The sequence below is a fragment of the Centropristis striata genome, chromosome 6 (genome assembly GCF_030273125.1).
Source record: "Centropristis striata isolate RG_2023a ecotype Rhode Island chromosome 6, C.striata_1.0, whole genome shotgun sequence".
NCBI lineage: Eukaryota > Metazoa > Chordata > Actinopteri > Perciformes > Serranidae > Centropristis > Centropristis striata.
In genome coordinates, this window is record NC_081522.1 from 13,436,130 (window position 1) to 13,724,487 (window position 288,358).

A 288,358-nucleotide genomic window follows, 5' to 3' on the forward strand; every position below is an offset into this window, starting at 1 on the left:
ATTCCAGCTCTGATGCACACAGCCACATTTTGGCACCCAGTTAAACACAAGCGGGAAAAAGAGAGGAAAAAAAGTTGGACAAACTTGAAAAAACCCTCTGTCAGAGTTTTAAATAATACATAGTGCAAGTCAACGTAGACCGTCTCGCCTGAAAGGAGTCATAAATACCGCACACATGTCAAACCTTCATAGTGTCTGCCACATCTGAGCTGCAGACAGCAAAACTGGATCTGTTGACAGCGTTACAACCCACACAAACGGCACTTTTTTTATTCCAGTTTCAAACCCTCATGTTCATGTTCATCATTAATCATTAATCTTTTTTGGTTAAAGTGATGGAAAATGAGCTTATTTGCTTTTTTGTCGAGACAGAGATGAAAAGATTGATACCACTCTTGAAGCTGAAAGACTAAGGCTACAGCCAGCAGCCTGTTAGCTTAGCTTAGCACGAAAGCTGGAAACAGCTACCAACGCCTCTAAAGCTCACTTATTTAAATATTATACCTCTTTTGTTTAATTTGTACTAAAACTGACGTGCAAAAATGAAACATTGGATTCTTGGATTCATTCTTGGATCATTGGATTGCTTTCTGGCCCAATCTTCATACTTAGTGTTTACACATGAGAATGTCGATCTCCTCATCTAATTATCAACAAAACGTGAAGTGCATTTCCCAAAATGTGAAATATTCCTTTAATGCCTACTGTCATGTCCACGGTAAATATTTGTGGTTTTATTACCAGACCAGCAGTCATCACCCAAAAAACAGTCATAGTATAAAGTTGAAAATTATATTAAGTATATAAAAACGTTACAACGTCACATACTACGTCACAAGTTATTTCATAGTTATAGTTATTTTGTTATTTTAACCCAAATCATGATATTTTCCTAAACCTAACCAAGCGGCATTAAATAAAGTCTTCACATGACAGTCATGTGTTTCAAACTATTGCCATGCAATAGCTTCAATAGTACAGTCATTTAGGTCATGTTGGGGGTCATTGGCAAACAACCCATTCTGTTCACATTTAGCTATGTTGACGTGTTGTTTGCCACCCAACTAGTGTTTCAGGTTGCAGTACAAACACACCTTTGCTGGTGGCTTTTGTTTACATTGACTTTCTTTAGCAAACTCTGAGATGTGACAGTCATTTGGATTTTGCTCTTCGTGTAGCTGAAAAATCAATTGGACATCTGCTATAACAAGACTCCTGAATATTGACATTGCAATCAAAAAGTGCTTGTCCATAGCACAGCTTGTTTCCTTGGAAACATGCTGTGCACTCTGTATCCTGGTCTCTGCTTTAATCTCCTCAAGTCCTACTCCTGTGTGAAGCAGCTGATGCTATGGTACACATAAGTCTGAGTGATATATTGATATGCTGATATCCTTTATTGTTGCAGTCTTTTCACAATTCATTTTCTACCTTTTGCAGAAAAGGAATATATCCCATTATACAACACTTGGTGCTCTAACAACTTAATATTCTCCTCATGTGTTGGACTGGAATCACTGGCTGCATGGGAGGGTTGTCACACAAAAATGAGAGTAAAATGTCACTCCGCCCTCCAAGGACAGCTACAACTGCTGCCAAAGCAGTAATACGGGACATTTAATCACATGCATTACACCGTGAAATAAGGACTTTATCATTAAAACAAACACCTGAAGAGTAAAACATGAGGATTGCATGTCTCACTGCAGCATATTTTGAAACCACAAAGCTCAAATCAATCTTTTGACACTTTTCTTACATGCCTGATGGCCATATCTTTTTCACTCTCTTTTGATTTAGACTCGACGCCTAAGTTGATAATAGTTTGATGGATGCAATCTCCTCTGAAACTACAATGACCACACATATATGTCCCAGATATCTTCCAGGCATGTCAGGAGGTTCCTTAGGGTATGACATCAAAGCTGTGGCATACGTGGCTGATGTAGAGTTTTGGTGAGGATGAGAAATCAAGAGGGTTCAGGTGGCTAACAAGGTGCGCCTGAGCCTCACAAGCAGCTGCATGAAATCATCAGGCCAGATTAAAGAAACAGTTGTCTGGTCTTGACTCTCAACCACCAGTGCAGTGAGTTCGATGTTGCAGTATTTCTGTTGACAAATAACTTTTGTGATGAGTAAATTGGAAATAGAAAGAATATGCAACAAACGGTAAAACTACTAGCATCTGATAAATGCAGACTGTCCTCATCCAATAATTGGTGGTTTAGGTTGTATTTGCAAGCGGCTTTTTAATGTTTATATTAGGTGGTGACCTCTTGCGGCCATAGTAATTATGAAGGAAGTGACAGGAAGTGACAGGAAGTGAGGTAATGGCACACAAAGACTATGAAGGTCCACTAAAGGTGGGCAGGAGTGGTGGCGAATTAATCAAACAATACAGGAGTTCGAACCAGGAGGCTGGTGTTGTTGTCCCGGTTACAACAAAACAGTCAAAACTGACGTAGTTTAACTTGTTACATTGTTAATTACTTTTGTTATGTTACGTGACGTCATACAACGTATTGATGTCACAACTTCTTTTTCTAACCATAAAACGTCACCATGTTACAACGGTCATTATGTAGTTTTGAGAGTCGCTGATGAACAATGTATTCTGTTGTTAGGTACGAGCAGTGGTGGAATGTAACTAAGTACATTTTTTAGTAATTCAATTTTATGTAACTTTCTACTTCTACTACACTACATTTTGAGGCAAAAAACCTTACTTTTACTCCACTACATTTAGCTGACAGCTTTAGTTTCTTTTTAAAACGAGCTTTAACATAAAAAACGTGATCGATTTAGTGATTAGACATTTTCTTTATTTTAACGTCATAACAGTATATTAAGTAGTTAAAATGGGCCCTATCTTGAGAAGAGTAAACACTGCTTACATAAAAACATCAAACATAATAATCCAATAATATGTTGGAATATATAAAACAATCTGAGTGGGTTCATTCTGCATAACGAGAACTTTTGCTGTAGATCCTTTAAGTACATTTTGATGCTGATACTTTTGTACTTTTACTTAAGTAAGTTTTGAATGCAGGACTTTTACTTGTAGTGGAGTAATTTCACAGTGTGGTATTAGTACTTTTACTTAAGTAAGGCATCTGAATACTTTGGGTATGAGGATATGTTGGATAAATGTCCTGCTCAGTGTCTCTATAACAAACTTTCCAAGAAGTTTTCAAATTGACAGTTTAATTCACACATATTTAGTTCTGTATAGTTTTGTATTGTCACAAAATAGTACTTACTAACTGACAAAATTGTACATTAGGCTGGTTAGTAAATGCTAGTTTTCATAGCATGCAAAAAATGCTATACAGATCTCAGACTGAGACTGAGACAGTCACTGTATTGTAGAACATTCATGCATAGTCAACCCAGCATCTTTTTTCCTCTTATTCAACAGCCCAGAGAGTAAGACATTGGACGCACAATTCTTGTAAAACAGTAATGTACCACACAGAAGCTGTGATTGAACTTCCTAAGCCTTGATCATGTGTGTTTAAGTGGTTTCTGATATTTTACATGACATAAATGTTTCCAGATTCAAGTCATTTTCACAGTAAGAACATCCCAAAGCTGAAAATGGCTTGGACTTTTTTTGTCAAGTGCCAAAAAGTGACCCAGTTGCATATTCTGTCTTAAAGGAATACTTCACTTGAAATACTTGAATACTTTAAACCATCACTTGAATTTGAAATTGTGAAGAAAACTTTTTCTTACATGCCTCCATGGAAGACAAAGAATCCTAAAATGGAGAAAATGCTTGAAGAACTGAAGCTTAACAACAGCAAAACTATATAAAATCTGTTCACAAACTCTCTCAGAACTTGTGCTGTATAATTGAAGTCTAATTCTCCACTTGTCTGCTCACTTCTTCCCAAACACGTGCATTTTGGCTAAAACCTTACTTTAAATCTGAAGTGCAGATTCATGCTCAGTGATGTCTGCTGTAAGTCCTCACAGAATGTCCTTGAGTACTTTTGTTAATCTCAGTGGAAAAGCATAGTTAGGATTGTGAAGTCTTTTAACCAAACATTTTTCCTAATAAAATAATAATCTTTGAACCCTGAATGACACATTTTCTCAAATAAACCAGATGGACTTCATATGAAAAAAGTTTCCTTTGTAGCAAGGTCATAAACATTTTGGAAGTCAGCAGAGCGGCTCTGACAGCTCCAGATTAATGTTCTCACCGAACAGGCAGTCGTCTCTGACAAAATAAGCAGGCAGGGTCTGCTCTGACCTTAAGAGTGCACACTGATACACAATGACAGGCAGGCACACAGATGCACACTCATTTCACAAAGTAAACACACACCTACACTCACACATCATCTGTCATACATTCAGATAAAGAGCAAGGAAATAAGAGACACATGGAAAGGGCGGTAATGTATTTTTTCTGCATGAATTGCATGCATGCTCATAGAAAATCACGATTTTGTGTGATGTTGAAAAACAAAATGTTGTAACCCTTTGTAACCTTTGCCTATTTGGCTGTCCAACAAGCCTCCAGAGAGTAAGTAGTGCGTTACTCTGTACTGTACTGTGCTTTTCAGCCAGTTATATCTAACAGCCATTGATCTGTTTTAAACTGCAAGTTCACTCACTCACACATTTTTTAAAGATGATCTTCAATCCAAATTTGTGCGCAACATGAAATTCACCATATATTTGTATGTGCATTTGTCTGGCTGATGGTATCATAAAGGACTTCAACATATTCAATACAAAGGTAGCAGGTAGAACGTATTCCTTTTTTCATTATACCTTTCAAAATGCTCTAATCCTGGGTCGCATTAGGCTAATTTGATGTGACTTTTCACAATGAGATATTTAAATATTATGAGAGTTAGGAAGGCTCACCTGTGGAGCACTCGAAAAGGAAAGAACGTGTATTTTAAGCCTTATGTCCTACAGCAGGGTTTTCTTTTACACATTCTTTTTACACCATTGTGGCTTATGAGGTCATGAAAGGAAGCAAGGTCTGCTTGTGTGCTGTTTCTAGTTTCAATGGAGTATTTTGAGAAACTATGAGGGTAAATTTAGTCAGTAATTCCCCAGAAACATGCAATGACAGAGAGTTCTCTGGAAAAAAAACCCATTAATAATTATGTATATATAATAAACATATATAATAGAATTATATGCAGTATGTGTGTTTCTTTCACGCTCCAATCTGGTTAATCATATTGTGACTCCCGCGTTGGGAAATACTCTCCTTAAAATATGTTTATAGCACTAATAGTTAACTAAATACTAGTTTTGAAATATATACAGTATATAAGAAAAATAAACACAAAATAATATATCCTTATAGCCTAATAGTTAGTGGGATATGCAAAACTGTTCACAATACCTTTCAAAATATGATACATTTATTTGATATTGTGGTTCACGTTGTGGAATAGAACTATTTGGTTAAGTATAGAAAAAAGACCATTCACATGAACTACTTCCCTATGTATTATATGATGTAGTTATGTAGTTATGTAGGCGACGTATGTTTCATAGACTGTATAAATAATGGACGTAGTCACTGTGACGTCACCCATTGGTTAGTGGACTGCTCGTTTTGAGGCATTGATGTTACGCGTTACACTCTTCGCCATCTTGTGTCGCCATCTTGTTTTTGGAAACGGGGAGCAGACCATATTTGGACTGTGGAGGAGCGAGAGGGATCTGACGACACTGACTACACTCCTCTCTAAATCGGCAACCTGACTGAGAGAAGCCGCTTCTAATTCTTGTTAGCATTAACTGGGATGTTAGTTTTGGCTAGCAAAAAAACAAAAACTTACTTACCTAAGAAAAATGAACAGCAACTCCTTGGAGTGTCTGTTAGTCCAACCAAACGCTGAACAACACATTATATATAGACATTTTATATATATATAAAACTTCATTGACACGTTGCCGTGGGTACGCAATGTTCTGCTTCTTTCCTGATGACGGCTCACCTTGTTAGCCACCTGTCAATCAAAGGTAGCCATGCCCCAAATTATAAGATTTTTTTTATCTTCTATTTTCTTCTAAATGTGGCCATTATTTATGGGGCCATTATTACACTAACATCAAATTGTCTTGAAGAAGATTTTTAACTAGCGATTGAGACCATAGTGTTGTCCTAAAGAAAATTTCCAAGGTAATAAATCAAGTGAGAAGTTTTCTCATTTTATATTGAAATGAATGGACAGAAATACTTCTGCAACCTTCATCAGCGACCCCCTGCTGGAATTTTTAGTAGAATGCAGCTTATGGCACTTCCTGGTTTGCCTCCCTGCTCCCTGCTATTGATTTTTATAGTACATCTCCTTACTTCCTCCTTTACTTCTGTCACAATCATTACAGGCACAAGGTTGTGGGTTGTAATAAGATGTGCCTCCTGGCTCATGATCATGTGGGTTACATATGAATTGTAGTGCATTGCTTTTCTTAGCTATAGGTACGAACAGTGAATGAGAAGAGCCTGCATAGAGCAAGACAGACAAAGAGAGGAAAGGAGAGGGAGACTGCTATTGATTTGACAGCCAGTTAATTCAAGTCTTTTGTTACCTAATACAGCCTGATCTATCACCAATCACATCCTACAGCAGAGCACTAAATGTGATTTGCCCCGAGCATGTTGATCCTCTTTCAATAAGACACCTGGGAAAAGAAGCAGGCAATAATAAAGAGAGGATTTCTGCAAACAGTGACTCATACCTGATGAGTCAAGTGTATGAGTTTATTACCAGGAATGTTTGACAAAACAAGTGATGTACTCAGATCTGATGATATTATATGCACCTGGTGACCTTGCATTTCTGTATTTTTCAATGTGAGGCATGAGTAACTGAACTTACTTATAAAACCTTGTGAAATAATATGCAGTACGAATTATGTTAAATGAAACACTGCATTGATCGTTGATCTGTCTGGATATTGCCAGTAAGAAACCAGTTATCACAGAAGAAAACCCACTGAGAATGACTGCTATAGTATATACAAATGCTTCTATTAGTGCTAATGAGGGACGATGGTTATATCAATACCTTATAATACTTAATAATAATTTCAAATGTGTTTCTAAACTGTACATAACGATTGCAGGAAAAGATGATTGCCAACATAAATTACAATGAGTCTCGATATAAATGCAGATCACTATTTATAAATACAGTGTGTGTTATGAATATTGTGCAATTTAAGGCAAAATATCTACTGTTATACTACTACTACTACTGCATATACAATCAAAAATGTATCATATATCTATAACATGAGTGTCAGTCCTATAATTTTGCTATGCTGGTCTGTACACATGCTGTTTATTGTTTGTCCATCCATCCTGGAGGAGGAAGCCATCCTGTTCTTCTTTCTGTGTTTTCTTCCATTTGTAATATTGAGTTATCTAAAGAAAATAACTTGACTTGACTTGACTACTGCATGACTCAGCTGCTAGGTCATTTTTTGTCTATATGAGCTAATTTATGAATTGGTTGTTGAGTGAAACCTCTTTTCAGTGTGCAGACATGCTAAGGTACACAAGATGCTCTTGTGCACACAAGTCAAACAATGATATTTTATGTGATCTTTTTGTTTTCTTAAGGGACTTTTAATAGGATTAAGTAAAAAAAAAAAAAAAAGCTGCTAGGTGTCAGGGCTTTCCCCTGCTGTGGAAATTCTGGGGATAATCAGAACAAAGCAGAACAGATGATGAATACCCTTGGTTTCCCTTTTACACAGACAACAAATGGGTGATAAGACACAAGTACTAACTACCTTTAACTTTGAATCATTTTAAGAGCATCCTAGTAAGTGTTTATCCGATGCAGCCGGAGATAGCGATCCAGTCAAAAGCAAACCCAGAAAGCCGTAAAGCTGCAGAACTGCATATCTGATGTTATCCCCATGCAACCAGTTGAGCGTAAACTTGGCTCTGTGATTCAAAAAATTGGTATTTTCTGCAGCCTTATTCTAAACAGATGGCAGATAAAGGCAAAAACCTGTTGCTTTGCAATCCTTCCACGGACTGACACATTGAAGAAAATTCCATTATTTTTATTATTATATATTTATATATATTTTTTATAGAAGAAACCCACTCACAATCGAAACAGCAACATGATGGAATATTTAATAGTCACAACAAAATATGTAGACATCCTGATTTAGTTTGTAAATGTTTTGCTGCTTAATATGAACATGTTTTGGTGCATCTTGCCCTGAAGGAGTCTTTAGAACAAAATGTATCAACAACTACTGTATATTCATGGCTCCATGAATATACAGTAGTTGATGTTTCATCTACTTCCACAACCAGGCCACAACAAGTTTGACTTACTCACAATAAATATTAATATATTTAAATTACATTTGCCATGAAATTTACTGAGGATGTTCATGACCCCAGAGGATGAACCGTCAACACTGAATGAGCTTTCTTCTAGGACCATCCTCAGGCTAAACTTTATCATTGTCTAACTGGCAGATTGCCATTATATTTGCTGAACATACATGTTCCCAAGTGGATAAACCTTTCTTGATTAGAATGACACTTTCTTAATGTGCTACCTTCTAGATAGATTGAAGTCTTAAGTCAGTTTGGTATATCAGCTGTCCTTATCTATTTGAATGATGGTGTCTCAGTGGTTAAATCAGAACAGAAACAGAGTTTTAATAGTTTAATAACAGAATAAGTCATTTTCAAGCATTTGAAAATGTCATATTAGTAAGAAATTAGTGTTTTCTTACTTTTTATATAGGATAAAAAGGAATCATGGTGAAAATGATCATGGTGAAAACTAGCCTTATCTGTTGTTTTGTTTTTAGTGTGGGGTAACTGTTTTCAGAAAGTGTCCGACTGTCTACCTGTCTATCACTGGGTCATCTCAGCTTTACCCTAAAGCTCTGTTTTTATTATTTAATGTTTTCCTCCGTGAGTTCATGAGCCATCATCCTTCATCCCCCGGCTTGGATCTGCACCATTCAGGGCTGTTTTTCCACCATAAACTGCAGAAATGGAAACATTTCTCTTGAAAATTGCCAATATAAACACACAGAAAAATATTACCCATACTGTATGATTGTGTTTACACAAGGAACATAAGCGGAAACACAGAAAAAAAAGACAATGTACAAGGACAATTGTGACAATTGTATGCTGAACTGAAAAGAAATACATAAATGTTGTTTTTCTATAGACCCACTTGAGTAAACTGACTTATTGTGAAATAGGTACAACTTGAATATGTGCAGCACACAGTTTTATTCTGTATTCATAGTTAATGAGAAACATGCATACAGTGAATGCTTCCAATTCTTGAAAGCTGCTAACTGGTTCAGTTGTATACAAGCTGCGTCTTAGAGCAGTGTTGTCATAACATAAACCAGATGGGTTTTGGGGCTGAATTTTTTTGACAGAGAAACACCTCTTTGGCATGTGACTTTTAGCTCAGTTTAAACAACAGTACAACAACTGAACGGGAGAGGAGAACACAAGAGAGTATCGGCTGAATAAATCATTACACGCTGAATAAAGAAATACCATTGTTTTGAATGATACAAGTGGCTTTGCTCTGTCTGTAACCTATGCAGAGTGTGTCTGGATTGCAAGAGAATTACTTACACCCTGTTGTGGTGCTTCCCCTGGCTGTTTGGGTTTGGACGTGTCCCAGACAAAAGCCTGTCCAAATAAGATCAATGTGTTCGGCTCCTCTTCTCTGAGTGGGCACTCTCCCGCAGCAGAGTGAGAGGAGGAATAAAAAAAGACAGATGCCACATATGAGGTTGATGTTAGAGAGGAGGAAAAAAAAATCCAGTTTATGCAAAATCACACATTCACAGTATCAAGGGGCATAATTTAGACGTATCATTTCTTCAAACATTATGACAGATTTAGATGAATTAGATGTATCTTTTTAGTGGCAGTATATGTAAAACTCTGCATAATGGAAATATGCATGATTCAGTAAATTCATTTAGAAGATTTACTTTATTTCATCTTGTCAATATGACATATCCAGGTTATAGGATAGTATAAAGTATCGCCCGATGCCTTTACAGCTCAGTTAGGATAACTGTATCACAGCTAATTACAGTGTGGCAAAGGCACTGTAATAAGAAACTGGGATAATGATCCATTACAACAGAGGAAGATCATCAGGGCTTCTAGCACCTAGTGGGCTTGCTCAGTGCTGTGGTTGTAAACATATAATAGCTTAATGGCGGGACAATTTGGAAGCAGCTGGAGGCGAAGCAGCCGAGGCAGCTGTTTCAGCTCAGACCAGCAGAGGAGGGAGAACAAACCACAACACTGCATTAGCATAGAGCTCATCACGGTGCGAGCACACTCGCACGTACACACGCACACGCACTTATTTATGTAAGCAAACATCACACTCAATAAGGTAGGAAAATAGTAAAACTGCAGCTTTTAAACAAAACAAAGCAGAGACAGTCCAAAATTTAAATCTGGGTCTAATTCAGAGGGCTTCATGCTGAGAATATGAGCTTCAACAGAGAAGACACTGTTCATCACACAGTCCAAACAAAAAAATATCATAAAATCTTAAAAGACCATCACATTGTTTGTGTCTTTTGTCTAGTGAAACCATCGTCACTCATCACTGATAATAAAAACCCATGACAAAGGAGCTATTCTAAAAAAAAATTAAATCCAAATGCAGTTGTAGCTGAGCACAGATATTACTGCAGTTTCTCATATTCAAAACAGCATTCACAGACAGAGACTTTAGGAGCTACAGCGCCCTCTACTGGCAGCAAATGTCTTTTAGGTCTGTGGTTCCTGAAAACATACCCTGGTCCACAAGAAAAACCGTCACTCACATTCCCCTGCCCACAAGCTTAGAAACTATAATTTTGTGGCTTGGGCAAAGTGAATTACTTGGACAAGATGGTTGAGGTTTTGTGCTCCAGCTGATGTCAGATCCTGAGCATGAATGTGTCGTGTTTGTTGTTTCCCTTTGAAACTATGGTCATTAAAAATATCTTTTAGCTGCCTATTTATTAAACAAAGCAAATACATGTGGGTGTGTTTGATCGGATGGCCTCAGCTGATTAGAAAACCATAAGATTTGAGGTGTCTCCCTGCTGTCTGCGTGATCCACGCTTTGTTACAGGCTGTGATGATAAACAATAAAGCGGACTGTGGTGCCGCTCTGTTCTCAAGTGGAGAACCACTTGCATTCACTCTCAGCACAAGCACATATTGTACACAGAGCTGAATTTTTCTGGCACCTGTGCAAACACACAAACACACTCTCTCACACACACACACACAAGCATAACACCTATTTTTAATGTTCTGGCTCTGGAGAAGCTCAAAGAGGGAGAGCGCTGTTACTGGAAAAGACAGTCTGTGATTGTTTTCATCTAATGTTTACATTAAAAAATGCTATTAAAATACTAACATTCCTAAATCCTGCCTAATATTTTTGACTTATTTGATGAAAAAAAAAGAGAGACCAGTCCTATTTGGCTTTGTGAGGACACATTGTGTGTTTGATATATAGCAAAGAGTCAAATCAGCGGTAGCTTTCAGTCATTTTATTCTGATCCAAGATGCTTCAAAACTGACATGGTGAAAGTAGAAGAAGAGACACCTTTCACATAATAAAAACCTCATGCTGTCACACAGGAGGAAAATCCTACAGAAACCCTTGACAAGGTCTTATTTACAGCCCTGCGCTCAAATAGATAAATGGCGGGTACATCCTCACAATAACAAAGCACAGAAGATGAGCAAGTAGCGGAGGTGCAGGGAGGCTAACAGCTGCACTGCTTCACCTACTGCAGTAAGTGTACATAAACACTCTTTTCCTTCTAGAGCTTTACTTGTGTTTTTCGAGTGATTATGAAAAATATGGTAACGCTTGACCCGTGAATGTGACAAATAGGAAGCAGACTCTGCGTACAGCTGTGAACAATTACAAACAGTGGATGGAATGCTTCTCTGCTGCTGCTCTCAGGAATGTGCATCATTGCCCTTTGTCCTCCGAACAAATTGGGGGGAAAGACTATTCAAGCCGGTATAATCCTTGCAGGAGGTTTAAAGCGGTCATACTTTACATTTTTTTGACTGATACCAATCTTGACACCTGTGAAAATGCCCCAAAAACACAAAGTTGCATTTTTACATTGATTCATTTCGATAGTGTGAGGTCTACGGTATACGTGTTACCAACGTTTAGCCGTCTAAAGTCAAAACTTTCTTCTTTTTATTTTATTTGACCAAATATTTGTTATTATTTAACAATATTTGATGTTAATATTTTTATTGAAATTTCATGTATGTGTCAAAATATGATCATTAAAAAAAATTCTTCATTTCATTACTTCACCGCAACACACACACACACACACACACACACACACACACACGTCATTAACAACACTACATTATGGCTTCAGATCACATACACAAATCAAATTTTCGCAAAAAATACCTGCCCCTCAAATTTTTGGATCACCTCACTCAAAATGCGGTTTTCCATTTAAATATTTCATTATTTCTTTCTGGAGTGCAATATGACAGGAGTTATCTACACTATTGTTTTGTTGAGGGTGGGAACTTGGATTTCCAGTTAATTAATGCTGCCGCTGTCATTATGAATGGTATCGACTTAATTTCATCGTTATTTAGCAGTTCTATTTCCCAATACAGATATTCAGCACTCTAGTCTAACTTCTTTCTGAAGACTTTCTGATATATATTAAACATATCACATATAAATATAGAAAACTCAAAATTGTCTGTCAAAATGTGCATGTTTACTGCTGAAAATTTACCGTTGAAATATTTTAAAGAATAAAGTAGTTTAAATTGAAGTGGCAGTGGAAGTAAAGTGGAAAAACTGAAGAAAGTTTCAGTTCAAATTGAAATGCTAAACTGACAGTGATCTGTCCTTAGATTTAAATGCAGAATAAAGTTGAAGTGTCGATTCAAGTGCAAGGCCCGAGTGAAGTTGAAGTACCGGTTGAATTAAAAGTGCTGAAAGCAGATTAAATGTCAGTCGAAGCATTGGTGATACAAGTGGAAGTCTTGAAAGAAATTATTGTCAGTTCAAGTGTATAAAACGACGAATGGCAGATGTCAGTTAACGTGTCAGCTGAACTTTAAGCACTGCAGCCAGTCAACATAAATCATGCATCGTCAGTGAGTGTTAGAGGAGCTGGAGAAGCTTCTTTTCTGTTTTGCTGCTATAAGAAGACTTGAAGAGGAGACTGAAAGGGTTTGAAGTGTCACTCATAGAGTAAGCATTGAATACAGTTGAAATGTCAGTTGAAAAGAAGGACGTGAATGCAGTATAAATGTCATGATGTGTAAGCGCTGGAGTGTTGAAACGTCAGTTGGCATGTCATCCCTGACAGAGAAACTGTGTCACACCAACAACACATACAAAGTATTGATAGTAGCCTTAAAAATTGAACACTTTAGGCATTTTGAACATCTATTATATTAAAAAAATAGAAGACAAAAGGTACTATGAAGTCCATAGAAAAGAGGTAAATAAAAAGTGTATAAGGACAAGGTTCACTGACACACAAATAAACAATAATGTGGAAAAGATATTACATGAATGCAACAAATATTGGGGGATATTTGCTAATCTATGTGCTGAAAACATCAATTTGAATATCCTCAAACATTATTGTGATTTACTCTAGTTTTCAATTTGCATATCCCTTCAGCTTTTATCAGCTTCTTCCACTGCAACACAGAGGAGAAAAGAGAAGTAAACATCAATACATGGAAAACCAGAAGCTTATTCAAAGGAAAGCGAACAAAGTTTAAATCATTGACAGCTCTACTATAAAAAAAAAAAAAGTCAAGTGATCAGCTCATCAAACTTCAGATTACATTTTTTTTCCTTCTTCTAAAACACACAGTAGTTTGAGGTGCTAATCTCTGTGGGTTTGCACAGCGTCTTAGCCGTGCAAATGAGAACAGATCCTTCTTCGAAATCTCCATTCCAACCTGACAAGTTTAAACAAAGCAATTTCAGGCCCAACTGCACCTGCAGTATTGACGTGCCTCGTCAGGGGTGTCTAGCAGGAAGACAATAATTTGTCTAGTAACACGACTGAAATGAGCTCAGAGTCTGGATGCTGTCGGCTGGGGGCAGAGTGACAGCGAGTAACAGCTTCCTTTATAAAGGACATCTCACATTAAGCCATTTATAGCCAACACACAAACTACACACTAGGATTCATTTACCCGCTCTTATTTAATATACAGCCTAAGTACTTTTATATACAAGTTTATCATCAATTATTATTTTGATTGTAAAACCCTAGCATCAGAAATGTGTTTCATTAAAGAATAAGGCTGGTGATATTCTATAGTTTGTTATTGTCAACACATTCTATGAATAGGTCAAACAAATTAGTCCCTAGCTTCTCTGTGGCACTCAGCCCCAAGCCCTTTTTTTTCTCATAGGAGACATAAATCACAATCTCAGTTTTTCAAACAGGAGTAAATCCGGATCTGGTTGGGGACTATTTTCACACACAGATTTTATGTACTAGAAAGTATTTAAAGCAGCTGGACGGAGTATATTATCAACTGAAAATAAACTAGTGCCCAGGTTCATCGTAATGAAGAAAAATGTCCTCCTGTGCAAAGCTGTGGCTCAGTGGTGTGGTTTTGAACATCAAAAAAAGTCTACTGCACTGAGGAGAAATCTCTTCACTCAGAAAATACTTCTTTAATTAATGTATTCTTTCTTTCTTTTCATGAGATTGGTTTTCAATTTGAAAAAATAAAGAATATCACAAGACATATCCTTTAAAGACATCAAAGAAAGACAAAATGTTTATTACACTTGAAGTTTTCATCCGCTCAAAAAGGTCCATTATTAGCACTTTTAAACCAAAAAAAAAGAGAGGATCAGTTTTCACTTCCTTCAGTGGGCCTGAGGGCTGAGGTTGCTAGGCGATGGTGGCTATCTCGGTGGTGACGTGATTCCCCTCGGGCCTGATTCTCACTCATTACCTCTCAGACAGATACAGGGACATGTGCATACACACACACACACACACACACACACACACACACACACGCACACACACACACACACGCTGATATCCAGAGGTCTTTCTCTCACTCTGCTGTTATCTCTGGGAGGCTGTTGTCACTCACTCATTGCTGTGCTGAGAGGAGCTTCAATGGTCCGACCTGACGAGGCTTAGAAAACACCTCGGAAACTTCTCTGTTGTCAAGGAGAACCAAATGGTGACAATGAAGAGGCCTTGGCAGCAGAAGCACCTCCTCTGTCCACTGCACAAACAAGTTGTGAATAGAAGGTGTAGAGATTTATTTTGAATTACAAAGACAGATAAAACATCAAGTATAAATTCCCCTTTGAACACTTAAGCATCCTGAAAAGACAGCTACTTGAAGGTTCTTCACATTCCTGAGATAAAATGTTGTCAGAAGTCAACATGATATCCAACTTAAACGACAGAATAAGTTGTTTGTTATAACCACCCATAACGACCCTTATGAGCATTTCCCAGTTTGTGGTACAGAGTGGAGCGTTCTAAAAATAGTGCACCAGTCGCCAGAAATGGTAGTTAATCAAAACTACTTAAGCACAGCTGTGCTTTGAGCTTAAAGCCAATATCGATGATATCATCAAAGTCATAGAATACATCATCTGGGAACCATGAATGTTTGTAGCAAATGTACCAATCCATCCAGTAGAATAGATAAGTGAAAATCTAGACCAGGTTATGGCCCTAGTTTGAAAGTTTGAGGTTCACCTAAGTCATTAGGGTTCATCATCTGGGGACAACCAATGTCTGTACATCCATTCATGGCACAGGAAATAGTTTTATAAATGAATAAAGCTCCCCCTCAGAAGCTGTTTTTTCTTAGTTCCAGGTCAACGGCGTCATGAAGTCTCAGAATTAGTCCTTGCTCAATGTTTTCAAGTCTGCAGTCTGACTAGAGAGGACTGCCAAACATATGTCAAGTCAAACTAGGAAAGAAGAAGTCAAGCTGAGGTTCACCACAACATTTAATCTATATTAATACAAAATATCACACAAAACACTATAGTCTGATCATGGACATGCTGGATTGAGAATCAGCAGCTAGCCTGTTTTATTCTTGGCAACCTTTCAGCTGTTCACCTTGTGTTTGTTTACTGTTCAGACTTTTACTTTTCAGCCAGACAGTTGTAACATTTTGTCAAACAGGACAGCCTCAAACTGCCTAAATTAATACTTGCCAGCCAGTGTTTCACTTACTGACAGACTCAATGACTGGCTTACTGACACAAATGTAAAAGTACTTGTTACAGAAGTCCACATGGAGCTAAAAGCTAAAAGCACACCTATCCACTGATCTGAGTGGCTTTGCAAGTGTAGAACAAAGTCTGACCTTTTGCATCAGGTTACAGTGTGTTGCGAGGCTTCATTGTCATCACATTGACACACGCACACACACACACACACACACACACACACGCACAGCCTGTGTACATTGTACCTTCAAGCATAGAAAGGAATCATGTTTTCCATTCCCCTACTCTTTCTCCACTGCAGCTGTATCCATGGGAGCACAAATCAGGTCAGAAAAACATATCAACTCGAGGAAAATCATATCAATTCCACACGGAGGAGAAAATGAGTAAGTGTGATTTTATAGTGCATTCATACAGCGAGCGCTCATATTACAATCAAATTAAAGAGTTGCGACACAAGTCGGGCAAGTCAAATGTTTCTCCATGTATCAAATCTGAAGTCATCAAAAATCCCAACTATAAATAGACTTAAGTACACGCATGTAGTAACTGCTGTCCTCATTCAGAGTCAAACCAGTTAATATTTGTATCCGTTTACACAGATTTCATCACATTTTTGCATTGAATAAGTTTTTCCTATCTGCCACAGCAGCCTTAAATAAAATAGCTCATTAGCCATTGCGTGTATAGCTGTATAGATCTGTATGTGTCTATGTAAGTGTATTTGAGGCGTAGCTAAACTGTTTTTTTTTTAATTTGAAACATGTACATGTGCAAGCTGTAAAAACACATTTTCTGCAATAAAGACTTTAAATTCAAGCCACTTGGGTGAAAGAAAACACTCTTCTGTAGAATATATTTTGCAAGTTTGTTCATCTTTCATTTGCTCTAAAAATAAAAAAAAAAGCCTGACTCTGCATAAATATTTTGCAGAATTAGGACAGACCACAGCACAAATCTGAAGCTCAGAAGTCTATGATCTTTCTCTGTACACAAGTCTGGGGCTGCTAGTATGTTTATCACTGAGCTGAAAGGCACAGGGAGAGGAGTGTGCTTACATCTCTCAAGTGGCAAATTCCACTAATCCTGATTGCTATCTTGGTGCTATCAAAGTGTTGTGCATCTACACGTGCCGTTTAAAAGTGTTGATTAGCTCACTTTACTGATACATAAGTGCCTCTGTGACACCCTTCATCAGTGCTGATCAGTGCTTCTCTTATAATGCTGAGGAATGGCACGCCATTACATCCTGTGTCTTTGTACCAACGATTACAAAAGGACAAAAGGAAAGGATATTATCATCCCGTAATAACTTGCTCCAGAAACGTTTGACAGGCAGCACACATTAGCGACCTACTTAAATACATTTTTTTAGCTCAGTCAGATGCTTCACTCAGATTCTCCTGGCGCGTCGGTTATCTTTTTCCTAGATTTAATGGTTTGGCCTTTACATTTGTCTTTGACCATGACGGGTTTTTAGCCTGACTCAAGAGAGGGCCATGTCAACCCACCACTTTCTTCTGGATTGAAATAGCTCAACAACTCTTGGATCAATTGGCATGACATTTGGTGAGGACATTCACAGTACCCAGAGGATGAATCATGCTGATACTCAGGCTTTTTATATAGTGCCACCAGCAGGTGTCAAGGGCTGTTGGAAGGATTGACATCAAACAAACAGCAATTTAAGGTCAAAATAATGACATTACTGACTGTGCTAAATAGCACTAATAACACACTAGACTAGGATGGAGAACATAGAAAACTTCTTCAACTGTTCAACTTAGCTGCTGAACCTGCTTAACATGCTAGTATTAGAATTTAGCTCAAAGCACCTCTAGCTCTTGCAGTTTTGTTTAATCAAGGTCAGGAAAAGGTGTTTAAAGGCAAAATGAGTAGGATTTTTCCATTGTACTTTGTAAACACAACATTCCAAGTTGGCCCCTCTCCACTGGCCCAGTAACACCAGAAGAGCTCGCCCCCTAAACCGCCATGTTCGCCAACAGGTGAAAGCCAATCCCAGATTCTCTCTTGGAATGAGCTTTGTCCGTTTGGCATTTCACCTCGCTATATTCATGTTTTTTAGTGCTGTATCTGCCATTTTCATAGTTTCTTCTTTAATGCGTGCTTACAATCTGGCACCTGATGTACATTTTTATAGAGTTGGGCCCACACCCTGCACGCATTGGCTGGGGGCTACACACCCAGTGCCCTAAAGTTGATATCCAGAAACACAACAAAATGAAAAGAAAATAGAAAAATCAGGCAGGGGGCAGGGTCTCTGCAGATACAGGCGCCACACACTTCTAGTGGGTTATAAGTTGTGATTTCGAGTTTACACATTGTCTTTAAGGTAAATACCACTCGCTGTGCCTTAAAATTGACAAGACATTATAGTTTCTGACACATAAACCTCTGATGATGAAGGCTACCTATTTCTAAGCTGAGAGTTTTGCGCAGCATGACCGGCTGTCAGTCAACAAAACCAATATACTGCTGCACCTCTCTTCAGTTCCAGTGTCAGAACGACCAATATTGAGTTCAATATGAGGCAGTGATGCTCTGCTCTGACCTGACCTATTGAGTTAGATTTCTACAGATCTGCACATCCTTTGCTGGACTATACTTGACCACTTATTTTCCTGTTGTTTTCCTACACTTTTAGTTTTCCATTTCACACACAGAAAAACACACAAAACTGAACCCATTGCCCCCAGTTTCTACAATGGTTTCGATTGTTGCAATCTGCTCCAAGATGTGCTAAACTGCAAGCTTAATTAATGACCAATCAACCTGTCTGCGCACATACAAACACACAGATCAGTTTACATCTCTCACGTCTGCATCAATACAGCATCTCAGAACAAAAACAGTGAATCACAGTAGCTTGCCATCTTGAGCTTCATTTTGACTTTAAAGGTCTCACATCAGTCCTTTCACAGCCAGGTTTTGTCTGCCTCCCCAATGCCAAATAATCTTCAAGGTTACAATTCAGTCTTCGGCCTGTCTATCTGTCTTTATCTGGCCTTGGATCAGGAGCCACTCGCCAAAGGGAACGGGCTGACAAGTACTCCCCCATGTATGGCAGCTTTGTGAGTCCAGCGATGAGAGATAGATGCTTGTTCTCTGTGTCCATTCTCTTTGTTGACCAAGTCCTCTATCATGTTTGGATCAACTTTGTTTGACCTCAAACTGCTTCCCCTGACAGTCTCTATCTGCCTCTTGGTTGTGTCAGTAAAGTGTAAAATGCAGCTGCAGGATAAGATAAGATGTAGTCCTGTAATGGCCAACATTGGGGACAAACTAAAACATGTCATCCCTGATAACCCTGATGATCCCTGATGTTTTAGATCATTAACTTTGGATACATTATTTTAAGTTCTATAATCTATCTTTATACAAAGGACTTATTTTCTATACTCCAAATAAAACACGATAAAACCAACTGAAATGTCTTCTCTTGTATCTTTTTATTTAAACAAGATGGTAATTAAAAAAGCCCTTAACTTGCATGCTTTGCTTTTAATTAAATGTAATTTGGCATTGTGTAATCTTTAATACGTTTCAGATTTGACTTGCAAACGCTGGCTTTTGCACGGACGTGTGAGTAACAGCAAACACGAGCACAGCTTTCGCAAGCAAATAACTTTTCCTTTGAAAGCCTCCTCTGAGAACATCTGCACTGGAACATCTGGGAATGGCAGGAAATTCGGCATCTCTCAGCGTGACGTGCAATGAATGTTTTTCAAGTACTTCAGAGGGATGAGCAGAGTATTGAGCCCTGCAACCTCCAAACCCCTGACAGAATTTATGGAGTCCAGCAGCAAGTGGTTCTCATTACACATGTCATCTTCCAAACAAATTGCTGTACTGGGCTCACTGCTGGGGTGTTGTTTGTCTCCTGGCATAATTACTATAATATTGTGTTTTTACAATATATATGTCCACAACATTGTTCCAGTTGTTGTTAACGATACCCTTGGCGTGATGTGACTTGAATGAAGGCGACAGAGGAGGATTTTCATGACATTAACAGTCGCTACAGTGTACATACTTCCATTATCCTCCCTTATATTTCACAAAAACCACAGAACTAAAAATGTCTTTTAATAACAGGAATCCCCCACCAGTTTGAGGGGGCATTCCAGTTCCAGTTAAAAAGCCATCCAGTTTTAATAGAGTTCATCTGGCAGAGGGGAGCTGCGAATTATCCGCCAGGAATTATGGTATAAATTGTGCCTGAGACTGGAGGACTGAGCAGACTGCACCTGGTCTGACACAGCTGTTTCGCACACACACTTCTGCAGCTCAGATCCAGAGGCCTGATTTCGTGTTAAGGCCTTGAAAATGTTTCAAAGGCAGAAAATAGAAAGGGAAAAATGTCTTTCTGGCCAGTTATTTAAAAACCAATGAATGTAAAGTGTTTAATTTGGCATCCACAAGCTAGTGGAAGGGAAGACTATGAGAAAAATCAATTACTCCCCTTTTAGCGAAAAATGAAAATCTTAACTCTCTCAGTATCTTTTCAACCAATTTACACTTAATTACCTCTTATAATAATCCTTTGAATGTTTATAATGGATTCCCTGATGCATTGTTAATCATTATCTCTCTATATTGTGTCAACTTATTTCTGGTTTCATGGTTCCCAACAAACTGTGAAGTCTTTGTTTTCTCTCCAATCAAAAGGTTTGTGCAAATGAAGCAAGTGTCTCCTCTTAAGGCATACATTTAGAGGTAAATTTAATCAGCACTGCAGGTGTTATATACTATCAGAGTACTGAGAGTCCATATTGAGCCTCCTGTGTATGTCTTGTTGTGCGTCTTCGAGCCAAGCAGGTGCTCAGTTGAGTTGCATCCAGTGATTTAGAGAAGCATGTCCAAACCATTATCCTCTCTTCATCCATGCCTGTCTCGGTGGATTCTCTCTTCCTGCCAACATTTTACATTGTCCTTCTCAGCCAACAAGGACACAATGGAGCACAAGTTTATATGAGACAGTATATGATCTCACCACTTAGGATAGGACACAGTTAGGCTTTTTAAAATGTTATCTATGTTGTTAACAAGCTAATTTATAGCGTATAATAATCTAATATATGCATATGTGATTGATTTGAGTGGCATTATAATGTATCTTACAGCATATTGCTCTAAAGATTCAAGATTTAATAGTTGTAACAAAAAATGTAAGTAAAACTGTAGCACTCACTCAATTTACACTGTATATTGGTACCTAGTTCGATTTTCTGAATATATATGTGTATGGTCACTGGTGGAGAAAATGTATTACAGCATGAAAAGTAAACAAGAAAGTGAGCATTAAGTATTAAATGCAAAGTATTCATACATGTGTGAATAACTCAAATAGAAAAATGTACTTTATTTAAAAATGTTACTAACCTCCCTCATGGCCAAATGGTAGTTCTTATAATGTGACCTTTGAACAGTACGATTCATTTTCAATCAATCAATCAATCAAACTTTATTTCTATAGCGCTTTTCATACATATAAATGCATCTCAAAATAAATGAGGCAGACATGATTCCATTAAAAAGACCAAGCTAAATATCTCATTACAGTCATTATTTTGGTGATTTCTCAGTAATGTCTGACAGCATCAAAGTTCACATACTTATGTCTGGGAAATGAGGAGCACTGGTCAACTGCACATATCTACAGAATACAGATTCTAGTCACAATTTTTTAGAATGCAGGAAGAAGTACTATTTTGCCTTACCAAATTTGAACTTTTCCCCTTATCTGTTTCATATGAGGCACATGGATAGCCAAAAGCAGAAAAAAAATGTCCAAAGATTTGTGTGCATTCACTGCACACACAGCAATAGAGAGGAAACGTACAGCTAGGACACTGTCAGGAAATATAAAACCAACCGAGCTCAGACAATTTTGACGTATTCCTAAAGTAATCCAAAATATTTACCTAATTTGAGTAATCTAATGAAATATGTTACATTTTGGAGCATGTATTCAGCAATTAGTAGAATATATTTTTAAATGTAATGCATATTTACTTTCTCCAAGAATTATTAAAATATTTAAATACTATAAATACTCAAACATAGTGATGTCTTGAAGGTGTCACAAGGATTCAAGAAGCAACAATAATGAAATACTATATACATTATTTCTCTTCATACACTCTATCTGTGTAGTTTGACCGGGAGCGTCCCTTGGGTGAAGACCCCTCAGACCTCGGCTGGAATGTAAAGCAGGTGCTGCACAATTGGTTCCTCCACAGCGGGGGCGAAAGAAAAACAGCCGCGCCTGCAGGACCGTGAGTGACAGAACATCACATTCTCCAGCCAGCTGTGTCTCCAGATGATCCCTTCTTTACACAGTCAGACTTAAGGGGATAACATACTGCATGCATACAATATATTATAATATATTATACATTCAAATCCAAAGTCCCCTACATTAAAAAAAAGAAAAGAAAATCCCACTCTGGTGGTTAAATATTCCTTGATAGCATATTTTCTGTTTTCTCTGGTGGATTAATTTTCATAGCTCAAATACATGTTTCTCATAAGACTGAAGATATGCTGATAAAAACAATTTAAAAAGTCTTAGCTCTTTCCTTGACACCTTGTGTGTTCTTCGAGTGGCGCTGTAACATCTGGCATGGATTTATGCACTGAAATTCTGGCTGCGGATTCAAAGAGAAGAGTTTTTAATTGAATCCACTCCGAAGCATGTGAGACTGAAATGTCTTCTGGCGAGAACCTTGGAATACACACTCATGTTGCTTTGTCATGCGACCTCTTTCACAGATTGAAAATGTTTTTTCACTCTTTTTTTTGCTCCTTTGTCAAACTCACATTGTCTTTTCATACATGAAGAGTGAAAAGCAGCTTCTATTTTTGAAATATGGGCAGTTTTTTCCAGACAAAGATAGACTTTGACAAATTTAACACTGGCATAACAAAAATAATGTTATTTACACCCTTTTCAACAAAACCTTAGTTTATCCTTGAGTGCTTACTGCTGCCTCCCTTCCATTAGTCCAGCCCTGACCATAGCACATACCGGCACAACACTAAACCTACTGCTGTGCAACAATACACACATTCACAGCCCACAGACAGCAAATTGCTTCTCTCATTCCCCACCACGCCCTGCCTTCGTTCTCAGCCACCTGCAAAACAAACTGTGCTGGAAATTTCACTACAAATTACCCTGTGTCTGCCAAATCCCCCCAGGAGCTGAGGAAATCAAAACCCTGGATCTCCCTGCCCCCACTGACACAGACCTCAGCTTCACTCACACAGAAATCATGTAGACTGTATTTATGTTTAGAGCACTAAATTCTTTTTTTAAATTCAAGAAATGTATGTTATGTCTTTTGATATTTTCGCTGGATATGCATGTCTTGAGGTGAAAAACAGTAACCATATGAAGGTTCCCAGTTTACTTTTTGTCAACACCAATTGTAAGAACAACCCATACTTCTGTGGGCTTTGGGTCAACATGACATCGTGAAACTAAGCCTCCATTCCCACTAAGAAAGAGTGAAAACTGAGACCTGTTTCGCTTCAGGGGAAAATCAAAGGAAGGCACATACCTTAGCAGTGAATAATGATCAACAGCATAAACCCAACAGGGTTGACATTGTAAGGGCTACAGAGCCTCCTGGTGACGGTTCTGCAGAACTCCAAACAGACAGGAATGTCAGAGAGAGAGAGTGAGTCAGTGGCCGATGTGCCAGAGAGATGAGTGTTGAAAGCTCCTTGGAAAAAGGATTAGGGCTGTTTATGTTGGCCAAGTGGCCCGCTGCCAGCTGCTCAAGTGTGCAAACTTCTTAAAGCTGCAGAGCTTCGGGTTGCTCGTGAATCTTTTCACTGTATTTACCTTCCACCCAGACCGTATGGATGCTTGTGCTTTGTTCAGGGGGGAAAGCCCCCTCCGCTTCAGCCCCCAACTCTATAAAAGCATGCTCTACCCCAAAAATGTGCTGGATTCAAAACTTTCTGTGACACCACCCTCAAAAACACACCCATACAGAGTGTCCATGAATATACTTTAGGTCATGTATTTCAACTTGAATATGCAAGCAAAAGTACTCTAAATGTGTTTCAAATGTTGAGAAAAAAACCCCCAAAACACTAAACTTAAATACTGGCAACATTTTTCTGACAGAAATGCGCCTGCCAAACTGTTCCGCTCACCACATGTACCGACTAACACTAATCAGACACCATATTTGGATTGTTGAAGGTAACAATCTGATTATATTTAGAAAAAGCTGTCCTGTGCAGGAGCAGACTTGATATGGATTTCATCAAATAAAGAAAGGCAGGGAGTAGAAGTGTCCAGGTTGGAGGTAAAAGAAAAAGGGGGGTGGCCCATGTATCAACAGTAGGATAAGACTCAGCCTGGGAGCTGGCCGTACGCCAGAGCTCTGCGGCCTGGAGCTAGATCAGAGCAGGGTTCGTGAGCTGTAGTTATGAAATGAGGGTCTCAGGTCATGGAATAATAAAAGGCATAGAGCCTCTGCAGCAATAGAGCTAAACTACTAAACTATGTTCTCAAGTCTAGGAAAATACCAATATAGCTTGTTTTCCGCCTCATTTGTAGGCGATAGGACTACTGTTTAAAGAAGAGGACCCTGTACTTACATCTTCAATGGTTAAATAAAATTCCTTTTATTCATATTCATAAGACTTCTAACTTTTATTAAGCTGTCCCTGTCCGTTAAAGTGACCACAGCAGTTAAAAAATGTCACTTTACGGTGTTTTTGGCTTTAAATGTAGGCTACAAACTGTTTGGACAGCAGTGTTTGGGTATACTATCTTTCAACGAAAATATCCAGGTTCAGACTCCATTACAACGAGCACCAGCGGAGCATCCAGACACTGAATTTCCTATTAGTTTAGCAGTGCTGCTCTGCTGCTGACCTTGTGCTTCGACTTCTGCACAGAGAGGGAAAGCAAAATAAATTTTGCCTTTAGGCCTTTCAAATCCTGCTGGTTGTGTTAGAGTACAAACATATTTCATTTCTACAATGTGTTTTGTTTCATTTTGTGTATTCATTTATGATTTATAAAAACAATGGTCCATATTTAAAAAAATTACTGTGGTGTCCAAGGGTGTAAATGGCATATTTTTAATGTTTAACACATCAAAACTTAATCTCAGTCTTTCACTTGACAGAATAGGGAGAGACAGGTTTGACAGCTAACAAGGTTTGAAGACTGTTTTTTTCTTAATGCCACATCAAGCAAGACTTGGAAAACTGGCATTGATCTAAAACCTTTGTATGATGTTTGGGTCATGTGACTCTGAAGGAAATCTTTCTAAATCCGTCACATTGCAGATTCTCTTTAATGGTACACTTCGGATTTTACTGTCTATAAAAAGGAAACTGTATCCAAATTGGCAATATGCAGTATATAATTATATCCATGCTATTATTAGCTACTGATATGTTTGTTTCACCAGGCTCATCATGCAAGTATTCACACAAATTGTCGAGGTATAACTGCTGCACAGGCCTTGTTTATCATTAAAAACCAACTGTTCCAGGTAATCATTTCTAATGAATTGTAATGTATCCAACCATGCTATATATCATGATAATCATCCTATATACTTTCTTGGTCTGTCAAGTATTAAGATTGTCTGACTCCATCCCTCAAAAATCAAATACCATGACAATAGTTTGTGCATGCTGCCATCATTTGGTAGCTGTGGATATTGCAACTGATCAAAACCACATTTGTATTTAAAATACGTACTCTAGCTCTTCTATATGCATATTTAGTAAGTTGTATTCGCTGCCAATAGTGAATAGTCTTGTACAAATGCATTGTGAGTCTTTGTGTAGAATAAGGAAAACCAGAAACAAAAACGAGACACATTGACATGTCAGAAAAACTTCAGAGACACTTTCACACTATAAAGTTTGTATTCAAATAAGAACATGCTGAATAAAAACAGGTCAGGTAAATTTTTCCATCTAAACTGGTTTACAAATTGACTCAAAAATATGTCAAAATCCAGTTATAATAAATTAAAATGCTTCAGACTTTAAAAAGTGCATTGGACAAGCCATACAAATTCACCACCTGCTCATGGTGGACTTAATTACCCATCACATAATTAAAGAGGTGCAATATTACAGAAACCTGACACTGAAGGTTTAAGGCACGTTATATATCTCACACTTAATTCAGGGAACTTATAGATGACCAAATGCTATTCAAAATGCAATACTTTGTATTTTACAGATTGCAAGGTGTCAAATCACATGAAGTCTAATTCCTACTGTAAACACAATTTGACACTGTATTCAGACCAGGAGAAAAGGCATCAGGTGCATAGTAATAACTAAACAATGAACACAAATAAGTTAAATCAAACAAGGCACACAATTATTGCTGAAACACATTATAACCTCATATGCTTTTCTCCCATTTCATCATTTTTGGCATAGGTTTAAATATAAATTACAGTTTTAGGGCATATAATGGGCTTGATGCATGACACTGATTTGATGACACTTGATGTGTTGATACTGGCAACAGGCACTGGTGGTTTTGATAAAGCCTACACAGAGTGGATTTTTTCTTCTAAATAAATGTTTAATTTGCAATTATTATTTAGCTTGTGTCATGTGAGGAAGGCTAAGACACAAACAATTACTACCTCGAGTTTAGTAAAGCACCCACAGACCTATAATCCCAACAGACAAACCAAAGGATCAGGTATCAAACAGTATCAAGGGTAATATTTCAGGAAACGCTACCGCTTGACAAAATGTTAGTGTCCTAAATTGTCACAAAAATGAGAACAGGGAGTAGCCATTTCACTTTGTCTCAAGCATCACAGTTATAGTATAAAATAAGAAGTAAAATTCACAGACACATGGTGGTATTGCACTGATTGAGTTAACATTTTAAGAGATTTGGCTTATCTTGATTGTCACCTACTTATGAAACCATCAAACCCAACAGTCTTAAAAATGATTCTGGTTTTCTGAATCTGTACTATCCTGGTTCTTGCAAATACTTTCCTCCTGTACTGAGGCCTGTCCCCGAGGGGGGTGGAGAGGTGGTGGATGACTGTACGGCACCACTAGCATCTGTTGGTGAAACTACTCCATTATCTTTTGTTTTGAAATAAATTACATAAAATAACGGCAGGACGATGCCGATCAGGAGCATGGCGACCACAGCGTTCCACCACTGGATGCCCCAGTCTGCACCATGACTGGTCAGACGATTTCCTCTGAAACCAAATCGTCTGTCAGAGTTATCCAAGAGATCCTCATCTTGATCGTTCGTGGTCTGAATCAGTTTCTCAATATCGTGGTCCACCTCCATTAGAAAGTCTGTGACCTCCTGCAGATGTGGCTGAGCTCTGGCTCGGTCCAGGGGCTTCTCTGGTGTTTCAGATGAAGGTGGCATTTCTTTTTGAGGGTCAGTTAGGTCCGAGTATGTCTCTGTTAAAAAGCTGTGTTTCTGAATAGGGATTTTGATAGATTTCAGTGCAAATAAATCTTGTTCCTGCATAAGGTTGTTGACTCGCTTTATATCTGCCACCTGTTGACAGAAACAGGAATGTCAACACTTAGTATGCCACAGTATGGATCAACACCAGAAAAACATCAGTGAGTGACTATCCATAATCTTTACCTTGCAGCCATATTGCAGTGCAAGCTTGTTGAGGTTGTCACCATCTAACACCTCCCTCTCCAGCAGCTGGATGTTTCTCAGTCCGTCCTGCTCCTGGTCTCGGAAAACCCGTGGCCTCATCTCCATGACATTGAGCTCCTCATCATCTGAGGATCCAATGGACTCATTGGGTCGTCTATTGAACATGTAAACTTGGCCATCTGCACTGGCATGGACATCCACCGGGGCCTGGAAAGCCCGAGAAACGTGCTCCCCTCGCCGCATTATGAAGCACCAACCTGTAATCAAAGCAAGGATACTTTAGCTCCCAACACAGATATATGCATGTTATAGACTTATAAAAGAAATCTATGACAAAGCCCTGTTCACTTAACTGTTACATAAGCCAGTGAATCAGAGGCTAGCTAGGAGTGTGTATCAATGTATCTTTTTCAATACACAGTTAAGTGAGTGTGTCAAATGTTGGTGGAGCATTATCACGGAAGCAGAGCATGTTAATTCCATACAATCTATGGTTAATTCACATCATTATGTATTATGCTTTTAATTTAATTACAGCTGATAAACAGAGCCAACAGTACAAAGCAAAATTTCTGTCATTCTCCCAACAAGTGCAACATCTAAACACAATTTGACAGGTTATGTCAAAACATTTAAGCTCTATAAAAACTAATGTATGTTTGTCAAGTTTTATTTTTAATGTACCTTTATTAGAAATGTTTTTTATTTATATTTGAAAAAGTAGAGGTAAAATTGCACGATGTATATATATGTGTATGTATGTTTGAGAGAGAGAGAGAGAATATAAATCATTTTGCATGGTTATTCTCATTTTATCATCGAGAATATATTAAAATGATGATGCAGTGATTTTTTCCCGTACTACAGTTAGTATTTGAAAACACTGCATAGTGATTAGGGTGCTGTGCCTTTAGGTGCTGTTTAAACGAACTAACGGAATTGTGCGTTTGTCTTGGAATTAATTCTTGATGGTCTGAAAGCAAGGGCTGCACAATTAATCGAAATTTACACTATGCAAATCTCAAGAAGGCAAAAACATGTAAAAAATCTCATTAAGAATGAAATAATGTGGAAGATGTCCCGGCTTATAACGCATATCTCTAACTTAAGATAGTAATATGCATTTTTCTTTTCTTAAAATAGTAACGACACAAACTAAGGTTACACTAATAACAGTTCTGTGGTAAATCACAAACCTACTTATACGAACTCTAAACTCTAAACAAGCTGGTTTTTGAGTGATATTTTTATAGTTTAGCAAATCCTGCTGTCTGTAGACGAATCTCAGAAGTAGTAGCATTAACTTAACTTAACTTAAGCAGGTTAGCTTAAGCTTTTGACGTGCAGCATGTGTTCATCCAAACACCATGGCAGAGAGAGAGCAAGTCAGCGAACTTGTCTACTTCAGCTCCGGTTACAGTTAGCTAACTGCTAGCCCGTGTGTTTCACACCACATAACGTTAGATAAACACTACGAAAAAGAAATACAAGGTGGCAGCCTTTTTAAAACTTTGACTGCCCTGTTCCCCATTTCGTTACCTTGTCCAAATATTATGGCAGGACACCGCCTTCCCAAAGCAGTCCTCCCCGGCTTCACTTGCTATCATTACAATGGCAACTAGTGGCGCTAGCTACTGTTAGCCGTTTCCTTCTTCGTGCCCTTTCTAAAAGAAGTTGCCACTAAAAGTGCACTACCGCCACCTATTGCTCTGCAATGGCACAACACATCGACAGCAACAATAATATCGTCACTCTGTTAATAATCGCCTAAGTCATTTTTTGTCCAAATTGGGAGGTTTTCCCCCTAAATCATCTCCTCATGATGCCGACCACCTATGGTAAAATCTTCTACATCCTCAGTTGATCAGATGTGATTTTACCCCGTTAAGATAATCACTTCTTTGACAAATTGCCACATTCATAGGCATCAGATAAGAGCTCAGCAAAGAAGAGCTAGAGGGAGATTGTTTAGTTTTCAGTTTAGTTTATCAGTGTTTTATTGTTGACACTAATATTAGTAACACTTTACTCTAAGGTGTCTATATAAGAGTGACATGAATATGTCATAAACATGACATGGGATGTGTCATGAACTTTAATGACACGTTGAAGTAACATTAATGCTCATGATACTGTGTTACCATATCTTGCTTAAGTCACAAAGACATTTATTTCACTTAAGTTACATAATTTACACACAGCGTTATTACTATGCCAATAGCCATCCTTTGTTTCATCCTTTTTGAGTGAAATAATCAATAAATGTCATGTGTTACACTTTTGGTGAAGTTTTTACAAAACTTGAAAAAGTTTTTACAAAACTTGAAAAAATTAGTTAGGCGATTATTTTTAACAGGGTGACAATATTTCCAAAGAAGAACCTTTACACAATGGTTCAGTAAAACAAGGGTGATAGTTTTCAGCTGATTACTATTATTATTATTATTTGATTGATGTCATTTTGTTTGCAAATGCAGTGTGTTAAGGTTTTCCAAATTGTGTGAACAAAACAGACATAGTGACATTTTCAATTCTGATTTCTGTTGTCCTAAATTTAATGTATGATAATGAGACTTAAAGAGGAGGTTAACCTTCACTTGTCATTTTACACACACACCCATAATTGTAAAGGAATTGTTCAGAAAAACGACAGTGAGATGTTTGAGGAAATAATTATTTCAAATGTTGCTTCAGCGTATGCAAAATCCACTAGAAAGCATATTAAATATAACATAGAAGCTGACGAAACAATGACTCAATAATATGTCTTTTTAATAATGAGCTAATGACTTTATTCAATCTGGCCTCTTTGAAGGGTAATTTAGAAAATGTAATTACTATACAGTTTATTCTCTTCTTTGTTTACCAAAGACTTATTAGAACCCACAACTAAAAACTATGGTGTATGATCCCTTTTTAGATTCTTTCTCTTTAAAACTTTACATGCCAATATTTAACCAAAATATCCTCTGTGTCTGACATCTGTTGGTAGAAAGTTATCATTACACCTCATCCAAGCCATATAGGCACAGGGGATGTCTATTTTCTTCCTCTTCTCTTTCCCCCTGTAAGTTTCCCAGTACAAGACAAGTGGTGGGGAGGACAGCAACAGAACACAGCCTTGGGCTAAGAGGAAGTTGGAAAGTGAATATTTGTTTGCTCGATCCGCAGGGAAAGAAGCAAAGCGGTTTAAAAAAGGTCAGGGTAGTGGTGGTGTCTTCTTCCACTAGATGGGGCTAACGATCTTTCATTTCTTCTAACATTTGTTTAAAGCTGCTCATCTGCTTATCTGATAAACCTTTTTTTGTCATGGGGCAAAGTATCATTTCATCCCATGCTGTTATTTATTGTTATTGTTAACAGGTAGATTTGGTAGATTATCTGAAAATATTTCAGCCATGGTTAATCGCCTGATGAATGCTGCCACAATAATAGAAAACTTTATGAGCAGTATGCAAGCAAATCTCAAAACATAGCCTGCAATCTATCCAATATCCTATATTGTCTATTATTAAGAAGAAAGGTGTGGGGCATATGCCCCATAGATAAATATGATTTCATCAGCTCAATTACATGGTAAACACAAGCACATAATGTACACTAGCTTGTGTACACTTCTGTCTTACCCCATGAAGAGCTTTGAATAACACAATTTCCAACATTAAACTATAGTATTTTAAAGAAAAACCTATCTTTTCAGGAGTAGGCTAAAGGTCCAATGTACAGCTCATGGTGTTCATTTTACTCAGGATTTGAGAGATTATTGGCCTAATACAAATAAATGCAGTAAGGATACAGAATTTTTTTTTTTAAGGATTATCAAGGATAATGACTCCACTTATGACTGTCATAACTAATATAGTGAAGTAAAATGAGGAGGCCTCCAATTTACTTTACACTATAAATAGAAAACACATACTATATGTGTAGATGGATACACCAGATGCGCATAGTTTGTGCGCCTATAGCTAATACTTACGGCTTGGACGTCCTGCCTACAAGGCAGCTGATTGGTCAACCGTGGACTCCCGCGCATTTATTTGCATGGAAGTAGTTTGATGATTGGTTTTATGATGGATCAGCTGCTAATCCGCCAATCAAAGTAGCGTTTTAACTCCTGAAAAAATACCTCGCGGGTTTTTTGGAATGCAGACCCGCCGGCACACAACAGCGTCACTGTAAAATCAGTCTATTTGATACAGTCTGTGGTTACAGTGCGCAGGACGATGATGGTGAGCAAGTTATGATTTTACACCAACGTCAGTTAATGTCAGCATAAGACGCTTTATTGTCATAAAACAATGGTCCACCTGTGTTAATTAAAATGTTACCTTACGTGAAAGAAAAACTTGAGGTAACACGAGTTTACCATATGTTATAGCTACCTTTTAGCTAGATATGACTTCATACTTAGCTAAAACCAGAGACGTTAGCCAAGGTGATTTAAGCTAGCCCATGAGCTTAAAAACTCAAAAGTTTAGCTGACAAACATTAACTTAAATTATAAACTACTTATACCACTACTGTTGTTGGTCAACATCATGTCATATTGCAGTTAGGCTACTCCTGTCTTGTGAGGGCAACTTTATTTGTTATGAAAACTCATAATTAGACAAAACAAACACAAACTTGATTTTTTGTAGCTTGATTAAAGCTGTTGCTTCAGCAATGCACGGGCAGCGTATTTAGGCCATGTATTGTGTTTTAAGTGGATGGTTTGTGTTCTGGTCTGTGGTAATTATAAATGAGTGTACCTTTTAGTTGACGGCAACTCCATCAATAATGCTCATTTTTTTTGACTTTCTCATACGGAGAGTAGATCCTGTACCCAAGTTACTAAATACTCTCGGTATCAAGTCTGATACTATATTAATTTTAATTGCAGTTTTGTTGCCTTGTAGACATACTACAGGTGCACATTGTACACTTAGTCTCCAGTTAGCTGACATTAAAATGAATAAAGCAGGTTAATGCTTAACAGGTTATATACTCACTTGGAATATGACCTGTATGAGGTACCCCCTGATAGTTTCCAGTAATATGTTGTACAGTGTCTTACTTTATATAATAGTTTATATATAGTAGTTTATTTAGGTATTTGGGAAAGGTGGTTTATAGGAACTCATACCATTGTGTATTTATTGTTGTTTAAATGGATAGTTTGGATTTCTTGAAGTGAGGATGCATTAGGTACTTATCCATAGTGAGTCTACAGTAGATCGCAGTTGGCACACCCTCAGTCTGGAGAAGCAGGCAGGAGGACAGGCACAGAAGCGAAGCAATTTACCACTGTGGACAAGGACAGCTGCAAAATGTATTTTGGCCATCTACAACTGTAAAAAGTGTCAGTTAAAGTGTAGGCTATGTAGAATACTTTCACAGCTTACTCTTGATGTCAGATAGCCCTGTTTAAATTAAGGCAGGGGGAGCTGAAGCTGTCATCTATGCACTTGTCAAAGCCACCAGACTCTATAGACAAAAACAGCAATTTTGCCTCCCAGAACATGAGAGTTGCTTGTCTACTGCTGTCTTGTTCATTTAGTTTGTTTGTGTTATTGTGTGACAGTGTTTTAAAGGCTGAATTCACCAAAGTCACACAATAACAGAAACAAATGAAACGTTCACTGCAACTCTTTTGTTAATGGAGTCTGGTGACTTTGACAAAGCACAGTTGAGCACAGTTTTTGACAGCCGATGCTGGGACTGGTACTGCATGAAACAATGGATAGGACATACATTGGGATTAATTAATAATAATACTGATCCATTAAGACATGCTTATGTTGGCCTTGATCCACAGCTGATCAGCATCATCTACACATATACAGAATGTAGTTTATTATTTCCAACTGATCTAGCCTCAGGGTCTTGCCACTTTATGCGTTTGGTTTGTGAGCTGTTGCCCACAGATTGTGGCATTGTGATTGATACACACTTGTGGTCAATGCAGGTGTTGCAGAGACAGCCTGAGCCAAGCAGGGACAGAAGGCACTGCAGGTGAGAATCAAGACTGAACTTTAAAGTTATCTTGTGGTAACTATCTGGGATTTCATGAGTCCCTGCAATGTGTCTTTTTTGTCATTCATTCCTTAAGTGAAAGAATGAAATTGGAAAAACTGTCGGGACAGATATCAAGTATGACATACTTGTTGCAGGCATCAGAGTATCTGACAGAGAAAGAGAGTGCACCTACTGTGGAGCAGGAAGAGGGAAACGATGAGGTAGGTTGGATTGTCATCACACAGACTATGACACTCTTATAGAGGTGGGTGTAATTAAAGAACATTTTTCACACTGCTAATTGACTCGTGGTCCACAAAGAAAGCACTTTTTCAATGGAACCTTTTCAATGCTTGCTGTTTTTAATGCTAGAGGCAGGGAAGATGAAAGTGACACTAATATTAGAAATAATAAGTGACAAAAATATTACAAAATACTCAAAGAACAACTTGTAGGTTGAATTTTTTAAAACTAAATTTATACTTTTCCTGAAAATTGCTATTTAAAAAGTACATGCAGGATTCCATGTTTTACAAGACATAGGGGGAGAAATTCAAGGGGTAAAGTAGCTGTTATAAACAAAGCTACCAAAAACAATGTTTTTGAAACATCAAACGTCAATATTATGTAGCGATGGGGAGTTTGCTTCGGGTGCAAAGTGCGATTGTTGGTGGAAGTGGGTGAGAATGTTTGTAGGAAATGTGGCTTTGTTCAGTAGTTTTCACCATTTGTCATTATCGTGAATTAATTAGTTTGTGCAGGATGTACTCCAGCCTGTTAGAACTAGGAGTCTAGGGCTGTGATGGTATATATTTTTTTTCTCACTGTAGTGAAAAAGCAACATAGCTTTTATGCTTTTAGGTTCACCGCTTCTGATGTTGTAGCAAGTACGATAAAATACACAAAGGAAACATTTCAAGTTTGTCATCTTAGTTGTTTATTCGTCACTAGTACATCTGAAGTGTACAACAGGATTGTAGCCTCTCTTTACACATGAGCAAATATTCAAAATAATAGTGAAAAAGTCTACAGAGACATAATAAACAGCACCATTTTCTATTCTGTGAGCTGAAATTGGACAAGAGAAGCAATTATTTCCATGACAAGAAATTTGGAGTGGGTTTTGAGTTTGAAGTGAAGTCATGAAGACTACAAAAACTGTCTGACCCTTGGTTTTCATGAGTTGAAGTCTGCATTTTCATGCATTACATAGCTCTTTGTATCTGACCTATTATTTGATGTAAATTATTTTTCACTGCAGTAGACTGAATGGATGTGTGTAAATAAGCTTTCTGTTGGGTTATGGTTTGAACAATTAATTTGTCAAGGATACAGCATATTTCTCAAACAAGGTGGTTATAGGCTTGCCGTTTATGAAATGCAATATTATATCTATTCACATTTTATACAGAGCTAAGCTACAAGCAAGACTGGTTTAACATGTAGTTAATAGCAGTCATGCATATTCTAGTATTTCTTTTCACATATGCATACTCATTCAACTGGAAACCCCCATGAACTGACCTCCAGTTGACCCCTTTAACTAGATAGCATAGTGAACTCAAAAGCAAATCAGATTATGTGTTTAAAGATACAAACCACTCTTATTTAAAAGAATCATTTGCTAGTCATTAATCTCATATGTGTTTACCGCTTTATAAATATTGTTTAGAAATTGATTTCGTTATTGTATATTCATCTGCCAGCGCAACCATTGCATTAAGTGAAAGTGAACCTTACAGTGTGCTCCATTGTCTCATGAAGTCAACCTTTGCACTTGAAAACGCTGAACGATAGTAAAGTTAATGTTGCCTTAGAGGGAATCATCATATCATTTACATTGCATTCAGATGCAGGGTGTAACTCTGAACGATGATCAATAGAGCGGCATAATGTGGCATACTTCAGGGCCACTGAGCAGCTTGCCCAACTGACAGAGAGAGAGAGAACGAGAGAGGTAGAGATTGTGTGGCGAGAGAGAGAGAGGGGGAGAGGAAATGAGAGGGGGTGAGTGGAAAGGGAGGGAGGCAGGGGACGAGAAGTGGGGATAAAACCGTGTACACTGCATGCACATGTTGCCGGAAGAACAACAGTAAGGGCTTTGCTGTAAATGATTCAGAGCAAATATTAAATATTTATTGAGGTGAAAGATTCATGTATGCCACATCTATGAACTCATTGCTGTATAGCCACATTATGTTGTGTTTTGCGTTAAATACAAACATTTGGGAGAGATTTTTCCAAAGCCAAATGACTTAACTCCCAATCCGAAACAGGCATTGATGTTACATTATGCACAAAAGCTGTCTTCATTATTTAAATGCAACATCTTCATGTTATAACTGCAGTTTGAATGAATTGTTTCTAACAGTTCAGCTAGACATAGCAAAAAAATGCTCCAGTCAGGGAAATATTCAAATATCTCTTCCTCTCAAATCATTAGCCTCAAACTAAAGTTGGACCAAGACTATCTTTATGGAGTTGTGTTTTTTAAGGAAAATAAATTGAACATATATATATATATATTTGCCAACAGAGGCAAATCTGTCATGTCATCATTAGCATATTACATCATTAGTTATTGACATGTTGACACAGGCCTGATTACACCCTATTGCCAAACACTGTCAGGATGATTTGATTATTTGTCTTGCAGAAAATAGAGCATAAGATTTTTGTTTTCATCTGCTTGGTGGATGTTGAAATAAACCACAGGTGACTGGAGGTTTGTCTTGGAAATCCGCGGGGGTCCTGCTGCTGTTGGTGTGAGGAAAAGCCAAATTAAATCCTTATGGCTTAGGGTCATGGCAACAGTTCAGATGTTTATTGATTAAATGTCAACTGCCCAGGTGAATGTGATCCACAACTCAGAGGGGCCTAATTCAACAATCCGTCACCAGAGGAGGAACATTCAAACCTACGTCCTCACTGCATGTTTAGAGCTCCTGTATGGCTTTTATATAACTCTACAACATTGTACAACCCCTATCTAAAATTTAAAAAAACAAATGTGATAATTTGCTAATCATTTGTGACTTATATTCAACTGAAAATTGTACAAAGACACATTTTTGTTCATATTGATATACTTTTGTTTTGTAAATATACACCCTAAATTCTGAATTTATGCATTTCTTTTTCTTTACATTTTACACAGCGTCCCGACTTTTTTTGAAATCGGGGTTGTAAAAGTGTTTATGGGTTTTGAGCTGAAATAGCAGGGTTTGCAATAATACTCTATATAACTTAGTTGTTCTCGATGTTCCATTAAGACTTAATGTTGGGTCACATGAATTAACAACAGAGCTTAGGGTAAATATGATAAAAAAAAATGTGTTTGTAGTATGTTTCATGAGGATATAAAACCACATTATTTGGAACTAAGAAACAGCAGATTTTAGATTGACCAATATCCATTTGTGTTTACTACATTTTTTCTTCACAAGCTCACTGGTCAGTATTTAAAGCGGCAATGATTATTATTTGTTCAGTTGTAGTTTTTGATTGACTGATAAGGCTTTGAGTCAACTCTCAAGCAACAATGAAGCTTCTTAAGGGTAAAGATTTGCTGTTTTTTAAAATACATTTGTTCAAAGAATATTTTTGATTTTGGATTATTATTATTATTATTATTTATTATTGGTTAAACTAATTTTAAAAAGTCAATTTTATAGACAAAACTATTTATTGATTAACTAAAAAATAAGGCAGATAAGTCTTATGTCTTAGTCTTAGTCTTAAGACTATATTATCATGATAATACTCTGTATGTAATTGTATATAAGACAACAAAATACGACATTAACTATGCTTCGTGAGGACAGCAATTGAGAGTAAACATGCTGGCCAACAAAGCAAGCATCCTTACATGCGTGTCAATGATGGTGTATTTCAGGCTGCTTTGGGTACAATTTCAGGCAAGGAAGGCCTTCAGCCACGTTGCTGAGCAATTTGCTGATAGGTGCTGTGCAACTGTAGTGGGGTATATTAATTTGGATCCCATACCCTAAGGGTGACCCTTCACATGAGACACAGCTCTGGCAGTCGTGGTCTTCATGCAGGCCATGAGCATACAGTGACACATAACCTTGCCCTGTCACCACCCTCACCAATGTGTCAGCTAACGTTACTGTGATTGACGTTGAGCCAGCACTCCAGCCCTATGTGATCTGAGGCTCTGTATAACCTCGCCCTAGCTGGGTACCAGGGCTAGGGCATTTGGGGCATGGTACTGGATCATGATGCCGTCTCTGTTTGTAGCCTGTACCTCTGTTAAACAAGGGCACAAGCCTTTGTGACCTTGTTTAAATTGGAGCTTTTTTTTCATATTGTTGTCTGAGCCACAATCTGATGAATCACTCCATTACAAACATTCCACTCCATTACAGAAAGAGATGCTACAAAAAGTAACACCTTAACATAGGACAATAACTGAAAGGTGGGGATCTATATATTTTCATGTTGACCATTATCAGTGACAGGAAGGAAATGAAACAATACTCTCTCTTCTTGAGCTCTTCGGCTATATCATCAGCTATTGTGCCCTGTAGATGACATAAAAAATGCAGGTAAACTTGAAACTTATAAGAGCAGAGATTAAAGAAAAAAACCTTTCTTGAAATGTTAAGATATCGCAGTGCAAAATACTGTAATACTAATGCTCTTTAATGATTATTCAATTAAATTATGAAATGTTCTACAATGGTAGTTGCTTATTGCTAGTAAAGTCTGAAAATTTTAACAGCAGAAGAAGTTATATTTTTTGGTGCTGATTAATACTTTTGATCAGAATTTTGTCCACCAAAGCCAGACTAGAAGGTTCAGAGTTTAGACAGTTTTCAGTAATTAACTGTGTGCTGAACTACAGACTGGTTTGTGAAAGCCACACCACTCACAAAATAATGACTTGGTGGTAAACCATGAGTGAGTTACCAGCCTAGAAATGCCTGTAAAAGCCAAGGTAATTACCAGTCATGTGGATTGGATTTTCACGCTGAGTTACTAGTCCAGGATTCCTACCAATAAAGAAAGGAAGTTTTATAAACCCAGTGACTTGCTTATCTAGCCAAATGTTTTACCAGTAGGGCTGGGCGATATGACTATTTGTTACAAAATACCTGAATATATTTATTTAGGCGGTATTTTAGGGTTGACTATTGGTGCTTTCACAATATATATACATGGGTAGGTGGGGTTGAATTGCATAACTGAATTGACGTATGCAAAAAGAGACGGCTGCATTGTCAGGATTCCACTCACACATTAGATGCCAACAACGTTGCGTTACACGTCACACGTTGTTCTGTCCAGTCTTAAACAAAGGAAAGCAGGCATAATCGTGTTCCTTATTGCAATATTGCTGAATTTCTGTGTAAAAGGGGCAGTACACATAGACTGGCAAAATAATCTCTTTAGTCGTCTTTTTTTGGCACCTTGACTGCTTCAAATAAAGTAAATAAAAATCCCCATTAATGTTCTAATTACAGTGATTGAAAGAACATACAGTATAATTCAAGCATGACATGGTTTATTGTACGCAACACATCCATTCAATGTTGTGGTACACTACACCTTGAGTACCTCCAATGTGTATACCCCCAAGGAAACATTGAGTTGAAAGGCTTCATGTAATGGTCTATGTTGGAAAAAACACTCCCCTTCTGAGAGGGGGTTATCTTGTAATGCTTGGCATCCTCAGTGTGAGTTCAAAATGCAGTCACCAGCGTCACTACCTTTGCTGTGTGGCTTGATAGAATGTGAGCCTCCTTGTGACCATAGGCTTTTAATAATGTATGCCAGTTGTGTTCAGGCACTGCAATGTGGTTCATGCCTTAGATGATCTACTACATGATCTCAACTTTCCTGCTATTAAATCATTACCGACATTGGGGAGAATGAGTTGCTTTGAAATATTAATATTTGCATAGTAGAATGTACTCTTTATGCAATAGTAACAACTATATTGAGTGGAAAGACCATGTATATGCCATCATGGATCTGAAGGATACTCCTAGGAGAAAGCAATGGCAGAGAAATTTAAAGTAGAAATTGTAAAAAACTTTGCCTTTTGCTTGATGAAGACCTGGTAGATGGAAGTCTGAATGGGATAATGTGTTCAGTCGTGTTTGTGTGTGTGTGTGTGTGTTAGGAGTGTCACTATTCTCCAAATCTATTATTCGATTTCCCTTTCAATTTTAAGGTCAAGATTAGATTTTTAAATTGTATTTCTTTGCCATTGCTATGGAGTCTTGATTCATAAAGATCAATAAATTGTTGGTTTGTGCCCTGACAGTTGGCATTTACATTTTCAGACTCTGCTTTAATACATATTAAATATTTTTTAGGAATGTACCATACTAAGGCCATATGGTCAAATTCGTAGAATTTATTTACAGGTATAATAACATGCAGAAAATTCCCAAAGAATAATCTATATCACTAACAGTCTATAATCTATATCTATATCTATATCACTAACAGTCAAATGGAGAAAAGTCAGCGGTAACAATTGAACTGGATCATACTGAATCAGTACAAATGTTAGGGTTGTGCCATATCGTATCGATCACGATTATACCGGTATATTTTTTCAAGGGTAAAAAAATGCATATAATGATATTGGCAACATTCCTACTTCTTGACGTAGTGGCGTAAGGGTTTCCCATTAATTACATAGACTGTCTCTCCCATGTGCTGCGCTAACGTCACATTTCAAGCTACTGAAAGTATATGTACACTATTCATAATATAAAGTTATTTTGTGTTGTGTTGCTGTTGCCTCAGCAGAGAATCTGTCACGCGTCAGTCAGTCAAAACCCCGACCCACCTCTCTGTCCTCCTCCGAGACGTGTGTGCATTCACACACATGCACTGAAACAGAGCTGCCCTCCCCACTGTCCCCGCATCATCTCTCTGTGTGCGTCTGGGCGAGCGGAAGTAAATACTATCAACCTGTCCGGGATGTCAGAGTCCAAACACACTGCTGCATTATGAGCTGCGAGCTAACATTAGCTAGCAATTAAAGTTGTTTTAATCACAAAAAGCTACTATTACTTCCTGTCTCTAAACAAATGCAGCTTTCAAAATAAGAGCGCAGAATTGCCCACACAAGCATACAAGAACCCTTATTCTTCTTTACAATAATTAATTTAAATAGGCAATGATTAAGATCAGTGTATGTGATGGAATAGTGGCATTAGAATGTGTGAGAGGCCACCAAATTTGGCTTTTATAAAAAAAAAAATTTCAGGGCGAATGCTCCTGGAACCCCCCTAGCCAGCCATTTTTCAACACTGTCTGGCTACTCCATGTCCTAGTGGAAAGCCCTGTTGACTGTGAAAAATGTTTGCTCACATTTACCTCTCAAAGTGGATGAGATTGATCACATTGTACTATAAAATGTACACACTTTTCTCCTGGGGTTTTCAAAAAACAGAAAGAAAAATCCCTCTGGAGCTGCATCTTTGAGCCTTATAATGAAAGTAATTTGCTAATTTCTCGCTGCAAATCAAGCAAATCACTCATCGGGTGATCAGGTTGCCGACCACTGCCCTAAATGGTTATTTTTATTATTTGCTAATACTCAAGGGTAAAGAGTAAATTTTTTGTATTTGGCAACTGTTGAGATTTGCAATTTACACTACATTGAGATTTATGATTGATTTTTATTTTGTTGTTTGATTTTTATTTATTTATACAGACAAATAAATATTTTTTTATATATTTTTCAGTATTTTTAATATCATCTAGAATATCGTTATCGCATAAAATACTCTGAAATATCGTGATAATCTTTTAGGGCCCTATTGCCCACCCCTAACAAATGTATTAGTTAAGTATTGGATTTGACCGTACATCCAGTTGCCAAGGTGGGTATACAGACTTGCAGCTTCATATCCCCTTGGCTTTTACTTTAGGGCTAACTTCTGTTTATATTCAACTATAGAGAGGAAATTATATGACGGAAGTTAGCATGGGCTCTACTGAGAATTAGCCTATGGGATTTTTGCATTGGCTTTTGGATCGTTTTCAGAATATAAGCTCTGTGGCAAACGTTTCTGATGCTTGCACATTTTCTTCAGCAGGATAATCTTCATCACAAATTAACACCACTTTTGTTCTATAGTGAACTACTCCCCGGTCGCATTACTTCAGTGTCACTAAAGTTATGCCTCAGACGTTCTCCGACAAGCTAACCAGCCGTTTCGACAAGCTAGCGAGCCTAATTAATTGTTTATTCACCTAATCTACAATCTAGAAGAGCTTGCAAGAGCACAGAAAAGCACGACTAGAGGCTGTAAGGCGGGCTAGTGAGAGAGTTTCTGTCTGAATCTGGCGTGATGACGTTAGGCACTTGGTAGCAACCGCCTTTTAAGGACACAAAATTCACAAGTGGGGGTATTTAGTAACATATTTTATGTCGTATAACAAAACACAAACATCTCTTAAGCTTCTGTTAACCACAGACCTTATTTCAGGGATCTAATCATTAACCATTTCAACATCCTCATTGAGTTTGAGAGGATAGACCGCAGGAAGATAAAGTGCTAACTTACTTCGCGTGGCGCCCTATGAGTTTGTTATATTTACCAAGTCCAAAACATTCCCACAACAGAGTTAGCTTTTTATGTGGTTGTGTAAAGTTTATCTGGTCAGTCTACTGTTTTGTATGTTGAAGGCTAGGAGCCTGAGTGCTGGTTAAATCCTTTAAACCAGTACTTTCCTCTTAAATTATTGTAGGCTAGAAAGCGGAACACCGTGAGGAACATGGAGCACAAATGTATTTTTATAAGGGGAAGGTCTACAATGTATATAACACAAACAGCGAATGAACTCTGAGTGACCCACAGTAAAGGATAGAAAAAGTGATATGGGGGAGGGGTGCTTTAGAGCCAAGTACATGATTGTAGTCACTGTAATTCATATAAACACAAGTGACTGGCCTACAATGTCGCTACTAATATAGCTCAAGATAAAAATGAATTCATAGTGATATATAGAGATAACACTGGATTTAAATAGTCAAACAATGAAAAAAACAAAACAGAAACATGTATTTTAAACGAGAACAAAATCATCAGCTATTATATTAAAATGTAGTCTCATACATATTTGCCTGTTGTATCATGAACAAAACAAAGTGGCACTTCTCTTTCATTTCAAAAGGTATTTTATAGAATTCAATGAAGACCTACTGATGAAGTACAGTTTCTGTCCATTTGGTGGTCATCCACAGGGAAAGAGAACAATTAGGCCAAAAAAAAAAAGGAAATGGTCAACATTGGGGAAACAATGCTTCTGTTTCCAGCCGTGCTATCCCTTTGCCACTTTTTCTAGAAGACAATAAAAGAAGACAGGCAAAACTGAGAGTCAAACCGAAGGTTAATTGGAGCCACGGAAATGTCAACCAATTTTACCGATCACCCACAAGGGATATGCAGCCCTTGGTGAAAAAGATGCAGGAATATCTGCACAGTATATTAGCTTCCTATCCATAATGGCCTCCTGAAGAGAGTGATGATGACATCTTTTCAGCACTCTGTTTCCCCTCGAAGCATTTATGTGTGCGCAAAAGACAAAGCGAGAGTGTGTGTATTCAAGTATGTGTATATGTATGGATGTGTTATATGCTTCATGTCAAAGTCAGTAATGTTATTGGAGATGCAAGCTCCCTGGGAACCGACAGGTGTTGGCACCAGATCTCAGACACCTCTGTGGTCATGACATATCCATCCCCCCCAGTTAGTTTTACCACAACACATGGTGCTTTGACAACAACCTCTCTGCTGACGACTACAAACAGCATTTTGGGTCTGATATGTCATTTATTATGAATATGACAAATGTAATGGTGGAAATAAAATGCACTTTGCTGTTCTTCTCAAGCTAGTTTAAGCTGTTTATAAACAGCTTTCATCACTGCAGCTTTTAAAAAATATTAAGTGTGAATTCAGCTGCTTGTTTGTGTGTTTTTGAAAGATTGTTACAGCATCCTTAACTGCAATTGAAATCGAAATTGAAAAGATTGATAAGAAAATGTAAAAGCTATAGGGGAAAGGAAATAAAGAATCGCTATTTGAAGGTTAATCACGGCCAAGATGTCACATCAGTGCAGCACTTTATGGAGGAAATTGGCCTTGCCTTCAGTTGAAAAATGAACAAAATTGCCACAAAGAATTTTTATACAACACAGTTGTTATATTTTTAATGGGTTTATATTTTCTGTGGCCTTGACCTATATGATGTACAGTACAAGTCTAAAGCCTTTATGAAATCCCTATACCTGACTTACTTTTGTTGAAAAATAACTATCTTGTATCATAACCTAGCTAAATTATTAGGTTAGTTAAGAAAATAGAAATATGAATCTTGTAGGGAAAAAATAACAATCCCTGCATTGACATTTACAACTGATTTTGACCATCATTACAGTGTCATTAATGAAATGTGTTCATCAGAGTGCATATTTATTGCAGCCTTATTGAGCAGCGCTCTGTGGTTCTTTGAGTAAACCATGCTATCACCAACATTAAATCATGCTGTCACACCCTATAGTCTTTGTGCCTTTGACAAAGGGCAGCTTAGCCTTGATCTTCCTTACAGGACTATAGAGACTAATGATAATAAAAAAAGGACTACTCTTGGTATAAGAAAAGGTGCTGTAGTCCAGTCTTAATTGGTGAGTTCCCTTGCTAAGTTGATCTAGTCTTGAGGCTGCCAGTTAGTGAACTGGTCAATTAATCTTCCCTCTCTCATAATGAGGTGGGGGATTTCAGATGACTGGTCCTTCACACAAAGACAGACAATGTGCCCAAAGGATCTTCTGTCCCTGCACCAAGTGACCTGACAATTAAAAAATGTACCTCCCTACTTCCCCCTCCTCACCAGGTGGCAAATTGGTCTGACCCAGCCTCATATCAAAAGGACTAACCATGACTTCAAATCAACTTCACAGGCACAAAAAGAGGAGAAAGGGCAGTATCCTCCATGAAATAAGATTGTCGTATTAAGACTTTTGGCCCCATATCATTCCGCCTTCCTCATTTTGAGGTAAATGAAAAGAGACTTGTTGGATCCTCCCTGCTGTGTGTCACAAAGGTTTACCCTCTCAGAGGAAAAAAATGTGTTGTCGCTTGACATTAATTTGATGATGCAGATGTGACAGTGGAATAAGCTAAATGTTTAGGGTTAAATGTGCTTGACCTTGCATTGTAACAGCGGGCTTTAAATCTGTTTAGCAAGTAGGAGGACAAGACATAGAGGAGCCAGTCACAATCAAAGGAAAAATAAAATCCAGTGAGCAGAGTCCTCATGTTTGACCTTCACACCATTTCAATATCCGTACCCGGTTTATGTATTTGATAAGTGCTAATAGAAAATGCATTTTAATCTGTGATTGATTGATCAGTTTCATGAAAATAAGTTTTGCTATGTTGTCGTTTGTCCACTGTAGACTCCTGCATGTCATTTACTACCTGATTATGTGTGATCTTTATAACGTACTGGTGGTTTTAGCCCATTAACTGGTTTACATTATTGCCAAAAGGTCAAAAAGGTCAATATACTTTTTGCATTTATCTTGGAGTTGAATTATCTTCATGCCGTACTGCATTTGCAAGAAGACCTTTTTAGAGCTTGCTGTTTGAATAATGAAGATGGGCAATAAAACTATAACTGGGCAATAAATAAGAATAATAATCAATTCCTTTCTAAGAATTTTAGAATCTTCAATCTACGGTTGATGGCAGTATGTCCTGGCAGTAACTTCACAGAGACAAATCTATTTGTAAAAATCATAGGGCAGTCCTTTAGGATCGGACAGCTCACTTACCAAAATGGCCACAGCAGGATCAGTTGAGTAAGCTAAACATGGCACTATGCTAGTGTTTTGGCATCAAAAGTCAGATAAATGGAATGATGCTTCTTCAGAGGAACCTTAGTGTTGGCAGTCACAAAGATCTCAGTATAAGACCGTATGTTGTGGATAAACAAGGTAACTGGACATCTGTGGCGTGGTGATATGTTGAATATTTAAAGTTTCATTGGAAAACCCATTGCACGAGACAATTCCACGCTGGGCAAGACATTTAATAGAAAGAGAAATGTTAAGACTGTACCATGCAATCAGTTCCAAAATTAATTAACAGATCCTTTTAACACAGTAGCACAAGAGAACAACTAAATCAGAGTTATTAATGTTTACTGATGTAGTTAAAGGTGACTTTATTACTAGTAATCTTTATAAAGTCAGCAGTAAAACAGGCCTGTATTTTCTTTATTTTGAACAAAGAGAATCAGTTTTGCTCGGCTGAATTATAAAGAGATCATGCGTTGGGAGCCTTGGTGAGTAACAGTCTCTTGGTTACAGCTCAGTGGCTAACCATTAAGGTTGCTGATGACAATGTTTAGGTTCACTGTTGAGTGTCAGTTGTAACAATCCTCAGTGATCCATGACTTTATCAGATGCTGCCATGCAGAACGGTGGTACAAACCAGGAATTAGTCCACTCACTGCATCTACCTGGTTGCTTGACCCCTGACATTTGGACTTTGTCTGCTAGAATTCGAAGACTGTGGAAATTGTTGAGATGATCTCTCATTCTTCATAGGAAAAAAATATACTTATCTGAATTTCAAAGCAGGCTTTGGAAACAAAGCAGGTGCCATATTTAACATTAAAAATAGATTAACATTAAATAAACAAAGTGCTGGCAGCTTTTTTTTTTTCTCTTTTAGACGACTCAGCAAACAGCGTGTCATATTCGTTTTTGGCCAGTAGGCCAATTTTTTAACAGCTTGCCAACTACTTGGACTGCATGGGCTTCTTTTTCGGATCTATTTATGAACGTGAGTTTCTGTTTATGCAGCTTTTATAAATTGCAAGGAGACATTGCATTTGTACTTTGTTGGTAGTGGCAGTGTTTTTAAATCTGACCACTTCAAGACCTAGTCCACAGATCGATATTAGTTTTTACCTTTGTGGTGTCTATGAAGGGTCTGTTTACCTTCACAACATTTGTCTTAGTAGCAAATAAAGCTTGTTTTGTTCAACACTGCAAGTTTTGCTGAATAGTGACAATTATGAGATGAAAGTAAATGTTAAACTTCTGTTTTGTTTAAACCTCCATATCGAGTCAGTATCGGCCTCTGAAATGCAGTATCTATCAGGCTTTAATTGCGCCTTTCACTTTTAGGCACTGACATGCAGGTGTACTGTTTAAAATATAGGACGGATGGATAGCAGAGTCTTTTTCTTAACCAGCAGGTGGTAGTCATATTACACAAGTGACGGGCATTCATTCAAAGACTTTTTTCAACATTGAGGGAATCCATCCCTTCTTCCTCTGCAGCTGCTCTCTGATTGAAGTCACGGCGGAGACTCTATTTTATGACCATATACAACTAAGTCACAAACAATGGCAAAATACTACTGTATGTATTTGTGCTTTGTGGTTCTTCAGTTTGCTAAAAATACAAATACATACATGCTTTTGTGTAACTAGCCATTATAACAACATCATCATGTAACTTAACAAAAAAATAAAAAGTGTAGTACTGTGTATACTTTTGAACAATTTGAGAGCTGGGTTTTTATTTCTTTCAAAATTTAGGATACTACCATTGCAAACAGAGTTATGCACTATGTACATAAAAGAGCAGTTGCCCCACACAACATTTCGCCTACGGTTTAAAAATGACAGTTAATGGGAATTGCACATATTTTACCTTTTCAGAAAAAAACGTGAAGTTTTCAGAAAAAAGCAGACTTTTATTTCCTGTGGATGTTGTATAATCCATAGCATATATTTCGAACAGAATATGGCTAAACATGAACTTGACCTTACTCATTTTCAATTTATGGTGACTGAATTGTTCAAATAGTAAAACCCCCGTGAGGGATGATTTAATAGTGAGAGTACCCTAAGTATGGGTCAAGATCAGAGTCAAGTTTTTTTGGCTCTGTCTTGTAGAGTAGAGACTCCACCGAGAGTAATTATTTGTGGAGGGTTTAGGGCCCTGGGGGTGACGGAGTGGGCGGGAGGGGCAGAGGGTGCGCTGAAACGGAAAGCACGCCAGTCCCACTCACGGTTGATGCTCAGTGAATCTGAAAGGTCATGTCATGTTTTCTGGCAATTGACTCGATTGGTTTGGATTCTGCAACATAAGGCCGGGACAGTGGTGTGTGTGTGTGTGAGTGTGTTTGCATGTGTGTGTTTATTTGTGTGAATGTGTGTGTTTCTGCACATTTGCTGTGCCCCTGGGTTATTTTTTGCATTGACCTTATTACCCTGCACGGTGACGAGCTTGCCACATAACTTGCTCCTGCTGACTCTTTAACACACAAACACATGCAAATACTTTTCTCATTATTTTTTAATGTCCAGAAAAACCCTTTTAGATACATTGACTACATTCACATTAATCCAGGGCTTCTTCAATGCATAACATACAGTAACGTTAAATTACCAACAGTAAACTATTGGGAAACATAACCACAACGTGACATTTTTATTTAATGGTGAAATAATTAGATTTTATTTAAGTTGGGAATATCGTGGAATATGTCAGTAAGAAAAGTCTCCGACTCCCTAAATGAACTGAGACAAAGACAGTATTAGCACATTTAATTAAGGTTGATCACAATCATCAGACACAGACAGCTTACAACCAGAAGCTAGCTCCGACATATTGTACATTCTGTGCTAAAGTCTTTAAGGATGTAGCTACTGATATGGCCTCTGCCTTGCGGCCATTCTGTGCAAGTAATTTACCAGAACAATGTAATCTTAACCTCTCCCCTTTATTCATCATCTGGGAGGCTCAACTATCCGGCTATAAATAAGGGAACACTGTCAGCATCAGAAAGATTTTCCATACATGGTGTGAAACAGACCAGTCGCAAGGATGTTAAAGGGTTTGTGTCTTAGAATATGTCCTAGTTATGGAAAAACATGTAATGTTACCACCAAAAAAGGAATCCGTCTGTCCTCTAGGCGATAGCACACTACATGCAGTTTTACCAGCAACTCTACCATGCCTACGCGGTTGACTCCTGCACTCCAGCAGATCGGTGGCAGAGGTCCAGAGTCACTTAGATCATTTTACCCGGGGCACAAAGGGGGCAGAGAGGAGCCACTGACCCTGCGCTCGTCAGGCAGGGCTTTACGCCTCGCTGACTTCCCTGGTGTGACATTTCTCCTGTATTTGCCCCCTCCCAACGCCTCCCTATGTAACCACCACTGCAGTGCAGAAAAAGGATCATTGTCTGTAGAGATATCAATCAAATGAACAGCATCTGGGGTCAATCTGCTGTCAGTGCTTCCTCTTTGCTGTCCCAGCTCTCATGTAAAGTGACAATAATGACAGAATGTCAGAAATGCTGCCAGATGTGGCTAGTTAACACAAGACGACACTTTGAAACCAAGTGTTCTTAAACAGGAACATTGTACCTGTTTCCCTCCCATAACCCATTGCCAGACGTTAACACACTGGTTTTGCTGATGATGATGTGTGAGGATATAGCCCCCCCCCACCCCCAGAACAAACACGCCCCCTGCTGTGGGTCATACAATGGTCATGACATTATAAAAGGATCAATTGTGCCTTAAAACACTGCCTCTCCTCCATGGGGATATGTAGTAGAACAGATGGGGCTTATGCAGAGCGGCTTTAATATCTATTTAAAGTGCTTTAGAGACAATGATCTAATGAGACATTTACATTTTGTTCAGCTGGGTTGGGAAAGCTTAGACCAAAGCTAGCTGTCACCTTATATTCCAAGCATGAATGTCCTTACATTTTGCTGATACACATGCATGGTGTAAACTAAAAATTTTGACATGAGAGTTTTTATTTATTTATTTATTAACCAATTTTTTCAGGAAAATATCCCTCATTGAACTGATTTTTAAGTGATTTTTAGTCTCCAAATTACCTTGTTTTTCCAAGTATAAGAAGATGCTGATGACTATAGTATACAGCATATATACAGTGCTCTTGCTTAATAGATGCTAGTCATGAGAAAATGGGGAGAAAATGCAAATTAGTTAGTGGTTTTAACAAGATTCTCTTGTTAAAAAAATAAATAAAAAAATAAATGGATGAATGGCAGAATGTTGTCACTGGAATTGCTATTTTTAACTTTTTAAAAATATTTATATATATTCCAATATTAAATTGAGCAACAGTAAAAAAAATAATCTAATTGATTATCAGGAGGCAGGTCATGCAGTTCACACATGGGGATGTTTGTAGCATGTGATGATGAAATGCTGCAGTGAAGTTGAAAGGCCTGAACTCTCTTGCTATCCATAAGCTGCTGTCAAGGGAGTTGCGAAGAAGGGGTTGGGAAGGTAAAAGCTAGGACATGCTGTGCTGGGATCAACACGTGTCTGCGAAAGCCTGGAGGTTCCACAACAATCTGTTCCAGTTGGTTCACTCTTGTGCTGTGACCTCAATTTTTGACTGCTGTTGGAGCTTCCTTGCACTCTGGTTTGACATTAGAACAGTACAGGCAGCTCTACACCCGCCCAGACGAGCAGAGGGGGGCAGAGTGGAAGAGCTGCTTGAGAATCAAACAATGAAGCTGAGGACGAACGTTGAATTAACATCCGCTCATCCTGGGCTGCGAGAGCATCTCTAACTTGGCAATCCTGTGAAATGACACTTTCAATTGGGGTCAATTGGACCCCTGCCTCTGGATTTCAGGCTGCTTTTCTGCCTAGGGGTAATCAAGGGCTGTAGATATAATTAGAGTAACAGGCTTTCATACTGTAGTTCATACACTGCAACTGAACATTTGAGCAACACTAGGGGTCAGTGGCAGTCCGTGCAATCATGTTGTGAAGAGACCCTTTCCAACATTTATATCACCACTTAAAGGTGATCAGAGGACAGAATATGTAGTAGATGACCAAAGGTTACAGATGGTACAATTACAGTACAGATATTCTAGCAACAATTGGTATTATTTTTGTATTTGGTGTCCTAATTTCTGCAAAATGTTAATTATTAGACGCATGTTGCCAACCTTTCAATGTTTCTGTTCATGCCTTTTATTTTTCAAATCTTCCTCTCTTCTCTCATTTGATGCAAAAAGTGTGATTGTGGAATCTTAGCGCTGTTCATTACTTTCTCCACTCCCTCTCAGTGGCACAGCAAAACATCTCTGCAGTGGTGACACGGTGGACTAGTAATTATCTAATTGTTCGAGCTATGTCTTTCTTTGATTTATGGTCTTGTATCAGTGGCTGACCTGATTTATAATGAGGTTCCCCCACTTGTGAAAATATGAACCTGAATTATGTGGCACCAGTCCAATTATTTCTTTGTTCGGCTGAGGCTCCTGTCGACATTGATGGTGTGCATCACAAATAGCTGCCATTGAAGCTTTCACCTAATAACAATAATATGATCCATCATTTTAGATTGTCCCAATCACATCTCCCACCATGTTCCCTACTTCATCTATCATTGTGTAGATGCACCCTGTATCCCCAAATATTGTAATCAGACATTTTCCTCTAATGGATTATTGGTAGTTCATCAGATTGGGGTTTTAATCGCAATGTTTATCAATTTTACACCTGCCAGGTACAGTATACGATATGATGGTCATTACCGCAATAGTGTGTCTGGAAAAACACAACAGCAGCAGCAGCTGGGAAGCAACATGACTGCACCTTCCATTAATCCAGCAGGCCTTCCATTATCAAGTTCAGGCCACAAAGTCAAAAAACTGGGCACTAAGTGGAGCAAGTTGCTTGGCACAAGGACAAAGTTGACAGAAAACATAAGGGCCCCACACACTGTCTGGACAGCGGGAGGCCATGAGTACATGGGTTGAAGAATAGACCCAGCCACAAACACATCCACTATACAGATGAGCTGCTCCCTTCAAATTAGCACCAAGCATGGAGACTGCTGCCGGTGTCTGATGAAAAGATGCACGGCTGCCACTATTTGTGCCGCTAAGGCATTCATCAAATTAATTACTGGTGGATCCAAGCACCTCTCTGATACCTCTTTATTTTGAGTCCGGTAAATGGGGACTCAGACTAGTGCTGACAGAGAGGCCTAATACACCCAGTCTTTCGCTGCACATAATTAATTGAAATCTTTGCTAGCTTGACAAATTGGAATGATGAATCTATCTTCTATGAATAGCTTAAGAAAAAAATGCATAATCAGTCAAAACCATACAGTAGAAGCAACATCTTGCTCTCTCCATCTCACTCACTCGGTCTCTGTCTCTCTCTCTCTCTCTCTCTTGCTCTCTGCAGCATAGTGTGATCCATTAGGCTGAGAAAGCATGGCTTGTTGAGAAGACTTCCCTTCCTTTCACCACCTCGATTGATAACTTTGGCTTCTTACTTTAATAGAGCGGTCAAGGTGGAGAGTTCCTTGGTATAGTTCAATAGAATAGGGGAGAACATAAATCAAACTCCTCTGTTCTTCACAAGAGGAAACAGATACACTGTAGTCTCTAATCTCTTAAATCATAAATTGTCAATAGTCAAAGTAATTAAGAAAATCAACCAAAAACAGCTTTCTATATTTTTTTTTATAGTAACAGAAGATTTCTGATATATTTTTCAACTTTTTTTATTTTCTGTTGCAACTTTAGTGTTCACTTTTAACACTGTAATAGCTCTAAAAAAGCAATTGTTTGCTGCATGCCCAGCACCAAATGACAGTTAGTGATAAGCTGTTGTAACATAGTGGAGAATTTAGTAGCTAAAATATCAGATATTTCTCTCAGGAGCTGGTGGAGACCAAAATCAGTGAATAGAGAGTGAGAGTGAATAGTTAAGTTAAGTCACCACCACCACCACCAAAAAAAAGTTTCTGTGTCGCGTTCACAGGTTGTGTACAATAAAAATCAATCTAGTTTAAAGTCTGAGATCAATGTGGATTATAAATGGTCACTTACGTACACACCATGTTATAAGAGTGAGTGCTGTTTTTGTCATGTGCTATCCTTTTTTGTACACTTGCACCTGTTTTGGGTAATTACCTGTTTCCAGGTGAACCTGTTTGCACTGAGGTGGGTGGAGTGGTGCAGCTGAGGGAATGTTTATGCAGATCATGCGGAATAGTGCAATTTTGGTATGATTTTGGCATGAAATGGCACTTATCATCCCTCCCTGCACTAACCGCCTTTTATCGCAAATGCAGGCATAAACAGCAATTTTCCCAACTTTAGTTAGTAGTAGTGTAAAAAAGAAAAAAGATGCTGTGGCACACAGCAATGCACACCCATTCACCTTCAATTTTGTTATTCAACTGCAACTCCACACCGATCTTATGTGTAGAGTCTGAATGTGATAGTAACATGTTTTGATACTACGTCTAGAAGTCAGCAAAGTCAGAAATTACACAAGAAACAGAGTGGACCCCACAATAGAGTGTTTGCAATCACTACCAGGTACAATACAACCAATCAAACAGTCTGGACTTGAATATAAGCAGCAGATTTAATCTGACAGCATGAATAAAGTAATTGATTGCAAAAGTAATATTTCGTCTGTACTTAATGCCACGTTTCATTGTTGGGGAAAAAAGAAATACTGGTCCAGGTACATGTGGTTTTTAAGATTTCAAGGGTATGATAAGGGTGTTTGTTGGGAGGACAACACCATTACATGTGGCAGTAGATGAAATATAACACAAAAAAATATGCACAGCAGTCTGTGTTTGTGTGCACATGTGTATATGTACTTGTCTGTGCAGGTGTGTATGTGGATTGAGAAAACAGTGAATGTGAAGGTTGCTGCTGTGAAGGACATATCTTGTCTATGGTAAGTAGTCATCCTTAATAGGTTTGGTTTGGATGTGAAATATTGGTGTGCCAAGTCAGTATGTGACATTAGTGTTGTCTCTAGGGAAAACTGTAGACTGATCTCAGTTCAGGAAGTACCGAGACAGGATAGGGGGCTAAATAAAGGCTCAGATAGATGAAACTGTACCTAAACCTTACAACCCCAAGACAATCACTTCCTTCCACCTTCTGTCCATGTTCATCATATATATACAGTATTGTTATTAAAAGTTATACCTTTCTATGAGCACAAATGTTTTTTCTGGATTTCTCTCAATTCAGCTGGGACTAATTTATAGAATTCATGCTACTTTCAATGCAGTTTATTATCAGCATCAAATACTAATACTTATTAATGCTTGCTTCCAAGGCCATGGATGTTTCCCACTGAGATGAACTTGATCAGTATCATTGTATTATCATTGGCGACAGATTTTGAAGCAGGAGCTGTCATGATTAATAGACATTTGTTGCTTAAAATCGACTGCATTTACCATCAACACTAATTGGACATCCACATTAAAGGTGGACACAAGCATTTTCTTTGTCTGGCTCTCACTCTGTAAATACTGCCTTCTGCTTATGAAAGCCAGGAAAACTTCAGTCTGAAACATTAATTGGAGAATGCATCAACATTATTCCATTGCATTGCAAGTGTTACTATAACAGTTATCACTGTAGATAATTAGCATGATGGAAGTAGAAAATCCTGCATGGTGTTTCTATGGATATTTCAAAGACGTTTACTTGTGAATTTGTTTTTGTTTTTTTACTTCTTTGATAAAACAGTTCATCTAAATCATGCAGCCAATTAGAAAGAGGCCAACTTTTAATTGTCATACATACAGATACTTTCTAAAAAAAAAAAATCTGCAGGAAGCTAAGGGTTTTACTTGTTTTAAAGTATTGGTTCTCTGAATGAAGTGGTTCTTTGATTGAAATCCTTGCCATGGAGCGTGACATGAGCATTTCCTTTCTGTTCTCCTATTATCAGCTGAGCCTGTGGTGCACAACCTAATCCCTCTTCATCAAAGCGGTGTGGGCAGCAGTCAGCGAGATGTGACCATCAATTAATCACCCACTACCCCCCTGACCAAGCGCAGTCCCAGCACAGATGTGAGGCCTCATTGGTTTTAAACACTCTCACTGGGAGATCTGCTGCAGACGTAAGACTGCCACAAACTGGCTTTGTCAAAGCCTGTGGATAGTGAAGCTGTCCTCAATATGTGAGTCAGGCTGCTTTGAGGGAAGGTCAGTGTGGGAGAGCACCATCAGATTAACCTTTAAGCTGAGCCTTAACTACTTCCCCTTTATAGTCCTGCTTTAGTATCTTAACTTGTTTTTTAATTGAAAGGAATGCTCCATATTTTCAGTTTCATTGTCAGTATGCATTCTCTGAGAGTTAAGACCGGCTAGTGAGCTCATTTACTCAGTTTCACCCTCAGGGTTTCACTGCTCCCCAGCTAAGCTGCTTTCTGAGAGGCCCATTGTCTTATTGGAAATCTTCTGAATATTGGATAAACCAATTTCCCCAAAGCCCCTATCCCTAACCCAGCCTCCCCTGCTTCAGCCTCCCAATTCCCAACACACTAGGCAGATAAAAACAGCAGCTTGCTCACCTTACTTTTCATTAAAACACAGGTAAATGTCATTTCAAAGTGCATTTTCTTTCAGCCCTATGTACTTTAAACTCCAAATGCACTATACTTTTTGCCATCTAGCCATATAATATTCCATGTAAATTTAAGCATCTCAAGACCAGTAGCTTAGAGCACTGCAGAACAGAAGGGTTGCAGAGTTCATAAATGAGTAAGAATCTCCAAATGAGTTTGGTGACCTCTTAAACTCCATGAAATTAATATAAGCAGACATCCTGCACGCTGCAGGCTACTGCAGAGCTTGGGAAGATCACTTAAGCTCTCTGAGTTCCATAAAACTTTTATAAGTTGACTTTCAAGACACATTGTAGCTGCTTATTGGTGACGACAGGGAGCAATATGGAAGCAACCAAACCTTTACTACCTTCACTTAACCCCTCATACATGTACAGGGGACATCCTGGCATCAAAACATGTAAAGTCACCCCTGGGTTTAGCACAGGAAGCTCATTCCAAATATTTTCAGTTTGAATTTATACAGGTGTAAGAGTGTAGCCATTAAACACAGGTTAGATGTCTGTGACGTAGTTTACCAATTTTTTATTATTATTATTATTTAACTGAGCTGTACTTAGATTGTCTTTTTTATTGCTACTGCTGGGATGCTGTCTCATAAGATTTAATTTACTGTTGGCTCTGTGATAAACTATATGTCCTCGCTGTTTCATCTCAATAACTTAGTAGATACATCATTATTGTATGCATGGACTTTCCTACTGAAGGTTCCCTGAGATTAAATATTGTAAGTCTTTACTCTAGCTGTGTTAACCCTAATTTATTATCGACAGCAGGAATCGAAGATTAAGGTAACAATGAGCTGTGTTTGGTTGTGAGTTTCCATAATCAACTCCAAAACAAGAAATTACATAATTGATGAATGTTGATGTTGTATTTCTTTGTATATTTATTATGTATAATCAAGTGTTAATTTACACAATTTGCAGTTATTTGATTATAACCAAAGTAAGATAATTATCACCGGACTCTGCAGTTCCCCTTAGTTTCCTTGCCTGCAAATTTAATGTTTTGGTTCATTCTCACTACCCTTGTCAGCATTTTCAACAAATAAGCTGTAAAAACCCATTGTACACTACCTGCCAACAACAGACAAAGAGTATGATATTTTCCTGAGGATATGGAGAAGGCCAAACATAGAGATAGGTGCACAAAAACATTGTCATATATCAGTTTCACTGTAACTTGCTGTAACTAATCATTCATGTCAGACTTCTGTTTACAGAGTTTTTATACATACCAATGTACTTAAGTAAGGCATTTATTGGAAGACTTTCTGCAACACTTCCACAACCTATGGAAGATATTCTTCAGTTGTGAGATATGTTAGTCAGAAGTAGACGAAAACATGTGGGTCTGCCTGATGTTAAAGTCACGATTCTTTGCTAACACGTTAACCATAACAACTTGATTAGCAAATGGCTGCGTTTCTGTCAGCTTGTGTTAAAGTTTTTGTGCCCCCCAGTGGTTTAAAGGTAAAATATTATACACTCAACATTATTCTGCTCTTTCTGTAACCTTTTTCTCAGAAAAGCAGCACCTACGGAAATCACACATACCTTTTTTTTTTTTTCTTTTTTTTTTACCTGCAGATGCATAGGAAGTTCTTCTAATTACTTTCTTTAGCCTCGAAGGGTATATGTTAACTGAGTGTATGTTAAACCACTGTAGCCTGCTCCACCCTCATGAATCTTAATGCTGTTCTTATAAAAGGTGCTGTATTAAATATCTAATGTCCCAGAGTGTGACTGTCTAAGCAGTTAGTGGGATACTAATCTGAACACGCCTTTGGAAATTAAGAGAGAGAATTGGCTGTTTAAATATGATCAAGCACAGTGATGCCATGGGTATTTGCTGGCGGTTATCTCATGTTCAGAAGCTGGCCCAGGTTAAGCAGTGTGTTTTTGAGGAAAATGGGCCAGCAAGATGAATGGGGACACAGGAATGTATTTAATGAGGATGAAATTGACTTCTCCCATAAGGATGTACTCATGCTTAATGAGTTTTACCCCCAACCCTAAGAGGAGATTTACAGGAATAATCTTGCCCAAGTTATGAATTTGTAAGAATAAGATCAGATGTTTCAGTTTATTATGCAATGGTTGTGAAAGTGTAAGAAAAACTTAATAGTTCATGTTGTTGATGCAGGAAAATGGTGTGGGAGCAAAGACAAGAAAATTTCTATTAATTTAATATGTATGACCATATCAAATCAATTGAAAATCCAGTTGTAGAAGACGTACTTGTAGTTCAGAAGTACGAAGCATGCCCGAGCCTGACCCAGAACACGTATATTGCCAACCCACTATGTTCTCTGTCAAAAATTGGCTGTTGTGAGCTTGGCAATGGAGCTCACATTAGAAAGTTTATTAATTGTTTCTTAATGAGTTTTGGTTCACCATTGATGAGCTATAAGATGCCATACCAAAGGCATTTAATAAAATAAGATGTGATTAACAACCACTATAGTCAGTATAATATAGTAGAACAAGAGATATACATGTTTTGTTTCAAACATACAGCACTACACAACAGCTGTAAAATAAGAATGCTTTCAAAAATAGAAATGTTAATAGTTTTTTTTAAATCAATTAACAAAATGCAAAGTGAGTGAACAGAAGAAAAAATCTAAATAAAATCAATATTTGATTTGACCCTTCAAACCAGCATCAATACTTCTAGGCATTTTTTCACACCAGTCCAAGACTTGTATTAAAACATGGCACTGACTTTACACACAATGCAACTTGACCACCAATAGGTCAGTGGGAGATATGGGTATGTTATGCTAGTAGCAGCTAATGTAGCCTTGAACCACTAGCCTCAAGCATTTATAAGGGGCAGGCTACAGAGGTCTGGTAATTTTACTTGTAACTTTTTTTCATTTTCAGACTTGTAGTCTTTAGCACTATTTGATGCCGCCTTAAAGGTCCAGTGTAGGAGCTTGTGAACTGTTAACAGTGACGGGGTTGTACTGAACTGAGCTCTGAAAGAAAGTACACCGGACTTACCACAGACATGTTCTTTAAGGTGCCATGACTGTGTCGAGTCAGGATGGAATATAACATGCATCTAATCTCATGTTCCAGCACCTCATGTTCTCTACGTAGTGACAGGGTGTAAGAATTTGTCATCTGTAGAGGTAACTAGGAGGTCACTAAATCAGATGTGCACTAGACCAGAAACAACACTGACACCCTCTGATGAGCCCCATTTGACTAAAGTGTGCTAATAGTGTCAGGGTTTTTAATACAATGTCTCCAAAACAGATCTGAAAAGAATAGTGATGGCATTACATAATAATAATGTTCCCATGTTTCAATGAGGAATACAGCCGAACTGTGATTTATACAGCCTGAGCTGTATTCCGAAAATAACATGGCGCTTCACATCGGCACTAAAGTCAGAGATAACAGAGCTAAAACATGTGTCACACAAATGGCCTCATAAAGACAGAACTAATGTACAGTAACAATTGGTTTTCTAATGCAATTTGCCATAAGTTCTCACCTGCAGGACATTTGGGACACTTGGTAAAATGACAAGTGCTCATGTGTTTTATTTACACTCATCTAACCACCTCACACATGATAAGCTTGCATCCTGGTGGCTTCTGATTCAAGTCAACGCGAGTGTCTTCAATAACATTATGCAGAACATGCAAACAGCCAAAAAATGCACGAATCATCTGTTAATAATCTAGCTAATGTTAATTCTGCCTTAATAATAACTTAAGCGGTGTATGTGCATTTCTGTTTGCTAATAACAGTAAGACAGTAGACATTTTTAATCCATAAACAATTAGGTTGTGTGAGTTTTGGGTGTCCAAAAGGGTTTGATTTAACAAACAAAAGCTTTCTTGCTTTCAGCTTTGAGAATAGGTACAGGAGCTCATGCTCATATATGACAATAAATTGGCTAAACAGATTATGTTTATCTTACAAAAAGCACAGCTGTTGTAAACTCATATCTGCATCAGTCATATTGTACCTTCTCAGATATTAAACCAACAATCCTCAATTAGAAGTAAACACACAGCTGGTATAAAAGCAAACAAAAGGCTCACAAAGCTGTTAATTAGCTGAAATTAAGAATTATGCACTGATATGACGTTTAAAACTAAGGCATTTTGATTTCATTTTTAGCAACACAATATTTTAATATCTGAAGCATATTAACACAAATACCCAAAGTAAAATTCTGTGTATGTCCTGAAACAAATTTCTAAAGTGTAGAATCATACATTGTTGACACAGTGACAATGCTCCAAAGAATAGTTATAGCACAGTCATGTGTAAGCTTTAGAAATCATGTTGTGTTGTTATTGTTTTCAGCTTTACAGTCCAAGGTTATTCCAATCCAAGAATCAAATTTGGGCATTATTTGGGTGGTAAAAAGTAAATAACTACATCTACTTTAGTAGTTTAGATAATTGTTTTACTTGAGTATTTATATTTTATGCTGGGAAAGATGGAGTATAATACTTTTTAGTCCCCATACACATCTGTGTCATTATTTTAGAGTTAAAGATTTTAAGTGTTCTTTGAACGGCCATATAAAATAATGCGACAAGTATGTAAAATTGTTCCAATTATCTTTAACCAGCTTCAACACTAAAATTCTACTTACATATAAATGCATCAGAATTATTAAATACAAAAATTAACCCTGCAAAAAGAGCAATTTTGCTTAGTCAATGCTTGTACTTCAAGATACATGAGTGGATTTTCACTGGTGGTTTCACATAATTTGCAAGCAGCACTTGTTTCAAATTGTCTTGTGAGAATGCAGTGTGTCCCATATCATTGCTTTTCTCACCTCTCTCTATCTACAAGACTCTACATAATAAATGAAATATGAAGGAAACCACAACTTATAAACTTTGTCTTCTCTGTTCTTTTTTTTTTAGCTTTAGTTTCTTAGCTTGGTGGAGCTGTGCGGTAGAGTGATGTAGTGCATAGTATGATGAGATTATTAGGCATGAGTGAAAAGGCGAGGTCAGAACCACATCATTGTATGCAATAATCTCAGTTACATGCACCATCAGTATGGAAAATGTGTGGGTTAGAAGCTCACCTAGTGTGTGTGATTGTGTGTGTGCATGAGAGAGAGAGCAAGAGAGAGAGCAAGAGAGAGAGGCATACAGACTGCTGGATGCTGCAATCTCCCCTGTGGGCTAATAGATTCGAGATGACATGCTCTCCGCTTCCGTGCTGAATGTTCACTGAACTTTCTGGCAAAAGAGGCTGCCACTAAAGAGGGTTCAACCAGAGGTTAATATAAACAAACAGCAGAAAATAGAGAGCTCAGGATTATTAAATACTGGGATGACTGACAAATCCCTCATTGCTATTAGCCCTTGGCCTGCACCTATGCCCCTTGCCAAAAATACTGTGTCTTCCCATTGTTGTCCTGATGACCCTCTCTATTAGTCTTAGCTTTGCAGGTCAAGTATTCCTTATTCTTGATTGTGAAAGGACACAAATTATCCTCTTCAAAACATCCAATAAATATCAGTGTAATAGTATCTCATATTGCTCTGTTTTTTCCAAATGACTTCCATTGTTTTAGTTCTGTACAAAAGGTCTTGTTAAGTGTAGTTTAATATCTTACCAAAGTGACAATATCATTCATTTGTTAATATGCATTTTTACACTGCCTATCTAGAAAATGCTTTGCTTTTTTTCTCGAATCCCCCCCTTCGTTTTCATTATATAATATCTTTGTATATAAACTACATAATTTAATGGTGTTTAAACTGCATGCTGCCCTCCAGTGGTTGTTTTCATACATTGCTTATAATGCCATACTGCATGGTTGATTCTAATGGGGGATGTAACATTCTGTAGGTTAAACTCTGGTATAGTTACAGGAACCTCACTTTTTTATTTAAAGTTTTACAGCACATCATTAACATCTTTGTGAGTAAATATGTGCAAAACATGTAGTCATGATTGCTGTTTTTTTCCCTGAGTGTCATCCTTTATGATGAAGTTATAAAACAACACTATCTTGTACAGGGCGGGTTAAGTGAAGGATGCGAGTTGTCCCTGCTGGGATACTGAAATTTATCACTGCCAGCACTAATGTGCAAGTTTTGTGATGTTAGCCGTGCATTTTTAACAGTGATTGTCATCTAATTAAATCGTGGTTCGTCACAAGAGATGCTTTTAATGGTGAGATAAGCTCAGGGAGTCCACTGAAGCATTCCCAAGATCAATAAAGATGTTACAGTCTGGAGTACGAATTGTCTCAGGGTTACACAGGCCAGCTGAATTAATTAGTATTGCATTCTAATATCCCCCACTCAAACATTCTGACCAGGCAGCATTTGGTTGGTTACTGGATGCATCTAGCCTCTGACTCTAATTTTTGTTTTTGCTGCTGGGTAGCTTCATTAACGAGATTAATCTGCCATGTTGTCATTTCTACACATAAATATACATGGATACTGCTAAAAGCAGACATTTTATTCTGTACAGATACTTTCATGTCTTCCCTTACTGTATTCTGGGTGTTATTTATGTCTTCTTGTCCATTTTGGCCCAGTTTTTTTTTTCTTGCAACGGCTTTATAAATCATGTCCATCAACTGCCTCTGAAAAAGCTTTTCTGTCACTGCAGGGGGCCCCACCAACAGACTGATGTCTGCCCTATTTGTAATACTGTGATTTCAATCAGCAGGCCCTGGGCAGGTAAGACAGAATGGCTTTTTTGACTTTTCTCGGATAAAAGAACACTTTACGGGGCCACATAAAAGTGCTCAATACTGAAAAAACTGTTTGCACTCAGTGCCTCAGTGCAGCATGCTTCATACATGTTGTGAGAAGAGTCTCATCAGGTTGGGGGCTACAACAATATTTCTCTCTCAACTAATACAAGCAAAATTTGAAGATATATATAAGCAAGACAGTGCCTATATTGATACATGGAGTTGCTGTAAAATATAGTACTTTTAAAGTCTTTCACAACATATATCAATACATTTTACACAATACACCCCCACTCTCCTGAATATAATTGCTCACATTACATAGTTACTCTCACATGTATCATAAAATATCATGAAGTATAAGAGTGGAGGTTTTTGCATCCATACTTATTTCAGAAAGTAAGCAACAACCAGGCAGGGATGGTTTGGTGCATTTAGTCAAAGTGCTAAAGATTAAAACAAACTTAAGTCCATTGTGTTAGTTAATGTAAGACAGCCAGAGACAGAAGGAGAGAAACTGCGGGGTAGTAGTGTCAGTCCAAGCATACTATCACAGTGTCCTGCTAGAGACATGTGACTGTGACTGTGTGAACCCTGGGGTTCCTCACAGACTGTGCCTTGTGTCAGTACAGCGAGCCAGGGGCTCAACTCAGGGGCTCAGCTAGGGCCACCTAACTGGGAGTCAAATCAGAGGCGCTCAGTTGGCACCTCATGCCTCACTGGCCCATGACCCTGGGGTGGCAAGACCCATGTCTGGGTCATGTACAGTCCTGTGACCCACTTCTCAACTGATGGGAGGGTGACAGTCATGTTCTTATGTATAAAGCAATATCAACTTCACCTTCAAACAGCAGTTCCACTGTTTGCAATGTTAACTTGTAGTCTCGTCGTATCAGAGGAATTTGCCCACACATTGTTTTGAAGTATGGAAATGAAAAAGTTGTCTTAAAATCTAATTGTTTACCCTTTTAAGTCACTCTTGGAGTCTCTCATCCTGTGGATAATTATTTCTGTTTACATTTTTATTATAAAAAAGTCAACTTTCCCCACATTGGCAAATGTCTTTCTTGTCCCTATGTTGACCAAAAATATAAAATTTTTACTCCCCCTGTGGTGCATGAAGAGGCTTGGCGTCCAGATTGCATAATCCATCTTCTCGGCGCACACTTCAAATACGTAATGTTAATAAACCTAATCTATTATCTATGCTTGAGAATTAAATAATACTATGTTTAATTGATCTATTTCTAAAAAATAATAAACACTATAATAATATTTTACTGTATCTTAAATAGCTTTTACATCTCAAGCAATTCTACAATGAAATTATGAAAATATCACATCACTGAGTGAGTGCTTTGATTCTATTTTTCATTCCTACTTAAAACCCCAGTGAAGTTGTATAAACCTGATTTGCAATGCTATCTGAACCATATTCATCAGATGTGACATCTGATAACTTACGGGTACGAAGGAGCACACTGCAGGCTGCAAGTGGTGGAGGGCAACTTGGAGCACATCACCTGCTTCCTTTGTCGTCACCCTCTTCCTTGCAGCACCACAGGGTCTGGTCACTGCTCCGTCAGCCAACCCTAATGTGTACCATCCCCCTCGTTGCCCTCTTTATGGCCTTTACACTGCAACGTCAATCCTCTGCTTACATAGAACGCTGGGCTGCAAAGACTTGTCCCTTTAGGTCAATTACTTGTCCCATGTCATGGTCATACCACCCCGATTTTTTTTAATATACTGCAGTTCTATTTTTAGTAGTCTTTAGCATTTTTATTTGATGCAAAAACTGCTTCTGTATAAATAGAATAATTAGTTTAAATTTAATGCAGATATGCCTACTAATGCCAAACCATTTTTTGAAACAGCTTTAAAAAATGTGCTACAACAGGGGAATAATGCAGCTTATGGCTGAGGAAAGTAGTGCACCTCTTTAGCTTAATTTGATAAGACAGAGTGAAACTGTGGTCTCTCCTTGTGCGATGGGGTCTATTAGCTCACCGACATGCTACACAGTATGTCATTTGAGTCTGTTACAGTGGCAAACTGCCTCGTTACCCCTGTGCCTTGTTGTGCAGCCTGACCAATTACTTTTGATCTTAAGAGGACATGACATTTGTAGGTTTTGCACTCTGAAATGACTGCACATGTTAAAAGATGCATCATGCCTTTTCCCTTGCAAATAATTTATAGCACTCGCCCCCCAGGGTTTACTCTTTGAACTTAAAGGTACAAGCTTTAAATAGTCTTTATAGCCTTGCTTTTAAAAATATCACATTTGGAATTTGTTACAACAAATTGACAAATTTGTATATTTTGCGTTTTTTGTGAGAAATCTATCACAGTTAATAAATGTTAAAAAAAATGTCCCCCCCCCTTTGAGAATTGCTCTTTTGATCAATATTCAGCACCAGTTAAAATGCAGAGCAGTATAGAAGGATTGCCCTTAAAAATAGCCCTTTGTTTCTCAAAACATCTTGCATGCACTGTTACAGCTACTGCCATTGGGACTGAACAGAAAATACCACAGGGTAATGCAAATACCTTTTCTGATCTGTCAACAGCCTGCATATTTTCATCTTGTTTTATATGGCTAACTGGTAATGGGTGACATGATGTATTACATGCCATGTTTGTGTTATTAGGTATACTGAAAGCCTCAGGTTTAGACATATTTTATGCTTATTCAGCCATTTGAATTGTTGCCTTTCATATCCAAATTTGCGGTGATAGATTGGTTGAAATGCAAAGACTACAAGCTTCTCTGCATATGCTGATCAAGGATGCTTTTTTTTGTAGTTGATATAGATGAAGGTAAATATAGAGCAGTATATTCAATATAAATTCTGAGAACTAATTTCATTTACAGCAAGTTTATGTGCAGTCCTTTTACATTATATAATATATTATATAATATTCTCTGTTGGCAAAAATCATAACACTGGATAAATAATAAGGCCTGTGTACTTAACTGTAGTAAAAAAAAGATTTAATTTATTGTTGTTTTTATTTCCAGAGAAGTAATTCTCTTTTATTCTTACTATGTGCACAGTGCTGCACCAATGTTTTACTTAATTTAGAATATACATTTACTCCCATACTTCCCTGACCAATAGCTTGTTATTACTGAGATATGGACCAGTGGTCATATTGTTGAAGCATCTCTTTTTCTGCAGCTGCAGGCTGTCATGATATAGCAGATTATTCACATAGAAAAACAGGGGTGGGTTGGTGGGTGGGAGGCTGGTTGTAAACCCAGTCTTATTCCCTAATTCCCTTGCTGAATACATGTGTTACCTCTATGGCAATTTGTCAAACACAACACTGCATGCTTGAGGAATCAAGTGCCCCCTGGTGGTGATGTAATGGACCAGAAAAATAGATTTTGATTGTTCAAATTGGATGTACAAGCAGCCAAGGGCAATCTATGTCCATTTGAGCATTAATTTGTGCAGAGAGAAACAACTTGTAAAGCCGTTTAAACAAGCCTCAAACAATCTCATGTTTTATGTTGATGTTTTATATATCTGCCAGATGGAGAAAAGGCAACTATTATAATGTGCCAAATTATTATAGAATTTATCGAGACAAAGCAAGAGAGTTGTTTTGCAGTAATACATTTTTTTTTTATTTTATTTTCAAAGCCTAATCACAAAGATTCAGCCCCTCTGCTGTCTTAAATATAAATGGTTGTGAAGTCTTAACATGGATGAGTAACCCAGTGCCTCTCATGCACACAAACAAACGCATAAGAGACATAAACAAATAAACAAGCCACATGAGGGAGCGTCCAGCCAGATGGTTTTTAGCCTTTGTGTTTCTGTGGGGAGGTCACAGAATGAAAGAGAGCCAGAGCAGGGCATTTAATCCCATCAGCAGAACTGCATTCCCATAATGAGAAATTAATAACATGACCATGCTTTCAGATTAAACAGAGCAGTTAGGACCATTAGATCGTTTTCATTGCTGGCATTAGCGCAGCAGATCCGTTTTTCCCCCCCGTATAATCCAACAAAGTAGGTCAGTGTCTATTGAGTATTAGTGCTGTGGCTGTGATCCTGTTGTTTCAGCTCCAGGACATGGAATTAACCCCAGAGACAGCTAAACTGGAGAGGGCAAAGGTTTTTGGAAGGGTAGGTTGGGGGTGGGACTTCAGGCACCCCTGGACATGGGTGTAAACTGTGCATAGTACTTCTAAACCTCTAACAGGTCCTGACACTCAGCTACTGCTTATTCTCAGAGCCTGGACTAGTAGCTGCTTCCCTCCAGCATCAACTTAGTAATTTGTTACTGTACTATCCATTCACAGACCCTTACTTCTTCTCAGTTTGCAGCCTACATCTACATTAAACTTACTGTATATTACTACACAAACTGTTTGTTTGTAAGCTCTGTTTAACTAAAAAAAAAAAACTGAATAAAACTTTTACCCTTAACGTTTACAATAAAATGTTTGAACTATTTTATAAAAAATAAATGTTCTTACTGTCTAAATGGGCTTCAACACATATTAGGTCTCATCTACAAATTAATTTTGTAAACAGTTAAGAGTTAGCATAAGAAATCTCTTCTGGAAATCAAAGCAGCTGTTGTTAAAGCCTATGCACATATTTTAATATTTTATTTGTTTTGTTTTTTACCTTTTTTTTTCTTTGCATGCGACATTGCCCATACAATATCTAAACTTGCATCCCTTGAACGAGGTCTAACAGCTCAGTGATCCCGTCCACAGCTGCACACTGAGTAATAATCAGTGAACAAGCAGAAGGCCCATTTAAGATCAGTGTCCTTAATAACCACACCCAAGACCTCACACCAATGAGATGATGAGGGGGAGTCACAGATCATGCCAGATTAGTGCAGCTTGTTTTGCTTTGGCGGTTGAAGTCACCCCCCCCACGCACACACATACACACACACACTGCCAGCTTGTCACTGCTGCCCTCTTAATGTGGAAGCAAGTGTATTTTGACAGATAGAGAATGAGTGGCAGGAAAACACAGAACAATTCCTGTCATATACTGTAGTAAAGAGTGAAAGAGATGACAGTCTGACTATGCAGATGAACATTTTTAAAAGCCCCTAGTTTTAGTGAACATTTTCAGAGACTGGGTTTACATTTGCGGTTCGACTCAGGCTGCATGCTCATCCATGCTAAAAATATATACACTATATACGCATGATGTGACTTACTGGAAAGTGTCCACCAAATGCCAGAGGTGTCTCTTGGATATTCGGATCAAAAGGATATTTTTATCACATTTTAAAAATCTGTGTTTAGAATGTACTGCATTGATGTTGCAGCATTATGAAAGCGTGGCTCACTGTGAGACGCATTTCCAAAGATTTATAAAAATCACACCCGACCCCTCACAATGGATGACACCCATTTGGGCGGATAATGCAACAAAGCATTGAGGCTTGGGCTACTGTGTCCAGCTCTCACAGTCACAGAAGAACCTACAGCCAGTGGTGGTGCTTCTGAAGCAATCTCTGATGCCATTAAAAGTGACAGCAGCTGCTCTGTCTGTCCTTGTGCACAGTATCAGTAATTCCCGCTGCCACTTCTTAAAGAGCCAGGTCACTTTTACCTCTGTTGACCCGTGTGCCCTTATATTGTACCTTTTTGTAGGAGTGCTCAGGGGCGACATGATCACTCGATTTTATGAATGCTTCTTGGAATCATGAAGATGGATAGTGGCAAAGTAAATCCACTAGATCATTTTGTCTCGCAGTTAGCACAAATGTGTTTGTCGTGCAGTTAGCTCACTACATCTGGTGATGAATTCACAGAGTATGCCATGTCCTCAATTGCCCTATTGCCGTGATGCAGTCAAAGTTTGCTGGGTTTAGTCGCAAGTGAACTGTGGTGTGTTGTTAGTGTGACCTAAATAGGGCAGTTTGGCACATTTACCTCAGTCGCCCCACACGGAGACTAGAGACAGAAGAGAAGGGGGGGAGAGTGCAAAGGAGACAAGAGGTTGAGACAGGAGGAGAGGCAGTGAGAGAGAGAGAGAGAGAGAGAGAGAGAGAGCGAGAGAGAGAGTGGGCTCAACAGAGTGTGAGAGCACGCACATGCATACAGTAGGAGAAATGTGGGGAGGTAATTCAAGGATACATTAAACAATATCGCTTAAAACACACATCACAAATACGCCACATACTGTTTTCTGAAAATGTAACAAACAAGCTGAAAACATTGCTGTAAATTCTTAATTTATGTGCACGTAACAAAATAATTAAAGAAAGGTCTGGCTATAATAACTCGTATGATAAAATAGGTGCTACTTTGTAAATGCAAGGCGTTGAACATGGTAAAACAAATAATGTGTTTTCTTTCATAGATCTATATGTGTACACTAAAGTAATAATTTTTAATACTGTAGTACTGCAGGAGACATACTAGATTGTATTGACTAAGTTGTGAGACTTCAAAAGGTAACCAGAACTTTAATGTGACTTTGATATTTAAACTTTTACAATTGGCATGCCAGGAAGTGTGTATTGGATATAAGAATGTTGTATCCAAATGCATTCTTGTTATTCAATTTTACCCAAATAATAAAAGTTGAAGCAGTGTAATCCTTAAGAAACCTCTTGAAGGACAGGTAGGAGAAAATTCAGAAGGAAAACCTTTATGGAGGTTGATATTTTCCTTGATTTCATGAATAAATTAAAGTTATATAGATACAAATATTATTTTTCACAACATATAGTTTTGTATGTGTGCATGTAAGAACAGGCTTGTTTAAATTTATGTTAATGTGTTTGTATATGATGTGTCATGGTACTGAACTGTACTACATATTGATGCAGTCACATTTTAAACAATTATTACATTAGTGTTGATGACAATTTCCAGCTGTCATTTATTTACTTAAGTACTGTGCAATGTTGTGTTTGTCCCTTAATAGCTATAATACCTTATCATAAGCAATGTCAGCATGACCACTTAAATGATGTGTTGAGTCATTTAGACTTTTTATTAGGCGGCTGGGCCCAATGGGGCAGTGATCTATTGTTTGTCCTTGCTTTCTTTATTACTAAACCTCTTTTCAAACATAACAATTTATAGTGGAAAGTTAAGAAAAATTAGATTGATTGAGAACACTACAGTGTAGTGGAAAATATGAAGTGCATTGCTATGATGTTATCAAAACTGAGGCATTCAGTTCTTTGATTGCTTGTTTAAATTGAACTAAATTTGCTGTGAATAATTAGGCAACTTATAAAGTCTCTCAATATAATGATGGTGGCACTATAAAAGCCATCTGCTTGCAGCTATAATTTTGAGATGGGCGTAGACAAGTTTACATATCATCAAGCTATTTGATGAAAGCAAAGACATGCCATGGTGTATCAGTACTTGGTCATTTTGTCTCTTTTCCTCATTTGTGAGGTTCAAGACAGGATTTTTATGATTTTGACAAATATGCAGACAAACTAGGGCCTTGGGATAAGCAGGTTTGTATAGATATCTTCGGACAACTGGCCGTTTCGGATTTGTTTGTGAGTTAATTGCTCTGCTGGTTAAGCTCTCTGCCTCTCAGGTCAATGATCTTAGCTACAGATAATCTTGCTCTGTGCTCTTTGAGAAGGGCAGCAGGTGACCGACAACAGACAAACTAACCAAAAACTAACCTGGTCAATTAAGACATGGGCTAAAAATGATTAGAGTAAGCAAATTACTTCAAAACAATTATGATGCTCTCTGGTGCAATGATACACTTCATTTTAGTTAAACGTTAATGTGCCACAATCTTAATGACCTCTCTTTCATTAGATTAGATATACACATATACTGCAGCTTGTTCTGTGTTCATGTGTAAAAGTAGAGCAACACCTTTGAGTGCTGCAAGGGCTGGTTGTGGAAAAGGGTGTTAGGGGGGTAGGGGGCAAAAGGACATATCATAGATCACAAAGTACTCCTTATCCTGTAGAGGGCAGTGAAGACACATGGCATAGTGTAAGCCTGGGTGCTGTCCTGTCCTCTCACAGCAGTGCATGTAATGTTCTACAAGCTTGGCATCTCTAACATCAACACAACACATACATGCAGTAGTGACATGTAATAAAGGGAACCTTTTTAGAGCCACTGGTAGCATAAAACTACCAGAAATAAATCTGCTAGTTGACTGAAATATATCTCTAACTCATGTAATAGTAGTAATTTTATGAAATGGTAAAATCACAGGTTTACTACCAAGTACTGTAAAAATGATTATTTAACTAAAGGTAGTAAAAGTCTGCATTTTGCACCCAGTTCTTTCTCCTCTACACTCTAAAATCAAGTCTAGGCACTTGTTTTTCATCACCAGGTTTCCCACTGTATCAGGTATCCAACTATTGAAAAATTATGGTCAAAATAGGTCCAGCAGAGGCCAAAATATCCTGATTTTGGTCCCATCATCAAGGTGTGTTTACAAAGCAAATTTTTACCTTGCATAAGTCGGGTGAATATGTAAGTATAACTGATATGTATGGGCACCAAGCAGTGGTTCCAATTTACAGCCTGATTTCCCAAAAAGCTGGGATGCTGTGTTAAATGTAAATAACACAGAATGCATCAAATTCAGAGAGTTTATTTACAAGTTAATCAGTTTGTACATTAAATATGTTGTCTTTGTACAGTGTTAAACTGAATATGTCAATAAAGATTAAGAAAATATTGCATTGTGTTTGTTTTTCTTAAGTTTTAGGCAACGTCCCAAAAAATGTGAAATCAAGGCCGCCCCCCCCTCCCTCCCTTTTACAGCACTAGTGATCAAGAACCTGGCTGATTGTATTTTCTGGCCCGATATATGACGGAACCAAGTGCCAAACCTCTGGATCTGAGAAATTAAGCATGAATGAAAGTGCCTTCTTTCCAGTGGCCAGCAGAGGGAGACTCCAGTGGTTGCAGAAAGAGCCAGATTGCATGAAAGTCAGCGAGACAATGACAGTACTTTTCACTTGACTTTCAACTCGGTTAACATTTTTCCTATTGACATTACTGTTTTAATAGCTAGTTTTAGGTCTTTTCAATAAAGCATGGTGCTCATTTTGCAAAGTATGGTTCCATTTCGAGTGAAACAGATGATAAAGCAGGTTATGCTTTAGGACATGGCTGCCTTGTGATTAACAGGTCTCTACCACACTGCATTGCAGGTTTCAGTTTTAGAACTTTGACCCTTTCACTGCGTGTTTTCACTTCATGAAAGTCAATTGCCTCAAAATGTCTTGTCCTACATTTGGTTGTTCTTTTGGAATTGTTGATGTTCCTTGCAAACCAAACTAGCTAGCTAGTGCTATCATTAGCCAATGAATCAAGATGGTGATGGCCACAAGGCCATACTTCAGGGTTTAAAACCATAGTCCACAAACCATTAGTTGTCAGGGTGAATATGTCCACTTTTCATCCACGCATTTTGGCAGGTACTTCTGCTTTGGTGTTCTTCCTTTGAAATTATTTAATTTGTAACATTGACTCGGGTCTTTTGCTGTTTACAAGTGACTCTGATATCGAGCTTTTTGATAAATTGTTGTGTTTTGTATCTATCAAAAAAATTCTTCAAAGAATACATTCGTTCCAGTGAGGAGTGTTAAGCATCTTATCAATCTTTATTTCCAAATCCATCTTTTGACACCATTTCTTCTACGAGAGTTGTTAGTTGTTCTGCTTTGCATATTGTTTTTCCCTTCAAGACATGATGCTAATTAATAGGAGTTATCAAAATACTGCACCCACAAACACTGTTCTGAAAGTTTTAGGCCACTTCTGATAATAGGTATGATCAGATAAATATTGATATTTTGGTTATTGGCTTGATGACATATCTTCTTCCTTGGAGAATAAGGTCATGTAAGAAAGGAGAATAATGTTAGATTTTATTGGAGGACATTGTCACAGTGTATATGCCTTAATGCCAGTAAGGAACAGGACTGAATAATTGTTTTTGCAGTTGATTTGCTGTGACTATATGATGTACGTTGGTTAGAGAGATCTCTGCCCCACGTGCATGTTTTGATTAACAAAGGAAAATTGGTATTGCTAAAAGTGGAAACACATTTAGCCTTCATAGACTTTTGAAAAATATTATTTTTACGGAGTTAATTTTATTTGAATAATTACAGAATACAGAATGAATGGATTGTTATAAAGCACCACCAAGAAAAAACAACAACTTCAGTTTAATTTCTGCATCTCAACTTTAGTCCAAGAAACTTTTCCATCCACACGATGTCTACTTCTATATCTGCCGTAAAAATATCAGGCCTCAGTAGGCACTGCACATATGAAGACAAACAATTCTACCAGTGTTCACTCATCAGTGCTCAGTACTTGGTCACTTATGTCAGATGAATATTACGTGCCACTCTGAGACTGAAGGCCCCAGGATCAAATCCTCCTTAGTATTTTAGACCAGTGCAGATTCTGCAAGTAATACCTGCAATAGCTCATTAGTGACACATGGTCCTAATGACTTCTTGACCTATATGTTTTAAAGAGGTAAGTGCAGCAGATGAGCTCAATGAAAATACAGCAAATAGAAGCTTACGGTTTACAGTGTTTTGTTGCCGAACCCGCTTCTTGTCCGCTACAATGGTGAATGGTCAACAAGCAGCCAGCTTACGTGATGTACCCTTCATGTGTATAAAATATTACTTTGACAATTATTTTACAATTTTCTTATCTCATTTATCCCTTTGCCTTTGTCAGATTTATCATGCGTTTGAATCTCTGATTGAGTTCCGATTAATGTTTCTTACACAGCGGGATCTCCTTCATCACTTCCTCCTCTATTAACCTGGATATCAGTGCTCTGGAAAGGGATGCCTTGTGTCACATTATAAGCAGTCGAAAGTAAAAGATAGGAGACAAGCCTGGGTCATCGTGGCAATCTTCCAAACAGCTTTTAAACAGTGTTTCACAATTGATAAACAACCGTGCCTGTAATTAATATTGTACATTCATGGTAAAAGGCATTCTGCATAATTACTCCACTGTCTCCTCCAGAAATATGCACATTCAGTGTTATTATAAAGCACACCAGTATATCATATTAAGTCATAAATAATGTGCCAGTAGAATTAATTAATTTTATACACACCCCCTCCCCCTTGTGTGGTACTTTACATTTAACTATGTCAGCAGTTATTGATGCACTCTTTAAACAATGACATTTTACATGCCTTTTAAAGGGAGCTGTTTTGTGAGGCTCTGACGGTAAAATTTCCTCAGAGATAACTTGAGAAGTTTGCATAGGGAATATGTTTTCATTTTTAAGGCATCATTTTCCCACAACACATCTGTGTATGTTGTTGATTAAACGATTACTCACAAAATTTCGGATAAATAACATTGTTTGTTTTTTTAATTTAGGAACATTTTTCACATTATACAAACAGTAAACAAAAAGCAAGTAATAAACAAAAAAAAAATTGAACAGATATGAGGTCATGGAGTGGTCAATAAATCAGGCAAATTCGTCAAAGTGAAAGTAAAAAATATTAATTTTATTTGTATAGCACCTTTCAAGAGCAGAGCATCACAATGAAATAAAAGAAAACAAGAATTTTTATATATGTATATGTGTGTATATATACACACACACACACACACACATACATATATATATATATATATATATATATATATATATATATACATACATACGCACACGCACACACACACATATGCCTAGACAGTAAGGCAACAGAGGAAAAAAATCTAAATGAAATATGCCTGATACACAAGCAATCATGATAAATCTCTCTGATTAGGTAAATACACCAGATTCAAACACTGGTTAAGTTTTTCCTTAAACTTGTGTGGACAAAATGTATCCTGGTTGTTTGAATCTTGATTTGGGTAGCTGCTCACAGCAGGTTGGTGTTGGATACATTAATTAAGTGGCTGCATGTTGACTCCAAAGCTTAATCAACTCATTGGCCAATTACCCAAACAAGGACAAGTTATAGATATACAATGTAGTTATAAATGATCACTGATTATACATTTTATGAAGTTATAAATGACCATTAGTTTGGATCTTTTTTCCTGGTTTAATTAAGATGATTTCAAATCCATCTTAACATAATGCTCACATGTCAATTTGTACATTAAACAAGTTAGTGGTTGCTATAATAATTCATCCTCTTGATACTAGTAATGAAGAATGTCTTGTTAGTGTGACTATAAAAGACAGGGAGAAAAACTATAGACCTCAATCCATGCTATAATGTATTCTGAAGTTCAGCAGTTACAAAGAGAATATTTCAGTATTTGGAATTGGCTGAATCAATTGGCTATCCTCCAAAGTTACAGTCTTTTTAGCACAAAGTTCCTTTTTTGTGTTATTGATGGATGTTTCCATGCTTGCACATCATCTTGCACACCGTTCTGTTTGTTAGTTGGACAAAGCACCTGCAATAAATCCACATGTAACTAACACCAAGATATCCACTTGGCTGAACAGTAATTGGACTACTAAGGGATTGCTTCATTGCCAGAATCGACATGAGCAGTGAAAGTAATAACCACTACAGATGACTGAAGACATGTCCTACAGTGTAATTTTAGATACATATTTTGGATTACATTTGAAATACCTATATAATCCTCATGTTATGGCTTTGGCATAGAAATATAGACAAATGAGCACGTTTCTGTCGTAGCTGTGCTTCAACTCTGCCATTGTTGTGTGGCAGGTGCAACTGTTGCACATTTAAAAAAAATAGAAAATGCGGGATTCATGTGAATTTTAGAGCAAATGTAATAAAAACAAACTAGAAGGGCACTTGGAAAGCCCAGAGTTGAAACAAAAAACAAACAAATCCTGCGATCAATAAACGTGAACTAGTTCATATTTTGGGAAAATTGTGTAATTTGTTCAAAATTTTAATCGTGAATGATAGACTAGAAGTAGTTTGTTTTAATCTGTGTGAACTGAACTTGAAGCTCATGTGAGGTGTGAACAAATGCAACACTGACAGGGTGGGGAGTGTGGTTTGATTGTGACTGTGAGCATATGTATTATACTGAATTTATCATAACAATGATGGCGCAGGGAATTTCTCCCCATTTGGGATTGCCCTTTGTAATGGACTGTGTGTGTTGTATGGACTGGACCCTATTTTGTGAGACTGGCTTATAATATAACTATTTGAGAACCACCGATTTAAAAGAAATCCTGCTTTACATACAAGATTTTCAATATAAAGTGCCCACATTCCATCTAAAATGTATTTATTGTATTCTATCCACCTTTTGATCTGAAAGTGCACCATGTAGTGTATCTCTTACCAGATTGTAAACATACTAATGAACCGGGGTTATGGTTGGATACATTCTAATAACTGGCCCTCTTTCTTCTATATTGTATCAGATTAATATGTCTGAATATGAGGGCATAGGAGAACATATGACAGCACTTTTGTAGTTCCTATCCTCTTGTCAGGTTTCCTTTTTTTGATAAATACGAGATGTTGTCTTTGATGGCTGCTCAACAAAGAGAGAGCTGTCTTCAGCTGTAACCTCTCTGCACCAGAATCTGGAACATGACACATGTCAGACTGTGATAAATGGTGCAGAGTCTCAGTAATTTCACCAGGAATGCCCTTGAGATGCCCAAAACCCCAATCGCAAATGCTATTGTTGAATTAAACCATAAAAAGAAATCCTTCCCCCTTGACATGATAGGAACGGTGCTGAAAATGGAGGATTTTTTTTATTCTCTCCAGGATTTACCTGTAGTATTTTGGCTTACTGTATCTACAACGGAGTGCTTGCGAGCCTGCCTGCATGAAAGAGAGGACATAAGAAAGTGTAATGTTTATTTAGATGTATGGCATTATTGAGGCTTTTTATGTCAAAATGAAAAATAAAATACATTGATTAATTACATTTTCAGATGATGTATTACTTAAAATGTGGTACTTATAACATTATTTGGCAGTGTTGCCTATCAGTTAAATTTTTTTTCAACACAACTCACAATTTTGGTTATTAAAATGAAGTAATAAGTCAATGGCAACAATATTTATCACATTAGATGCATTTTTCTAAAGGCATTTTAAGAGACAACCTGCAAACAATGGCCCTGTCATCACATGTTTGGCTGCTCATGTAATTGTCTGTTTTGCTGTTGTCTTTGAATAAAGGGAAATACAAAGCATTTTTTTATTATCGCATTGACAAACCAGAAAAACATTGTTTTTGCAGTTCCTGTTAAAATTCTAAGAATTGTGTTGTGACCTGTACTTGCCACAAATAAAACCACCATCCTTGTAAATTTTAATGTTATAAGATTTCAATGCAGTGAAAATGCATGCCATTTTTTGGAAATCCATATACAACACATGTGTATGTGGGACATAACACAGAATTATTATCTATCTAGACAAATACACGTTCAATTTTATACAACTTTTCTTTCAAACAATGACCACAATGACTACATTGTTAAGCATTAATAATGTAAGTGAGGTACAGGCTGTGACAAATAGTTTCTAGATCCAATTCCCCATGGAGGCTTATCTGTAAAAAATAACATACAGAAAAAAAAAAGACTTATTGTCACCGGTATTCTTGCTTAGGCTCACTGGGCATTCTTGCGTGTGGTGATTTGCCCAGCAATTAATCCAAAAACTGTGGCTAAACTACCCTCTGTGATATCCTCTCCATCCTATGACAAATAGAACAGAGGAATCTTAATTAGGAGGGAATGTGCTGCAGATGTATTAGAGTAGCGATGGCAAAACAGATGAGGCCATCACACCACGCAGCAGGGAGCTGAGGAGTCTGCTCCCCCATCGCTGTGTCCTATCCATAATGCTACGAGTGTGCCACATGCCTCTGCTGTCATCTGCACAGTGCCACCGGGGCCCCCAGGGGCCGGGGAGGTCCTCACTAACCAGCATTTGAGTTCAGCCTCTCACCGGTGCACTTTGGCTCATTCATTCATTTACAAAACCTTCGCCATCACTATGACCTTAAAAATCTGCTGCTTATTATATAATAGAGAGGAACCACAAATGTTTACAAATGACTAAAATTTAGTTTCTTTCTCACTGTTTTTCTTGGGATTTTTTTGTAAAATACACAAGTTATGATTTACTGGTAAAGCAAACATTGAAGTTAACTGGATGTTTAAAGTAAATAGATGTGAACTGGGTGTAATAAATCACACAACCATATCTGCATAGCTTTGCCCTGTGTATTGGCCCTGGGGCTGTTCCTTTTTTATTTATTTTTTTACTTTCTATGTTGGTCATTGAGGTTCCCTTTTGAAAAATAGCCATACTTTGACTATGTCTGTTCAGCTGGCTGCCTTCAATTTTATACCTGCAAAGTTTCAATCTAGGCCCTCCTTGCGTCCTTTAACATTCGGTGCCCGCATCGACACCCTCCCCCACCTTTTTCTCCCTTTTCCAGGATTACTGGTAGAGACTGCACTTGTGCTGTTACTTTCAACCTTGGTGGACAGGGGCTTCGGTATGTATTCTGGAAATACTTCAAAGAAAAGCAAAAAGGCAGCAATTTTCTGCTTGAATATCCCTCTGACTAAATCCATTGATCATCCTTGGGGTTCCTGAGAGAGAGGGAGTGAGATGGAGAGGCATGTTTTATCCTCTAATAACTCCTACCTTCACCCCTTCATGCCTCTCTGTTGTTGTGTTGTTGTTGGTGGCACTTCTGCTCTATTCCTTGGAGAGCTGCTGAGATTGAAGTTATTTTATGCTTCGGCTCCCCGGGCCCCAATTTGAAAACTCTTGTGTGTCAGTTTTCACACACTCCTGTCATACAGCAAGGAGCACTGCAGAGTTTTGCCTTTTACTTTTTACTGTGAATGCATCTTGTGGGGCATTATGCGTTTAGGGATAAATAGGTCAAGGAGAGATGACTAGATTGTCTGCTTTAAAATTTCATAAAGCTTTAGTTTTGTGTGTGCATTTTGTGAAGTTTGTTCTGCTGAAAGACTAAACCACTATGTACCAAGTGCATGTATGTAGTGAAGTGCATGCTTGAACTGTCAAAAAGGGAGAAAAAAAACAATGTTCCTATTCCAATTTTGCAAATATGATTTTATAAAAGAGAAGAGAGAAAAAAAAAGAAGTAGAAATTAAAACTAGAAAAGTGCAATCAGTAGAGTGCAGATCACACCAGCTGTGTGCACACTGTCCTGTCAGGTTAACCAAAAAGTTGCCCTGTGTATCACCAGCATAAGTGATGAGTTAACCATGGCATTATGACAGCTGGCTGACATTGAATATTTTAAATTCCAGCTGCTCTGATGATTGAATTGAATGAATACAAAGCACAGATATCATAAGTTGATGTGCAAATCTGGACAGGAATAATTCCTAAACAGCAGCGATGTGTCAATTTCAACGTAAAAAATGCCAACAAAAAGAATCCGTCAACACCAACGTGACTGTTGTCCCAACTGGAAACACTGCGGCCTGTACCGACAAGTTGAGAGGAGTTAGGAGTCAGCAGTCAGTAACCGTATATAACAGAGAAGTCTATAAAATAGATTTTTCAAATATTTTGAATCACCGTCACCACAAGGAATTCTGGAGCATACAGCCATAAATATGTACAAAAAGTATTAGGCTGATTGACACACACACACACACACACACACACACACACTCACGTCCAAATGTATGATCCCAAGCTCCGATGTAAAGCCAAAGCAACAACAGAGCCAACGAGACATCTGTGTAAAGGGGACAGCAGGCATGGCAAGACTACACATACTTGATGCTGCGGCTGTTGCGTTACACGCTACGTTACTTGTGCTTCCAGAATTGTGGCATGCCATCTTAAATCATACACTGGGCAGCAGTATGTTACCGTAGTTCGGGTCAGTATAAAAAAGCAATGCCGTATCTTCTTTAAGGTAGTATTGTGTAATCTCTGTGTAATATGTGTATATGTCAACCATATTACAGCTCTGTCGCAAACATTTTGATTTGAGTTGAAAATGATCTATATTCTAAAATCACTATTAATGTGAGGCCTGGACAGAGTTCATGCCTTTCTGTACTGTATGTTGTCATTATTTTGTGTGTACATGTATGTATTTTGTCCTGCCTGTAAGGTCTGTTGGTCAAGGTGGGGGAGGATGTCTGGGTCACAACTGAGCTCTGTCTGATTTTGGTGTACCGGCGCAGCCACCTTTCAGACACCTCTCTTCACCTGCCAACGTCCTCCATCTCTGGCAGACTCAATAAAGTGCAGCTAATTGGAAGGTGATGACAGACAAGCCAGGCCCAATTTATTGCAGTTTGAAGACAACCCATTCACTTTCCCCTCTGTGGCCCGGTTGAGCCCCGATGTCGGAGCATTTCTCCCACCCACCCCTTACGCGTTTGGCGTCTGATGTCTGTGACGGGACATTGAAACAACCCACAAGGAAAACTGAATGAACTGAATACCACGCATTCTTTCAAAAAAAAATTGTTGGCAGATTAGCCTTGCTGCTTAGCTTGCCCTCTTTCAGTGATGTCAAAGGTATTTCCCCTTGTGCAAGCCGATTAATGTGAGCGCAACAAAACAGCACAATCCAGCTCAGCCTGTCTGGACTATTAGGGATGTTTTGTCATACTAAAATTAAAAAAAAAATTCTCACGTTACAAATTTCCTATCAACATGGCATGTTTGTCACTCAGTGAAGGAGTGTAGGTGTCACAGCTCACAGCATTTACTTCGGGAAGCGTCTTAACGTGAAATCGTATAATATGCATATTAAATCATGAATAGTCCAACATCATGTATGCCACGGTGTAAAGTTTGTTTTCTACTGCTAGATTGCTGAAACCCAAGCCCTGACACTTGTGATGTACTCTGCCAAGAACATTAAGTATCCGAAAGTGATAAAGCTTCAATTTGCTAGACCATTAGACTAATTACTGCAATAATTAAGTAACTACTTGATTAGAACTAATGGGTACCTAATTATCCAGGAAGAAAGGATCAGGTGGTAATTAATAGAGTCAAGCTGATGTCTTCTGACTTACCACTGCCGATTACCAAACATACGGGACTGAAACTAGTGAGGACAAAAAAAAGAAAAAAAAAAGAGTGTTTACCTAACCCCCTGTAGCTAAGGCAAACAGTTTGTTAGTATCACATCACATGAGTGGGTTGTTAATGATTGTTAGTAACAAGAAACATTACACATCAATACATTATACAGGATGATTAGCCTGCATCTATTTTCTAATTTATCCCCGAGCAGGGGTTGATCTCAGTAGTATTGATAATGATTACAGAGATAAGGAAGTATTATTCTGTACTTGACAGAAGTTATTTTGATGGATGGATGACATTTGTTTTCAGTTCTACACAAGCTTTGATTTTATTCTCTCTCTTTCTTTCCATGTGTGTGTATAAAATATAAAATTATATGCAGGGAACTGTTTCTCACACCTAAGAAAATGAATGGTTTAAATTTGATTTTAATCAAATTTCACAATGAACATCTCTCACAGACAGAGAGATGAATAGAGACAAATCTAAAATTTATAGAATTCTACAATTTGCATAAAGTGTATTATCTAAACATGTAAGTTAAAAGTAGGGGTGTTGAAAAAGGTCATTAAAATTTAAGTACACTGAATGCAGAATATGGACATTATCTATCAATCCATCAATCTGCTACTTACTTAATGTATAATTGTTATAAGACGGGCAGCAGTCAAGCCTAGTCTACATATAATATGCATGACTATGAATGAAAGTAAAAGTGAAAGCTGACACTTTTTGATGTATAGTTCTTTTTTATATTAATGTTTGAATAATATGTGCCTGGAGGGTGGGCTATAAATTAAAATAGAGAATTGGGGTATAAATTTTTATGAGTCATCCTCATCTATTTCCATTATGTATTTAAAAATGAAAGAATCACAGTTATTTGGATTAAACAGACAATCCTGCACTGTATTCCATCAAGCAGACAGACTGAAGATTAAAGGTGAATTAAGGAATCTTCCATTTTCCAAAACAGCTCCACAAAGAATGCAATTAATGGAAACTATAGTGTCATATCTCTTAGCTATTTCAGTTAAAGCTGAAGCAATTTGTTGATTAATCAATCGACTGAATAATAATCAACCATTCTGATAATCGAATGTTTCAGGCATTTCAGACAACTTTTTCTTGTTCCAAATTCACAAACGAGGGTCTTTGCTTCTTTTTTTAATGTCACATATCCTCATAAACTGAATCTGAAGACATCGTCTTGGACTATGGGAAATTGTGTTTTTCCCCCATTTTTTTTAAATCCATGGACTAAATGTCTGATTGAAAAAACAATGAATTATTATAGCATTATCCATATTAGGTAATGCTTTGTTACAACACGTTATTGTAAATATTTCTGTGCAGGTCATGATGCAGAGAAGCTCTAGTTAGGTTACAGTCTGCAGGCAGCGTTCCACAACTTCTGCAGGAAAACTCCCTTCTAAAAATGCTGCCATCCCAGCTGTGGGAATCACCCAGGGAGTGTGCGATTACAAATAAAAGGACAGTGAAGGAGAAGGTGTGGGGTCTCGAGTTGACGGCTCCAGCGAGAGCCCCAATGAGGGTTTTTAACAAGATGAGCAGAGAGGCCAGAGTCACTATACCTAAGCTCTCTACCTCTGCATATTCCTATGAGAGGATGCTATTTTATCCCAAGGCAGAGTAAAAATAACATACTTTGTGTGTGTTTCTGTCACGGTATGGCATTTGGAAGGTAGGGGCTCATATAGCTTGAAACAGTGGTGTCAATTAATCAAGGGTTTATAGGCCGTGCTCTACAAGACATCAAAGTTTACTGCTCTCAGCAGAGATTGCTATTTGAAACATAGGCACTCTGCAGACTTGTATGTTCATTACTCTATTCAAGTGTCTAACATGCTGCAACTTTATATTCTTTATTTACGCACTACAAATACCCAATAGGTTGACAGAGAAGCATTGTTTTTGAGTGTGTGCGATCGTATCACATCAGACTACTTGTAATGAAATAACACTTTATAACTCAGTCAGTATCCACTCCTCTCCTTGTGCTCCAACACCGCACTGAATTGATATGCAGTCTAATCGTCTGCTAGGAGCTGATGTGATGTAAATGAAAGTAATTAGGGAGATGTCAAACACAATTAATAAAACAGGTTTAAGTTGTGAAAACACTTGTCAGCGGAATGAATGAAGATTTCGCCTCTTGTCTCCCTGACGCTGCCCTCCCCTTTTTGCCGCTGTTCAATTAGGTCACAGATTGCTCCGAAGTTACCGCTCCCCTCGCACTTTCCCTTTTACCCTCTATCTCTTGTTCTCACAGCCTTTCCAATTCTATGCATGGAGACCTGAGAGAAAGGAGGGGGAGCCACCATCCTGTGGAAGGGAAATAAATTTGCCTGTCCATCCACCGCCTGGATGAAATTAATTGCAGACTCCTCATGCTGTCTGGGTACAACTGGGGCATTAACATAAGCAATTTGCGTCCAACTTCTTTTGCCGGCTGTTTAATAGAGCATCGGACCTGGCCGATAAGGCTTAAGGTCCCTGACGCATTAGCATTTTCATAATATCAAAATATTATAGCACCATGATTTGCTAAAGCCCATTCATTATTGATAAGAACAAAAGGTTTTATAAATTACAAAAGGGGAGCATGACCTATAATTACGGCAAGCAAATTAGGGTGTGCAGTAAAGTCAGTTACATTTTGAAGGAAAATAATGATGCTGGAGACCTTTCTCCTTCCCTCAGGATTGAAAAAATAATAGATTCCTTCACAGCCTCACATGGGGTTGAGGTGCATGCTCGCAGGTTCATGAGGGACAATGTCTGCACAAGAAGGAGAGCAAGTGTCCCTGGCCCATACACCATTGCTGCATACATAAAACGGGCCATTAGGCGAGTTAGTTTTAGTTAATGAACCTACTCAAACCAAGAGAGATAATTATGAAAGTAAACAAAATATAATTCACAGCATTTTTACCAAACAGTACTGTCAAATCCCAGCGTGAAACAGCACTAGAAAACAGTGGTCTACAATTGTTTTTCAGGGCCTGATTTGGCTGACAGTATGGGATACAATGATAAAACTTCCCCTGTTAGTTGTGGTTGGAGACCTGTTGTTATATAGCTCTGTAAATAACACAACATATTTCTTTATATAATGACCATGACACTGTTAAATCATACAGTGATAACTAATCTAAGCTATGTGCACTCCATGTACATTTGTCGTTATTATTTCAATGTTACTTGTGGTACTATTTATATGAGTAGATGTTTATCATGTTCAGTAAGATAAGATTCATTTTTTTTGCTGCTTACTATTATTGTATGGGGACTGTTGTGTGAGTAACATGACAGAGTGAAGTTGTAGAATGCTTGTTGTAGTTGTAGTATTTCGTATTGGTAGCAGTATAGTATGATATATATATATATATATATATATATATATATATATATATATATATATATATATATGTATATGTAGGTATATATGTGTGTATATGTATATGTAGGTATATATGTGTGTATATGTATATGTAGGTATATATGTGTGTATATGTATTTATATATATTATTGTTTTTTTCATGTTCCTTGCTAAATAACATTTTTTAAATTGCTAAAAAAATATGAGCCCACTTTTGATAGAACAGCAGTATATTTTGACACAATAAGGCTGATGCCTGTGAGAAGATTCAAGACAGAAGTGACATTGAACGAATCCCAGTTCAAAAACTGTAAAGAAATACTAGTGATCAATATAATATAATTATCAAAATAATGACTCAGCGGTAGGAGCCAGTGTAACTTGTCCAATGCACAACTGACTTATCTCCTATTTTTTTTGAAAATCAGGCATGTGTGTGTACCCTGAAGCAATTGTTGGTGCTCACATGGATCAGCACAAAACACTAGCAGCCCTGTATGTCACCGAAGCACAATGATGGCATGCTGCTACCCTCCTTCCTCTCTTCCCATTTGTGTCATATTTTCAGGTGGGGAACCACAGATGCCAGTTGAGACTTCAGGGTAGATGAGATAATTGCGGAAGTTCTCTGGAGACGTCCTCCATCATTATCCACTGTTTGTGACTGCGGTGTGTTTGCCCCAGATGACAAGAACGGAAAATTTACCAAAGCATTTTGTTTGACGACAAAACACAATTCATCTGGCCTTTGCTTTTCTGCAAAGCTACATGATTTAGTTTTAATTATTTAATGTGCTTTCCTTTTTTTTTCCATAGTTGTGTTGCCAACTTTACACACCATCATAACTTTTGCAAAGGAATTCCAGGTAACGTTTGGATTTATTGACAACATGTTGATCGTTACTAAGCAAGGAGTTGTGAAAGGTTTATTTTAACACTTTTGATTGGTAGTGGAACTGCTCCCCCTTGCTCCAGTATTTGTGCTTAACATGTTGAAAACCCTTAATTGAACCTTTCATATCATTTTAGTAAAACGCCAAACGTGTGTATTTTTCTCATACGTCTGAGTGTTCCTTTCAATTATTTCTATAAACATAATTAATTTCACAGTTTAACTTGCTCCCTAATTATTGTGAAACAGGTACTCATATCCTCTCTGTAATTCACATTTGATAATAAAACCAATAAGTTGCACCGTGTAAACAGAGCCATCTGGAAACACTGTGGAACTTGACATCAACTTCAATTTTTTATCCTATTATGACTCTAAGCACACAAACACAGTGTGTGTCTAATACCTGTGAAACACACAGTTCCCTTCTTAGTTTTAGATGGTTTTGTGTAAAGACTGGCAGATTAACTTTGTGCACCAGACTCGTGAGATGTTGTTGGTTTCTAACATATCAAATGCCTAATGTATTGTAAAGATGTATCCCTGCAAAAAAGTTTAAGTTTGGTTTGGTTAAAACTTCAACAACCACCTGACTCAAAACCAGCAACAAGCTGCAAATATGGCATTGACCTATAATCACCAGGTTGCTTATTAACATTTGTTTAGATAAACGTCAAGAAGACATGGAGCAACATATACATTTATTTGAATTAGTGTTTCTGTCCACCTGGATGCAAGTCCTATATCACTCTCCTTTTAGCTCCGTTTTTGGTCTCCACCAATTCCTGATGGAATTATCTGGCTGTTTAGCTGTTAAATGCTCCAACATGTTTACCAGGTTTGCTGCCATGACATCTTGCATGTTTTTCCTGTGTGTCTTCAAAGTTTTATCCTTTCCCGTTGTGTAGTTTATTGTAACATTTTGGTAGCTTTAAATGTCTTGTTCAGTGTTCGGTTGGACTAAAAGACGCTTTGAGGAGTCTGCTGTTTATTTTGAATAACCACTACATCTTGCTAATCATGCTAGCTAGCACTGGTGTTGCCTGATAATTTAGTGTCACTCCGGCTCCCGATCTGTTCAGCGCATGAACAGATTAAGCAATGAACCAAAGGTTAATGACCAATTATGGCGCCGGCCATAAACCAAAATGGCACATGCCGAACTCTGGACTCCAAAAGGACTCCACAAGCCAATGGGTGACAACACAGTTCCTTTAGTAATAGTGCTATCTTCTCATCCATTACCCCGTTCATTCTGGATGTGTTCGTAGCAGAGAAACTCAACACTTTAATGGGGTTTGATGTGCGCAAAATCCATAATTTACCCATTCATTGCCCCACCAATGACTAAATCTTGTACATAAACCTACAGATATCCCCTAGAATTCTAGCTAGTAGTCTGCCATGTTTTTCTTTAGATATCAGTGTGTAGCTAGGTATTTAGAGTAGCTACATAGCGCAATAACCAGTGGGAATTACAATCAGTTGTCTCACTCATCCTTGTAAAGTGGACTGAAAGTTTGATTGTGTCCTATTGGGCCTGTCTAATCACTGCCACACTGTGTCCCAGAGTGCTCCAGGCTCCTTATCATTCATTAACCTCTAACTGTGATGTCGCTCTGCCCTCCTCATTCAGTCATACAGCATTTCAAGTCATAGATATATTTTGCTGAAGAAACAATGACCATGTAGGAAGAATATATTGTGGGCTTCGTTAAAGGTGACTCCACTCTCCCTTCCTGTCCCCCTCTCATTTCTCTCCATCTAATCTCCCTCTGTCTATAACAATAAGAATTAATTAGCCTGCTTATTTTTCTCTGGTTGTAGAGAGGCTCCCCATCTGGATGGAAGACAGTCCTCTGTGTGCCTGATTAATGGTGTGGAGAGACAGTTGCCAGTTCTGAAGCCTTGCTGTCTGGCCCAGGTCAGAACTTCCAGAAGGCAACCTAATGTTAGTCCAAGAGAGAGGGAGAAAAAAAAAACCCTTAGAGATTTTTGTGCTCTTTTATAATGAGCGGGACCTACCTAAGTTAGTCTTAGTTCTCAGTGAAAAGTTACTTATACAAAGTCATTAAAAGATAAAGGGATATGAAAGCCCTAAAGAGGATAAAGTAAATAAGCATTGTTTTCTATAATAGAAATAATGTTAAAGATTATACTAACTGTACTGTAGTATCGTGTCGGTGTAAGACAACATAACTATAGTTCTAATACAGACTAGACACAATCCAATCTTCTGCTCTTGAGATGTATCACCATTGTTCAGACTGTTGCTCTTTTAATTCAAACTATTCATACTCTCAAACAATGCTTCCCACCGTCATTATTACTTAGTTTACAACGATCATTCGAAAAAAAAGGGACATTGTCTAAAAACATAAAAAAACCCAGAATGCAATAATTTTTCTAATCCTTATGTTCAATTAAAATGTGTACAAAGATGATATATAACTAATACACATTTATACAAACCCCTATATTCTATATATATATTCCAAATTTAAATGCATTCTTTTTTAGACGTTTGACAAACTTTTGGATTCAGGGTTATATTTTCCTGCCCAGTTTTTTGCCATCCCAGTCAGGAGCTTCGAAACAAATATGTGAAAGGAAAAAAACAAACAAACAACGTTATTTAGATATCATCCGGGTTGCAGGCAGGAAAATACATCCACCCACTGTGTAATTAGCAGGCTACAATATGAAAGGCTCCTCCTGTATTTCTGAATCCAGTCATGGCTTTACATATGGTTTATAAGTCAGCATTCTCTGAAGCACAGCTTGTGATTTTAGCCAGCTAGTTGCCTGGACCAGAGAAAGGAAGGGCAAATCATCTCTCTTGCCACTGGAGCTTTGACTCATTTGTCACTAATGTGTCAAAGAGAAGATGACATTTACAGCCTGGTGAAGTGAGAGGCTGCCAGCCATTCGGGCACCCCTGAAGTAATAAATGTTTACCTTTAAGACAGAGGTCTGTGGGTTCAGGCTTTTTTCTTTAGAAGTGAGAAGGTTCTTTTGCACACTGGGTTCTCCTTTTTTTTTCCACCTCTCACTTAATTTTCTAACAGAACAGTTTCGAAGGCAACATTGCTGCTACTATTATCATATGGAATTACATAATTCTATTACATTCTACATTACAGTAATATACTGATTAAATAGCAGTATCTCTGGCTTAATGTGAATGAAGTCTATTATTGACTTGTTATTATGGCATGATTTCATCATTGACTTTTAAACTATGCAGTTTACAGCTGTACAACTTACAAAACTGTTTGTTAAACTCAGTGTTGGGAGGCTAAGGTTGAGTCATGAGTCTTTGAACTGCTAGTGGGCATATAAAGTCACAATTCATAAAAACAAATCAGTATCTTAACTTTTTTTTCTCAAAAAGGTCATTTCAAAGCTTTCAAAACTTGGCATTGCGAGGTTGTAATGTGATATGAAGCAGTAATATGAAGCAGTATTGCGAAAAAAAAATAAAAATACAGCAACTTAGAAATATAATAAATACAAATATGTAGATAATAGTACATTACATTTTTTTATAAAAAACATACATCGATTGAAAAAATGCACGACTATGTAAGCCATTACCCTTCTCTAACAAAGCCCAACCAGATCATTATACCAGACAGAACATTTAATGAAAGGGAAATTTAAATGGTCCTCATGGTCATGGCAAAACTAATGAAGAATCAACTAATGCTCTTGACTGTTCTTCCTAATTGTACAGACCACAAAAATGTAACAGAAAGACTTATATGTATATGTAATATACCTAATATGTATTTTTCAGTGTGTTGCCAAAATCTTATCATGTAATCATGTGATAATTACTCTTGTTGTAAGAGCTCTCAGCTGTGTAGACATTGTTTAAGGATCTTAATGAAATCCTGATAAATCGAGTATGTGAAGGGGATAACAGGTAGACTGTGTCTACACTGACCTACACTGATAAAATGTGGACTTGTCTTGAATGTTTATATCCCCTGCTGTCTGTATACAGACAACAGCACACCAGCTAACTCAACTTGTGCTTGCACCGTACGTGAAATGAGCTAGTACTAAATCAATGGAAAGCTGCAAAAATGTGAAAACGAGATGAAGAGAAAACCAATGTCTAGGCCTTGAGGGCCAAGATGCGCAGCATCTCACCAGACTCTTATCTGTGGACGCATATTTCCCTTGAGAAGATTCTGCACTCCAGCAAACCGCAGGATTCAAAGGTATATCAGGTGCATGACCTTAGGGTTGTGAATCTACAGCCGAGCAGTATCCGTCAGACACAGAACGAGACATCATGTGGCCAGCATACAATTTTACACACAACTTCCTGGTGTTTCTGTTACGTGCTCACTCGTACACTGTCAAAAACACAAGGTCGCACTTTCTGTGATGGAAGGATGGATAGATTTATGATATTTTGTCTGTGCATATTTTGTTTTTCTGTATGTTATTCAAGCATTACAGACAATACATTTTCCTGCCTTCTGCAGTACAGACCAATTGCATAGGATGAGTCAATTTTAAATCGAATTTCACTTAATATGGATTGACTTTGCATTATGCCAAAGCGTGATGCTTAATATGCTGTATCTTTGAAAAAATAGATCCATTATCATTCAATTTTCCCCTCATTAACCTTTGGTTCATTGCTTAATGTGTCACAGGCCAAAGGCCATTGTAATCTCTCTCAATGGACACACTGTTCTTGATCAATATGCTTCTTGCTCAGCAATTCGCATTGTTTTATTTTCCTGCTCGTGTTCCAGAGTAAGGTGTGAAAGGATCATTCCAAGTCTCAAAGGAGAGGCTTCTTTCAATATCCTCAAAGTAGCGGATCCCACCCACTCAATTGTTCTCTACATAATCATATAAAAAGATTCAGGAAGAGTTGTTTTTTATTGTTGTTGTGTTTTTCCTCTGCTGAACAATGCCCTTCCGCCACAGGGTCCCATAACAGCCTACCAGTCTGTGCTCAGCGCACCTCCACCCCTCATCCCACCCTTGCTATCTCGTTTTCCTCATCTGGCCCAGGCCCACTTCCACATCTACATCCCATTGTCTGAGTGAAGGCAGCACGCGCAGGGCTGGGGCCAGTCCAAACATACTCATCTCTCTCTCTGGATGGCTGCCAGTATTCTTTGAAGAACGTAAACTTTGTTACTTTCCAAATCAATTTAGCAGTTGTGTTTTAATAATGGAACAAAGATAACAGTCTTTCTCCTGGTTGAAAGAGCGTGTGTGTATTCATTTACATGCCTTCTAGTATGTGTTGTGTTGTACGTTGGGATTCGTGCATGCACATGTGTCGGAGAAACCAAATCCCAATCCATCACGCATTCCCCAAGGTGGGCCAGCCAGTGTGTGTGTTTGTCACTGTCCTCTGTCAGGAAAGAGGGTTGGAGCGTGTTCTCCGGACGAACCCCCTTTGGCTGAGGAAGTGCTCCTCTATATTGGCCTCTTTGTGGCTCGCTAATCGAGCTTTCCTGTCAGCAGGCTGCACAGTCCCAGTGCAGGGTGCACTACGTGATACAGACCCACTCCGGTGCTCCAAGGGAAGTTCTGGGATCAGCAGATAACAGCACAGCTCCCTCATCTAACACGCAGAATAGTGTTGCCTCTCTCGCTCGCTCTGTCCTCGCATGAATAAGGAAAACACAGATTTTAACCATTTAAAAAAGTCTATTATCCAGAGCTCCTGACTGCCAAAAACTTTCCTTTGGAAAACCCCATAGTTTCCTTTAAACATTTAAATTGTCTGTGTAACAATACCATTTTCTAAAATGTGAGTGATCACATATCATGTTTTTGATACAAAGCTAAATACAGCATGTAGTCAAAAATACTCTCTGTTCTGGATTGCCAGTTTTGTGATTAAAACAGACTATTATCCCTCCCATCTGTATTTTGTAGTCCACAGTGGGCCATTGTGCAAACTGTAGCCCTCTTTTCAAATGTAAGCGGATTTTAGTGCTATCTGAGCAGAGTGGTCACGAAGGACCCATGTTCTGGTATTCAAAACCAATTATAAAATAATAATCTGTAGGTGTCACTTCTATTTAATTTTTCCGGTTATTCAGGCATTCACAGATATGTCAGGGGGATTTTCCAAGGACACTGTAGAATGTAGCAGATACCTTAGTGGTGACATTACTGAATTTCTGATTTTCTCACGTGTCCATGACAGTTTATTTTAGATGGTATATTACTGGTCACATGTTCCCCAGTTTAAATGAGCTAGGACAATTGATGTAACTGTACAATAAAGTGTCAGAAAGGTACATATTGTGCTTGTTGGTAAAATACAGATAATAGTTGTCACACATGATAGAATATGTGATTACAGTAATGTACCTTTAGCTGTCCAAACTCATTTTGAGTTATTTCTATGCCTTCTGTGTTGTGGTGAATTAAGTTGGGACGCTGTGTAAAACCTAAATAAAAACAGAATGCATCAAATTTAGAATGCAGTGAGTGTATATGTAAAAAAACAAACTAAAGTTTATCACATTGAACATAAAATATATTGTTTTTAAACAGTTTTCATTAAATACATGTTAGAAAGGATTAGCAAATTATCAGATTCTATTTATGATTTAAAAACATATTTTAGAATCATGGTTTTAATAGGTATAAAGACATTTGAGTTCTTACCACTTTTTAAAACTTCAATCACCCACCGCCTTGTGAAGATGTGGTCACAGTTTTCTGCTGCCTTTGAGGGTACACCCACTGCGAGGGTGGGGGCTCTGACGTTAGATGTCATAGTCCTCTGTGTCCAGTAAACGATATACTGATACGGCTATATTTATTTAACAAGATCAGGGGGATTATTTGTTCACACACATCTATAACATTTAAAAGTCATACATGTTTTCAGTGTTTAATTTTTCCTAGTAGCCTGAGGATAGAAACTCTTAGCCTCTCAGTGCTGGCCTCGTGTATCTGGTATCTTCTTCCTGACTAGGGATGGGCGTATGGAAGAAACCTGCCAACTCGATTATCTATAACGTTAACGATCAATTAATTGATTAATCGCTGCATGCATACATGGGCAAAATAAAAGATGAGGTTAGGTTTCACAGTAATCTTGCATATTTAAGTGTGTTTTGTGTTTGAATAAGTTTTGGATAAAATCAAGCCTAATAATTCATGCTAGCAAGGTTTGGTACAGTAAGTTAGTTTTGCTCAAATTAGTCCTCTTTTATTTCTGTGTGTTTTAAAATTGTTATTGCAACTTTCAGTTTGCAAATTGAGCTTCATCCAACTTTATTCTCAGCTCATTGGTTTATTGACGTACGGCCGCAGAACTGAACGCTCAGCTGTGTTTCAGTTCAGTGAGTAGTGACACGCAGTCATAGATAAAATTAAAACTAAAAAATACACACATCGATTAAAATGTCCATGTGATCTACCAAATTCTTGACGAACATTAATCAATCATCGATTAATTATTAACACCCATATTCCTGACCTCAGCGGGAAGAAAAGGCTGTTATCCAGGTGGTTTGGGATCATAATGATTCTCCTGGCCATGTTCCTTTGGCACATGTATCCTTTAGGCAGGGTACAACACTGCCTTATGTCTGTTCAGCTGAAGGAACCACTCTTTGCAGGGCCTTGCAGTCCTGTTCGGTGCTGTATCTGTAAAAGGCAGCAATGTTTCCTGTCAGAATGTTCTTGATGGTGCAGGAGTAGAAATAATTTAGTATTTGACGGGTTACCTGGAAGTTCTTCAGGTGTCTGAGGTGAAACAGTCTCTGCTTTGGTGATATGGTCACCAAGATACTCAAAGCTGCCGTTGTTCCTTCCTTGCTTCTTCCCAATGCCCACTATTCTTCTTAGTCTTGCTGATGTTCAGGAGTAGGTTATTTTCCTGACACCAGTGGGTCAGGTCCTCTACTTCCTTTAGGTAGTCCTTTTCATTGCTATATGTGATCAGGCCCACCACTGCTGTATCGTCAGGAAACTTGCACCTGCCTTTAGATGTAAAGGCCAATGATTGCAATTGTCTTCTGTTCACTGCTGGGCAACATATTTCTCAAAAGTATGAGATGCAGGTCCCGATATTTGAAAAACAGGAATATCAAATGTGGATCTGAAGCTAGTGAATTATTATGACTTTTACTGGTGACATTTTCCAGCAGCATATGGCAGCAAGCTCATGGGAGAGCACAGCTTTTTGATGAATACTTTGAGTCAGAGGGACCAAAGGACAGTGCTGGGCATATGTTGCCTTCTGTCTTTGCCTTCTGAAATGATAATGTGGCCTCACTTAAACACGATTCTGAAGCTACCGAGGTGCCATTTTTAGCCACAAGAAATATTATAGGACCAGCATGGAAGAACCGGGAACATGTGTGTGCATGAAGAAATGTGCTTGTATGTTTCCATGTGTGTTTGATGTCTGTCATTTCCACTGTGTGTCTTCTCGTTAACTGTTAGCTTGTCATAGCTGTCAAACACAGTGTACAGAGTTGAATTTGTTCGTGTTTGTAATTTTACTTGTACAGATGTGTATTATTTTGCTTGACATAACTGCAAATGTTTTAAAAATATCAACAGATTTAGAATTCTTTAGTATTTACAATGTCATGAAAAAAATAAAATCTAAACTCTTGTTTGATAGACATGATTTTAGGTATCTATTACTTCCATATGTATTACTCCTATTTACACAGCCAGCACACATAGAACAACATTAGCATTGATTTTAATTTACATTATTGAATGTAAGTCAGATATTCCCTCTCATTTTGGCTCGGTTTTGGGCTCCACCAACTCCGAAGGGAAATATCTGGCTTTTTCTAAATGCTCCATTATTTTTACTATCTCTTCACTAACTTTTGGACTGAGTATACAGTTTTCTTTCTTAGCTTTTTTGTACAAAACTGCCTGCTGTGTCTGGAAACTGAGTTAATGAGAGCAGTCAGAGTGACACAAAATGGTATAATTGAGGGCTGTAAAAACAAAAACATAATCTGAAAGATGATAAAATGATTCAAGGATGACAATCGACAATGATGGAAGATAAGTGACAATGTATATAATGTTATATTGTGTGAATATATATATATATATATAATATAACATTATATACATTATATATATATATATATATATATATATATATATATAATATTTTATACTGTTATTATAGTATGTATGAATCAACAGTGGTCAGTGTGCATGTCTGTGTGTGTATGTGTGTGTATGTGTGTGTGCATATTTATAACATCTTGGCATGGCTAACTAAAAGCTCTGCTAAATCTGTGTGTAAAACCACACGTCTACGCACAAACATTTGCATTTTGCAGTTTCCATAAACAAAATCAAATTGAAAAGGGTAAAGCCAGAAATTAATTATCCATCTAAAGCAAATGTACTGGAAAATATAATTTATGGAACAATTATGAAAATGGTGCGCTTAAGTGAAAACCCCACAATAATTTAATTAATATTTCATTGGATTACTCTTTTAATTCTTTGCCATGGTGAGTGTGATGGAATGTACAAGGCTGTTGAGTGGAGTGGTATTTTAGGTTTTAGGTAGAACAAAAAAAAATGGCTTGCACTGCTTTCAATGAGATTGGAGTTTTAAAAGCTTGCTGTTATGATAGTAAATCTGAACCAAAGGGTAAATGTTCTGCAGGTGATTAAAACATTTACAAGATGAGACCTTGACTTCTGGTGCTGAGATATGTTATATGATAAAGCATATTATTATGCACTGGGCATTTTGTAGTGGAGTGAACACACATGTAGCTTTCAGTGAATGTTTCTGTTTAGAGTTTCAATATCTGTGTATTAGCATACTGTATGGGTACATTGTGTGCATGTGTATCACCTCAAATGGTTCCTTTGCGCAATGTCTCTCCTCTACACAGGACCTCTTTATGCCAAAGAAGGAATTGTCCTTCTTCCTGTCACCCGTCCACTGGGAACACTGCTCCCTGTGCAGTCTCATTGGCATGCTAAAGAGTCCTGATATTTTTGTCTTACATTTAAAGAGGGAATTACGCTGAGCTATTGAGGGCTTATGTCCAGGGCATTTTAACTTTTTTTTTCATGGTTCTTGGAAGTCGTCCAAGTAGATTGAAAAGATGGGAAGGTTAGAGAATGGATAGAGAGGTTATTGACAGCGCTGAGGTTAGTACTTTGAGAGACAAGCGGAAACAATGTGCTGACTGTTAGCCAAGGAGCAGCTCTGCTGTATTGCATGGGGGACATGAGTGTCCTGAGTGGGCTTTTTTTCAAATGTTTCTTCCCTTCTCTCTAGAAATCTGTTACAATAAAACCAAGTCTAAAGCAGCAATTTGTAAGTCAAGAGCCTGGCAAAATGGGTAGTGTAGGAGGAAAGGGAGTTGAAAGTGTATGGTGTGTAAAGTGAGAGCCCAGGGTCTGTTTAGGGCAAGTGGAGCTCTGGTCAGCTTTGCATGCCACTTAAGTGGCTTCCTGCAGCTTGCTTTATAGACAACACCAGCCCTTTTGATGCATATTTGTACAGTATCATTCACTGTTATGTGCTGTTGTTAGATTCTACAAATTATGTCAGAAAAGTCAACTTCCTAATTAAAATGCTTAAATCACATTTGACAAGTAATGTTTGTATATACAAACAGACTACAACTGAATTGAACAAAAGGGTCTTTCACTTACTACAAAGTGGTTAAATTACCAGTTTTAGATTGTCTCAGTAAACCATTTAACCATCTGCAAATATGTAGTCAGTACATATAAGAACATTACAAATGCTAATATCATACAAGATACAAAACTGACACATTGGAATATTCTTACACACATCGATTTCCAAATATAGAGATAAAATAGGCAGAGGAAAAATGTATTTAGATTTGACATAGCAAATATTGCAGCCTTGCTGTGCTGTAAAGTACATATCTTTATTGAGTAAAGATTTCAATCTTTATGTTTGGGATTATAAATCAGATACAGTAGAAGACCCTTTGAAGTGCAAAGCTCCAATCACGGTCAACTGTGTTATGTGTAGAGTGGCAACACACTTTTGAAAAAAACAACTATGTTCACTGTATGCCATGAATCAACCTATATTCTGTCTCATTGACATTATAGCTGTAGCCTGATTAAAACGGCATTTTCTGCTGAAAATGCAATGCTGTCGAGCTTGTCTAATTGGCAGATGGCGAACAGTGCTAAACATTGTCATCCTTGACACCAAAATTGCAGTGCTGGCTCGCCAATGGCACACCCCTACTGCGGCTCTCCTCCAACTTCTGCACGGGGCGAGTCACCAAAATGCCAAATGGGCGCAGGTGATGAATACCCCTCTCTGAACCTCTGGAAAATGTCATCTCACCAGCACGATGCTCCCAAAATACACCCACAGGAAAATTAGTCAGAGCCCTCAGTCTGACAGTTTTACATTTAACAACCATCTGCCATATATCATGGTTTCCAGTCCTAAATGTGGACACGTTATAAGATTTGGTAGACTGGCGAGATGGCTCCAAAACATGTGTGTCTTGTTCTGTTGTGAAGGACAGCAGCTGTAGTCAGTTTGGATTCACAACATTAACATCGGATACCAATGGGGAATGAGAGTTAGGTCTCCTGTAGAAGTCTGTTAAATGCATAAAACTACTTCTCGATATTCTCTACTACATAGCCATAAGTCAACTGCATTTTTATGCCTTTGTGCTGGCAACTTAGAGGCCCATTCTCATGAATGCAATATCTCAGGAATGCCTTCAGAAGGTCTTAGTACATTTTGGGGGGTCAAAGATCAAGGTCACTTTGAAATCATGTTCATGCTGTTTTAAATATAAATTTTATTACACCTGGCATAAACACTACTTAGACTTGAGGATGAACTGATGACAATCTTGGTGGACCTCGCAAAACACATTTTTGGCCATAAACCAATAGTTTGTCCACAAATGTTGAATAAGACAAATCAGAGCATCACATCAGTGCAAGTAATAGTTTAAACCACATAAATTGATAATTGTAGAACATCCTAACAATACTTAATGCATATGCTATATGATTAAGAACAGTGGTTGTAACCACTGACACCTCCTGAGCAGATGTATAATAAGACATTAAGGCATTTCCTCAGCTTTTTAGTAAATGTACAGAGTGGCATGTTCACTGCACTCTTGATAGAGTCCCTGAAGTATCAAAATGATTATGAGAGCCTGGGCTGCCACTGGAAACAAACTCACTGACACGCTGATAAAATCCCTGCCCCGTGTTTATATGCCATTTTGCAAAGAAATCAGAAAAGGTAATCATGTATGGAAGCCGAGGTTAAGAAGCAATGTAACAGTCTATTAAGTTTAATATAGATATGTAGAATAAGCATATGCAGGGGGACATTAGCATAAATCTTGGTTACACACGAATGGTGCAGTGCACTCCGTTCTCTCCCTGCAGCCGGGTCTAATGACAAATACTGTGAATGAGCCATGCCAGCCTGCCGAGTGCTCACTTGAGCTCTCAATTAGCCCCCTCACTGGTAGGACCTCAGCTCATTCAGAGCTTTAGAATTTTTATTCAGATTTCCCAAAAAGGAAAACATGTAACAAAAATAATAGTAGATAGTAGAAATAGTAGATAATAAGTAAGGTATGATACTATTTAAAAATCTTTCCACACTATTGTTTTATTTTAAAACTGAAGAGTTTACAAGCCACCGAAAGAATAACTAAACATGGAGAATTTGGGTTCAGCCCAGTCTTTTCATGACTGTCAATTTACATTTTAAGCTGTTAGCAGAAGCTGTTATTCAGAGTGACTAATAATGACTCATCACGTACAAGTTCAGCGTCTTGCTTAAGGATACTTCAGCGGCACGCACAACTTCTCTCTCTGACTAACACAAGTCTGAAAAAAAATAAATAATGGCCAAGTGTTAATTGTTATGAACTTTAAACTCAATGTTGTTGCTTGCCAAAAAAAGAATCTGAAACGCTTTTCTGTTTGCCCCGTTCATGGGATTTCTCTTGAGTGGAATGCAGTCCCGTTGATAAGGGTATGCAAATAAATAAAAAACAAAGTGTTTGTTAATTCATAATAAATTAAATAATTTTTTTTTAAAAAGTGATGATTTCACATCAACTTAAATCTCTGTAACAACAGCATTCTTTGCATTTGAAATATGTCTTATTCACTATATGCACTGCTCTAAATGGCTTCAGAGAAAAAAATATTCATTATGACATACAAACACAGCTTTATAAATGCATGTACTGCACTCAAATACATAAATTCTTTGCAGTGCCACTGTGTTAGTTTCGTGGAACATGATTTTATTGGAGAACAGTTGCTCTGTTCAACAGCCATTTTATTTTTGGTATCTAAAGGTACCCTAAGGACTTTTAACCACTAATGGCACTATAGAGGAATGTTGAGATTATAGTCAACCTGTTTTTTTTCATATCTCATGCTCTGCTAGCAAGCGCACAAACATGTGGGCGACAGGACACGCATTCCCGCCGACTATAACCTATAATCCACGGCTTCTGGTTTCATGCTATTCCACTGACCAATAGTTGTTGGCGGTAATGAGACAAAAAAAGGACAATTGTCCAATATCAGGAAAGCAGCTGAATGTAAACAATGCATGAGAAAGGAAACACTCTATGCATATTTGTTTTGCCTTAAGGATGCACACAACGCTTTATTTTGAATAGATGTACAGATTGTTGACACAAGTGTTTACATGAATCTGCATAGAGTACCTTTTAATGTTTGTCATCTCAGGCTTCTCTGCCCAATAACATGGCTGTATACTTGTGTAAGAGCAGGATCTCTGTTTCCTTGAATCAGTCATCATCTTTTTTGAGTGTCAACGCTGACAATCAACAGCAATAAACATTATTATAAAAGTGATATATCACATGATAGAAAACCCGTTCTCAATTGAGTTGGTGCTCAGTGTAGCGCCTTCAGGGGCTAATTGGATTGGTGTTTAGCAAGACCTGCAGATGAGGCAAAGATTACCTTCATGCATAAAATTGTCTTTGTTTTTCTCTCTTGTCTCGTCTCTCCCTTTTCTTCCTTGGTTGCATTTCCCACTACCTCCCCCATCTGCACAGGCCATCGAAGGAGTCATGTAAGCATACCTTTGTCCCTGCATGGGAGGAAGAAGAAATGATCTGGTATTAAATTTCAATAACACGTTTTCCCAGGTCCTCCAGAGTACAAGCAATCAAGGGTTAAATTGGATCTGTAACGTATGCTCGGTGACCCACAAATCGCTTACCCATCAAACAGACTCATTACGAGCCGGCAAGCAGATGAGTGTTTGTGAGCCTTGCCTCTGAGCGGTGGGGATTGTGTGTATTACCGCTAACACGGCTGAGGTATTTAAATTTTGATTTTTTCGTAATGGGTTTTGACATGTTTCATTTCCTCTGGGGGAAGCGCTCGAGACCTCAGAAAGTAAATGTTGCTAAAAAGTCATCAAGGCAGAATATTAAAATGCCATCAAATAAGAATTTCACTAATGCGATGGGGCTTGGGCTTCAGGTACGCAGGGCCGGGGTCAGAAGGGCTTGGTTCTGGGAGAAACACTATTTGTTCCCCTTGGCTGCCTTCTTTCCCTCTTAAATAAATTATTAAACTACTTCAACCCCCTTCTCCTCCTCCTCCTCCTCCCTCTCCTTCTTCTGTGCCCGTCCACCTCTTGTGCCTCTCACAGTTTAGCCCTTGCTTTTGAAATGAGAGGCCAGCAAGAGGAGGAACTGGTAGAGCACTAAAATAGCACACCTTTGGTTAAAATGAGATTAGCCAAACATATCGACATTTTTTCTTATAATATAAGAAAAAAAAAAAAAATTCTTATAATATCGCCATGCATTTACAAACGGCAATTACTCTAAAATGTTATGGTATTGTATTTTTTACAAATCTGGAAATGGAGATCAATGGACATGAGTTTCCACACTACAAGCTCTCTGTTTTGACTTTTATCGCCAAGGTTTAAACCGTTGCATCGCTGGTAGTTTTGTATTCCATGGGTACTCCTTTTGAGGCCATTACCAAGCTGACAACCCACCAGCTGTCACTAATTGCCCACTAATGGGGTTTGGTGGTCTGATGGTTTGTCTGTGAGGGGCGTTCCAATTCTACACTGGAGGTCCTTCTGGCTTGCCAAATCAAAGGGGACACATTTAAAAAAGCATGTCATGTTATTCTGTTATATTACCTCTAACTGCACCTCTACAATAACGACTAATTTACAGGGCAATATTTTTAGAGACAAAGATTTCTTGCGTGTGTAATTAATCACAGATTATTTAATATTCACCTGACATTACCTTGTATTGTTTAAAAAAATGGCAAAGATTGCTTTGTTGGTGGCAACAGCCATTATCATGCATGATATTTTCCATTCCTTGTCATTGAAATCTTTGCAGGAGACAAGAAGGGCTCGTGTCTGCCCTCTGCGTCAGCCAGCCCGCTAATAGATGTGAGAAGGTCATCTGGCATTAGTGGCAGAAGTACGTTAGCATTTGTGCTGAGCGTCTCTTGCCAGACTGTGTGCATGTTTGAAGGCGCTTGGACAAGCAGGCCCTTTCATGGTGATGAATGGCTTTTTTCAAGCGTTCTGCTCCCTAGTTATGAGAAGGGTGACCTGGTCATTGGACGACTTTATGAAGCTATAAAAAATGTATGTCAGTCTGCAGTCTCTAATGCCATCCCTAAACGGGGGAAGGGGGCAGGGGTAGCTGAAATGGTAAAAAGGCCATTTACCGTCACTCTAAATAGCTCTCTGACTGCCCTTCTCCACTTATCTGACAATGTCCTTGTCGTCAAGACAATTTTTTATTCTCTTTTTTATTTTTCCACTTTGAATCAAGGGTAGACATGCCAGTATTTCCACCCAGTATTTTACACCTCAATACAGTCTACAGACTTGAAATTAGTGTGTTACTAATACAGCCATCTCAGGTAAAATAATGTCATTGTGTGGAGTTTAAATTACAATATGCCTGCTTGATTAAAGCGTGATCTATTAATGTATTAAACAATGTACCATAACAATATTGTGTAATGCTGCATAATTGCACCTAAGTATGTATAATACTGCATTACCAGTAATCCATATACACCTTGGTAGATCATTGTTGAAAGACTAGTGATCTGGGCTCTATGATCATGGATCCATGATTTTTCTTCTCATCCACATGTGACATGGCTGGATGCCATTAATCACAAATGTCTCCTTTTTTAATAAATATGCAAATTTGTATTAGCCAAATGGTGTTACAGCTATTGTGTCATTAATAAATAATGAGCTTCTTTGTTGGATATCTAAGGTATTTAGATACAAATTCTCCATACCAGCAAACAGTGATGTGTTTCTGACTCACTATTACTGTGATATTTTACATTAAAGGGCTGTGCTGTATACATGTTAGGTTGTAGGATGTTGTTTGGAAGCTATTAATTCTTTGTGGATGCATTATACCCAAAAACAATATATGTAGTTATGTTTAGTTTATCATGCAGACAAAAGAAAATTCAACTTGTTAACTAGAGACAACTACATAAAGTAAAGATAATTTGAAACCAGTTGAGTGGAAATCATGATGTGTTCTTAGGAAAAGTTTGGCTATTGTGACCATGATATACTGTCTGGTGAATGGCATATTTTCAATAAGATACATTCCGTTAATTATAAAAAAGGTGTAAACACCAGGAAAGCTGAATATGCAGCTGATGAATTTTACTTTTCTTTTTACAGATGGATTGTTTGCTGCTTACTTCAATTATGCATCTGATGGAATTCCAGACATCGTTTCACTACATGTGACATTTTCCCTCAGTCTTCAATGCCGCACTCATCTTTCTCAAGGACCACGACGCTGTCTTTGACATGCTATCACAGTAAGTCAGGTTAACATTGTCATAGGTAAGCATTTTTACAAAAAAAGTTTCAAAATGTCACATCAGCTTGGAAAACATCTAGTGAGGCTTTACAATAATCTTCATCTATAATCATCTTGCAAATTAAATAAAATTTGTGTCTTTTAAGCTTTGTGACAGAGTTAGCTAAGGACAGACTATGTTATAGGAACAGTATTGAAATGCCTGTAAACAACTGCAAGCAAATTAATGAAATTAATTAATAAACTAAATATAATTTGACATTTTAGGTTTACTGGCTACATGGACCTGATAATAGTATTTTGCACACAATTGATGTGAATATAATTTATTTTGCCTTTCATACATACACAAGCTAGCAACTTTTATAATATTAGCACAGATAAGTACAAAATAACAATTGGGGTTTAAGTCATTTTCCTGAAATTTCAAATTTTGTCATAAACAAAAAAAGTGTTGCACCTGTTGAGTATTAATATTATAAAACACTTAAGTAGGCCCTCTGGTATCTAAGATATACAAGAATTCCCAGGAAGATTAGAAATAAAGGAATTTTTCCATTATCACACTAGAGAGGCAAAAGTGAGATGTGGGGGGCTGAACTGCCTGACTCTGTCTCTTGGTGAGCAATCAATCATGGGCCTCTCTGCAGTCTCTTTGATCTGAAAACAGCTGTAATCTGTGGTCATTGTTGCTAGAGTAGATTGTTTGCCAAACTATTACCATAACTGTCAGCCCAAATCAGAGAAATAATCTCATGGCTCTGGACAGATGCGGTTCCTCTGCATTATTGATATGGTCATCTGAGAGAGAGGGGGAATTATAAAACATAGTTCTATTTACAAAGGGAGATTGGCTTGGTCCTTGAGAGTGAGTGAGTGGGACAGGCACCTCTAGAAAGTGAGATATAGCCAAGTTCAGGAGGAAAAAACAAATTTCCTGGCTCTTTTAGGGTCAACTCACCCCATGGGTCTACTTCCTCTGTGAAAATGAGTCACCAGAATACACAATGGACTGATTTCTCAGAAGTGCCTCCACATGCACCTGTATAAGGACATTAAAATATGTATATATTTTCTTCTTTTTTTATAGGACTGCATGACCTTTGTGACAAAGCAAGGCATGTATTTACTCAAGTATTCATAGTTTACCATACATGTTTACCTACATTTGGCTTCTGTATGCAGCCATTTTTGTCTTACTTAAATGAAATTCAGGAGTGTGACAAAGGAGGAAAAAAAACAGCCTTTAGCGCAACATTGAATGTTTCCATTAGAGCACATTGTTGTGCCTTGTGGAAAGGTTGTGAACCTGAGCAACCAATGCATGTTTATTTAGCAGCCCTGCCAACTCGGTGAGACTGGCTAAGTTTCAGTCAGTTAGTGAGGCCAATGAAAAAAATCCCACATCTTGAAATTACAATGCCTTAACAGTGTAAGTAGAAGGATGTGTGAGGTTGTTTGTGTCAGCGGTCGACAAAAAAACGACAAAACATGCCCTTAGGTGGGCCGGCAGAAAGAAAGAAAGTAAAACTGTTTCACTTTATGAGTTTTATATTGTAAACATTATTTTCCACTGTTTAGTTAGAGGCCATTGACACGTATTTAACCTAATTTAACTTGTCTAAATATAAGAGACATACGAAGAACAGAGGAAATGGGGAAGGTGAAACAATAATATGCTTGTAGTGACTTTATTGCAATCAGGATTTTTCCTACTGAAGCCAAAATTACAAAATCATCAGTGTACCATTTGCCAGACTTTCCTTTGTGAAAACATGTGGCCCTTGTTGGCAAAGGGCAAAATTTGGCAGGATCCGGAGAAACCGATTACAAGTACTGGCATATGGAAGAACAAATAGTTCCTCATTCAGTGCATCAGGTCTGTGCCATCTTCATGGACTAAAAAAGAGACATGATGGATGTGTAGAAGTGCTCACTGGGCCGAGGCCAGGCACTGCTGATGTGCAGCACAAGAGTATAGCATGACCCTTCTCTCTGCAGTGAATGTCCTTTTAACGAAATAATTATCACTTTACATGTGTTTGCTTGCTTTGCCTTTAAATATTCATGATATATATATATAATTTCACATTGAGAATTAAAGTAATTTGAAAATTTGCGTTTGCCTTTTTAACGGATTGTTAGCTATTGCATTAAATCTTTAAAAAAGTGTTATTTATGCTGCCTTCAGTCATGCCCGTTGTTGTGTTCACAGTGCAACTACCCCAGATAGAGGTGTCACAAACAGGTCAACTACTAGTTATCTCCTCCAAAGAGGCAATGTTTTTGTTTTGGTTTGCTTTTTTTTAAAACATGCATTATGGCAAAACTAGCAGCCCAATTTCAAACCTTGGTGGGAGGAAGCATTGGCCAAGTAAAAACCCATTATATTTTGAAGCAGATCCAAATCACAGGGCATATGCACAAATTATTTGTCACTTCTGTTAACATTGTGAGATAGGGCCTGTTGTTACTGGTCTTTGAGTCTTGAGTGTTTCCAGGGGGGTGTTCCATCAATGTGGCTAAACAAACCGCTGCTTCATTGAAAAAGCCTGGTTAGAATTAACAGCAACTTTCACTTGAGGCTAAAGCCGTTCCACTAACGCAGCTCAGCCACGTCTAGTCAACGCTAACTCAACTCAGACTAGACAAGCCGGCAGTGTGTGCGAGCGTGGAGTACATAAGCACCCCGTAATTATCGATCATGGAACAGCCGGGAGCAGCCAATACGATTTCGCAAACAGTGGTGAAAAGCAGCGCTGAAGGAGCTTTATGAAGAATATCAACTGACAGGTCACAAAACGAGGTGGAAAAACAGCGCTGCTTTTTCCTTGGCGGCCGAGCACCCTGCCCTATAATAATTATTCTGTTACATATCAACAAGATAAATTTGAACAGCCAAAAAAGTACTTGCCCGCAAGTAAAAACGTAATAATGTTTGGGCTGTATCTTCATTCCTCAGATTATGTATAACCATGCACCTTGCTTCAGGACACAGTTGGAACAGCAAGCAATGATGAAATTGAAAAATTAAATAATAATTGGCAACTACATAATCAGCTACTCTTTGACACGTTTTCTTTCACAGGATGTCAGCTATAAAATGTAATAAATCAAATTGGAGATATAGAAACTAGAGTATGATGTAAGTATACATTTTACCACATCAGCAGCAGGAGGTCATGTTTTAGACTGGATTTAATGTGTTTTTTTTGTCTTAACAGCTATAACAAAATGATTGAATAAAGAACTACTACAAAACTTTTGCACACTTTTCTTAAATGATACATGTTTAGCTTTCAAATAAAAGAGTTCACTCCAAAACTGAAATAGGTGTGTAAATTCATGCCTCGTCACATTGTGAGAAAAAAAGGTTAAAACCAGACTGTAACATATAAAAAAATCTAAGTCTAAACTTCCCGCACGGACATGGCAACAGTGACGCGCACACGTCAGAAACGTGACGGAACTGTATTTTGGGATTTTGTTTTCGCCCGTCAGAAATAAATTGACACACAGCTAAAGTTAGCTCGTCAGTTAGTCTGCTCCGGAGCAGGTTAGTTTGGCGATATAAGTTACCATGGTTACTGAGCGGCGAGTCACATAAGCCACTTTGGTTGAACACATCTCTCACTTAAATTAGCGAGAGTTATCAGAATAAGCCAGGCTTTTCCTTAATCTACGTTGATGGAACACCCCTCTGCACATTTATGTAAGCATGGTGCAACAACCATCCTTGGTGTTTAATTATTCCTATTTGAATACCATTGACCATTATTGTCAAATAGTTTTCGATATCTAGGTAGGGCTGGGCGATATGGACCAAAAGTCATATCCCGATATATTTAGGCTGAATATCGATATACGATATATATCCCAATATTTTCATCGCAAAGTGAGAGCAAATCTTAAGTCAAAGTCAAATATGACATGTCACAAGTAGTTTTATTGGAACCGTTTATTTAAGTGAACATAGATATTGTATAACAACAAGAGTACCTCTTTTTTTTTTTTTTTTGAATCAAAGCTTCATGAAGTGCACATTTAAATAAAAAAATATCTTAAATAAAAATAGCCTATAAAATTAAATAGGCCAATCTTTTTCTGAAATAAATATATTTATATGACAAAAAAATAACGAACATTACAAAAGAACTAAATATGACAAACCCTAGTAAAGGCAGCATTTATATATATATATATATAAATACGAAAAAATGCGATATGGTCTAATTCCATTTCACATCTAAAAATATATCGATATATTTTTCATATCGATTTATCGCCCGGCTCTATATCTAGGTATAGACGGCTATTACACGTCAAGGTAAAGACGTCTAGCTATCAATCAGCTAGCTTTACAATGTGTATTAGATTAGATAATTAAATATTATTAATAAAGTTTTTCTGCGTAGATTTAGGAAATTGCTGCCATGTTTTGTAGGGAGGCTATTTTGCCAAACCTGGTCAGTAGTAAACACATGATAATACATCCAGAGATAGTAAAGTAAATGGTATGGGTCACAGCTAGCCAGGCCTTTTTTAACCCATTAAAGCCGGGAAAGCGGAAACGTCGTTTTGTAGTATTTGTATAAGCTCTCAAATACTTTTTGAATTTAATTTCTATCTGCTACAGAGGCTGAAAAAGCTATTATTTAGTAGGAAGCGTTGACACTTCTGTTGAATTTCCAGAAAAACTTCAGGTTTTAGGGGGTTATTTTAAAATCGCCCAGAGGTTTTACAGTAATTTACAGGCATTTTAGGCCTAAATGGGTTAAAGGAAACTGGATGCTGCATAGTAAAATTGTTTTAATTATCCTAATTGATGTTGACATTTCTTCATGGCTGTACTTACATACACCAGTCATTGACAGAGGTAGTGTGAACTCCTTCAATCCATAATTTACACCTGTTAGTTGACTCCCCCGTCATTTGTGAGTATACTCGGGCTTAAAGGTTAACAAAAGAGAAACAGGGCAAGCTCTGCTGCCGCTACAACAGATCAATGTCAAGTAAATAACCTTTTCTACCTTATTTCCTGACATGTATAGATCTGTCTCTCCTTCCCCCGTCTGCCTTCTGCACTCTGTTCCTTCACATTCCACCTCACTCTCCCCGTCATGTCTTTTCCACCCTGTCTTATTTTAAGGCTTGTAATATGATGTTGACAGTGAAAAAAAGCATTTTTGTTTAATCTTTTCTTGTGTCAATAGAACACAAAGAATAGGGCGTTTATACAGATTTTTTTGTATGGCCTTGCTTTGAGTTTTCTTGAAGAGTACTATAAGAAGATAACTGTCTTTGTTGTCTTGTATTTTGAATGGTTAATAAGAGACACATTTCAAGCCATGTTTATAAATCAAACAAAATTGCCAAACAAATAGTTAATTGATTGGACATTATCAACTGAATTATGCTTTTGCTTTTGGGACAAAACAAGCCATTTAAAGACGGGACCTTGGGTTCTCAGAGCTTAGATAGGATTTTTAATTTTGTATTATTTTGTGATCCGTCTAAAAAAACAAACAATAAAAAAAACAATAATGAAAATAATTACTGGCTGGCGCTCTAATACTCATTGGTTGAGATTCATGCAGATGTCTCCCTTTTCTGACTGCAAAGCTAATGAAAGTGGGAGTCTTTGTACTGGAGCACCAAGCGCTCCATTGGCACCATCATTGCCATTATTAGGACCCCATTCTTATTTGTGCAAGCAGCAGCTGAGTCAGGGTTAGTGTGTGGTTAAGGGATTAACAAGACTAAAAGTATAAAACCTTTCCAGCAGCTTGCGATGTTCATTACACCTTGCAACACAAAAGCGTTCCACTAAGCAAACAGCGTTCCTAAAGCTCTACCATTGTATGATTGTCCTGATGGTGGCAAAAGAGAAAAGGCTATGGGGTCATTAAAATGAAATGGGCTTGTCCTCTTGGGAGCATATATGTGCTCAGAAAAAGTGTTGTTCTTGCCCGGGTATTTTGATCTCACAGTGCACCAGAATGCTTTATTCACTTGTTACAAATGTAACTTTCTGGCCTGAGGGTGATTTAATAGAAAAATCCAGAAATTGAAAAAAATCATAATAATAATTAAGATCCATCCTGCTGGGTTCACAAACATCCAAAGTAGAATAATTTATTGACAAAAATATGGTAAATATGAGACAAATACCAGCCAAATGTGATTTATGGTTACATTTTTTGGTAACGCTTTATAATAAGGTCCTTAATTACCATTAATTAACAAGTAATAAGGCATTGTTCTCGCTTTAGATCCGGTAGTTGCAAAAAGCGTAGTTAAGTTATAGTTAACTTATAATATATGATCAATAAAGTATATTTTAATAGCAATAAGCAAACAAAATAAGATTAATAAAGGCATGGCAAAGACATAATGGGTGGGTCATGGGTGTTTGTAATGCCATTATTAACACTTATATAAGCTTATAAACACACAATAATGTTAATAAGCATCTTGTAAGGACTTACAAGGGCCTTATTACTTGTTAATTAATGGTTATTACAAGGACCTTAATATAAAGCGTTACCCATTTTTTTTTTACCATAATACAACTTTTATCTTGTGTTTTCTTAAATAATACATCATTAATATCATAAAAAGTAGACATGACTTCTTACCATTTACTGATCTCTTAGACAGAGAAGTGGTTTGTTTTGGCTTGTTTTGGATACAGGCTTTTTCTTTCTCTGTTTTAAATATATAAATCTAATAGCTTGAAATCCTCACTACCGCCTGTCTGCGGGTTAATCCTCTGTGGCATTCTGTCCTGATATGAACTTGTAAACACAGTTGTGTACATCTGTGCCCCATTGATTTTTACAAGCAAAAACAAGGGACAGAGAAAGTAGTGAGAGGGAGGTTGAACAGCAGTATGCATGTTCATGCCCTTGTGCTACAAAAGCTAAGAATTTCCCAATGGGAGCTAAAACACACAGCTCCCATCAACATCGACATCTATGAATGATTTTGTTGTCCAGATGATCATTGTGGAATCGCTCAGTCCAGTTATAGCTTTGCAGGCAATCATCCTGTTAATTCTATATATTCTGTAGGAATTAAAGCAAGATATGGATTCAGTCTTTTGAGATGTGAAAGGTCGAGTAAAGCAGAGCACCTGCCTGTGTCACACAAGGCTTAGGGCATTACTGGTGTTGAGTTGTGTGAGTTACCTCGGCAATGCTATATGATCTATGTGATATAATATGTCACGAAGACCACCAATGTCGCCATTCTTTACAGTGAAACACAAGTTGTCATGAGCTGTTAATAGCGCAGTATTTTAAGGTCGGTGGAAACTTTGTTTTTCCGTGGTGGTCACGATCTGATGAGAACATGTCTGAATGTGACTCAAGTAGTGTTTCAGGATCCTTTTTGTCACCATATGGTGTTATTTCATATAAAAAAAACTTGGACTACTTATTCACAAGGACTTGGTTTATAAATGTGTAGTATTGTTGTTATTATGTGTTGTTTTGTTTTAAACTATTCTTCCTTGATCCAAATTTATTTCTTAATGGGAAAATACACATGAGCTCAAATGCAACAGTAATTTTCTTTATTCTTGTTACTTAATAATAAAAAAAACTTCCTTTGCAGTAGCCATTTTTTCTTGTCTTGTCTCCTGGGTTTCCTTAGAAACAAGTTGTCTCTTTCATGTGAGTGTGGGCAGAATGACCACTAAAGTAAAAATCAATAAGCACTTAATTTATATAGACTCACTGAATCAGCAAATGCAGCACTGAAAACGCTGTATTTGCATGTAAAGCCACAGGATTTTGGTGATATGCTCAAATATGATTAATCAGTCAGAGAATTTGTCACACATGTCAACTCTGAGGTGGAAAAATACATGGCAAACAAACATTGTCTTACTGCAGTATTTACCACTGGACATCTGCTTATAAAGGAAGTAAAGGAAAGTAGGAAAGTTACACACTGTGGTTTGCAACATGGCTACATCTAACAATATATCATATTTTAAGTAACTTTAAACATTGCAAGTTACAAAGAAAAGTGCTTCTAATGGTGGCCTTCATAATATTACTAACCATGGCACAAAGTTTCTGAAAAAGCGAACCTTATTGTGTTTTAGTAATCGGTGCTCCATTTTGTAGTGGGTTTTGCACTTGGTGAAGTACTGCTGTTGTTCACGAGTTTCAGCTGAAGAACCTTTCCGCTAAGTGAAACCAGGCCCTCGGGTTTAAAAAAAAAAAAAAAAAAGACAGAAAAAGAAAAAGAAGTTCTCTGTGGTCCAAGGTCAGTGACCTGCTCTGTAGCTGTCTCTATTCCACCTCAGGGCACCTGCTAATGTCAGCCCTCTTTTAGATTCCCCAAATCGTGGCTTGCCACTGGTTATTTTCAGCCGCAATAAGTGATCCCAGTGACCCCAGAGGTCTGACACACTGCTTTTTTTTTAGCTAGAAGTCAAATGCCATAGCATTGCCTCCGGATCAAAGCCTTCAAAGTCAAACTCTACTTAGGCATCCATTGAAATAAGAGCTCCAAGCCCAGTTAAGTGTGCAGAGCCAGACCAAGCTCATAGCTTGACTTTCACTCACAGTACAGCCAAGTGGTGGGCCAACATGCGCACATATGCAACCACAAACACATCACAAAGAAACATATTTTTTTCTTTTAATTTTTTTAACCACTCAGCCTATAGCCTTAATAACCAGCTATGGCAGACTATAGCAGAAGTCTGCCACTGGTATGAAAGCCAGTGAATACAGAAACTGTTCGCCGTGGGGTCAGTCGGTTTGATTCCAGTTACATGCTTTTAACCGTGCTGACATAGTACAAAACCTGTTTTTTACAGTTTTGAAAATATGACACGGTTGTTTATAAATTATTGAAGGGAGACGGGGGATAGATATTGTACTCTGTTCCTTCCATTCTCTCACCTAATCCTGGTCGTGTCCACTTCCTTTTCCTGTTCCCGACATTGCTGTACAACCCCTCCCCCACCTGACAGGATGCGAAGTCTGGCCTCTCAGCAGATAATGTGACGCACACGTGTGTTAGCGGAAGACGAGGCCATGAGCCACAAAGGTCCCCTCTGGGTCCCGGATTATGATAACATCAGGAAGCGCAGAAAGGAAGAGGTGTCTGCAGGAAGTTGGCAGGCTTGTGAAGGCCTCAGAGAGAGTCACACTTATCTTTCTGAGAAGCCTGGGTGTCACCCCGATTAACATGATGTTCATGGTGAACGGGTGACACAGGCTTTTTTATTGGTCTTCATCACGGTGCTGCGTTTACAGAACATTGCTTAGCTACTGATTTTTTTTGGACTCTGTACATCAGTGCTGCGGTTTAGCCCCTGATCCGTGCAGTTACATTGTTGAGGGGTTTGTGTGAACTAAAACATGGCCATACTTTATAAATCACTGACAAAAAAATGGACTAAGTGAAGACAACAGAAAGTGAGCCTCCTTAAGTGTAGTGTAGAAGAAAAGGCTGTCCTTAAAAGCGTATTCCCAATGGAGACAGCTCAAAATAAATGTTAAGGTTGGAAAGTCCAGATGGTCTTTAAGAGCGTATTCCCCCGCCATAAGCACTCTTGATTTATGAGATTCTCTAATGGTATCTCTGTTCTGATCTGGCTTTCTTTCACCCTGCTCTCCTCTGAAGCTTTACACTCATCAGGTTCTCTCAGCTCTGTCGTTAATCCTGAAGTACAAAGGAAGGTATGGCTGTAGAAAATTAGGGATTTTTTCCTCCTCCCCTTTTCTTCTGTACTCAAACTCCCGCTGTCTGATGAATGATAAACTGATGAGCAGACTTAATCCAGGAGAACTGCCCCCTACCGCTTCACTTTACATTCCCCAAACAGATGTAGTCCGCGGTGAAAATTCGCCATGAAATTGGGAGCTGGTTGGTGAAGAATTCCTCACATGACACAGCACTGACTGAGCATGTACAATTTACCCCCATGCCTCCAAGTGACATTCCAAGTTTTTGTTATAGAGTGAGAGTGGGTGGGCTCTGAGAGCTCATATGTCTCACTGGATCATGTATTTTTTGTGTATTATTTCAAAGCATATATATACTCCAAACCACACTGTTAGTGACCCTCTTTGGGTAATGGTAGGGTAGTACAACACAATGTACTACAATGTAAACGCTCATAAACTTGGAGTAATATATATTTTTTTACCTCTTTCCATGAAATGATTGTGACAACGTGATTTATTACTGACAGATAAAGTGTATATCTTCTCAAAACTTTATGACTAAATTATTCCAACTTTATATATGTGTGTGTGTATATATACATTAAATATACACTAAAAACTGATGCTGCCTGAGACAACAGCCTCCTTGAAAGTTCTAATTTTCAGCTTTTGTTTTTGTTTTAGATCAACACTGCCTTATATGAATTACATTTATATGCTACTAATGTGCTTTAAATGCTGCCTATATTATGCATTTCTATCTAATGTCTATACATAATGCATTTCTATACATAATGTGTAAACATTGTTGTTTAATGTATATAGCACGTTGCATAGTGTCAATGCTGAATATTTCAGTAATATTTTCCATATTTAATTTGTTGCCCTCCAATCTCTACTCTTGCAACCAAACATTTGCTCACAGCAACTAAAGCATTCATCAGTTTCATAATTGTGCTTTGGCACTCACAACACTTGCTTATGTTTAGGGAAAGATAGTTGTTCAACACTTCAACACTAGATACATCATGTTTAGTTAGATTTAACCGGAACTACAAGCTACAAGCCTAGGATGCAAACTCTGGCCTCTGGTGTCAAAGTCCTGCCGTTGTACGCCCACTGCCAACCCTGACCATCTCTACAACCTGCTTGCTCTGCGAGAACATGACACAAGGTCGTAGATCCACATCCTGAGATATATGCTGTGTATAAACTTGCTTGTTTATGAGGTAGAACTAGTGCAAACTGGGTTAGAGGTGTCTAATGTTCAGATATATATATACAGTACAGGCCAAAAGTTTGAACACACACCTTCTCATTCAATGCGTTTTCTTTATTTTCATGACTATTTACATTGTAGATTCTCACTGAAGGCATCAAAACTATGAATGAACACATCTGGAATTATGTACTTAACAAAAAAAGTGTGAAATAACTGAAAACATGTCTTGTATTTTAGATTCCTCAAAGTAACCACCCCTTGCTTACTAGAATATAAGACATGTTTTCAGTTATTTCACACTTTTTTGTTAAGTACATAATTCCACATGTGTTCATTAATAGTTTTGATGAATTTACAATGTCAATAGTCATGAAAATAAAGGAAAGGAATAAAGGTGTGTCCAAACTTTTGGCCTGTACTGTATATATATATATATATATATATATATATATATACACATACACATACACATACACATACACATACATACATACACCGGTGTATATATATTGAGAAAGGGAGATAGAGAGACATGGTGTCTGATCCTGTGTCATTGTTATTTAGCAGGGAAAAAAACTGTTCGCACCTATCTTCAGGCCAGTGTATTCACAGTACAGAAACCTTCTAAGGCACAGCATCAGTTAGTGTTTCAGTCTTCCTGTGGTCTCAGCACCAGCATGGAACTTTAGCCCCTGGCTGTACAGATGACAGTTTATTATGATCTCTCTGACAGGGTGTGCACCCTGGGGGACTGGGAGCTCATACTCTCATGAACACACACACTCGTACTGACTATGCCATCCTTGCACCGGCTGCCATTCATGCATGCTTTTCTCTCTCCAATGTCCCTGTTCACTCTTCATATGATTCTTAAAAAGAAACAACCCTGCATCCTTTCGGCCCTTTGTCTCCCTCTTGATGCAATCTTTATAGACAAACAAAAACTTCAGACAGAAATAATTATGACATGACTTTATACGGCTGCATTTTTGACTCTCTTATTCTCTTTTTTCTTATTATGTCTTGGACTGTCTTATTGTGCAGCTTCTTGACTGCCTTTATCTGTTTCTTCCCAGTTTAACTTTTACTGTAAGACATGTTTTTGAAACCAATGAGACACGACTGTGAGTTAAGTCATTCCTTATCTGATAATATGACTAAGGCATTAACATGATGTATTTAAAATAGTTCCACTGTGCCTTTCTCTGACACATCTTTACCCAGAGTAGAGAAACCTTGTGCCCCAGCACAAAAAGTCGGTGGACTCACTGTGACCCGAAGTCAACGTAACAGCTCATAATAAAGGAGAAATAAAATGATTTAATTCCTGCCCTGTTATCATTATACAGCCATTCTCTATCAGCAGATGGGCGGCATAAATGTGGAGATGAATGTGTGACATCTGGTTTGATTTCCTAAAAAGAGTTTCTTCACAGTGAAATGCAATGATCAATCAAAAATATTACAACTTTATTTCATAGCATGAGATTTGCATTTTTTGTGTATTCTTTATTTTATATATATATAGAGGTTCTGGCTATGCTACAAGTCAGCATCAGTACTTCTTGCATTATCTGCCGGACAGGTGGTTTGTAAAGATATTGCTCAGGCACCAGTTTACTGTTCTTCTTTTTTTTTTTAAAGATTATTTTTTTGGCATTTTACATGCTTTATTGAAAGTGAGAGACAGATAGAAAGGGGGTGACAGAGGGCAGGACATGCGGCAAAGGGAGCTCAGGCCGGATTCGAACCCGGCTCCACCGCAGCGAGGACTGTAGCCTCTATACGTAACCCACTACGCTACGGACCACCCAGTTTACTGTTCTTCTGTAGTGAGTGCTCACATTGTGACAGGCATGATAAATCAGATCAGATGATAAGTTAACAAGTTAGTTAAAGGGGGCATAGTATGCTAATTTTCAGGTTCATACTTGTATGTTTTTACGAGAACATGTCTACATGCTTTAATGTTCCTAAAAAGTCCAGTCTGCTCTGATTGGAGGAGGTTCTCAGTCTTTTTTTTTAAGCAAAGGACCGCTTACACTATAGACGGTATTCGGAGGACCCCTCATGTTAGTCCCTTGGAATAATTAGACATTATTAAACTTTTTTTTTACACTATTTCTTAATTATTATGTAGCACACAAGAGTGTTGGATTAGAAAGATATTAGACATGTATTAAACACATTAGCAGATTCAAAGAGTTACAGATTGTCAGATTAGAGCTTGTCCCCTTTAGTATTTCTGACACTGGCACCCAGTGGTAATAATAAAAAAAAAGCAGGTAGCAATGCCCCTCTGTCCCTCTTTGTTGTTTGGCCAACAGCACCAAAGCTGTAAAGATAAGCTAGCAACAACCTGAGGCTACTGTAATATTTTCACAATTGTACAGCAACACACCTGATGTTTATTTAACACAAAAGGCTATTAACTTAAAGATGCTGATCTTCGGTTCTCTTCACATTCATGTCAAAATGACTATACTGCATAAAAAGAAACAGTGGGAGCCTTGAAAAACCTTGAAATGGTGTTCGACCACCATTGACTCATACTGCTCACATACTTACATATTTAAATGGCAGTACTAATGCCATAAAACTTGTATGCACCCCATGTTCAGTATTTCTGGCATATTAAGTACATCCGTATTGCCCATAATCTCCTAAAGCACAATTTATTGCATTAGATGGAATTATTTTACTGGACAATATCTCCAGCATAGTCTGTACTGTCCTGCATGCTGACAATACTGTCACACTGTGTTACTCATGGAAATATCTCTTTGTAGTGCTAGATTATTTTTGTAGTAAACAATGGAAAGGACATGTTGTCTCTTGTGTATGATAGTGCTGAGAAGTTGGCTTTTTTCAATCACTAAACTTAGAAAACAGTGGTGGCATTACAAACAACATCTGTTGATAGAAGTGGTGACCAATTAGATTTCTATTGCAAAAATATGATAACATAATAATGTTATGATATAAATTACCCTACCTAACATGATTTTTTTTGGTATATATGTAGTATGTGCTTTGTACTGTTGTGCAGCCATTTACAAAATACCAATGCTGTTTTGCTTATTTTAGGAAGGCTAAGTAAAGCTAACTGTAATTGGATGTTATTCTAAAGACTTCCTTGGCTACTACATGTTGATTTGCACGTCTGCATCACATTATCTTGTTACATAAGACATAGAATTACTTCCACGTTTATCTCAAATCTGCCAAAAATTAGAGCATGGGAATGTGACACCTTTCACCCACCTAAAGAAATAAATTATACTTCTACGTCAAACAGCTGACATGTTTATTTGAATATATTTTGTGTATGTGCGGTGTATCTCAGCTCACAGATTTTAGAAAGAACAACTGAAGAGGTAAGAATAAACTACTCCTATACATTTAAGACCTACAGTATTGTGTACAGTGTTTTATTTTAATGGCGTGTCTGTGTAAAAGATAGAAAATCCGAAAAATGCTCTACCAGGCAGCTCTACTGCACAGGTGCACTGTATGAGACAAAGGACCCCATAACGGTGCTAAATTGTACTTTTATTTAGTGTGTAGATTCTAGTGCTCCATCACCTTTTGCTCTCCTCTCTCTCTAACATCCTTTGGGGTTTTGTTCACCTCTCATACTTTGCTGTCATTGTCTTGATGTTTTTGTCAGCTCGAGCCTGGAGGGCATCAGAACAGCACGTTTGTCCTGAGTCTCTCAGTTCTGGGCTTTTCATTACAGACGGTATCCGACTTACTATTTCAGGCAGGGGCGACAAGGAGACTCGTATGGAGGCAGAAACGGCTGTAAAAGTCATGACTGGTAACCTTGTCCGCCCATGGTCATGGGTCACTTGGCAAGTGCATGCTGGAATTCGCCTCACTAGGAAACCCCTTTCCAAGACTAGTAGAGTGAGTGAGAGGAACTGGGCAGAGAGAGGCACACAGAGGTGAAAGGGAGAGACAAAGCAGACTGTGAAGTGTTACAAAGGAAACTGTCTGGAAGGCTTGTATGTTTCTAAGATTTTTATGTATTATGGATGTATGCTGACAGAACTACACCACTTGTATCTATACCACTTGTAATTTAAAATCTTTTTTAATTTCAAAATGTATAATATTGTTGGTTTGTATCATTAAATCTGACTGAAGTCTGTTAATTGATAGATCAACCGACAGAAAAATAGTGGTTTAGTTGTCATTTTTGAAGCTGTTTCCAGCTCATCAAATGTGAAGATTTGCAGCCTTTATTTGTCTTATGTGATGTTAAATTCAATATTTTAGACTGTTGATGACACAAAAACAAGGAAGTTGAAGATGCCACTTTGGGCTTTTGATTATCATTTTTCAAAACATTAAATCAATAGAAAATGAAATTAATTGTAAGTTGCAGCTCCTCGCTCTATCATTATTTTGCATGTACTGCTGTTTCAGTAAATGATGAATTTCTCTCTATGGTTTTTTTTTTTTTTTTGACAATTCTTGGAATTACACTAAGAAAGAGATTAATTTAGAGCATAAACAGTGTTGCTCAGTTACGTACATCTTGTCTCACCCTGTTTCACCATCACCTTAACCTACTGATCCTTCGCGTCTACGTCAATACAGCTATAAATTATAACACATATAACAGACAAGATACTGTAAAGTTATGTAACATCTTCAGCTCAAGCTGTGGCTTGAAGAAAGACAATGGCTTTTTGTATTTACTCTCATTTCCTTCCCTAATTGAGTCGCAGACTAAAGTGAAGCAATACAAAGGCTTTTTTGTTAGCTACGAGAAACACCTATCCAAACACATTGTGCAAGGGCATGCTGGAGCAATTAATAACCCTCTGAGGCCAGCCAGTTGTAGGCTTGTTCAAGTGTAGTCAATTTCAACCGGTGGGTCAACCCTGCCTGGAATGCCTAATAAATATTGAAATAATCATGACGATAATTACTGAGCTATTTTTGTTATTTTAGATTTCTGAACATATGCAGAAAATTCATCACGTTCACGTCTGGAAATGTTTCAGTATGGGATTGTGTGTGCATGTGTATATTATCATTTAATCTTTAAATTCTCAATAATTAGACATAAATAAATACAACACTGTGGATCCTGTATGGCCAACAATAGGCACCAAAAATTAGAAGCCTACATTACATTACATTAACCTTGTCACCACAAAATATAATGTTCCCAATTCCCTGGTGTCAACATCTAATGTAAGTGAGAGAAGAATCCCACTCAGTTATACAGTCCCATATGAGCATACTTAAAGACTTCTCCTCTGACATGCTGTTGAGATATGGCAGTCCTCTTGGCAGGTAGCTTGATTAAGCGCTGCAGTCCTGAATGTGTTATGAAATGATACAGCTTTCCCTTCTACAGAGATGATCTGTTGGTTCTGTAGGTGTTAGTTATTTCCCTATGTTTTCCACAGCTTCCACCCATTAACACGTAACACTTAGGAGATCGCTGGGTAAATGATCGACTCACATGACAGTTATGGGTCTCTGGCTGCAGATGACGGGGTGCTTTAAAGGCGCAGTAAATTATTTTGAAAGTAAAAGCAAAGCCGGGCGGGTGCAGGGAGTAAGCATGCCATTAACATTCTCTCTATTAGGATATACACACTACACATTTCATTTAGTTGACGTTTGTGTGGGCTTCCACAATTAAGGAAATATGAGGCTTTTCACCATGCATTGCAAACCTGTGCTCGTACACTGCAGGAGCTGTTTGAGGGCTGGAAAACAAGGTTTAAAATGGTTAATTGGAGCAGTGAGGGTTTTATTGAGGAGCTGTCTTTTGTTGCATGCTTTCCCAACCCTTTGACCCACAGGCATACACCTGGTATTGGGTCAGGTTACAGCCAGGCTCCAAGGCTTGCAGGTCAAGACCTAGTACTTCACAGACCTCTAATCCCTTGCATGGCAACATATTTGACTGAAGGGCTAGATCTACACACTCCCAGACTTCATACTTGAAAAAGTACAGCACTATCTCTTTTGCTTGCCTGTTCCCTTTTCCTGTCTTTTCTCCCACTCCCTCCACAAAGTGATGATTTAACACTTAGAGGATGTTGAAGGGGTTTTGTGGAGCATTAACCTGCTGTGATTTATGAGCTTACTGAATTATGAGGAGTACATTTTGTCTTTAAACGAGTTTGTGTATGTGTGAGCGTGTACAGTATGTGTGTGTGGGAAGGCGAGGAAAAGAAAGTGAGTCGCTCCATGTAGCTTTTTTTTTTCCCTTTTAGGAACCCCTGACAGAGATATAAATCTTAATTCCTCCAACATCAAGGTTTAACACTCAAGACTTAGAAATAAGCTCAAGAGACAATACTATGACATTTTGACTGTGATATCAAATGTTTTAATTGAGCAATCAAGTTGTTTTTTCAGAGAATACTCATTTTTTATTCAGTCAAGTGCAGGAATATGGTGCCGTCTGCCAGGAGAGGTGAGAGAAAGGCTACTGAGCCGGAGCATTATGTGAAAACGCACTCCTACCAAGTCAGTACTTTGACCTGAGGGTGCATACTAATTACACCACAGATTATTCTCCCAGGCAATGCAGTGATAAGCACACCAGGGGGAGCAGTTATACTGTTATTTTGATCCTGAAATCAGAGAAAAGAGGAGCTTGGAGTTCCCATCTTAGATGCTTTCACAAGCAATAGAAGAGATATTTCTTGCATGATTACATAAATAAGCACATTTCTACTGGAGACCTGCTTCACAGTCTGCCCAATTGCTCTGCCTCAAGTGGCCCCCGCTGCTCCTGTTTCAGAGGATTTCAGAGCGTAATCCTGCCTGACTCCTGAACAACATGCCCGTTCACACACTCTCCCAGCTCGCACTGTTATGAAATTGTGCTCTGTGTCTATGGCTACAAGCAAAACATGCTGGAAAGGGAAGTTTATTTTACTCTATTAATTCTGCTCCCTTGTACACAATAATTACTACCCTGCCATTTGAGGCTATTTCCACAACATATTTATCAGCAGTGGTCATTTTAGTATTTTTAACTCCACTTTTCAGCAATCTCAGTGAGCTGGTGTGCACTCTTGCAGCTTATGCAGTCACATTACTCAGCACGCCATGCTGCCTGTCAACTAAAAAAAAAAGAATCACAATGAGCTACTGTATGTTCGCCTCCCTGCATCAGCAATCTTTAACAATTTCAATAACACAAGTCAATGTGCTGAGCTGATGTGCGTTTACGTGTGACAAGACCAGCCACCGCGATGGCAACAACAATAACAAGACAAACCACAACATCAACAACAAAACCTTTAATACATTGTGACAAGCAGTTATGTAAATGGCTGGAGACACAACATCTTATTATACGTACTTTACTGTACATACACCACTTTACTGCACTAATATGTGATGACTTGATGTTTGTGTCTGTATTGAAATAAGCAGAGCACAGTGTATGTACGCAATTTAAAAGTAATTCATAATTTAATATAGTCTTCATTACAACAGCTTCATGTCTGCTCTTGTGACTAAAATAAGTGCCATGTTATTTCTAATAATTTCAACTTATTTGACCTAATGCTATGTTAACATTATATATGTGTGTGTGTGTGTGTGTGTGTGTATATATATATATATATATATATATATATATATATATATATATATATATATATATATATATATATGTCTGAAGTAACTTGTTAAATTTCCTTCCCTTTCTCGTCAAAAATACTCGTCCAGTAGAGAGGTGTGGGGGAAAAAGAAATATATAATGCAAAGGAAAGTTTGGATTTTCTGCACAGTCTAAGCACTAACTTTGTTAAAGGTGTTGGTCATAGACCTTCATCAGACAAAACAATATGAAATGACAACATTTTTATACTGGAGTATGCAATTAAAAATATCTGAGACAATTACATTTTGGTAAATGAATCACTTATTCTGCAGATCATTGTATAACCCTTTTGTGTATTTTGTACTCTATAGATCTTAAAATAAAATGTTGATCTTCATTTAAGATTGTTTTAATCAAATTGTTGATATACAGGAATTTAAATGTAGATTTCCAGAAATACACATTAAAAAGTACCAAGAGATAGCAAACTTTAAATGAGTGTGTGTGTGTGTGTGTGTGTGTGTGTGTGTGTGTGTGTGTGTGGTTTTTTTTGTGTGTGTGTGTGTTTGTGTGTGTGTTTTGTGTGTGTGTATACTGTAAAGAGGGGGTGGGGGGTCCTCTCTTTCTCTTTCTCTCTCTCTCTCTCTCTCCTCATTTTTCAGGATCAGGTAAATGGCTCTATTACCACACTTCTTTAAGTTGGTTATTGCTCCATATAACTGACATACGGCACAGCCTCCATTTTTGTCCCAGACAGTTATGGGGCTGCGGTGATCATGTGAGGAATTTCTCTGGTGCCCTTGGTTTTATAGGATGTGTGTCTTACATCTCTGATAAATACACCCATTTGAGCAAAGTAGCTGAGAATGCTAGCAGCCTGTGCTGTTTTTATCCCGTTCCTTTTAGCGAGCAATATAACAACCACTTAGAGATCTCAATACAAGTGTTTTAGGACATGACAACAAAACTACCAATCCTGCCTCTGACAGATGCTTTATCTGATTCAGTTATCAGGGAAAAGATATTTGTAACATAACTTTTAAGGCTGAAATGCTGAAAGGCTGTTACGAGCCAGAGACACTCTGCCCCCTTTTTAATAGTGATTGCTGAACTCTGACTCTCAGATTCCCTCTCCTCACCCCTGACTTCCTGTCTTAACGTGGCGGAGTCCTTCACTGCGAGTCTCATTGCCATTCCTCTGCTCTTGGCCTTTCTCTTCCTGCGGGAATTACCCTAAGTTGTGCTGCAGTGAAACAACTGTTTATTAAGTTTCCACTCTGTTAATTTTCCACTTTGTTGTGCTTCTCTAAACCTCAGACGCTCGGGCTTACCACGTCGGTTTCTCCCCCCCAACCCCCCCAACCCCAGACTCAATGACATGAAATACGTTATGGGTATTAAGAGGGTTTACAGTTGAAAGCTGTCTGCTGTAGTCCTGCATATGTTAATGTGATTATGAATACGTATTTTTAGAATAACCTTGTAACTGACCTGCTGGCTTCTGAAATGTAAATCAAGTTTATGCCTTGCACTTTGCTTTTTTATGCCTATGTATGTGTTGTTTTTTTCTGTTTCTTTTGCTGGCAGTTTGGTTGCTAGAAAAGTGTTGACTGCATGCAGCCGTATTTAAATAGAGGGGAATTTGAGTTTCTCAACTAGACGCAGCATATTTTACACACTGCATATAGGCCAAGATCAATGCATTAAATGTAATTTACATAAACATTGCTTATGTAACATTTAGCAATGAACAACATAGATCACTGTCTGCTGATAGCATCCTGCAGCGTCTGCAGACTGTGTGGTCCTAACACTGTGTTTCTACTGTATAAGAGCTTTTGATAAATTCTACCAAGACACATCGAGGTAAGATTTGACATATTGACTAATCTTAATTCAAAATATATTCCCATAAATTTATCTTTGATCAGAAGCATGATGTTCTTAACATAATTAACCAAACATTTTTTGAGATAAAAAGTGAAATATGTGTTTAAACTCTCTCCATTTTGTACAAAACAAAGATAAATACAGCAATTAAGTGAGAAGTGTAATATGAACCATACTTTTATTTTTTAAATGCTTTGCCAAATTAATTTTTGTTTAGGTTTCTTTTTAAGTTTATTGTTACCACACATGGAGGGTCCACACATACAAACATACCAAAAAGAAAAAAAAAACCTCTCTGATTTAAAAAAGCCTCTGAACATTTCTAAGGATGGAGGTGGGGCACAGAGCCATTTACACTTCTAATTTAAGGCTTCTTTATACCCAAATGTTAAATACTAATGATTGGCCCCCATTTTGAGCTCAACCCCCACTGGAGGCCTGTTCAGGATCTCCACTGAGGCATTTGTGTGTGTCTACCATGCTCCTTTCTTCTACTTTTAGCCACACAGGCTCAACTTCACAGGACAGTCGACAGCCCGTGGACAGCAGATGAAAAACTAAGGCAGCATATCCTGCGCCTGTTAAGTCCTCAACTAATTAGCAAAAATGGTGTCCTTTCTTTTCTTTTTAAGCATTTAGTCTCGGGGGGTGGCAGGGAGAGAATAAGACAGAGGAGGAGATGGAGAAGGGGGGGGGGGGGAGATAGTGAGTGAGGGAGAAAGGAGAGATGGGGTAATGCTGGACTGGAGCGAGGGAGTGACTGAGAGGGAGGAGAGGCATCTGAGCTCTCAGCTGGGCTGTTTTGAAAACACACTGTTGAAAGCCCTCAGTTAATTCATGGCTTTTGTTTTTAGACCTTTTGTGTTTGCCAGTTTGACCATATAACATCATACATCTGGTCTATAGATTTTTGGGGGCTTTCTCGCTCAGGGACCCAAAGAGTCCCCCTGGGCTCAAATTCGAGTGGTCGTGTAACATAAAAGCACCTCAAGTGTGGGCTGAGGGAGAGACGTAGAGAGCCAGAAATGGCGATAGATGGCTGGGATGCTTCTGGAACGGGAAGTGATAATGTGTACAAAATCATATTTACTCCTTCCTGCACTTGCTTGTGTTGTTGCACCAGGTGAGATATGGTTTATGACTGTTTTCTAAAGCTAAGCACCATTTAGTTAGAGTTTTAACTTTAACATATACTTCATACATTTTAGGAAATAATTAAATTGTCGATTAAAAGAAAGTATATTTAAGCAGTTTTTTTTTCTAGGTTTCATGTTCATGTTAACATTTTTTTGACTTTAGAACCCATAAAGCCAGTTTGTACAGATATATAGTATTTCTTCAGTGGATCTCTATTCATACACTATTTCAGTCTTTTCTTGCAAAAATAATGGCCCAAAATTAAATTAGTTTGTCCCAAAATAACATCTATAGTAAATGACTCTGGAAGGAAGTCTAAAACTCTACTGCTTTGCCTTTAAATATCTGTCTTTTTTAAAAAACTAATATTTGCCAGGTTGAAATTTTGGAAGTGCTTTCTTGAATGGCCTTTTGCTTGAATGAGGATGTTGCTTAATGTCGACAACATCTGTCTACTTAGCACCAAATATTTCTGTTAGCACAGAGATCACTGTTTGTGACTGTCAACAATTTAAATGTAATTAATACATTTCTATGGCCTTGTCAAGGATTGTGCTATAATATGCCATGTGATAATTCAGTTATTATCTACTTACTTATCATGTACTTTCCTCTCTGTATCCTATAAGACACAATAAATGTCTTCAGTTGTTTGATGAGGATGAAGGCACATTTTACCAAGAAAACTTTTAGACTTACAGAAATACAATCTTTCAGATACACCAGTATGAACAGATCATAGACAAGAAAGTGCACAAAGAGCAGCCACACGTGATGTTAAATGAGATGTGGTCTTTTCCTACCATTAACTGAGTCGTCCAGGTGCAGTGGCTTCCTGTAGTTTTGTCATTAAGGTGCCAGGCAGCTGCTAAGACTCCAGCACATGGGACTTTTTACTTTTGCGATTTTTTTACAGAGTAAACTAACAAGATATAATTTGTCAATTAGTGAGCTTAAGAGGTGATGGATAACGAATCTTGTCACCGACAGGCTAGGTATTTCATCTTTGTGCTAAGCTAAGCTAACACTGGCAAATGATGGTGCCAACTGGTGGCAATGAGTGATATTGATCTTATTGTCTGACTCTGGACAAGAAAGCCAATCAGGTAATGATTATTTCCTAAATTAAAAGAAAATCCTCATACTGGATTCATGAGGCGCCAAAGACAGGCCGTTTCTATACTGGGTATCCGGCACTGCTGCGGCAGAGTGATTTCAGCAGCATTTAAAATACAATTTGGTTATTAAAACATATGATTAATGACTTTAAATAGCTGTTATGCGCAGTATTTTTCAGACAATGTTTAAGCTTGTATATTAAATTGTGCTTAATTGTTACTGTTTTCTGAGTGTTTTTTTTTCCTTTAGATTAGTCGACTAGCCTAACTTTAAACTTCTGTCGGGGAAATTTGTTGTCTGAAAGTTTCTTACATAATCTGCACTATTTGATCAGTCAATGCAGTGTGCTACTGAAGCTGTCTGCTTTGGTACCCCGGCTGTGCCGCTCACTGATGTCTTAAGACATCTCCTTTATTATAGCTGCAGCTAATCTTGATGCATTTTGTGTTTTAGGAAAGTGGGAACATCATTTTATAACTACAGTTGTATGATAGCAGAGGTAGTATGATGATTAAAAAAAAGAAGCTGAACATGGTCAGTGCATCCATCAGTGTTTAATTCCATTGAACAGGAGACTGGCTGATGTGAAGCATCCATGTTTATTTGCTTTTTCAGGCACTTCCATATTATTTAGTGCCAAGTCTGATATATCAGAGCTTTCAGAAAAATCCAAGCTCCAGACATAATTATGACTTGGATGTTGACATGAGCGGTATTTACAAATAGGAAACCGGTAATTACAGCAACTCCCACATGACGTGAACATGGCATTAGAACAATGCTACAAAAGTTTGAGAGGAGGCAGGAAAACATAAATAATGAAGTCCATATTTTTTCGGAACATCAAGAACTTGCACTGATGTTTTCCATTATGTAACAGTACTTTGCAGTATGTTGCAGTGCCATACAACTGATTTTCATTTATTTGAATATGAATTTTAATATGCCTAAAAAAATCTGAAATCTAACTGCATTTATCAAAGGTTGGTTAGAAATGATTATTCTAGCTACAAACATCTTTTCTCAAAGCAATTTCATGAGAAATTTGAAATATTCGAAAGATATATGAAATATATCTTCTCTCCTAGACCACATGATAAGTCTACTCCTCAAAGAATTGTCACTAGCACTAATAGCTCTTATTGCACTATACCTTGATTGTTTGCTTTTTACTCTTCCTGTAAGTCGCTTTGGATAAAAGCGTCTGCTAAATGACTAAATGTAAATGTAAATGTAAATATTGTTTATTTATTTTTTAACTGTATTGCTATTTGAAGTATGTATTTGAAGTTTCACTGACTCATTTATACTCTGTTTTGTCCATCCACACCTTTATCTTTTATTCTAAAATAAGCATGTTACCCTGTTAAGCATATGAGAAAATTAACAATTACCTTATTAATTTCTGGCAGTAATGACCACGGATTTGTGTCATAAACATAAAACAATGAATATGACTCTTTAATATGCCTTGACTTGGTTTTACTTTGACTATTATAAGATATTGTTGATATGCCCTTATGCTTTACACCTAACTAGAAACCACTTAGAATCACATGAGATGAATAATAATCAGATATGAGGGTGTATGTATGACTGCATGCTTGTGTAGTGTGTATATAGAAGATTTTTCTACCCTATATGCCTAAATATATTGAAATAAATTTGAATTTGAAAGCATTACATCATTACACACTGTCAAAGAGTTAGGGAGTTTTTTTACTCTATCTGGTAGATCTGAATCGAAGGTGTTCCTGTAGCTGTAGTTTATTAAAGAATGTGTTTACAGAGAATGTGTAGGAGCTCAAACAGTGGTTAGCTGGAACTTCACATGATATGGTGTAGTCTTCATTTTGCCCGGAGCACAGTATATAAGGGTCAAGGGACTACACCCAATAAATCAATATGAGATATAATAAGAGAACAAAAAGGGCGTTTGAAAAATGATTTGCATGGTACAAGCACTGTTTAGATGTGCACACATGAGTCATACAGGAACATGTACACGGAGATGTTACGCACATATGAAGATACAAAAAGATCACTACCCCCTCCCCAACAATAAGAGGCAAGGAAAGAAGAAACCCCAAACATGCACATGGGTTATAAATTAGGAGCTGTCAGTATTACAATGTATATTAATAGTCACACCTCTTTTTAATGAGTTTGGCATTGGCAGCTGAGAGGAAATACAAGTCATCATAGCACAGCTCATGCACACCCCGATGAAAGAAGCTATAATAAATCTTGTGAGAGCAGGGCTCACCATAAATATGTATCGCATAAGGCATCTGTTTTACATTCTGCATATAAATCAGCCAGAGTGCTGAATAGCAATGAATCAGACGCTCGACGCTTGATTTGATAACAAATCGACTCTGAACTTGGGAGGGGAGAATTTAAAGCCTTCAACAAAAGTGGGGAGTGGTGGGGTCAGTTAAGACCTGTGAGGCTCTGACATGCTTCTCTTCCAGGAGATAATGCTACATTTTTCTTCCTGGGTCAGGAGTGGGACTAATCTCCTTTGAGTCATCTTTTCGTAGACTGCCTACTCTTTCACATGTCACAGATGATGACATTACCTGCACCTGAACTGGTCAGAGTGTGAGGAGGAGGTGCAGCCACACAGTGAAGGACATGGTCATACATTTGTAGTGATTCTGTTGTTACAATGCTGTAATGTTGATATAGTATGAAGGGGTTTCGATCAGATGGAACATGCAGTCATGATAGCTGCAGGTTTGGATCTGATTATTTTCAAATAATTGACATTTTAATGCATATCCAAACAGAATTTTAATTATCTCAAGGAGTGTTTTAATTAGTTTTGTCTAACAGTGCAGTACATATATAAAGTGCCATTTATTCTGTCTACAAGCCCTACATTTTCATTTTACTGTATCATTTTGTCACTTTATCTTCAGGAACACCGCTGTGTATCTGCTGTTTTACCTACAGGACATGCTTGCAGATAATGTTACAGGTAGAGTAGCCTCAGAGAGGATGTTACAACCTTAAACGAGTTCTAAACATGACAAGATTAATGAAATGCTCTTGTTGATTTTGGTTTCTGTGGGAGTATCGCTTTGACTCCAGTGTTGTCATCACGACTAGGACAAGGTCACAGAATGTTTACAAATACATGAAAAGAAAAATGTGAGCTTTTCATAAGCTAGGTACACAGTCAATCACTGACAGATTTATAGACAGTAAATGTGTGTTTAGTTGAAGCTGAACTGGAGATGTCAGTATCAGCACTTGAGACATTTGACAGTAATATATTAGACAAATATTCTTGATAAGAACTTGTTTATTTTGTTATCATAATTGCAGCCAGTGTCCAGTACGCACTGATTGGGACAACATACATGCCAGTGTTCTCTGATCTCTCAATTAATGATCTAAATTAAAATTTTTTATTATTGCTTACAAGCCGTTTGAAACGCAGATATATGTGGGATAAGTCAATAAAGGTTGACATATTTATCCACCCAGCTCTACTTGAATTATGTTAGAATGTACAGTATGCATCAGGTGCACAAATGCACACAATTAGTATCACGTACATATGCGGTGTACTGTATTAAAGGGAGATATTTCACCTGACCTTTAGTCTGACAAAATATTTTGACAGTGTTAAGGTGGATTCATACAGTCAGGGGCATAGAGGGCATCAGGGTGGGAGAGACTGTAAAACATACTTAACAATGATGCTGGCTAATTCACAAAAGGAAGACATAACCATCAACAGAACAGCCAAATGGGAACTCTCTCCACAAACATACAAATTATCTTGTGATAGCAGCTGGGGTCCAACATCTGCCTGGGAAATCAAATACCCAGGGAGCAGATGTTCATACAACCAACGGTGTTATTTTCTGTACTTCAAATTGCCCTTGGCTGTAGGGGCAATGTATCTGAAAATAAGGTGTGTCATTTGTCTAACCTGACCTGGACTAAACTGTACTGGACACTAAATTTAAGACAGATGCATTTATCTCAGTGAAAGTGATTGTGATGGTGGCTGAGGAGCTGTTTTTGTGCAAAATGTGGAATTCAATAGTAAGACACAGTGGTTCAGATGAGATGTTACCCTTACACATAAAGTATGGACAGCTGATATATCAACTCATCAACAAGTCGAACCTCCCAGAGGCCTGTGGATGTTGTATCTCCAAAGACAGGATGCCAGAAGGAACGTTAAAGGCAAAAGAATCAGAAGCCAATGCAAGCTATCTGGAGAGCTTACTCCTCAGCATGTTCCTATCCCCTGTTGTTCAGAACAAGCAGATGGTTTTCAGTGAAATTCAACAATCTCCCCTTGCTCCAGGGGTTTGAAAACAATTGGGAGTAAATGTCTCTTGATATGAAATAAGACAACCTACTATCTGATTTGCTGGCATGGACTCTTGCAAGCTGTACACCCATTTAAGTTTTTTTTTTTTTTCCTATGTGATTTACAGTATAACAAATGATGTAGTATTACAGATACCGTATGCAGTGATTGCAGATGATGTAGTTTGATTTCATGCAAACTCAATTAAGGCTTGAATGTAAAAGTTTAAGGGAGACATTAGCCATATTAGAGGAAAAATGCCATCAGTAGTGCAGTGTAACCAGTGATTTAGAAAATACTCCAATTAGCACTACAAGACATCGATGAAGATCTTTGTGCTCATGTAACCAATTTTGAACATTTTTTGGGGTAAAAAATGACCACATTTGTTTTAAAGAAGTGTATAGTGCTAAAAATCACACCTGCAAAGCTTGTAAACAGGACAGAGTCTGTGTTAAAAGATAAGTCAGGTGGGTTGACGACATTGCCGCGTACCCCTGATGCACTGCAGACAGTTTGCAATAACCCCAGGCTTTCCAAGCTGACCTAGAGCCTTGCTTGACATTGCACATCCTGTGATGTGACTACATGGGCACCTAGCTCTGCAGCTCTATGTAGCCTTTTTAGTGGTAGAATGGTTGTTTGGGCAGTATGGCCCACGGCCGAGCACAGATGAGACTTACATTTGTTAGGTGGCCAGAGACATAACTCTAATTGGATTATAATGTATCTCTGTGTCTGCTGGATGCATACATAAGCAGTGTTTTCTAACACATTAGCTATTGGAGCTTTTTAAGGTGATAGTATGTCGGGGCTGCCCCCTAGTTGGCAAAAATTGCATTTTTAAATATTTGTGCAGTACATTTACTATTTGAATATTGATTTACTCATTGACTGTCATTGACAACTTCCAAAATAGTTTATTTCTACAAAGTAAAAGAGTGAGTTTGTCTCTGATGAATGACACTGAAACATTTTAGCATCTATCAATTAACTTTTTCCATTTTTATTTATGCATGGTGGTCCAATGACGGCAGTTCCATCCGTGTGTAGCAGTATGTATAGTATAGTATATTCTGTATTTAGTAAAAGCAAAAATCCCACATTTTGAAATGTACAATGATGTTAAATATGGGCATCGAATGAGTTTACCATTTATAAATGGTAAACAGACAGTTTACTAATGTTTAATCATCATTTATAAACCGTATATAGGCCATTTAGAATGGTAAATACATAATTCATTAATTTTTTACTAACTACTAACTACATCATTTAGAAATGGCAAATAGATGGTATATTAATGTAAGTTGATAGTTGCTTTACCATTAACAAACAATTAAATTATAATTAATAGTTTATCAATAGTTTTAGTTGCACATATTTTAACATTTTTAACACCATATTAAGTATGTTAATGATTTCGAAATGATTCATATACCTTTAAGAAATTGGTTTAAAACATTTAAAGATTAAATATGTATAGCACTCTGTAAATGGTTAATTCATGGTCTATAAACCATCTTTAAACATCACTTAGTTTGTTATTGTAAAGTGTTACGGTAGCACTGTACAATAACTAACTTTACTATCTAAGTGATGTTTATAGATGGTTTATAAACCAATTATTAACCCTTTACAAAGTGCTATACATATTTAATCTTTAAATGTTTTAAACCAATTTCTTAAAGGTTTATGAATAATTTTGAAATCATTTACATACTTATCATTGGTGTTAAAATGCTATGAGTGCAAAACTATTAATAAACTAATAATTATAATTTAATTATTTGTTAATGTCACTATCAACTTACATTAATATGCCATCTATTTGCCATTTATGAATTATAGTTCAACATTAATAAATTATCTATTTATCATTCTAAATGGCCTATATACGGTTTATAAATCTGTTTACCATTTATAAATGGTCTATTTACCATCTATAAATGATGGTTATTGTAAAGTGTTACCCAAATTATCTATTTTTGCTTTGATTTCTTCACACATGATAATATTATATATGTAAACATTTTTTGCAGTTCTAACTGGAAAATATCCTTTATTTATTTTATTATTTATTTTTGTTGAATGCAGAGATGGTCATGGCAAACGAGTAAGATTGAGGAAGAAGCAGGCTGAAAATTTTTCTTGCAGCTTGATTCACACCTGCACACCCTCTGTGGCAGCATGTTCTGCAAGGGTCGTCTGTTGCACGGCGGGAGTATTTGGGGATGATTAATTGCTCTGTCTTGTCAATGGTGTGCTCAAAACAGCGGGATCCTCTGCATATGTAAATACAAGCAGTCTCAGCACAGCAATCTAGAGCAGGATTAACACAGGTATGCTTCAAAATTCAGAGCCATTCACCAATCTTTTCTATTATCTCTGACACCCAACCTATGTTGGAGAGACAAAACATCCCTTTCCTTTCTCCTGATACAAATACATACATCTTGTCATAACACACTTCTCACAAACAATATGAAAAATACAACATATTTATCTTTTGTTTGCCTTAAAAAAAAAAAAAGGAACAAGGAGCTATTGTCCTATGTGAGTGCATAGCGTGAGGAGATACAGACACAAATTGACACAATGAATATAACATTTTTTTATCCAGTGCCGAGTATGAATAAACATTTCAGGGATGATAAGTAGTAATTTCAGCAGATGTTATTTAACCCTATTAAGTAGTATAAAACTAAGCATTTCAAACGTTTATCCATTACTTTTAGCTATCCATTTGGACCTTTATGTCAACGCTGTAGTTTTAACTCGTTCTCAATTGCAACACTTGTGAAATTAAAGTGAATATTTGCCGATTTTAAACTGGCCCTGTGTCACTGCAGCAAGGAAGCTTACCCGACAGAAAAAAAATCTGCCAGATGATACAAAATGATGCATTTCACAAACAGCTGCTATTTTCCACAACAAATGTTTTGTTTTTGTTGGATTTTCTTTAACCCAAACACGCTTTTTTCAATTATCTAAGCTATGTCAAACACTGTCTCTGTACCCCCTGGTAACTGCAGAATAGCCCTGTGCAGTACATGAACCCCTGGTCGATAATGATTGGTTTATTATACTGTATTCAGAGAGGTGTCACTGAATGATGATCTTATCAAGAAAATATCTCTTATTAATACCACATTAACTTAAAATTTAATGTTAAAATCACAATTACTAATTCATGAGAAATTGCTTTCTTCTTTATTCACACATCAACACAAACCCATCTCTACCCGCTTACACCACTTGCATGGCTGCCACTGCGTTTGAGCTTCAAATGCAAATCTGTGTCAGCTGTTTTGGAAACATTAAATAAGCAACTGAATCACTTTCTACCACTCATGCAGTGGCAGAATCACTCTCTATATTACACATGTACCTACTTTAAATATGACAAGTTGCTGTGCATGCTGATGCAGGTGACTGGTTCAAACCGCCAGTTGGTTTTGGTCAATTCCAGGGAAAGACAATGGCACATCCCAAATGAACTCCACTCCAGTATGCCGCAGTGTGTGAACCTTTAGAGAGTGTCAGAGGAGTATTTGTTGTTTTACCCTACAGGATATTTAGTGACATGCAGACCATATTACTGAAGAGAGTAAAAAAGAGGAATCACTTCAAAACAAGCCAGTGACAAAAGGTTTCAGGGCATCTCTGAAAATTAAGACTCAAACAAGGTCCTAGGCACCCCAGCAAGACAACCATTCCCCTTGATATGTTTCATCCCTTAATGCCATTGGCTATTACGTGTGAACTCGCTGCCTTGTGGCAGGTAAGGAATTTATTGGTGCTCCATTATTAGGGGATGGCAGAGAAAGAAGTGCAAATCGCTACGGTTTTCTGAGGATGTTACGACCCCCTCCTAGATTATGCCTTCTGACAGGTTTGTCATCCCTGTGCACTGATGTGCTCTATAGAGTGCTCTGATATCATTAGCTTCATTGCTCCTAATGTGTGTGCTCCCCTCAGCAGGAGGACAGGTCATATATTGTGCACATCAGTGGACAAAAGCCAAAAGCGAGAGATTACTGGATAAACGCTTTCTCACCAGAAAAATGGAAAAATGTGTTTCATGGGAATTAAACATGATTTGAACTCAAAACAGTTGTTTTGCCAGTTAACATACTGGTTGTAAAGCTAAGATGACATTTTAGATAATAAAGTCTTAAGCACAGTGCTATAAAACAGAATGCAGTTTGTATCACAGGTTATGCAGGAGCAGATGGGCAAGCTCATAGCTCTCTTACAGGATTAACAGCAGTCCTGCAAAGCAAAGTGTGTCTTTTGGAGAGGCCATTGAGGTCAGGCTGCAACAATAACAGGAGTGGTGGGATGTGAAGGACGCTCGAGACTTTTAGATTATGATTCTTTGGAGCATGGACAACTAGTTCTTTAACACGCAAGTGCATAGTGCCAGTAAAATTATTGACGCAAAGCTGCAGGAAGAGTGCATAATACTGGGAGTGTCCCTGACAATTTTGATGTCATGGATGACCGCGATTATTGCTTTAAGCAACCCGCCTAATCAGACCACACAGCCAAAACATGCTATTGCACCACTTAACCACTGGGCTACCAATTTTCAACCTGATTACATAAATTCTAAAATAGATTAGGCCAGGAATTCTGAAAGAACAGCCACTGTGATGTAGATGGAGCATTTTACTTCATTTGGCCTGGCCTGAATTCAGCTATTTTGTCAAGAAGAGACCAAAGTGCCTCCAAAATCTATATAATTTTTTGGGGGGCGGGGATATTTGACAAAAGTATCAAATCTACAGAATTAAGCATCACTTTTCTTACCTTTGATCTTTGTTGCTGCTGATCCTGTTGACTGTGTGTAACAATTGTTGGGATTTTAGGGATTTTTTTCCCCTAACTTTGTAACAAGCAGTGTCATTTTCAACCTGGTCTCACAGGAATCCGTGAATATAGCCACGGATTCGCTTAACTCAACATCTGTGGAATAGCCACGGAATCACTCAAATTTCCGTGAAACTGACACGGATTTCGCTACAATGCAAGTTAATGACAGTCATATCCCGTGGCTATTCCATGGATATTTTTTCCTATTGGTTTGTGTCCAAGTCACGTGACTTCACATGATCATAAAGTATATTTAAAGTCTGATGCCAAAAATGTGATTGACATCCCCACAACCCCCTGAAAAGCCACTAATTAAGTATTTCCAACCTCCAATTTTAGGGGAAACCCTGTTTTATTAAAAAAACTACAACTCCCTAGACCTCTCTTCAGTACTTATGTCGACATCAGCACCATAGTTGTAGTTCTTCCGTTTTAGGGTTGTGCTAGGGTTGTGAAAACATATTTCTACACAATATATCCAATATCACACACTGTCTAATAAATAATTATACTGCATGTATATTGTCTATCCTAAAAAAAGACAACAATGTTTTTTTAATGAAGATATTTTAACTAAAACAGGAGAGCAGGAGCTTGCGGCATTATAGAGGAGCGCGCCTCAATTAGATTGCACCACACATCCGGTAGATTACAAAATAAAACAGCGGAAAAAATCTGATCGTAAGTCGTCACTTTGTCAACATTACTGTCTCCCGCTGCAACAGAATAATATGATGATCAGCAAATCAACCTCAGACACAAGGCATGTAATGGGCGCAGGTTCGATCCGTTAAATACACAGAGGATCAGGGAGATTTCAAAATAAAACACAGCGGATCGTGTTTTTCTGGCGAGATCTTCGCGACAAAGTGATTATGTACATTCACTGAGTGAATATTTAGAAAATAAAACATATCTTACTCGCTAGAAATGTAATAAAAATCAATTTTTATGCAGAAACTAAGTCAAAATATTGATTTTTTTCACTAAAAATTAGAGAACTGTCTGCCATGTTATTTGTTCTGACCGCCGGAACTTTGAAAGTCACGTGACTGGGACACAGACCAATAGGAAAAAATATCCATGGAATAGCCACGGGATATGACTGTCATTAACTTGCATTGTAGCAAAATCCGTGTCAGTTTCACGGAAATTTGAGTTATTCCGTGGCTATTTCACGGATTCCTGTGAGACATAGTTGGTCATTTTGTATCTAGTAGCCATCAGATGAAATGCAACTTTCGACAACTCTGTGCTGGTGTCACTCAGTCTGGTTGCTGCTTACTGGAGGTGAATACTGATTTCTCGCAGCATGCTTGTGTTTTTACACACTGCAATGACATGAAAAAACCCATTAGTATTGCCCGTTCATACCTGGCCCATTTTCAACCCATTTTCCAATTTTGCAAATGCCTTTTCAAATTAAGGTTTTTTTCACACAACCTTCCACAACATCTCTAGCATCTTTTCTTTAGAGTACTTGTTGTGCAGAGAATACCAATATGATGAAAGTTAAGCTTTAAGTGAATCATATACCCGTTATAGCACAAATATCTGAAACGGCATGTGTGTAAAATTTGAATTCAACTTACAAAGTGGCATCATTTGCCCTTGGAATCACACATAATTATAGCTTATAGGCTCTGTATAATTGTGCCTTGGAACATTGCACCTCCTTGACAAGGACAGCATCTTTTTTGGGTGAAGCCAAACTGGACTCTCCTCCTGACCCACTAGAAAATTGCTCATCATTGCAGGGCATGGCTTTTACAGCAGATTAAGGGAGCTGATTTGATTGGTCATGATTAAAGCCTGCTGTTTCATCCTAGTAATAATATAGTTAATTCTGCTCCAGCCTCTCTTCCAGATTGCACCACATTGCTCTCGATTACATTGGTTACCCAAACTGAAAAGTTACAGCTTGTGCTTGTGTTTGCACTTGGGCTCAGTTTTTCTAGAAAATAAAGTCAGTGTGACAAAGGGGCAAATATGCAAAAAAAATAAGCCCATTAATATGATTTATTTATTAAAGTTGGTGTTCAGGATGCACCTTGTCACATTTATTGGTTTTAAAAACAACAAGGTTTTTAAAACCGTCCATGCAACATTGCAGATATTTTGTTGGCATCTGCTTTATTGTCTTTCCTCTCATCTTGCAAACAGGCAGTCTGTCTGTACAGCTGATTGAAAGGCAAGAATTCGCTGAAGCTAGGAGAAAAACCTGCTGAAATGTGGTGTGGGGAATTACACCAATTGAGGAAATTCCTATTTTTCTGTGACCAACGAGAGTTATAGGGCAAAGAAAGGTTGTATATTTTGGTTAGGATGGAGAGCGGAGTTGAAACAAGTGAATATTGCTGAGAGAGCGTCGCTCACATTCAAACACAGACAAAAGGTGGAAGTGAAATAACTTCCTTTTCTCTGGAAAACACGCCAGCTCTTGACAGAATAATAGCAGCTGAGTAGATGGAGAAGGTCTGGTACCACAAGCTCTGAAACACAGGAAACTGTTGTGCCGCCTGCTCACCTTATTAGAAGTGAACAGACACACGCCTCAAAACAAATGCAAAATCCTGTGCAAATGATTTTAATCAGCGGCAGGATTTTGTACTATTTAGTTTAGTTTAGTAAATATATTGAGCATGTGAGAATGGGCTTGAAATAGTAGAGCATTTGTTGTGAAAGAAATGTCACTTTTAAAGGAATCAGAAGCAGAACAATACTGCTCTGAACACTACTTTCACAATCTTCCACTGCACTGTAACCAAAAAGTAGTGTTGTTTTCACTAGCTTCAAACTATTCAAAATTTAAAAAAAAAAATGTACAAAGGACAAGATAAAAACTCTGTCAACTAATTTTGTTTAATTTTTTGTACAAACAAAAGCTTGTAATTTTGAGATGTTCAAAGTAGGAACTCCATATTTCTTCAATTAAGTTTAAATATGTTGAATTTAAGAAAAACTAAGATGTGTTTTCACCTTAAATCTAACTGACTTATATTTTGGCAATGAGTATTGAGTGGGCCAGACTTTTCTCTTGTTGGCATCTTTCAGCTCAATGTTTTGGTTTTCCAACCCAAGCCTTTATGGTTTTGGCTCAGTCTTTTTATCGCTATTATCAGCAACTTGTTTTCCAAAGCTTTAGAAATCCACTGTGCACTGTATGCTCAGCACCAAATGGCACAGACAAAGTAAGAAACTACACCTGGTTAACATAGTGGTGTGTTTTGCAGCTAAAGAGCCAGACGCTTCACTCAGGAGTTAACAGGAGACTAAAAACAGGGAAAAGAAGACTGAATATTTAATTTTAATTTTCATCAGATGGTCAATGCACAAGCCCATGTTCACAAACATAAATCAATTGCCATAAATGCCATGAATCAAACATTGTATGCTAATACTATTTCATGTGGTAAAAACATGACAGAGTTCAGAATTGGCTGTCCTCTGTATTGATAATCTCTGGTTTAAGGGAAAAGGAAAATGTTGAAATATATTTGGAACATTCTCTGTCAGATTTACAGCCGGGCCTAGCTCTTTGTTGGGTACTTGATGTTGTCTCTTCTGCTGCTTTGGTAAATGACGTGGTGAATCTTTCTTGGATACTAATTTGTATGTTGTTCATGATGGAGGAAATTAAAAGACCTTCACTGGCTTCCTGGACCTCTTCAGTATTTAAAAGCTATGTCCAATCAAGCAAATGATTCCTCTCATGCAATATGGTAATGGGTGTGTGTGTGTGTGTGTGTGTGTGTGTGTGTGGGTTTGTGAGTGTGTGTGTACATGTGTGTACATGTGTGTTTTCAGGATGGGGGTCGATATATTATATCATTGTAGTAAAAGTTAATTACCATATGTTTGCGAGTCCTGTAAGCTGATGTACTTGATGTTTATAACTTGGATTATTAAAATGTCTCCACTCAATTACTTGGGACTCTGCTCTGTGTGCAGATCAAGACTTGACCTATTGTTTTCTCTCTTCAGTGTCTGTGCACAAAGCAGCTCCTTGAACAAAACTGAAATTTAAAGAAAAACTGATTAAATTAGTGTTGTGACATTTTGAAATTAAACATTTTCCAAATTGTTGTAATAAAATTACATGTATCGTCACAGATGGACTGAGGTTCTCCCAGTGTGGCAGTTTCATGCAGTTCAGATGAAATTAAATTTCTAAATTCGGAATATGAATTTTTTTCTTGTCTCAATGTGTGATGTGTCTGATAGGTAACTATGGTGTCCCTGAGCGCTCACAGCGCTGCAACTTAAGAAAACACACATGCAAATAAACAAAACACAAGAAAATTGAGAAAACATCTTCATCAATTTGACAACACAGGCGCAGCATTTCCAAAACGCGCTGCAAAGACCACAGCACAACAGAAGTGTTTCCAGAGGACACTTTAAAGTTATGCACATGTCTGGACACGCTTGTGATATTATCACGTTATTTCAAGATAATGATAATTTCACATTATAATGATCAAAGCGTGCTAACGTTAGCGGCCGATCAATAGCATTCAAACGTTAGTGGCTGATCATAGCATGCTAGCGTTAGCCGCCAATCAATAGTGTGCTGACCTCTGTTCAGTGATCCATCCAGTTGCTTCCACCTAGTGGACAATTTTGGTAGTGTTGAGTTTCTTACGTTTCGTTGTCCTTAAGTCTCACTTTCAAGCCATGTAAAGCCAAACCACTATTCCCTTATGTTTAAGCCTTGGAGTTAATTTGTCTGTAAGTAAACAAAATATTTGTTCCTTTTCTGATAAATGTATGATACTGGTCATATGTTTAACTTTTAGACTTGGTGTTAGAAGTCTGTACTGAGCAAATATTGTGCGATTTATTTTTCAAAACTTACCTGCAATGTTAGCCTACTTCTGAACAAAGTTAGAATTCATGGGCAGTTAAAAAGTGATTGTTTCATCTATCACAATAAGTAAATTAGAATTTTGTAGCTGTAAATGTTTACATTGTTCTCATGTTTGTTTATAGTATGCAGTGTACGCAGAAAATTGATATATTTGTTTGCATTGTATGCTTCAGTTTTACAGAAACAACATCAGTAAAGCCACACTTTCTCAAGTACACGGTTTATTGGAGTTTTAGTTCGCTATCTGTCTAGCCTTGCTTAGATACGCAATCGTGCGGATAGAATAGATATCGTGCTAACATTAGCGGGCTAGCAAGACCGAGACCAACTTGATGCCGTTGAGAGAGACCAACTTAAATGTGTATCATTCATTTATTTGATTTGTTTAACTGCAATGTGATTGATACGGACTAGCAGGCTAACGTTATATATCGCGTTATTACATGAAAATATAATTATCATGAAATAACGTGATAATTTCACATTATAACGTTATAATCTGAAATTATCATTATCTTGAAATAACGTGAAAGTATCACATGCGTGTCCAGACGTGTGCATCACTTTTATTTGTCCTCTGGAAACACTTCTCTCTATCTGCAGTGTTTTTCTTATTGTGTTGTGTTGTGATCTTTGCAGCGCGTTTTGTAAATGCTGCGCTTGTTGTCAAATTGATAAAGATGTTTTCTCAATTTTCTTGTGTTTTATGTATTTGCATATGTTTTCTTAAGTTGCAGCGCTGTGAGCACTCAGGGACACCATAGGTAACAAATCTGTGCTGTACTGCACTCTGCCTCTCATCCAATGCATGCTGGGATAGGCTTGACCCCCCTCACACTCCTCTAGTGACTCAACATCATTTTTTTTAGCTTGCAATAACTTAGTGTCTGGGATTTTTTTTTTTTTTTTTTTGTCTTTTGAGCGTGCTTCAGTGCCTTAACCCAAGAGGTTGAGAACCCCTGTTGTAGACAATGTTATCATTCATGCATGAAAAGTATTTAGATAAAAAGTCAAAGAGCACATGGTATTTAACCATTTGTGTTGCTTTGTAATTGTTTTAGTCTAAACTACTTTGTCTAAACACTACTTGCTCCTTCTTTCCCACTTGGCATGGGATTGTAATTGCAGATAATAGTAATCGTCACTGATGTTGATACTTGACCTGTACAGGTTATCATGCCTGTATACCTGGTTTCCCTCTTCCCCTGAATCAATTGTCTGTTAATCTCTTGCTTTAGCTTTCAATTGTGAGAAAATACAGCAACTACAGGGGTAGTCCTTCAATGGCTTGACCTCGAGTCCCTTTTTCTCATATGAGCAAAAGTGCGGGAAGGAAATCAGGAGGGAGGCATAGTGAGTGTTGAGAACTCTAAGACTTAGGCTTTTAAAAAAAGCTGTGGCTCAGTTGGTAGATCGGTCACATACTGATCGGAAGGTTGGTGGTTCGATTCCTGACCATGGCACCCTACATGTCGAAGTATCCTTGAGCAAGATACTGAACCCAAAATTGCTCCTGATGCTGTGTTCATCGGTGTATGAATGAATTCCGAATGGTGGCAGGTGGCACCAGTGTGCCCTGGTAGCCTCGGCCACCAGTATGAATGTGTGTGTAAATGGGTGTATGAGCGTAGTGTGTAGTGTAAAGTACATTGGATAAAAGCGCTGTATAAGTGCACTCCATTTAAACAATATACCTGCACTGTTTGTCTAGATATTCATGATTTCCATAGACAGACAACCTCCAAATGCTTTAGTAATGGGTGATTAGAAAACTTTTTCTTTGCAAAGTCAAAAAACATATCTGCAACTCTTGCTTTGACACAATACACCTTTATTCAGTCCACTTGATAAAAAAACAAGGATTCACATTGATATTCAGTGTGCATCTCAGTCAGTTTCAAAGGCAACCATACTACTAAAGGTAGTCCCTGATTTGTCAATGTAGAGGTGGGATGACTTCATTGTTTTGTCAAGTACAATTCAACTTTTAGCATTGAAGTCGGGTCAAAAGTCAAGACCTAAACTTTGAATTTTTAGTTCTAAATAACTTTAAAGAGCTCTTCCCCATTAATATAATCATTGTTACTGCTTTGAATTGGAATAGAATTGATTCAATATCACGCTAAATTAGAATGAATCTTTTATTTACACTCAATGGCAAAGGATTCTTACTAGCAGACCACAGTTCAAATAACTTAACTCTGAAATGCATTATTTGCACTTATTATGTGAATAAATGATGTGTTTTTAGTCATACTAGCTGCACTATGATTCACAATATTGGTCTAGTGGTTGGCCCAAACTGAAAAATCTTTTATAAAGACATCAATGGTACAGAGAGGAAGAACCATAATGACTTTGGTGATCCTGACTCTTCCTGTAGCGCCATCAACAGTTCAAACTTTTCACTTATCTACTGAAATATCTCGAATACTATTGTCCGTGTGCCTCTGTGTGTGAGGGAAGACGAATGAAAGAATGAGGAAGAAAGAGACCATTAACGCTACAGTGTAGTAACGTACATCAGGGAGTTTAGGAGTGAAAGCAGTAAAGCTAGCTGCTGCTGGCCATCCATCAATGGCAGAAAGCAGTTACACATTACTGTTTGTTCATTGATTTCGCAAGACAACATTTCGGCTAACCAAACCGGGGATGCCATCATCACAATGACACTGCAGGGCTCATTGATTTAGTGTTCTAAAAAAGTACTTAGCTTCAAGGTAGCTTAAAGCAAAACTCCACTAAGTAGCTGTCCTTCAGTGTCAAATACTGATGTATAAGGAGGAACAATAGCATTCTGCATGGGATTTTGATAGAGCTAAGAATTTAATAAGGTATATCAGATAAGCAGATCTTGCGAACATAACTTTTTACTAAAAAAGTAAGCATACATTTATGTAATAATTTGCAAAAGAAATATAAGGAAATATAATTGCTGTTTGAAATTTTTTGAGCGTATGAAGTGCAACATTTTTCTACATAGCGTGATTCAAATCCTGAGTACATTTTTTTAAATTATTTTTAGGTAAATGTTAAAGTGAATGTGATTTCTATATTTGCCAAGCTTGCATTGTGTCAGCTAATGGGAGATGGAAGTGCAGAATACAATCCTAAATTCCTGGTCTACTCCTTTAATGATGATAAGAATTTAAAGGGATTGCGACCAGGATGAAATTAATTCTGAAGTGTTACGTTCACCGCTAAATAAAAAAAAATGTGCTTGATGTATCTTTGTGTTTTCAAACATGCTCATGACTTAAATGGCTTTACCACCATTCAATCTGCAGTGGAAACTAAATATGGGAATCCTGTTAATCTCAGACCAAATAGTGTAAAGAGGTACCACTGTCACAGGTGGATGTGTTGTAATACTGTTTTTCAATTTGGGCAAACGATTATGTGATTGGTGATGGTTCTATTCATGATGCATTAACGCATGTTGGGCTGGCCTAATGGAGTACTAAAATCCCTATAATTAAGTATCCACATTTCGGAGAAGTCCTGTGTAATAGCTCCTTTTAAGTGTTGATGTGATGGTGTCCACGGTGGAGTTGTCTTTACCAGTGGTGATGTTTGTGCCGATTGTTTTAAAAGCCTTCATTTGTGGCTGGGTTTATTTTCTTTCTGTCCTCAACTGCGATGGAGACGAAGTTATAGTATGAGGATAAATATTAGCTTTTTTCTCTATTTGAACCGCTGCGAAGATCTGTGCTTCAGATTAGATAATGAGATTGTGCACAAGGGCGGTTATTGCATTCATAAACGTAATAGGGAGGCATTAAATGGTCAAGAAGTCATTGACATTGACATAAGCACTAGTAATGAACCTGAATGTGATACTGCAAAATTTTATCAGCCTCGACTTCACATGTTATTTTTGTACTGTGGTATGCGTTGAAAGCCTTGATGTGCTGTGCTCCAAATTATCCCTCAAAGGCACATAATTAGCCCTCATAGAGACCTTTGGCTCAGTGAGCCCTTGCCTTTACCGATTGACATCAGGGCTATATAGCTGATGTTTTACCTTCGTGCGACCCATCTAGGCTGTCTTTTTCTTTTTACCTGAGGGTGAATAAAGAGGTAGTGGTGTACTCTTCTTACCTTGATCTAAATTAAATGGACATTTTCCCTTTTGTTTTCATTTTAAACACACGGATATCTGAGTTAATGAAATGTTTTGATGGTAGTGAAGGACAAATTACGCATTGGTTGACATGTTTCACCCTGGGGGAGATGTTTTTTCACCACTTAGTTACTATTTGCAGTCATGTCATTAGTTATTTATTGTTAATAATGTATCTGCCATCACTCATGCCTCAAGGAATTTGACGAGACAGTGGCTGCATGCATTTGTGACAACGAGGCCACAGCCTTTAAACTTGACATGAACTACCTTAACAGTGCCATCAAAACAATATCCACATTCCTGATCTGAATATTTACACAAAATATGTTTTTTTTATAACTAATATAAGATTTTCTTAAAGGTGAAAGGAGAACACAGAGTCATAAAATGAATGGATAAATTGCCATGGTTATCAGACTTGAATGAGTGTTTAGTATCTGGATTTACCCTTCCCCACTCATCCCTATTTTTGTCTGCTCTCTCTGAGACAAATCCCCATCCCTAGCCCACTGCTTTTATTAAATTCGCCTCAATAAAAAAGCTCAGACAGGATTTATTAGGTACTCAGCACGGACGTTTAGTATTTCCCTCCGTTATTAACTGAAAATCAATAGATAGCAAAGAAAATGGAAGTCATACAAGTGTTGTCGCCTTTATATTATGTCGGCTGTCGGGTTAGATTCATGACGGGGCTCCAGCGTCTGCAAGGTGGATTTTCTGCTTACATTGCAAGACCTAAAGTGGAAGTTATTCATTAGAGTAAGCCAGCGGTCAGATACATTTCCAGGCCCTTTCACACATCTGTCTTGGTAAGACTCGAATAGAGTGAGAAAGGATGCTGATATACCCTGATAGAGATGTCAGACGCAACACACAGCTTGCTGGATTTATGATTATTTTGTTCTGAAGACCTTTTTTAACACCATCATGGAGCCTGTACCCTTGGAATGTAAACTGGAATAGCATTACGCTTAACCTTGTTCCCGCTCTAATACGTATCATTCATTATTTCGTCATACAATTTATTTTCTTAACTTCTGCAGTTGTCAGCCGCAACTTGCTTCCTGGCAAAATGACAGGGAGGTTTTATCTTATGACTTCAGTTTTGAGGTTGAACAGATGACTGTTATGTGCTAATTTGACAGACAAAATCGAGATAAGATAAATGTGAACGCTGCATCCAAAAGCACCATACCGGTCCCATATCTTCAGGAAAGCTGATAGGTTTACCGAAGCTTATTCTGCACTGTCAAAGGTTTGGACTGCTGCACGCACTCAAGTTCAAAAGGGTAAAGGTGGTATTCACTTAATATGCTATAAAATAACAGTCATTCAGTAAGCCTGCATGCTGTGGCTCGGCAGCAAAGCAATTCCATCATGAGGAAAAGTGGCTTTGTCCACATATTAGTCTTTTCTTTCACAAAAAGGCTAGAAAAATGTGGGAATAAAGAGCTTACCCACCTCACTAATTTAATTACTCTTAGGACCTCCATGACAGTAATGTAAATATTCCATCATGAGGACCCAAGATACACAGAGTAATTACTTAAGGCTTTCCTTCACATCTCTCAAGACTTTTTTTATTACCCAAAAGCTTTTTAACATTAGCACTCTCTTCCTGACAAATTAAATGAAATTTCATTACTCTAGCCATCCTAATGGCATGAAACTATCAGCTGTTGTATGCCTGGTCTCTCTTCCCTGGCTGCCCCGGCAGATTAATCAAATAGTCAGCTTCAGAGTCAAACTGAGGGGAGCATCGATCCGCAAGTCTGTGTTTGTCTACGGTTCGTCCGTACTGCTGATCTGAACCTTGAGTGAAAGTCTTATATATTGATCTCCATATGTTAAACATATACAGTCCATCACAAAACAATTATTCAGAGACGAGGCAAAAGTCTACCTACTGCTGGCTATTCTTTTTTTGTTGTTGCTGTAGTTAATAGAAAATATATGCAGGAAGCATGTTTAAGATTTATCAAAGTATCAGTTAATGCAGTTAGTGGCTCACTTAAATTCCAATATTCCTGTTTACAAATAAAGCAGTTGCATAAGATTTTAGTAGGTTTTTTTTTTTTTTTTTTTTATATTCCACTTAATGTCAATAGATACATAATGACATTCAAATATGCTTTAGCACTCAATAATATGAAGAGGGCGTAGACCAATAAAAGGTTTCCACAGATTGGTTATAATCAGCCATTACCTATGATATTTAACACCTTCGGTTTTGTAAGGGTTAAGCTGCTTGGCCTTTGATCTCTCAGGGGTAAGGTCTTGGCAAAGTGCCCCTCCACCACCCAAGGCCCTTAAGGGACTTTCAATCCAATTGCTGGCTAAGAGTGGATGCAGATCTCAAGGTTACACCTGAGTGTTCAAGGGCAGGTCCAAGTGTAATCGGCACTTAGATCATAGATTAATCTTATTTGCTATCTATTAGGCTTGATTCTTGCTTCCTTCTCTCCCCTCCCAAAGCCAGGATTACTGTGATAGTTTAAGATAATGGATTCTTATGGAAGAGGAGGTCAAGAACCATTCTTGTTTCAAAACCTGCAGATAATATGATTAATCTAAAAGCCTCTTTCAAAAGAGGTCCCACCTTCAAAGGCCTAATTGGCAAAAAGGTATAGAATAAATCTGAGATGTTGGCTCCTGGGTGTTTTATTAATTACAATTTTATTCTCTCACCAAGTATAGGTGATAGAAAATAGAATTTGTATCTACTTCATCCGCTTATTTATCAACAGGAACAGAACGAGTCTGTTTTTCATCAAGAAAATCAGCAGGGATTTACAAATGGCTTTTATTAAATATGATGCTGGTAATCTCATATTCTTTTTCCTTTCAACCTTTAAGTCCTTATATATGTATTTTATTGATATATAATACAACATATTGATGTTGATGACACGATTTGGTATAGCATAATTGACATTTCTTTAATACAAATAAGACATTTTAGTGAGATAAACAGTGATTACTACTTTTAAGCCATTTACAAAATGTTCTATTAACATTTAAAAGCAGAAGAAAATGTAGCATCATTGTCCATACATTACACTAAAGGTTATGTAGAGAGAGATATATTGATTTCACTAAGTACTATCTCATTTTGATTCAAAATCTCCCCCTGTTGTGATTTCTGCGGTAGCCACTAGCTAAACAGATAACAGATAAACTCTGATAAAATATATCCAAATGTGGCAGCCTCCCTGATAACCTCTGCAGACACATTGGTTATCTTGTCCAGTCATCAACAACTGAATATTTATCGCCAAGAACAGACTCGTGTTCCTGCCTGCATGTTTACCAGTTCATACACAAGTTAGAGGTCTTTTTTCTCAAGAAATACCAGCTGATATGTGAACCACAAGCATGTAAACATTTCACCTACCCATATACAAATATCTAAGATAGATGTGAAAACAGTTTGTTTGATCAATTAAACACTATTGGTTTAAAAAGTGTTATTCAGTAAAGGTGGATGGAGATGACTTATCTTAGGTTGTGTGTGTGTGTGTGTGTGTGTGTGTGTGTGTGTGTGTGTGCGCGTTTGTTTTTTTAAATTTTCACCTTGTTCTTAACCTGTATTTCTTTACATGATAGACAACCCAAAGGTGTGATAAGGGTCTTATCAGTTTGTACCAAATATTTATTTATTCAGTCATTTTAATTGGCAAATTAACACAAATTTACACAGGAATACATGTTTTTATTACCTCTATTTAAATGCCAGCATATGCTGCAAGCATCTAGTTTGTTTATGTTTTGTATTAATGTACTATAGCAATATAAATTGAATAGATGCATAGAATGCATATTTGTGAAATAGCTCAATTTAACTTTATTTCAGACACAAAGCTCCATATTAGTATTTTTGTGGCTCTTTGAATTCAGTCAAGAATACTCTGTTAGTAATCTGCATGCAACCCCAAACTAAAGGAATAATAGGTCTTGGTTTTTGATTAGGGCTGAATTATTTTCTCAGTTATGCAATTATTTGTTTGGTCTACCACATACCAAAAAACCCCCAGCAAAAATCCCCATTGTAATTTCCTAAACCCAAATGTGATCACATCACATTTTTGACTTTTTTTGTCAGATCAAAAATCCAAAATGCTAAGACAATTAATGACTGCCACATATAACAGCAGCAAATCTCCACACTAGACAAGCTACAACTTGGGATTGTTTGATTGTTTAATCAATTATAGAAATGGTAGCTAATTAATTTTGTGTCTCCATTCACTGATTGATGGATTGTCATGTTGGATCCTGCAAAGACTTTGACTGTTTGTCTCAGAGTACATAACACATCTTCACCTACACTTTACAGTTGAATGTAAGTTTTATGTCTAAACGGCTACGCACATGCTGCTGTAGGTCAGCTGATTTATGGTTTTTCAATGAGTGACATGCTACATCGCCTTATCAATAGGATTCAACTTCATTATGAATGACCTAGGAATTATGAGTCATAATTTTAACATTGTGCATTGTTTCCCATGATGTGTCGCACATATTCTATTACACACTGTTAAGTATATTGTGAGATAGAAATGCTCTCTGGGTGACAAAGATTGCTGTTGCTGGTGGTGGTGGTGTGTCTTACTTCAAACTATGAGTTTATACATTTTGCGGTAAAAGCTACCTAAAAATTGACTTCCATAATGAGCATCCTCTAACATAATTGTGTTGAAATATAATTTCCAGAAATAATAAAAAGATAGCCCTTTTGTGTCCACAAGAGACTTAATTTAAGCCGGATGAAGCTGATTTCTTTTATATCACAGCGTCCATTTAGTGGCATAAAAATAGGAAATCAATTACAATGCAAAAAACTGTCTGGTTGTGTGTTCTTATGAAATCGGGACATAACCTTTGCAAAGATAGATTGAGGCCTCATTTCCATTCTCACCTGATACTGTCACACTGCTGTGCTCATTAAAACCTGTCTGTCACCCTTCTCTCTCACAAACAGCGCTGCTTTGTTTCCACCATTTATCATTGTCAGAGTTGTCATGAGAATCCGAATTACTCGCACCTGTACATTGCTCAGCTCTCCTAGCCGGCGCAATTAATAGTCAGATTATATCTCTGTAATTGTTCATGATTTGTGAGGATGAATCGATATGGTATTGATTGATGGTACTAACTCAATTTAACCAATATTGACAAAGAATACCACAGTGCAATTTTGGATATATTAAAGGAAGTGTCGCAGAGAGATACTTTCACATTGGTTTATACCATGATCTTGGTGAATACTCAATTCTGATTGGCTGCAGGGTGTCCATTAATTCCTGGCAACAGTCGCGTACTAAGTAGTTCCGGTTAAACTGTCTGCTCACGTTTTAAATAAATGGGCCAGCTGGTAGTAACCATAGCAACAGGGATGCAGTCAAAGCTTCCGTTTACAATTTATTGCAATTATTTCTAACAGTGTCGTCTTTCATTGCCTTATCCTCTGAACACCACAGGAAGGAGACACAACACACAAGCTGCAAGTAGTACACTTTATTACTTTTCTACTTGCTACTTCAGATGGGGGCCGACAGTAACATGTCTTATGGTTTGTTTGTTAAAATCTTGATATTGATTACAATATACTGTCAAATTATATTTAGTGTTTTATCAACTATACACAATGCTATTTACTTTAAATCTTGCCAGCATGACATTAGCTTTCTGGCTCATAGTGGACTATGAATATCTCCTGTCATATGCAAGTTTCGTTCTATTAACTGGAGTAGTGAACAATGTTTTCATTGCATTAGAACCTTATGGGAAGGTAATCAAACCCTCAGATGTTGTAGCTTGTAAAACCTTAAGATTTTAAATGCCAAATGAATTAAAATATAGATGAATAATAGTATTTTTTTGTCTTTGGTAAACGACCATGGTATAAGCAGGTTAATGTATTTTGAGATGTCCATAATCAGGAATTAATAGCCTCCCCGTTGTTCATTAATTCCTGATAATGGACACCTCAAAGGGCATTTATCCTTACACATGTGATGCACTCCAGGTGGTATTGTATTATAGCCGACAGGAGTTTCCTATAATTCCAAGAATGTTTTAGCGAACCCTCATAGAAAACTATAATTTGCCCGATTGCGATGTGGGCTGTAGGTAGTCACAATGTAACCACAAGTGGAAATACAGCATTTTCTCCAAAAGTTACAACTGCATAGACTGAACATTGCATTTTCTCATCCAGTGTGATCAGTAAAATCAATGAAACAGGGAGAAACATGGACAATATTTTTCTTTTTTTCTTTTCCAGGTTATTAAATTGTGGGTAAATAAATCTGATTTTCATAATCACAAAATAATGAAACAATAGACCTCTTGTCCTCAACTGTTTTTTGCAGCTCCGTCAAGATCTAGCGATACTACAGTGTTCATAGAGAGAGTGATCACTGAGACAGTGCACTGCAAAAATAGACATTCTGGTCTTGACAACTTTTTAAACCACATGAGCACAGAGAGGAGTGTTGTGAATATATACTAATAACATTTCCCTTTGTTCACTAAATTACATGCACATATTTTTAATGGGAAACAATAAAAGAAAGACCTGTATGGGAGTTCACAGTTATCCTGGTTATGCTACCTTTCATATTCATTCTTAATCACCAGATGTGATGTAGATTTCTTGTGTAAAATTCATAAAATGGTATCACCCGTATTTGACCTTTTTGAAACATAATTTCATGCATGTCGTCTTAACATTTACACCTGTCAGTCTTTCACAGGAGTGCTTTTCAGATAAAAAAAAAAAAAAAAAACGCTTTTCAGCCTCAGCTTTCATTACAGTGTATAAGATAACATAACTGTTGCAGAGTTTTCCCCCAATTTCCTCAACAGACCTGGTAATTTTTGTTCTTAGGTGTTCTTCTTGACTGTAATTTTCTTCCATATAAGGTGTATATTTTGTGCAGCATAATCATTGCATCAAAATGAAGTGGAATATGCTAATGACTCTAATTGGACTACTAATAGAGACTGTTTCCCCAGCTTTAAGCTTTTGGGGGGTCTGTGTAATCAGTGTAGACAGTCGTTAAGGGAATGGAGAGGCAACTAGCAATGTCAGGAGAGGGCCCAGGCGGTTCCGGCTGACACTACCCCAATCTTCCAGGACCCATTAAATGGCAGTTTCAACACATTACCAACCATAACATCCTTGAATATCACTGATTTTATTTGCAGTATCAAACATTTCATTTCACGCACCATTAATGGAAAAGTGCTGAGGTTCTAATGCTGCCAAACATTTAGTAACTACCTGGACTCAGAGAACCAATTAACTCCAGCGACAACATGGCCAATTAAACACACAAATAGGTGAGTCCAGCATTGGTTACTGCCCTAGTAATTTACTTTTGAATAAACCCAAGCAAAAATAGAAAGTCAGTCATGGAATGACCAGTTGAAGCAGAAGGAAGAGTAGCGATTTAGAAGCAGAAAATGGAAGATAATACCTGCAATTCGGTAGATTTTCAAGGAAATATTACGAATAAAACTAAGAAAAATAATGGAAGACAACAAGCAAAAAAGGGTAGGATTGAGAACTAATTTGTCAATAATTCAATTTGAGATGAATAAATAGGCTTCTGTGAATCTGGCAGAAGAAGAAATCGTACTAGTGCCTTGCAAAAAACACAAATGAGATGTTTTGGTGTGTCACTAAAATATTATGAACAAGCTCTGCATGAACACAGTGCAGTTGTATCAGCTTATCTTTAAATCATTTAATATTACCTTGTAACATTTACGTGCATTATACACTATATGGTCAGGAACACTTTGTGCATGAAATCCTGTAATTCTGTCTTTTTTTTACCACTTCTTCATCCCACACCCTAGATGACATAAACCAAGGTGTTGGTTTGTTGCTCTGTGATCTCACCACAGTAACCTCACAACCTCACCTAAACTAGGTAATATTTCTCCTATTGATTTTCCACCGTGCTTTCAATTATGCTTTCATTGGAAGCCAAAACATGTCAATACACAGCTGATGAACTCTTATGGCAGAGGGAAGCGAAGAAAAGCATACATTGCAGTTGTTATTTATGTGAGTCATGTCATATCATGGCTTGATAATAGGCTACCAGAGCCATTTCCTCTCTATGGGTTATAGGAGTGTGAAGAGAACCGCCACGCTTAATTACCTCTGGATTCAGCTAACTGGTCGGCAGGGTTACCAATTTGTTGTCACACCTGTGTCCGTTGAAAATTTGTTTAAAAAGCAAGGTACCACAATGGAGCGCAGCAAAACACTACTGGTGATAAACCCATTTTACTCTAACTAAATAGGACATTTTTTTGTTTTATTTCGTTTTTATATTTTTTTTCATTACATTTTGCTGCAAACAAAAACAAATTAACCCTGCTGTGCAGAACTTTTGCCACCCCCTCTGGTAGTGAGAGTGATTACACAAATGGCGCTTTCGTCCAGTCTTCACGTGCAAATAAGGCTACTGCACTAATATTTAACAACTACAAAATACAGAGAGCTTTTCCTAATAGTTACAGGTTTAATCAACATTGTGTGACTGATATTCAGTTATATGTTAAAGTTCACACCATATGGACATGTAAGGGCGTATATTACTCTCTTTTTTCGGAGGAAATAGCTATATACGTCTGGCGCATGTAGCATAAAGTGGCTTCAGTGGCTGTTTTGGTAGGCTGTAAAACTAAAACAATCAGCTGAAAGACACTACAATGCTCCATAGAGCTGAAGGGAACGGCAGATTCTAGTGATGATTCAGTGTGTGTGTGTCATTACTATATGTGACCTCTCTTATGTTAAACAGTAATTTAAAGAATTGTTTATACCAACATGTTGATTCACACACCCTTAAAATACTGTAGAATTTTGCTGAGTACATAATGTTTAAAGCACCTGAAATGAATGTGTCAGTCTTAAACTTTAAATTTTGACTGTTTGGTTATTCAAATAGCATTTTAGCAATAAAACCTTGTAAATATGTGATAGGTAGTCCCAGAAGGCTTTCGGGTCACTAAGACATAATCATTATCAGTTGGCTGCTTCTTGTAACGCACCTCATCACATCAGTGTTTTGTCAAAATCCACAAGGGTATCAATCAATCAAGTCAATCACAAGGGTCTTTTGACGCTGGTGGAGCTAATAAAGGATGCAATCACCTCACCAATAAATCGAAACAATCCAATAACCCTGGAGATCAGGGTTTGCACAACTCCCCACTCCTTGGCCACTAGAAAATGCAGTCATGCAGTGCTGATGAACTTGGAATATCCCAGCCATCTGTCAGCAGAATTATCCATAAAACCATAAATGCCCACTTCACAACCACATTGTTCAACAGTTCATTAAGTTTCCATTAGATAATCGACAACTTGGGGTGATGGTACAAGAAAAGACACCTGCCAGCCATTTTTGACAGTTTTCAGAGATATTACTTTTTCTTTGCTGCCGTTTTTAAGCAGATACGGCATATTGAAGCATCGTTTTATCAAAAAAACATCTATGCAGGAAAGCGGAAGTGAAATTTTTGCTGTCATATCTCGGAAATGAACAAACCAATAACTTCAAACATCCAATAATGAAAGTCATGTATGTGTTTGTTATTGTTGCAGTTACCTCAGTTATAATATGATACAACCCCTGCAATGTGATTCCTATTGATTCTGTCAATTACTCCCTTCTTCGATGACTGGGCTGTCCAATAGATTTGATCACCATATTAAAGATGTTTGGTGCTGTGTCAAGATTGGGCAGACAGTTGGGTGATGGTCAGTATTGTACTGAACAGCATCTGATAACTGTACCTGATAATGATGATGAAACAGGAGGGATGAAATATTTGGCTGCATATTTTGGAGCACATCTTACAAGAGCTTATGTGCCAAATCACTCCCCCCAGCCTGGCCTAGATTTGCTTTCTGTGTTTTAAGACAAATTGGTATCTTAGTCCTCATCTGTTTATTTTGTGTTTGTCTATTGAGCATGGATTATAAAGGAAAAAAAGGATATACAATGTGTTTTATCAGGTCATGCGTGCCTGCAATACTTAAAAAATAAAACTGAGGGATGCACTTTTTTTTCTTGCTCTGTTTCTCTTTGCTTATTCTGCACTGCATACAAGAGTATATCATAACACAAAACCTGCAGGGTAGTAGTTGCGTCTACAATTAACAGTGCAATGGTAGAGTAATGTTATTCTGAATACTATGAAACATGCACTCTGTGGAAAAGTGTGTTGTTCATACAAAAAACACATCAGTGATTACATTGCTGATGAGAAAGGGCTTGGTGATGATGGTAGCCTCACAGTGTGACATCATTACCCCCTTCACAGAGCGCATCAGCATGACATTAAGTAAGTTTCCAACTACTTATTTTTATTCACATTTTGTAATTTGCCATTTAAACAAATGAATAGAAATTCCAGGAATCCTAAAATGTAAATAAAATAAAAAAAGTTGTCATGTGCAGAAGAGTAACCTTTCAAACCTCAATTACATTGCAGGATCTGTTTTAGTTTCTTCTTTCATTTAAAAATGATACATATTTATAAAATACATTTTAAATGAGAAGTGAGCAATTTTTACTGTTTGTTGCAGGGAATATATTCATTTTTTTTGCAGTGAAAGGTGTATGTGAATAATTGTCAACAAATATTCTGCATTTCTTTTTAGTTTGTTTTATTCCTTGTATGAAAAGGTCTTTAGTTGACACAATTGTATCAAAAACTAATAAAGTACAATGTTAGTGACGATTTAGTTCATAGGCTCTGCATTAACATTTTGCAACGTTACAATTTCATTCATTTTAAAAAACCAGACCGCACGACATTTCTTTAAAACATGCTGCATATTAGCTGTAATGTCACTACATTGTGTGTCATTTATAGGAGCCAGGGTTGTTTGTTTCAATTTAATTCACATGTTGTCTTTCTGACGTTTTGGTACATTTTGTTTGTTTTGTTGGAATGTGTGTGTTTAGTGACCAAGCATTGAAATATTTCACTCCCATAGTAAAATGGCTCCTCATAGCTTTTGTAATTATTTGTAATCATACCTCTTATAGCTCTGCCCCCCTCTCTTTCTCATCTCCTCTGTCTCTTACACACAATTTTATTCCCTACCTTTTTTCCACCTCTGGGGTAGACATGTAGTAGTATCCCAGCTTATTGTTTAGGAGCAAAGGGGTAGCCAAAGGCCAGGTAACTTGGATTTGACTGGTGTACTCTCTTTTCCCACAGGACATAAGATACAAATCAAGTTGCTTTGACCCTATTGTCCTCTCCACACTCCTAGTCCCCTAAAGGCAATACTGGGGTATGGGATCCTTTCTTCCCTTTATTTATTTTTTCCCTTTGTATGGCTGCTGCTAAAGCCATAAGGTACATACATTTCCTTAGGTAAACCATATGACATTCAGGCCCAGAGTCAGCTAACATTTTGATTTTAAATGGTGTTTACCCATCGTGATAGCTTAATAATCAGCCGGACAGGTTCTTGGGTTGAGTTTCCATATTAATAGACACATTTTGATTTATAATCAAACACAATATTTTCTATGGGACTTTTCCTTTAATAAAACACTATATTCGACCAGTAGCTTGACAGTTTCCATGTTGCATATACTCTTAAGCAGATCATGGTGAGTAAATTACAGCTTTATGTAAAACCATAAACCCAGATTCCTCAACAACCCAGCATCGTCAGGCAAACCAGTGGCTCACTCTCCTCAGACAGATCTCTTCTTCATGTCACGCTGACCTTTCCCACTCTTAATGAAATCAGCCTTGACTTAAAAACAAATAAGCACATTTGAACTCCTGTTAGGCTGCAGATCATGGCCGTGACCTATGAACTTAATTTTCTATCCAAACATATATTCATAGTTGGCACCCTCTCTTTCCATGATGGAAAGTGTCACAGGTGTTGAAGTCTGATTAAAAATATGATAATGCCAATATCCTGCTTCAAAACTCCTTTGACAGTGCGATGAAATGAAAATAGGAATCCAAACAGTATCTTACATATTTTAGGAACATATTTATGAAACCTATTCAGGGTTTTTCCTGGCTCGGTGGTTCCATTCTGATCATGTGTACCCGACATTACAACAGCCTTTTTTTGAAATTATTTAGTTTGTTTACATCCTTGGCTTTTATCAGTATATGTGGCAGTCATGTTCTAAGAGGTATTGTAATTAGCTAATATCATGTTCTACAGCTTTCTGTGTGTTTCTTTAAATGTCACTGTTGTAAACAGATGCACACTGGCGCTGCAGTCGCTGTACAGAGAGGTGTTCAGTCACACATGTGGCACATGTGGAGCAGCTTTCCCAACCACAGACTAATTGCAACTGCATTTTTAAACGCCTGCTTGTGACATAAGCTATGTTAAAACATCTAACAGCAGGGAAAATGAGTTTTGTTTTCCCTAGTGATTATTTTTGCTGTGGTGGTAAAGACATAACCAGGCCAAACAGACGGCTCTTTTCTTTCTTTTTGGCATCTTTGGCAGCGCTTTTCCCAATGCAATATGCCAATCATGACAGCGTTACCACTTCAGCGAAAAATACCAAAATCGAGCAAGTGCAAAATTTATTAGAAATTGGATTTATCATGAAGACACCTGTCAGTTTTTTGGAGAGGTGGAGGCAAGACGAAATTCAGCTGAAGTGGCCACCTCGTAGAAAAGATCCCCTGCTATTCCACTCCAATATAATATTGTTTGTTATATACTTTTTTGTAGCTTTTTCAACTTTGTAAATGGAAAGTTGGTTTGTTACCATAACTAGTTGACATTGCACAACCAACACCTTATTTATTATGATCCTTTTGATGTGAACATGGTGCACACTTGGATTGAAAGGTAAGATCATGCCATTGTAATTTTACAACAATAATTCATTTTAGAAGTATATTTAATGATTACATTTATCCTTTTGTTTGTTAAAAACAAAAGACACATGAAGATGAACAAAAAAAATCTCTTTTTGTGCTAAGATATGATAAGATGGCAAACATGGTAAACATTATATCTGCTAACCAAGCTAGCAATACCATTGTGCATTTGCTGCCTCACAGTTAAGGGCTAGCGTTGCTGTAAACTCTTGCCTGTTTCCTCACATGTGACGCAGATATGTTTTTATTAACGACATGAACAGGATAAAAAATGAATATCACAATCAGAATATCTCTGCAGGTTAATTGCAGGGTCCATCCAAAGTCCTTGTGTTCAGGAAGTAAGATTCAGGCGTGGCACCTGTTTCTTGACAGACGAGACAAACGGTACCGCCCTTTAACCCACCTTCCACCACCATCCTTATCAGCACGTTTCCTACAAAGGGTTAATTCAATCATGTCAAGGTTCTCTGCTCTGTTGCTTGCCTCTACCATCATACTTTAGGTGCAGTGGAGCGTCTCCTCATTGATGGCACCTTTGGCTTCACAATAGAAGCTAATTTGTTAGAATCTTTCACAGGTCAGGGGCTGCTTAAAGGCGAGGAGGGCGCCTTGGCCACCGGAAAAATAAAGCCATCCACCGAGTTGGAGGGGGCAAATTAAATGCCCACTCATTTTATGACCGTGGACATACAAAACATAAATATCCATTTTCTTTCCTTCAATACAGTCCATGAGATCTTGCCAGCCATTCCAGTTAACACAGGTTAATAGATTGATTCCAGTGACATGGCTCATAATGAACAGTAAATTGTTTTATCTCTTAAGTCTTATTTGGTCAGCCAGGAAAACATATGAGGTAATATGGCTGAGGCTAAATGGAGCGTATAATAGATCTCTCACTAAGGCATAAGGATAGGTTGATGGCAGGGCTATGATTAATGAAAATAATAATGCTGTTGAAATTGAAATTTTTCTCTTTTTTTTTTTGGCCCTTTCAACCCTTTCCTGCTATGGTCATTCTGACTGTTCATGCACAATGTGATTGATCGGTGATTGCTAGCATCTTTATTTATGTCTCTTGGGTCTCTTTCACAGAAAGGTCTACTCTGGCCAGGATAGAGACTCCAGCTTACAGTGAACTCTTACTTACTTCATAGTAGAAGTGTGTTACAAAAATATATTTAAAAAAAAGCGTATCTCACTTTCTTTCATTACTCGCAAAAACAACAGACTTTTACCTCTAATATTCACAGTAAAGTTCACAATAGAGCTACTTTTTAGCTTTTGAATAATGCTAATTGCTATGATTAAGCTGACTCTGCACCTATTTTAAACAGTTTATTCAAAAAGCAACATAACTTGCTCCTCACATTCAATTTCCAATCTCTCCAGCATTTACTCATTTAAAGACATCAGTTCAGTGTAACAGCTCCTTCTACCTTCTTTTTACCAAAAAGGGGTAAAAAAAAAAAAAAAACCTTGCAAAAAAAAATCAATGACTTTTAATTCCGCACTATTGATATGCTTAGATAATGCAGCAATTGAACTGTGCTTCTGCCAGTGGTGATGAGGAGCAGTAGATGAAGAGTAATTGGGCCCTGACCCTTGTGTGCCTCGGCCACCGTATCGCCCAAGCTTCCCCCAACACATTCTCTCCTACAAGCAGGAGGGCTCATTTTGCGAACCCTCAGTTGTGGCAAGGTGATAAATTACAGTTCTTAACTATCATTGATTACTCAGTGTTTCTCCACTTTCTGTGACAACTGTTCAGTCACTCTGAATGGCTCTTAATGGCACATTAGAGAGAAGAAAGCATACAGTTTCCCCAACATTGATTAAACTTGCTTGTTGCTTAATAAAGACAAACTGACATGCACTACACTTTGGTAGCCTTTGACCAAGTAGAGACATAAGACCCATAACATGTAAAACAATGAGATATCGCTGATTCTCAGATGGTTTGGCTAGAACTGATTCCAATGCAGCTTGCAATGCAATGATTTTTTTTATTCATTCAGTAATTTATCTTAGAAATAAAATGCAGTAGCCCCAAATTCCATCTTTAATTTTATTGTTCTTTTGTTTCTCATCAAGTAACAGGTCAAACGGTAAATCTAGCAATGTATTCATAGAAAAAAGTAAGTTAATGAACTGTATTTAAAAGAAATGTGTCGGCAGGCATATGTGAAAACCCAAGAAGTCAGTGCCTATTTCAATAGAAAACACAAAGAAGCCAAGGTGTTGAATAAGCCACAGTGCAGTTAACTTCATAAGAGACCATTTAAAAAAGAAAAAGCTCAAACATTCACTGTTAAGTTTGGGACCTGCCTTGAACTGATTTCATTGTGTTTGACATCACTGTGTAAGACTGTTTTAAATGTTTTCTTTTCAAATTAAAATTGTATTCAAAGCTTTACAAAGCCTCGGTTCACTGGTGGCACCACTCTCCAGCATGCACATCCCATACCCCTTGTCATAACTACAGTTAGAATATATAGGTATATATTGTCTTACACAATACACTAAATGTGAAAGCATTTTAACACAAGCCCTAACCAAACCAAAGTATATATAGTATAAAAGAATATCAAGTGATACAATAAGTGTGGGTTTTAAACCTTTCAGTCACTAATTCAAAGCTACATATTTTTCCTTTTTACCTGTAGTTCTATTCATCAATCTAGATTATTTTGGTGTGAGCTGCCAAGTGTTGGAAATATCGTCCTTAGAGATATCTGCCTTCTCTCTACTATAATGGAACTAGATAGAAGAAGAAAAAACATTTGAAAAACTCAACAGTAATGTCTCTTTCCAGAAATCATGACCCAGTTACTCCACAGATGTAATTGTGAGCAGTTCCATGCAGGAACTTTTTTCTTTCTAGAGAATCTACTATAGTAATTTTTAAATAATGGAATCACAATTGAATGGGTCCTGTTGTCCATTGGACAACTGCCATTGTCATTCAGCTTGGAAGTTAAACCTTGGAAGAGGCTGGTAACTTTCTAAGCCATGTTTTTGCCCGCTATCTGCAGGGATCAAGGTATGACAATGGAGGTCTTTCAGTCAGTTGATCCGCCACTTGGGCCCAGACTATCTCAACAACTCTAGGGTGGATTCCCATGTACTTTTGTACCAACATTCATGGTCCCCAGAAGATAAATCCTACTGACAATGAGTTCCTAACTCTAGTGCTACCATGTGGTTGACATTTGTGCCTTTGAGTAAAATATTTTGACAACCCTTGAGTTGATTGGTGTGAAAGTTTGTACCAACATTCATGCCTTTCAGTAAGGCTCAAGTAGGAGCAGCATGCACTGAGCACTGACTACTCAGCTTCATTGTGCTTCAAGCTGAACTGAAAAACCTCAAGAAGCTAACGATCCACTGGGATCTATAATATCATATGGGTATTGTAGTTGTTGGCTGTCTATCTGTTCACTAATGTCCTGAGCCATTCAGTTGACACTGGTAATGTAATGATGGGGATGTATTGCTTTGTAATGATGCTCAAACATGAAGTGTAGCTGATCAAACATATACATTTTAGAGGAGAGGTTCTCCTCAAGGACTTCTCTCATCTCAGTGGGTGTTATTTTGCTTGTGTATGTGTAGTTAAAAGAAAAAACAGCATGGGAATTATATCAAGGTAAGCAAAGCTGCCGTTTATTTATATAGTAGCATTCTTGGCCTCATATTTTTTTTGTAACCGCTAATGTATGTAAGCTAAAATCACAATTAAAGTAGTTCTTGTTTTGAGCTGAAGCTGAATGCACAATGTTAATGAAATAACATTACATTTTTTGACTTGGAGAAGTAATTACTAACATAGCATCTAAGTGGTCAGCTGTATTCTCAAGTACAACAAGCTGAAAACAAAGATAAACAAATCCCTCTTCTCAGCAAAGCCCCAACCAACATTCTCACAATTACACATAAAACTTTGAAAACTTTGTCATTTCAAAGCAAAAGAATGACTAAAGAGGAAAATAAGGACGAGGAATAATCGTGTCTACATAATATAAATATGTCCACAGCTAAGATTAGGGCCTCTTCTGATGCACAAAATGCTTATTGACCTAACGGGCGTGACGGTAGTGACTTCCTGTAGGGCTTGTGAAGTTTGGAGATCCCCTGAGACAAACATGTCCTGGACTGACAGAAAGAAAACAAGATAGTAATCCTTGACTTAGGTTATTAGTCATAAGGAAAGGAAGTGCTAAAATGATTTTGGGGGGATTTTTTTATTATTATTAATGCAGGACATATGAGTATTTCATACAAGATTAATACATTTCTGCTGGTTGAATAAAAAATCAGAACGCAGTATGTTTTGTATTATTGTGTCACAAATGTTAAATGTAAGCCATATTAAATCTGGATTTTGTTTGGGTATCTCAGGTTTCAGTCACTCATCTGCCTCTTTGTTGCCTCATTTCAAGAGATAGAGCAAACAGGCATGGTGTGTGTGTGCGCGTGTTTGAAAAGCCAAGGAAACCAGTTTTGACATTTCTGTCAGCTTGTGACCCACTACTCATAGGACTGACCCAGTCCATCAACAAAATGTCACTGAGGACAAATCAAAAAACAAAAGAAATGAACCCTCATTTGAATAAGGATAATATCATAATAGTGGCAGGTTGAGGAGTCTATAAGATGCTGTTGGAAAGATTTCTATTGTCTCTGAACCTGATGTCAAAATGCCAAGAGAGGTGTCCCCCTGCCAGGTCAGTATGCCTTGGAGGTCGGGGCTTTTGCCCTGGCCTGGACTCTGGGCCACGCTGACTCTAGAGTGGGACTGGCACTTGTGTCAGCCACACATCATGTGAAACTACAGAGTTGAATTAGTATAACAGGGTTAAACTGATTAGTAATGCACTTGTGTTCAGTAGGTCACAGTTTGAAGAACAAAAGTGATATTAAAGGATCTATATTTCTCCCTTGGCTCCTTAATGCCATCACTTCTTTTAACATACAAAAGTCAGCTTGAGATCCCTGACAGATAGGTGCCATTTTTTTCTATTCTGTTTAGCCTTTTCTTCCCTTTCTCTGTGGATATCACAAATCCCCCGCAGCCTGAGCCTAGTCCTCAAATTCTTAACCCCATGTCTTCCCCCTGTCAATACATGAACTCTTCTTCTCACTTTTAATTCTCGCTTTTTGGCTTGTACTCAAACTTCAGCTTGGTCTTGCAGTTTCCTTCTCACTTTCACCCACACTCATCCCTGGGAAATTTGGATCTTTTCCTGACAAGTTCCTCAAGAAGCAAAGCCTCTGGAGATCATCAGCAGAGCTCTGCCAAAAAATGCGTGGGAATAGTCTGGATGGGAAGGGGAAGGGACTTTTAATTGTTTTTCTTTTTTTCCTTCTTCTGGAATTAGTCAACGGAAAAAAAATCTGTGATTGTTCCTTTATTTACCTTACAGTGAATACGGTTTTAAACTGTGGGTGGCAGTGACAGCGTATAGTGTACTATTTTAATCTTAACTCTAGCAATGTTAGGAAATCTTCTCCATGTGATACAAATTATGCATATTAATTCTGTTTTGTATGATATAAATCAGGCTACTTTGAAGATTGAAAATTATGTACTCGCTGTGTTTATGCACTCAGTCAACAGCTGGAATAACAAGTGCTGTATTTTGGCGTTCATTAAGAGCTCACTCAGATTGTTTCCCGACTGGAGGCATTTGAGAGTTCAGCTCAGAGGTTTAGGGTCAGGAAATGTTGGAAAAGAAGCAAGTACATTTATTAACCGACTGGCGATCCTTATCCGGATAGGATAAAGTATCCTGTTTTGGCAACAATACATTGAGAGTATTGTTTAAAAATGCACAACAGGCATAAAACATCACAATAGAATTAATGGACAGAACAAAAAATAAAAGTTTCATTATGAGATGAGATTATGCTCACTATTCTACATTATTATTTTTCAATTTGTTGTAGTCTACTGCACTGCTGTCTTTTTGTCTGCAAAGTTTTTATTACCATCATGTTTTCATATCTGCTGTAGTTTCAGGGGGTTAAGAGCTGACCCATGACGAATATACTGTGCCATTAGAAACAGTCATGTGTCAAAGAGTAGAGCATAAATATTTTCTTACAGTAAAAAATAGTCACATTTTATTTATTTTTCAAAATAGTCTATTTAAATAGATCTATTACTCTTAGGCAAATTGTAAAAACTCAATATTGATTTAATGAGTTAATCTTTTAGCATAATTTCTTTATTATGATTATCTCTCTAACAAAACATCTACTGAAGAAAAAAGCTCTCCACATAATTCGCAAAGGATGTGAGTCTTGAACAAGAGGATAAATTGTACTGCAACAATGTGGAATCAAAATCAAATAAGGTTATGTCTCACTGCAGATAAACACTATAATTTATATTATATTATCCTGCTCATCTTGCTAATCACCACTAATTACATACACAGATATGGAGAATTATGAACCATTTCACTATATATGTAGCTATAGACCTGATATGCTCTAGAGAGAAAAGCTTAAGACTGAAAACCGTTTGAAATACTTCACTGTGTTGTTGCACAATGTCAGTTGCCATCTTTGTTCAGTGATGGACATAAAAGGGCTTCCATTGTTCCGACACAATAAGCCTCCATTCTTAAAGCAGATAAGCATAACAAAGTAAAAGTAGGGGGCCGTCAAACATCCAAAACTAGAAGTGTCCAAGCAACACTATTTACATATTAGCCATTCTCATGGAGGGAAAAGCTGAATAAGTTGTTTTAAAATGGTCTTCTGACAGTCACTCACATTTACCCTTTTGTCATTTGATATTGTTTCCCGATAAAACAATGCTCAAAGTAATCATAGCAGAACTGCTTGAAAATAGAAGGCATAATTGAATGTGTGAAGAAAAGTGTTCGTATTTATTTTGATATGAAAGTATACTAAATTATCATTAGTGGCTCGGCTACTTGTTGACAGGGCTTTTTGTTGTTCCACCAGGACTATTTATGTGTCAATAAATTACAAGCAAATCAGGGAGAACACATTTACCTCATTTAGTAACTCACTTTATTGTCTTTACATTGCAAGAGGACTTGATTGGTGTTTCTATTACTGCGTCGCTACAGGGGGCTGATTACCTAACAGTACTCTAAAGCTAACAAGTGGTTAATGTAAAGCAAAGTAGGTGGTGTAAAATAAAAATCTTATTTTCACATAATCCTACGGAGTATTCATTTGAAGGGGAAGGCGTATGCGCCGGGGTGAGAGGTCCACATGTGGATGGTGGCAGGCTGCGGAGGTCTAAACTAGTGCCTGGGATTTGAATTGCTGCTCCACAGGAAGCAGGCCGGCTGGTTTGTTTAGCTGGATGTGATTTCGAGTGGCAGGAGGGGGTGTTGCCTGGTCATATGAAACACAATGGGGCATACTTTCTGAACACGACTATTAGGCAATAATGACGTGGCTCAAGTCCAAGCCATTTGCTGTCCTTGTCTGCAGATTAAGATATGTCCCTCCTTGTATTAATCAAACAGTGGCCTCTGTGTGAGGGCTGTATATGAGTACATGTTTCTGATGCCTACATGCATGATTCCATGGGGCAGAAATTCCGTTTTTTTAATCCAAGTTTTCAGCAGTGAGGAAAAGAAAACAGAAGCTCCGGTTTAAAATGTAAATCGTTGCTGTTAATGATCACTGTGGTTTGGGGATTTTTTGTCACAAAGTCCTAAATCGCTATTCCACAATTGACCATTGCCCTCAACCTAACTTGCACCATAATAACGTCCCTTGTGTACAGTCCTATAAACATTTGACTAAATGCACTTTTAATGTATTGAACAAACAGAAAAAACAAAGAAACCCAGGAGTATCCTATTGCAGGAAATAACTAGTCTCATTTTCTCTGTAACTGATTCCAGGAAAGGAGCTACATGAGAGAAAGAAGTCAAGCAGTGGGATTTAGAACACTGAACAAGATAGATTCTTCCAAATTCTAATTGGAGAACAGTTGATTTAATTGGTATCCATTTGGCTGACAAAAGAAAGCAAGAGTAGTGGGCAGGCAGGAATGCCTCTGGGGCCGATGTGAACATGAAGTGGCTCTGCTCAACGCTCAGGGACGGATCACTTCCAAAGACAAACCGTGGGAGCTGGCAGGACAGATTGCAGTGGGAGGGAAGGAGGGAGGGGAGGGGGGGCCAAATTCATGGTGGAGTGAGGAGCTTTCAATAGAGAGGCATCTTTATTTGGAGAGGGAGGCCATTTTAGACGCAAAACTGAACTCCCACTCTGGGTAGTAATGTGTAATGTGACTCTGACCCTGAGATGAGAGGAGTGGATATGGTTCAGCGGGCCTTGTAAACGCAGGCTTTGGTGACAGACAAATCTAAATTATTGTGACCAAAACAAACTGTTTGATTCACAGGCTTCAGAGAGCACATGATAATATTTGTGACGCTAATTAATTTGGGATAGAGGAAAACATGCGGATGATTTCCAAAAGTTTAGTTTAAACCCTGTAGCCTTTACAGTCTGCAAATACAAAACCATTAATGACATTATGTTTTAGGAATGTTTGAAGGTCAGTCGATAATAATGTCTTTACAGATGTTGTAATGGCTGTCATTATTACTTGGCCTTCACAATAACCTATCAGAGATGAGATTTTGTTTTTATGTGAAAACATAATCACAGAGCGCTTTGTCTTTTCTCTGTGTGTTTGAGCTTGTGTTGCCTGCAGATGAAAAATGTAGTCGGAGGTGTGTTGTACTGTAGCTGGCGCGGAGCAGAGGGGGAACCCAGGTGTTGGAGTGTTTTTACTGCCTCTGTAGAGAGGAAGGGTGGGAGAGCGAGGGCAGATGACCTGGAGGGGGTTCAGAATCAGGGGCCGTGCTTGGGAGACCTTCACAGCCTGCCTCGGGGGGATACAGCCACTGCTTATCTCTTCCTACACTTTTACTTCTTTTTTATCCTCTTCCACAGCACTGCTTTCATTTCCCTTTCCTCTCAGTTTAGGAGGACGAGTACTCCGGCATTATTTCCTACCAACGCCAGCCATTGTATTATCTGCTGACACGCATTTTTCTCAGAGTGGAAATGCTCCTTTCTTCTTCTTCTTTTTTTTTTTTTACAGCAAATATTTGAACCTGGCTGGATTATAAATCTTAGTCTTCAAGCACTCTGGGATTAGGGTGTCTTTAATCATTTAATGAGTCCTGGCCAATTTGGAGCACAACACTCACATACACACACAAGACACCCCTACAAAGACATAGTATTATCATGATGACATGAATGGTTCTACACAAGACCCCTTTTCTTGTATTCACTTTGAAAGCCTGGTTACAGTGACTCTTTTCCCGTAGTGACTACAGTAGGTTTTAATCCTCCTACAGTATATGACAGGCTTGCCCTCACCTTGCCCAGCACTTAAAGAAGCAATCTTTCAAAAAGTCCCCTTAAAGCCTATGTGAATGTACGTCCGTGCAGAGGAGAGTGCAGTATGCTGATGGAGAATGGGCCCATTCCTGATGTAAATGAAGAGATGCATATCAGTGTTAATCCATTGCTTTGTAGTCACGGCCATACCCAAAGTCTGTCTAATTTCCCTCACACTCCCTTTTGCAGCCAGAAGTGTATCGATCGGCAGTAATTGAAGTGTACTTGATAATCCGTAAGGCAACAGGGGGAGAGGGAGACCCTCAACTCTCACATCGATGCACAGAGAATGGGGCTGTGGGGTTGTGTGTATTTGAGTGTGAGTGTGTGGTGCAAGGGGGGGCTCTCTAATGTATGGGCGGGTAAGGCAACACCCCCCTCACGGCTTCTTCTCAGCTGATTAAACTCATTGAGAGCCAGACAAGTGGAACAAATAGATATAAAGGTTTGCCTGGCAGCTTACAGCCATTCAGATTTCTTCATTGAAACTGCAGGCACCACATCTACATGGCCTGCTTTATGCTAACATTAAGCAACTGGAGTGCCTGTTTTTGAAATGAACCATACATTATGCGCCACACTCGCTCAGATATCTCAGGTGGAAACTTTAAGGACATGAATGGATACATTTTCTTTTGGGTCGATTAAATATGCGCTACACAATCAACTGCAATGTTGCTGATTTTCTTTTTAAAACACAACAGCCTGGATGTGTTGTTTGCAGTGTTGGCTACTAATGTGTTATTCATCACAGTGTTACTTTGTTACTGTATTAATTTGGATAAATGCAACATTACCAATTTGACAAAGTGTTTACTTTTCCAATCAATCAGCCAAAACATTAGAATTTTAACAATCGAGAGATTAGCATTTTTCTCTTTTTCCCATCACACAATTTGTTTTCATCATAACAGGTTGGCCTGATTTTAATAACCCTGCTTGTGTTTCCAACCTGTTGTATGATAATAATTTTGGAATGCCTAAATCCTGTCAACCTTCCCCCTGTCTTTTTAAGTGTTTTTTTTTAAGGGCAAAGAGTGTGTGATAGATAGTTTTATTTGTTATAATGCAATAAACAATTAGGAACAAGATGCATCACACAAACAATTAAAACAGAGAGAAACAACTGGATATTTCTCTACACAGATTTGATGAGTAGTTTTAGATATGTTGTGTTTTTTGGCAGGAAATGTAAGTTCAGTTAATTGGAATAAATTATCATAATTGACAGAGATCAAATATACATTTGATTTAACACTGTGGAATAAAAGTGTGCAATAACAAACTACGCCAACAATATATGATGCAAAATGTATCTTTTTTTTTTTTTTTTTCAGAATTTAGTCATGAACATAATTGTTTTTGTTTTGGGGATGTGATGCAAGTGTAATATAACAGATTATTAGTCATCAAGCAGCACTTGATGACAAGAAAAAAAGCACTGGCATCTTCAAGTCTGAAGCTGAGTGATTATGGTCTCTCTGCAGACGTGGGAACAGTTACTAGACGGCTGCTGGCGTAATAAAGGGCACACAGATTAAAGATGATTAAGAAAATGTCTCAACTGTAAATTTTATGAGATGATATTGGGATAGTGAAAGCCATTGTATTCTAACAAAGATGATTATGACTATGCTGTGTAGTTACATAATGAGGGCTTTGCTCTGCTAATGATGCTGGTAACAGTATCAACAAGATGATGTCTTTATATACAGTCTGTCTGTTTATCTATGCATCTGTCTATTTATTTATTTATCTGTATGTCTGTCTTAATTAAGGTGACAGGAAAATCTTAAACTTAGCTGCCCACAGTGTCTTGATTCTCCTGGACTAATTGAAACTGTACTGTAAAGTAGTTTTACAAATGATTTAATTGCTTCAGGTCTGGTTGTGGGGTCAGGTGAAAGGACAGGCCCGGAGCTTCCTTTTACAGCTTATTTATCACTACTCTGTGGCACCTAGTCACTCCCACTAAAGTGCTTTTACCATTATGGCTCAGCTATTCAGGTTTTTGGGGATATTTAGCACACTCATGTTGAGGAATACCACACACAGATAAAAATAAATGGATCAACAACAAAATTGTCTTTCAGTTTTAAGAGAGATACGTAGGCTGCAGTTCAAATTATCCAAGGTCCACAATAAGCAAATGTGTCTTTAATTCTAATAAAATATGGTAATGAACACTTATCTTTGTTGGTAATATTTCCTTTTAAATACAGTATAATTAGACATTATTGTAGTAATGTCCCTTAACCACACCTTGTCCAAGTATTTTCCCTCACACACCTGCTTGCACACACACTCACACACATACATACACAGAGGGAGAGAGAGAGATGTTTCACAGAGTGTCTCACCCTGCAGAGAAAATAAGAAATAACCATAACTCCTTCCACTGCCAGCCTGCCCTGCATGACCCCTGTTTTAAGTGGGTAGCAGGTAATTGCTGAGGCAGTGTTACCCATCAGCCTACAAGTCCATGTGTGCCTTATGTGTCATCTCTATTTATTATATTCTGCACGCTCCCTGGGCCTTGGTAATCAATTTCACAAGGATACAGGGCTGATATCAGCTGCCGTGCACATTATGAGGCGAGCCCTCCTCTTATCAAGTGCAGAATTGCCGGCTAGAGGTCATGAACAGATAAACAGGGATGTAACACAACTCCCCCCACTCACCTGCCCCCCAGTGAACACAAAGGTGGGAAGGTGATGTTGTGAGGGGGTACAAAGAACAAAACACCCAGCAAGGAAGAGGTTGTGACCCTTGTAAGGTGCCTCTTGTTACGCCCAACCTTCAGAATTTCATCATCAGTGCCTCTGTCTGCTTAATAATTCGGAAGCTCCCGTCTCATCTCGTCTCTTGAGTCAGCGTATGTGTGCGTAGGTGGGTGTGCGCATGTTTGTGTGCGTATGTTTGTGTGCAATGGGGGGGTTATGAGGCCTGCAGACACCCTCTCTCTGATTATCTCCAAGCACTCTTTGCAGACCTTTATAGACCAACCACAACTCCATCAATCATTTGCCCTGCCTTCTTACTCCTCAGGCTGCCTCATGTCCCACCTCACCACTGCTGGGCTAATATTACCTAAAGCTGTGTCTGTAGTGGTATGCACTGACTAAAAGACAAAGTGATTCCTTCCTCTGAAATGTAGGGGTTTCGAATATACATATTCATAATGTTTAGAGGGCAGAGAATCAGACGTCTTCAAATCGACCCCAGTTTTGTACTGCAAATTATTATTATTTTTCTCTGCATCCGATCGATTTAGCCGGAAAAAAAACGAGCTAATAGGCAGCCGCAGTTGGTGAGAGAATTAAGAATCTATGTTTAAACATGTGTGCAGCTCTAAAGGAGAGATGTCAGACTAAGAAAGTGTTTATAGAGATCATTTGTGGTCAGTGGACAAGTCGTGCAGTAGTAGAAATGTCATGCAGTTGCATCAGCCTTAGTAAACATTAATTATGAGTCCATCTTTGTTTACTCATCCCTACACCCCTCTCTGGCAGCTGTGCATATTTGCCAAGAGGATTGGATCTCCATGTCACTATATTTTGGTGATGTGCCTATACTATCGACCTCATGTATTTGAGGAAAGATGTTGTCATTAAACAGGTCAGTACTGTGATGGATGTTTAAATACTGAATACTAAATAAAGAATAGCTTTTTTCTTTAAAGATACTGGATGGGAAATATTTTATTGTGCTCTTGTATTTTCCATACACAAAGTTTAGCCCTGGTCACCTGCCTTTTGTTGTAGACATGTGTCTGGCTCCCTCACCCTGCCCCCGCCGCACGGCTGACCTTGTGCAGCCTTTCCAGGCCAAAGACTTGATGAGTGTTTTTTTTAGCCCATCCCCCAACATCCCTCGGCATGTGCGCTGCACATCCGCTCTGTCATTAAACCCTCCACCCATGGCTTTAGGACCCAACCATATGGTGCAGCTAGTGGAGTGTTGCAAGAAAGGCTCGGCTTTGGTCATAATCTGATGAATCTTTCTCAGAAAAGAGGTTTTCTATGATGACATCACAACCAATCGTCTGGACAACAATCTGCACTGGTGTGTTTGCATGTGTGCATATTTAGTGCACGTTGTGCATGTATGTGGCGCACATTTAAAGTGACAAATTAAGAAGCATGACAGAAATCCTCAAGAAACACGCAAGTCACACAGTGCAGGACTAAATTTGTGCTAAATATCCCTTGAGATAAATTGTAATGCAGATGTTTACATTTTTTTAGTAACATTAAAAAGCTTCATACAACACTTGAAAAAAACAAACTTTAATGTTTCTTTATGGTTCTATAATTGTCCTGACTATCTAACCACATCACATATGTTATAGTGTGAAAAGCTTTGAAGAACATATGAGACAGTTTAAGAGTTCTGGTACCTTGTGCAAGATGAAAGGTTGCCCTTGGAGTCGTTAGAGGCATGTTCAATAGCAGCACGAACAATAGTTGCCAGTTTCACAGTTAAGACATGACCAGTTGTCTGGCAACATGTTTAGTATGCAGCAAGCAGAGCGTATCACACACAAAGATGGAAGAGATTTTCTGTGGCTCACACAATCCAAAAGAAGCTATCAATTCGCTGACATAAGAGTGAATGGATATGCTTGATGTCCACGCGATGTTATCGGTATCCACGTACTAAATCCACGAGGAGAGCAAGACAGTGAGGTTCATGCTTGTATGGCCTGAGAGAAAACAGTGTAAATGAAAAGCATGCTCTTTGTCGAGTTATCACGGGTCATGAACATGTGTTTGTGTGTGTGTGATGGAGAGAGAGAGAGAGAGAGGTGCATGGGGTTTGTTATATAATGCTGCTGAACCAGTTTTTATAGTTTTGTTTAGGTCACAATGTGACATCTCTCTATTGACAGATGTGCTTATTGAAAAAAAAAAGCCTGCTCAAATTTGGTAAATCTGGTATTTTATAGGCCATAGTGCTGCCTTATCCGGTTCATGTCAGGTCATGTCGGTTATTATCAGAGCAGTGTTTTTTCAATATTTTTACTCTGTTTATAGCGACCTACTGACCCAAAAAGGCAGAAAACCAAATGTGGTCACAAAACATAAGCTCATTTCCCCTTGGAAATTTGAATGAGTGTAATATCAGAGGCAGCTTAAGGACAGAGAGATGTTCCCTCATGATTTGAAATGTGTACAATTAATCCAGATTCCATCATGCTTTATTGCTAACTGAAATATTAAAAATATATCAAAATATCTTTAATCTCCCTTTTCCAAAACATTACTAATGATTTTGTGAGTTGTAAGTTTCAAAGCAGCCTTTCGCAAAGTTCACAGAGTCCATCCACACATATAAAACATACTAGTGTTTAGTCTAATAGGCCTAGAGGCCTCTTGACTTTCTCATTTAGCTCTTTTGTGTATGTCAGAGTACGGGGCAAAGGGGGAACACGGGGCCTTAAGCAGTAATTTCACCAGAGTGAAGTGTATTGCAGATGGGAATTATTAATTTGTATCTGCTTTGCCTCAGTTCTACCACTTACTGAAGAGGGGAAAAGTGTCATTCTATTCAATTTTTGTGTTTCTGAAGTCTCTGGTCTCGAGCACAGCCTGGTCCAGGGTCGTGAGTGTTAAATGTCAAGCCTTGTAGTGAGCTGTCAAAGAACAGAATAGGCCCGGGATGATTGATGACTGGAGAGCCTGAAACCAAAACCTCCCAATTGCAAATGCTACCTTGCGTCAGTCTTCTTACCCCCCGCTTTCTCTCTCCTGATAGTTGCTCACTATAGGGCCAGGGCAGCTCCCACATGCACATTCACACACAATCTCACACACACACAGTTGGGCATACTTCAACATACTAGCATTACTAGAAAATGTCTCCACTGCACACAGCCAGGAGTTGTTTTGTATGCATGTGGGCAGATCCCTTGCAAAGTCACCAAGCGTTTAATCCCACTGAAGAAAAGTGAACTACCGCTTTCATTTCAGCATTTTTTGCTTTCTTTAAACTCTGGTTGTGACATTTGTATTAATGGGCAGTTGTCAGAATCTAGAGGAATGTGAAATAACTTAGACAATAAGTGTAACTTGGGAGTTCTGAGCTATGATGACAAGATTATTAATGGCTCAGGCTAGACCGTACTTAGCCCCATGCATATTCAGTGGAACCATACAGATGGGCTTCTGGCTGTGAAAAGTTTTCTGCTGTCTGCTATAGGTCAATTAGTCTGCAGCTCAACATCTTCATTTTTGTCAGTTAGCCTAAAAATGTACAAAGCAAAGTATACACTGCACATAAATCACACTGGTGGCACAAAATTAAGACAATATTAATATAACATTAATTAATTTATATAACTTAATTTTTGGATAATGTGCCAATTTTAATTGAATTTAAATGGAAAAATTACATTCATATGTCCTTCACTTGGATCTTAAAGAGCTTAATAAAACATGGGTTTAAATAAGTAGAAAGACAAATCATGTGCTTTAATGTTGAGAATTGCCTGAGGGCACTCATATGTTCAATGTAATTATTGTATATTGATGCCCCATGGAATCTAATACAGTGCAAATATTTATGCCTGCTAGCCTGTGACAGCTTTAACAAGGAGCACTTCTGATGAAGATATCTCTCTGAACACAGGAATGATCAAAGACTGTCATAGCATTACAATAGTTCCATTTGTCTGCCTTGGCAGGGACATACATCCTGCTTACCGGATGGTTAATCAGAGACTCTCTCTATCATCTTCATCAGGATTGCCTGTGGTTTCGGAGAATGTGTAAAAACGTGCTCACATTTCTTTATCTGCCTCTCTCCCACCGCCACTCACTTGTCCCCCAGATGCTATCTACTTCTCAAAGCACTGCCTATTTAGCAGATCAACGAATTATCTTTTTCAACCCCTGGCACACTTATTACAATTCATTGCAGGTTTTATTTGTTCTTTGAGGGAGAAAAGCGCAAAGTACAAAAGCAGTGTGGCACTTGGTGTTGTTGAGCCATATGATACTTCTACACATGTCAGTCTGAAGTCCCCTATTAAAGCAAGCATCATTTCATTCACCTGAAGCAGAGAGCAAAGAGGCTGTGAAATCACAGTGTCAGAACAGCTCAACACCTGCCAATCTGACCCGCAGTGACAGGCCACGCTCCTCTTGCCCACATTAATAACACAGATAAACATAAAGCTAAATACCAGGCCATGCTCTGTTAACTTTTATGTGGTTAAGAATGATTGGCTTTTTGCTTCACTACACCAGAGGGATCAAAGTACTCTGGAAGGATATCAGAGCGTTAGTTTCCCAATAGAAATCCTGCTCTGTTCCTTTTACCTTCCATGCATATATAATTGTCAGAGTTCCCTCTCAGCGCTACCTGCAACCTCTGTGGACATATCACACACGATATTGTGTGATATGCATGTAAGTGCCTTGGCAAGGCTCTGCAGTGGGACTGTTTGACTATGTATGCAGAAGGTATATCAATTAGTATTAGGTGTGGATGTACAATAGCTTTATAATTAACACCTGCCCCTTTGTTAAATGACACAAAAGACAAATACTGCATTACTTGTTCTCAGTAAGTATTGTCTGTAAAGCCTAGTATATGTTATAGAATTATAATATTATGTTATAATGTGTTTTTTCAGTCTTGTTAGTATTATTCATAATTATTTGTGGAAAGTTGAACTTTTGGGAAATGATTTGGTTAAAATAAGGCTGAAAGTATGATTTACTAATATAATAAATGTTGTAAATTTTGGTAGCAGTTTTGTATGCTGCAGTTGTGTTAATGTAGCATGATTTGTTTGACCAACAGCCCAACCAGAGAACCATATTTCACAGCTTGACATTTAAAAGGGTGGAATTGAGGGTCGTTAAGGGGCAGGGGATACGGGCAGACGTCTGCAACTGTTTGTTTACCATACCTCTCATTGGTGTCAGACTTCCTGACATTCTTGTACCTTATCTTCACTATTCTGAAGTCTGCAAACTGGTGCCAGTGAACAAGGGGGATGTGTGTGAGGTCTACTTTCATGGCACTGCATTGCGCTCACACCGGGACTGAGTCCAAAAGAGCCAGGCTTGTGCTTTTGAGGAGTCGGGGTCAGGAGAGATTAACCCATGTGATCCAGCAGCGCTGGGAGAAATTTGACTGAGTGTGGAGCAGAGGTGCTGCAGAGGGCAGTGCAGGCCGGAACAGGTTCAGCCCCCGCTTGCTTATCCCTGGGCCCCACTGTCGACAAAACTCCCTTGGTCAAAGAGTGCTGAGAGTGGTGTAAAAACGTGTTTACAATTCAAGGAGGTCAAGGACTTGAGGACAGATAACTATTAACAGAATAATGCCACAGTCATTCAAAAGACAGGGCAATGTGGATGCTGGTTTAGAGCAAAGGTGCAAATCATCTCGGAAGATTATCCCACTTTAGTTCATCATAACAGAAAAAATGTTATATAAAAATTTATGTTAAAAATATTACATTTGAAACAGATTAGTTTAAAAGGGAAACTTTCATATTTAATGTTTCAAATACATTTCAGAATAAATTGTATTAATTTACAAATTATAATAATATATAACTCATGACAGGATATAGACAGTACAGTGTTACAGAGATAATGTATTGGACTGACCTACTGTGAAGAGTATGTTTAAGCTGCTGCTTGCCAATGTGTAATGGTTTCTTGTCCAGTCATTCTTCATCATTTTACCGTATTTAAATATAGACTCAAAGGCACATGTGAGCCAGCTGGCAAGGGTGATAATCTCCAGGCCTTGAAGTCTTCTTTTTTTCAAACACACGAAGGATCGATTACACATGCCTGAGTAAATAGGTGACAAAAACACAGTGGAGTACTTTGCCCTATGGATCGACAGGGCAGCTGCGAGGTTGTCAGTCACAACGATGAAGAGTGTCACACTTCTTTGAGGGGTTTGCCTTCTTTTAGGTCCATGATCAGACCAACTTGGATCCCTCTGTATCCATGCAGAATAACACCAGTGACAGGTGGCGCTTGCTACTTTAGTGTGAATTGCATCCTTGTAACAAACTCACAGAGGAAATAAACAGGGAGAAAAAAAAATAATTTCGTTGTCAAATGCTTCCTACATTACCCTGCAGGATTAGAGCTCAAATGAAAGTGCAGTAGAAGCCAGTGAGGACTAATGTAATTTCACTGTGTGTTTCCAGTGGCTGACAGCTACGACTGACATCTCCCCTAAAGGTTTGGTGACCTCCATTCTTGCCCAAACCTGTCTAAACATACTATCTTCACATTGTTCCAGGGGTTAGCAATGTGAAGCAGCTGTTTCCCAGTCTATGAGTTCAGTCTGAGCTTCACCCTTCAACACCCCCCCTGCCTTTTTTTTTTTCTCAATCTCTCACACACAAAGATACAAACATAAAGACACTGTGTCTGTCATCCCCACACACTCCTCTCTATTAACATACTTTGTCCTCTCTAATGTACTGCATGTATGGCCCTGGAGAGCAATTATTGCTTCAAGTCAAACATCATTATGATTTAATCAATGAAGACAATGCAGAAAAATGTAAAAGAGAGAAATAGACATATAACTGATTATTTAAGTTAAAAATAGTCAGCAGTCACAATTGTTTTCCTTCATCTTTCAATTAAAAAATAATTAAATTGTATCATTTTAATTCGTAAATGTGTCTCAAGAGAGCTAATTAGACCTTATTACATGTTATTTCACAATCTAATTTTACATTTTCTGATATTTGCTTTTGTTTTCTGCAAATGTTTTATAGTAGCAATTTTCCCAGGAAATTTTGGATTCTTTTTTTATGTTCAAAGATGTTGAAATATTTGCTCCATGTTGTTTATGTTCCATGTAGTGCAGCGCTTACTTTCTGTTACAATCCAGCATGAATTCATATTAAATGTGACTGCATCCATCAGCACCTCCCTGGCAGCGCAGTTGTCTGGCTCTCGGTGTTTAATCTATTAAAGTGCACCCTTGCCTTTTTCCATGACATTGAGAATCTGAAACTGGCTTTGAGCTGACATCATGTTTGAGGATCAGACTTCCATTGACACGGGCACACTCATATCTCCTTGTCTTATTGATGCCGCGACTTTAAGGTTATTGAGGTTTTTTTGTTCTTTTTGTTTTTTTAAACATAATCCCTCTCTGTTAAAATAATGCTGGAAATGATGTATGTGGTCTCAACAAATTAAAGGCATATTAGGGCTGGTAATAAACCCATAATCTGCAAGAAAATTATGTCAATTACAGCTGTAGAACAACAACACATTAGAGTTAAATGCAGTAAGAACATTTTGGTATGCTGTGATCAGACTCATGCATGTAAATTATACAATAATGTCATATGGCCTCAAGCCAATTACTGCAGATGTTAAACTCATAATATAGATTATTTTCTAATAAATATTCCTTTCATTGGTAGTGAAGTTGCACACAACTCATGAAAGGTTATACAGTATTACCTATAATTCTTAATGTAGGAGCATCCCTTTCCCTCAAAAACATCCTGTGACTGTCAGGAAGTGATGCACTTGCAGATGTAGTGATTGATAAATGAAATAAACTGGAAAATAAATATAAATTCTTATGTATCAAGTCATCCATTGTAATATGAAGAAACAAGGCAGCATAGCAGTAACTACTTATTGCCAAAGGTGTCACCAAAATCAAGACAAACTGGATTCTCGCATACTGACGTAATAGTTTGCAAAGAAAGGGTAGTGAAAATGGAAACTCTCATAAGTGATTCCTCTTGACATTGTTTTACATTTAAAGTCTTTGTATCGGCATCTGCAGAAGGAAAGGAGCAACTGCCAGTGACGTGATTAGCCTAAGCAATGCTGTAACACAGAGAGAAAAGAAAGCGGCAGTAGCTGGTACTTTAAAGTGTCAGAGTCTTTGTAGCAATGACTAGTTTATGATGCTGATGTCAAGCATCACACTCAATGAGGCCTTTGTCCTATGCTGAGACCAGGGCAGTGGGAAAACTGCCCACTCTTAGTCGGCAGGCCCATCCATCTTTCCATGAGGCCTTGCCGTCCCCTTTGCACCAAAACTCTTGTGTATTAAAGATCTCTTGGGTTAATGCGCTGGAAAATTGGCTTGCATTTTTATTGGTGGAGGCCAGCTAAATGAAAGAAAAACAACTCATGGAGGGTAGAAAAGGATGAGAAAAATATCTGGGGGAGTGATTGTGGAGGGCAGGCCCTCAAGACTTGTTTCCTGTGACTTCGATAAAAGAGAACCTTGTGTCTGACATGCCAGAGATGATATTGTGCTCGGGCTGAGTGCAGCTTCGTCCATTTATCATTACCGTCATAACCAGCGGTTGTTACAGCCTGAGTGTTGACCCGGTCATGATGTCTATAATAGGACATTAGAGATAAATCCAAAAAGAACACCGGTGTGGATATAAACAGTGCAAGAAATTTTCTATTTTCCTCCTGTTTCAAAAGCTACATGTGAATTAATCAACTGCAATTTCTTTTTGGGAGACTGTAAGTCTATAAAAACCAGTGCAGCTATTCTTCTATTTGCTCCAATGAGATGTTTACCTCTGAGGGTCTTCTTGACACATGCAGGCTGCTTGTGTCACCTACTGCCTCTCATTCGTTTTGATGAAGGAGCTTAAGTCAACTCCAGCACGGAACACATCAGTGCGATCAATGAGCGTGGAGTGACTGACCTACTGGACACATTTATGGGTGTGGGAGGCTAATTAGGAACCACTTCCCAGGCTTGGAAAGACAAGCCCTCAGAACAGCTGCTGGTCAGCACTGGACTCCTATCCACGGGTCAAATAGGTGGCAGCTCGTCACGGACAGTGACACAGCTATAGGTCTAGAGAGGCCAATTTACTTAATGGCTAGCCCTGGGGCTGGGGACTCCCAGTATTTCTTTACTTGGACACTTGTAGATGACAGTGCAAGAGCCAAAATGATCCACTTTATCACAGCCGGTCTCATAGGAGAGCCATGACCGGAGCCGTTTTACAGGAGAATCTTTTGTCTTTAAAGGTGAATTTAATGAAGTGCAGTGTTGAAAGTTGTGATGGAAAGGTATTAAGAAATTGTTTAGGTTGACTCAATGCCACATTAAGCATTATAATGTTTAAATGCACTGCAATATTAAAGGCAAACGATGGAATTTTTTCAATGATGTGAGGATTTTATTTTGTTGAAATTAGCTCTGGAGGGCTTTACGTCAAATGCGGTCATTGACATCAGCATCTACTGTGTTTTTTTTTATTTGTTTTTTTCACGATCATGCCCCTGAGGGTCAGAATGCTTTAGTCCCAGACGTCTCTTAACACACAGATGTTACAGTAACACAGGCAGGAAATCATGCCCAAACATCACCTTTAACCTTACATGTCAGCTGATCCACCATCACCTCTTTTGAAATAGACTCTCAACTTCTATAAATTACCAGATTTTCCCACCATGTTCCTCCATTCATTTTGTCTGGCTCCAGCCATTTTCCACTACAGACCCTGCGGTCAACTAATAGTGATTGCACAGTTGCTGAAAATCTGTCCCCTTGGGTTCACAAAGGTCAAAGGGCTCACACCAGGGTCACAGCCTGTCTTTATGTCTCTTCCCACCAAAGGCTTTGAGATGAATAGAGAGCCCCAGGAAACAAAAGCTTTCAGCAAAGACAAGCAACTTTGCTCAATACATCAGCACCTCCACTCGCTGCCGCCCTCCCTGGTAAAAACACACTTTCTAACTGAGATAATGTGGGATTGAGGGGGAGCAAAATCCACAAAGACATTTAAAGTAAGCAAAGGCGGGAAGGGAAAACAGGGGAAATTGATCATTTGATATTCAGTCCACATGTAGCAACTGAAAAAGGGGAAGCAAAAAACACATGCATGCAACAGCATTACTGTGCATGAAAAAGACAATTTCCTGCTATTGTAAAAACCTTGTAACTTGCAGATGTACATATGTACTAAAACAGCCATTTTTATTTTAGCTTTCCGATTACAAACCATAATTTGAAAATAAATGTGTGCTATCCTTTGCAGAAAAGTTGCATTACCATGACAATGGGTCCTACAGCTCTATTAGGAGCATTTAGTCTGAGCCTCTGCAACACATTTTCTTCCTCAACTTGTTTTCCCTATCATTGCATTTGACCCTTGTAAAACTGTATCAGCAAACTAATAACCAGGCCTCTAATCTACTGCCTTTGTTCCCTTCTCCTCTTATAATGTGTTGCAGATTCCAGAGGTTGAAACTGGCAGGGAGATTTTAAGCAAATGGCATCTGGTTAAAGGTCAGATTCGGGGGGCCCAGTGGGTGAAAGGTTGAATAACTCTAAGGAAGGTAGTGACCACGTCTTCAGGAGATGGTTTAGACCTTGTTGTTGCCAACTACTTATCCTAAGACCCATCTAATCCTTAAACCCTTATATGAAAATATTATGTATTATTGATCAGTTGAGATTTTTCAAGAAACTTTTCTGCATATAAATAATTTATGTTAAACTAAAGAAACCAAACACATTAGTCCGACATGCAGATGATTTTAAGGTTTAATCCATTTTTCCCACTTCAGATGTATTTGTAGATATATGGGATTTCTTCACTTTGATTTATTGTCTTTACTCAGCTCTTAAAAATAAGTGGAGAAAAAAAAAGTTTGCTGAAGGGATCACAGCCTTGAGTTCAAACTGCAGGTGTGTAAAATGGAACATGCACTTTTCTTCTAAATTAGGCATTGAGGGCTCAGGGAGAGTGGTGGGGGAAATTAGTGGAATAACTGGTTGATTCTAACCAGATGATTGCTTCAGTTGGACACCAGAGAGTTTTCATTAGGTCTCTAATTTACAAGCCTCCCTCTGCATTCCAGCCTGTGGACCGACTGCCCCAGGTCTTAAAGACCTCCTTTAGCCTTTGCCCCTTGAAAAAGTTGTTGCAAAGCCATGCACTTGGAAATTTACTTGAAAATTACATTATGAGCGAGTTAGAATTGATATTCAAACATTACCTTCATGCACCTATATTTTATTTATCATAATATGTAACAATAACAATATAATTTGATATGATAATACATGTTCATTATATATTTATCATGGAGTCATTAAACCTCCGGTGTAGAAGTTGACTGCAGATGTTGACCTTCAAAGATTTTTAAACTTCAACACGTTTTTATCTTTTCTTACTCAGAAAATTAATCCAGGGTCCTGGGATAAACACAACACATTTTGCACTATTGAATATGTAACTACAAATACATCAAGGCATGTTTAGGTGGATGCTGATATAAGGGAGTGCACAGTGTTGACAAGGAGTTGTAAAGATTAGCAACTTTCATTTCTGCATAGGATAGGGAACACTTTAGTAGTAAAGAATAATGGCTTTACTACTACTTGTTATATATATATATATATATATATATATATATATATATATATATATATATATATATATATATATATGACAAATAAATGTATATATATATATAAATGTATATATATATATAAATAAATGTATATATATATATATATATATATATATATATATATATATAAATATAAATTTATTTGTCATTTTTCACAGAATAATCTACTAATAAACAGACAAAATACATGTACAAAAGTATAAATGATTCAAATGAATTGACTACATTCACTGAAACATTGGACAAACACACAGATATTGGATGTATTTTACTGGGTGTAGTCTGTAAACCAATTCCAGTTATTGTTCATTGTCTTTATCTCTCCAGGCTGATTGAATCATTTGGGATTTTCTGTAGTCGTATGCACTCATGTCCAGCCAGACTGTTACATCTAAACAGAAGAATATTGACCGTGTAACGTTAACAAATTAAATTGTCACCCCGCAAAAACCTAATTTTTATCAAATGCATGATTAAAAATAGAAAGAGAAAGAAAGTCATTGTCATTAAAAGACAGAAACCTATCATTTACCTGCCTGCCACGAAGCCTTCTCATCCCTTAAATAATCAAACAAAACATGTTTACAACACATTAATTATGTAGGATATTAGCAGTATTCCACTCAGGGTTGGGATCATACCCAGCTGATTGTCATGATACCTTTAGTACTGTACAACAATGTTAATCTCATGCCTGTCACTGATGAACGTACACTTCTTATATTTATAGACTCTTCTACCAAAATATTGTGGAGCTGCTATCAGCTTTTTCCAAGGGCGCGCAGACAGTTCCTCTAAGTCGAGCGCCACCCTGGGTCGCTCTAATGGCTGATGACTTATAAACCTTCAACCACTGTTCAGGATGTTTTTCTCCTCAAAAGTTCACTTTGATAAATGAGATTGTGTGTGTGCAGCAGTAAAACTATGCCGAAGGAGAGATCTATACCATACGATCCTGTACAAACGCCCTATCTGTCAGCTGCTGTAACACATTGTGTGTTTGTAATGACTCTTATTTGCTGCTGAAAAACAATAACTGCATTTTGTCAAAACTGACTCGCACTGGCATGGTGCTGTGGCAGTCTGACACATTTGGCACAACAGATTACAAATGTTTACACCAAAGTCTTGGCTTAATATGGAATTTACTTGATTCCCATAGTTTAGTATGGATTGCAAGGCTTTCCCATTCGTCGTAAGCAAATTTCTAAAATAAGCCACGGCTTCCCTGGCATGTTGCTGGTGATGGTGTTTGTAAACAGTGGGATGGATGCAGGCGAGCCATGTGCCTCGGCTAATGATGTTGTAGGAAGGGAGGGAACACTATGGGAGGCCCCATGCTGCTGCTTAACTCTCTCTTAGCTGCCAGGTCATGTGTGATTAAGAGGTTTGTGTTACCTGGAGCCCTGCTGAGGAACTTTCCCCTGGAGGGGAGTTTGTCCCATCCACCTAATCTGAAGAGGCCACGAATGGATACAGCACCATTTACCGGTAGTTTTATCACTGTTTGTCCCGGGGGAACTCTCTCGGGCTTCATATTCAATTTAGTAACCAGGCAGGAGCTTACTCACCTCTGCAGATTAAATGCTGGTTATATATTGGACTCAATTTTACATTACAGATAGATGATCTGTGTGAGGTATATTTCTGGAGTTTATATGTTAGAAAAAAAGTGCAGCATATATTTCACTGTCTGACATGAAAAGTGTACGATGCAATTAGAATTCAAATCAGACAAACCAGGAGAATATGACATTTTCTTAAACATGTTCATTCAGAATGAACAAAATTAACTAAAATAGAGAAACACATAGAAACTACACACGTACAGTAATTACTATCTCAGTGATCCATTTATAAGCCTGCCAATAGGTTTCAAATGAACATCCAGAAAATAGTTGTCTCCTGTTTTTTATTGACCAAGGATAATAAATAGTCTTCAAATTGTCCCTGAAATTGTGTCCAACAGTGATTACAACTGGCATCACGCTGTGTTTGTGTGCTGTGGAGCAGGGGTGGAGATGAGCGGGGGTGGAGGAGAGGGATAGAGCTGAGACAGTAGTGGGTTAGGAGGTGGCATGCAGGACAAAGAAGAAGTATCACAGAGAGAGAAGTGGAAGCATGACCATGCTCCTGTCCTTGTTTGTAAAGTGATGAATGAGAGGACTGCGCCGTGCTGGAGGCACTGTGGTATTTGAGAGTTGTCTTTAAAGGCGCGATCCGTGTTACATGCAGAGCAAACATTCAAAACAAGAGCACTGCAACCTACTGTCACTCTCTGAATAAGTGTTAACCATGGATATGTTTTGATTCTGTAAAAGGTTTGTTTGCATTTGTTAATTTTGTAAAAACAGCAATAAAACATTCATGTTTTGAAATATGATGATCATTTTAGGAACACATATAATAGTAATTGGAAATCAGGAAATGATTCGATAATTAATGAGAATATGCCTGTATTTGTAAATGAAAATTTAATACTGGGTTGTTGGATTCCAGTAGCATTTTATCATCACATAATTATCAATAAAAGTGAATCACAGAGTCCAAATTACATGATTTGAAATCCAAATTTTTGTAAACACAGCAGTAAAACTGGCACATGTCCAATTATGATCACTAGAGAAATGCATATTGCTGATTTCCTTTTAAAATCGCAAGCTCTTACCTGTAATTTATACAGATGAAAAACTTTCACATTGCATCTTTAAAATCCAGCTCATCCTTGACTTTATCAAATAAAAACACATAAAAAAATCCAATTACATGTTTTCAAATTCAAAGCAGAAACCAAACAATTTTTTATGGCCACTCATTTCTTATTTCTTATTTCTAAAGGCCCCACATTCTTACCTTTTTATTTTTCGGTTTAATGTGGAACAATGAATTGGTTCAGTGTAGCAATGTCAAAGGAATAAAATTTAATGATTACTTCAACCCCTCAGCCAGACCACCTCTGCATGTGCCAAAGTGGTTGTGGTTCAAATAGAGAGCACTGCGGAGACAACTGATATTGTCAGCATGTTGAGTTGTTGCAGTGTTTTGAGTGGGAGAGGGAGAACCAGGGGAGCCCCAAACAGGACAGGGCCACGAGTTCCGCCAGCTGCACCCTGTCTTTGAGGAGGGGATGGAGAGCTTCTCATTGAGGTTGGCAAACGCTGGCTCATAAACTTTCCCCTGTCTCTCCCTTTGATTTTCCTTGGACATCTGCCTGGCCCTCCCATCAGGAATGTGCAGCAGCTGTTTGCTGCAAGTGTCTTCGCCGTGTGAACTCGGGCTTGTGCACGGGTCCTGGCTTAATGAATTGAGCCAATTCAAACTGGGTCGCCTGGGACACTGGGCCCTGGTGCATAACTCTTCTCCGGGGATGACAAGCAAGCTCAGAGAAAGAGGCTGGGAAATGTATATTATAGAGGTTAACCATTTGCCCTCATACTGTAATTGGCTTAGATTGTCTAGCAACCGGATTTGCAGGGGCTGAACCTGCGCCATGCTGCAGTGCAAAAGTTCAGCTGCAGCCGACACGATTGTGTGATCTTATGTGTGTGAGAGTGAGGGAGAGAGTGAGAGAGAGAATGTGGAGACGCAAGTCAAACACATGGACAGACAGCAGATACACAGAAAGAACACAACAAGGTGTGTGAGGTTTGTTTTACATTGCAACTTGTCGTAGGACCGGGTAGACAGGTTGTACAGCTGTGCCAATAAAAGTTGTCAAACCATGATGATTACATTTTGGCTGTGCAGACTTACAGTACGAGCTACTATGAATTTAAAACAAAATCCACTGAAGCATCTTAGTGATTTTCCAACATTGCTCTTCTCCTCTGCAAACTGATAAACTTTATGCAGTTTATGCTGGCAGTGGAATTCTGTCGTGCAAAAAAAGGAATTCCTTTATTTTTTTTCTAAGCCAAAGAAAGGTCCAGACTTCACTCACAATGCTCATCCAGACTTTAGACTAAGACAGACAAGAGGATTACTGATAATGTGGACAGTCTTCATTCAAGAAGAGCTGGCAAACATGACTGAGTTGACCGACGGGGAGAAGAATCTGATGCTGCTTGTTGTTTGAACGAGGAGATTAGGGAGAGTGAGAACACAGAATTCGGGGAATTAAATACCACTGAGAGATTGCCATCTTTGTCAAGCCAGTGAGGCCCTGTCTTTGGAGCGGTTGGACCATTTGCTTTATTGCAACTAGAAAAGGCTTTCTTTAAAACTGGTTGAAAACTCTTGACTGCTTGCTTAAAAAACATGTTTTTTATGATATTCCTTGCAAAACCACGTCTGAATGCTGATGAGCCCTCAATGTTCATTTGATTTTAGTCTCGGCGTTGTTGTTTTTTTCTTGTGTATTCCTGTATGACTGGCCACGCAGCGCAGTGAGGGGAACTCCATGAGCCATGATGAGTTGTTTAAAATCTAATCAGAAACTAACAAGTCCCTGGTTATTTGTTTCTGCCTCAATACTTGAGAGTTCCCAGATGTTGTGGAAGGTAGGGAGTCGATTGTTTATACAGCGGTGAATCTCACCCAAACACACACATTCTATCAGCCTTCATGGCTATCTATCAAGGGAGGCACAAGTTACAGTTTTTCTGAAGTCAGGCAGGCACAAAAGCCCTTCAGCAGCAAATTACAACTCCCACCCCACCTGCTGAAGCCAGCGTGCTGGCGGCGCAGTGTTCAGACGGTAACCTGCCTCCGATCGATCGGTTGTTGTTGCAGCTGTGCCTTGGTTGATGGTTTATTTAAGCGGCTCCACATGCTTGTTGAGGGGAAGGCAGCTGAATACATAAAACAGGCTCTCAGAACCACTTTGTGGTCCGGCTAAGAGTAAATGGAATAATAAAAACCAAATGGTTTCATCCCATGTTGTAGGCTCATAAATCCAGGAAGTTGCTTCTTACCTTTATGATCCAACGCATGTAGCATGTTAGGTTTTGTGGGATGAGGACTGACTTTAAGACAGTATGTCTATTCAACTGGATGAGTACCTAATGTGGATCTAGTTAACTGTCTCTTCTGGTTTTATTGTAATAATACTGTATTCAATTTAAACAGTGAAATAACATTCATGCTGCCACAAACCATATTTTAGCAATCTGTTTCTAATTTTTCTGTATATAAAGAAATAAGTATTAAGCACACAGTAACAGATCATAAGGGAGCTGTGCTGATGATATCCATGTTCAGCCCCGAGTGATTTAAGTCCTCTGTTTAGTCAGCTAGGCTTCAAGGTCAAGCCTTGACTCTCTTCAGAGAGGTCAGTGACATCCCCTCTCCATTCACACTGTTTCCTTCCCTTCAGCCAGAGGGGAGGATGTATCTCTAACTTCCTGCTGCCATACACACAGACAGGAAATTAGTAATTTGCTGTGCTATGCCTGACATTTCGAATGTTCAAAGTTACATGCTGCAGAACTGTACGGGTTGTTTTTTTGCACACTATCAACTTAGATACTATAACAATTTTTGAACAGAAACACTGATAGAATAAATGAGAAAATCACTGTTTAAAAAAAAAATCACAATCAACTCTTCATTAGATTTCAGTCACTACTTATTATTAGAAATCAATAAAAAATCATAAAAAAGCACTTTTAGTTATTTTACTGTTACACTTATATACCTGATAATAATTGATGTCGTAGATACAGCTGATATGAAGCATTACTGCTACTGTCAAAAGCTTTGTAAACAACTGATGGCATCCTGTTCTTGGCTGGGTTGTACATTAGCAACACAGATTAACTTGTGCAGTGAGTTGATAGTGTTCAAGCAAGCTTTTTTTAATATATATATATATATATATATATATATATATATATGACAATATCTGGTAATTAAATTAAAAGAAAATGTTTTGTGACTGCTCTAGCACTTTTAACACTTGGCTGGACATAAGACTACCTTCGCTGAATCATCGCCTTGAAAAAGGAGGGAACTGCACGAGATTAAGTCAGTTGATAGTTTTAAATTGCAGTAAAAATGCTAAAACTCTGGTGAAGGTCTTCCTAAGAGCAAACTGCTCCACGATTTATTGACATTTCAGTCACCAAACTGCCCAGAAAACTTAATTTGTCATGAATTAAGTTAAAACATCTTCGAAGCCATCAGTCAGCAACTTGCTGCCACTCTTGCATTTTACAAGAGTTTACAGCAGAACATGTGGAATTAGATGTACAAAACCAACAGGCAAATCTAATTTTAACTTTTATGGACCCTTAAATTGAATCAAACCCAGTGGAACCACAGTGTATGCTTGTTCATCTCAGTCTAAAAGTTACCATGCATAATGTCAGTAAAGCAGTTGAATGTTCTACAGATTATGTATCAAAATCCCTGGAAATCACACCTCAATCTTTAATGTCAGATTACAGGAATGGCATGGTGTGAATGTGGAGCTTTATTTTGATTTTAAGGTAGATTTAAACTTTGGTTTAATGGTGTTCATTCTGATACATCTGGTTACTTTTACATGATGTGCGCTATTTTTAAACTTTCATTTGATCACTTAGATTTACAGCTTAGTGTGGTTTATAATCATTGTAATTATGCCCATGGAACTATGAAACTATTGTGTTCAAAAACAAAAGGTGTTAAATGCTGCCAGTTCCAAAAACCTGCAAATAACCTTTTGTTGTCAGATGTTGAGCAGCTCCAGTTGACTTTTGTGGCCCTTAGAAACAACAAAGGTGAGCGTCGGGGAAAAAAAGCAGCCACTCTGATACTGTGGATATTTCTGTAAACTCCCAGGAGTCCGAGCTTGCCCTAGAAATGGCTGAGGACTGAAAAATGTTGTTGGACCAGCGCTGTTTATGCAGAGCACAGGCTCATTGTTAGAGGACAGGGAATATTCAGAAAACGGTTTGGCCCTCTTTTACTCCAAGATATTTTGGCCCACGTCTCTCTAAATATGACCTAAAAAACAGTAACCTAGATTCTAATATCCTATTAAAACAATTCAAGAAAACAAGCCCAGAAACAATAACAGCTGCAGTCATATTCAAACAATGAATCATACATGTTTATTTACTTTAAGCAACATTAAAACAGGGATTAAACTTGATCATGCACGGAATGGACCTAAAGTCCTTTTATTCTATTAATGCATGTTTGTTAGGTTTAAAGTGCATTACCCTGAGATAAATCACACACCAGTCCATTTTAAAATGTCCACAAACTTGAGTTATAAGGTCATTAGCAATGTAATGTGACATATGGAATATATCCCTGCAAAACTTCAAAACCATGTCTATTCGGGTTCACAGAGGAAGTGCTCCATAAACGCTCACAAATATAAACAAAGCATTATTATTATTATGTTGTCTTTGCACTGGAACGGATGTTTAGCATCCATACAGCATGTACAGCTGCTCTTAGCATTTCTGTTTCAAAGTTCTCCTCTTACTTTTACTGCAGAAAACATGCATTTTATTTAATCTCCTAACTGTATGATAACACTTCCACATCTGGCACTGGTTCCAATAACACATCTGGCACTGGGAAACATTCTTAAAACAGTAACTAACCAGTAATTACACTCCTAAAGATGATCTAATCATCTGTTCTGCTCTTTGAGGGATTCTGCGTAGCACCCTTGAGAAAACTTGGGCCATCAGTTATAGAATGGGTTGCATTTTTTTCCTTACCTGAACCAACAGCACATTTCTATTTTGACAGGCTCTCTAATTACCTCTGCTATTTATGGTGCACTAACCATCTGCTACTGATTCCTTCATTATCTTGAACACGACACAATGATTAGGGCATCGTTGGAGAGAGTCATACCTTTGCCAAGGTTGGGCACTTGTCATCACAAATTGTTTATCAAAAGTCACCAAACACACTTGATAATTATTAAAATTACTAATCACTTTATAGCTTAACTTTTTAGTGAGAGGCGCCCCATTTGAGCTCTGTTTTTGGTTTTGGAGTGACCCAGTGATTTATAGGCTTTAGGTACCTAAACATGGTTTAGATCCTTACCTAATCTTGAAAATGGTATATAGTGTTCAACCCTATTAGAATAAACTTATAAACTGTACTGTCAATATTTAATTGAACATCTTTCACCTCAGTTTTACTTGGAATATTTATTTTCCTGTTGCTGGATTATATCATATACTGTAATGTACTGTATTTAATTAAGTTCCCTGAAGTGAAAATTTGTAAATTTGCCATTTGCACATAATTACCAGGTTTGGAAGTATTTTTTTTGTCTCATAGGAGTCACTGATCTCAACTAGAGCTTGCAAATGGCAGTTTGTATGATAAAATACATGCAGTGCAGTGGTTATCATCTTGGAGCATTCAGCATGCAGAATACCAAAATCACAGTTAAATTTTAATAAGAGAACTCAGATACTCGGAGAGCGCAGACCTCCACGGAGGCCATGGCCTTTCTTGCAGTGTTAACAAAAATGAAAAATAATTAGTGTATCTACTCTGTGATTCAGATTCACTCCAAAATTAAACAGGTTCTTCCTTGGCCCATGCTTCGCCCTTCCACCAAGTTACATGAAAATTGGGCTGTTGGTTTTTTTCTGTAATCTTCTGACCAACAAACAAACAAACCAAACTGAAAAACATAACCTTGTCATCAAAGCAGCAGCATTTATCACTTGTTTAAACACTAAAAATGGCTTATGTCCTTTCAAAAAAAAAAAAAGCTCACAGTTGTGTGAATAGAGATGGTAGCAAAGTTCCATGTCACAACAGCCCTTTGGTGGGAGATTGGGGTAGATTATTGCATGTGAAGTGTGTCATTTTGAGAGACCACACATTGCCTAACAGTCAACACTGGTCTCCCTTTAAACCATGACTATGTGCTTTCCCTTTAACCACCAACCATATGTGTCATACTTGCTGTTAGCTACGGCTGTCATTAATTTCTGCAAGTAGGAATTGCCTCAAGGGTTCATAAAGTACATTTACTACATTGCTATATTTGTTTTTCTCTTGTTGCTAATAAAAATGTAGTTTTGTCTTTTTAAGTATAGATCAGGTATTTCTGCTATAGGCCAGTCTTCTTCTTCAGTTTGCATGTTTCTTCTTGTGTATATGTGTGCATGAACCTTCCTGACCTCAGCTTACATGCTGTACAGTAGCAACAGATTGTGCCAGTGCTACCAATAATTGATTTGCATGTCATGCTGGGAAACCAGTAACGCAGCCTGTGACTGCATCCAAATATCCCCTCAATTATCTTGACGTCTTTAAGACCAAATATAAACGAGCCACAAATATCAGAAGAGGTCACACTGACACTACAGTAAGTACATTGTTACTCATATGGAAATTCAAAAGGACACTCGTGAAAACACTTGAAAGCACGACCACCCATCAAACACTGACGAGAACATTCCTGCCAGCTCTCATTAATGTTTGAGTATTGTATGCTTCGGCTTTTTACATTTTATCTCTGGTGACAAATGGTCGTCAGTTGTTTTAAAGTCTTACTGAACATAAACAGCATGTTTGGTCTTTTTCCCAGAGAGGCTATTAGCCATAATTTCACTGTCCTCTCTGGGCGTTATTGTCAGTATTCACGTTTGATTAAATCCCTGTGGCATAAGTGACCAGCGACATTGATTTGTTATCCTCCTTGTTGCATTGACTCACCAAGCCACAAGAGGCTTTTTGAAGGCTGCTGATCCCCAATATATATTTGTAACACATTTGTTTTAATTAAGTGTTCACACAGCATGGAAATTGGATACTTGACTAAATGACTGGAACCAACAGTAATACGACTAATTGCGATTACTCTTGCGGCCATTGTGCCTCGCAGATCAATATTTAGAGTAGCTGGGTATTGAATTCTAAAAAGTAAAAGGAGTGATCAAATAACTTGGTGAAATTTGATGGCAGATTGTTTTCTGAAGCAATCTGTGAGGACATATGTTAGAATGTTTCTTCTACTGTTAGTAGAAAAAATACATAAAAAAAAAAAAATTAAATATATTAACAAGCCAAGCAAAATTTGCCTTTTTATCTTTAAAAATGTATAGTTGGTGCGACAAGCCCTGCCTTTTTGGATGTCTTGTAGTTGAGCCAAAGCATACGCACAATCCAAGGCAGCGTTTTTAAACTACAAAACCGAATGAAATAAAACACTCAAAGGATTAGAACAATTTAGAAAGCAGACCCCCTTCTTTTCCATTGTGCCTCTACCATGCTGCGGCTATTTCTCTATGCCCAGCATGGGCTCCACTTTGTGGCTTTTAATAACCTACCCCTTCAAGCTTCTACCCCCTGAGACACATTTTTCCCTACTTTATTTGTGCCGCTCTGTTTCTACCTACCAGCAGCTGCAACGAGGAGCAAGCAGTGGAGGCAGCAGCAGCAAATTTCTTCCAGTTGCTCAACACGCTAATACTCCCCTTTTCTTTGCAGCTCAAGCATTATATTGCAGTTTCATTGACTGGGAGGTGTTGTGTTGCAGTGGAATCAATAGCTGAGGGGATCCCAGCCCAACGATTAGCTTGTCAGTCAGGCCTCTGTGGTTGAAAGGAGGGGAGGCAGCGTAAATCCCAGAATACCAGGGGCCACCAGCATGGAAAAGCTGGAATGCTGGGAGCCGCCGATCGTGCTGCACCACCTGTTGTAAGAGGCAACATGTGCTGAGTGTATTAACCTTTCTGCTACTGTGGTTTAACCGCTGACTGCTACCACTGGTCCCTCCGTACAGTGCTGAGCACTTTTACCTCACGAGTAAGAGATGTTGCTGTTATCTAATCAAATTAGCTCAAACTGTTTTTATACCATCTGTGTGCTCTTGCTTGGGTTAAGTGAGAAATGAATCGGATATCTCTATTGTCTTATACGCTGAAATGGCTCTCTGGCTGCTAACTGACCTCTGTCAGCTGATTTGGCATCTGGAGCTGGAGAATAGTTTTGGTTTTAGATTAGCTGCAGCAAAGAACTGAAGTGTTTGTGTTCAAATACAACAGAGAGGTCAGTGAAAGGAGAATTTGAGATTTCCATAAAAGCTGAAAACTACTTTGCACTGTTGACATCTAAGAGTCCCCACATCCCACTTTGAAAATCACTGGCCTACACAATGTGAGCATTCATTGAATTAAATCCAGGTTAAGCATTTGTCTGATGCAACACCAGGGTAACACCACTACAAACGGTCAAGGTTTAACTTCTTTTATATCCATGCTCTGGATTTAAATTAATTTTACCTCGCCCCCTTAGCATATTCTCTAATTTAAATACTGCACAATAATAATAATATATATCACCATTGATATTTGATTTGATTGTTTGATTTATTTCTTCAAATCAATTCCCCAGGGAACTTCCCACTGACAGTAGGCAATGCTTCATTTCCTCAAGCGCTGAGACAGAGCAATTGTAAACTGTTTGTTTTTGTTGGAGTCACATTAAGAGAAAATTTAGACAAAGTAAATCTTTGACCTTTTTAAAATGCTTTGGCTCTCGTCCCGGGGTCGCCCGACAGTTCACCATCGATAGAACGCTATGTGATATTAACAGAAGGCAACATACTGCTTGTGATGTTCCTTTAGCTATTATTCTCCATATGTTCCCTCGTGACCTTTTCCTGTAGCTCAGTTAGAGAATGCATACTATCATATCCTTAGCCATTATTTCATCTAAAACCTGGCCTTGATGATGAGCACAGCTGTATAGCCGGCGCTATTAGAGTTGTATTAGCAGAAAGACAACATACGTGTAATGCTGCAAACAACTGTGGTCTATAAATATCGGAGGTCAATTTTACGACCATGTAGTTGCAGGCTTTTATTATTTTGATGTTAATTGTCACACTTGCTTCTGTTCTTCTTCTATGGGGATATTTCTCCTTGTTCCAACATTAGCGTTCAATTGCAGAGAGATGATTTCTTAATAGTATTACCGCTTCCATCTGTACAAAAGGTTTATGACATTATGATAGCATCTTTCCCTCATAATACGTTGTCAACAATTATGAAATCCTGACTCTTAAGTAGCCACTCATTGCTTGATTTAATGTTCTGCTGGGATCCCTGTAGAGAAACTCCACTAAAATAATGTTTTTTTTAAGGGGGGTCAGACTGGGGCATGAGAGACCATAGCTTAGACTTTGAACTGATATTACACTGTTGTCATTTCTAACCTGCACTCTGCGGTTGGTCAGACTCAGAGTACACTTTCTAGACAGCGGAAACGGAAGGCCATTTCTTCCTGTGAGCAATGGAGGATCACTAACAAGCCTCCCACTGGGGGGCGTGCTCTCATACCGAGACCGGTGATCACTTGATGCCCCTGTCGTCAGAGAGGGCTTAGCAGAAGGCAGCTTAAGTTCGGGGCTCGGAGAGAACTGTCAACCAAGGGTCGCACTAAGAGAGAGCCGATGCCCATCAAGCTGCAGCACCAGAGGAGGAGTCAAGGGCAGTCATGGACTGTTTGTCTTGAAAGAGGATAGGAGGGGGGTAAGGGTCATTGCAGAAGGATTGAGACCCCATTAGCAGTGTTACACTTACTTCCACTAGCTTAACTCCTGACTTAAAGAGCATTTTTCTGTGTGAGAATCTAACTGAATTTACTCATTTTGGCTCTTGGAGGAATAAATGGAGGAAAGTCATTTAAAAAGGAAATATTTGTGTACTGTATACATTTTACAGGTACAGGTATGGAAACACCAAGTCTAGACTGTCCACACCTCTAAAATGCTACTTTTATACGCCAGCCAGTTATGTAATAAGGAAGTGGGATACCTTGACCCTGCAACAATGCACTGTGCATGTGGAAGGTGATAGTGAGGCTGGTCAGTTGTGATTTCAGTGTTTTTTGACACTTTGTACTTTTGCAGATAGAACCAGGACACTGAGCTTGCACTTTATGGACAGGAAAAGGAAAGATGTGAGATATATATGCTGTTTTGTGTGGTGATGAAAGGGGAATTTACTGCTACATTATGGAGGAAAAACCCAATTAGCTGCAGCCCTTATTTTAAGCAGAAAAATGGCTGGTTTTATAAGTAGCATAAGTATGTTGAGTAAAATAGTTTAATGAAAGCAAACTGCCATATTTCCCATGTGCTCAGTACACCCCAGTGAATTGTATTTTTCTATCTATTTGTTTTTCTCTATATGTTCTTTGTCTGAGGTATAAACTTAAAATTGTTACATCATAGACGGCATTTTTTGGACAACATTTTAATTAGTAGGACGTTTTAATACCTGACTGGGAAGTTAAGGCAGGGAAAGTTGTGGCAGGATATGATCCTGTTGCCAACAGAAATATATTTGGCTCTAAAAGAAGTGAATGTAACAACTTTCAACCACTATCTGAGCGTTATATAGAGAAGTTCAGGTTACCATGCTTAGCTATGATCCTCTCTTCAGTCAAAATTAAAAAAACACATTATTATGTAATTATCACAACATCAGTTATGGAGTATTTTCTTAATTAGAAGAAGCTATAGTCTTTATTTTACCCATGGAACTAAAAAAGTGGCAGCTATATCACAAAAAAAAGTTTTATTTGGCAATAGAAACATTTTTAGCCTTGTCCCCTGACTTAATTTTGAAATGTAGACTTCACAAACAGGAGTGCAAATTTTGCTTCGATGATAACACATGTAGCTCTCTCACTTAAGCCTGATTTTTTAAATAGTTTATAATCACGTCGTCTTTTCTGTTGTGTGTGTATGTGTGTCGAGCGTGTGTTCATGCGTGTGTGAGAGCGAGCGAGACCGAGTCAGATAAAGAGAGGGAAAGTCTTTGTAAAGAATTTGGCAAGCTCAACAAAGTCCCTCAAGAGTCCTTACCAAAGGATCTGGGAGAATGTTCTAGGTTCCAAGGAGAAAGACCCCTCAAGAGTGAAAACACACTAGCGTTAAGTTATTAGCTCCACTTTGAGCTGTGTATGTGAAACAAGCTCTCACAAGAGCTGGTGAGAATCCCTTAACTCACATTACTCCACCCCCTGGCTTTGTCTCTTTTTCAGAATCAGACTAGGAGGGTTATTCTCTCCATGTGGATAGGTCCTCGGGCCCAATTATCTGGCTACAATGCTCAATTAGCCATAATCCCTCTTTTGAGGTGATAATAAAGGGGTTTTAAATTTTTACTTACAGAACATTAAGTGAAATGAAATAAGAAATGCATCATTTTTATTTTTATTCTATTTTTAAAAAGGAGAAGCAGAGTTATTAATTTAACAAGAGAAGTACTCCTAATTTTGTGTAAATTGACACAAAAACTTTGCGCTTGAGGAATTTGTGCCAAATAAATACAATTGGACGCAGATGTGCACACGCAGGAGTGAAAATACGAGCGTCATTAACTGGAAAAGATGAAGCAGCACTCATTTTTTCATATTTTTATATATTTTAACCTGACCTGTGGTTGGATGGAGTCGTTCAGGTAAGTGTCACCATGAGCAAGGTCATATTTTTTCACCAGGTGCTCAATTAAAAGGAGCATTAACCTTGTTTACAAAATACAAGAGCAATGCGGAGTTGGGCAGTAAATTTATTGTCATTAAACAGTAGGAGGCCGCTTTCTCTTGGCTGCTTGCCTACGAGCCACATAAGCTGGACTGGTTAACACACACACACACACACACACTGCATTTAAGCCAGCTAGAGGGCTACATCTGGGGCACCCCTCCACCACAGCCAACTAATGACAAATGTTTTTGCTTTACTTTGGCTCGCATCTCAACAAACGAGTTTCAGCATTCTAGAAAAGTAGATTTAGGAGCAGGAGGTGCTGGGAGCAGGGGAAAATCTCTGCCTCGGCTTTATGATGTGGTAACTAAAGGCGCCGAATAAGGTGACTGCAAAGTAAGCCTCAACATAAAAAGTGAAACTCTGGCACCCAAAATGTCATTGTGCTGCTTCTTATGAGGCTACCACTCACCCCCGCTCTGTTTATTTACGTGCCAAAAAGTACACATGATAAAACCTTCCCTGCGAGGTGAAATAAAACAGTCTTCACTTTTTTATTTATTTTTTTTTATTTTTTATGGCTTTCTTTAGTAGGTATTTGGCAGGAGACGTAACCTGTGTAGGGCTTTAGTGTTCCAAAAAGTCCAAAGAATTTGGATTACGCATGCATGTGGAAATAGACCAGACTATCAGCAAGTCAAGGTGTTTGGCCAAGACCCCCAGCTCTCCCCTCTCCTGGCAGTTTTTTAAAATCCAACATAATGATATACTCAATATCCAAAGGCAGGTTGTCCCTTGTCCCCTGCTTTTCTGTAACAAAACCCTATTCCATGCCAAATTTAATACCAAGTCTAACTCCTAAGCTCTGTCACAGGTTTCTGCCAATCTAGGTATTACAACTGTCTCTGTTATTCTTAGAGGAGTGGCTCTCAGTTAACCTCAAATCAAGGGCTGTAATTTGTGGTTGATGGCACACTTTGAGATCTGTCTGATCTCTGTGCCTCAGGCGTCGAGGCACGGGACTTGATTAGAGACAGTTACATGTGGGAACTACTGCGCTAACCACAGCTCGGAGCGAATGTCAGCCGCATACATGTCATGTGTCTTTTGCTAAGATTTATTGGGGTGAGATCTGCAGTCGGAGACTGCAATATCTTTGTAGTTGTAACTACAAAGCTAAGAGGGGCAATCGCTTCACAAGGTATTCTGACTTTCTCTTTCAAGGTTTTAGATCTTAGAATACATTTTCTGACACAAAGGAGTTGATCCTAAAAACAAAAGACTCATCGCCACGAAAGGTTCTCATCCTTTTCAGATTTAATTTGGGAAACTTTTTTTAACTTGTGTTTTGCTGAAGCTTTCTCATGGATTTTTTCCCTATTAATTATTAATTATTTTGGGGGAAAATGGCACATAATAAAGTACATATGAAATTGTTGTTATTAAACTAAAAATTGTATAATTCTAATTTAAGCAGATTGTCTTATTTCAAATAGGAAAAAAAGGAAAAAAATAACATATTTTTTTTTATCCCCAAAATATACTTTGTCATTTAACAACCAAGTTGTCCTTACTGACCAAATTCTCCAGATCAGTATTCTCTTATGTATTTTGTTATTAACACTCGCTCTCAAAAGAAAAATACAGATTTGAACTGCTTTATTTTGGGGGTTATGGCCACTGCTGCTCGCCCACCCACCCCCTGCTACACAGGAATAGATTTTGAAAGGGCAAAAAGAAAGAGAGAGGCACAAGGACAATAAAACACAGCCACACCTTTCAGCGCCTGTGCTCTTGAGGAATTTGATGAGCGACAAAAGCCGAACATTTTGAAGCCTCATTTTGCCTAAGTAGCAGTGCATATAGTGAACAACTATTTACGCAGTAGCAGAGCGCTGGAGCTGCCTATGGATTCATTAGCCTCTTTGGGGCCTCCCCACTCTTCAGTCCCCACCAGCTCTCTTGCTCAATGTCTCTCTTCCTCTCTCTCTCTCTAACGCCCTCAAAATGCCTCACTCTCGCTCATTCTTTCTTTCTTTCTTCGCTGTCTATAAGAGGTTTTTAAGCCTAGCCAGTGTTTGTAATTAGCTCCCAGTGCTGGAATGGAACATGTTGAGGTGGGTGTTAATGGGCTGGCCAGGCCCTTACTCGCACAGCAGGCTGAGAGCAGAAACAGAAACCAGTCTTTGTTCCTTGGATAGAGAGAAGACAAAAAGTAGGCATTAAAGTGTGTAGAAGGACCTCTGGAAAATATTAACTGGCATTCATATTTTAAAAGAACACTTGGACCGAAGCACAAGGCCGTTATAATGACTGTCACCTCTCTGTATGTGCTCAGCTGGAAACTCTTTGGCAACTTGGTGTATACAATTTCAGAAAAAAATATTATCCTTTTTGAAATATTTTCCATCAGTTTCTTAAGTATTGTTTTTAAAAAAATGTTTTTTATTAATTTGAAGCTCTTTTTTACTTTTGTTTCTTTTTTTTTCTTTTTTTTTTTTTTACTTTATATCAATTTTAATATCTTTTTTAAAATGGCCATATTAAATTCAGATCATAGATAACAACATCGGAACAATCAGACATCTATGTTAATGCAGATGGGACAACTGCACAGAGTTTTACAGTCACTTTCAAAGGAGAATGAGCAAAGATTGTAGCTTTGAATGTTCAGCCTTTGAGGTCAGAGTTCAAACGCACTGGGAAAGCAGTGGGCGTTATTCTGAAACCTTTCAAGATCTTCCCTTCTCCTTTTTTTTCTGGCATCTTCACATTAAGCTGTGTGGCTGCTGGAGCAATCCATTACTGTGTCAAAGTTCTTGTTCTGCTTTGGCCTGGAAGCATAGTGAAACAGCTTGTTTTCATTTCAGTAGGGGAAAGGCAGGACTCTGTTTCAAGTCCTGTTCTCCTCCAGATGTGCCTTGATCAAGGAAGGTTGACTATGCGCTTTGTGTTCTTTAAGACACTAATGTGATTATGTCACATATTTTCAGCTGATTCCCATTGCTATTAGTCTTGGTGTGGGGTCCGCGTTTCAATGGACTATCAGGATGGGAGTTGGAGGGATTTTTCTTTCACCAAAGTCACTGATGTGTGTGTGTGTGTGTGTCTGTGTGTCTGTGTGTCTGTGTGTGTCTTTGTGTTTGTGTAAATCTTCCTCTGCAGTATAGAATAATATTTAAGCACTTTAAGTCCAGCCTAAATAATTCACTTGTGTTTTGGTGCTTTATGTTTCCCTTTGACAAAACTCACTAACAGTAAATTACTATTTCATTGCTCTTCCTCTCTGGTGGATCTTTAAATGTTTGTGATATATTTGCCTCCAGTGCATAGAGTGACCACGTGATATGCTATTCATGCTTTTTACCTTTAGCCTACATCTACTGCTACTTCTCCTTCTCTCAGTCACATGCACTTTAATATCAAGAACGACTCCTGATCTTTGACATCTAGAGAGACTTTGGGGCTCTGATATAACAGCATTTATGACATTTAAAAGAATAAATTAAATTGGTTAATTTCAGTGGAATCGCTTCTTTCAGTTCCTCTATTGGCATTGAAATGAAACTAGACACAACCAACCCTAGCCACTGCAAGGTCGACGCCAAGCTGCTAGTCGCACATTTTTGGGGCAAATGTGTGACTACGTTTTTCGGCGCTACAAGTCTGACAAGTTGCTCTTATAGGCTGCCACTTGTATTACACCCCACAACAAAAAGTTGTTGGGTGCAACTAACAATCTATTAACACCTTTGCTATAGAGCTCCGGTAGTTGACATCACACATTCCTACATTCAACAGTTCAAATCAAAATACCACCATATTGGCAGGAAAGGTAAGTCAAAGATAAGGTTATAAGATAACTCCACATATAAGTTAGAACACCAGTTACATTACAAAGCCTGTTGCTTATCGTTCACTGAAGTAAAACTTATCCTTCCAGTGATGACAAAACAGTTTTAAGTTAGTAGACTCGAGCTGAATCACTGAATATTCAGATAACAACATTAAAGAAGGAATGAAACAAAACTTCAAATGAGCTGGACTCTTACTTTGATTTCAGAAGAGTTGACACACTGTGTAACAGGTAAATATAAACAAAATGCATCAAATTCAGAATTCAGTGTATATTTATCAAAACAAAATGTTAACAGTTTGAACATATCTGTTTGTTCAGTTATCATTGAATATGTGTCAAAAAGATTAGAAAATGGTTGCATTATGTTTTACCAAGGTTTTGGACAACATCCCAGATTTTTTAAAATCAGGGTTGTAGATAGTATTTACAAACCTAAAAGCAAATATTAAACAAAATATAGCCTGCTAACTGGGTAGCTTCTTCTAGAAAAAGTGACCTCACTTTATGCTGATTTTAGAACATGCAAGGGATGCTACTTGGATGAGCCTGGGTCGGGGGCAACACCATTCTGCACACTGTGGCTCATCAATCCGGGACAGACCTTTGTGTTCTCCACTGCTAATCTGTCCGGTCATTAAAGGACTGTAATGAGACAAAATCAAAAAGGGCCTGTCACAAACAGAAGCTACTGAATGCTGCATAAAGAGTGCTGGCCTTGCCCCTGCTTCTTGTGAATCCTCCATTAGCGTATATGCATGCAAAGGAGAAGACATGAAGACAATGGCAGAAAGGGGCAGACTTAACATTACATTTAGCAGACTGTCCTCAGACGTGTCCGCTCACTGTATGGCAGGATGACTACATATTATGGAGAGTGGCAGCATCGCTACATGGCGTACTCTCACCCGCCGTTAGATTAGAGGCCAGCTGGGAAGACAGCTCCATCATCTGCGAATCCAAATGGTGGACCCCACTTTCCCTTAAGCTGCCAGTCTGGGTAAAAACAGGATTATGCCTCCTGCTCACCGACTGGGCCTAGATTTGGTCCCTGATGGCTGCCAAACTGTTTTGCGACAGGCCGCTGTCATCAGCAACTCCACTCTCCAAACCCAAAAGTGGGAAGTGGGCCTTTAACTGTGCATTTTAGTCTGGAAACGTCAGCCCAGTCTATCTTTCCTCTCTGACTAGAAGAGCCATGTGCAGGGAGAAGGAGATTGCTCATGTGTCATCTTTGCTGCCGAGCAGCATGGAATCGATGCATCCTCCAGACGAGCAGCTTCCGTTTTAATGCAGAGGGCAATGCAAGGAAAGGTGTGGCTTAGGACTCCTACAGCCACACTTGGACATGTTTCCATAACAGTAAAGCTCCATGGATAGCATCATGCTCATCAACGAGGTACTGCCATGGAGAGTCAACTGTGGCAACCAAAATGCTGCAGGAATAGCACCACTTTGAGCGTCCCCCATATTGAGCCATCCTTTGCAATGTTGTCATTGTTGCTGGCAGGGCTGAATGGGTTTATAAGCTAAGGAATATATAGAAATAATAAGTATCCATATCAAAATAAGAGGCCAATCTTACAGATCTCTGCTAGAGGTTACGGTCTGTGAAATAAAACAACAGGACAGGTGCATGCACAGGGTTGAAAACAAACTGTGTGAAGTACTTCTGTAGAAAGTCATTGATTCAAAGCAAAATTAATGAAATAAGTTTGGCTTTAGCCAATCATTACTCTCAAAGTTTTGTTTTTGACATGCATGGTCATTGACCTTTTTTACACTAAAGCAGGGAAATAAGCGAGTCCAACAGATTGTAAAACCTCCAAACATCACCACTTTGTGGATGAATGACTCTTTTACGCTTTCGTGTCTTGCCATCTGAAGGTTCAAGGCCTAGACAGCGACAAGACAAATTCTGCAAAATCATGCAAGAGGTTCTTTGTTTGATAGACACCATCTCTTTTCAAAAACAAGAACCTCATGTGACCCCAACAGGCTGACTTTGTGTACTTTATCATGTTAATCAGTTGAGTGTGCGCATGGCTGAGAGTGTCAATCAAAAACTCAAGGATTTTATCAGATGAGGGTTGACAGTATTGCAGATAATGAATGGGGTGGTGGTGGAGTTATGCGTTAATGCATGGTCACACACTTCAAACTAACAACCAGCACCTTTAATTGTACATCAGTGTGTGAGAGGGGGTTAATGGTGCACACTCTTTCTTAAGTGGAGTGAAGTTTCTAAAGTTTTTAAGTCATTAGTACTAAATAAAGGAGAAAAAATAATTTGCAGATTAACCCCAGTGTCAGCAATGCTTGTAAAAGTGTGCTGCCTATCACATGCCCCGCATGTATCCTTGAATTACTGTCAATTAGCCAATTTCTTTTGAAATTGTTCTTTGGATTATCTTTGTGAAAAATGTGTGCGCTGATGTGCTTTGTGTTTATGAAGAGCGTACGCCATTTTGATTTACAAAATGTAAACATTGAATCTTAAAAGTCTGAAAAAGTGAAAACTTGTTGGCAAGGAAAGGATTGCAATGTAAATGGAAAATAATAGAAATGCACAAATATGATTGCATCACCAAAGTTCACTTTAATTTGAAAGAAGCCCTTGGAATAATGAATTTCATAAAATAAATATATATATCAAATTTTACTTCTTACAGTGATTGTTATAAAAATGTTTTATACTTAAATGAGTTTTGTATTATGGGGTGTAATTATTTTTTTAAACTCCAGTCATTTTATTTGCAGATTGTAGATACAGTGCAAGTACAGTGCAGTGTCTTGCTGTACAGCTGTCTGTATTTTTTCCACAGAGGTTAAGTGCTTGAGCTGTATCATAATATAGAGCATGATAAGTATATGTCAGTATATCATATCATAGTATATCTGTATAGATTAATAAAATAAACAAGTTTAGATCAAGAGACATGCACTCATTGTGGGGTTTCTGACGTTTGCATTGCCACAAACTGGATAATCCTGCTGTCAACAGTTTGTTAAATGCAAGAGCCACTTTCTGAGTTCATCACTGTTTGGAGCAGATTAGTAGAGGGTAGTGGATCTCATATGGCCTGGTCAGAGGCCATCATTGAAGGGCTTAAAGGATTAATGTTGTCTCGCGCTTTCACTCTGTCTCTCCAATATTCAATCAAACTCTGTGCTGTGAGAGCACATACAGCACAATTTGTACAAACATGTCTCATCACTGTAGTTTAACAATACACATCTATTTGCTGAAGTCTGTACAAGAACATAATATGTACTTCTGCCAGATGGTTTGCTTAAGGATTTCCCTGAGTCCTGTTTAGCACTCAAACATACTAGTATTACAGCATAGTGTGTTGCAGCACAGTGTAAAGCTATCTATGGCAACCGAGTAGTGATGTAGTAGTGTCCATGGGCTTGAGGAGGATGGGTCAAAGGCTAAATCCCTGCTTAAAGACACCGTAGTGAGCCTTTTCTATCAACAGACAGGCCATTTCAGTATGTGTTGGATAAGATGTAATTTCCCATCTGCTTTATGGCTATTTCTGATCCCTGGGCTCTTGTCAGCAAACTCCTCAGGACAGATATCATCAGTAATATAAGGAGGACTCTGGCAATACTTAGGGCCTTAAAAGGCCCTTCACTTCCCTCAGTCATGTGGATGGCTTAAGGAGTTTGAGAGCGCAGGTCACAAGTAAACGTTTCACAAACACTATCAAATAGCACAGATTTAAGTGGCTTAGGACAGCTTCCTCACACAATGTTGTTGTTGTGTGTGTATGTGCGTGAGTGTGTGTGCGTGTCTATGTGTGTGTGGTTGGCTAGGGGAGGTGGGGCGGTTTAATTCAAACTTTTACAGTCCAAAGTTGAATTAGTCATTAGCCCTGTCTCATGTTCATATACTGCAAATTTATTTTGCCAGATACATTTTGAAGGAACCGTAACTGCTGTCTGGTTTATGTTTATTGGCAACTTTTTTTCATTCTTGTATCTCAAACAACTCCTAGGGGATCTAGGGGACCGCAACCCCGTTCTCGCCGAAATTAAATTTATATACTTGCTTTGCCAAATACTTTTTATTAGGAATAATTGTCTGTGCAGTGAAAGGGGTGCTATGTTTTTGATGTGCACACAAGTCCTAGGGGGAAGGTTGGATTGGTTGTTGGATTTACAAAATATGAGGACTTTTTCTTTTGTTGCACTGGGGACCGAGGTTTGCACCTGAGTCCTGTGTAATTAGGTTTATGCAACAAGAGCAGATTTGTTAAGGTTATTAAAAGATTGTGGTTATGGCCTCATAAAAATGCAGCATGACTCATGCTCAAGTCACTTTTGATATTTTTCATGTTGAGACATTTCATAGAAAAGCTCCTGGTGGCACTAAAGGAAACATCTTTGGGATTCTTTCTCTGGGGACATTGCATATCCATACATTCATTAATGGCACTTCATCCTAAAGTTGTTGTAACATTTCAGTGACAATCCTGCATGGCTGCAGTACTTGAATCTGGTCTCTGTCTCGAGCCTTTTCTGTCTGGGACTTGCGTTGGTCTTGGGCCTTGTTGAACTTTGAATTGTCTTGTCCTGTCAAGTCGATGCTTTCTGTTGGTGTGGGATCAGCATAACTCCTTTATCACTAGCATTGGAAAGACACTATTTCCTGTTACCTTGAATGGGACTCTTGACTTGGTCCCAACTGCATTTGGATGTGGTCTCGACTCAAGTAGACCTAGTTTTGGACTTGATTAAGTTGGTCTTGACTACAGCCTACGCATATCAAATTAAGGTAGCCTCACAAAGATATCTACTGTTCTGTTAGCAGTATATAAATATAATCTCCAGGAGACAATGTTGATTTAGTGCTGTTAAGTCCCACAAATACGTTGCTGACTAAGCATATACTGTACGGGGAAGGTTATAAGGTAACAGAGAGGCCATAAATATGTATTTTTTTGGATCACTTGGTCAAAAGGCAACTACAGCCTGGTCATAAATGATTGTGAGGGAAAAATGCTCATTAGAAGGACATTTTAGGGAAACACTCGTTCACCGTTCAACCAAAGCAGTGCTGTAAAATGGAATTCCTTTTTTCTGCCTCATTATAGGCAAACAGAATCTTGGCATGTGAAATGAGTTATGAACGCACTCTTGAGAGGAATACAAAACAGCATGAGCCTTAGTCTGGCCAGGAATGCTGTAGTTATAATATAAAACATTAACTTGGCTCCGCTGCATCATCCCAACACATGTTAGTGTAGCTGCCAGGTGCCAAATTTGAGTTAAAATAATTGTCAGACAAGTTGATAACATATGCTTAAATCCCATGTAATTTTGAGGTATTTGTGGTAGAGAGAGGTGATTTAATTTTCTCCAGACTAATTTATGTTATTCATAGTGTTCCCATTTAACACTTGTGAACTCGGTTTGACCTATTATTAAAGATGACATCTTTCTGCTAAATGAGCTGCTGTTGATTGTTTCACAAGACGATAAAATGAGTGTATGATTTACAAAGGCAACACTTTTTCTCATCCTTTTTGCATATCCTTTAGATAAGTTGCATTCCTTTTATTTGCACTCACATCCAAATCCTTCTATCCCTCATTTATGAGTCTTGGACTACCGTTTTATCCTCCACTCCCACCACAGCACCACAGAGATATGCCTTTGTGACCCAACCGCCAACCATACTGCTTTAAAAATCCAGCTGTTTCCCTTCGCCAATTTAACTCCCTCTCTGCTTCATTCATGAATACGTATCCTCCTTGCTTTGAGGAAACTGTCTGTGGGTGGATAGCATTTAAGACAATGAATTGTTTTCTCTGAGTCACTCAATGCACAGGACCCATATCCAGCTGTGTTTCCTCAAGCATGATACACTTCACTTGTTAAACACGGTCATTAGTTAGTCAACACTTCTTGGGCTGCCTGGCAAGGAATTAGTGATGACAGTCTCTCCTTCATGCTCCCTCCCACACACCCAGAGCCTCCCACCATGAGTGTTCTCGGTTCCCTGCCTGCTCTGTTCATGGGAAAGTCCCAGTGCTGTTAAAGTTATGACCAGGGTGAATGATTATGAAGAAATGGCAAAATTTAGTTTCAATGTTTTATATTCACATAACTCAGGAGGAGGACTAGAACTGCTTTCCAAACTGAAATCAGTAAATGTTCTGCATTCTTCACTGCGCACTGAATAAGTTGTAAAGCCTGCAATATCTTTTATTGTGTTCTTATAACATCATAATTCTTTTTTCCTGGAAAGCACAGAGGCTATTCCATTGCAATTTTTTACTCACTGTTGATCCTCAAAAGCCGCTGATAATGCCAAATCAGGATTTGGAAATAATTTTAAATGCACAATTTGGCTTTGCTGTTCATTGGACATGGAAATCACACATGGAGCACTGTGATCCCAGAAGGGGAGTATCTTTCTTTGTGACATTGAGACAACCCAGGACCTCCATAGATCAAACATGGCCTGTCTAAAATAAGCCATGTATAGGTGACCTATATTAATTTATTTTAGCATGCAGAGCCGAGAAATGCCTGTTATCAAAATTACCACCAATTTGCTCAAGGTTCATTATTTTTATTTGAATACAAGGTACAATAAAAGCTGAAACCCACTGGGAGATGTTATCACACATTGTTTTACTTCAATAGTGTTGCACAAATAATATTCTTTGATGAAGTAATGTGATATATTTGCTGCTGGATTAAAATATCTTCTCTCTGTCTCTCTTTCTCCCACACACATACACCTCACATGCACATACACTATACATACTGTATATATTTAAAGTCACTGAAGCTCAGTACGCGCCAGTGTTTCTCCTTGGAGTTTCATTTCAGGAATGCAAATGCCTTGGGCCCAGACACTCAGTGATTTATCTCCTTATTTATCTTTGCACACATCTGCCTGTGCCCTTGTGTCTGCCTGTTGCTCATTCCTCCCTTCTTTCAGCCAGCGTCTCTCCCATGGGACCTGGGACTCCCCCACTTGCCCCTCTGTGCCCCTTACACACACACACGCATGCATATACACAAAGTACATGCACGTGCAGACGGAGGGTGAGAACATTCAGCTGCGCTCACTATTGTGGTGCTTTACCCTCACCTTGCTACTGTCAGCTTTGCTGGGGCCCAATAATCCAGTCTGTTCACGACCGTGCACAGAGGTCTGTGCACTTAGAGCATCAACAATCTGCACGCTGTCTCTGCTGGGTTCAGAACACTGTGGTGGTGCATTACTGGAAGCCATAGAAAGTGACCTGATACCCACACTTGCTTTCTGTCAACAAAGATTACACTCAGAAGAGCGCAATGGGAGTTCCGGGCAGACCAACCTGCTGCTTTATGTCTCATGCGGACAAATAGAGTATGAGCAGGACGGGTTGGAGCTTTGTTTTTCTTGTCAGAAGCAGGTATGAATAACAGCAGGGCCTGCCACAACACCCCCCGAGTGAAGTTTCATATCTTCACAGCATTGCCATAAAGTAAACACCAGTAGTGCAATTGCACTATGTTTCTTGACATGTCTTGCTGCTCATTCAGACGTCCCCTGTCCTCTCGTGCTATGCCCTACACCTTTCTCCTAAAGTGCCCCACATTCTGCCTTGATTTCACATTTCCTCGTGCAGACTTGTCTCAGGGCCCTGCAGAGAAACCACCGCCTGGTGTGAGGTCAGGTGTTATTTATCACAGCCGTCTGCGCGGGGAGTTGACATTCGTACAGGCGTTCTGCTCTGCCATTGTAATTGACTCTCCTTGTCTTTTCGAGGACACCAACAGCTATAACTATGTCAGGACACCTCTCAGCTATATATTACCCATCTCACTGAGGAAGACAACTGGTGAGTTATCATTCTGCATCAGCTAAACACAAGATGGGCGACACGGCTGGTCACTGGGAAATGGCAGGATTTCACAAAGCCAATAGAAATCTCAGCCAGATTCATTTTTGCCTCTCTATTAATCTTCTTCCCTTTTTCTCTCTTTCTTTCGGTTCCTCTGTCTTTTTTTCTCTCCTTTCTGTCCTTCTTTCTTCACACCCACTTTGTCCCCAATTGTCAAGTAATATAAGTAATGACATTGTAACCCCAGTGCTTGGGGATGAGTTGTTTTCAAGAGAAATTGGAAACAATTTGAGAAGAATCAAACTGTAAATCGAGGGTTTTATCATACTAGCCCAGTCAAATTAAAGAAAAAAAGAAAAGAAAAATCAGGCCAACTTCTCTGATAGGGCTGACATTTGTGGGGCAAAGGCGGCATGCACATTTTCAGAGGTCATCAGGAGGCAAACACTTATTAATGGTTACCTGCATGACAATCAGATAAACAGGTCATGGTAATGATTAAGCCAAGGTTATAGGCCATGTGTGCACAAAAGCATGTTGGATGAAAGCAGGTTCAAGCTGGTGCTAAAGGAGTGAATGTAATTGTTCTAGGACAGCGATCTTTGACCTGTGATGTGTGAATTTAGACAGAAAGCTCTAGATCAGTTTTGTAAAACAGCATAGGTGCTACAGCTAGACCACCTTGGATATCTGAAAGCCATCCAAAGTATAATAAAGGTATTGTAAGGAGTGATAGCTGCTGACTGAGTGAAATGAAAAGAGAAGGAAAAACATTCAACCCAACTTAAGTTCACAAGGTCATTTCCAGCTCAAGGATTAAGTAAACTAAACAAAACTACACAAGCTGCAACTTATCAGACTGCTTGCATGCCAGGACTTTTTTATCTCCCCCTCATGTTTGTGCGTGTGACAGAGAGGGCTCACAGTCCTCAGCAGCGTCAAACATTGGAAAGACTTTCTAAAACCTGTGAAGAATTCAAATTCTTTACTTATTTAACGAAACTGAAAGAAGTTTGGATTTAACAGTTTGTGGGGAAATTGTAACTGAAGGTGCACGTCTATGTGTCTGATATTGTTTTTGCACACTAATATGTGGTTTGGATCGCTTATTTCCAGCACACTCATGTCTTTTCTTATTTTAAATCAGTAATTGATTACCCAGCTGTTTTATCACTTTTTTACTAAAAGAGATGTGTTGAAGGAAAGTTAGCTGGTTATTCAGTGTCAGAATGAGTAACAGTGAACATGTTCTCTAATCACTGTAGTGGTCATGCAGGAAATAGTGCTTAAATTCCTCAACTGAGCATCACTGAAGCTCTTTTGAGGATCATTTTGTTTATTTGGATGAAATGTGGAGAACATTTTTTATTGCTTTCTCACATTGGTCTGGTAACTAAGCAGCGCGCTTGTGCAAAACTTATTTCTCAGTGAATTGCTTCAACATGTGATCACTGAAAACCACCAGGGTGCTCCAAAACACGAATCCTGAATATTTTGCTGCTTTTTAAAATACAGAAAGGCAGTGTGGATGTTTGACCTTTGGACTCTTTGAGATGTTTATTTATGAAATCCTTTGCCTACTTTGAAATTTCTCAGTAGGCATTGTTTGCTTTAGTTTCCAAACTTTGTGATGGTGGTTGCTGCATAACATTTTCAGTAGAGATGTCTAAATTATCTATCATAAATAAATAATCTAGCATATATTTTTCAAAGACCACAGAATAATTGATGAAAGACAGTTCTAGAAGTGTATGATTTGCTTTGCTAAAGTTATATTTAGTGAAAAATTATCATTTTCTCACTTCCACACAAGTCCAAGAAAACTGAACTTTGGCCAACATGGAAAATCTACTTCTTTTATATATAACTTTTTAAAACATGTTTGCTGATATTATCAATGAGACAATATAAATTAAGAATAATGATTTCAATAGTGATAAACTAAAATGTAAACATAATTTGGGGTCTCATTAAGAAAATCAATTAGTTAATGTAATTTTCAGCAATTAGGAAATCTCAAAATGAAGAGGAGACTTCCAAACATTTCTAACAATATTATAAATGCCCTGATTAGGACACAGAACTGGCTGTGGTCTGAAGAAAACCACTTTTTGATGTTGAAAAAGATTTAGGAACTAAACTTGTTGGAACACTGACAATTCTTTTTGCCATGGCTTAACCTGAGCTCTCAAATAATTTGGTTTTTAGAAGGGCTGATCCGTTGTACATATTACTATAAGCCAATGCTTGGCTTCAAGACGAACACGGTGTCAAAATTATTGGCCGAAGCCAATGTAGGTAAGGTGAAGTGAAGCTGCCAAACACCCTGGCATAGATTACATAAGTGAGAGAATACTCAGAGTTGGTATCACCTCAGGAAAAACTTCAGCATTAAAAAACAGCGGAGGAAAAAAAGGAAAAGAAAGGTCATCTGGTTTCCATTAAGAAGATAAAATGGTTCACTCGGAGCCTTTTACTGGCCGCTTTGTTACTGGGAGGCGTCCATGCTGCTCTCTCCATCATCATCCAGTTGACACAACATTAAAGGCTTCAAACAGCCGCGCAGGGTTCCTTAATCAAAAACTAATTGTAATAGATATTGAGGAGTGCTAACACTCTGACCGCTCAGCTGGTATCAGTGGTCCAAGGCTGGAGATACCATTAAACACAACAAAGGCATGATAGCTGAGACAGGGCAATGCAAGTGTGAAATACAACATGTGGCTGAAAAGGCACACATACCCTGATACTATAAAGCAGTGGTCCAAGGCAAGCCTGTCAACCTCGGTTATTTAGAAACAAAACAATGGATCTGGAACATTCCTGAAAGTGGATACGGCAAGGAGATTTAAAAAACTAAAGCTGTGGCATAGTGCCAGACTTAGAAAATTAGGAACATGTCCGACCTGATAACAGTTTGAGCTTTTTTGTGTGTCCTTGTTAGTGTGTGTTGGATGTCGGTCTGCAACACAATATCTAATTCAGCAAATTAATTCTCTTTAATTTAATTACTTATTATCATTAACAATAACTCATGTCCAATCAAGGCCTTCTCTCCTATATATTAACCTTTCAGACACACTCCCACTTAGCATATTAGAATTTGAGTCCAAATTCACGAACAAGGTGAGCGGAGCTTCTTTATCAGAATGATACATGGTGTAATTCTCATCCTCTTGGATGACTGAGTAAGGAATTAAGGCGAAACATAGACTTGTCTTCTTCATTGTGTCACTTCCTTTGACAAGGCTCATTCTTTTCCTGTTAGAGAAGAAACTGTTTGATAAACCTGTCCTCAAATGAATCTTAACAGACTCTTAGAGGTCAGGACTGGAACAGTGGGCAGACTGTTAATAGGACCCACTTTTTTAAAGGCATCTAATCAGCTCTTTGAGTTTAGGAAAGTGGTGATAATTCAGCCAGGCACCCACAGGAATAATGTTTTTACTGCATGATTTTGCTCCTCTTGATTTACATCCAATGCTAATGTAGGAAGTAGGGTGGGGTTATCAGGGCTGGATGTGCAAGTCTGACTTTTACACAATAGAGTTTGTGTCCCATCGCCAACAAGTTAATTTTCACCTTTTTATTGAGTCTGACGATGATCTTTGGCTAACGTGTTTTGGTTGTGTAACTATAACCAGATCCTAGTTTATATGCCTTAAGCATGATTGCTGAATCGTAAACATACTATAGTTGCAGTCCACAGATGTTGTAGAAACCTAGAAGATAAAAGTGTTTAAAACTATAAAACAAAACAAAAACAAAAACATTTTCATTGATCCTAATTCAGGATTTTGCAGATTCATCCAATATTGATGTCCTTTTCCAGCAACTGGAAACAGTTTGAGCTTGGTGTATCATAATTAAGCCTAAAGGTGCTGTAAACGTCACTGAGAACATAAATAAAGCAATAAACAACTATTTATTATTTACAAGATACATAGTAATGACATCCTGACCAGATAATAAAGTGACGCTTATTCTGTGTGTGTTGTAAACTGAGCCGAGCATCTCTGTTCTTTGTTGTGGTAGCTGGTGCGTCCGCGCGAACATGTTAGTGCATGTGAGTTGCATAGGGCTACCCAGTAGGAATGAGAATAAGAACCATATGGAGGCAATTCCAGAACCATAGATTTGCTTTGAATGTGGTGCACAACACCTTTAAATTAATAAAAAACAGCTGCACCATGACTATGTATACAAGTACACCAACAGGAGATGAACATATGTGAGTGAGCATCTGTGTGTGTGTGTGTGTGTGTGTGTGTGCGTGTGTGTGCATGCGTGTGTGCGTTTGTCGACGTTAACTCTGTTGGTATAAGAGAGAAACATATTCAAAGGCTATATTGTATGTCACTTTGGCTTTAGCATAGTCTCTGACCATAATTGTATGCACGGTAACTGTGTGGAAAATGTATGCAGACTCCACCTAGCATAACCACCCCTGCTGCACTCCCCTGTGGATAACAAATGGGCCTTTTCTCTGGGAATTGAGGCTAAACGATGGTTTCACTTAGAGAGCAAAGTGACTGTCCATCTTCATAACAGTGCTCTCCATCAAAGAGCAATGAATCCCATCCCGTCCCACTGGCTCTGATTAAACGCAGGCAATGGATATCCCCTTTATGAAGGCCCGCAAAGCCGGCCCTCATGTCAGCCTTGCACCTGCAACTATCAGCTTCTCCTTCTCTTGTAATAAAAAAAAGCCCCACACATCTGGTCAGGGGAGCAGCATGCTGCTCTGGCGAGGCTATTCAGCTGAGTTTGTTTGAAAGTGACACACCTCCAGTTGATTTAAATTACCTAAGGCATTTCTTATTGGTGGGGTCACATGGAAAACCCAAGGGTCACAAAAGTTCACTGGCTGAGGGACTTTCACCCTTGGTTGTGCTTTGAACCTTCCCCCTGGTCTTTATTGCTAATTGTTGTGTGATAATATCATATTAAAGCAGTGGCCTGGCTCATTCACATAAGGTTATCATGTGTAATTGCATTATGAAATGAAACTATCACTGTTTCATTTTTGTCAATTTCCATTGAACTGAATCACTGGCGGTTACATGTGCACTGAGATGTGGCCACTTCTCAAATCAATTGACAGGGACAGGTTTTCATCAAACTGTCTTGAATTGAAGTCCATGCTTAGGATGGTATTATAATTTTTTTTAGCATTTTTGATGTAAGTGCAACCCATGAAAACCTAAATACAGTTATTTTACCTACATAATTCTGTGGAGAAAAAACTTATTTTTCTTTTTAAAGACTTAACAATGAATAAACTTTAAGTGAAAAAGTCCTGAATTCTTCTTTCAATGTTAGACCTGCTTATGTGCCAGCACTGGCTCATATACACGAGGGCATACTGTGGCATTAAACCTTGTCTTTGACCCACAACGTCTTCAATGGGTCACATTATAGCAAAATCCTTATGCAGAAAATAAAACCTACAGAATCAGCTTAAAAAAAGAGAAAAAAACTAGAGGTGAAGGAGCTACCAGCATCTTATTAGTCCTGCCATTGTCAGGTTAACATCTATTTACAGGGTACAGTGTTAAACCACTTGTGCATTAAGTGTGACCCACTAATAGCACATACTGTACGTGATGAGAATCAATTGCTGCGGTGAGCACTTTTAAGAAATTCACACTAGAAAATACACTGCTCTGTCACTAATACAGTCCAGAGGACAAACAAGTCTTTCTTTTTAATTTGCCCTGAAAAACAGGTTGCGTAGAGGGGAGATGTCATTGAATGCCTTTAGCTGATCAGGTGGAGACAGTGAATTCAAAGCAAAATGGTTGAATCCAGAACAAAGTGCTCGTGTGTCTCTTTCTCAGTGAGGTATCAGAATGCACACAGAGGTATTCTATTGTTCATACATTAGCTAATGTCATTATCTTGTCTGTGAAGTCAAAAGGGCTAATCTCATGTTATAGGATTTGCAGCCACCTAGACTGATCTCATTGGGTAAACGTTTGGCACAGTGACAAAAGAACAGGATGAACATCCAAGTTCTGTAAGTAGTATCGATATACCAACAGTAACCTGACCCCATGTGAGTGGCTGGAATAGAACAGATGCAGATGTGACCATTTTTACATTTCACTTTACACTGGAGGTTTGGCTAGTGGATAGCATTTGACACACAACTTGTTTTTTCCCTCAGGCTCCAGGTCAGGTCCAGTGGGACCGATTAGAGATGTTTGATAGAAATGTAAAAAGTATCATTTGGAGGAAACACTTGTAGAGGGGTGAAATGTCTTACTTCAAAATAACTGCCAAATTGGTCCAGACCTGGCAGATTCCTACAGCACATTAGCAGATGTTGTAGATGGATTGTAAAAAGTTGGATTGTACAACCCTTCAGCACAGTGTTAAACTTGAGTTTGGCAAGGTATTATCATTGCTTAAGTTCATATTAATGACTCCTATTTTGGCCTGATGTCACTTACAGTAGTGACCATAAGTACTGTACACTGGAATGGGGAGACAGATTGTTTATGATCAATACATCCATTATAAAGGTTGTGATGAGATGGTATTGATCTTGTGTATTCTGGTAATATATTTTTTCACTGAACAGTGCAGGAATAAACTACTTTTTTTTATTTGAATACATTTATTTGTTTTGTTCAGCCAGGTATAAGCTGGCAGGGAACCCAAACAAAATCGGGGAAGGAAGCATTATGATGTATCAATTACTAGTTTGATAATCATAATCAGACACAAAAACTGATACATGAGACAAGGACAATGCTCAAGCTTAGTCATGAAGCATGTTTAACACCATTTGTAATATTTCAATACTTTTCCTTTCTCATCTTCCAACACTGTGGGAAAGCAACGTCACAATAGTTGAGAATAGTTCCTTAAAACCAGCCTTAAGATGTAAATCTTTCTTGGCAATCTTGAGACAGGCCAAGCTATTATGTTGATCTTTCCCCCGAGCTTCTTTTGAATTCATTAGTCTCATAATGCCCATTTGCCATATTTGTTAACACGCTGGGTCACCTGTCTCACAGCTGTCTGTGTTGACTAGATCTGCCTTTTCATCGTTGAGAGCTACCTGCCATAATGACCCCGTAATAAAGTGTCATTATCTATCCACCCAGTCTAGTATAGCATGCACAAAGCCACTGGAGGAATCCAGGCCCCGTCTAATTCATTTCTGCTGGGTATAAATGTCAGCGTCCTTTTGTGAGCATTACAGACATTCCCACATTAGGGCCGGACTGATTGTTCTATATGGAACGGTGGGAGTGGAATAGAGCGTTTGATTTCAGATAATGCAAAACAAGACAAATGCCACCGGACCGGATGGGGCTTTTTGTCTAAACTTGGCTGCAGACTTGAATCTGAGACTATAACTGTGTCAGGGAGAGCCTGAAGAGACGAGAATGACAGTGGTGTGGATTACACAGTCCGTTATTACAATTTGTCAGGTTTTATGATGTCAGTGACGGCTGGAATTTATCTCTTCAACCTTTTATATTCCACCTCATTGTGCTATCCAAAGCCATCTATGGTCCTAATTTGTCACTTTGTACATTAGTCATTGGTGGATTTTGTTAAAAGGCATAAATAGACTCAGATTGTATCTTTAATCATAAATAATCTTTGTTTTTGAGTGCTTTGGGGATGAATGCGACGTCGACTTCCTGTTCAGCAATTTATAATTCCAAATATCAGATAAGAATTTGTTGTGGTTATTTGCTTAAATCTGTCATTTTGAGCATCTTTTGAACATCAGGGTAAAAGGTTGTAAATCAGCAATGCACTTGCCAATGACATTATGATTCACAGAAAACTTCAAAAGCCCTTGAATTGTACAGTATACAGTTTGTATAGATCATTTCTTTGTCGAACATGTTTAATAACTTGTTCAATAATTGGTATATTGATTGCTAATGTCATCATGATTTAGTAGAGAAGCAGTCATGTGGGAGCTTCGACAATTCAAGGGCCCCTTTGTCCATTCATCAGCACCCCTGATTGGGCCCATGTCATGGTTAGCTGCAGGCCCAGCAGATAAAGATCAGCAGATGATTGGGCACACACATTCTTAACATGGCTGACCCGTGACATCTCAGGGGCAGGCAGGGAGCCTGTCATTATGTGTACAATGCACCGCTTTCTCCCATCTTATCTTTGAGATGACATTGAGAGTTTTTGCATTAACTCATTAACGAAAAGACTCATCATTAAAGGCATCACGGAGGCACGGTGCAGCGGTGGTGACACTGCACCGCCACTGCAAGCAGTGGAATGTGTCCGAGGCTCTACAGCAACACGCTGACAGCATGAGACCTTGGCAGTGCTTTGTTGAAGACGTGAAGCTGTCGAGACATGTTTCTCTCGTTGTTGTGTTCAGTGTGCAGTGGATATACATGAAAGTATGTGACATGACATATTAGATCTCAGCTCTGATAAGGCATGCCCTATGAAGTGTTTATAAGTCATAACTAATTGCTTTATGGACGTTTAATAACTCATCAGTTAATGGAATTATTAAAAACAATGTTTGGGTTGCCATTTTATGAAAAATCCCTCTTTCTGAATGAGGTTTATACACCTCCTCCAGAATGACACTTTGCCTTTTTAGTGAGCTTTTAATTAATCAGAAAGACCCCTCCAATGGACCCTTCACCTTCAGAAACAAATCCATTTATTAACAACTTATTAGCATTTACAACTACATACTGTGGCTTATGAGTAAGAGAGAAACTTTTGACCCTTATGATGACTTAATATAATTTATAACTACATTATTTATGGTTCATTAGAAAGTGAGAAACCTGTGAGTACTTATTAATGGATTACCAACCTTTATAACAGTTTTATACCAAAAGGTAAACATTTGTTACCAACTTGTTCTTATTAATGGCTAATATATGTTTTAATTTACCTTCAATGATGCCATTCACCACTACTTACAAACCCTTTATTATAAGAAAGTGATTCCAAGATTTATTTTATGGTATCTACACTTTTTTGTCACATTTTTTGTCATTTGCATTATTTTGATTTTGACTAATTGCATTTATTTAGCCTTAAAATCCCCGTTTGCCAGGTAGATCTTGATAAAGTTATTTAAATCCCAAGCCTGTGTCACTCCATATATGCCCCGACTATTTATTCCACCTTGATGTGTGTTTCCATGTTTGTGTGTCTGTGTGTGCGCTTACAGGCACATGCACGGTGGAGGGGAGTGCTTATGTGCAGCTCATGTGTTAATGCTGTCATTTCCACAGATCAGTCACAGCAGCCTTTTCTCTGTTGTTTATGGTTATGTCACCACAATTACAAGAGAGAAGGGGGGCAGAAATAAAGTGTCTGTGAAAGATTGATAGCTTTGGTCTTTAGTTCAATTGTAAATTAGAATAGCAAGTCCCTCTGGGATACAAGGGCTCTATTTATGATTAAGAAAGAGCCTCCATAATAGAGTGGTGGTAGAAAAGTTTGCTCCCTCTCACAAACAGGCAATTAGCTTGATGAAATGGGCCTTACTTTTTTCTTGCAGCCTGGTTATGTGAACCCATATTATTATGGGCAGCCTTATAGTTTATGGTATTATTTTCACCTTGAGCTGCAAACAATATAGTGTTTGTATAAACTGTAGCTTTTTTCATGCATTAGAGTGCAGACACCACCTTTTTATCACTTCAGTAGAATTTGGGGAGAGCAAGTTCAGAAGGTTTTTATATCCTGTGATGAAGGTGGCAAGTATCACACCATTGCTAGTTTTTAGCCTGGCTGAAAGGGCACATAAATAACGGGCACGTGAATAGAAAACATTTTATTAGTATTTATTGTTTTAAATTAATCTCGGCACACATTTTACACCAGTGTGCCAATATATTTTGCTGCAATTAATGATATAAAGTTACTGTATATACTGACTATACTAATTTATTTATTTTATAAGGAGAAAAAGCACAGTGTATCTATTTATAAAGTTCATTTAATATTTTATGCCCCAGACAAATATGTTAACATTCATATTATAGCTTCTCATAAGTGACACAAACTTGCTATTTGAGCCAATGTTTCTTGCTTCAAAGTTTTCCTCCAGAGGACCTAATCCTTGCATTGTGGGCTCACTGCCAGGCCAGTTATACAACCTGACTGCACAGATTTGTCCCCTACTGTATTTTCCTTGGAAAAGATCAGTCACACCTTTTTTTTTTAACAAGCTAAGCTTTAGTAATGTTTCATTTCATAGAGGAAAATCTGGATCAAAAAAGGAGCCAGAACTTAGCGTTAGTTAACACTCTATAGTGGTCTAATGATCTGAAAAGCTATAAATCCTCCTCTGAAATAAGCTGTGTAAAAGATTATTATTTTAACCATTATAGTTAATGGCTTTATGGCTTAAAAATGATCAGACTGGAGATTGTTGAAGCAATAGAATATCTCTGGTTGTATTTTAGTGACTGCGCAAGTTAGTAGGTGAGACAGTGGGTGGGTGTATCTACTGTACATATATGTAACAAAGTACACATGACAAGAGTACGGCATGGAGTTTGTGGGGGGCTTCATCTGTTTTTACAAGTGAATACAGACAAATACCCATCACACATGATCATAGTGTATAGCTGGTTAATATATTGACATGAATGATTATGTAATTTCTAAAGTATGTTTCAGTTATTAAGTTTAAAAAAGTAATTTTAATACGCTTACTCTGTTTACCAAAGCCAACCAGTCGTATCATGGTAAACTGTGGAGTAACCCAACTGTTGCTGCAGGGCACAGTGCAATGCAGCAACAGTATCAACACCATCAACAACAACTTTACCACAAGATTACACTAAATAGACAAAGCATTGGGCTGCCTAGCCTATGTTACTGAACAGAGGTGTAATACAAAACCCTGGACCCCATACATAAGCATTCTCTATTGGCCGTTCATTATCTTCGTATATGTATACTCAGTCCCACGCCCCCTTTTTTAATGAGGTAAATTAGGGGGGGGCAAAATTATTATTTATTTCTTTATTACAACACAAAAGATGGCACTTGTAGATAAGGCGAGGTGTAGGAGTGAAACAGGAATTTTAGAGGACATACCACCTCAGTACCAGTACGCTGCTGCGGAAGCCTCTCTTTACTAAAAATAATTATTTAATAGGCAGAAACTGAAGGTTTGTGTTGTTTTGTTTTTTCCTTCTGATATTTTTCTCTTTACAAGCCAGATGAGGCTTCTCAACTTCAGACAACACAAGACGTGTGTGGCCACCCTCTTTTTGACGGTTTTTGCCCAAGGGCTCATACTCCTGTGCCAGCTGTTGTCATGGAAATTACACCAGTTTATAACATTTGTTTGTTTTTTCAGTACAGAGACAGTGCTGAACATCCAGTAGCTCTTCTCTTGCTGGTGTTTACTCTTGGCTAATAAGTTCATTTTTTTGTTCTTTGTCTGCTTTAATGCCTTCCAGTTTGCCAGAATGCTATGTCTGCACAGACAGCGCTCCACAGCCACCATTGTTGTTTACAGCTCTGTTACGCCTGTCCATTGATCCACAAACAGATGTAATTCTTTTAATGTGACTCACCAGAGCTGATTCAGCCACAAGTGTTTTCTGTGGGTTCACCACATTTTCAATTGCCTCAGATGTCGACACCCTGTCTTCTAAGTTTGCCTTTTGTCTTATTTGTTTTAGTTTATGCAGAACCTGTTTATAGATATAATATAGTCTGGGCATGAAAAATGCATGCCATTGTGCAGGGTAATAATGAAATATGCAATATGACATAGTTGTATAGTATAGTATGAGTAGCTTAGAGCTACTCGAATCCCACATCAAAATACAATGCCATTGTGCTGTAAACTGCATTAATGATAAGAAGTAAATAGTTGTTTACATTTCTGTTTTTTTTTCTCTGGTAATAACCACAGAGGTAGGTTTGTGAACTTATTCCTATCATTACAACCTGGGCTGTATAAAAATTGAGCCACCTCATTCCAAAATCTGATGATTTAGTCAATAAATTCTAGGGTCAGGGGGCCATCATGGAGGAAAATTAATTATTCAGTTTCATGTCCATGTTGCTGCTGTTATATAACACTTCTCGCCCAATTTCTTATGTGACAGAGGGGGTGGTAAGCACACATCATCAGGTGTTTTATTTTGTTGATGTAACACATGCTAGAGATGTTGCCTCCTCTTTGCCTTTACATTCAAACATTAACCAACATGGATCCCTTATTGATGGAAACTAACGACTGTGGCTACTTAAACCTGTGTTGTTGTATAGAGCAACTTAAGAGATAATAAATTAGAGTCACACTATGTGGGAAACATTTAAGTATATTAACTTTAAAGTCAGCTTCACCTTACAGCAGTGTAGCATTTTATTTTGACAGTACACATTCAGAAAATACACATCTACCTATACGATCTGTACAGCAGAGGACACTTATACCTTGTGTGCTCTTTGTTGAGCTCTGCTCTTCCATATACTCATATTTAATGATAAATAGTTTTCTTTAGTCTCACTGGTAGATGCATTTTGTAAATGAAATGTATAAAAATCACTGTGGTGTTTTTAAAATGTGGAAGCAAGATTAAAAAGTTCCATTTAAATTGTGTGTTTAGAAAAGTATCGGGGAGTGTATACTTAACAAGTAAGTAATGTCTCTTGAAATAATTACTCAACACAGTAAAATATGACACACAAACCAAAAAATTTAATAAGTTTATAATGATCATGGAAGTTAATTAGCATGACTAAAGTGGAACAAATAGTGTGTACTCCTCTGGATGTTTTTGTGAGAGCATTAAGTCATGTCTTTGTGTAACCTCTGGGCACTATCACATGTCCACAAATCCCCTCTCAATTTATTGTCAGTGGAGCAAGTCTAAGATTTAAGTCTGATGACATCATCCTGGGAGTATTGGCTCTCACGCTGTGAGCACTAAAAGCAGCTTCTGCGTGTCCTCATATGATGATAAAGTAACCGAGATCCTGTGAATAAGTGATTCTTTTTTTTTTTTTAAATGCCTTTTCCCCTTGAGGTCATCTTCGCACCGAGAAAATCTTCTCCTTTTCATTCCGAGTCATCACTGTTGTCAATGTCTTACCAAATCCCATTTGCTTTCTTTTCCCTCCATCACTTCACAAGGACCATTGATCACATGGGGATCTGTGTGATTGAAAAACCTTAAATGGCAATATTTGCTATTATACATTATGTTTCATTCACAAACGTTGAATCAGTTACCTGTGGAAACAGAGATGTAGTTAACATTGTCAATATTCACGGGCTGCTGGTTTTGTTATAGTGATGCAATTTATATCTGCTATCACAGAGAAATGCATTCTTATGTTGAAACATTGCTGCCTGATTGATTTCTCAGCCTGCAGTCTTTGGGCTTGGAACTGGTAAAAGTGCCTGATATAATATGCTACTGTTGTTAATTCTAATGTTAACTACAGCTATGTTTCAATTTCAGGAAACATGAGTGCTGTACTCTTCACAGATTTTGCCCATTTGTGCTGCAGAAAGATGCTATCATCATACAGTAGTGTGTCATATTCTTATTATTCTCTCAATAACTTGCAGTACCCATGGGAGTCTGCTAAATCTCCACTGCATTTTGTTAATCTGAATTTCCTGCAGAAGCAGTGAAGTCAAAGTCTGGTTTGACTGTACAGAATGGTTCAGAAAATAGGAAGCTGCATTCTCATTGATACAAACCAGACTTTTTAACAGCATGTCTCATATAGTTGAAACAATATTACAGTGAAAAAAAGAAAGCTTTATTTACACATTTACAGTAAAATATCACAGGAAAACTGAAAAAAAAACCTAAGAGCAAACATTAGATAAGAACCAGTTTAAACACAGCTCATATGATGTCTTAAAACTTTATTAGTCATAGATAAATTGCAATTTTGCACAGCACATATGGTGTACCAACATGCATTTGATGAGTTGATCCAGCGGGGTCTCCTTGTAATACAAACCATGTCATTCTTTAATGCAAATTAACACATGAAAACACAAATCCGAGAGATACAGGGTGTCTACATAAGAATAGGAGTCTGATGCAACTGGTTAAATCTAATTATAAAGACATATTGATGATCTTTATAGAAAGTATGGCTGCCGATTGAACTAATAAATGGTTATAGATGGAATTTAAGAAAATTAAGCAAAGATTTGAACACTTTATAGCTGCAGTAGAAAGCTGAAGTAAGCCCCCTCTACATCCGTTTGTGTAATGCTTCCATATCCCACACTGCTACCACATTACACCTTGAGTTACAGTAATTCAATACACCGTCTGCTGCCTTTGGGGCCACATGTGAACCGTGTCTGGCTCAGAACTGAGTGCTGCCACAGCTTTCTCTCCTGTGTCTTCTCCAAAACTTTTTCACTGTCTGAGTACATGAAAAAAAAAGTGTGAGGCGAGTGGACTGCCCACTCTCCCTCTTTTTAAAAAGAAAAGGGAGGGTAGGTCACACTCAAAGAGACACATCTCACAAGTGGCCCGGTATACAACTGCAGTCTTGTACTGCCGGTCGCTGTGCGGCTCCACTGGGACAGATGGGGTTTAAGCTGCTTTGCCGAAGGGTACTTCAGCAGTAGTTCCTGAGGGTTAGAGAGCACTTATCACACAATTGCCCTACCCAGACTTTCCCAGCAAGTCCTTGGAGTTAAACCATTGACCTCTTGGCCATTGCTGCTGCAGTGTTGCTGCTGCTGTCTCAAGAAATCATCACGTATCCTCCATCAGTGCAGTCTTTAGCAGCCAAAACAACACATCATTTATTATTTCTCCTATCATCTCTCCATTCCACAGTTTTGATCACTTTAACAGCCGCAATTCAAATAAGCAGCATTTACAAATACATTAAGAGCACGCTGGCAGTCAGCCTAAAGAGTGATCATTGAGACAAATTGATCCCTATCTGTTTAAATTGGCACTATAATCTATCATTGGCAAATTGAACACAGTGAGCTATCTGGGATCTATTGCCTTTTTAGATAGCGGCCCTTGGGGCATGCAGACAGAGTGAAAGTGATCTACGCCACTGAATGAACTCTTCATGTCTCATCACATGTATGTCTGCTCACACTGAGGCATAAAAAGGTTATCGTCATACACCTTTTTTTTCTCACTATATATACAGACCTATACAGTTTACATGTGCATACTTACATTTAAGTCACTTACACGCACCCTATTTACAATAAGGGGGTGTTAATTATGATAATGGGATGCAATTTTCTATAATTACATATTATTAAGAAGCCAAAAAGATAGAAACATAAATTAAAAGACAGGTCATACGGTTGTCATTAAAGTAAAAAACAACAACTGCTTAAGAGTCACCTTTTCAACAACGGAGAAAGTATATAAAATCAAAAGTGTAAGAATAGGCATGGGGATGAAACCTGTTTGTCAAAAAAAAATCTCTATGTATCACTACTTTTCAGATACTTATTTTATGCCTACACAATACTTTATGTAAAATATTTTATATAATTAACATTTAAATAATAAAATATAATGTGATGATAAGATTTTACATACGTTACCTTTATCTTATATTTCTCCCTATGGTTAAGTCTAAAGTAACTTGTTGAAACTTTTTTGTTATTTTGTTATTATGTCAGCATATATTCTTTACCAAAATTAAGCCAAATGTACAAACACACATATGACTAATTGGTCTTGTTATGTTTTTCCCCCATCTTTGCATATAAGCAAGATAGCAATAAAGCCTTGCTATAAAGAAAGGAAAGATAAAGCTTTTTACTAGAGGGTACTGATTGATATTATGCAATGCAGCAGATAAAACTGCTATGACATATGGGGCACAACCACCATCAATCAAGTGATCGTTATCAAGCAGGAAAAAACAATTTGTGGCTGTTGTGGAAGAGTTTTGAATGTTAGTAAGAGAAAAGTAGAAACAGCTGAAACCTGTTGCCTGTCTCTTTTATCTTAAATTAATCCTCTATTTTAATATGCTATAGTCATTAAAATTGAGTCAATTGTCAAAACAATTTCACTTCTATTTTAAGTGAGACAATTTATTTTTTTGTCTCGATTCCACAGTCATCTAATTCAATCAGACTCTTGAAGTTGATTAGCCTGGTTAACATTTGCTCCTGCGCGGTTCTGGAGGGGTTAATCAGGCCGGGAACTTGGAGACCTCCGGGTCAGAATCCCCCCCGATCTGCATGAAGGACTTGTTGAAGGCAGAGATGAGATTAAAGTCAACTTTCATCCCAAGTTTTTGACTTTTTGCACAAGTGTGAGAGGGCTTTCTTGCCGTCAGCTCAACAATTTATTTTTTATTTTTTAGATAATCAATCTGAAAGCTTTTTAAAAAAACAAAACGCCTGATAATTATACAGGAATGTTTGAACCAATTCACGCTGATAGTTGTGTAGTTTTTAACTGCTTTGCAGTGCGCGCTTGTTGCCATATAAGAAGAATTACCAATCTTAGTGCACGTGTCAGTTTGAACCTGATACATGAGTGAAAGCTTTTTCTTTGCACGCCCGTAAATCTCAACTATTATCTTCTCACTATCGATTAATTTAACTGCACTTCTCCCAATCAGCACATCTCCACTCCTGTGTTCCAGCGCGTGTGCTTTGTTTTACTAACAATAATAAAGTGATTTAGTCCTCTCTCCCAGCCGGAGCATGGGAAATCGTTAAAGATCCAGCTATTTGTGTGTGATCAGTAAATATTTAGTGCAGGCGACATCCTCTGTCTCGTCTTAATCGATACTGGTCCCGTTGGGCAGCGCTATTGTTGTGGTGCATGCAGGCTGGCTGAGCATATAGTGCTTTTTATCCTCTGCTACTACTAATCACACAGAGGAAACTTTTAAACCCGGGGAATAAAATCTGCCGCTCCAGACTTTTAGAGGGGGGTTTAATAGCAAATCAATTGTGCTGGTGTGGAAATGTTTATGCGTGGAAAAAAAGGGTGTTCCATTTTTTAACCCAGTATAGATTTACGCGAGGTTAATTGAGGCTATTATCATTTAATTATGAAGGCATTCTTCTTTATTATCTGCATAATGTATAATTAGAAAGGTGTAGCTGTAAAAAAAAAAAAAAAAGAAAGAAATAATAATAAAAAATTTGAATATTGTTTTTTTATTTTCAATCGGCTGTGTTTATTTTCTTTCATTTGTATACATTAATTTTACATTATAATTATTCATATTAATTGAAGTAAATTAATAATTATTCTAAAAAGGATACTATAGCAATAGTCACTGCTGTTTTTATAGGCTCCATTTAAGAATTTTATTTTACAATAAAATTACAATTTTTGTTTTTAATTACAGCTCTAATTACACGTCTTATTGCATCTTTACTTCCACTCTCCATATAATTAGTAATATGCAGAATGTCACAATGCACGCTCGCCACACTTAAAGACAGGTGTCTGTTCTGACTGCACCCCCTCCCTCTCTCCTCTGTAGCCCACACAAAGCAGCGGCGTACAAGCGCGTTTTGGCCATATTATTACTGTAGGAGAGAAAAGGCGCACCGGATCTCTGCTCTGCTGTAAAGCCTGCTTCTCATTTCCACAGGCATTCAAATGATATTCTGCTCGGGAAGACACCTCAACTTAATATTTCCAACACATTTGATGAGAATCAGTTGGTCAGATCCGGCTCTCTCAAAGTTTTCAGACATTTACAGATTTCGCCAATAAACAGCGTGCTTCTTTTTTCTGTGTTTGATCCCTGGAGAGGAAGCTTTGCCAGTTTCATTCTCAACACTGTGTCGAAAAAGAGAAGACAAAATATATTTTCTGAATAAGAGAGAAGATGCATCCCGCTACGGACGAAGCAACGTATGCATTTGGTAGGTCTGTTACTAATAAGAATACAGCCTCCTGCCTCTCTATCACTCTCACAGAACTTTATGAATGGCTATTTGCAAACTACTTGGGCTTATTGTGATCATCATATAAATTAACGCTTGGTTAATACGCGTAAATGACGCGCGTAGTCAATGCGCTCTGGAAACATCGTATATGCTCTGTCTACAGCAGTACGTGTCTTTTATTCCAACAGATGCGTCTGTCCGCTTATTTAGACAATATTTAATTTATAGGTGAGAAATAAACATGTTTCCTTTCCGATTTATCCTAATAAAGTGTGCAAACGTATACTTACCATTAGACGCTGGATCCTCGGTAAATGGATACCTTTTCGGGGGTGTTTTTTTATTTACAGACTCTCCATTTTCACGGCTTCTGTAAATAAAAGCGACAAAGTAATCATGCAGACAGAATATATACGGCTCATTTGTTTTTAGAATAAAGACACAATTGGTCTAATACCACCGCTGGTGATTGCCTGAAGTGGCAAAAAAAAAAAGTAAATCCAACTTTGGCAACTCTCAAAGCTGTGCCGTCCAAGTCATGTAAAACAGAATTTAAACAAACAAGTCATCAGTTTGTAAAATGGTGCTCGTTAGTTTTGGTCGATGCGGGAGAAGAGACTGAAGCAGTTTCCGTGTCGGATGGCTCCTCTAAATTGAATCTTATTTGAAGCAAAAAAACATCATACGCTAGGGGGCACCCATATACTGTAATACATCCTGGGACGATGCATGCTGCTGCAAGGCTTCTCTCTTTAACACACTGATCAGGCTTTAGGTTCATCTGCATGGAGTTTTACCTGCAAGTTAACTTTGATGGCCTGCGGATATAAAGTAAACTAATGCTGTTTAAATATACGCTTAAAATAAAAATATATATCCTTTAGGCAGCAACTCTGAGCAACTCCGTTTTACATGCATCCTTTATCCCAAACTGTATTACCTTTATTCTAAGGCGTTATCTTTATTCTAAGGCATCATTTCACAGCCATTATAAAGCATCACAGCAGCTTTTATAGCGTTGTTTATCAAGGGACTTTCATCCATTGCCTCTTGACCTGCAGGTGACATTTTTAAATGTAGTCTCCTATTTAAAGCTGTAGTCATTTTGACCACATAAAGAAAAAAAAGGGCGCTGACTTTTGAGACCCATGCTTTGGCCTTTCTGACCTGGTGTGTTTGGGAATATTTGCGGCCGGAGGGGGGATTAGCAGGCTGTAGCAGGATGTCCAGATGATGTCAGTAGCCCATCATAACATTTTTATAAGAGGTGTGGGTTGTGATGAAAGGTACCTGGTGTGATTAGGAGCGATAATAGGTATATTAGCCTGGATAAATATATAGGGACTTGGGCAAATGTGGATATTTAGACATTATTGTGACCCTTTGAGCGCGTGGCTTTAGTGTACAAGTGCATAAGTGTTCACATGCTGTTTTATTTACAATGATCTTAAAAAATCTGAATTTACAGTATAATGTGTCTTATTTTTTCTTGTGTGTTTTGAAATTTGTCTTCTGTCTCTATATCCACGCACACGTAAAGGATAAAGATTAGGACACAATAGATGGACAGTTTTATTGTAATGAGCACAGATCATGTCCAGAAGGTGCACCTGTGTCTCGTGGACAAAATCTCTTTGGATATTTCAGTTAACTATGAGGCTTTACTGTAACGTGATATGAGGCAAATAAATCAATTAAGATTTTATTTTTTATTTTGTTCATGCAAAATTGCTTTACCGGGAATGTGAGTATATTCTATAGTCTGGGCGATTTGAGTGGCTAGAAATGATTCCTCTTTTGCGAAAATCGTCTCTTTTTAGGACCAAGCGGCCCTCTCGACCTCCATGCTGGCTCTGGCAAGGTACCAAGTAGCACAAGTGCCGACTAGCCAATGGGGTTCAGGGGGAGGTCCCTGAGCTCTGACCAGTCAAACACACTCTCCTTCCTTATATGGCAGCCGATCTCCATGGTAACGTGTGCTAAGTTGCAGCAGTCGTGTCAAAGTTCACTATATAGAGAGCTCAGTGAGCTGATCAGAGAGAAAGCATTCTGCCAGCCCGGCTCCTACCAATCGCAAATCACTTCCTAACCTCCGCCTTTTTAACATATTTGATCACTTTGATTCTCTGCTCCTTTTTCCTATTATTTTTCAGTGCACGGAGGAGGTTTGTAGGTTGTGATCTTTGTTTTTTTGTTTTTTGTTTTTTAGTGCTTTCGCTTTTTTTGGGGAGAGAGTTGTCTTCATATTTCCAGGCTCTCCAAAAAACATTGGCTTCAGCTGCGCGCTTGCTGGCGCTACCTCACAAGAAGAAAAGGAAGAAGACGCGATTTTTTTTTACCCAGTTGGTGATTTTCTTCAAGACTTGTGCTGGAACTTGATAGTAGCTGCTACAGTGTGCTCACCAATTGTTTTTTTCTGCTGCTGCAGGCACGGTCTCACCAACCCTGCTCCATCATCCTCTGAACAGTCCATGCTACCTCGGCTCATTATTTGAATATTTAGCCTACATTTCCCATTGATGGGTGTACTGGATGGCTGACTGTAAGCGCCCCTGGACTTGGCCTTTAAGCGCAAGGCAGCGACTCAGCTCGCCATCGCATCAGTTTTGAAAACGTGCTTCGCAACGTCTCCAACAGCAATAAATCGACAGTTTTCGGGAGATTCTGAGTGGATTCAACGTAGGCTAGATTTGACATTTTGTGTGTCCGGCTGTTAATCACAGTTCACCGCGTTTCCTTGAGACGTTTATCCACCGCGACAGCAAAACGGCAGACAAAAAGTTTCTTTACGTTGACTGATAGATATGGCAATGGTAGTGTGGAGAGGCTCCCAGGACGATGTGGCTGACACCCAAGGCACCCTTTCCTCGCAAACCCAAGGAGGACTATCTCTTCCCACCCCTCAACCAGGCCAGTTGAATCTGACAGCCTCTCAGGTCGCCCCTCCGACCCCTCAGACTCCGGTCCAAGGACCCCCGAACAACACACAGTCCACGCCGACGAACCAGACGACGCAGCAGTCGGAGAAACAGCCACAGCACATTGAGTGTGTGGTGTGTGGGGATAAATCCAGTGGTAAACACTATGGCCAGTTTACTTGCGAGGGGTGCAAAAGCTTCTTCAAACGGAGCGTACGACGGAACCTCACTTACACATGCCGTGCCAACAGGAATTGTCCAATCGACCAACACCACCGCAATCAGTGTCAGTACTGCCGCCTCAAAAAATGCCTCAAAGTCGGCATGAGACGGGAAGGTATTGGGACTTTATGTTTTCTTATTCAAATTGTGTGTTTGTGCTTTTACGCTTTCAGACGTGAAACCATTTTTATGTCGCCCCCGTAGCCTGCTCTCTCTCCCGACTGTTCCCTCCCAGGCTGTGCGGCAGGAGCACGCCATGGAGCCGCTCTGTGCTGTGGTCTAGACGGGGCTCGCCGGATCTTCCTTTTAGCCGTTGTTATTATAGTATCCAGCTCCAGCGCATATTCTTAAAAATAAGATCCGGACCCCCTTGGCCACGCTAGAGCTATGGAATTTATATTTTACATCCATCTGTACTGAATAGATACAATATAGCCTTCTGCGCTATTATGGCGAGTATCGAATTAAGAGATAGCGTGTTCCTGGCTACATCTCCACATCTATCCCGCATGTCTTGTTCACTGTGTCTGCAACTGGACAGCAGCTTGAATTATGCGCACAAAGCCTCTCCACATAAACCCGAAGAATTGATTTGAATATTAGTCGAAAATAGGCCCTGCATGTATGGTAAAACGAGATGAATTGCTAAGTAGGTTAAGGGTTAAACATGCAAGGTCTCCCTTGCCCTCTTTGTGTTCCTTCACAGCCAGCTCATGTTGCTGGAGCCGAGTAACATCTTTTTAAAGCTGCACATATGCATGTGTTGTGTGTTTAAAGCGCATCTCTGGTGTTTTCTATACATGATTTGTCTCTCTACAGCTCCATTATTATCCTTGCAACTCATATGCAATAACATAATGTGTGTGTGTGTGTGTGTGTGTGTGTGTGTGTGTGTGTGTGTGTGTGTGCGTGTGTGTGTTTATAGCACACATGCTGTATGTCATTTATTTTCCTAAGGCTTTTGATTCAGTTTTCTGCACTGTTTTTAATATGCATAATATTTGACAGCTCAGCCCAGAGTGGTATTGTGTGGTGATTTGTAGAATTCAGGCTTCAATATCTGTAGTTTCTCTTTTTACTGCAGCGGTGCAAAGGGGACGGGTGCCACCCACACAGCCACACCACGGTCAGTTCGCCTTGACAAATGGAGACCCACTGCACTGCCATTCCTACTTATCCGGATATATCTCTCTTCTGTTGAGAGCGGAGCCCTACCCGACGTCCCGGTATGGCAGTCAGTGCATGCAGCCCAACAACATAATGGGCATCGAGAACATTTGTGAACTAGCAGCCAGGATGCTCTTCAGCGCCGTGGAGTGGGCCAGGAATATTCCCTTCTTTCCAGACCTTCAGATCACCGACCAGGTGGCTCTGCTGAGGTTGACGTGGAGTGAGTTATTTGTGCTCAACGCCGCGCAGTGCTCCATGCCCCTGCATGTGGCTCCTCTCCTGGCGGCGGCTGGCCTTCACGCCTCCCCCATGTCTGCGGACAGAGTGGTGGCCTTTATGGACCACATTAGGATCTTCCAGGAACAAGTGGAGAAGCTCAAAGCTTTGCACGTTGACTCTGCTGAATATAGCTGCTTAAAGGCAATTGTGCTCTTCACCACAGGTAAGACAATAGGCTGGCACACTCCAAGTTCAGTCTGTGTGAATGTCACTAACATCAGCTAAATCAACACTGACCTAAATATACCCACACTGATTGTAGATGTTGCAATCCTAAATGTCCACCTATATGCTGCCTTCATGGTCAAGGGCTTCTAGATCAGGCCACTAAATTATAAAATCACTTGATTAATTAACTGATGTATCAAACACATGCACGAGGCTAAACTAGAAATAGTGGCATGGCCACACAGGGGATTTTGAAATTAAAATGACAGCAAAAACAGAGTAAAGTGGATGAAATATTACAACATAATCTCGAGTTAAATAAGACAGACAATAATTGCCTTAAAGCACCATAAAATCCAGCTATTAACACACTTTTGGAGACACCAATAGCTTGCAAATGAATTGCTACAGTTAAAAAATTTTTCCGCCATTTATCAATGTGTGTATACCCCACGTCTTGTTTGTAGGCAATGACAGATATAAATGATGTCAGGCTCCGAGGGGGAGGGGAATAGAAAAAAGAAAGACAAGCCTAATGTCCCATTTGCACACAGTAAAAAGCAAAGCGCAGGTTTCCAACGCTCTCGTGTCATTCAAGGGACAGACGTGTCCGAGGAGAAGCATGCAGACCCCCATGCACAGCCCTGTAATTGCAAATATGTCAGTATCTAACACTATTGTGTGATATTGAGCAGTGACAGGAGGGGCGGCTTTTTATTTTTTTATTTGCAGAAATATTCTCAGCGCCTGGTAGATTCAAGGCGTCTCTGGACTTGCTCCAGAACTAGGTCATGACCCAAACTTCCCCAGCTATTTTGTTACATTAGCTCCACCATTAAAGGGGAAAATAAAGAAATCCGCGTGGAAGAGATTTACAAGGTTTCACCGTGGAGTGAATGCATGTCTTTGAAATGATATCATACCTGCAAGCCATCAGCCTCTGTATTTCATTTAGCTCACACTATTGTTCTCGTGATGGTTTGTTAGCCTATTGAAAGAAAAATCACATTTCAGGTCATTGGATTTTATTATGAAGCCTTTATGGGGCCACGATGGCTTAATTTGTCTCCTCCATACCTGGAGGTTTGAACACGAGCTGTGTGTTGACACGCCTTTTGCTACTTTGGTGGTTTGGTTTGTTGTCATGCATAAACTTTACAAACTTAACCAATGCGCGTACAAGCGTTTTTTGGCACATAATCAGCTGCCGCCCACATGCAGCAGCACAGATAGTGATTATGCGTCTCTGGTGGTATAGTATGACGGCAGCTCCGTAGGCTATGGGGCCTTTTTTCCAAGCTAAATCTCTGCTCACTAAAGGTCAGTAGGTCTCCCTGTCTTTCCCTCTCTCCCTCCCCCTCCTCTCCTCCTCGCTGTGCCTCTGACTGTGAAAGACAGTCCCATCTAAAACACAGTCTTTAGCTATGAATATTCTTAATTATTTACTCCACTTTTAAGTGGCTTTATCGAGGGAAATAACCGAGTTATAGTGGCGATAAAAGGAGGAACACCGAACAGAGATATAGTGGCAAAGCAACACACATTTTCTGCTTCTTGAGCATGGCAAAGTTATGTTTTTATTTTGTCTATACATTTATATTTTTTAAATAAAATAGTATATAATTATACAAGCTTCAGAAGTTGTCACCACCGTGTAGAAATGTATTTTTTTTTATTTGTGTTTTGGTAATTATTCGCCTAGCGTAATGTTATTATTAAATAATTATACAAAATAAAAAAAATATGTGCACTATTTATTTATGAAAACAAAACAAATGAACTCCACTTTTACATATAAAGAGATGAGAATAATTTTGTAAAATAATTGCTTTTTTCCTTAATGTGACAGGCTATCAATTTCCGCCATATATCACCACAGTGGGGAGAAAAAAACTCCTCGTGAGAGAAACACTTTAGGTTCCACTTTATTAATGTTTATTTGCTTTCCCCCCCTCCCAGATGCTTGTGGCCTCTCAGATGTGGCCCATGTGGAAAGTTTGCAGGAGAAGTCCCAGTGCGCCCTGGAGGAATATGTCCGGAGCCAGTATCCCAACCAGCCAACACGGTTTGGGAAGTTGTTACTCCGCTTGCCTTCCCTCCGCACAGTCTCTTCCTCGGTCATAGAACAATTATTTTTCGTCCGATTGGTAGGTAAAACCCCAATTGAAACTCTCATCAGGGATATGTTGCTTTCGGGGAGCAGTTTTAACTGGCCTTACATGTCAATTCAGTAAACCAAGAAGGAGACGAACAAACAAAAGGTGGGGTTGGGGGGCTGCGAGACTACAATGATTATAGCTGCTTTTGTGGAAGGAATAAAAAACCAACCGGCTGTTACACGGGGCTGGCTTTCATGAAGAAAGACATTGACGTAAATGACTGTGAATTCCCCCCCTACTCCAAAAAAAAAAATTGAGACATCCACTGAACTTTCAAAATGGCAGATACAAGCTCCCAGTGTTCATGCAGAACAACCTGCTTCGATTCATTTTTTTTAATGAAAGAAGAAAATGAGAAAAAAAAGGAAAGGGGATTTTGTCGATCCTTATAAGGAAAATTTAAGTATTAAGTGCATTTAAAAATGATAATTTGGGTAAAAAGAAAAAAAAAACTGGAGAAAGGGAAAATACGAAACGTGAATTTTTCTTTTCTCAAATGACTTGTCCTGTGTCCATGTATAGCTGTGTTTTGTACTTTCTTTGTTCCTCCTTTCTGGTTCCAAACCGGCCTATGTGATTTCTGTAGTACAGGTGGTGTTATTTTCTAAGACAATGATTTATTTTGAAAAGGTGTTAAAAAAAAGGAAAAAAAGTTCTAAAAAGAATTAAAACCACAGCAATAGGAGTATAGGCTTATTATCTAGGCTTAATGCTGCAAGCGCACTTATATTCTTAGGATGACCAATACCATCTGGGAAAAGGGAGTTTTTCTTTTTTTTTTTCTTTCTTTTTTTTCATTTTCAACTTTATGACCCAGCGGAAACATTTTGCTCATTATTAATATTAAGCTTACAGGATTCATTTTATTTTCCAAATTATTTTTCCAAAAAAGTCTTCCCCATTTTTTATTTAGCTTTGAATATTTGGCAAAAGTTCCCCAATTGGACACGATTTAAAAAAAAAATCCTACAAGTTGCTGTTAGAAAGGTGTGTGCAGTTTGCTCCAAATGCGTTATATGTGCATTTAAGGGCGTTTGCAGTGGCTCAAACTGCACTGGAAGAAAAACTGACTTGTTTTTCAAAAAATTTGCAGAGGTCAAGGGTCATAAAAGTTTGAAGCCTAGCCAGAGTAGTGTTTAATAGCAGTATTATTAAAGCGTCCCTGAAATGTCACCCTTTATTCACTTCAAGCATTAAGTGCCTGACAAGCATGATGTGATTTCTTATCAAAACGTTGTTAAAGTAGGCCTACAACATTTTGGGGGAACACAATTAGATTTGAAACTTCAGTCGTGTGTTTCACTTGAAAAACACTGATTAGAGGCAGTATTCTTGTAAATATAGGTCAATTCATTTCAACGAGTTTTTCCTTTATACAAAGTATATGTGATTAAGAAAAATCTGTGGTTGCCATTTTTTTTCTCGGTAATACAACGTCTTCAAAATTGAGTGGCAGACTTAGCTAGTAGCACTGAAAGTTCTGTTTTTAATGTATATACATATTACTACAAATGTTTTCTTTTTCATGTATATTTAGACTGTGAATGCATGGCCACAGGTCGCTAACCTATTTTACCTTTGATATATAAATGTAAATGTTTTCTCTCTCTCTTTTTTGACTGTATAGATATAATCTGTGCATTCAGTACACTAGCCCTTGTATTTAAAGAAACAAAAAAGAAAAAGAAAAGAAACGACGTTCATTATTAGGCTACAGACTTAAACAGGGTGAGCAGGTTTGGGAAGAAAAGGAGTTGATATTTTAACTTTAGTGTTATTGCTCCTTTTGGTCTTTGACAGGTGCCGTGGTGTGCGTGAGCGCGTGCGCGCGCGTGTGTGAGAACGTGTGCGTGCGTGTGTGTATTTGGAAGCTAGCAATTTTGTCCTTGTTTTGAGGCTTTTCTTCAACACACACAAAAACACCATGTTGTGGTTGAATTAAAAGGGATCACTGATTGAACACTGATCTTTGGCTGTTCGTGGCCACATATGGACCAGAGAATGATACATGATTGTAATTATGAACAGTTTAAACTGACCCACGTTTTTATATAAATATATAAAAATATATGACTGCAGGGTATTGATAACGTATAGATACTTTTTTTATGATTATTATTATTATTATTAATTGCAAGTGATATATGTGAGTGTGTGTGAAAGTTTATAGTTGAACACAATTCTTGTTTGTTTGTGTTAGCTTATTGTAAACAAGCATTCTGCTGTAAATTTGTTCTTGGTATTAAATTATAATTTATGAATTTGAAAAAAACAAGTTTTTCCATGTTTTTATTTTACTTCGCAAACGTGCGTGTGAACTTTTCCTTGTGTGTGTGTGTGTGTGTGAGTGTGTGTGTATGTTTGTGTACGTGTGTGTGTGGTCGGTTGGAGGGGGGAGTGGAGTCAATTTGCTGTGGCAGGATGTTGCCCTTTTGCCCCATGAAAGTGATTAATGAATTACAAAATAATTAATCAATCAGCCAACAGGCCCGCTAAAACGCCTTCACTTTTGGTTACAAGGTTAAGATTATTTTCTATAAAAATGCCGATCACTAATTTACTACTCTATTTGTTAAATAAGGGCTTGAAGGCGCATGTGAGTGAAAGTTCAGTAATAGGATCCAACAGTAGTAATAAGGCGCCCTGCCTCAACAGATAATAACATTTCATAACAGTGGACCCCCTCACGCGGGACATCAGCCTCTGCAGCGCATTATTTGCAGTTTCACCTTTGGACGCTCACATTAATATTAATAGCATTCATAAGGCATGAATAGTTGCATCTAAATAATATATTATATTGACAGAAAAAAATATATTTTCTTTAAAAAAAATCCAATCTATTTCTATTGATAATACTGGCTGTTCTTTATGGTTTTTATTTTCACTGAGCTTCAATAACACTACAGGAAGTTGCTCCACATTTCAATCTTAAATGTTTAATGTTAAATATGTGAATATTCCAGAAGTGGATGTGATGGGTTTTAATGTCAGTTATTTCCACGTGCTATTTTGATGCCATACACTTTTGGCCTATCATTAACTATTAGTAGTATTGGCTTAGTTGAGAGTTAGGCCTGAAATAGAATTAGCCTTGTTGTATGGAGGCTTAATCAGGATGGGTATGGAAGCCAACTTCACCACGGTTTCTGCTGCTGCTGCTGCTGCTGCTGCTCTGTGTGTGTGTGTGTGTGTGTGTGTGTGTGTGTGTGTGTGTGTGTGTGAGAGAGAGAGAGAGAGAGAGAGAGAGAGAGAGAGAGAGAGAGAGAGAGAGAGAGAGGGAATGTGTGTGTGTGTGTGTGTGTGTGTGTGTGCATGTGGTTTTGTTGCTGTTGATAATGATGAAAATGATGATTATGATGTGATGCTGATGGTCCTTTATCCTCGACTTCTTGCTGAAAGCGCTATTTATCCACACAGTGCTGCTCCCACTGCTTGTCCAACCAAACTGCCTCTGAGGTAGATCACACTGATCTGAGCTCCACATTGATAATTAAAGGTGTAGACAGAAAACCGCAGTGAGCCAATATGATTTCACTGGACCAAGTATTTACAACAAAAAGATTATAAAAAAAATAAAAAAATTCCACCATATACAGCCGTGGGGATGGATCTTGAGAATGGCTTTGGATGGATGTCGACACTCACCGGGCTGATGTTAGTTGACAGAGCGTGATGTATATGCTGGACTCTATAATTTGTACTTCTGCTCATTTATTAGCATTGTACAAAAAGACTAATGAGGTGTAACTCGCAGCGACGTCACTTTTATTTACGTCTGTGTGACGTGAGAACTTTTTGACACAAGAGCTGGTAGCCCTATATATTTACCCAACCCCCCCAGCACCCCACACCCCCCAAAAAAGGATGCTGCGGGCCGGTGCGTGTGTACAGTAAAGTCTGTGCTGCTGGTTGGCGTTTATTGGAGTTTTACGCACTGAAGCTGAGAACTTATTTAGGGCTCACGGGTTATTAGTGAGGCTATTTGTTTAATAAGATAAGAATATGGTTTGCAGTCTCGCTTTTCCTCTCTCTCACACACACGTGTGCGCACACACAATGTGCACACACACACACACACACACACACACACATACACACATACACACATGCACGCCCGCACAGTTAAGCGACAAATATGCACATTATTTGCACCTTGGCACTATCACTATGACAAATTAGCCCATACAACATGCGCTTTATTGATCTATGAGGCAGCCTATATATAGATATAGATATATATATTACAATGTCTAATAATATCAAACGCTTTGGAAGCTGGTGCACGTGTTCTTTATGTTAGTATACTGGATTTTAAAGATAAATATATTTGTATTATTTGTCTGATTATTATAGCAGTCATTTTCCTCTTTAACAAATTGGAAAAATTGTGATAAATCCAGAATCATCTGAAAAATGTCTTTATTTTCTTTTATTTATTTATTTTATTCTAAAGGGGGGGTTTTTTCATCATTTTTCTTCCACTATATATTTCGTCGGTAAAATAGATCCTCCTTCACTTCTACTTATTGCACCAGGCTTCATGCATTCTGGCCGTAAATGTAAGAAAATTGTGCCATCTACCCGCTAACCCCGGAACTGTAGCTCGGAGACCTCGGAGACCTCGGCTCACTTTAACACAAAGGGAGAAGCGGCCCAGCGCTGCGCACGCAGGCGCCTCCACGCACAGCCACGACAGCAGCTGCCGACTGCTATTAGGGCTGTAACTTTTACAAGTAATGTGTGTTTTAAGCACCTGTCATCCACTCTGAATCCCACTGCGTCTGTCTGTGAGTGGAGGAGATAGTGCAGGGCCAGTGGACACCTCTGCCGAGAGGAGAGTGCACTGTGATGGTGTAGTTTTTAACATGATCAGAAGAAGTGTAGGGTTGGAGGAAAAGTCTGTTTAGGAGGCGTGTATTAAAATAAAATAACATTACTGGGATAACCCTGGATTTTCTCTAAATTGTTGTGCATCAAATGTGACCTACGGCTATAATTTATAACGCTGAGCAAAAAAATATAATCATGTTGTTGACAACATCGGCGCCTTCACTGTCCCTTGATATTGGCTATAAGCGGGTTTGTAAGTTGTAGAGAAAATATTAAAGGCGCTGCGTTCGACCTCCTGAGAGCATGTAGTGTATACCGTCCACACATCATTACATCCCATTTAAAGAAGAATATTATAGCGCTGGGTTTGTCCTATTTAACCAAACCTTTCCTCTTCATTGAGTTTCATTTGCGAGAAAAGAGAAATTGAGAAGAAGAAAAATGCAGAAAGAAGGACCAATCAACACCAACATGGCAAAGTTCAGTTGGAAAAAAAAGAGAAAGAAAAAAACACTGCCAGACTTTCAAAAGGGGCGCAGCGCTTTGTGGTGATATAAATAGGGGAGATAAAGACAACTGCAGCTGATGTAGTGCAAGAGTGTGAATATACCCCATGTTGAATTTCCCCCCATTTTGAGAAGGCTATTTCAGTTTTTCTTTTAACCCAAGTGCGCTCACGGTGCGCCTATCTCAATGCCAGTGGCGCAGCCAAACATTTTCCTATGATAGCTTGAATATTGCATGCCAAATAAAAATCCAAACACAAGCTACAATCTGGCCACAGAGCAAGCATGACTGGCGCTTATAGTTTATTATATTAAAAATTTGTATTTTTAGCAGAAAGAGGGACTAAAGTTTCCTGGATAACCGGGGCCAGTGGGGTGGGAATCAAACAGCTATGTGCTTTAAAGCAGAGAGACAGCACCTTTTAAAGCATGCAGTTTGATTTGACTTAATATACACGATCACACACACAGAGGGGAGACGAGCGCTGAGCCAGAGGGATGATTTGAAGAGACCGCAAACACTCTCCTGGATATTAGACTGCCCCCTCAGCCTCCCAAAACCCTAACGCATTATTTCATCAGGACTACTTCATAGGTATTGATCGATATAGGCCTACATCTTGTATCGATTTGTTACTTGGGGTACATAGATACTTTATTAAGATCCCCATTAGGCGCACCGCAGTGGTTGTCAGTCTTCCAGGGGTCGCAGTATTAATGTTACAGACTCGTCACTCTCAAGTAGTTTGGAGAAGGACCCTGAATGTGACCACAACTCAGCTTTTACGCACACATTAAGTGAGAGATCACGTGCGCGCTCTGGAGGCCCCTCTGTGTATGTGTGTGTGTGTGACTAAGAAATTGCAAATTAAGACATCTTAATTGACAATGTCAATTGCGAGGATCTGTTCATCTTTTGCGCATACATGACCGTGCATAGGTGCATGCCTGCGTGCCGTGAGCGCGTGTGCAGTCCAAGCCACATGATGGTGATGTTGACGCCTCTGTGGTGATAATAATATTGAAGGCATTGGACATTAGATTACGCGGATGTAAAATACCGCATAAATTGCACAAATAAGTGCTAAATGTTTAATCAATTTTGCATTAATTAGGCGGGCAGGCCTGTCTCGTGTCACTCCATACACACGGCGCTGCCCTCACGCGCTGTTGATGGAGATGTTTTCTATTTTCTTCCCTGTAAATGCTCTTTCTCACTGTGTGGGGGTGCGTGCATGCGTTCTGTGTGTGTGTGTTTTGCCGAAACTTCAAACACGCACTTCTTGGCACAGCTCCCTCAAACTGTGAAATTAATTTGGCGTAATTCTGGTCGATGCTGGTGGTAGACTGAAGGTGATTTAACAAAAAAAAAAGCTCACACCCTGAGCGTTATCTCTCGTCCAGCCTTCATCATCATCACCATCACTGTTATTATTGTCATGATTATTTCCACCATCAACACAATGAACAACAGCCTACACGTTCACATATTCCACAGGTGAAGAAATAATTCAAACTTTTCCGGTAAATTAATAGAAAAACTTCTCATGTGCAATTTATTTTAGTATGCAAAAAGTCTTATAATTAAAAAGGTTTCATCAGAAGCAGTGGAGTTGTACACAGGTTACGCGTTTCCTTAGTGCAGACACAACACCGTGCAGCGTTTAAATGGCCTGACATTTCTGCACAACGGAGCTTATTAGGGCATCTTACTGTGAACTCCAGACGCATGAAAACACAAATAAAAAACAAAAGCGTGCGTAAAGCTGAACTTCTTTCAGTATTTTACCGCATTTTTACGCATTATTTAGCTGCGTTTATTTGACCTAAAGGCCTTAATTGTTGCAAAAGCTGGATATTTGCTGCCTTGATCAGGTTTTGTTTGAACAAAAAAATATTAATGCTGCAGTGTTGCAACAGAACATTTGTGAAATAAAGCTCCAATAAATAAATAAATAACTTTTATTGTTGACCTTACATCCAAACGCCACCCACTCAGAGTGTGCAGGGAATCTCCACAGCTCCGGTAATGCGCAATTCTGTTGCTCCTTTCTGTATTTTCTCCTAAAATTTGTAAAATGTTTCGCTTGTTGAAGGAACAGACCCTATCACATTTAAATGACATTTCTTTTCTGTTATTTTCAATCCAACCTGACAATGCATTATCAAGACAATAAGTGTGTGAGCAACTCTTCTGTTGCCATAATGTTCGGGCTCTCTCGCTCATGAGCTCTCACACCTTCTCCTGCTTGCGCAGATTCGCGTGCGGCCCCTGGATCCCCGCGTGATAAGGGGCCCACATGTGACATTTTACGAGGCTTGGCGTGGGATTTTCCACACACTGTTCATAAACAGACAAAAAGCTCAAATCCTGAAATCACCAAATTCATACATCCTGTAAATGCGCAACTGCAAACCAACCATGACCCCCCAAGAGAAATTAAATTATTTCTCTGGTTTTCTGGAGGACCCTCTTCATCTCCCTCGGTGACCCACGAGCGTCCCGGGACCTCAGATTGGGGAACTAGTGTATATGTGATCATTTTGTCGAATTAGATTACAGTGAGATGACAGAACTCTTCAAGTTGCTGAGGACGCGCTGCACGGCACCACCCCCCCTCCTCCCTCTCCTCTCACTGACCCCCGCAGGTCCCGGGACCCGCTCCGGGACCCCCTGCACTAATGAACAGCGATAACACATAGAACTGGTGGCCGCCAAAAGACAGCAGCATGCAGGCTGTTGTCAGAGCTGGCTATGCACACAGAAATCGGTCAACCTTATGAGAGGACAAATCTTCACGGAGGGTCTCAGTAGAAGGAGAAAAAAATGAAATGTGCAGGAAGATCTGTCCGCAACAGCGAGATGGCGCTATTCTGCACGTTTAACCTCGGCTGTGCTCCGGTGCCCCGGCTTCTATTATGTGTTACATGTCTAACTAGGTTTCTTTCTTTTGTTCTTTTTTCGGGGACATAGCTCCATGAAAAAATGTTAAAACATATTAGAAACATGCAGTGGCAGAGCAGTGCTGCTGTGAGGCTGTGATGGGAATTTCATCTATTGTATTGAAGTTTTAATTGATATTCTGGAAAAAAATGTTTTTTAAGTGATATGACTTGTTTCATCATTTATTTATTAATAAATATTACTAAATAATACAATGTAATAAATGTTTTAGTAGGAATAAATAAAAATAAGTCACAAAATGATTAAAGGACAGTGGAGATATAGTTGCACAATAAGCTCAAAAGACCCCAGAAGTGCAGTCTGCAGAGCCGCTATTCTTGCTGGTGTTTCGATAAATTTTTAAAATGACATGCTTTTAAAAATATCTAGTGATTACAGTCTGATGTGTCACTTGAGGCTGTGTCGGAAAAATGTCGGGAATTATTTTACACGTCATTTAAATGTGTTTTCCAAACAATCGAACACTTTCTGTGCTCAGTGAAAAGAATATTTCTCAAAAAGCATCGAAATATTTGACCCTTTCCCCCACTGAGTTTTCGTATTATCACAGCTATTTTTCACGTTGTAAAATTAACACCATGCTCTGCTGTCGCCAGCTTCTTCCATTCCTTTAATTTAAACAAATTTATTTATTTTATATATAGGGGAGTCTTGTTTCTGTTTTCCTCTGTGACCCTGTTCTCTCTGCTGGAGGTGATAATTACATCGGCTTGATAACGACGGAGATTCGCTCATAAAAAACAAATGTAAAATCACTTGGATGTTATTATTAATTCCTATTACTCATATTTATCCCCGTGCTGCGATAATAATTTGCTCTACATTACTGAAAATAAAATAATTCTAAATTAATCCAAATTTTTCGTTTTTAATTCGTTTTAATTGCGTGTTTCACTCTTCTGTAGGCTACAAAAGTGGTAATGTAAGTAAATATAATCGGATTTAAAAAATATATAATTTCAACCAATTATTATTTTAATTTTTTTAAACAGCAAAATTTATTATAAATTAAAGCGCCAAACTCATTTAACTGGTTCAATTAGACACCGTGATAATCATTTTTAACCTGAACTTCTGGACTGGTAAAATGAATCTCCCGCAGGCTCGATATAATTAAGGAATCAGACTTAATAATAATCAATATTGGGTATAATTACGATAGCAACTGTATAACATAAACACACACTTCCTTCTATAATTTCACTACTTCTTCGTGGTTTTCCCACTACATAAATATTTTTAAATTAAATTAAATGAGCACAATCATGTGGTATAGTTGTTAATTTTCCTTTAAAAGTGTCCTTTTTCTACATGGAACTTCTGCACAGAGGGTTAGAAATACGCAGGACTTCACTGGAGCCACTTCATGATGTGGACTCCCTGAAGCCTTGGGCCAGTCCTCTGAACTTTACAACTATATGTAAACAAGTTGTCAGTTTGGGAATAATCTTCTTTACTTTTTATTGGAATGAAAATTCAATCTCCCCAAGCTTAGATTAAGCAGACGAGTTCTTTCTCTCTCTTCTTCTTCTTCTTCTTCTTCTTCTTCTCTTTTCCCCCCGTTCCTTGTCATTGGTGGGGCTGGACTTTGGTGGACAATAATGCGGCAATTGTTGATGCTTTGTGACCCATAAAATTTGAGGGTGGCTATTCTGGCTTTGGTATGTAATTATGCAAAACACTTTGCATAAAGACTTGCCATCCGATCTAATGATAGAGCCTGCAGTCTCATTTCCAGAGAAGGAGGCACCAGCAGAGCCTGCACTCCGAGTGACGGAGGAAAAGCTGCCATAATAAAACCAAGACAAACTGCACATAAGAATACATGCTATTGTTCAGGTAATTTTGTTGTGGTGTGGATATTTATAATCTAACATAATGGGAGAGTGTATTTAAATGTAACTGCTACTTACAGTATATATTTTTGCAGATTATCTGTTGTGCACCATGTTATCATACAATGATGCATATTTAGATTTATCCCCCCCCCCCCCTCCTATCATTTTTCCCCTAGAGCTGTGGTGATTTAAAGTGTAAAATATTTTGTTTTTGGCTGTGAAATAAATAAATAAAAATCCTTGATGTGTGTGCAGAGAGGAGCAGATAAACCAGAGGACACAGTTCAGGTTCATCGTTGGTATAAAAGAAACATATTTCATGGATCACACTGGGTTTCTTTACTCCATGGCTCTGGAAAGAATATAAACCACACTTTTAGTTTAGTAAAAATATGAGTCTTGTGCAATAAATATAAGAAGGGAAAAGCAACATAAATGACTGTAACATATATGTTTTTTTCTCCACAATTTACAGGATGTTTGTTAGAAGCCTGCAGCCTGCGTGCCTTTGAGGTGTGCACTATATGGGATATTCTGTGTGTATGCACATAATAAACACTTGTGCTGCCTGACAGAGGTGTGAATCTGAGAGCTTTTCTACCAAATGAAGTGCCAGTAGAGAGAGAAATAAAGAGATCTGCAGCTGTCAGGGGTCAGTCAGGCAGAGATTGCTTCTAGAGATCTTTTGAAAAAATCACACGTTTGAAGGCTTAGTGCTTTGCTGTCTTCGCATTTCAAGCTCAGATCAGTGGAATCAGAAAAAAAGAAGGGAGAACATGGGTTGGAGAATTGTGATGTTGGGATGGACACGGGACGAGTGCGTTTTGGAAGGCAGGAGACGAGCCTTTCTACCTGATTCTTTAGAGGAGAGGAGGAGAGCCCAAGTTTTTGTTCTTACATTAAAACATGTATCACACAATTAAAGCAACACTGTCTCTAATGTCTGTGTGTGTGTGTGTGTGTGTGTGTGTGTGTGTGTGTGTGTGAGAGGAAATTTAATGCACCAAACCCTCTCTACACTCTCCTCTAATTTGCTGTGTTTGTGTCGACAGAAAGGAGGAGTGAAGGAAAACAACTCTGAAGTGTTTCATGACTCTCCAAAGGATTCAGTTTGTTGCTGTTGGGCAACCTTTATAGTTAAAATGTGGAACTTGTGAATCATTTTGGCAGCGTTAAGCCACCAGGAAACATATATTAGGATTTAAATAATGTTATACACCTCATTATTAATGATTCTCAGGATATAAATCCCCACGTTAGCTGCCACTTTGCTGTCAATTCAAGTAACTCTTTATCCTTTTTCTGATGCCTTAGCCAAACAAGATGCCTTGCTGCAGCTTTAAGTGATATTTTGTTTTATTTCAATGATCACATGATTCCATAGATTGTGGAGTTGCCTTGTTACATTCAAGAACTAGTTGTTGAAGTTAAGCAGCAGAGGAAAGAACATGAGTGGGCAAGTTATCACGAGGAGTATTTTATATTTATTTGTTGCTGACTGAAGGGAATGGTGGAGGCACTGCAGTGTCTAATAATGAATAAAAATGTAGACTGTGAAGCCAAAGAAAATCTAATATTCATAATTTGATTTAAGGATCAAATTGGATAAAGTTTGTGAGCTGCATGTTGGAAATTAAATAAAATAAAAAGTATATTAAAAGGTTATTGATTTTAACTTAAAACAGGAGAAATGTATCTTTTCACATAACCCTTCCTATTTCTCTCTCTCTCTCACACACACACACACACACTTCAGCAGACTAGGCAGTTGTAGTTCATTGTTGAGCTGTTTCAGCCAATCACAGCTCAGAACAAAAAAACAACAGCATAAAAGCATTAAGTCTCTTACATTTGGATTTTTGCATCTTAAAATTATTGGAAAATATATATTTTATATTTTCAAATAAGAAGGGATCGCTTACTTTATTTTTCCCTGCACAAGCCACTTTAATGGAATCAGTCCATTAAAGTTCTGAAAAAAAAACTTTTAATCCTGAACTAATGTGATTCTTGTCAGTCTTTTAAGCTTTTATGGCTTCCTCCTTTACATGATATAACAATACAGATAAAATTATTACCACAAGCATTATTCACATCAATAAATTGACAGAATTTGAAAAACTTTTTACGGTCCTAACCTCATCTTAAACCTTCCACAATAGCAATAGAAACAACATGTGACACTTTGCTACTTGCCTTGTCAGACAGTGCTCACTAACATTATTTGACAGCCAAGGTTTCAGTGCATTTAGAGGCTCTTGAAGCATTTTCTAAACTGTGTAATAAAGTAAATCTGTTGAAGTTGAAAAAGGGGAGAAATGAACTAAAGAGAAACTGTTATGCTCAAACAGAAAAAAGGAACAAAGGTCAAATAAGCACATTATGACGGATTATTTGATTGATACTTTTCTTGACTTTGAGTCTTTCAGATACAAGATTAAAAGAAATAAATCTTTTCTTCAAGAAGCTTTTACCTTGAAATTCTCATGTTTTCAATCACAAGTGAGTTCTGGAGAAACATATCCTCCTTAATGTGAACCCTAACTTCTGAGTGTGTTTTGTAACCGTTTCTTTTTCTTTTTTTTCATATGCCATGTGATTCCTTTTGCCTGCTCCTTGCTGGGGAGGCAAAATATGCAAATCCCATCAGATTTATAACACTCGGTGCCTTTCAGTTGTTCATGTGCTTCTACTGTGGTGTATTATTATTTTCAAGGGTTCTCAGCAGGACATAAAAGGATCATAAGTTATTCTTCCACCTGACAAAAATATTTCATTCTCCCTCCGTTTCAAAGATGGACCCAAGTAAAAGTGATAATGACGTGATTTATTATCATCTGAATGGATGACGGCAAGCTGATTGCTTTCGACTGAGCTTCATGCAATGCTGCATATGAAACAAAATATAAATTGACAGGGAATGCTTTCGATGAAGTAAAAATTCTTTCATGTGACAGCATCACGCGCTCATTAAATCATCCACAAAACAGGTGATACAAACATTTTCATTCAAACGACCACAAAGGGAAAAACCACTGGACTTCATTCATCTGGAACTGGAAATGAGAGCTGAAGCCTGTCTGAGAGAGAAGACCCTCCGTGACCTCTGGAGCTTTTGTTTTTGCTGTCAATAGTATTGCTTAAAGGTTTTTAGACAACTTACTAAAACTTTTTTGCTAATTACATGTGTTGATCATTTAGAGCATCGATCTCTTGCATAATCTAGTATCTATGTGGCTTTATCCAGTTTTTGGATTACAACTATATTCTTCTAAAACGGCTCTTCACTGGGATCCAGTGTCTTCCACAGAAAGTCCTCTGATAGGCCTGGTGTTAAAGAGCTCTGATCTGGGCCGTGACAGCTTAGTCCAATCAGCCTGTTCAACATGCTGCTTTGACTGTCACTTTCAATTTTCACATGACCCCTTGGTCCTAGAATGGGGGATAAGTGGCAGAAAGTAGGACTGAAAGCTCATATTATTGCTCTGACAGCTTCACTCATCTGAAAGTAATGCAAAATGCAGTTCATATTTATACTCTGACCTTATGCTCAAACAGGGAATCTACTGTATCTGCATGTAAGGTGCAGAGACAAAGGCCATATTGGTGGATTCCTGCAGCGTGATTTTGTCAAAATGCATATTATTTTCTTTCTAATTATTCAGAAGAAACAAGAAAGCCACTTGTTTCGCTTTGCATCTAAATGTTGTGCAAACAAAACAACATATGGAGCTTTTACGTGCTGAAAAGGAAAACTGTTTCACTTCATGGATCAAGTGACCAGCAGGTACATATGCAACATGTGGCTTTTTCTTCTATAAAAACATCAGGAAAAACATAGTTTGTGTTGCTACAGCTGATCATATTCTCAATATCCCTTCTGAAATGTTTTATCTGAGGCGTATTTATGCTCATGTAGGTCATAAAAGAAGAGCGCTATCAGTGGTGGTGGATGTGGTCATTATCAGACATGGTGCTAGACAGGAGGGAGGGGTTCATTGTTCAGTGTGCGCTGCCTGCCTAGTGACTGAATAAGGTGTGTTCATTGTTCATTCTCTCTGTGTGTGTGAAAGCCACGGGCTCCAGTTTTCCCCCCAGTGTTGTCACTGTGCTCCACACACAACAGCATCATATATTATGTAGCCACTATGAAATACTGTCATTTGTTTAAAAAAAGGGTTGTAAATGAGAGAATTGCTGGATCAACCTTGCACCATGAAAACATGCACAATATTGACGAATCCTTGTGTTTGGTTTAAAAATATTCTCTCATTAAGCATGTTAAATATCTCCCAAAAGTACATTCAGCTTGGACATGCATGAGAAAAAAACACAATTAAAGCTTTCTTTTATCCTTTTATTTGGCACTGTTGTGAGCTTCAACATCAGCCCCTTGTCATAATTCAGTGACATCTCCATGTATTTGTCACAACTCCAGCAGCAAACATGGAGAGTTGTGTGACGGAGTAGTAAAGGTTGTTGTTGTGTGTGTTTTTTCCCCCTGTATAATCCACACTTCTTGTCCCCTGCCTGCCCTCATAATCCCTTGGCATGTGTTGGTGACATCACATGGCTACTGGCTCCAAGTTCTCGTCCCCCTGCAACTGTCATTAACTCTGTGAACAAATGAATAATGACTGGGAGACTCGCTGGCTCCCACCACTGACCTTGGGTATTATTAGAGTGACCTCTCTTTGGCTTGACCAAAAAACCTTTTTGATATCATTGCTGGAAGTACACTAGGAATGATGGCCTGTCTGCCGGCGGGGGGAAAGCCGAGCATTACACATGGGAGGAAGGGGAGGAAGGGGGGGCCATGCCGTCGGAACCACCAGTGTCGTGTAAACCTATACTTTGCTCCCACTGCTGCTTCATGAATACTTAATTAGAGAACACGGGCTGAAATACACGACTCACAAGTCTCCTGACCTCTCTTTACCAACAATGCACAATATTTGGGTTGAGCAGGGCGACATGGTCAGATGACATGTTTCACTGTAAAGGAGAGCCATTTGGGAATCTTGTCGCAGTTAGCTGTGTGATATCATCTGTGCAGAGAGAAGGAGAGGATCAGTCAGGTGTGGCTGTGGGAGGAAGCATCTCCATATGTCACAGAGATGGTTCTCATAAGAACATGCTGGAAAGCACATGCTGATAGTGATCACAGCCTGCAGACACAAGAGTGTGATTGATTGTCAGCTGCAGCGGTGGGAAGTAACTGAGTACATTTACTCCGCTACTGTTTCAAGTGCAATTTTGAGCTACTTGTACATCATTTCATGCTACTTTCTGAATGCATTTTACAGCTTTACCGGCAGATGTCGATTTTACACACAAAACATAGGAGTTCCTGTTATATGTTGCATTGTTATAGATTAAAACAGTGTTCAAAATAAATGAATGCATCTAGCAGTATCAGTAATAATATTAATCCAATGATATAATATATAATTGCATATAGTAAAATAAAACTCCTCAAGGGCCATTCTCCATAATGATCACTTTTGATTTGATTTTGCTAAATGTACTTCAGTATTTCACTTACATGAAGGACTTTTACTTGCAGTGAAGTATTTCTACATTGTTGCATTGCTACTTTTTCTTCAGTAAAGCTTCTGAATACATCTTCTACAAGTAAGTCCATCAGCAGGAAACTGTCTTTTATAAGAAGACTCTGGTGTAAACAGTAAACAAAAGAAAGGAAAAATACATTAGATTTCACATAAACCGTTAAATAAACAGTGTTGTATTACATTATAAATGACTGTGGAAGGTGCTTTGATTCTTTAGAGCAATTGTGGAATGTAACTAAGTAGATTTACTCAAGTACTTAATGCAGTCATGCTACCTTAACTGCATTACAAAGTACAGTATTGTACGTTTTTACATTTATTTCACAAATAATTTCTAGTTATTTCACATATTAAGACTGTACATTTTAAAAAAACTGAATTGACTTAACTTAATAAAATATGATGCACTGTGCTAGGTTAAAAAAGTAGATAACATCATTAAAATAAGCTCCACAAAAAACAACTACACTGTAAAACATATGAATGCATCAGTAAAAATAATCAAATTCTATAATATAGCCTATAATAATAAAACACTCAGTCTTTTTTTGTTGTTGAATTATGAGTATTTTTACTTTTATACTTTTAAGTAGCAAATTACTCGCACAAAACGAATTTACATAAGTTATATTTGTTGTATTATTTATTTTAAGACTTTTATTTGTAGTGTTTTTATATTACAGTATAATACTTCTTGCACCATTGGTAACTTTGCACTAAAATAATAATGTAGTAACGGGTGAGGAGGAGCCTCCTGTTCTGCAGGGGAAAAAACTTGGCATGTCTCTAATTACAAAGCTCTGCAGCAGCCAATAGGAAGGGAGAAAAGTCTGTTAACTCAGAATGTAAACATCTGGATATATTTTAACGCCAACTTTTCCCTGTCTTATAATTACGCACTGAGATCAATAAATGCATGAATTAAAGTGTCAGATTGTAATTCTTACCGTGTGTAAAGGGAGATTCCGTCCCTATATGTACAATGACAGAGACGTATAGAAGCTGTACCTATTTGTGGAGCGCGCACTGAACGAATAAATACCTGAGATGAAAGGTAGACCGGCTGATGTAATCAGTGCTGCCACATCGAGGGCTCTCCATCATTACAATCTGTGGATTGCAATAAAAGTTCCGAGGATTGCACTGTGCAACCCAATCTAAACCAATAGACAATCACAGCCTCTGATCTCAGTCCCAATCGAGACATATCCCAGCTGAATGTCTCAGAAATTAGACCTACTTGGTGTGTCCATGATCCCGAGATGGACAGATAGAGGCAGGTGCTTCCCCTCTCTTCTCTCTGTGTCTCTCGTGCATCAATCAATAAGCCTCACAGTCATTTAAAACTAGGTATGTTAGAGACGATTTTTACACAGCTTTGCACGAGCCTGAGGGGGCAAATTAAATCGCTATTAAAGGGACAATTAGTGGTTTGGTTATGTTGAAGTCACTGAAGCTGTGCGACAGTAGTGGACGACCCCTGGCAGCGGAGGAGGACACACTGCGCGATCACTGGGGATGTTCGCATCGAGAGCGTGTGATACACAGGGGCTGTAAAAGTTCCGTGTCCGGAGACCAAAAATATCTATAATAAATAATGAAAGGACCTATTAATAGATTTAGATAATTTTTCAAAGAATATTCCGTCGATTTACTACAGTGGATGATTCAATAATTAAAATAGAAAATAAATACTTTGAGCTACAATAAAAGCAAAAATAAATACAGACACCACTTTCTCGTTTATTTCACACTAGTTACCTCGTGATTAATATTATAATAATAATTATTATTATTACTATTATTAAAATCTAGAGGTGTTATAGTTTAGATATATGATCAGCATGCGCACGTGGCCACCACGTAAATAATTTGTCCAGGTGTAACAGCACAGCCGTTTAAAAAAAAATAATAATAATGTAGTTATTTCATTATTTTCAAATAACATTTAGAAGTCAGGCAGATCTTCTTCTCATAAAACCAAATTATACGCTCAAATATTTTAATTTAACTACAAATATAATGTGATGATGATAATAATAATAATAATAATAATAATAAATACGTGTTCAGTATTTTTTATCAGTATTATTATAAACGTATTATTATTATTATTACTATTATATTATAAGTATTCATATTCTCATTCATTTTTCTTCTTATTACTATTATCATTATTCTAAATTATAATGCTCTTTTTATATAATAAGACATTGCTATTATTTTCTCCATTTTAGTGTTGCAGTGACAAGCCAGTTTTAAAAGTGCATGTGTTTGTGGGTGCAGTAGCAGCAGGGAGAGCTGAAATAATTCCCAGTGCACAGACAGAGACGTTTCCTCAGGCGGAGCTCCTGAGAGCCAGATTTTGTCTGGAAATGAGTCGTGAAACGCGGCGCACTTGGAAACAGAAAACAGCAGGTTTAATGTCCGCCCAGCACCTGTCATGACTTGGATGTTGTTGACGTGCACGACGTAGAAGAAGAAGGAAATAAAAGGACATGCGCGATGAAAGAGGACAAGGACGATATAAATAAAGTGGGCGATGAATGTGTATAGATTTGACCTGTCACAGAAAGTTTAAATGTGCTGGTCAAAGACCACATGTGACCAAGGTGACCAAGATAGAAATCACGAGGAGAGTGATAATTACAGTATAGTTTATGGCTGGCTGCCTTTGCCAAAAACAGTAATTGGAGCACATCTCTTCTTTTAACCAGAGAAAGCGTTCAGCTTGGAGGATGGAGGCAGTTGTGAAAGCAGTGATGGATACTATTGTCCAAAATTTGACCCTCTATTAACATCTCTTGGCAGCATCTGGATCCTGTCACCATGGCAGAGGACAAAAGTCATTTTCTCAACATACCAAATCCCCTCTTTTTAAATGCCTCCCCCCTCCAATAAATGAGTGGAGGCCAGCCCAGAAGCCCAATCTCTTCCTTTATCGCTCTCCACACTACCACCTCTCCATCCTCCCCTTTGTTTTGCAGGTGTCTCCAATTACCTGCTAATTTGCCTCTAATCTTGGCACAATTCTTAATAAACATGTTTATCCCCCCTAAAACCAAAGTCGCTGCAAATCTGAGCGAGAGGCGAACACACAGTGGTGACATTCTCCTCCGCCGTGCCATTAAACAATGTGCTGATTTATTAATCCCAGTGTAAAAGTATTGCAACCCAAGAGGGAAGTGAGTAGCATCTCTTGGTGATAGATGCAGGTTGTCGGGTGGCATTTCATTATGAATTTTCTTGGTGAAAGATGAGTGCCAAGGACCAGTCAATTCAACACAGACACCAAGAGAGAAAGAGTGTTGCTAAGAGACAGGGATGCTGCACAACTTCCATCAGGAGCTTGACTCTGACCTTATGCAAATTAGCTTCTGCCAAATCTTTTGTGTGAAAGCAACCGTGATGTCACTAATACCTGGCCTTAAAAAAATGCTTTAATATCTAGATTCCTCTCAGAATGGGAAAAAAAATGCACTTTGGAAAGTGTAACAGTGCAACAAATCCAGACCCCAGCACACTTGTTAAGGTTTTAATTGAAATAAAGGAATGACTGGATGTCTAAATGAAGTGTACAAATGAAGACTGGGGGTTGCTACTATAAACCTTTAATTGAATTTGTCTATCTGCTATGAAAGCGTTGTATTTTTTTTCCTAGAAAGAATGCTCTGAAAAGAGATATCTAGGAAAAGACATGTTCTCAGAAATAGTCCCGTCCATGAAAATCTAACTGTAGTATATTAAATTTAATGGAGAGAAAGTGCTCTCTTTAATACACTGTAATTTACCTATATGCTAAAATCTTGATAACCCAGTAGCATGACATTTTGCAAGAGTTGCATGGATTATTCACATGTGAGACATCAATGCGGTGCAGTTTTCTTGACCTGCATGTCATTTAACACAAGGATGATAATGATGGTTGGGGGGGTTGGATGGCTGGAGAGGACAGAGAGGTTGCGACCTGTGAGAGGTGCTGTATCAGGTTGTGGCAGGTTATCTGAAGTGGACGCTGATAATGGCCTTTTAGACATGCCAGGTTTGATCCTTTCACCACTGAGGGGAGGGGGGGGGGGTTAATCAATAGTCTGAGTAGATCAGTGATATGAGGTTACTGTATGAGCAACTAGTAAGCAGCCAAACAACAACACACTGGTTAATTGGTTGACGGGGTCAGCGCAAGACAGAGAAAGGATCCAGTTATCAATAGGAAAATGTTACAAGCATTATGTCGCACAGCGTTAAAAATCAAATCAATTGCGTATTGATTCTACATTATTTTATTGGCTTTTCATGCAAAGAAGCATCTGTAAATTTTGAAATTATGATCACAGCATGCCCTTCACAGATTAACTTGTGAGTGCAATAAACACAACTTCAAGGCATGGGCATAAAATAGCCATTTTAATCAAAGCTAAGTGAAATATAGATCCTTTTCCTCCCGTGGTCCTTCATATTATGCAGAGAGAAAAAGAGAGAGAGAAGAAAAAAGAGAGGGAGAGAGGAGAGAGAGAGAGAGAGCAATACACTACCGTGTTCAAAGCCAACCTTGTCAATAGTACTCACAGTGGGCTAGGGGAGTGTAATAGCACTTCCCTGATTCTACATTGATATCATATAATCCAGTGTGCCCTGTTTCAGTATCATATTTATCTAACCTGCTGGGGGACAGGGTAAGGGGGACAGTGTCCCTGCTGCTAGGAGCAGACACATTACACACTGCCTCGTGTATTCTTATTGATTACTCCCACCCCACAGCCCAGGGACCATAATTTAACTCAGCAGGCACTACAGTTAATACTGGAATTCAAACATTCCATCTACACTTCAAGAGACAAAAACAATTGACACTTTAAAAATGTGCAGGGCCTCTCTAAATGGGATCTGAAGGGAGTGGATCTCCATTTTCTGGTCTCTGCTTTTTTTTCTTCTTACTACTTCAGTCTCCTCCTGCCTGTGCCGTTACCATACTGTTTCAGAGAAGAGCTGTGGATAAAGTGCTTTAAAAGAATTACAATATGTTGAGGAATTTGTTCATTCTAAGGACATAAAACGATTTGTTTTACAATATTTTTTTCACTCAGCTTCTCAAATGTGTGGATATAATGAAAAAACAATAAAGAGAAAATTTGACAATAAAAAGCACATTTCTTACTTTGTTTTATATTATAAACTGGGATATTCGCTGCGATATTGCAACATCAATAATTTACAAGTAGGATAGCATAAAGACAGATTAGTTGCAGCTGTGTAGACATGAGTTGCCTTGCTCAAAGGCACTTTGGTGACAACACTACACGGACACTAGAATAATCAATGGGCTCCTGTGAAATAAAACAAGAAACTAAATCAAGACAATTAAATTGCTATATTCTTGTTTCTTTCAAAATCTGTGATCAGAAATATCTCAAACATCCCAAAGGCTTCTGCTTGTGAAAATGTTGCTGGTTTATTCTGGGAAATTATTATAATACATGTGGTCAGAGGGGCTTCAGATCAACACTGGTTAACTGTCTGAACACCATGATTGGGTTGGTTAAAGTGGCATCCACTGACATTCACAGAGCCACGTTAAGAGAGCGAACAGCAGGAGACATTAAACAAGAAATGAAGCCGGTCGATGTCAGTGGGATAGACGCTGGCGGAGAGCGATAGGGGAAAGATTAATATTGCAATGATTATCACAGCATTATCTTGATATTGGACAATTAAAGTTAAACTCATGTACTTCCCATTAAGGCAAATTTATTAAATTCTATATTCTGAAAAATATACTGAATGATTATACATTTTAGTTTCTTTTACTTTACTCATTCATTTAGACATAAAAACTGTAATAATATATCTGAGATTTGTATTATCTATATGATTACACTGCAAGATGATAAATTGTATTATTGTCTGGCCTTAATTGAAACTAGAACATGACCGATATCATTTGGCCCATATTATTGGCTGAAATATCACAGTCATATCAGTATATATTGGTATTTTCATATAAATATTGTCCGATATATGTATGCCATTATGAAAACTTTTTTTTAATTTAGTAAATTATGCCTGGGGGGATAAAGAAATGATGTCAAATGGCAAATTTTTTTTCCATCCTTTATTTAAATTGTCAGCAATTGACTGATACTTAACATACAGTACTGGTGTTTATTTAGCTATTTATATTCATATTTTATTTTTATATTTATTTTCTTATTTTTAACTTCTAGAATTAGTTTACAATGTAATACATTGTCTAATTTCACTCCAGCTCAAAAATTCACTATATCGGCCATTATCTGTCAGGCTCTAATTGAAACCAACGAACATCAATAAACCACAAAAACTGGTCATCGTGTCTACAGGTAATGCTCTTACCTGGAATACAGTTAATGAATCTAAAGATTATGACAAATGATATCTAAATGTTGACTTGGAGAGTTATCAAACCTGGTTTTTTAAAATGGGTGAATCTGAAGTCCACACCGCCATGCTTTTTTTAAAGCTAAAATGAGCATCAGTGGGGATTAATATGCATTAATTAAATTGACTCTGTTTCCTTTAATGAGAGGGAAAGGATTTGATGTTAATGCTGTTGATCTCACGGAGGCTTCAATCCACCTAATTAACCAGTATTTCTGCAACACACTAAAATAATCAATAAAAAAAGATATTTCATCACTGCTATGAGTTGCACGCTCAGATATTCAGATAATTAAAACACATCACATGCTAGCTCACCTTAGCAATGACAGAAATTAGCTTTTTTCAGTTGGGAAACATGTTTCCTTTTTTTTGGTGGAATAATTAAAACATGGCTGTTTTATCTCAGCTTTTAGTCATAGTGTGGCAGCACTCACTGTTGCATCTGTGTGTTGTGCAGAGATAGAGCGTCTGTGGAGGGCCAGGGAGCAGACTCCAGAGATCCATCCATCTCAATCTGAGGCTACAGCTGACACCTTACAAAGAGGTACAATTAATAAGGGCATTATCCAGCAGTAGGCAACAATGGAGTCCTAACGCAGAGACACCAACCTCGGGAGGCCCGGAGAGGAGAGAAAGGGAGCGTGTGTGTTTATGGGTGGGGGAAGGGTGAACCAAAGTGCTTCAAAATGGGATGCATTACAACCAATGTCTTCAGAACATGAATTACAATCTATTATAACTGAGCCTTATGATAGATGGTACCAGCTGCTTTGTGTGCTAAATGGGTCACTTCCAGCAGCTCATCCTGCACTCTTTTTTTTAAACTCTGCATTTAAATCTTAAATGTCCAAAATAAGATGTAAATCATTAAAATAATTTAGATTTTTGCATTATATAAAGTGCCTTGAAATAGCAAATTTGAGTGGGAAGAATAAAAGAAAGTAAAAATAAAAAGGGAGGGTAAAAAAAAACAGCCCATTATTGCTGTTTGTTTGATGACAGTCGTTCAGGTAGTAAAGGCATCATAAGGAGGAATTCTGAGATATCAAATACAGCATAACTGATAATGGAGCTCTCATGAAAGTGTCCTATTAGTGCAGGTTGAGTGCAGCCCTATGGTTCACAGGGGAGAGGGCGGAGACACCGCGGCACTGACATTTACAGCAATCCAGGAGTTGTTTGTGGTCACTGGACTGGAGACAAACGCTGAACCCAAAGGTCAGAGGTCGGGGCTAAATTTCATCCACTGTGGAGGTCCCTCTGTTGGAGAAGACAAACAGAGAAAGCAGCTGAGGTGTGAAGTGTTCCTGCTGTCGGGGAAATCAATCAATCGTCATGTATAAACACAACCCAGACCAAAGGAATACAGAGCAGAATAAATGTTGGTGTAAAATTGTAAAAAAGAACATAAACAGATCAATAGAAAATGAAGTGACACCTGAAACAATAGCCTGAGAACGTATTCTTTAATAATGAACTCTAATCACTCTTAAGTCTGTTCCAGTTTTTATATGCGCAGTCCTCCACGGTGATCGTTTTATATTTTCCTGCTCGTTCCGTGGGGAAAGGATGAGCTTGGTTATGGATTAACGCTGTGATCAATAACAAGATAGGAGTCCGGCTCTCTAAGCTGAGGAAAATTAATTCGAAATGCAGTCAAACTCTTATCGACCCAGAGCCAGGGGTTGCTTTCATTGCAGGTAGTTGATAATCCACCAATATTGTGATGAGCGGCTAATCTCTCATTTTAAATATGACCTCCACTGCTCATAATAAAAGTTAAGACTGGCCATCCATTTGTTGTCCATACAGCGTAGCGTTTCTGGTGGTTCTTTGTCAGCGCCGAGATTTCTCATTGTGATCTATTCCTCTGCTCTGAGTGGTAATCTTCACTTAGAGTTAGAGTCAATTAAACAACTTCGATATCTTGATCAGTGGCTAATCTGAATAACACCAAACCACTCAGTGGATTTTAAGCACTCAGTTATAAATACAATCTTATTTTCAAACATCTTGTTTTACATACTTAAACACAGAAGGATTGTCATCCGTTATAAGGTTTAAAATTATGATTGACATCGTTAAACTGAAAAAATGTCATATAGAAAGAACAATGCAAAAGGAACTCTGATGCCATTAACTTTTGCACACTTTGCTGTTGGAAAAAGCAGCCACAAATGATATTAAATTCGACAAAATAAAGTTTACTTAACATTCAGGATCATTAGTTTAAAAAAAATAAATAATAATAATAAATGCAAGATTAAATACTCAAATTATCAACTAATTTAATGAACTATCCTAAATGTAACAACTGCATATTTAAATTTTTTGCCCAAAAGTAAAATTGTTGTAACAATATAACATCATTAATTGGAGTAAAGATGAGAAAAATCTGAAAAAAAGCTAAAAACTTTAATTTCCCATCTCTTATTTACATATGTTTTACAATGTCTTGTAGAATAATAATATCCACCTTGGTGTGTGGTCTGGATGAAGCAGCCTGAAGATGTTTTTCAGCCAGAAATTGTATTTTTCATGATGTACTAAGGCCAGTTAACTCCACAATCAATCGTCCTTTCCATTCAACCAATCAAAGGTTGTTCCTCCGTGACACAAGGCAGATCATATGATGCGTCTTGGTCACCTCCAGCCAAACATTAAACACAAACCTTAAAGTGGTATTATGCAAGTTTCAAATCAGACGCAACACAAAGCAGGTTAATTGATGATCAACAGAGTCTGACTCTAATGAGGCCCTGTTGCCCACGGCCAGGCCCAGTTCAGTATATACGGGACTTTCTCCTGACTGCTCCGCTTTCTTTGATCTTGTTTGCTTTTTCCACTGCTGGGACCGTCATTGTTGGTTTTAATTACTTCACCACTAAATGGTACAGATGAAAGATAGGTGTCTGTAATTAATAAAATTTCCATAAATTTGAATCCCTAACCAGTCTCATTAGCTTGTGCCTTTTGTCTTGACTGAAGTTCCCATGTCATCTTTTTCCAACTCTAACTATACAGAATAATATTACTTGATATGCACCATATTTTCTGATAATCACATTCCACTGTAGGCAATTAAATGCAGCACATACTGTAGTCCTACTCCAATGATTGAGGTCAACCTGAAGAAAATGGCAATTGTTGTATTAAACCATTATAAAACTCATAAGTCTATTCAATTAGTCATTTCAGAGGAACACAGGCATGTCGATTTTATTCAAGCTCAAATATGTAATCAAACTGTTGAAGAAGCCATCTTTGATCATGTGTAATCAGGATCAGGGCTGTGTGGTACATCTCTGGGCCACAAACTAAATGAGTTGCAATGCTGCTGGCACTTACTGGGTTGGATGGTAGTCAGCTTGGCAGTAAGAGAGCTGTGGTGTATTCACATGACAAAAAAAAGGACAGTTACACATAGGGGTATTTCGAGGAGAAAACACCTGTTGTTTTGATGACTTTAAATATGTTTGCATTGGAAAGCGTGGACTCTGACTTCCATTCTGATCAGAGCTATGCTTTGAATACCATCCTGGCTGCTGAAATGGATTTTATTTATCATTTAGGTGAAATGTAAAAATCTCTCTGAAAATGCTAATTTATAGAAGTTTCCAGCAAAACTCTTGAAGGTAAAATTGAGATATTCTTTTAGACTCATAGCACTAAAAAGTGATTCAGTATATATTCAATAACATTAATAATTCATCGCCATACCGTGTAAAAAAAAAATCCCTATTTTAAATATAATAAAGACTTCCATCAACATCATATTTTTTTTTGCTTACCTACAGAGTAAAAATGAAGCTATTCTCAATTATAGCAGACCAGGTCAGACACAGGGAAGCAAGTCTTTGTTGCTTTGTGACAGAGCTCTATAATCTTGTGGAGAACAGCCTATCATTACCAGGCTGTGTGGTAATAGACTGACATGGATGCTATGGGGAGCAATTGATTCCACACATCAATCAGTAGGGAAACTCATCTTAACGATTGCAGAGAAGTGGCTTGTTTGTCCTCAACACTACAATAAATGCTAACATGGAAGCAGAGCACACTACCTGCAGCTGAATGAAGGGCTAGTTACCCATCGTAAGAAATTCATTAGTCTGCTCCTACTTTGTCTTCCTCCTGATACTTGTGAGTGTGTTTAATACCTGCAAATGTTCTCCAGCCCAGATGAAATTGTAAGAAGTAATTGCCTCTCAGCAAGCGGAGTGAACTCAAATTCAGACCACTAATCTTGCATATCAACAATATTTTCCAAATGTTGTATTCCTTGTAAATGTATGAAAGTGTCAAAGAGGAGTGTGGATTCTTTTTTATATTTTTAAATGTTCAATAACCCTCAGTTTTCTTTATGGACTTCGCTCTCTTCCATCACTATTTCTCTGCTACGTCTTCATCCGCGGACATCTGTGCCAGTTAGTATAAAAGACGCAGCTGGATGCTGAGAATAAACTATCTTCCACTCTAAAAGGGAAGGGTCCCACCTGATTAAGAAGGGCAGGGGAAAGACTTTGGCAGGCCAATGGGAGAGGTCAAGGATAGACCAGCTAGTTTCACTCCCCCACCACATCATTTTTGTATGACAGCACCACCCTAAGGTTGAAGTTCACTGAGACTTTTCATGAACAGAGCGCTTAACGTCAAACACAAGATTAAAGCGGGGGTGTCGCATCTTGGCAGGACCAAATGAAAATATCAACTGCTAAGCCCCCCTCTGAAAAGCCAGGGGACAGGTATCTAATATTAGAGAGTAAGCCTAGTTAGCAAAGGCGGCCTGCTGCTTTCCACGTTCTCAGTGGTGGTCAAAAGGCCAGGCTGGCTTTGGAATTGCTTTATTGGTGAAATATATTACAGTAGAGGCCTGCAGAACCGCCTTATTAAGGAGGCAGAGAAGAGATGCCCTCGTGACATATAGCAGGAACTGAGGACATTTCCATATTACTGAAAAAAATACAATCTTAGATTCTATTATTTTGCTGTGAAAAAGTCAAGCCAATAAAAATGTTGCTTGAACAAACATTGATTCTGATGTTCATCATTCAGAAATAATATATTTTAAAAAAAAATTAATTATAATAAAACCAGTTTGAAAAGTATGACTTAAAGTATAATACAGGATACAAATTAAACAAAGCAGACTGTGTGAGTTAATTTTGCATTATTAAATATATTTGTGTGATTCTAAAATACATTTCAGTGATGAGCGAGTGCTTACAGTACATGTAGAATTTGAGGGAACACGTTTTAAGAGAGAAGCCATTTTGTAGTACACAAATGACTTGTTTTCTTCCCTCACAGTGTAGCAACAGAAGCTGGTGCTTCAGCTCTCTAAGTGGCTTGGAAGCATAAAAGAGGCTTATCTGCCCCCCTTATTTCTTCAGCCACATAATCAGATGACCTGAGGAGAGCTAAAGAGAAACAAAGACCGTCAACACTTACTACACTTTTAAAAAATCTATCTATCTATCTATCTATCTATCTATCTATCTATCTATCTATCTATCTATCTATCTATCTATCTATCCATCTATCCATCCATCTGAAAATAAAAGTTTTTTTCTTGTGACTTCATGGTAAATCTGCGTGATTTCATGCCGTTAGCGAGTTTAACTCTGAATTTGTGTTTGACTTCAACTACAACAGGAAGAAACTGAATTCCTTCTTCACATTTAAAATAAAAAGAGGCAAAGTTCACGACCTGAGTTCAGCCAACTTGGAGTGAAGACATAAATTAATTCACAGGAATTTGACCACATAGTAATACAAGTATATTTGCGGTTAATATAAAACTTATTTCTGCTAGATTCGTTTTTCGCAGTTTCACACTACATTTTTTATTTTATTCTATTTTATCTTATTTTAATTTTAGTGCTTTATAAATGTATTTTATTGTAGAAAAACACACTTTAAACAATAATAACTAGATGATCTTGGAAATAAAGGGAATAAAATTATTTTTTACGGAAATTTAAAAAAATGTCCCTCACACGACTCCTTCTTTTTAGTTTGACATTGTAGGTAAATAAATGGCTTAAAGATATTTTTTTCTCCATATGATCCTTGGCAATGCCTAGTTTTTCCTGTAACATAGCACTATTTATAATCAGAAACTCTAGTAAGACATGAAGCTGATCTCGAAGGCTTTTCTATAATCCCTCCCCTGGAAGTGGTCTTTACTGGAAGGCTAGTTTGTGATGGGCTCACCCAGTAGCACAATGTTGCATTGGGATACAGCATTCAGCTTAAGCCAACTTATCAACTACATTCAAAGCACATCCATTGAGCTATGTGGGGAGACTTTTTGCAGATCTATTAAAAATACTCTTATCTGTATTTAGCATATGCTGTGTATGTCAGTGCTGGCAGCTTTAGACGGATTTACACTCAAAACACCTCAAGCTATTCTTGAGCTGAAACTACTGATAACATTCTGAAACTTCTGCAGACAAGCAGGTTTTACAAATAGATAAATTCATTCAACATACTGTTATATCATTCGCTTTATTTATTGTCATTTTTGGTGCACAGTAAATGTTTTTTAAATACCATTTTTGCCCTTTTTAACCAGTGTTTGTTTCTTTTTTTCTTTTAAAAATAATTTTCACCTGCATTTGAATAAAAGCTGGATTAAATATTTAGCAGAAGGAGTTCAGTTATTTTTTGACAGCAGAGAATAAAAAGATTTGCCCTCATCTCACCTTTATTTAAAAAACATCTCACAATGTTGCCACAACAAGGAAGATAATTTTTGGAAGGTCACATTTTTACAGTTGAAGAGGGGGGAATTATTATTTAGATCTTTATGAAAAAATATTTTCATTTTCATTTAGTTTTTTAAAATATAAAAAAAAAAAATACTTTTCCTCATTATAAAACAAACAAGACCTTCAGTATAAAAGAACTGTTGTTGCTAGTTAACAAGAACTTTTGGAATCCAGCAGCAAATAATGTGGAAATAATCCACGCGTGAGGCTTTCAGTGCGTTTCAGTGGGAAGTCCTTCAGAGGGAACGCTGGGCTGCAGAAAGCCTCACACTCGCTTTCTTTCAATTTTCTTTCTCTGCAATAGACAAACCCTGTTTGCACTGCAGAGTAATTACTATTAGACTAAGAAAAGCTCATATTTACTTTAACTAAAAATGTAATTAAAGCTAAATTTATGAAAATTTTAAAAACACACAAATTGATTCTGGGGCTTTCTTGTGTTGAATGAGGCATTTAAATAAAGATTTAATTTTCAGCAAAAGAGATATTTACTCACAATATTAGCTTGACTTACTGATTTGCTGCTTTTCCAGGATATTTGTTTCTGTTGTGAAATTTGTTAAAATATTTATCTATCTGTATTTTTTCAATTGCAAGCAAACCTTTATTTAACTCTGCTCTCTGGGCTGTAGAGGTTTGGCCTTTGAAGCGATTGAGAAAGAGCACCGTTATTCATGCTGCATTCAATGCTGAGAACTGAGACTCTAAAAACAGCAGTATCCTCTCATACCTGTTGAGAACACTTTCATCCTTAATGGGCTCATTAGCCACATTGTTAATTGAGTGCTATTCAGGCCAACATCAAAGCTAATAATAATTGTTTACTTACTTCCTTACTTCTCCAAAATAGACCCAACTGTGGCATAATGCTGCTCTCTGAGAAGGTATATCCTTAGAAAGGGACCTGTGTTTCTGAGTGGACTGAAATGCAAACCTAAAATACTCTCATGACTAAAAGTCTCACTTCACACAATTTGGTTAGAAAACAAAACAAAAGAACTTCTCTCTCCCTAAAGAAGTTAGTAAAATAATGCAAATAATTTAAAAAACATATATGTTTATGTTTAAATGTTATACACTATTAAAATAAATTACTTTGAAATTAAAATTATAATTTTTGCTAGCTAATTATATAAAATTAATCCACAATAGATTCCGTTAATGTTCCTAATAAATGACAATTACATCTTAAATATAAAAACACATAATAATAATAATAACAATAATAATAATAATAATGCATAAATAAATATCTTAAAACATTTATATTTTTATATAAAGACATACATTTTATTTCCTGAGTTCTTGCCCTGTAAGTTTTCTCCTCCCACACGCTGCTGCCACATTAGTGGATAATGGGATCCGAAAATGGAAGCTAACTCATTGGAATTAAATTTATCAGCATGTGCTCAGAGGTAATAAGCTGTCAGTTATAAAATGAAGATTTGTATTTAGATATATGATAGGAAGAAAAATGAATAGGCAAAATAAATGAAGCTGCTTTACAACTAAATTACTTATTTGGAGCCAACAGACCACGAAGAGAATCATGATGATGACAATGATTATTGCAGATAATATTTTCCCTATGGAGGTGAAGATAGCAAATATGAAATAATTATGTAACGCCGGGCCCACAAAGAGTTAACAGGAGGGAATATTTGCAGAAATGTTTTGATAGAAGGGACCAAACCTCGAGGCATTATCAAACATTATAATGCAGGAAATCTAATTAGGATGAGGGGGGGATGTAACCCCAAGATGCACTGATCAAAACCAGACTTTGTAAACTGCTAACTGACACATTAATGTGTATATGCAGAGGCAGCTCCACTATTTCTAGCATCAGGACAATCAAGTCTTCATAGTGCCATTTGTGTAAATTAAAACTAAATATAAAAAAGTTTTATTTTCACTTGTGATGCACTTACAACACAGTGGAGAAGCTGTGTATCCATTTCAAAATGAAAATTTCATCATAGTAGGATTTCTATTTTTAAAAGGGCTGAGCTGATGAAAGCATGGTCTAAGTTACACCCAAGCTTGGGGCTAAGGCAGCTGAATTTCAATTGATTAGGTACCCATGCATGATGAAAGTTTTTTAAAATGACACCATAGTCAAAACATTTCAAAGGAAACAATCCCTGCTGTATGCCAGGATACTGCAAATGTGCCAGAAACCACATGAGAGAATTAGATGAGAGGAAAGTGAACACAACTGGGTAAAACAGAAGCAAATTTCAAACACATAAAACCTAACAATATATGACAGCAACTGTCTTATTACTGCTCATTTTCTTCTGGTTCCCCAATAACTAATTTGTAGTGTGTGTAATGTGTCATTTTGTTATTTACAAGTCACTTGACAGCTGTGAGTTATTATTATTATTTACCTGTTTTGTGTATTAATGAAGCAATTTCTGCAGGAACAAAGACTTTTGGAGCACTGTATGTGTACTGGTGAAATAAAACACACAGACATTTAAAATATTCTCTATAAAAATAAATAGCTATATAATTAAGTGCTCACTTTTTTTGACAACTGCAGAAGCTTTTTGTTTACAGAAACGATGCACAATTGATTTAATCAGAAGGCTGCTGTAGGTTTTAATATATATCACTTATTGAGAGAGAAAGAGATGAGAGATATGTTCTTTCATCTGAGGAGGTTGGTGTAAACAAGCAAAGAAAAGTGTATTAAAAAATGCTGTGTCTATAGGGCTCATGTCTGACGCCTGTCAAATCATTGAAAAAAGGAGAGGTACTGTTATCACATGCTTGGGATCAGCAATAGTGGTGGCACAACGCTGAGATGAGGTATGTCTTCCATGGGGGCAACTTGAGGGCCTTTTGTGAATTTATAGAGTACGATAAAATCAGCTTCATATTTCTCCACGAAATCGGCTGATGAAAGCAGCCTGAGAAAGAATTACATGGCAAGAGTTTTGTCACCAGACCCATAGGCTTTATAGGCCGGGAATTGAAAAGGTAATGAGAAAAGCCATGCTGCCGGTTGGCTGTGTTTAATAAGTCATCATGCCTCTATCTATTGTTAGTTGCACAGACCCCACCAAGATTGTGTTTTCACCATACTTAATACTCTGCAGCCAGCAGGCATTTCAATGGATATAATATATCCAGCACAGTGGAGCAGGCTAGCAGCTTATAGCACAGACACCATTACACAGAGTCGTGTGATAACAGTGAACAAAGAACAAAGTCTAAAAAATGAGACTGTTCTCCAGTTGCCTCTCTTCTTGAAGTATATGTGATTGCAATTAAGATAGATGGCTTTACCAAAAAAAAGAAGCCAATTCTGGGACATGGTAATTATGTGCAGAACTTACAAGTAAAATTGTCCCTCCCTGCACATTGCACACTACAAGTAATGTGTCCGTGCATGCATGTGTGCAAACACACAGCATTCAGGCAGCAGTCGACAGCGAGATAAAGAGTGACGTAAACGGTCCTTGGGACGCAGAGGATCATACTTGGCAGATGTATTTTTCTCCTTTTTTAAAAAAAAGTGGTTCATCTCATAACTCATCAAACCAATTCCCGCCATCCCAGTGATCTCTTTATTCTTCTCACAGATTTTTCTGTCTCTGAGTAAACTCGGCACATAGGCACAAAAAAAAAAAAAAAAACAGCCTGAAGGAAAATTTAAATGTGAGCTGATGATGAATGGTTGAACTGATTTTCTGGCAAGAATTAAAGCTTTGTAATGACACTTGACATGCATTTGATGAAAGGGAGAGCAAAAAAAAAGCACTACTTTTTACAGTTTGTGTAATTACTGTATGACACATATAATGGGCCATATTTTCCATTTTGACAGCACAGTCCAGAGCTATCTTTTGTCTTTATGTCATTGCCTCTGGCTATGCATGAAAACAACACTATTACTACACTCAAACCTGGCCAGACTGTTTGTTGTACATTTGAACACTTCCATCTCCTTACATGAGCGGACCTGTTATAAAAGACAGGCTTGTCACATACTCTGATCAACAAGAGTCAGTCAGAGGGATTTCTGAATCGTGTGGAGTTTTTAACATGGAAATTGGCTTTGAACCCCATCTGCAGAGGTCGGCACATCTTTGGGCAAAGCTCTGCTACTGCTGACAGGGAAAATGAACCGTCAATTCCTTATAATGTGGCCTGATTATTATCCTACTTACCCCCCACAAATTCAAACTTAGTGAATTTCTGCACCCTCTGAAATGAGGGAAGGCCTAATATAGATTTTTTTTTCTTTTTCAAATGACAGTAAAATGAAAGCACCAACACAGCAATTCCAAAGTATTAACAAACCACTTTTAGAGCAGTGGTTTTACCAACACACTTCAACACATCACACAACCTCCAATATATTAAAAACCATCTTATCTATCTGATAATAATGGTCAAATCTTTGTGTTGAACAAATAATCTAAAAACAAACATTGGTTTTGTGGTTCCCTAATTATGACAATAAATATCTAAGTCACTTTAAAGTTTAACATAAAATCCTGGCACCATGAAATGTTAAAAAAAATATCCTACCTGTGTAGAAATGTTGATTTCAGACCCCACAACAAAATTAAGAAAAACAAAATAAAGATTTATACATTAGACTCTTAACAAGTGCAGTGGGACTCTGACTGTGACACATGATACAAACCAGAGCAAAGTTTGAATGTGTGAAGTGTGTTCAGCAACTTCGGGAAGGGATCTGTCAACGTCCAATCTGGGATGTCTTTATTTGACACGATTGGTTTTGTTAGGTTTCTTGAGTCAGTCCAGCCCGCTGGTGTCCCTTTCACCCCTAAAGCAGCTGGGCCCTGACCCTTGCAGCACTGGCCCTCAAAGCTGAGCTCTTTTCAGCTCAGGCGCATAGGGAACCTCCCTGTTCCCTCCCACTAGCAACATCCCATTCAGCTGCAGAGATAACTTTATTCATCTTGTGCATCATTGTATCCAGTTGAATGCAGAAACTATGCAGACACTCGAGTGAATTGAACTAGCGTGCGTGCATGTGTTAAGGACAGGAAAGAAGGGGAGGTGTTATGTCTTCATTTCTTCATTTTGACAGAAAATGCATGCATGGCTTCACGCTGAAAACCACCTTCAGCCTTTTAATTTCAGTACAAGTACTTGCAGTTTACCTAAAGTATGAAATTTGAGGAAGATGGTGTTATGATTACATGTTGGGGCTTAAAAATTGTAATCACGCCAGAGAAATCCAATGCATTCTGACAATTACACTAACGTCTGCAGACGATTTCGGTGAGTTTCTGGTGTTAATTTACATGAAAGTGCTAAACGGCTCCCTTTTTTTAATTTGGTAAACTCTCTGCTCTCCTGGTTCTGATTTAGCGATGGGCAGCTGGCGGGGACAGTTGAGCTTATTTTCACCTGCCTAACACCAAAACAGGACTAGGACCACCCTGCTCTTCTCTCATCATTCATATTCAAGCCAGGGCCTCTTGACAAGTCTGCTGATCTCACTCAATGTTTTGTGATTTGGACAATACGTTTTCACTGTGTGGGCAAAAATGCTGAGGCCATCACACTTCTTGAGGCCAGTCTTGTGAGACTCAACTGAGGCAGAAGCGCTGAATTATTCCTCCTCTGTGAGAGTTATGCTTGTCAGTGGATCCGGCTGATCCCAGATAAGTCTGCAGTCAAACAGAGCATGAGAAGCTGTGTTTCTATACTAATATGACCAAAACACAATTTTATATAAAGCTCATACTGAAGCAGGAAAAGTTGTGTGAATGTACATGAAAGTTCTTTGTCATAAAACCTACACTTAAATTTATACATCATGTTCAATCCAGAGTTTATGCTTTTTAATATTAATTTATGACATTTAATCTAATTTTAAAACTGTTTATTTCAGTTTTTTTTGTAATAACATTATTACATGAAAAGTTAACTATAAAAGTTACATGATAGTGTAAAATATATTTAATTTGTATGTGAAAATTGGGCTGTAAAATATGACAATATGTGGTAATGCTGAAATTTTGTCGTATTTGATTTAACATTAAATCTAGAGGAAACAAGACAAAACCCTTTAACTGCTTAATCACATATGTGATTTAATAAAAATTTTAGTCAATAAAAAAATAGGAGTCTTGCATCATAACTAATATAAATGTTAAAAACTTCTGTCCCAAACTTAAACTTATCCTCACCACCTTTTAAATGCTATTTGACTTTCTGCTGCATGAAGCGCAATGATTCTCAAAAATATGATTCTTCATAAAAAGCGTGAATATTTGTGATGTGGCCATTGGTAAAAAATCCTTTTGGGGATTTCGATATCTAAAAGAGAGAGGTTTATACATTAGCGCTGTAGTTGCAAAACACTGTTGATATTCAAATGATTATTGTGCAAAATCTGGGATAAGCTTCTGTGTGAGAGCTCTTCTAAGTGCCTACAACTATTGCTAATTCCCCTCACCATTGTGGGCCGAACAAAGGCCTTAATCCCATTTCACTTTTGCAGAAGGCTGGGGCTATTTTCCCTCTCATAAACCAACAACACTCCCCCTAGCCAGAGCTGAGAGGTTCTGAGAAAGGGGCCAGTGTGTGTATACTTCAAGGCTTTTTTGTCCAACTTGGCTAGTGCTCTGCATAAACTTTTAAGTGGTCCCAGTAGGCCTCAAACACCTTTTGGCAGAAAAAATAAGCTACCACAAACTGTAAAAAGGAAACCAAACACTCTCTTAACCTGGACAATACAAAAGAAAATATATGAAGTCTTTTATAACTCAGATTGGGTCTGGGCTGCAAAGAGTTAACATGTTTTTTTCATGCACTAGTAAAGGAACTTTCATTCCTCTGAAAGCAGCGCTCTTTCTCTGCATTGTAAATCCTTTAATACATTATTTATAACATGGTGGTCCACTATCAAAGCAAGTGAAGTAGGACAGGATTCAGTTCTTGCACTTTGTAGTTTAGCTTCAGCTCGCAGCGGAAAATAAAACCACTTCTCTGACTTTGACATAATATTTTCCTTTGTTATTCAACCCACTTCATTTTTACCTTTCAAATTTATGGTTTAATTAAAACAAGTAACACTTTCAGGGATTTTGTCCATTCAATTATAATTACATCACAGAGTCCTAACCGCAAACGTGAACACTGTCGAGAAATACAATTACTTTTACTTTTAATGGTAAAAATAAAACATGTTTAATTTCGATGCACCACCAAAAGATTATTCAACCCTGCTTTTCATTGAATTTCCTATTAAATACAGGAATTATCTTAAGGAAGGAAAAGCATTCAATGCATGAAGATTGTTTCTTATTCAATACATTTTTTTAAATTAAAGGTATATGCAGAAATAAAAGTTCTTGGGTGAAATGGTGAAGCTTCCTGGAAGAGACAGCAATGCCACAAGCCCAGTGGTTCAGTGAGTAAGTGATGGCTTTATTCAGCTGCTGTGTCATGCAGTGCATGTGAACCAGCATGCAGACCAGCATGTGGCCTGTGTTGGCTCATGTTAGGTGTGTAGTTAGAGGGTCTGCTTGCACTTAAAAAGGAGGGGCACAGCAAATACAAATCAGCCAGGAATTTCCTTCAACAGCCAGACAAACCGTCCTCCTTTAATCTTAATCAATTAGACACCCATGAAGTGCAAACAAATCACAAACCTGTCAGCGTACACAATACAGTGTAAAGAATCTGCAAATTACATGCAGTGTGGACAAGCTGCACCCCTTCCTACAAAGCTGCTGGGTTGAGTCCTCTAAAAAGCTTCATATCACTCAGATCATATTTGTGCCATTGACTTACAGCATAATAAAGAGGATCTCTTTGCTAAGATGCCCACTGGACTCCAGAACTGTTAGCTTAATATCCACTGGGATCCACTGAGGTGAGTGTAGCCTTTCACATACAATACTCAGGCCTGGAAAAGTGATACGTCTTTGCTTGATGTTAATGGTTTGTAACATCCCAAGATAGTAAAATTTATCTCGGGCAAACCTGGCTAATGATATTTCCCTTGTTCAAGTTGACAGAGAGAAAAGCCATGGTTAAAGTATTATTGAATCTTTATATGTGCATGCAGGGAGTCATGTATCAAATTCCACCAACTCTTCTCTTATCTGTACAGAGGACCACCTGAGGCTCTTTAGGGGGATTGGGTTGGGGGATGGGATTACTTGCTGTACCTGCTTTCCAGTGACTGACTTTAGAATGAACATTAAAGCTGGGGTAGGCAGTTTTCTGGAAAGGCAAACAAAATAAAAAAAGCCTCCCTCTTGCAGCTCTCCCCTCTCTGTCCTAAGCCCTTATCACCAGACAAGCACAGATACATGCATATACTTCATACAGTGGTCAGTATGAGTACTAGTTATTCATTTCAATAATCCCAATTATGATTGCGACATATAGAGGCAGTTCTATAAGAATTACTCTCCTGTTTTCTTTGCACATTCGAGGCCATGTGAAGCCCTTGTTTAGATGATGCAAAGATCTTGCTAGCTACATGAACTTGAATTACCTGCAGCCCTGAGCCTCTGACTACAGTTAGCAGAAGGCTAAACTATTAGCAATATTTTCTCCCCATCTCTGAAATGATTCTACAACATTGACTCGTTTCATTGACTGTCCTACCTCCCATTTTTTCATAACCTTAAGAAAGTACATTTGTTGCCTAAACCTGACCAAACTGAAACTGTTTCACAATGTTTCTCCCATAATTTAAACGGCGACTGTTGTATTTAGATGATGATGTGTTTCCTGAACAAGAAACTTTTGTGGGTTGACGGTTTGGATGACTGGTTGGTGTTATTGCGGTTGTCAGACTCTTTGATGAGTCAGTCTTTCTATTTTGGTTGACAGTGTGGGCAGTTGTTTAAGGCATATATGGAACATTTCACAATATATCATTTGTATATAGTGGCAGTCTAAAAGCAGCAGCTGATAGATTGATATCCATTTCCTTGACCAATAATGCTTAAAACATAAAATCCATAAAGTATTCCTAGAAGGAGGGAACAATCTCATTCAGATTTACAGTTTATTTAGTTCCTTTATACACCAACAGAATCCTGTTTGCTCTGAATGGGAAATGATGGAGATACTGATGATACTGCAATAAAATGGGCCAAATATGGAATTATGGGAAGAGTTTAAATAACCATAATTTTGTGTTTTTATTGGCGTACCTTAACCATAGAGTATATTTGCCAAAACCACTGTCTTTCCATTGACAAAACCACATAGCTTTAGTGGCCTAAACCTACCCAAACCCTAACCTCAGTGCATTTGTCATGTGTAGATATTGTAGGAATAATCATCTGAAAATCTTTGGCGGTGAACAAATGTTGTCATGGAATGTAAACTAGGTTTTTGAGAATTCGTCCAATATCAGCGGTCTGTCTGGTGAGTGGGTTGTATAAAACTGATCTTTGTAACCAACATGTTGTGAGTTTCCCCACAGAGAATGTCCTGGCGGTAAAATTTGGCAGTAGAATCTGCAGGGTGTCCTGATTCCATTTACTATCGTCCATTCAGTTGAATACGGTCTGTTGTTGCAAAACCAAACCAAACTCTGCAAACTCATTCATCTGGCTTTGAATGTAGCGACGACAGAACCCACTAAGACACTGAGAAACACTGTTTAAGCTTTTGGTAAAATTCTAATGGACACTTGTTTTGGTGGTTTATGTTCTGCTTTGCAGTAAGCCACCTCAGATCCTCTTCTGGCTACAGAACAATCATTTCACATCAAGGAGTTTGAGAGTTTCAAAGTGTATTTTTGGCACTTGTCCCAAATGTTAGACATGAGAAAAGTTTCTTAAAGATGCACAGTTTTCGTTTTTTTTTTGTTTTTTTTTAGAAAGAAGGTAGAAAGGTTTGTACTTTCAGAAGAAATCCCACATTAAGAGTAACAATATTAAAAATTGTTTTCCAACCTCAGCCCCAACTATGAAGTCACCCTTACCAACAATTATTACACAGCTTAGTTGAATATTCGTTTCATATTGGTCCATAACAACATTCTACGTAATGTTATTTCTGAAGAGCAAACCAATGGTATGTATAGCAGACCATTGTAAGAGTTCTGGTTATGGACTTTGGAGCACCACGCTTTTTCAATCATATCAGTTCGGTGAAATAAGTCCAGTACATTAAAGCATTAAAGTAATGCTAACCTGCTGCTTACTGTTGTGCCTGCAGTGCGGTCAGTTAGCTCAGTAGTCGTGCTGCCAGGACTGCTTGGAGTGCTGAAGGTGATACATGATGATGTGTGCTGCATCACCTTGTCTGGGTTCTTTTACAATAATGACCCGCAGTGTTTAACTGTCACGTTGTGCTGAAGGTACACACATCCACTAATTACTGTCTAACTGCACACTGATGATGACTTGTCAAATGTTTTGACATCAGAAAACTTGATTTTGATTTTTTTTGAAAATGTAATTAAATGGATTTTTTTTAAAAACCCATGCTACATACATATGTTATTTATTTTATATAAGAAAATTTAGATAGTGTTAGGTAAATAACCATAAGGTTAAGTCTTGGATTATTATCTTTGTTTTATTTTAAATCTCTTAGTTGAGGTAATTACTTTTTCTATGAGTTGGTTAATAATGTAGTCTTGATTTTCTTAATTAAAGAGTAACATAATACCAGTCTGCACAATATGGCAATACGTCTATGTTTCCGTCTCCAGCGGTGAACGGACTAATCAACCGACTGACGATGCCACTAGCATGGTTAAAAAATAGTTTGGATTCACATGGCCACATTTTGCTACATTTGATAGCAAAAGGCTGCTGAATAGGTAAATTATCACATCTGTGACAGAAAGAAAATGGCTATTTTACTTGCTTTGTATATGCTTTTATTTGATTTGTTTTTTAGGCTGAACAAATATCAAGTATAAATATAATTTATGGATGGTTTGACTTAAATATATTTAATCTTTTAATACACTTATATATGGTTTTACTTTCTGTGAAACAACACTTGTATTCTATGATGCAGTAAGAGGCCGACTGAAAACTTTGTGCAACTCTCTAAATCAGCCCACACAGCATGGGCTGTTGTGATTGGTAGAAATGACTCCTGCTTGAGCTATAGACCCATTAAAATGCTTTTAACTTGCTTTTAAGCAACAAACATCCACCAATGTGAGGGTAATTATTGGCAGAGGTTGAATAAATTAAATATAATTTGGACTGGTCAAACGTTCAGTAGATCATTCTCTATAAAAGTGGACAGTGCACTTCAAAAAGTATTTGGCAACACAAATACATACTTTAGCTTATTTGCACATATACACATATTTTTAAAAAACCCACAGTAAACATTCTTTATTTAAAATGAACACTGCGTAGGTGTGCTCAGAAGCCAAACATGGCTTTTGAATATATCTCACCTATAAAATATCGATAGTCATACTTAAAAAATAAAAACGATAATAAATGTTGATTGAAATGTTGATGTTGATTGTAGTTGTTAGATAGTTCTGCATTTGCACATTATATTCTGCAATTACTGACAATTAGCCCTATCTTCTGTATGAAGTGAGAAAACTTTAAGGAATCCAAAGTTAACTTTTTTTTTTTTTTTTTAAATCTAAAGTTCCAAAGTTAGCAACTATCTGGTTGCGGAAGTCAAACATCTTGCAAGACCCAGATATTTTTCTCCGGAGTTGGTGGAGAACAAAACTGAGATTCAATACAAATGTTTGTTAACACAAAGTAACCTACAACTGGTATCTGTCAGCTTTGATTCCATGCTGTAATGGTAATTTTTTTTGCTACCAGGGACCAGAAGAATTTGTAATTCTTCTGGTCCCTGGTAGCAAAAAAAAATACCATTACAGCATGGAATCAAAGTTTTTGGTAGAGCATTTGTTTCCACTAAAACTATAAGACAATTCAGTTCAACTGCAAATCAATAGCTGCAGAAACACACGTGAGTCCTCTATGGTTCTATTTAATGTTTCAGTCATATATTAAGGGAATGTCTGACCAAGAAATGGATGTCATTAAATTAAAAAAAATCATCCGTTAAACGTAACAGACAGCTTTTGTTTCGAGAAAAACAGACAATGTACAAAACCTGGCAGAGGAGACACAAAATCTATGTGGACCATACTCACCTGTATCATACCCGTTTGCAGTATATTCTGCTTGATGCACTTTTGTTTTGCCCCCAGAAATGCTGTTTGCCAGCTGTATTTTTAACTGTCAACCAGACCTAATTTCCATAATCTCCAGGGTACAAAAACTGGACACCTAACAGATGTTATGCAAGCTACAACATACTGTATAACAGCTGCAAATAGGAAACTGCACTACCACATAAGAAATATTACTAACATCCTAAACTATATTAAAACCAGCCACTGAACTCTACATAGCTAGACTGTTTATGTGTAGAAATTATGTGCTGTCAAGATGTCTGAGAAATATAACAATTAAATGTGGATTTTTTATGGAAGGGCATTTGTGTTTCGTTTAGGGATTACAGCAGAAGACCACACAAAATAAAATAAAAAAAACATCTTTGCCTTTTGTATAAAAATGCATACGTCTAAGAAATTGTACAATACAAAACCACTTAGCCCCATTAGCTTATTGGTCTTATTAAGGTCTTAGCTGGTGTGATAAGTTGTAACATCCAGGTGGTCATTAAATAAAATCTCTTATCAGGTGTACACTTGTGGAGGAATTAAGCAGTAGTTTGGTAAAGAACATTTTCACCTCAGAGTTTAATTAATATTAAAGGAGTGGCAAAACAATAGCCCCACTGCATTTGAAATCTTAACCCCAGGTGCCCTCATTTGGAGTGCCTGGCATATCTCCATGCTGCACCAGTCTAATCTATGGCATGTCAGCGTGACCAGGTGAAAAGTGGCGCTAATTCTATATTGGAGCTGGGCATGTGTTGAGAGCAGCAGAGACAGGTAGAGCATGCCATGGGAGTAAGCGTGTGACCTGACAGGGATTGGCAGGCAGGGTGTTAATTGGATGGGTGCGCCGGCCCATTTGTGTTGGCCATCCCATCGCAGAAGACATTGTACCTAGTTCTTGACTCCCAAGACAAGCTGCTGTGCTGTTCGTAGACATGCTCTGAATATAGCCAATGAAATTATTTGTTTCTCAACAGCCACGTGACTTTCCCCAGACACAAAGACAGGGGGATGGGAAAGACAATGCATCACAAGGTAGAGCCTCTCTCGGCTAAAATGGAGGTTATTTGGACTGGTAAGAATTCAGTGTGTGTGTGTGTGTGTGTGTGTGTGTGTGTGTGTGTGTGTGTGTGTGTGTTTAAGAATGTATTGTGTCAGCCTGAAAACACTATATATGAAGAGAGTTGTAGCAGCTGGACAAGTTTGATTACAAGTTAGGACATTCAATCAAATGTATTCACAAGGTACTAATTTGTAATTAGTTTGATCTTAAGTTAATCAGCTATAATAGGAAGAGCTATATTGTCAATTAGTTGCCTTGGTGGCGTGATTCACTTAAGTCCAAGGCAGATTTTGTTCTGTGCATTTGTTTGGTGTTTTAAGCTAAATATGTTAACTTGTATTGTTAAGCTAATTTTGAGATTATGAAGTTTCACATTCACAATGTGTTAATTGACCTCTACTCAGATGAGACAGGGACACTTTTAGACACTGGTTACTCGAGATATCATAGTTTTAGGTTCAACTTTAGTAACATTCCCAAAAGATTTTGCACCTTGAATTTTAATGTACAGTAATGGAAATAATATTAGACAACCCTTCTTGATAATGATTTTGGTTATGATCAAGAAAACCATGGAAAATGGCTAGATATCAGCTCTTAAATTAAACTCTTAAGAGCTATTTTTGCTGTTATCATTATATTTGTCCAAACAAATGTACCTTTAGTTGTACCAGGCATTAAAATGAACAAGAAATTGAAGAAAACAATGGTCTAATATTTTTTTTCCATGACTGCATTTAAATATATTCAGTATAATATATGTTTAATGTATTATAGTATGTACATGTTTGCATCTGACATTTCTGTAACTAAGATGCTGTTGAACTTTTTGGAAAAGGCTTTAGACCGGCTTTGTACCACTAATAAAATGACTTTGTACCACTATCTTGTGTCAAATGTGTCATGGCTCATGTCAGTAAACTGGTTTAGGCCAATCAAGACTTTCCCTTATTCACTTTGCTGGGTTTAATTTTGCGATAATTAAGTCTATAGGTAAATAAGACTATTAGCCTTTAGAAATAAAGTGCAACCTAAAAAGTGAAGCCAATGAAACCTGCATTCTTTTTTAACAGACTGCGGGGGGCGACTCCACTGGCTGCAAAAATAAGTCAGATTGTGTAGAAGTCTATGACAAAATGACACTTTTTCCTCACTTGAGTTATTACCTCAGAAAACATTTTTCTAATGCATTTGTAATGTCAATCACAACTTTCAAGTCTTTCTCCTTTAATGTTGCATGAAGTTAATTTTGTGAATTATCGTCACATTTAGTGTAAAATGGACGTTGAAGTGGGACGTGCTTTGGGGCAGGGCTACATTGTAATTGACACCATGTGTCTTTATCTTAGAACTTTAATCTGTTAATTAAACTTACTTTTTACAGTTTGGTTACCTAAAATAAACTAAGATAATTTTAAATTATAGATTACGCTTGCTAATCGAGCCACCTTGATAGTGCTGGCATTAGCTCATAACGCTAATCACTTCTGGCTCCAAAAAAACAAAATGTCGATGGCAAAATTGCCAAAGTCGAGGCCTTACAACAATCTTACTTCTATATTTTGAACACAAGGCCATTCATGGCATCATATAGGTGAACACAATAAGAAAGAAAAGGAGCTAAGCTACAAAACTTGAGTCAATGCCACAAAATGTTTTACTAATAATGACACTAAATATTTACTCTAGTTTAGCGCACTGTAAAACTACAGCAGTCCCAGATGACTTTAAATACCTGGTCTGGTGATATCACTTTAATTCACATTGACATATGCAGCTTGTGACAACTAGATGTCAAAATGATCTTTATACTATCTTTGCACTCCTCTAAAGCACTTTGTCAGTACTTTGAAGAATTTTTTCCTGTCAAACCAAGAAAACTGTGGAAAAATGTTTGATCCTCAATTTTGCTTTGCACGCTGGCTACAAACACTTTCCTTGCTGCTGTCTGATGAGCAAACATGGGTGAACGCTTCTGAGTTATCACTGTCAATAGTCAGGGATTGCATTTGTTAACAATGATTAATATTGACTGATATTTTCTAAGTTACTATGAAAAAAATATGCGCTGAAATTATTAAATAAATGTCGATTCAATTAATTTTAAGGGCTTACATTTTTTTACATTTTAGGTTTTGTAAAGCTAGCAAGTATACTGCACATATAATAATTAAGTAACAACAAACAAGTGTTATCCAAATATTAAATACATTTTTCGACCTAAAACAAGTTCATCTATGGCTGTTTCAGACATTAATTCTATGTTGATGATGATGAAAACCATAAACCAGAACCTCTATTTAAATGGTAACTTCAACTTCCTCAACAATCGGGGACCACATCTCGCACACATCAGACTTTCTGGATGAACTCTGTTCAACTTTGACCCTGTGAACAAAATGTTTTTGTCAATTCAAAACATGAACTTTAGCTGTGTGCTGTGGTGTGGTTATGTTGAAGGTTAGAAATCACATAGTTTGAAAATAACTTAAAACAATATTTCCTGCAGCATAGGTAGTTTTCTGTGTCTTAGTATAGGACTAGATAATGAAGTAGTATGACTTATAAACCATTAAGTACTTGCATAGGCGTAAATGATTGCTCACACAATGTTTAAGCAACTGCAAAATGAATAGTGCGTAAAGAGTGTTGTTCATTTTTAATATCAGAAAACAGTAACTGCGTTGCAGTTTTGCTTTGTACAGACAAATGCACAATTGCTGTGCAATATGAACCACGGTTTCCTGCTTTTATTTGAATATGAATGTTCTTCTAATACAGCAAAGGGTATACACAACCTTCAATTTAACCTTAGCCATTGTGTTCGATGCAGACTAGCCTTTCCATTGTTAAAGATGCTGCATCTTATTTTTTTAATAAGCAAAAGGATTAAATTAAACCCCATGCAATCCAAATGAAATGGGGATTTTTGGATGCATTCATACCAAATGTGTCTGGAAAAGATAATTCCACTTAATGGAGGCATTTAAAGAAGTTGGCTGATGCCTCTGCTGCAACTTGGATTATATCATGTGTTTATTTTTCTTTCTGCTGTCACAATTTATCTTAAAAAAAGAGGGAAAACTCAACATTAGCATCAATATTTACCACAGCTTCTACATTAATGATTTCATAATTTTGATAGACACAGCACACAGTGAGGTTTTCAACAGTCTGAGAGATGTCTAATGAGGCTTATTAACACCAAAGATTATAATTGTTATAATTACTTTTATAATAATATTGAATAATATTAATAATAACATTACATTCTTTCTCATTTAATCTTATTTGTCTCCCTTTCCCTTCCATTTCCTGTCACCATATAGATTTCCCTCAGCCTGAGTTAGGGGCTGGTGTGAGCTGTCAGATTTGCGGTTGATATCTCAATTAAGCAAAATAGGAAAATCTATTGTTTATGGGGGTGTGAGAGGGTATTTCCAAGCCGCAGGCTTTAAAATGGGAACAAGAATGTGTTCGGTCAGCCTGAACAGCGCAGGAGGATTTTGGGGAGGACTCCTCCTTTGTGACACATGCAGCATAGACATAATGAATTATATTATAATTACAAAGCACAGTCTGTAGAAGTGGACAATATAGATATTTGGCCAGGGGGTGGAGTGTGCTGCTCCATAGAGACTGGGCCACTCCAGACTGCATTTCTATTCAGATCACTTTAACTTAGACAAATCTCAATATGAATGAATGGGGCTTTGTTCGGAAAATAAAAACATTTGAACAAGGACGCATCATCTTCTCATACGCTATGGGCACGTAGGCAAAATACATGTCTGGAAAGACATTGAGCTGTCAGTGTTTCACTTTTTAACTTTTTTTGTCCAAGAATATTATATATCTCTTTATAAATAATCAAAAATAAGACACAAAAAATACGAGCATGTAGGATACTAATTTAATAAATGAATGTAGAGAACAGTGGTATGTCTGGGGGAGCGTGCTCTGTGTGTGGTTATGGTCGAGGCAGTGTATATTGTGGAGAGATTGGGCAAAGCAGAGTGAGCAGAGAAACAGAGGGGAGTGAAGCTGGCAGTGACTGAGAAGATGAGGATTTGACGGCAAGGTGACAAAGAGTTCAAACAAAATGAGGCTTGTAGATTAGCAGCACTCCCCTCAGTGACAGGTGTCATCTCTTGGGGCAGTCTGTCACTCTGCCTGCTGCCACTCTTTATATAATATGAGGAGAGAGAGACGGAGAGTAGGGAGGAGAGGCAGCACACGCTTGCACCTCACAAGACACGGCCTAGACTTCTCTACCTGCCAGTAACCAGGATTAAAGCCTAAGTGGCAGAGGGAGAGCAGGAGAAACACAAGTCGAGCAAATGTTTATTTACCTTGCTAGTGATTTTACTTCTTAATCAAAGTCAATATAAAGTCACTTAGTCAGGGATATAACGTTATGATAGAGAAGCACTGATGTCCATAATTACTCTTTGACATTGCAGTTTGAGAGTATGCTATTCAGGCAGTACAAATTGCTTTACAGCTTTAATCGGTTTCTTATTAATCAATCACTTTCTTTTTCCTGGATATATTAGGCCATTGTAGGGGATGTTTGAACTCAGTGAGTGGGACTGCTGTATGACAGAATTAAGATCTTTATATAATTTTTGCATCAATGGGATGAAATGTCTTCATGGGAAGGTATTTCATGTATTTAATTACTAACACAGCTGAATTAGCCAATAAACAGATAGTACCATTATTCCAGACCGATGTGGGATTTTTGAGGCTGATACTGATTTTAAAGGGAAAAATCCCGCGATACCATTATGGCAGCCGATATAGTAAATTTTGAGCCGGAATTAAAATAGACATTTTCATCAATACTGCCTAATATAACTATGTAATGGTAATCAGAAGGCTGCATGCCTAAAATAAATATTTTATTAAAAATATTTAACAGTTTTCTACATTCTAAATACAATGTATTACATTGTTAGCCAATTTTAGAAATGGAGGCAATGAAAACAAAGAATATTATATCACTAAATAAATACCAGTACTCTGTTCAGTATCAGTAAATTGCTGATCACTTAAATAAAGAATAAATAAAACTTAAATAAATAGCCATGTGACTCAATTTCTAAGTGTTATTTTCTGCATAATATGTTCTGGTAAAATGTTTTCATATAGGCACATATCAAAAAACACAGACACCGATAGATATCTGTGATCGACCGATAAAATCGGCTGACCGATAAATTATTTAATAATTACCAACTTGCTATTTATCCACAAAGAGAAATTTAAATGTTCAAATTATGATATATATATATCAATACCAAGATTTACATTTATGGTGAAATTAGAGTCCCCCCCTCACTCCAAAATTCTATAAAATCAGGTGTCTAAATAATGATTCCCAATCTGAAAATTCACATGTATAAAAACATTTGTTGATATATTCTCTCTCTTTAGAAAAAAACAATAATAATAAAAAATAATAATTACAGAAGTTTATAAAGAGTATTGTTCTCTTGTGAGGGCTTGGTGAGTTTTGCCCAGACCCTTAACAAGTCTGTGATAGAGGAAGGTATTAACTAAAGCTCAGAGGGAGCCAGCTCACATCATCCTAGTGACATGCAGGCTGAGACCTGCTGCTCTCTGCCCAAGACTCCAGCCATCTGCTCCACAGATTGCACTGAAACACACACAGCAAGCGCTGCTGCCACCCCTCTGGGTGAGAGAGTCACCAGAGGGTCAGCTTCTTCTTCAGGACTTTCTCCCTTATATGTTTTGACTGCTCTTACTTGTCTATGCTGATTAGGGTCACCAAGCAACCTGACTAATAATCTCATAATCTGTACCGAGTGACGAAATGAGGCTCTACTGTAGGTCTCACAGGCAGCGAAAGAGACTGCACAAAGAGAGCGATCGAGGAAAGAAGAAAATAGCAGGAGAAGTATTCTGATGTTTGTTTTTGACAGATGAGGGATGCCCCCTATTGACTTTGTCAGGGAAGCTAGAAACAGGGGTAGAAGGAGTTAAACCAGAGAGCAGCGGTGATTGCAAATTGTGAAGAAAAATAACCCGAGTGACAGCCTTCTCAGTTACAACCACAATGGTAGGAGAGAAGTCCCTGAGATTATATGGACAAAGGAAAGACTCGGGCTGAAAATTCAGAAGGCCAATATACATTAAGGTTTTAAAATATTCATTGCACAGGTTGGAAGGGATAGAAGGTTATGCGAGTATTTGGCGCCCTCCCGAATGGAAAATTCTCTCTGAATAACAATCAGGTTGTATGGCATCAGGCGTATAATGAAAACGAAGATGAGTGGTAGCTGGTTACAGCTATAAAGGGCAATTTTCTATAGCCTAAAAACTATAAATGTATCGTTAGAAACAAAATAAAGAATTTTAATAATAATTCCCTACATTTATTTTTATTTTTTGGATTCTCTTTAATTTAGAAATTGGTTAAATTAATTTCCTGATAAAACGATTTCACACACTTGCAGCATGACGGCATCTGTGCCCTGCACATTGAAAAACAAGTCATATGCCTCACAGTGCGTCTCTGGTCTGTGAACCAGTGTCCGTTGGGGAAATCGACCACCCTGGGCACAGTTGTGCTGGAGTGAGTAATGAGGCAGGCTTTCCACGATGGCTGATAGAGGCTCCCATTAACAGCCATGCTTCAGGGTATTCTCTGTCTCTGTGTTGTGGAATGGAAATGAGATCTGATAGAACCATGTATAATTTGTTGTCATATCAAAGTGACACTTATTAGCTTTATTTCCTTATCATTGTTACATCTACAGTACCTCTGGGTAAATATTTCAGTAGATCAGACTGCTGCTAGCATGCTTTTGTTATGTGCCTCTAAGTATAGCAGTAGCAGTAGTCAGTATAAGTTTCATTGATTGTAGTTCTGTAACAACTGGTTATAGAGACGTGCGTCTTCTATTGACGTGCTTTCAAATTGGACACAATGAACGCACTTTACCCCACAAATAGATTTCCTGAAACGTCTCTGTTGGCTCCAAAGAAATAGTTTGGGCATTTTCTTCCTTCTAGGAGAGCAAACATTTCTGTCATTTTTCTTATTCCTCTGTGTGTCATTTCTTTTCATCGCCAAGGTTGATAATCTTATTAGTAATATCATCCTTCAGTATGTAAAAGTTTTTAGTTTTTGATATATTTTATTCATCAGTGCGTTTACACACACAGACACACACACAGACACACAGACACACACACACACACACACACACACACACATGCACACAGACACACACACACACACTTTTCCATTAATCTCGCAGCTATCCTGAAGTGGATTATTTTGAATTTATCCAACAGCCCTCTTCATATCTTTGTGACTTTGAATTGGGATATTGCTGGATGGACTGCTATCAGAGCAGAATTATTTTCCCAACTCCAACCAGAGGACTGAGCATTGAAGGGCTATATTTTACCATTGCATCTATAGATGTGCAGCATTATAACTCATGAGTGGCACCTCATTTCACACAGCCTAATGGCTTGACACCGAGAGCACACTGGGGATCCAGGCAGGGGAGTTTCCCTTCATTTTTTTGGTCTAAGTTTTATGAGATACAAGGATTAGGGTTGATTGAAAGTCAGTGAGCTGCTGCACAGCACTGCAGTATGTATAAGGTTTTAAACTTTCTTCATTGATGAATTAATTCTATTAATGATACACAGGCAGCCAATGCTATATCACTCTGATTTATGTTTTTTTTTCTCTTCAAATTCTGCAGGCTGAATTTTCTGTGCCAAATAAAAACCTGACAAGTCAAAGATAAGTTCAGATGTGGGTCTTTATACTTCCCCCCAAAAATCACCTCAGACTGTAGCAGCTGTGTGATATTTAACTGATTTAGATAGAGAGAAGCAGACACTGAGGCACAGTCTACTCTTCAGTGAACTTATCTTACCCGCCTGGATGTGACAGACAGCGTGGCCCTCCAGCTTAGTTGTCATACAACGGCGACCAGTCAGAGCTCGTCAGGTTGCATGATTGTATAATTGTGTTGTGACACCTTGAACCCGCCGGTGGTATATAACCATGCTCATTTTCTGATAGCACACCGTGGGCCGCTAGAATCAGAGTTATGATGGGTGTAATTTGTGCCTCCAACGGCAGAGTGAAAGGAGCGGGTCATCAGCAGGATAAATACAAATTAAAATTGATGCAGGTCTCATTTCTGCTTGACCAGTTTGTGTTGGGAGGCTGCAGAGAGCTAGGAATGGTGCACTTGCCATTTGTGCCATTTGGTCTTCCATTTCAATTCAGGCCCTGCAGGCAAAAACTCCAAATAAAATGCACCTGCCCAAAGATGTGCTGCAGTATCACAGGCTTGATAATAAAGCTCGCAGGGCTGGAAATGCGGCTGCTTTTACAGTTCAAAACTCCAGCCCTGCCTCCATGAAGATGTTTCTCATATTAAGTTTGTAACCTCTAAGTTCATATCAAAGCTGTGCCCAAAAATAAATCGTATCAAGGAAAATAAGAACAAAAGCACAGAGGTAGATTTTTTATACTCTTCCAATATCAGTGGAAAGATTGGACGCTTTAAATGAAAAGCTAGTGATTTGTGAAACAATGTGTGAGTGACAGCTTCATTTTGATTTCTGTATGAGCTGTTTGTTGCCGTGTGTCTGTGTGTGTGTGTACCGGTGTGTGTGTGTGTGTCGTACGTCCAAGAGCCAAAGAGGCATCCTCCTGAACTCCTGTCACTGCTTCTCTGACTGTGAGTTCAAGAGCTCTTCATTACAGCCTCTGCGCATCTGAGGGAAAGAGAAACAATGCTTAGAGCTCAATGCACATAACCTTTCCATTCAATCAGCGGTTCAAACTGTCTCCCACCACTGCAAATCATTCCGTTTCTGGCTAGTCAAGTGCACTAGCGTGTCAAAAAGCCTCCTATCAAAAATGGATAAAACTATCTTTCACTGTATTGACAAGAAGCAAGATAATATCAGGAATAAAACTGACACTTTTATGTCATCATAAGGCGAAACTGATTGAAAATGGTAATCACATCATTTAAACCAGCATGCCTATGCATTACCCATCACTGTGTGTGAAATATGTATATATGAACATGAATATAAATGGTAAAACTAGCCTGACAGTACAACGCCGCTGTCAAACAAAGGCTCGTCAGTAATGTTTTATACAAATCCACTGATATAATAATTATACTATCCCCAGTCTTTAGTGGAGGTTGATTGTTCTTGCTGTGAGCTAACACACTTAATTGTAGTATGCAAATGAGAGCAATTACAAAGCTTTTAGGTGAAGAGATGACAGCTGAGGTTGGTTTTATTGGAGGCCTCACCCAAACAGTTGTCATGGAAACCACATAGAATAACGTAACTGTCAAACGGATATAATCTCATGATATGTCCAGAAAATTGCCTCCGTTCTACTTTTTGTTCCGTGAACTGATCCATATGAGAAAAGGAGATTCTTTGATTACTTAACAAATTGTCAATTTGTGTTGTGCAAAGGGAAAAGAGGGTTTGTTTGAGAGGAGGAAATGTTGGAATGGATTCAAATTTCCAAACCAAAGTCTTCATAAGAATGTAAAATATGCTTGCACGCAGTCCGAAGTGCTTTGAGCTTTTTGTAGTGTCAACAGTTAGGCAAATTTATCAGAAAGCACAATTATTTTAAGGAAAATATATTTTTTTATTTTGTTTTTATAGTACTCATTTAGCGCACATATGTGTTTATACTACAAAGTGTGTGGTTTAAACACAGGCGTCCTTATTACATTTGATTTACTGATGCCTATAGGGTATTGATATATGTCAAATTTAACTGTCAGCCATGAATCAAAGAGATGTATATACTCAAACAGAACAGGGTTTATTTAGGTGAGTGATTATTGCCAGTGGATCCGCCCAGTCACCTTTTCAGACGGCTGATCACATGACAGTCCTAATAATGCCGTTGATGATCGTCATTGTCTACAACATGACACAGGATGCTACCTTTTCAATTAAAATCATCATTGCCATTTTTTGCATTGTATCAAAAAAAATACTTCATCTTTAATGGAGTTGCACCATTTTTAATCATATACTTTTCAGCACAATCAGTGCAAAATTAGACCATTCCCTGCTTCATCTATGTTTATCCAAAATTACAGCAAATGACACAGTCACATGCAAAACAAAAAGTTGCGGTGTAAATTTGGTCAAATTTTCTACAACAATCTATATTACAATTACTCTTGTGCAGGCTTTCATGAATTAAATATGAGTTGTGTCTGAGAATGAGATGTTATAGAGGTAAATGACAAGAGGCAGCCTGTAATTGAGGCGGTGGCAACATGGGCCTACTGAACTAATCCCTGACTCGGTCATGTGACGGGCTGTTCACCAATGGCGGGACTTCTTTTCACCACAAAGCCAGGGCAGCTGGGAAAATTGATTTCTCATCTGAGCTGTATTTGATAGCTTTTGAAATCAAAAATTGAAATTAACTAACCTACGCCCCATCATTACAAAAGAGCAAATTAAACCGTGCAGCAGCGGTTCCTCGCGCTCTGGAAGCCTGTGAAGGAGACAAATTTGTAGCTCTCCTCGGCCCGAGAATCTCCCTCTCCTTCTTCCATTTTCTGCACAGAATAAAATTAAAAATCTATAAATAAAATGTGTATTGTTGTCTTCTAATAATGCATACTGTCAACTGCTGAATTAATGCTATTTTGAAAATCTTATTTGCTTGATGTGAGTGAAAGAAATCTATTTTATTCCAATGATAGATGTGTGTTGCTTTATATATGGCATCTTTTTTATTTTTTGCAAATATAATAATTTGTAATTATAAGGATTTTAATGCAAAACAGCAGACTATTTGATTAATAAAAACAGAATATAAATAATTAATATTCTCGGAAAATAAATATATATTTTTAATTAAATCTATTTAAAAAATGCAATTCTAAATTTTATTTAATTGTAATGGGAAATTAATCGTTAAATAATTTCCTAGTATAAGTATTACACCCACTGTGAGTGGCTAATTTACAATTTATTATTAGAACAATGTAAACACCAGTTTAACAAGCATTTAGGAGTAAATTCTCTTTGTGAGAGTGAGTGAAAGTGGACAAGACGTGAAGTGAAACAAGGTAGCTGGTTGCGTTGACAAACGACATGCCGAAACAGATGTTCCTGCAGGTGGACATGAAGATCAATAGGCGGTGGAGAGCAGCTAGATAGTTACCTGAGCTGCTGGAACTTGTAGCAGATGTTAAACAGACTGATGCCCTGGAAGGCTGATCAATGGACAGGAGGCAGATGGAGGAGAACATGGAGGAGTGCTGGGAGGCGCTGTAAGCAGAAAGAAACATAAAATAATGGGAGTCACATTTGATATGTAGATGGGCGCCTGTCCACAACGTTAACCCATCAACACAAAAATAATAGGCTTTAACTTTTGGGGAAACTTCAGCCAAAAACTCCTCTCCCTTCATCGACTCCTGTTTCATGCTAATTACTGGTGAATTTACCGCGTCAAAGTCAGGATCCTGTCGAGCTGATTATTTGCCCCGTATCATAATTCTAAACAGGTAGGTTAGGGCACCATGATGACCATTATCAGGCATGAGAAAGAAGAGATTCAGCAGTTTTCCTGGGCTAAAAAACTTGCCTAATTAGCAGTGGTAAGAGGTAGTGTCAGGCTGTGATCTAACAGACTATCACCTTTACCTCCCATTAGTGAATTAAATACACACTGAAAATCCCAAAGCATCTCTTAGCCCTCACCACCGGGTATAGCTGGTGCATTATCAATCTTTTTTTACGAGCACATGACGAAAAAAGGCTTATTCGCAATGTCATAGTGGAAATTTTCAGGTATTTTACAAATGCAATAGCCAAGAAATATAATTCTAAATAATCATTTAACAGCTTGAGCATGCACAGAAATTGTTTAGTGCATGACACAATGTTCATCATGCAGGGAAAAATTATTTTCTCTGAACTTTAATTAGGCAAATTCAAACTAGGACTTCAGTTAGTAGCAAAGACTCTCTCAGCTCTTTCCCCAAATGCTGCACACCTGCACAAGCACACACACACCTACTGTACACACACATAAGCTTGCACACACACACATGGACGCACAGATCTTCTGACATCCAGCGTCCCAGTGGCCTTGCTGTCCGAGAAGCAACTTGAACTAGGCGATAACCTGATAGACTTTATCTTGTCTTCCCTGGGTCTCAGTGAAGCCTGAAGAAGACACTTCAACTGCACAGCATCCCCCCAGAGTCCTAACCTTCCCCTCATCTCTCCTCGCCGCCATCGGTGCCTGAGAACTGTCAGCGGCCTGTTGCTTATTGATGTTTCTGCATGTTTTATGTCTTTCTGAGATATGACGGCCCTGACACAGTGCTGATTTCAATCAGCTTGCCACATACCGCTGAGAATGACAGCTGGGGAAAGTAAGAAGGACAAAAAAAAAGAGAGAGGAAAGGATTGGTGGCGATGTCATTGGCTCAGATCAGCTCCGGCCTCGTCTCTGACCGGGGGATTCTCCTCCCTTCTAATGAAAATGTTTCATTCACATCTCACATCTCATGCCTCCCTCGCTGATGAATTCAATAGAAGAAAAAAGAGAAACGAATAGTGAGGGAAAGAAATTCAGCTTTTGTCAGATTGGGGAGGCAAGAAGAGAGGATGACCCCTGAGCCAAAGGTTTTGACACTGCATCAATCCCTTTAGGGGTGAGGCCTGCTGGACCAGCTCTGGCTGAAGATTACTTCAGCACATCTGAGGGATGGCTGCTCTATCTATTTCACACATTCTATGCAGAGGAGAGCCTTGTATGCTTTGGATCCTGAGCTGCCCAGTAAATTAGGTCTGAGATCATTCCATGGAATGAGGGGAGCTATCCAGGGCAATTCAACTCCAAACCATTGACAGAGAGCTTACCGAATCCCTGAAAAAAAAAGGAGACACATCTCGTCCCTCTTTCTCTTTATGATACCAACTAGAATGTACCGTGGGTAATCCCAATAAGGCTCTTTACTTGCAAATTCAAGTATATGCACACATGTACCGATAAGACGCTCCCACGCAGCTTTCTCACATACGTGTTATTGACAAGCATATCACATCTATTCAGCTCGCTGCGCTTTTGTCCCAATCTGAAGTTTGACTTATTAGGTGGCGCAATGCTAAATATGATAATTGTAAATTCTCATCAACATTTCAGACAGCTGGGAGTGTTCTCATCTGTGTCAAAAAAACCTCTGGGTCACACAGGTTGTTCGCTTTGTTACCCAGAATAACATATTATTTTTATAGTGTAATAAAATTTAAATTGCAATTTTTTTTAATTCTTTAATTATTCTACATGTTTGCTAACATCACTTCTTAGCACAAGTGTTTAATATTTAGGCTGTGTTGTGTTTTTCTTGCCTCTGTTTTCTACAGTGTTATCTCAGACTTTAACTTAATCTTAACTGGACTTTAAAGTAGGAAAAAAAATCTCCAAGATCTCAGTCCTTTCAAACTTGTGTTTGTCTGAATCTGATAAAGCGCAATTTATTCACTTCTGTTTTCATTGAGAGATATCAAATTAATAGCTCTAGTCAGGGTACTTTACTTTGAGTGCGCAGTCATATTTCACTTTCAGTTTTTTTATAGAACACAATTACTGCTGCCATAATGAGATTCAAAACAAAGACTAAATTAGCTGTCATTAAATTATTTCAATTTCCTTACCCTAATAGAAGAATGTGACAGGTGTCATAGTTGCCGTTATGTTTGGCTTCGCAACATGTTATAATGGATAATTGATCCATCAAAAAACATCAAGCCAAGGCAATAACTGGCTTGAGACTGGCGTACTGAACATGCAGAAAATCGAATTTAACCCCATGTTGACTAAGACACTCCCTTGCTCTGTCGATCAAGCATGTCTCTCCTTGACAGCTCTGTTCGCATGTTGTTAAATAATCTAAAGGGAAAAAAGAAACATGAAAGAAAAAGCAGTCTCAGAGGAACTGTCACAGAGAAAGGAGAATGCCATGGGGGGCGAGGAATGCCTTCAGTCGCACAGCTTTTCACATTTTAATTTCAGTCTGCGGGACTGACTCATGGTAGCGCCTGAGTGAGTGGGTCCTGGGAGTCAGGGCTCGCGCTGACCCCTGAGCATAGACAAGCCCAGAGAGATGTCAGCTGAGAGCTCCTGAGGATCACCAGGCTGCCAAGCGCTTTGAAAGCTGCTGCCAATTCAGCCTAAGTTTCAGCTGAATGGTCGCCACAGAGAAGGAGAGCGACAGCAATAAAAACAGGTTGCAAAAGGAAGAGAATTTGCTTTCAAAATGTATTTGGCCTTTGACCTTGCATCCAACCCTGTGGCCTCTGTCTTTGAAGCTGAGCATATTTTTTGAGAGACATTGAAAGAGGGGAGGGTTTTAGGGGTGGACTTGGGGCCTGTCAGTATAAATATATTAATAATCTGACAGCTTCATCTGCTTTTGAGGGCTAGACTTGACAGCTTCACAATGGCCTGCGCTGTAGTCCTTCTCGTACATGTCTAGCTTTCCTGTCTGAACAACACAGAGAGTTTATTAAGACATCACACTCCTGTGAAGTATTGATTTTACACCAGTCTCTGTCACTTACTGTATTAGCCCAAGCAGGAGCTCCAAAATAAACTATGACAGCTGCATGTAACCTGCTGAATATGTTTGAGAGAACTGCTCAGTTCAGGTAAATGTGCTTTTTATTTTGTTGTACATCTTTAATCTAATATCGCCTGACCAAGTTCCGTGATCAAACATAAACACACAACAGAAAAACGCTTTGATTTTTATTCTTTTTTAAAGAGAAAATTCACATTTTTTGACAGTGACAAATAAAGGAGAAACACATTAGAGAGGAGATTGTTGCAATTAAGTTTCTGCAGCTCAGGAAAAGGAGCGAATGCTATCTTGAACAAAGGAGGGGGATGTGCATCTGCCTGTGGAAACGCGCCCCGCCTCTCAGACAGTGCGTCTGTCCGTGGAGAGACAGAGGGAGAGAGGGGTCAGAGGGAGCACAGGTAATTGAGGTGTCCCCTCCCCTCCCTTTTTTCCAGGGCTTCTCACCCCATCCTTTCACCCCCCACCCTATCCACACAGCGGGCACAATTACGCTCCCCATCACCCCACCAGCTGGCCTCCGTGATCCCACACTTCTTACTAAACGCGACTCCATCGGCCCTTTCCCTCTTAACCTCTCAGCACCCGCTCTGGGGGAATGGTAAGGCTGCACACAAAACTGGGGGAAAGGAACTCAGACAGTTCTACTACTTTTAACAAAAAAAAAAAAAAAAAAAAGCAATAGAGAAGTTGAGTTAAATGCAGGTTGTAGATTGACAATTAAACTGGGTTTGTGGCAGGTGTACTGAGGCATCTCCAAGTAGGAACCTACAGACATACAGCAGCTCAGAAAAATGATTTAATTGCATGAGTGATTACATTGAATTTAACTGCCAATAGGAGACTGTGGATTAGTTAGAGTAAAAATACTGTCACGCTATGTAACAAGACACTGCTAATGTTGTGATGATTAATTTTACACTTTAAATGAAAAATCTGACACATTTAGCTAGATTTAAAGAATAAATTCTACTTTCAATAACAAGTAGCCTGTCCAACATGGAGCATGCTTACAATTTAAATCAAACTGTAATAGCTATCAACATGTATGTTAATTGAGTGGCTTGAAATAGATTTCAACACCCGAGTGTCAGTCTGATCACATTTCTCGAACACGCTCCGAGTGTCTCTTGATAGACAGTGTTTTCACTCCATCCCTTCACATTAATGAGTGGAAAGGCTCTCCTGTGCGTTATTACCTGAAATAATACCATATGGTAAAATGTAAACAACATCTGCATATTCATGTCATAACTTCATCTGTTTAATTAGTTCCAGCAAAGCAGTTTACCCTCTGAGGCCCTCCCTGTCAGAGCAGTGATGGTAGAGCCGTGCCCTGCTGTCGGTCCTGACAGTCCTCCATTGTTCAGTTGACGCTTCTGCCCTGTCTGTTTAATGCCAGGTGCATCTTTACAGGCCACGGATCAGGTGAAGTGAGTTAGGGAGCTCCTTTCACACTGATGCCAAACCTGACATATCCCTCTTTAGCAAGGAGACCTACCAATTATTTGAGGATATTCTATTATATGTAAACACAGCATGGTTAAAAGCCAAACTTTCACCGAATGACACCATCTTTGACATGCATCAGCCACTGGAAGCATCAATATGTCTGGTGAAAAGCATCTGTTTTCACTCTCGACAAACCGCATTGTCAGAGAGAATGTGATACGCACGGTTCAGG

At 38.2% G+C, this 288,358-nt stretch overlaps 2 protein-coding genes and 2 long non-coding RNA genes across 7 annotated transcripts; 2 read left to right on the forward strand and 2 right to left on the reverse strand.

Moving 5' to 3' along the window:
* Window positions 1-26,933: 26,933 nt before the first annotated feature.
* Window positions 26,934-29,627, reverse strand: lysmd4 (LysM, putative peptidoglycan-binding, domain containing 4). The gene is made up of 3 exons (XM_059334307.1): window positions 29,491-29,627; window positions 27,931-28,208; window positions 26,934-27,837 (listed from the first exon to the last, which is right to left on the reverse strand). Exons 2-3 carry the CDS (start codon window positions 28,192-28,194, stop codon window positions 27,283-27,285), a joined length of 819 nt encoding a protein of 272 aa, XP_059190290.1. The 5' UTR covers window positions 28,195-28,208; window positions 29,491-29,627; the 3' UTR covers window positions 26,934-27,282.
* A 2,464-nt stretch (window positions 29,628-32,091) lies between these two features.
* Window positions 32,092-173,851, forward strand: LOC131973641 (uncharacterized). Of its 2 annotated transcripts, none has more exons than XR_009394578.1 (6): window positions 32,092-32,183; window positions 33,902-33,948; window positions 34,107-34,172; window positions 62,066-62,136; window positions 101,219-101,361; window positions 173,741-173,851. It is a non-coding gene; the product is annotated as an uncharacterized LOC131973641 (long non-coding RNA). The 2 variants fall into 2 exon arrangements; XR_009394577.1 differs by lacking the exon at window positions 173,741-173,851 and adding an exon at window positions 158,178-158,355.
* Window positions 173,852-217,763: 43,912 nt separating this feature from the next.
* LOC131972812 (uncharacterized) lies at window positions 217,764-223,930 on the reverse strand. Its single transcript, XR_009394504.1, has 2 exons — window positions 223,261-223,930; window positions 217,764-219,694 (listed from the first exon to the last, which is right to left on the reverse strand). It is a non-coding gene; the product is annotated as an uncharacterized LOC131972812 (long non-coding RNA).
* On the forward strand, window positions 222,857-232,161 carry nr2f2 (nuclear receptor subfamily 2, group F, member 2). Of its 3 annotated transcripts, none has more exons than XM_059334540.1 (3): window positions 222,857-222,946; window positions 227,195-227,722; window positions 229,687-231,999. In XM_059334540.1, exons 1-3 carry the CDS (start codon window positions 222,910-222,912, stop codon window positions 229,959-229,961), a joined length of 840 nt encoding a protein of 279 aa, XP_059190523.1. In that variant the 5' UTR covers window positions 222,857-222,909; the 3' UTR covers window positions 229,962-231,999. The 3 variants fall into 3 exon arrangements, with proteins under 3 accessions (XP_059190523.1, XP_059190521.1, XP_059190522.1); XM_059334538.1 differs by lacking the exon at window positions 222,857-222,946 and adding an exon at window positions 225,036-226,225 and having other exon boundaries at window positions 227,177-227,722; window positions 229,687-232,161; XM_059334539.1 differs by lacking the exon at window positions 222,857-222,946 and adding an exon at window positions 225,036-226,225 and having other exon boundaries at window positions 229,687-232,161.
* The last annotated feature ends 56,197 nt before the right edge of the window (window positions 232,162-288,358 follow it).

What these genes read in the sequence shown, in the direction of transcription:
- lysmd4 (XM_059334307.1), bottom strand. Translation starts at nt 28,194, where the DNA reads ATGCGGCGAGGGGAGCACGTTTCTCGGGCTTTCCAGGCCCCGGTGGAT. An exon ending in CACTGCAATATGGCTGCAAG is followed by an intron (nt 27,838 to 27,930) that starts GTAAAGATTATG and finishes TTCTGTCAACAG; the next exon opens with GTGGCAGATATAAAGCGAGT.
- nr2f2 (XM_059334538.1), top strand. Translation starts at nt 225,775, where the DNA reads ATGGCAATGGTAGTGTGGAGAGGCTCCCAGGACGATGTGGCTGACACC. An exon ending in AGTCGGCATGAGACGGGAAG is followed by an intron (nt 226,226 to 227,176) that starts GTATTGGGACTT and finishes CAATATCTGTAG; the next exon opens with TTTCTCTTTTTACTGCAGCG. An exon ending in AATTGTGCTCTTCACCACAG is followed by an intron (nt 227,723 to 229,686) that starts GTAAGACAATAG and finishes CCCCCCTCCCAG; the next exon opens with ATGCTTGTGGCCTCTCAGAT.